This window comes from Phocoena phocoena, chromosome 3 (assembly GCF_963924675.1).
Source record: "Phocoena phocoena chromosome 3, mPhoPho1.1, whole genome shotgun sequence".
NCBI lineage: Eukaryota > Metazoa > Chordata > Mammalia > Artiodactyla > Phocoenidae > Phocoena > Phocoena phocoena.
Genome location: NC_089221.1, coordinates 130,762,430 through 131,050,787, shown reverse-complemented (window position 1 = coordinate 131,050,787; position 288,358 = coordinate 130,762,430). Strand labels below are relative to the sequence as shown.

The 288,358-nt window shown below is 46.2% G+C and overlaps 3 protein-coding genes across 5 annotated transcripts; 1 reads left to right on the top strand and 2 right to left on the bottom strand.

Annotated features, from left to right (window-relative positions):
* The first annotated feature begins 3,918 nt into the window (after positions 1-3,918).
* Positions 3,919-7,308, top strand: HAND1 (heart and neural crest derivatives expressed 1). Its single transcript, XM_065874593.1, has 2 exons — positions 3,919-4,690; positions 6,298-7,308. Exons 1-2 carry the CDS (start codon positions 4,139-4,141, stop codon positions 6,400-6,402), a joined length of 657 nt encoding a protein of 218 aa, XP_065730665.1. The 5' UTR covers positions 3,919-4,138; the 3' UTR covers positions 6,403-7,308.
* Positions 7,309-25,022: 17,714 nt separating this feature from the next.
* On the bottom strand, positions 25,023-34,217 carry SAP30L (SAP30 like). Of its 3 annotated transcripts, XM_065875023.1 has the most exons (4): positions 33,705-34,217; positions 29,257-29,379; positions 26,915-27,013; positions 25,023-25,378 (listed from the first exon to the last, which is right to left on the bottom strand). In XM_065875023.1, the coding sequence occupies exons 1-4, from the start codon at positions 33,900-33,902 to the stop codon at positions 25,250-25,252; spliced, it is 549 nt and encodes a 182-aa protein (XP_065731095.1). In that variant the 5' UTR covers positions 33,903-34,217; the 3' UTR covers positions 25,023-25,249. The 3 variants fall into 3 exon arrangements, with proteins under 3 accessions (XP_065731095.1, XP_065731096.1, XP_065731097.1); XM_065875024.1 differs by lacking the exon at positions 29,257-29,379 and having other exon boundaries at positions 25,250-25,378; positions 33,705-33,902; XM_065875025.1 differs by lacking the exon at positions 29,257-29,379 and having other exon boundaries at positions 25,250-25,378; positions 26,915-26,998; positions 33,705-33,902.
* Positions 34,218-49,882: 15,665 nt separating this feature from the next.
* Positions 49,883-273,043, bottom strand: GALNT10 (polypeptide N-acetylgalactosaminyltransferase 10). Its single transcript, XM_065874259.1, has 12 exons — positions 272,885-273,043; positions 160,691-160,793; positions 157,686-157,824; positions 135,256-135,422; positions 89,221-89,406; positions 84,840-85,023; positions 79,161-79,278; positions 63,779-63,886; positions 58,652-58,873; positions 55,337-55,453; positions 50,531-50,680; positions 49,883-50,041 (listed from the first exon to the last, which is right to left on the bottom strand). The coding sequence occupies exons 1-12, from the start codon at positions 273,041-273,043 to the stop codon at positions 49,883-49,885; spliced, it is 1,812 nt and encodes a 603-aa protein (XP_065730331.1).
* Between the last annotated feature and the right edge of the window lie 15,315 nt (positions 273,044-288,358).

The window sequence follows — 288,358 nt, the reverse complement described above, 5'->3', positions numbered from 1 at the left end:
GGAGCCGTGCAACAGCCCTGAGCTGGGAATTACAGAACTCCATACTATCAGTCCCCGTTTTTCTGAAAATGGGGGAAACTGAGGCTCAGAGAGGGAAAGGAACACAGTGAGATGCTAGGTAGAGCCAGAACTCAAGGCACATCTCTTGCTTCTCAGCTTAGAAACATTTCGGCCAAACTCCTGGGACTCAGACCTCCCACACCACATAGCCTGGGAAGGAGAGAGAGAACATCGTTAGTGGGTTCCCACTGTTGTTCCAAATGCTCCTGAGCCACGCTGGACTTAAAAGCACATTGGGGTCTTTCAGAAGGCCGGGTCTGGAGCCTAGGCACCTCGTGTTCTACACAGGCCATCCCCACTGGCTACGGGCAGCGGGTTTCCAGCCGCCCCTGGCGTCCATCCCACTGGAGGCTTCCCAGCCTGGGGCCCCAGTGGTCCTCGAGGGCCAGGCTCCCACAGCAGGCACTGTTTGGAGGACTACTTAGACTCTGTGACTCTGGGTGGAGAGCAGTGCTTTCTGGGGCTCAGGGGACTGCCAGCACCCTGCTCTTTAACCACCCACGGGGGACTGTCGGGGGATCTGGGGGCCCTCAAGGCTGCTCATGGGACTCGGGTTCATCATCCAGTACCGATAATGCGTTCCCTACCACACTAAGCAGGCTGGCTATTTGGAGGGTCTCTACGGGCCCTGAGTGATCTGTGTAACCCTGGAAAACTCTTGGGACACGAGGGTGGGTGCTGGAGCTGTGAGTATGTGAGTATGTGGGTCACTGCACGTACCTGTCTATCCCATCCCGTGCTCCTCGTTCATGGGGGTGGGGAATGTGATACTGGGCATACTATTGTTTCAACTTCATCTCCAGGGCTTGTGACTGTGACTACTGTAGGTAAGACAGAATGGATTTCAACTTGTCTGAGTGTTTGGAATTTGTGTGCCTGTGTGTAATGGGCGAACACGTGAAAACTTCTACTTCTGAGCACCTGTGCATATACTGTAGTAATTGTGGCTGTGTACTTGTGTGTGTTTGTGGGAACTGAGAACACATGAAATGTGGAATGGGGTTTTCAGAAGTCTGTGCTGTGAATACAACTGTGGGACACTGTAAGAAACTGACACAAACTGGTTGGACCTGTGCACAAGTGTGACAGTAAAGAGTATGTGTCAAGCCCTGCAGCTGTGATATTTGTGCAGAATTGATGTTTTTCTGCTGTGATGGTATCTGTATGCATGCCCGCATGGAGGGTTGGGAGTGGCTCAGAGCTGTAACACATCTGAAGCGAGGTGTGTTCCCTGTGGGTGACAGAGAGATAATGTGTAAAATCCTAGGAATGCACGAATATTGAAATGCCGTGTGTCGCATGGGTGTAAATAGGTTACCGGGAGAATACACATATGTTGTGGCGTCTGCACGAATGCATGGACTTTCATGTATGCCCGTGATTTTTTTGTGAGGCCGTGTACGTATATATGTGCATGTGTAATGGTGGGCCTGAGGGTCTGCCGGTGGAAATCCTGCCGGACTAGGACCACGGCTGGATGTGTGTCGAGGACTGAGGTCCTTTTCCACAGAGTAATTACTGTCTCTGCCCGCACACCGGCACTCCCGAGAGCCTCCAGGCCAGGGAGGCGCGGGACCCCGCGGAGCCGCGGCTCAATCGGGCGCCGGGTGCTCCCTCCCCGCGAGCCTCCGGCTCCGCGCTCGGCCCAGCCCCAGCGCTGCTGGCGCCAGGCGCCCGGGAGAGCAGCGGGTTTCCAGCCGCCTCAGGCAGGAAACAAGGACCTCCCTCCCCCCACGCACCTCTAGGGCCCACAGCCCAGCCGAGCTCCCGCATGGGGAAACGGCTCTGGACTAAGCATTTGTTGGCTTCTCCCTCGCAGTGTCGTCGCCCCTCCGCCCGCCGCCATCTATTTATTCCCTGTACGGGAGGGGAAAACCGCATACCCACTGGCTACCCGACCCCCAAGGAAAACTGTTCATCTTCTCTGGGCCTCACTGTTTCCATCTGTAAAATGAGTTGACCTTTCTCCCCCTGCCTTTGGGCTGCTAAGTGTGCACAGCGGGGGTCAGTAAATACTTGTTGAAGAAATGGGTAAAGGAATGAATTTGCCCTCTAAAAAGAGCAGTCATGGGGGCTTCCCTCGTGGCGCAGTGGTTAAGAAACCCCCGCCAATGCAGGGGACACGGGTTTGAGCCCTGGTCTAGGAAGATCCCACATGCCGCAGAGCAACTACGCCCGTGCGCCACAACTACTGAGCCTGCGCTCTAGAGCCCATGAGCCACAGCAGCTGAGCCTGCGTGCCACAACAAGAGAAGCCACCGCAATGAGGAGCCTGGGCACCGCAACAAAGAGTAGCCCCCGCTGGCCGCAAGTAGAGAAAGCCCTCGTGCAACAACGAAAACCCAACACAGCCAAAAATAAAAATAAATTAAAAAAAATAAAAAGAGCAGTCATGTATTTCTCTTCTCCTTTCACCCTCGCCTCCACATTGCTTTTGAGAGAAGGGCACACTCCCTCAGCTTCCCTATCTGTAAAATCTAGGTGAAGGCCTTTTTGCTCCATGATTCTAGATTCCTTTTCTTGGGCCCACGGGGAGGGGTGGCAGACGCTGTCCTGGACGTTGACAGGCCACGTAGGGAAGGGGCTTGGCTGGGAAAGGCTGGTGAGGATGGAGGGACCCAGGTATGAGGACATCAGCTGGGAAGATACCCATCGGGAGGTAAGACAGAGAACTCCAACCGCAAGCGCTGCCACCCTGGGATTCCCAGGTCCCAATGCCAGCCCAGAGAAAGGCCCCCGCGGACAGAATCCAACAAGCGTTAAGGCCCCTAGCCGGGAGTGGGAATAGCGGACGTCTGCGCGGCCAGGACCGCAGCGTCTCTACGCCAGTGGGTGTGAGATGCCAGGTTTCTCCGGCTGCGTGAGCCTCTCGGAGAGTGTGGAGGTCGTGGTCTCCTCGGTGTGTGTTTACCGCCAAACGCTGACTTCTCGCAGTGTGACCTTTGGCGCCGAGAATCGAACATTCTCAAGCTGTGATAACCTGCATGTGGTGGCCCAACGTAGCCGAGCTCCGGGCTCTCCGTTCAAGCCCCGCGGGAAGGAGGCTGCCCCTGCATCAGCCTGGCTGGCCTTTGGACTGGATCAGGCGCCCAGGAGGCGAGAAGGGTGGACCTCAAGCTCTGGAGCCCGGAATAAACCAGTAAATGCCTGTGGGCTTGGAGCCCTCATCCCCCTACTCGCCACCCCTCTCATTCCACCTCCTGTCCCCTGCTTCTTCCCCAGTGGGTGGCCGCCTGCGCCGTAGAGGACAAGACTTGGCCAGAGTTGGCGGGTGCTCTACCGGGTGCAGGACCTGCTGCAGTCCCGCAGAATGGGCCGGTGACTAAGGACTGGGGGTGCTTAGGGAACAACATTGGGGGCCTATCTTGCCTCCAACAGCGGTCTCTCCTTTTCTGGCTCTGAGACCAAGTAGAGCAGATGCCGCTCAGGACTGGGAACCTCTGGAATTTCTATTTTGGATTCTGGAAGGTCTAGGAACAAGAACCTTTCTCTTTTTTTGCACCTCAGTTTCGTTATCTGTAAAATCTAGGTGAAGGCCTTTTCTCTCCATGATTCTAGATTCCTTTTCTTGGGCCCACGGGGAGGGGGTGACAGACGCCGTCCTGGGCGTTGACAGGTCTGTGTCTCAAGTACTAGCCCCCATCTCCCCAACAAGTCGGGAACTGGGGGGGGGAGGGGCGGAGGCGGGGCCGCCTCCCTGTCCCCGCAGGCGGCCTGAGTCGAGTAGCGCTAGCTGAGCTTAAAACCAGGGACGGCCATCCCCCTTTCCTCCTCCCCGCCCCCCTGCCATTGGCTCCAGGGAGAGGTTGACATCAAAGCCCCAGGCTTATATAAGCCAGACCCTGAAGGGGAGGCCGCAGAAGGGTTAAACAGGTCTCTCGGCATCCTCGTCCTCGCCTGCAACAGAAGCCGGCCAGAAGACGGCCTGCGGGTGTGATCTTCAGCCTTGCCCCAGAATCTCTCAAAGCCAGTGCCCACCAGAGCGCCGCCCCAGAGCCCACGGGTGGCCCCGGCTGTCTCTGGGGCGCATGGGGCGGCGCTAATCGGTCTGGCGGCGCAGGCCAGGGGCCGCTCCAACATGAACCTCGTGGGCAGCTACGCACACCATCACCACCATCACCATCATCACCACCCTCACCCCGCGCACCCCATGCTCCACGAGCCCTTCCTCTTCGGCCCTGCCTCGCGCTGTCACCAGGAGCGGCCCTACTTCCAGAGCTGGCTGCTGAGCCCCGCTGACGCTGCCCCGGACTTCCCCGCAGGCGGGCCACCGCCCGCAGCCGCTGCAGCCGCCGCCTCCTACGGTCCAGACGCCAGGGCCGGCCAGAGCCCCGGGCGGCTGGAGGCGCTCGGCGGCCGCCTGGGCCGGCGGAAAGGCTCAGGACCCAAGAAGGAGCGGAGACGCACAGAGAGCATTAACAGCGCGTTCGCCGAGCTGCGCGAGTGCATCCCCAATGTCCCGGCTGACACCAAGCTCTCCAAGATCAAGACTCTGCGCCTGGCCACCAGCTACATCGCCTACCTGATGGACGTGCTGGCCAAGGACGCACAGGCCGGCGACCCCGAGGCCTTCAAGGCCGAACTCAAGAAGGCGGATGGCGGTCGTGAGAGCAAGCGGAAAAGAGAGCTGGTAAGTCCGGGTCCCGTACACTCTAGCCAAGGGCGCGGGCGCGGTGAGCATCGGTAGGCCGAGTATGCAGGGGAAGGAGTCTGCGTTGCCGTTCATGCAATTTTGAGAGACTGCGGGGAGTTCTGAGATGGTTTAAATGTGGGATTGTGTGCATGGAGGGAGGCAGATTCATATTTGAATTCATCTGTAATGTGGATAGTGTTTGTAAGGCTGTGAATGAAGACAGAATCTTACACTTTTCGGACAGGCTCATAGGATCCCTTCTAAGAATCCACTGGAAGCTTCAGACCCCGAGAAAATGCACACACCATATATTTCACTTCCAGTTTCAAGGGGTCCTGATTCATCCCTGGGATCTCCTGGAAGCCAGGTTAAGAATGCTGTAGGAGTTCGTTACTTTAATTTGCCTGAATGTGAATTGATGCATATGGGCTCTGCTGCTGTTTTCAAAGGGCCTTTGCTAGAGAGGCTGGTCTACTTTCATCATTGTACAGATAGGGAAACTGAGGCCCAGAACAGGACAGGATGTGAAGGCCACCTACCCGAGGAGTTGTTTACTTGGGTAAAACAAGTCAGTTTATTCCCTGGAGGAATAAACATCTGGAGGATATTTCACCGCTCCACTCCCCACGGCTGGTTCCTAGGGCCACCTTGATGGTTTTGTGTATAAACGCCGACAAGCAAGTCACTCACTTCTTTTGGCTTTGGAGATCGCAATCCCTACTCGGCTTTTTTCGATCCTCTCCAGTGAGGCGACACTTCTGGAGCTGAGTTTCGCTGGCGCTGGGCTCTGGGACCTCTGAAGCAGTGATTTCCAAGCTGAGGAACTGAACTAGTTTCTCTAGATGGGTGCGCTCAGGAACACCGCGCGTTGGAGACTAGAGAGCCTCCTGGGTTTTATCTGACCCGCAGGGGCTGTGGTAAACTAGGGAAGTCACCTGAGGAGACTGGGAAAGACCGTGGTCATCGAGTCTGTAAACCGCCGCCCTGGGCTGGAGGACATGCAGGCCCGGGCGACGCCCTCGTTGGAAGTAGTTATTGGGCGTCTCCCCACTCCCTGCACTTTGCCGCCTCCTTCAAGTAGCAGGGAAGGGGGATGCTAAGCCAGGTCGACTCCCCCGCTCATTCGTGTAGCCTTCTGAGTGCCCAGAGCCGGCTGCAGAGACCCAACCCTGTATCCAAGCCCAGGCGCTATAAACTAGGTCGGAAAGTGGGATGTGTGCGGGGAGCATGTCCGCGAGCGAGGAAGCTGTTGATTCGCACCCCTCCCATTCCAACCCCTGCAGTCTCCCTTCGGCGCCATAAAGCCAAACCTAAGAGCATTCGTTCCACCAGCTGCAGAAAATTCTCACTACCAAACCCCCAGAAGCTGCCCAGCCCATCCCGGCCCCCCCAACCCCGCCCCGGGAACTCGGCGCATAAAGGCAAATTTATGAGCCTGTTTGCCTATTTCACAAACAGAAATTCCTCACTTATTTAAAGGCTCCCAGTTACTGCTCCCAACACCTTTTACCCCACCCCCACTTTTACCCCACGCCTGGGCGAGCGGAGCAGAAACATTTAAACCTGTCTCTCTCGCCTCTTTTCTTGTGTGTGTCCTCTGGCAGCAGCAGCACGAAGGCTTTCCTCCTGCCCTGGGCCCAGGCGAGAAGAGGATTAAAGGGCGCACAGGTTGGCCGCAGCAAGTTTGGGCGCTGGAGTTAAACCAGTGAGCCGAGGCCTGCGCCGAGGACCCCGCCACGGCTGCTCGACCCCGGAGCCCCGGGAGCAGAGGAAGGCGGAGGCGAGTGCCGGGCTCTGGGTGCCAGGGGCTTATGGGGAGCATCCCGCCTGGCCTCCGCTGGGGCGCTGGCAGGTCGCTTGGCTGCATCTACACATTTGGATCGCACGTGCAATGTCATTTGAAATTGTTTTTAATACGTGAAGAGAAAGAGAAATATATATATAAAACCCCCACCCCTGCAACCGAGAGGGAGGCTCGTGGCTGCACGATTCGAAAAGGAAGGACTGCGGGACCCAAGCGCGCTAAGACGTACCCTTCCAACCCTTCTGGGGCGAGTTTAGAACCCCTAACGCCTTCCTCACTACACTGTCTGCCTGTCTTTCTCGCCCCCCTGTCGGCTTCGCGTCAAAACCCTCCTCAAGCTCTCCTCCCTAATTAAAATGCAATAAGAGGAATCAATAGTTTTCTGCCAGGGAAAGAGAACCAAACCAGGAAGATGGAGGGCTGCCTTTGTTGTTGTCCTCCCTCAAACAATGGTGTTTTTATTTTATTTTATTTTTGTCGCTGCACTTCCTACTTAGTTCCAAGGGAAATGGCTCTTTCTTTACCTTTCTTTCCTTCCTTCTTGCGTTTTGTTCTTTCTTCTTGCTTTTCTTCCTTTCTCTTTCTTTCTTTTTCTTCCTTTTCGTTCTTCCTTCCTTTGTAAATAAAAACTTTTCCCTTTGTTGAAAAGTTTTTATGTATTAAACTACCTACCATGCCTGCTGCGCTCAGGTGTTCGTTTATCCCCCGTCCTCACCCTTTTTCTACCTCAAATCTATATGACCACTCACCGCCCCCTCCCTTTGCAAAGCAGTATCTATGCTCTTGACTAATAAAACATTTTCTGAAATCAGCAGAAGCCTGTGTGGTATCTTGGCGAGTATCCCCACCCCGCTCCATCGTTTCTGCTAGTTAGAGCACCTCCTGTTCTACTTCTCTTTTGATAAATGCCAAGCCAAACTGCAAATCAAATCAAGGGAAGGGGGCAGATAAAGGAGTCCTGGAACAAAGAGTTGAGTTCTCCTTAGAAGATAATGGGGGGTGTGTGTGTGGGGACAGGATAGATTTAATGAACCCACAGAACAGAAGACTGGAAACGAATCAGATCCAGAGGGGATGAGCGAGGACTTTTGTGGGTCAGAATTTGGGCCTGTCTGTGGGTTAGTAGGCACATCGGTGTCTGCAGGCCGCGGTTTGGGGTTATTGGGAAGGGGGTCTTGTCACACAAACGAGGGACAACGCGAGGGCAGGGTAGCTCAGAACAGGGGAATGCCCTCGGGAATACTTTCGCGTATGTGAAATTCTGAAACTGCAGTTGCACGTGTCATGGTGCAGGAAATCACACGGGGCCCCGTGGCTGAGCGGGGGCCAACGAGGGGCTGCGGAGCACAGTCCCAGCACGCGGTAAGGACTCGGCAAGGCGCAGCAGCTATGATTTTATACATGAGTGAAAGAAGCGTGAGTGCTCACGGTCAAAGTGAGACGTTTAGGTTTCTCTCTAGCAACAAAGCACTCAAGTATCTGTGAGAGTATATGGATTTTGTGCAAAGGGATGGGGGGGCGGTATGTGCAGGCTAATTCGGGCACTTAAGAAATGTGCGGAGAGCAGTTTCCGAGCCTCCACGTGTGCACCCATGGCTAGTTGTAGGGGTGAATAAAAGCGGGTGCATTTGTCAAGGTGCGGGTGCGTGCTGGGCTGAACTGGGGCGGGCAAATGCAGGCGTTTCTGTGTCCCTGAATAACAGCGTACGGACAACCAGTGTGGTTGTGCGCAACCGTGTGCGAGGCTCTAGGCTAAGCGCTTTTATATCTCCTAACAGCTCGCACGATCGTCCGAGGGAGCTCATGGTCTGCGGTGCCTGCACGGCCCCCGGAGCGCGCTGCGAGCGAGGCGTTAGGACGCGCGCGGGTCTCTCGGCGCTTTCTCGCTCCACATCCGGAGCTGGAGGCCCGGGCTTGGGGCCGAGAAAGGAGACCCTGCGCAGCTCCGGGGCCAGGCGTGCCCCAGGCGCCTCGTCCCGGCATCGGGGTGAATATGGGGCCCCATTAGTTTGGGCTGTAAACACCGTGGCAGTGCTGAGCGGCCACGCGGGCCTTTCCGGACGCGAAGGAGTTAATAAAAGGTGTTTTATGGGCGCGAGGAAACGGCGGCGGAGGTATGACCTTCTCTCTACTCTGACCCCCTACTTTTTCCTTTATTCCCCCTCGCCACCCGCCGCCAGATCAAACAGGCCCGCGATTTAACTAGGGCAACACCTCACGGTAACGAGCAGTCCTGGCACACCCCTCCCCCGGCCTCAGTACCCGGCCCGAGGCCCCAAGGCCTCTCCAGGAGGAGCAGAAAAGAAAAATCGACTTTTCCTTTTTTCATTTTCTTTCCAAGAGCTGGGAAGCTCCTAAGAAATCCGGAGAAAGAGACCCAGGGAGCAAGCCGACTGAGGTGCCCCAGCCCGGAGGGGACCTTTCCTAGATTTGAACCCAGGACTCCAGTTTAGTTTACAGACCATTCTCTGGCTAAACACAGAGCACGCCGCCCGCGACTATTTTTAGCACCACGAAGTATCCCAGGCACGGGAAGAATGCGCACCCGGGTCTTGCTTTCTTGTAGCCCCGGCCAGTGAGAGGAGAGAGGGGTACCGAGGGGTACCGCCCGTGGCAGCCAGAGCCAAGTTTGGCATATAAACAGGCCTCCTCCGAAAACCCCATACGGCCGGGCGCAAACCCTCTTGGAGAAGACGGCGGAGGAACCTAACATTCGGTCCCAGCCATGTCTGCTCCCGATCTCAGACCTAGCACCCAGAAGCTGAGACAGGGGGCCAGTGCCCATTGAGGGGGTCACCAGGATCTCTTCCCAGTTTCCCCAAGACTTACTTCACCGCCTAGAACGCCCGTGCCACATTTCCAGCCCTCACTCCCCGACTGCAAAAGCCGAGCCCCCAGCACAGAACAGAGTTGCTCCCGGTTTCACAAACCAGTTTTCACCAAGGGCTCCAGATTCGGGGTCCAGATCTTCTCCCGGCACCGGGCTCTAACTCCTTTCATCCGTCATTAGCTCTCCCTCCATGGAATAGTTTTAGAGCCTGCCTTTTACTTTCTTATTCTCTCCCAGGTTTCAACGCGGTTTGTCCGAAACCCACCTCCACCTGGCTGTGGCAGATGGTATCATTATTCATTTGAATTAAGGACATAACATTTTTTTTTAATCTGGGAGGTGGGGTAATGGAATGATCACTAACTTCAAAGCAAATTCCCGGAATTTGTCGTAAGGAAATACTAACTGATGTTACGAAGCTTTAACTAAAGGACTAGTCTCCTAAAGAGTAAAAAGTATAAAGGGACCTCCAATGTGTTATAATTACAGAACTGTTTGAATAAATCCATCAGTGGGTTACTACTCAGCCCCTAGAAAAAATGTGGTAATTGATATGGAGAGTGTTCCTGATACAAGAGAGGGAAAACAAAACCCTCTCAGCTTACTAAAGCTGGCAGTGACCTGCTTTATGTAAAAATAAATACATAAATATCATTCGTGGAGAAAAAGTGGAAGAATATACATCAAAACATTTACACCTCTACCTCTGAGTTGTGGGAATAAGGATAATTTTGACTTTTCCTCCTACTTAGCCATATCTGTCTATCTATCTATACTACAATGAATAAGTATTACTTTTGCAATAAAAACTTAAGCTGAAATTTCCTTCTAATTTCTCCTGTGGCCAGTGTAGTTTCAGTACGCTGTTTATTCAACATGCATTAATTGAGTGCCCACCTTGTGCTCGGCACTGTGGGTATAAGTAATGAATAAGAAATAATCCTAATAATTACTATCAATTAATATACCATAGTTAAATATTTGTCTTGAAGGGTTTATTATTCCTTCCACACAGTAAATGTAGTCTTTTTCTCACATTTAAAACCTGTAATACATGAAATAATAACAACAGTTATATTTTATTAAGGAGATTTATTTAAGCCCTTAGCATGTATTATTTCATTCAAGCCTCACAAGGATTGTGCGAGGTTAATACTCAGGCAGCTGAGGCTCAGAGAGGTGAAGAACTTTGTTCAAGGTCATACATAGGAGGTAAAAGGCAGGCTGGGCTTGGATGAAAGGGCAGGTCTGGCTGCCTCCAGAGACTTGGCTTTTCCCCACATCTTGGAGCACCTCCGAGTTGTGTGTGTGTGTGTGTGTGTGTGTGTGTGTGTGTTTACAAATACAGCCTCTCTTAGTCTGATCTTTGGTCCCCAAAGTAAGTAGAGAAAGAAAGAAGGGGGTTTGTGAAGGGATCTGGGATGCTAACTCCAGCCTTCCCCTGGAACCCTCTTCCTCTGTCCTGGATCAGAGTGGATCCCATCTATAAAATGAGGAAGGGGTGGGCTTCTTGACCTCTAGGTTCTTTCCTAACTGTAAAACTGATCCTAGGAATATACTTTCTGCTGGTGAAAAACTCAGCACTTTATTCTTTGCACCAGCCTGTGATGTTTGTATAGTGCATTCACCTTTCCTTGGTACTTTCACTTCTTTGAGCACATTTTTCTCCTTATAAACCAGAAGGGAGAAGGGCAGGAATTATGCTCCGCATGGATGGAAGAAGACTCAGAGAGGGAAATGACCAGCTCAGGGTCACACAGCAGTCAAAGACTGAGTTGTCATTAGCTGGCAGTCAGCAGACTCCAGGCCCAGGGCTCTATTGGAAACGGCTCTGTATCCTTCTCTTCAGGCAACCAGCAGTGAAGCTTGTGGTCTTACTAAATCTTCAGAAAAGAAACGAAGCTAAGCAATCAGCCAGTCTCATTTTTAAATGAAAAGTGACTGCTAAGAAAAAATATGCAGGCTCTAAAGTATCTGAAACCAGCCTCCTGATTTAAATCTAATTTGTTTGAAAAAAAATTTTTTTTCAGCCAAGAGAGTTTTTACAGCTGAGCTCTCCCAAACCCATAAAAAACAAGATTTATATGGGACTTCCCTGGTGGCTCAGTGGTTGGGAATCCTCCTGGAAATGCAGGGGACATGGGTTCAATCCCTGGTCTGGGAAGATCCCACATGCTGCGGGGCAACTAAACCCGTGTGCCACAACTACTGAGCCTGTGCTCTAGAGCCCATGAGCCACAACTACTGAGCCTGTGTGCCACAATTACTGAGCCCACGTGCCTAGAGCCCGTGCTCCACAACAAGAGAAGCCACTGCAATGAGAAGTCCACGCACCGCAACAAAGAGTAGCCCGCACTCACTGCAACTAGAGAAAGCCCATGCACAGCAATGAAGACCCAATGCAGACATAAAAAAATAAATAAATTTATATTTTTTAAAAAAAGAAGGTTTATATGGGAAAATGTGGAAGACTCTTAACAATATTACACAGCGTCTAATGTAAGCAGACATAGACACTATATAAAAGCTCCTACAAATGTTATTAAAACAAACAGAAATGCACATTTATCCCCACAGAATGGACAGTGGAAGGCATCGGACTTTTGAGGAGTTCCAGAAGTCTATGTTCCCTGAATTGTTCAAAGCGTCCCATCACACTGGGACCTCAAAAATCCTTACCTACCATCCAAACATTTCCCTCATTTTGCAGAAGGGGAAACTGCAGCCCACAGAGGGGAGGGACTTGCCCAAGGTCACATGGGGAGTTGTACTCTTCTTTCCCTTTTGTCTACTTAACCTCTCTCCTTCCAGTGCAGGGCATAGAACCTGTCAGTGGCCAGGAGACCCTGCACAGGTTACTGAACAATTCTGAGCCTCAGTTTCCTCATTTACAAAATGGCTGAGATCATTGCCCCAACTTCCTGGGGCCTGTGAGGGTCGAATGAGATAAGGCAACATGGTGTCCACGGCAGAGCTATTTTTATTATTTTATTTAATCCTTGCAATAGCCTTGTGAGGCACTGAGGATTTATTTTGGTTTGCTTGTTTGTTTGCTTTGGAAAGATCAGCACAGAGGTTGCAGTGACCTGCCCATGGGCACAGAGCCAGTGAGTGGATCCCTGGTTCAAAGCTCTTTTATCCCACATCACTAAGACAAACCCAGGGGCAGGCAGGCTGAGGCAGCTGAGTTTCTGAAACTGTCCAAGGCAGCACTAAGTAGCATAGTGCTCAATATACGAATATAGTAGTATATTTCTCTTAATGCAAGCCACCAATGGGAGCCATGTGTGTACTTACAATTTTTCTAGTAGCACATTAAAATAAAGGGAAACAGGTGAATTTATTATTAAATTTAATATATCACATATTAAGTTTAATATATATTTAATATTAAACTTATTAATTTTTTATATATTTATTTTACTCAATATGCCTAAAATTTAGTCTCAACATGTAGTCAATATAAAAATTATTATTGAGGTATTTTACATTTTTTTTCATACTGAGTGAAATTGGGGTGTGTTTTATACATCTTAAAGCACATCTCAGTTTGGACCATATTTTAAACATGCAAAAGCCAGCACACATGGCTGGTGGCTACCAAATTTGGGCAGTGCAGGTCTAACAGATCATGTAGCAGGAATATTAAATATGGAGCTTTAGTTAGTCATATCAATAAGTAGCCACCATTTACTGAGCACTTCCTGTGTACCCGACAGCAGTGCTCAACCTATATGGACACATCTACTCATCCCAACAACCACAGAGGGTACGTGTGTAATTTATTCACGGTCACATGACTAATACGCGGCAGGCAGACCCAGACCTGGCTGCCTCCCAAACCTGCAGTTTTAGCCGCTGAGTTCCATGATTTCCAGGGACATCAGCAGGGCTGTAGGTGGGGCAGTGAGATATGGAGTGTCCTCTGGAGTGTCCCGCTCAGTGGTGGAACCTTGGGTTCCGGATCCAAGTCTCCCATGAGTCAGGTGACCTCAGACCAATTATCCTCTTGGGCCCCAGTTTTCTAACCTCTAAGATGGGCTAACAATACCTTTCCTCACCCCACTGAACTCTTGTCGGGCAAAAAGGGGGAAAGCTCTTTTGACAGTGTTTTGAAACAGAGAATATAGCATACGAGACGGGGTGAATGTCAACAAGGAGGTTGGGACTGGCCCGCAGGCCTGTACTCACAGACAGATGAGCTTGTTAGATGGGCTGTGTGGCACTGGGCAGGTTTCTTAACCTCTCTGAGCGTTTTTCTGTAAAAAGGAAAGCAGAATAGCTTGCAGAGACATTGTGAAGATCCAATCATGATTAAATAACAAGTGGTAAGCTCATAGGCTGGCCCAGAGTAGGAAGTGGTAAACGTGAGCTGTTATCACTGCTGCTGTCATAGCATTTGGGGTTGGACTCCAGGGCCTGGTTAGGAAGCAACGGAGAATGGCAGGGAAGCTGAGCCAGCTCTGGCTCAGCGCAGTATTCTGGCAGTCCCAGGTGGGGTGTGTGAGGTGTTTGGGGGAGTGTGAGAACAGTTAGTGTGGTGGAAAACACTAGGCCCACCAGTCAGGAGAAGGGGGTTCAGCCTGCTCTGTGACTTTGGGCACTTCCTGGCTCCCACTAGACCTTGTTGTCATCTGTAAAATGAGGGGTTGGGACCAGAGATCTAAGTCGCTTTCTGCTTTGACTGTCCAGATTTTTACAGTGGTATGAATCAAGGCATTCACCAAACACAGCAGCTTGTGAGGGGGACAGAAAATAGCCCTGAGCCTTCCTTCCCAGGTGGCCTGGGGTTGCCACTGACTAAGGGGAGGGCGCCACCTGGTGGCCACTCTCCCTCCTCTGAGTTCAATGTAGAGAATCAGCCAAGACTCTCTCCCCTATGCAGTGACCCTAGAGCCCCAGGGCACACTTTTTCTAACTTCCGTTGGCAGTTGATGAGAGCAGAGAGGGGACCCAGAAAGTTCACAGAGCCAGGAGTCCTGGGCATGAGGCTAACTCCCGAGGGACATTAGGGTTTTGCAATCCAAGATCCCCTAAATTGCCTTGGGGCAGGGGTCTGTGTTTCCCTACTATGTAAAGTCTAAAATGCATCATATATGTATGGGTTCTTTTTTTCCTTTCTTTTTCTTTGGATGGGAGCTACTGAACAAAACATAATCTTCTCTTGGTACCTCGGAATCCTTCTGTCACTATTGCTTTGGGCTAATGGAATGCAGAGGGCTGTTTCCCCCTAAATACCCTAGACTGCTGGGATCCTGAGTTTTTCTAACTGCTTTTACTACTCTTCCATCTCCCCCACACAGCCAATATTCTACTTCCTTCTGTGGTAGAGGTTGCATGATGCAATGGAGGGGTCAGACTGACATGGGTTCAAATTCTGGCTCATTATAAGGCCCTAGGTAAGCTATTTAACTTTTCTGAGCCTCAGTTACCCCATCTAAAAACTAGGGATGGTAACAGCTTCTCTTCAGGTTTGTGTGAGGATTACAACCGTGCACATAAGTATTCTAGCCCAGTGTCCAGCACCTAGTAGGTGTTTAACAAATAAAAGCTACCATTGCTGCAGGTATGTCATCCTGACCACTTTTCCATGTTCAGCTTTGGAAATATTCCTGGATAGAAACATGAATAGTATGCATTTGAAGATGACATTAGCAACCACAAAGAAAACATCCTTATCATTGAAAATGTCAGGGCCTCCTTGGACTGTTTAAACTGGCTCAGTCAAGTTCAACTTCCCCTAGCTGAGCTGTGGCCTCTCCCGTTGTGGAGCACAGGCTCCGGACCATGGCTCACGGGCCCAGCCACTCTGCGGCACGTGGGATCTTCCCGGACCGGGGCACGAACCCATGTCCCCTGCATCGGCAGGCGGACTCCCAACCACTGTGCCACCAGGGAAGCCCAGTCCTCATTCTTTGGGCGGCGCTGAGCTTCATCAGATGATGTCACTCCAGGCGGTTGCTTGTTGACATGGCTGGGTCTGACCCCTGCTCCTCGGACTGCACTGCTCCTTGGGGCTTGGCCACTCTTGCACACCCCATCTCCTGAGCAGGTTGCTCAGAGGGGTCTGGCTGGGCACAGGTGTCCTCCCTCTGCTCACTTAGCAGAGTCTAACCTTGCTGATGGCCATGAGCCCTCAGGAAGTCTCATTAGCTGCCCCAGCTTAATTAAGCTCATTACATTTGCTAAACCTCACTGGCTTCTCCAAGACGGCAGAGCTCATTATGCTTGGCTCCTTCATCAGAACTCAGGGGCTCCAAGGCTTCCTCAGGGACCCTAGGATTTCAGCAGTGGAAGGACTGCCTTCCACCCCTGTCTAGGTATGAACTCCTCTGAAATTCCCAGCTCCTGGAGGGCAGAGTCCATTTCCAGATTCCCCCAGGTACCTGGCTCATGGCAGACACTCAAACATCTTCTTGACCACATTCTGCTGTTTGGTTTGATTTTTAATGATAGCAGATTTGGTGACTCCAAAGTACAAACTCCTCACTCCGGCATGTGGGGCTTTCTGCTCTGGACTGGACTTCCCCTCACCCTTGTCTCCTGTCAAACCTTCCATTTCCCTCGAGGGCCCGCTTAGGAGCCTCTTCTTCCAGGAAGCTCCCTTGATTTTCAGAAAGCCCTTTCCTTCCTGACCATTTCCCCCTTACTCTGAATAATATGGATACAGATATAGTATGGCTATACATGGAATTGGTAGATAGATATTTTGATATACCTGCAGATACACCCATAGTCACAGATTCAGGAATGAGTGTGTATATACACATATACACATATAAATACACACACACACACACACATATATATATACACACATACAGTGTGTACAGTCGTCCCTCTGTATCCACAGGGGAATTGTTCCAGGATCCCTACAGATACCAAAATCCATGGATGCTCAGGCCCCTTATATAAAATGGCATGGTACAGTTGGCCCTTTGTATCCTCGATTTGGAACTTGTGGATATGGAGGGCCAAGGGTATACATACGACATATAAATATGCATATCCACACGCATATATATATTCATACAATATGCACATGTATATATGCATATCTGGTATTTCTAAACTGATAGGAACATCCTTCTATGTCATTAAATATTTTACAATTTTGACATAAGTATAATACTTTTAAAACCAGTCACCTATTATTTGACAGTTCTTCACTGGTCTAAACAATGCTCCCATGAGACGCTAGCTTATCCAATTAGTAGGCAGCAGGACACAGTGGACTCTGGGGTCAGATAGACCTGTGTCTGATTCATCCCCACCCACCACTCTCTGGTGACCTTGGAAAAGCCATTTCACCCTTCTAAACTTGTTTCCTTATCTATCAAATAGAGAGAATAATAGTACTTCTAGTAAAGTGCTTATTGTTGGACCTGTCACATAGTTAAGTGCTCAGTGAAAAAACTGCACCAGTCTGGGAGGCAGAAGAGGAGGCTTTGCTTTCCCCACTGACCAGTGACTTTGTACATTCCTATTTTGTAGTGTGTGACAAAAACCCACGGAGGTAACAGGTGATAGCCCTTTATAACAGTTAAGTGCTGCCTTAATTTAAGACTATTATCGTTGTTGTTTTTACTTCTCTTACTGTTTTCTACAGGTTTTAGAAATATGTAACAAACTATGCGAGTGGAGAGTAAATGCTTTGAGAGCACTTTAAAAAAACTGCTTTGCTATTTTACAGTCTTGGTGAAGATGATTCATGCTCATTATAAACAATTTAGACAACACCAAGAAAGCACAGAGAAGAAAGGAGCATTGCAAATCCCACCAACCAGGACAGACCATGGTCCGACCATGGCCTTCTTTTCCTTGCTACCCCTGTGGTGCCCAGGGCGAACCGGGGCAGGCTTCTGCTCTTTAATAAATGTCTGTTGACCTCAACCAGATTGACTCGTTAACAGAGGCATGCTCCAGTTCTGTCCCTCTCCGCCAACCTCTGACAGTTTCATTAACCCCATTAAATCATGCAGGTGCCTTTACACCTCCTGGGCTTGTTAAGCTCTGTTCAGCTCTGGTAAGTTAAAACCTGGCTGGAAAGTTGGATATACCTTGTTAACCTCCATTAAACATTATTAAACTTCCTAACTAGAGTCTTAGTGACTTCGAGGAATCCCTCATTGAAGTTTAGTGAATCCAGTTGATCAGGGCAAGGGGAACTGTTGCGGCCGCACTGCTTCAAACCGCGGTGCCCCTGAGTTCTTTGATGGTGGAGTTGACAAGTGTCCCTAGGGTCGGACGACCGTTGGACTCGCTCCCAGGAGTGCCTCCAGCTCCCACTGTTACTTGGGCAGTTCCTCAACCTCTCCGAGCGTGCATTTGCACCTCCATAAACCGGAGTTAATAACAGCTCCTGCTTGATATGACGATGGATCAGTGTATGTAAAACTAGTGACAGGCTGTCTGGCACGCACGCTGCACTTGATGGCTGTTACTGTATCAGGATGTGGAAGATCCTTACAAACTCAAAAACTGTTAAGTAAACGGAAGATTCAATTCCACACATTTCTTGTTTCCTCCTATATGCCAGGCACTGTGGTGGGAACTGTGGATTATTTTCATTCTGCTTTTTTTTTTCCACATGGAAGATCGTCTATTCCCATGATTCATCTTAAACGTGTCTTTGTGGCTGTGCATGTCACTGTGTTCGCTCAGGCTCTGACCTTTCTGAGCTGCTTGAGGTTGAACGTAGCTCCTTTCCCTTCCTGGGCCTAAGGCGGTTGGACTCAGTGCCATCTAAACCTACATGTGCAAATTCCCCAGGAGAATTTTCCCTGGGCCGCCCTTGTGGAGATTCTCATTAAGTAGGTCTTACTGGGGATTTCTAACCAGTATTCCTGATCAGGATGAAGCTGCTGGATTGGGAAACCTCTGGACCAGTTTAGTACTTCTCAACTGTAATGAGCTTAAGTCTTATTTGGGGAAATTTTAAAAATTCATATTCCTGGAATTCAGCCCCTGAGCTCTGCATACTGAGAATCTGGGATGGGGCCCAGGAATTGGCATTGTAACAGAGTTCACAGGGGATTCTGATGGGGGTGGGAGGTGGCAAGTGCCACCTTTCAAAGAGGCTGGACCTCAGCTGATCTGATATTCAATATTCTCAAGGTCTATTTTGACAAAAGGATGTCCAGTTCCTAGTGGAACTTCTGTCCCAATGGTACAGTAAGATATGGGTTCCTCCTTCCATCACAATCAATATCTGTGGATCCTCAAAGGAGGTCGACCCCAGCAGGGGCCGGCCAGTTTGGGGGAAGCTTGGCAACGAACCACCTCTCCTAGGTTCGGTGTGTGAGGGGTTCGAGGCAGCCCTCAGCAGTTACATATGAAAAAAAGGGAGGGCAGCAGACAGAAGAGTGAAAGGAACTACTTATGCTATACCTCAGATCAAGAGGCAACATGGTATGAAGACTAGACCTTCCTTTGCTTTCTAGAGGAAGATGACTCAGACACCCTTCGGCAACAAATCGTCACTGACTCTGTGGGCTCCCAGTGACAGTCAAGACGCCCCACTCTCCTCGCCCCCTAAAATGCCTCCTGAAAAGTCAACCTCCACATTATTTACATGGGAGCGGAATGGGAGAGGGTGAGGGTACTGAGGGGAAGAACCGTACTTTGTAAATTTCTGTTTATAATTTCAGAGCTAGCGTGCAGTACTACTAGTCAACTAATACGAACAGAAATATTTACTGCATTTTCCCCCTTTCATGCTGCTGAGGACAGAGATGTGGAAAAGGGACGCTAGTGACAGATCTGAAATGAAAGACCTGTGTGTCTGAGGCTTGGCTGGCCAAGGGGCTTCATCCCAGAGGCCTCCGGGGCCTCCACCAATCAGCTCAGTCAGATAGCCCAGCATGAGCAGGCAACTTGCTGGGGCCTCTGACTTAGCAGCCGGCTGGCGGGCGAGGCAGGGCAGAGATTCTGCAGGTCTAACAAGCGTTCAGATGATGGACCAACTTTAAATACCAAGGCTCTACTGTGGGTGAAGAAATGCCGGCTCATACATTGCTAAATGTAAGTTTTTGAGACAGTTAAACATTGAGATATTTATGTAAAGGTCTGTATTTCCAGTTCCTCTTGAGAACTCGTGAGAACTGGCCACACAGGGCTGGCATTCCCACGTGGCAACAACAGGCTGGAGCTCAGCGGTGGCTGCCCTTAGAAGGGACCTGGATTTTCCAGTTTACAGCTCCCCCGCCCCCCGGCCCCCAACAGGCATTTTAATTTGCAACCGTCCATCCAGTTTACTTAGAACTTTTATAGGTGGATAACTGAAGACCAGAGTGAAGCTCTGGGGCCAGGGTACCTGCTATGCTACGCAGCACTCAGGCTCGAATCGGGCCGTCCAACCACAGCCAACCTCTCTGCACAGGAGTGAGTGGGAGGGCAGGGTCACACTTCTGTGAGCTGAACTCACATGGTGCGCACTGGGAGTGGAAGGGCGAGTGGAGGACAGATCGCTGTCCCCAGTCACTGTCCTACACAGCCAGGGGCCGAATGTGCAAGTGAAAGCATCTGAGCTCCATGTTGGACATTCAAAGGGTACAACAGAGTGTGTCTCTTGTTTCTCATTCAGATCGTTTATTAAGAGCGAAAGTCGGGCCATCCCATCTGTGTGATACTGCAACATGAAAAGTCACATACATACTAAGGAGACCCCACAGAATTGAGAGCCTTTCAACAGTACAGAGCCATAGATTACAAAATTAAAATACAAATGATCCCCCCAGTTTGGCAGGAAACGTACAATATGAGGAAGCCTGGAATGGAAGGGCACTTGCTTTTCGATAAGGCAGTTACAAAATGGAAAAAAAACCCAAACCAACCCGCACCCCCAAAACACTGATGGGAATAACAGATAATAGACATGTGAAAACAGGGATCCTGTACAAGCCTCTGTCATTGGCAAAGATGTGTTCATTAAGTGAAAGCCACTGAAGGGTTTGCGTTTGAAGATGCAAGCTAGATGAAATGACTGATTGTAGACATTCCTACTCTAAGAAAAGGTCCCACCTTGCCCCCGGCTGGATTCCACCTCAAAAAATGGGATCAACTTTACCCTTCCTAACCATAAACTTGAAAACAGTCTGTAATAAAGTGAAAGGAATATAAAGGCATCCCTAAAGCACCATGCTTCCCAGGGCATGATCTTGAGCTCACCTGTCCTTCAGTTCAACTGCCTCTCTCGCTAACAGAGATGGGGGCTGCAAACGGCAGGGCCACAGAGCTATGTCTGTTCATGTCAGGGTCACCTGAGTGACCCACCTGAAAGGCAAGTGTATTTAGTGAGAATTTAGAGTCTAGGACACCACCACATTTCCCGCCAGGACTTTGGAACCTTGGTCTTAAATTATAGGCTCCTTCTGTTCTCCCCTCCCATTCATTTTGCAAAACTCAACTGACTGCCTTCCCAGTCCTGTCTCACAACCTTGAGCTCTACAGGTTGGTTCCCTGAGAGCCAGGCTGGCCTTGGGAACCTCTGCTCAGGGGCTAGGTCTCAAGGTTCTGAGGGCAGCTCACTGCAGACTGGGTGACAGCTATGCTGCAAGTTGGAAAGTGAACGAGCGCCAGAAGCGTCAGGAGGACAGAAGCCTAGTCCAGATGATGCCACAGCACTCGGGCAAGTCTTTTCAAATCTCAGTTTCCCCATCTCTAAAAATCAAGGACTGGGCAATGGCAACCTCAAAGGACTTTCCAATTTGAAAATATGGCGCTTCTCTGACACTGAGACATGTGGTTCTCCCAAGTTTCTAAGCTTTGTTTTCTCCATAAAAACAATGTGACGTACTTGCAGGAATCTTAAGGTACAAGCCCTCAGGGGCCCTATAACCTTTCAACTTCAGACACAGCAATGATCATATTTTAAAATCTTCTAGCTAAAACTTTTCCTAAGTGATATGAGCATCAGTTTTCGTGAGGCAAGCACAAAACTAAGGCCTCCTCTGTCTTAAGGTATTTTTTTTAGCAGCCTGATAGCACTCCCTCCTACCCTGACCTCCTCCATCAGCTTTAGCAAGATCAAGGGAGTATAATGATGTTATACTTCGTCCCAGCAGGATGACATTGGGGTTACCTCAACATCTCCAATAAGGAACTAATACTCGGGGGGAAGGACAGCCAGGACACCAAAGTGTTTATATGCTAGCTGCTCCTTCCCCAGAGACAAACACTATGCCCTGGGACAGTGCAGCTATTAGGTCCTTGGCCAACTAACTTGGCCCCCATTAGGCAGAGACTAAGATGGAAATTCCAGAGAACATAGAAAAGCCAGAGGTTTACAAAGATAGAACAGCCTTCCCCAGGAGGTAGTGAGTTCTCTGTCCTCAGAGGTGTTTGAGCCCAGACTGCTCAAACCTTGGCGGGACGGTTGTAGGCAGAATGCCAGCACCTATGGGGAGACTGCACTGGATGACTTAGAGGTCCTTTCCCAACGTCTGGATCTTGTCATGGTAATGACTGAGAGCCTTCGGATGATTTCTGTGCAGCAACAACTCTGGGATCCATGGTCGGGCCCCCGAGTAACTTCCCTGTCCTACTTTCTCCTTTCTACCAGGCAGGTGCCCTCCAGGATATTAACAAAAAAGTCCCCACAAAATAAACAGCTGAAATGCCAAGGTTAGATGCAACATTCCAGCTGCAAACAATTATTAATATCTGCTCTCTGGAAGACTAGCTGTGACTATTTAGCTATGACAGGAACGTCTAACAACTTGGCGGCTGTATCACATAAATGAAATTCCTCTTCCTTTTACACCAGCGGTCTTGAACCCTTTGGTTGCAATCTTTCAAGGGATTCAGCTATGATTTTTTTCACATGATGTTGCCAACCTAAGGGTTTGTTCGTTGAAATAAGAAGTTTGTCCGTTTGTTTTTTAAAAACCTTAAAATGAAGCAACATAAATGGCAAGATGTTGACAATTCCATGTGACACCCTTCGGGGCCTATGAAAGAATCACAGCAGGCTGGAAACTGAGGCAGGAGCTGTGCTGTTAAAGACAGTGCCAGTTCCGGATTGCACATTCCAGTTTTTCCCAGGAGCACCAAGAGGAGAGAAGGCAATGTTGCAACATTACAGGTGGAGAGACACACGAGTCCTTGACAGGTGGTATAAAAAACAGGCAGCCACGATGAGGGCTGCTTTCCCCAAGCCCCACTGCTCCCCAAAGCCAGATCCGGTTGCTTTGGGGAGTCGGCCACCTCTGACAGGCTGAAGTCTCCTGCCCCAGATCAAGCCATGGGAGACTGCAGAAGAGGCTAAGGCAAGTGGCTTAGTGGTCTGATGAAAGAATAGATTTCTGCACACAAGGAAAATATAAGTTCAGAGAGCTCTGTCTTCTCTCTCACCTGACATGCTTTCAACAGTTAAGACACCCATAACCTCCACTTTCCAAAGGACCTCTCCTTAGAGGAAAGACGGCTTGGGACTCGAGTATGCACAGCATCTGGCTGAGAGGGGAAAGTTTCCCCAGGCTTCACGTGGGAATGAAAGCACTCTTACAGACACACTTGAACAGACGGAGCCCAACACCACAGCTTCTTGTATAGAAGCGTACTGCTGTCTCTCAACTGGGAACACAGATCTGCTATTGAAGAAACAGTGACAAGACCTACACATCCACAATTCTGGTTCAAACATCAGAAAGACACACTTTTTTTCTCAATAAGATGTGGACATTTCCAGAGAGCAGGTTACCAACACCTTAACCCCACCTGTCCCCAAACTCCAGCCTGATGAGAAAACACCCACCTTGACAAAGGGGGTTTGGTGTTTGACACCTTCAAAGCCTTTCTAACTCAGCTTCTCAGGAAAAAAATCGACATAAGCCACATACTTTAGAGCCTTCCTGATGCTCACACATCAACAGCCTTCAGCCGTGAGTAGCGAGACACTCTCTAAATACCTATTGAATCTGCACAACTAAAAACACGCAGAGAGCACCCTCACGTGCCCAGGTATATGAAAATAAGATCCCTTCATAGTCTAGAGTATGCTCTATGTACATTCATTTATACATATTTTAAAAGGCTGCAATCTGCTAGACATGCATCGTGAACACTGGTGAAACGTTGGCTACAGCGAACACACATCGTTTTATTTAGTGAGAGTGGTGGCCCTGTCCCCGTCCACGGAATGCATGCTCCACGGAACTGAGACCTTTGGCCACTCCACCACCATGCTTGGGGGCCAGGGGGTGGGGCTGTTCTGACTTCTCTGCGTGGATGCTCAGATTAAGCCGTCAGTGAGTCACTAAAATGTTCTGCCAGGCCAGGCTGTCCACTGCTGCTTTTATTTTATTTTATTTTATTTTTTTTTGCCGTACGTGGGCCTCTCACTGTTGTGGCCTCTCCTGTTGCGGAGCACCCGCCCCAGACGCGCAGGCTAGCGGCCATGGCTCACGGGCCCAGCCGCTCCGCGGCATGTGGGATCTTCCCGGACCGGGGCACGAACCCGTGTCCCCTGCATCGGCAGGCGGACTCTCAACCACTGCGCCACCAGGGAAGCCCTGCTTTTATTTTTTAAGGCTTAAGAAAGAACTCAGAATGAAAACTGAGTAAGAAAGTGATACCTTTGACCACAATATATGTCAAGATGGTCAGAAATTAGAATTCAAGTCCTTTCTTCTCTTTCCTTCCCACTCCCTGTCCACACCCTCTGCCCCCCAACACACTGACTAAAAAATTTTGCAAAAGCATACTTTTGGATATAAAGCTTTCTTTTCAAAGGATACTTTGGCTCTGATATAATTAGATAGAGGAATCTGAGTTTTTGAACATAAAAAAAATCAGGTAATTGTTAATACTTAAAAAACTTTAGCAATCATCCCCCCTAAAAGAGAGGCAAATTGCTCACAAAAATGAACATCGGATGGCACTGACCTGTGTTGCTCAAACCCATGATTTGTTGCTGACCTCCAAGGAGGTCAAAGCTGGTCAGACTTTCTATCCCAGAGCTGGACTTTGGAGCAGGAACCACACGGTCCTTGGCAGCTTTCTTGTGGTTGTGAATTAAGGATTAGTGCTTCTGAGAACATGAGCCCCGCACCACTAAATATCTTCGTTTGTCAGAGCATTTCTGGCACAGGAGAATGGTTGAAGTCACAATACGTAACTTGACCATGAAGCATGAGGCATGAAGGGGTGAACTAAGAGCCGTGGCTCCCGGGACGGGCTCTGCCTCAGTGTTTCTGGAACCTCCACAGATACAGCTTGGCACATGAGATTGCCCTGAAGTTCTCGTCTGACCTGAAATATCCTGTTGGTGCATCAGGATTTCCTCACACTCCGGAAGTTAAGTGGTGAGCAACAGAAACGGCAGAGGCCTCAATACCTGGAGGTGGGAAGCACAAGGCTGGCACTGTTAGTGACAGCTGGATTAACCAGCAAATCCTGACTGAGTGCCTACTGTGTGCAAAGCACAAAGCTGGCGAGGGACCAGTGTCAAATGGATTTGCTGATAAGCGACAAAGCCTGCAACAAAGAGGGGCGCCTATGTCCCCAGCAGACGGGTCTGCTCACGTACCTCCCCGCCAAGCCGTACCTCGCTGCTGGTCCAGGGCTACACCTCACGTGTGGCAGCATGGAATTGCAAGATGACTACCAAAATATCTGTCATCCCACATTTCCAGTAGAACTGATTTAATGCTTTGCTGAATGTGGCAATACTTTGTTTTTCTTTCATTCTTTTTCCGATCTTGTTTTTTTTTTTTTTTTAGTCCAGTAGCTGCCTTAAAGTCTGTGTATAAACATGCTGAATCATGAGACTGTAATCCTCCTGACCGAAAAGATTTACAGTATTCATCATTCAAACTTCTTTATTTACAATAAAATTTAACAGTCTTTACGGGCTTAAATGTAGCAGATATCACCTGTGCATTAAGCATTATACTTCATTTCTTGAAGATGTGCTCCATCATCACTCAAGCTGCTTGCCACCCTCTGATTTCTGGTCCAGTCTACTCTTGTTACTCTTCACCATGTAGATGAAGTAAGCGAGCGTCTCCTTTTCATTCACGGGTATGTTCCTGAAGTGTCGGCTGACAGTCTACATGGGGAGGAAAACCAGAGTCCATTAAACCACGTGAACCATGAGGGCCACAAATTCTAAGCTGTGCGAAAGAGGGAACAGCAAGTTGCTCCCAGAGCTATGGAAGGGGTTATGATTACTGCAGAACTTCCTGCAGCGCTACAGGATGCAGAATGCCCTTTCTTCCCGGGTTTAGGTGATTTGGTTTCCAGGCTTCCAAAAGCAACACTTTATTCCACAACACTCCTAAGGTGCAGTTCTGTTTCAGTGGCAGCCAACTGCCCATCATGGCACAGTCTCAAGGCCATCCTCATGGAGCAAGGGACTGGGACTGCAAGGGTTGACCAGCTGCTACCATAAACTCTCAGGCCCAGGAACTGGGCAGAAAAGTGTCCTTTTAAAATTGTGTCAAATAAATACCCAATTGAACAGATGTAAGTGTCTCACCCAAAAAACCATCTAAATAGTACATAACTGCCTCCTGAAAGACACGAGATTTGAAGAAAAATTCATCATTTACTATGTATTCCTGATACTTTATTTCCAAGTCCTGAGAATGCAGGTCTCCTCTTGCCCCATCTCATCCCACCCCTCCCACCAGGGGTGGACACTGGCTAGGGTAATGTTATCTTGAAGTAGGAAAGGCTTGTGTGCTTCTGTGGTTTATCTGGACGCTGGTGAAGGAGAGGTTTAAGGAAAAATGATGGATCGGCAAGAAAGCTCTAAAGGGAAGACCAAAAACCAACAGGGATGTGACCCCATAAGGAAATCTCTGGATGGACCGAGGGCACTGGTTCAGATAAAAAGGGAGTCAGAGAACGAAAACTACAGAGTGGTTGTCTCTGAATAGTAGGATTGCATTTTTCATCATTTCCCAAGTTTTCTACAATAGACAGAAAAACACATTTAGAAAAGAAGGATGAGAGGGTACCCACACAAATGCCAACAGGACAGAAGTATCAAGGCAAGGCTGTCAGTATATTAAAATAATGGCCAGTGGACCACCCGCATCCCCATCCCATGCCCGGAACTGTGTTAGGGACTCAGGGCAGGAGAAAACGTTCTTAGGCTCCGTTCATTGTAATAAACACTTCTATTACCAACATCAGAGTAGAAGAAATCAAGGAAAACAACCAAAGAAAGAAAAATAGCTCCTACAGAACATGAGTAAAGGTTTGGGGATGATTAATCAGACACACCTCATGTGCAGAATGGAACATATCTAGAAAGAATCTTGCAAAACAAGATTCAAACAAATGAACAAACAAAAGAACACTCAGAACTTAGAATCAGGACTCTTGAGATTCCAAGCTACCAACTTGCTGTATGGTTTTAAGCAAGTCCTTTCCTTTCTCTGTGCCCTGGTTTCTTTTATGGAAATCAGGCCTTTCTAGGTCTAAAGCTGGGGGATTCTAAATTGTGCAAAAGAGGAAAGAGGAAGTTGCTTCCAGAGGTATGGAAGGGATTACGTATAGACACACATGGAGAATCAAGGTCACCATCAGAAGCACAACGCTGGCTCTCCCTCTTTAGAGCGCAATTTTGTCTACCTACTTCTGCTAACTGGGCCTTATTGAAGCCTGGTCTGGTCTGCAATTTGTAGTGCCGTTTATAACGTCGGAGAGTGTTCACCTGCAGCTGGAACAGATCAACCTAGAGAGAAGAGGAGAAACACATTATCCATCACCTGACCAGCCACGACTCACTGAGAGCCCACTGTGTGCCTAGCACTACGTTAGATAGGGGTGGGGATGGAGAGACTACAAAGAAGTCTTAGAAATGGTCCACCAAGGACTAATAACTGGCTGGAAGGACAGAAACAACAGTGGAAGCAGAGTTCTGGCGGGGGAGGGGTGGTCCCAGAAGGCTGATGGAGGTTGTGAAGCTTCCGCTAAGGAGAGGCAGGGTTTAGAGAGACAGTGAGGAAAAGAACTAGAGTAGGGAATGAGAGAGAAGGCCATGGGCTCGGAAAGCCATGAGAGGACATACGGGCTAGGGGTCAGAGGCTCTCATGATGGGTTTAAAAGGTGAGACTGGGTGGTAGCGTGTCTTGACAAGCAGAAGGAGAGAACCTAGCTGGGAGGGCGCTGTTCTAGGAAGATGGATCTGTGGTGGTTTGTGGGAAGACTGACTGGGGGTGGAGGGACAGCAGAGGGAGATGCTGCAGCAATGGTCCAGAAATGAGATGGTGAAGTTGAGCTCTGCAGGGGTGCTGATGCTAGAGGGCATAGCAGGCATGGAGAGCAAAGGTAAAAGCAGACAGACATCCTGGAGGAAGACAGGCCAGAGCTCGGCACAGAGTAGATAGAGGGGCATGACGGAGGACAGTGGGAAGTACTGGTATTCTCAAATAGTTCTCCCCTAGGCTCAGCCTTCGGGTATCAGGATCCTTAACAGCCTTCCAGAGAAAGCTCAAAGCTACTGTAGCAAATGTACAAATCAGCAGGTTAGGGTCAGGGTCTCTGCAGATGACTGGGTAACAGAGGGGAAGGGACCCTCCCTTTTTTTTCTAACAAAGGAAGAGAGGAAAGCTGCACAGTCATGAAATATTGAAGGCCCAGAAAGTTGGGCTGCCTTTACCTGCCTCTAAAAGAGATGTTCTTGCTTCAGGCAGGTGGAGAGCACTTAAAAACAAAATGAATGATCAATATGAGGGACCAAAGTCCTTCTTTCTTTTCAAACATTCCTCAAACCTTTTTTTTTTTTTTTTTTTTGTGAAAAGCATTTAGAAAGTAAATACAACCATTTTTTCATAAAATAATAATAAAAATGCTAAAAGCATTAGAAAGATACTGTAAACCAATGCTAGAAAAGGGGACACAGGAAGGGGCAGAGGGAAAAGGCCATATTTTCAAAGGTTTCCTCCACATCTGCAGACAAAGGCCTGCCTACTCTTTCTATTCCTACACAGTCATTTTCACTCTGAGTGCTAACAGGCGGTTGCCTTATGAAATATTCATGCATCAAATATCCAGTGTACATTATAAACGGTTCTTCTTTTGCTGAGTCTTAAGTGAAAACAATTTAGATAGAAAGAAAATTCGATATTCCTCCCTGTAGCCTTGCTTAATAGACACTGGCACCTTGAAGGAAAGGCAGGCTTCTGGTTTGAGAAGCCTAGGGCTCATCATCTAGTGCGACGGTTCTCAGCAGGGGATGATCCTGCCCCCCAGAGGACACCTGCAATGTCTAGAGACACTAGGTGTGCCTGGCACCTAGTGGGTAGAAGCCAGGGATGCTGCTGAACATGCTACGATGCACAGGCCAGCCCCACCACAAAGAATTATCTGCCCCAAATGTCAACAGTGCCAGGGTTGAGAAACCCTGGGCCAGTGTAGCTGACCTTGGAATAGATCTTTGGGAACAAGCCTGGGCCAGTGTAACTGACCTTGGAATAGATCTTTGGGAACAAGCCTGGACCAGGAATCAGAGAGTGATAGAAAATCAGAGCTGGTGTGACCTGACAACTTACACCTTCATTTTGCAGACCAGAAAACAGAGGGGAAATGACTTCCCCCAATCCATATACACTCAGTCTCTAACTTTAAGGGCAAAAACAAAGTTTTTAAAAACTTGACATTGTGGTTGTATTTAGGTATTTCTCAGGGTTTTTTTTGAAGAAAGTCAGCACAGCCTACTGGAAAGGGCACTGGACTGGGGCTCCCAAACTGTGTGTGTGACTCTGAGTGTCTGTAAAATTGTGGGGCAGTCAGACCAGTTGATTTCTAAGCTTTCAGCTCTCAGATTCCATATTACTATGATTCTATTAGTCACTTTTCAAATACACCACAGCAACAAAGAGGAGACTAGAATTGCTTCTTAGGCCAGGCCAGAGGTAAGGATCAGGTTAGAATCCATTCTCCCAGCTTTCTTAAGGTAAAGTTTTGGACCTTTACCTCAGGAATGTCAGTGTCATGCTCAGGAGAATCTCCACCATCGTCACTTGTCTTCCTCTTCCTTTTATTTCGTACACTCTGGATGAAATTTTTGTGGAAATCGCAAATATACAGGTGTCTTACCTATTGGGAAGCAAATTAAAGTCAGAGTTGCCAATTCCATGGAAACAGCAACAGGTATCTGTCAAATTACGGGGCTTTTCTCCCTTGCGAGGCATTGGAGACAGCAAGGAAGAACACGATGCAAGCCATCATTGCCACAAGTTTCCTACTGAACTGCAGAATGAAAACCCCTCAAAGAGAGCGCTAATATCACACCGGGCAGTGCGTTATAAACCAAGTCCCCCCTGAATGATAAAGACAACAAATGGTATGGATACAGCAAAGGGCAAGGCCCTGCGGCTGAGCTAGCTAGACTGGAGGTCCCTGACCAGAAGGGAGGATTTGCAGGTAGTCAGGAAGCATTCCAGATGGGAAAGCCCATGACTTAAGTTTCAAATGAGGCCGATGGAAGGCGTGAGTGAAGAGGCCCTGAGGAGACCATGTCACTTAGATGGAGGCGACTGCCTATGCAGGAGCATCAGGAGAAATTTGGGGGTCAGGGGCATGAGAACAGCTTAGACTTTCCTTCAAACAAGACAGGGTCGCCCAAGGTTTTTGAAGCAGGGAGAGACGTGACATTTTCAGACCTGTAGGAGTTAGGAACTTATACCTCGCTGGAATGCACTGCCCCGGGAGCAGGAAAGCAGGAAAGAAGGCACTGTGGTAATGGTAGATGGGACAGCCTATTTTTACATTAACAACAGTTACTATTGTATGATGACAACCCTCTGAAAAACCATTTCTGTGTATCTATTCATAATTCTTGCATCACCACACATCTAATCCACAAAGAGAAGTGGAAAGAGATGCAGAAATTCTCACAAGGTGGAACCACATAAAAGAAGCTGGGGGACTTCCCTGGTGGCGCAGTGGTTAAGAATCCGCCTGCCAATACAGGAGACACAGGTTTGATCCCCGGTCTGGGAAGATCCCACATGCCACGGAGCAACTAAGCCCGTGCACCACAACTACTGAGCCTGTGCTCTAGAGTCCGCGAGCCACAACTACTGAGCCTATGTGCCGCAACTACTGAGCCTGCGTGCTGCAACAACTGAAGCCCGCGCACCTAAAGCCTGTGCTCCGCAACAAGAGAAGCCACCATAATGAGAAGTCCATGCACGGCAACATAGTCCCTGCTCACCGCAACTAGAGAAAGCCCGCGCGCAGCAACGAAGACCCAACGCAGCCCAAAATATATAAATACATAAATAAGAAACTTTAAAAAAAAAGAAGCTGGATACAACTGCTGCTTTTCTAATGCAGGCTGGAGGCTTATTATAATAGTAAGTGAAGGCGGCAACAGCAGCTAAGATGTGAAGAACGTGTTCTTATTAAGAATATAACTAGCAGGGTTGAATGGAGGATGACTGTAAATGACTTGGGGTTGGTGACACTGAACCAGATGTTGCGCAAATGTTCTTGAGAGACTTCTGAATTTGAGCTTATTCCTCAAATGCTTAAAGATAAAAGTAAGCTGATAGGAAACCAGCATAATTAATTCAGGCCTTTTCACAGAGAAAATAATGAAAACTGTTTTTTATTCAGATGAATTAGCACTTTCATGTGGTTGGATTAGTGAGTCATGAGTAGTTTTAAGTTTACATTGTGAGGGTGTCTTGCAGACAGCAGGTCATCAATAAATGCTGCTGCATCAACACAGCCACCCCCTTGCATCTAAAAGCAGCTTAGGCCAGTAAAAGCCACATTTACATATGGCAACAAATTGGAATAGCTTTGCCAGATTCAACTCTGTCAAAGGACCTGCGGACACAGCACGTGTCACTGTCCCAAAGAATCTCACCTAGTTGATGTATATATAGACTACTGGATGTGCTTTTATGAGGAAAGAAAGCACACTCACAGCATACCCTACATACCTCACAGGAAGCTGGCCCTCATGTTAGCTAGTTTCACATGTAAGGTCTGAGAGACTAAGCTGTTCCTTAAATTCACAGAGTGACAGACTTGGAAAAAGAACAGGCAGAAGACGTGATTCCTAAAGCTGTGGCTGGGAGATTTCAAGTCAGGACACTAGAATAATGGAATCCTAGATGGAAGACAACTCAGCAATCACCAGTGTAACCCCGCTGGCTCCCATCTCATTTTCTATTGGGATAATCTGAAGCCACCTAGAGTGGAGAAATGACCTGGCCAAGGTCATCCAGACCTTCTAACCCCTGGCACATGTCCTTTCCTCCTGCAATGTTTTCCTTACTCTATTCTCCACTTCTACTTTTCTCCAGAAAAAAGCAGATATATGTCAATTGGAGGGATGTTTGAAAGCATGTTATATCTTAATAAATCACAGAACACTGCCAATGTTTACATGAAAGGAGTTAAACTGCATGAGTAGGATTTAAGGTGCTATTATTTAAAAAGGTTCTCTGCTAGACCCCTTTACAAGATAAATAGTCATTATTCCTCCTTAACTGTTTTCAAGTACATATTGGTTTTCAGAAATTTCAGAGCCCAGTGGCCTTTAGGGAACTGGGGGTGGAGAAAGGAGGGTGGTAGAAAAGGCTCTAGTGTTTTTTGTTTCCTGTTTCACTTTCTGCAACAGCTAAAAATTCTTGTAACACAGCAGTTACTTAAAACTGAATTCCTGCCCAAGCCTGTGAGAATGAAATAGAATCCCTTTCAGAAGAAATGACTCCACAACACCACCTTCAAACAAACTGTGAGTGATTCTGCCTTGAAATCCTACTCCTTCAGAAGCATTACCTTTTGGGAACTCTAGTACCAGGCTCAGGCTGCCTCTCTTCTAGACAGCGTGTGTCAAACGGTCAACATAGCCCAACACAGGTTTTCCAGCGGGGTCACCGGAAAAATGGAGCCTCAGTTGCAGCAGCAGAATTGTTCAGATGGTGGGTTTAAAAGAACTGGGAATTTCTTTTTTTTTAGTACTATAAAATATTATTATAAGCTGCTCAAGTAAAGGCTCCCAACAACCTAAACAGAAGGTGGGCAGTGTTTCCATGAGGATGAATTCATTACTGTCTTAGAATTAAGAATTCCATTTCCATACATGTCCTATCCAGGCCACGACAGTGTCTAGCCGACAGTGTTTGCTTAGATGAATTCCTTTCATTCATTTATTCATTCATTGATAGAGATGTGTACTAAGAAAGCCATCAACTCACCCTCAACCACTTAAAAGTAGCATATTTCCATTCAAGAGTTGCAAATATAACTGTTAACTTAAAAAAAATGGGGGTGAGAGTGAAGAGCGTAGAAGGAAGGGCAGGGAAGAATTTTTTTACTTATTAAACACTTAATCAAGGCTTATGCATGGGGCTTGGAAGCAAATCAGACAACGGATTCAAGAAATTAACCGGCCTCTTAGGTGCTGTGTGACTTTGGCACTGTCACTTCCTATCTCTGGGCCTCATTTTCAGTTGTAAAATCAGATATGGAGAAGTGGGTGCCCTTTCAGTTTAACAAGCAATCTCTGATTTCCCCTCAAAGTGGAGAAATTTTGGTCCTAAAAGAGAATGGATGTTAACCACCTAATCTCCTAGCTGGTCTACCTGAATATTAAATACCCCTCTAACTTCCAATTCCTAATCACCAGGCAGACACTTAAGGCTTGCAGCAACAGATGTCAAAACAGACAGTTCTTAACTGGTTGACAATACGCCCATCTTTAGAATAGCTAACTAGAAGTGGTGAAATCACACAGGAAAAGTTTTCTATTCAAATTTAAATTACCCACCTCCACCCTCCTGGGCATTTGTAAAGAAGTTAACCCTATAAAAATGGATTTCTTCCTTTCCGTCACTTCGACTGCCAGAGCCACCTCCCGAGACCAGATCTTGGTCTTATTTCTGCCACATCCTTGAAAATCCCAGGTCCCCACAGCTGCCTGCTGAGCAGCGAGCTCGGTGACCCTCTGCAGAAGCTGAGGCCGCCCCAGACAGGGACGTTAACTGCCACCTTTCTTTTTCTGAAGGAATAACACGGATCCGAGAAGGAGGAAGAAGTTGGAGAAGACCTGGGTCCCTTCATCACCTCCTCCCTAATACCTGCTCCTCCGTGGGCGAACCAAATGAACCCACCTCTTCCTGCTCCCATGTCTGCACCAATAAAACGAGCTAAAAACTGGTATCAAATCTTCCCAGACAGGAAGGGTCCTCGGAGTCCCCGCCGCTAACCTCCCGGATTTGGGTAGAGTCCTAGTTAGAGCCCACCAGCGCCGAGCGGCCTTTGCAAGCCCAGCTCCTCAGTTTGCAGATAAAGGGCGGCGAGGCCCAGGGCGGGGAGGGCTCCCGAGTCCCGCCCGCAGCCCGGGGCAGCGGCCCGAGAGCTGCCCGGTGCGGGGGCCCAGCCGGGGGCGGGGGCGGACTCACGCTCTTGTCGATGTCCAGCTTGAGTTTTTTCTGCGAGATGCTCTTCTGCACCCTCTTGCTGAAGGAGGCGTTGCCCGCGGGCCGGACGCAGCGCTCGCCGTCCTCGATGAGGCAGCAGCTCTGGCCGTAGCCCGGGGCGGCGGCGGGGGCGGCGGGGGGCCCTTCCCGGCTGTCCTCCTCTGTGCTAAAGCCGTTCATCTCCCCGCCCCGGGCCGGCCCCTCTGGGGGAGGGTCCCCCGTAGGCCACTCCGCGGCCGCGCTCCCCGCGGGGCAGGTTGCCGAGGCCCCCGCACTCGAGGGTCCCAGAGTCCGTCTGCAGCCGAGGCGCTGCCCTGCCCCGCGACCGGGAGGCCCGGCTCCGCTCCGCCGCGCTCCCGCTCCTTCGGTCTCCGGCCCCGCGTCTCCGCCAAGCCCCTTCCTCCCCGCTCGCGGCCCCGGGGTCGGCTCCTGCGGCTCGCAGGGCCCCGCCGGGAGTCACCCGGAGGCGCCTTCTGCCGGGGGCCCTTAACCGTTACCCTTCGGCGGGGACGTCCGAGAGGGCGTCCCAGGAAGCAGCCGCTCCCCGAGGACTCCAGGCCCGGGTTGGCAGGGGGTTCCGAGGGCCCCCGCCGGCTCCCGCCTTATTTCGGCTGCCGGGCAAACTCGCCGCCGGGCAGCTCCCCCGGGGTGGCGCGGCCTCCCCGCGCGGGGCCCGGCCTCGAACCCGCGGCGTCCGGGCCCCGGGGCGCGTCCGGCCCGCCCCACCCCTGCAGCCGCTCGGCTGCGCCCCGAGTCCCGCGGCAGCCCCTGGGCCGCCCGGCCGCCGCCCGCCCAACGCTCCGCACCACAACAGTTCGCTCCCCCGCCCTCCGTGGGACAGCGGAAGTCCCGCCTCCGCGCGTCCATTGGCCGCGTTCGCACTCTGGGCGGGGCCGCCGCCGCCGCTGGCGCGTCCCATTGGGCGCCATCGTCGCCAGTCCCCGGCGCCTGGCTACTTCCTGGACTCTGCTGGGATGGGTTCAAAGTAGAGAAAGTGGAAGAGGGAAGAGTTCCCCGGGTGAGGGAGGGGAACCGGGCCGCAGACTCTCCGGGCCCGGGAATGGATGGTTAGCAGGGTCCCGGCTGGACGGAGGGCCCGACTCCGGGTACGGAGGATCACTTTCGGGGGACAGAAGTGCAGACGTGGGCGGGGACGCAGAGGGAGAGATACGCGGAGGGGCATGTGAGGGGGGACCTAAAGGGGATAGAGAAACTGTCATGAGAGGTTCAGACAGGGTGAAACGGAAGGACCGCGGCCAGAGGACCCGCAGACCTGCGGGATTGAAATCGGATAGAAAGACAGTCGTGGCGGGAAAGACAGAGGGACGATCGGGACAGATAACGTGGAAAGACGTGCAGAAGAGGTGATGGGGGTCTGATGGCAGGTCTTGCAAGGTGGTCAGAAGCTTAGGGTGGCGGAGACCCCCCACTGTGGAGACTGGGACTGCCTTGGTCGGCGCGGAAAGAAAAGGAGAGAAGGAAGGGGACCCAAGGGGCTTGGGTGACCCTTCCGCTGGGAAGAATCGGAAGTCGGGATTAGGTCTGGAGGGTGGACTAGGTGAACCGCAGGGAAGAGGAGGCGCTGCGCAGGAGATGTAGAAAAGGCTGGGCCAATCTCGGCGTGGAGAAGGGCTTGTCGTACTTTGGGCCCTCCCTGGAGCTCTGTAAACTGTAGTTTCTAATGCTTTAAGCCTCCGGATTTATCCGCGAGGTGACCGCGCCCTGCGGAGGCCCAGAGCTTGGGGTTCGGCGCCCAGGACGTCAAACACACACTCAGTGCTGTAGGGAAATCCTCTAATTCGGCACGCCTAGTCAGGCCACCTCTCCACTGGGTAGCCTGGGGACAAATGAGGGCCAAAGGCCCGAAGGGACTAGCCCAGGGTCATGCAGTCTTTTAGGGCTGGGCAGCATTTTCTCAGGGGGAGGGGCGTGGAGGGGACTGGGAGCGTTAGCCAAGCACGTGTACCTATTTTGATACTACTAGGTGGCATTGAAGAGGCTTCTGGTTTGTTTCTTGTTGAAAACGGGAAGCTACCAGTTTTCATGTTTAGAAGCAGATGTCCTATGATCTTCAGTTTTCCTCAGTGGCCTTAAACGTATTTGTACCCACTAGCCTAGTAATTTCTCACATGTGGGGCAGCCATTTCAGGAAATCGGCCTACCGGAGAATATTTTATACGCAACAGTGTTCATTATGGGATTATTTATAATAGGGAAAATTTTAAAAGAACCAAAAGTTTCACATAGGAAGATCAACAACCTAACATCTAACATGGTTAGATGTTAACATGGTTGATCTAACATGGTTAGATCAACAACCTAACATCTTCAGAATGAGATATTTTGCAGTCATTTGCATTCATAACATCAATGTAAACGTTTTCTATATAAAATAATTCACCACTGACTCTTCAACAAAGAGTTGATGAGTTGGAGAAGTGCTTTATTTACGTTAAGTTTAAGATACAGGATATAACATTGCATATGGGATATGATGTGTGTACATCTATGTTTTTAAAAAAAGAAAAACAACTATTTGTGCCTAAGAAATACACCAAAGTACCAACAGTAATTATGATGGATATTTTCCTCCCTTTATTCTACCTTTGCATTTTCCCCAGTAAATATTTCTTGCCTTTACAGTAGGAAAACATAGAATAAAAAATTAATGGAAAAAAGGCAAGCTGAGTAAGATTCTTCCCTCAGAGTTCATATATTCAAAAATAAATTATTGAGCATATAATGTATACTCACTTCAGGCTTGGCCATACGAGGAAGATGAAATATCCTTGCTTTAAAAGAGGATATCTTCTAGCAGGGGAGCTCGGACATCAACACAGAAAACAGCTGGGTATCTGTACAAGGCAGTGTGTGATGTTGCTTTCAAACTTGATTAGTATGGATAAGAGCTCCTACATTTCCCACATATATTTTTTTCAAAATAGCATTTGCATCCAGCGCCAGGCTACTGCAGTACACACAGTTTCTTCAGCACCAGCTTCCCCTGGCACTACCCTTCTGGTGGGGGAGGGGCAGGGGGGGTCCTTTCTCCTGGGTCCTCTATCTCAGCCCCAGGAGTATTGTCTGCTCCTTACATCTGCTCTTCCTGTATTCTTTAGAGTTCTCTTTACCTCTTACTGGGCAATGCCTCATTACTACAGTCCCCTGTTACAATTAATAAATCTTTATATTAACCTTTCCCTGCTCAAATTACTGTGCGGTTTCTCTCCTAATTACCCCCAGCCTCTATGTATTTTCTTGGGGGCGGGGCACATGCTTTTAACCATCCTTTACATACAATTTCGTAGTCTTTCTTCAAGGAAAGCTTTCTCATAAGCTTTCCCCATGTTGTTATATAGGTTAGTTCCAAATAGTAATATTTGGAAAAAATTCTGATCCCCTTGCTGGGGGAGTAAATCTGTAACTCCAGAGGGGAGATATAAATAAATATTCAGATATTGAAGGAATGAATACAGGAGAGAAGTTTCTGTGATCTTGTTCTGCTTTGTGTAGGATTTAAGATTCTTGAAATGGCCCAGAGAATCTGACTTGTTACATTTGTAACTTTAGGTAATTAATCTACAACATATGGTTAAGTGCTTAGAAAGATCTGGCTTTTTAGATTTGTAAGTCTGCCCTTATTGGACATTTAAAGTGTTTGAGAAAATCAGGCATATTCATTTTGTAACTGTAGTCTGAAATGTCTAAGGAAATTTGATTAATTAAGGCTGTAAGTCTGTTAAATGTTTGAGGACTGAAGCTACTAAATTTAAGAATTAATTTAATAGTAGTCAGAACAAGTGAAAGTGATTGTCCTTATCTTCATACAAAAAATTACTAGACTTATAATGGAATAACAAGATTTGTAAGTTGAATTTAAAGCCTTTAGGAGAAGCTACGTTTTTAAATGGGCAACTTGAGTCAGTAACTATAACATTCTTTTCCATACCCAAACCTACCCCCAGATATTTAAAATTGCAGGTTGATAACCCCCAGCTTTATAATTCTATCTGAGACCTCTCCTCTGAACTCCAGATAACAACATTCAGCTCTTTGCTTGGAATGCTCCAGAGGCATCACAGACCACGATGTTCAAGTTAAACTTCTCTGACACCCAGATTCGTAAATTGCAACCTGCATCACCCGTGACTCTCCCTCCCTCTCACCCCACTCCAAGCCAACCCATCAAGGCACTTTCTTCTACTTCCAATAGATATTTAGAATCTGTCCTCTTTGCTTCATTTTCTGCAGCCAGCCGCCTAGCCCAGCCCACCATCATCTTTTGCCTGAAGTGTTTCACTGGCCTCTGAGCTGGTCACTAAGTCACTTGTTCTCTAGGGAGCATCTACACAAACCAGACCGTGCCACACCCTCCTTAAGGCCCCTCACCAGCTTCCCAGTGCATTCTGACACTGCCCCCTGCCATCTCTTTGCCCTGCTCCCCGTGCCTCAGCTCTAATTATTCTTCTGTAAGTTCCTCAAAAAGGCCAAGCTCCTTCCTACCTCAAGGTCTCTGCACTGGCAGTTCCCTCTGACTGAAATGCTGTTCCACCTGCTCCTTTATGGCTGGCTCCATCCCTCAAGTCTTAATTTAAATGTCATCTCCCCAGAGAGATTAAGAGCAGTTGGTTTCCCGCGCCCATCTGTTCTCTGTTCAGTGTCTTTTCTTATTCGCATTCATCACAATATGCAATTAATCTTTTTTATTATTATTCTTTTTGTTGTGTGACTGTCTCTCCCATTTTTTTTTTTTTTTTTTTTTTTTGCGGTACGCGGGCCTCTCACTGTTGTGGCCTCTCCCGTTGCGGAGCACAGGCTCCGGGTGCGCAGGCTCAGCGGCCATGGCTCACGGGCCCAGCCGCTCTGCGGCATGCGGGATCTTCCCGGACCGGGGCACGAACCCGTGTCCCCTGCATCGGCAGGCGGACTCTCAACCACTGCGCCACCAGGGAAGCCCCTGTCTCTCCCATTACAATATAAGCTCCATGAAGGCAGGGACCACGTCTGTATTATTTGCTGCTGTAGCTCGAGTGCATACAACACTATTTCTCCAATTCTGGCGGCTACCAGAGTAGGGACTCAGTCAACGTTTTTTCAATAAATTAAATATATTCAACGATACCAAGATATTAAGTGAAAAAAGAAAAGATACAGAGCAGTATGTAGAGTATAAGTTCCATTTGTATTTCAAGAAAATTTTATACACACATTCATGCACATATGTATATGAAGGATACACAAACTAGTAATTGTGGTTGCCTCTATGGTGGAGACTGCAGGTCAAGGAAGGAAAGGCAGAAAGAATTTGAAGCTAATAATGCATTTTCCTATTTGAATATTTTACCATGTGACTATATTTCTTTTATAATAACGGTAAGAAAAATACTGTCTTTTGGTATTGTTAGTGGGCGATACAGAATACCAAAAAAGTAGGAAGAATCTCAAAATAAAGGACAGTCATCTAACTGGAATAAATTTAGCCTTATTTTCCTCATTCCACTGAGAACCTGTGAAAGATTGCTCTGGCTCTGGCCCTTGTCTGCAGCCTGGCACTTGACAGGTATCGCGGCTCTTGGCATCATGTATAAGAGCAAGGGCTCCTTACTCTGAAGCACTTGGTTTGAATCCCACCTCTGCCAATTTATTTGCTGTGGAACCATTGACAACTTAAACTATAAGAGCCTGAGTTTTCTTCATCTATAAAATGAGATAATAGTACTTCTCTTATAGGGCTTCTGTGAAAATCAAATGTGATAAATGTAAAGCACTTAGCACAATGTCTTGCATATAGTAAGTGCTCAATAAGCGGTAGTTATTATTTCATATGTTACATGATGACACCTCTAAGCTTCCCATTGAGTTCAGGTTTCTGCACGTGAGGGAGAGACATCAAAGGACAAGAAGGCAAGGTGGCACTGCTTATCTGCCAACTGTTTAGTCTCCGCATGGGTGGTCTCCATATCCATCTGCCTAGCAATGATTGGGAAAGTACTTGATTATTTTATTGCATCTTAATCTCATAAAATTGTGTGAATGGCAAAGTGAAAGTACCAACAGTAGCGATGTGACACACGTGCATATAAAGCAAGTGAGAATGGGAGAAAATGTCTGCAAATCATATATCTGATAAGGGACTTGTATACAGAATATATAAAGAACTCTTACAAGTCAATAATAAAAAGACAAGCCAATTAAAAAGTGGACAAAGGGTTTGAATAGGTATTTCTCCAAAGAGCGTATACAAATGGTCAATAAGCACATGAAAAGATGCCCAACATCACTAATCATTAGGGAAATGTAAATGAAAACCACAATGAGATATTACTTTACACAAACTAGGATGGCTACAGTCAATAAGACAGACAACAGCAAGTGTTGGTGAAGATCTGAAGAAATTGAAACCTGCATCTATTGCTAGGAGGGATGCAAAATGGTGACACCACTTTGGAAAAACAGTTTAGCAGCTACTCAAAATGTTAAACATAGAATTACCAGATGACCTAGCAATTCCACTTTTAGGTATCTACCCAAGAGAAATGAAAGGGTACATCTACACAAAAACCTGTACATGAATGTTCATAGCATTATTCACAATAGCCCCAAACATGGAAACAACCCAACTGTGTATCAACTGATGAATGGATAAACAAAATTCTATCGAGAATACGGAATATTATTCATCTACAAAAAGAAATCAAGTACTGATACATGCTACAGTATGGATAAACCTTGAAAACATTATGCTAAGTGAAAGCCAAACACAAAAGGTCATATATTTCATGATTCTATTTATGTGAAATGTCCAGAAAAGGTAAATCCATAGAGACAGTAAGATTAGCAGTTGCCAACGGCTGAGGGTCTTGGGGTCAGGGGGCCGGGGTGGGGAGTGAGCGCTAATGGGTACAGGGCTTCTTTCTAGGGGGACAGAAGTGTTCTGGAATTAGGAAGTGGTGATGGCTGCACAACCTCGTGAACATACTAAGAACATTGTATTATACACTTTAAATGGGTGAATTACAGCTCAGTAAGGCTGTTTAAAAAAGGAAGTATGTGTATCATTAACTCTTTATAATTGATATAGAGATAGAAATAATTAGATTTCATGTGGAATCAAAAAATGGTACAAATGAACTTGTTTACAAAACAGAGTCACAGACGTATAAAACAAACTTGGACGGTTACTAGGAGGGAAGTGGGGGGAGGGATGAATTGGGAGATTGGGATTGACATATACACACTACTATATATAAAATAGATAACTGATGAGAACCTACTGTATAGTGCAGGGAGCTCTACTCAATACTCTGTAATGACCTCTGGGAAAAAGAATCTAAAAAAGAGTGGATATATGTGTAATTATATATGTATATATGTGATTTTTGTATATATGTATAATTGATTCACTTTGCTGTACAGCAGAAGCTAACAACATTGTAAATCAACTCGACTCCAATAAAAATTTTTAAGAGATAACATTATACTGACTTAAAACTGGAAAAAAAGAGAAATAACTAGATTTATTGAAAGGAATGAATCTTTAGCCTCCACTGGATGTTCTTAAGCCTGCTTTTTGATTTGTGAAGGAAAACAATCACATTGAAGTTATATTAGTCAAGACTGGATATATATCATCAAAGATTGTGTCCAAAAATGCAAGTGTAATTGCAAGAGTTATACCATATTTTATCACCTAGCAACAGATGTGCTCTGTTGGCAGAATGCATTTGTTGTTTGACTTTTGAGATTCGTCACATTTTCAGAAATGAATTTATGTATGGATATAGGGGCCTGTGTATACTCTGTCATGGGGAAGGCAAAAATTCCCTTAGCCCTCTCCACTTCTTTCTTTAACGCTAGGTTACCAAGCAAGTTTCTAAGGAATAATTCAGCTGAGACTAGGAAACTGCATGTAATTATTTGCCTCACTGGAAAATTCTAATGCCCACGAAAAAAATCAAGCTTTGACTTACCTATCAATCTTCTGTGAGTGTGGTCAGGAAAAAGCCCTGGGAAGCTGTTTTATTTTGGCCCTCACTAAATATGCAACTAACAGTGACATAAATCATGAGTATTAATAAATCTCACAAAACAAAAATTCCAGAGACAGGTATTTGGTTCAACAATAGCTCAACAATTTCCAAAGTCCAAATCAGTTCTGCTAAGAGCTGGGGATAAAATGCTGAGCAGTACAGAAAGAGCATTACCCTCATGAAGTCCAGTGGAGGAGAAAGACATCAAACACCTAAATGAAGGAATAAAATGACTAATAATTAAAATAATCCTCACTTGCTAATTTTGTGTTTGCAAATTTGCCTACTCACTAAAATGTACTTGTAACCTCAAAGCCGATACTTGCTGCACTTTTGAGGTCACTTCTGGACGTGTGCATGTGTAGAGTGGAGAAAAATTGGGGTCACCCACCACGCATGTTCCCAGCTGAGGTCAATTCAGCTCTCGCACTGTAGACAAAAGTCCTTCTTGCCCTCTTATTCTGTGTTGCACTGTTTACATTTTTGTGCTTTAGTTGATGGCTTTGGTTTAAAATGCCCTGTAAGCATAGTGCTGAGGTACTGCCTAGCATTCCTAAGCACAGAAGGCTGGGATGTGCCTGACGGAGAAAAGATACATGTTAGGTAAGTTTCATTGAGGCATGAGTTATAGTGTTGTTGGCTGTGAGTTCAACGTGAATGGATTAATGATCTATATGAAACGAAGTGTCTTTAAACAGAAATGCACGTAAAACAAGGTTATGTATTGATGGCTTGATGACAATGTGGTGACCAGAGGCTGGCAGGAACCTAATCCTGTGCTTTCCCTAGGAGCGATGGGTCTGTATTCGCTCATTTAGTGTCCGTGGTGACTTTAGAGAACAAAACTGCTGTGAATCACGACAACGGACTGCGTTATTAGGATAAGTGTGAGGAGGGGGGCTACAGAGGTGCTGAGAATGAGTGAATGATGTGTGTGGGCCTGTCCTTGATAGAGAAGCCTCTTGGGTGAGGTGACAGTTGGGCTGAGACCCAAAGGGTGAAAAGAAGCTGCAGAGCAGGTGGAGAACATTCCAAGCAGAGGGACCAGCGGGGTCTGGAGGTGGGAAAGCCTTGGCCTGTGTGGGCACCTAAGCCCTGTTAGGACGTGATGGAGAAGCAGGCAGGGGCCAGCTCCAAAGGACCTTTTGGGCCTGGCTAAAAAAGTTTGGGTTTTATTCTAAAGGCCTGGGGTAAAGCTGCAAGGTGTAAAATAGTGCAAACTGCAACCTGTAGGCAGTGCAGCAGGAATCAAGTTCTTCTCTTCTCACCTGTCTGTGTCCTTGTTTGTTCTCATCACTAGGCTCTAGAGGTTGCAGGTGGTCCCTTATTTACCTGTCTTTTTCCAGGGCCGAGGACAGAGCTGGGATCAACCACTCTGGGCACAGAGCATGGACCACCACGAGCCCACAGTACATGTTTCAGTATGGTTTGTTGATTGAATTCTGCAGCTGTAGCTGTGAAGCAACCGTAGTGAGGACTCTCCTAGAGCCTGGACAAATCTGGAATTTAGGCCTCTGCCTCCCAGGCTGACTGATAGGCCAGCGGTGGGGAAGCTGAGATCTCAGCTCCAGCAAAGACAGACCCACCATCCCCTTCTCCCCATCGCCAGGCAGGAGCTGGCAGGAGATCAGAAGCTGCTGCTTCAATTTCAAGTAGCTCATGAGCGAAGGCTGTAAAGTTGCTAAGAAACCTGCTTTTTCTGAGGGCTCACCGTGTGTTCTTTTGTTTCTATGGCGTTGTGTGTGTGAGAGTGGGTGTGAAGTGTGCCCAGGGCTGTCAGCCTGCCAACCTGAATCAAGTCAGACTTGAAGGCAAGAGCCGCAGGCTGCCCTGAGCACCATTCGGGACGCCAGGTATTGCCAAGCTGGGCAGCCCAGGCATTGAGGGTGAACAAAAGAGGAGCCAGCTGCCTGAGGCCGGAGATTGGCAGAGCTGTGAGCAGCTGCAGGAAGGAAGCTTTGGATGCTGAGTCCTGGACCCACTTCACCAGAAGGCCAGAAGCTCGCGGGAGGGAGACACCAATAATAGAACCAGGAGGGGACCTCATCCCGTAGCTGAACTTGGAAAATAAATCCTTAACACAATCTGGGCCATTGCAAAATACTGGATGCAAGATTTGTGGAACTAGAAGATTCCGGGTTGACCGTTATCTAATTTGCTCCCCTTCTTCTTATGGTTGCAAGGAGAATCTGAGGCCCAGGGAGGAGAAGGGACTTTCTCAAGGGCACACAGCATATAGCAAACATGGTAGAACTCACTATAGGATATGTGGGCTGAGAGTGGAGGAAAAAAAGGCCTGAAGTGTAATCTGAAACTAGATTATTCATCCATTTGTCCATTCATCAAATACTTATTGAGTCCTAAGTGCCAGGAGCCCCGAAGTCCCAACCCCACCGCGAGAAAAGAAAAATGCAAACCTTTGAGCACACTGGCAAATTCTCTGAATCTGTTTCCCAGTAAGTATGCCAACAACACAAAAGAGCTCCCACTGTGTGTCCAGCTAAGCGCTTTTTTACCTTGGATTCTCCTCTCGCTTGCAGACTTGGGAGGATGAGGAACTAAAATGGATGAGAAACGTGATCTTCTCCCGTCGCCCGCCTCAGCTGTCAGTGACTTTGAAGAGCACCTGAGGGCCAGTTGCGCTGGATTTGTTTCTCACTCTGCGGGCTCCAGGTGCCTAGTACATGCCTAGCACCTTGAGCAACTCATTTCTGGCTCTAGATGTCCGTCAAAGTCACAACTGACGCTCTCACTCTGCCCAAACCCTTTAATGGTTCCTGCTGCTTTTAAAATAAAGATCAGTGGGGCTTCCCTTGTGGCGCAGTGGTTGAGAGTCCACCTGCTGATGCAGGGGACACGGGTTCGTGCCCCGGTCCGGGAAGATCCCACATGCCGCGGAGCGGCTAGGCCCGTGAGCCATGGTCGCTGAGCCTGCGCGTCCGGAGCCTGTGCTCCGCAACGGGAGAGGCCACAACAGTGAGAGCCCCGCGTACCGCAAAAAAAAAAAAAAAAAGATCAGAGACTCGGTAACACGGCCCGCAAGGCCCCGCAGGGCCTGGCTCGGTTTGCCCCTCCTTCTCGTCTCGTCTCTCCCACTGTGCTCCACCTCACTGACCTTCATACCTGTCATGCTCCCCCCACAGGGTCTTTGCCCAGGCTGCCCCTACACCTGGAATGTTCTTCCCTCCCTTTATTTCCTAGTAAAATCTTTTTAAAGAAACCATTAAACTGTTTAGAATTCATGGGTGGTAAAAGATTTTTCAAACAACAACAACAACGAACAACACGAGTTACAAAAGACAGTATCTACCTTCGTGTTCCAGGGTTCAAACCTGCCGCAGTGGCCAGCGATCAGAGCCCCCTTTCTGTTAATCAGCCTTCTCCAAGCCGCGGTCCACAGCGCCCTCTAGTGGGCCCTGAACGACAGCACCAGGATAGCTTCTGTTCATGGCCGCCTGCAGCCCCACCCCAAGACTCAGCCACAGGAGCACAGGTGGCGCTGGAAGCATCATCAAAAAACTCACTTCACTGTGTAAAACTGGGACCTAGTTACCGGGCAGGATTTGCCCAAGATCTCACCGAGTCTGTTGCAGAGCTGGGCCAACCAGTGTTCTTTCCACTACATGGTGTTACATAATCGAATACTCAGAAGCATCACAACGCTTTGGTAAGCAGGGACTTGTGGCTCATGGGTGAACAGAAGACATGAGTTAAGCTTGTCTCATATTTTCACTGATATCCTCCACTCGTGGGTGTGGTCTTTGGGTGTAAGACCCTTTGTGGGCTACCTCGCCTAAGTCTGGGAACTCCTTCTGTGCCTCCAACACCGGAACTCCTTCCTCCCTCAGGGCCTTTGCACTGCCTGTTCCCTTTGCCCGGAATGCTCCTCCACCAAACTGCCTCTTGACTCGTACACCCTCCTCATATCATCCAGCTCTCACAGAGGCATTCCCTGACTATCCTACCTCACGTTGATCCCTACCCCAGTCTCTAAAATACCTTGTTTATATCCTTCATAGCCCTATTCACACCTGACATCATCGTGGTGAGTTGTTTGAGGTCTGCCTTCCTCTCTAGAACGATGGCTGTTGGGAATTTATTCTGGACCTAGCAGAGGCCCTGGGCACTGAGCGGGTGCTCGACGAATACACAGGGAACGATGGACTGGAGAATGGCGCAGGACAAGGAATTAGCCAGAGACCACATTTGAGAAAAGTCTGGAGGTTTACTCAACAACAGTCATAATCACAGTTGTACATGGTAAGTCAGGTCTTCACAAAGGCTCACTTTTCCAGGCAGGAGATGAGAGGTTGGCGGTCTCGAGCTTTCTCTATGGAATCCCAGGTCTGACTTCTCAAGTATTCCTTGCTTGTAATCCCGTTGGGATCCACCTTCAGGCCTGTAACAGAGCAGGACCCTGACCTTGTTGGCTGGCATGGCTGAATCAAAGCCATTTTGGGAGTGGATGTTAAGAGGACCTTGTCGCTTGGAATGTAGGTCCAACTCCCACCCCAAAGGTGACAGTGGGCCTTGGCTCAAGATCAAGTTTGAACAAACATATTACTTGGATTTTCACAAAAATGCATCAGTTGAAAGCAGAAAAGAATTCCAGGACAGAACTCACACCTTGCCCTTCTCCCACACTTAAAAATCTTCAGAAAACTTAATTAAAAATGCACTGCCTTCTAAGAATTACCAAGGATCACCCAATCTGTGCAAACAAGGGATCCCTGAAGCAAGGAGTCCAGATTTCTCAGTTACGACTGTAAAGTGCTTCGCCACTCTTTTGAAACTTCAGAGACGAAAAGTAGAGACGCACAGAAAGAAATATGGCGCCATCTTCAAGGACATCACCTATTTCTTAAGGAGAAAAAAAAATTCAGCAGGTGGCGAATATAATGTGGACTTTGGGAATCCAACAAGAACTACATCTTCGACAAGAACTGCTCTTTCTCCCCAGGTCCTAAGGTCGTATCTCCCATCAGATCCCTTTTGTGGATGTACTCCCTTCTGCCTCTGAGCTATTTCTTCCAAAAATAGGGAACTGATAGCTCCTGGACTCCAACTGGAAAGCACAAGTTGAAAGCTCCAACTGGAAGCACAAGGTGGAATGGCTTTTCCCACGTGTGCCTGCACACTTAGCCGTCTCCTCCAAGGCCTTGTACTGACAGTGAAGATGCTCTTTGCATTCCAAAATGTTTCTGGAGTCCCCCTTTGGAAAGGCTGCTGGTGGGCCACACAGGCATGATACTTTCTAGCCACACCCTGTTTTGCGACCCCATGCTCAGAAGAAAGGCTCTAAAGGAAAAAGGGCCCACGTTCTCACACATTACCTGGCTGACAGCACCTCCGCAGGCTCCTGGCTGTTTGACGGAGCATCAGCCGGGGTGGAGCAGGGACCTGGATCCTTGAGCCAGGTGGTTTTCCAAAATGAAGACAAAACAATGGGTGGCTAGTATGTGCGATCAGTTGGCCAGTTAACAAATGGACTTCTCTCCTTCCTTCCTTGATTACAGGCTATGTCAAGTCTCGGCACCTACAGATGTGGGCTCAGCAATTACAAATGCCAGAGTGCTCAGAGGACCTGCCCATCCCTTGTTGAGGGTGCAAAACCAGACTCAAAAGGAGAACCAAAGGATGGAAAAGAGGACGACTGAGGACGGCTTGCTGCGGCTCCTGCTTCCCACATGCGTCCTGTCACCCACTTGGAGTGGGACCATTTGGAAACCTAGCCACTGCTCCGCCCTCCACCTGGGCGTGGGATTGGGGGCTGCAGGTGTGGCTTCCAAACAGGGCCCTCTCCCAGGGGCTGCTGAGGCCCTTCTTGGCCACAGATTAAATGAGCCATGCAGTTACCCTTTAAATTTGGGGTGTTATTTGCATAAAATGGAATAACTTCTGGCCTCTGGCCCTTGGGAGGCATTGCTGTCTCAGATCCTGCTCTAGGCCCAACGCCTCCTGCTTGAAATTAGACATTAAGAAACACACACTCATCCAACAGGAACTGTACACACCACCAAAAATGTTTCCCCTCCCCCCAACCCCGCCCCTTTATGTCTAGCAAGGCACTAGGAAATGATTCAAGTTTAGGGATTGGCTGTACATTTGCATTTTTTCTTTTTAAAAGGCACAGTTTGTATTTTAATGATGCTGAATTACTCTCTGATGATGAATCCTAACTCAGTTCTCCCATATTGCGACACTCTTGTTATCCTAGATTCTGAAAGGGGTCTCATCTTCGACTCCTTCCTACAGAGGGCCACTTCTAAAGATATAGCACTCCCTTGGAAAAGACACCAAGGATCGACAAGCAGGCTTTGTAAGCACGGGGCTGCCTCTCCTGCGGGCAGGTGGCCAGAGCAGGGCTTGTGCTGAAGCAGAAGTGGAAGTGACACTTTGCCCGCTGCACGCTTAATCGGGGTGGTGGTGGCCGGGAATGTTTACTTCCCTCCCCAGATAATTGACAGCCTTGAGATCAGCCAGCATCTCAAAGGCAGATTTGTGGCTCTGCTCCCAGATTTATGTCTCAGTTATTTCATTAGTAAATAACACAGTCGAGAGGCTCGACTCTAATTGGAATACTGATTCAAGGACTTCCTGGGCTAGCTGGCAGAAGCCGTGGGCTGTAGACTGCGATTTCCATTTCTGAATCAGTGGGTGGCAGGCTGGTTACAGAAACACTTCCTATTAGTTTGGGAGCCCTCTGGGAGGCTGACACATAATTAACAAAGCAAAAGGTAAACACAAAGGACCGGCATGGAGCTAGGTACACATCTGTTCATGGGACACTGGGATCTGTTCTCCACTGCAGGTGTGACCATGGTGGCAGGTTGGCAGGGCTTTAGGTCTGGGCTGAGGACCGTGTCACACCAAGGCCTCTGGTATGAGCTGATGGACACAGGTCCCCTGCCCCCTCCCCCAGCACCACCAACTTTGGACTTCACAGATTGTCTCTAGGCTGGGGGCTGACTCGAATGTTTTATATTTGGCTGGCTAATCACAGCATCCTAGAAATCCATATTGGATGCTAGAATACCAGAATCCTATGTGGCATTTTAGTTTGTGATCACAGTACAGAGTTCTTTAAAAAGTCTAGAATTCCATATGAGAACCAGAACCACAATGAGTCAGAGGCTAGGCATCTGCCCACAGTCCACCCTGGAGGCCTCCGGACCTCACACCTCTGTTCCTCTCCTGAGGCAGGCAATTGGCCGAGAGAGAGAGTGAGAGAGAGAGAGGGGTGGGGGTGTGTGGGGGGGAGATGGAAGCACTGATGAGGGAAATTCAGCCAGAATTTCTAGTTTGGAGGTTTTCTACTGGGCCCGTGCCACAGGCCCAAGGCCATCTGAAACACAGTCCTGAAAAGCTGGTGGCTGGGCTGTCCTTGTGCCCGGAGAGCACTAAAATGGGCATTTCGAGTACCCTGAGAGCAAGGGGAGACATCCCGTCTGTCCACGGCTGCAAAGGAATATCTGCGAGTTGCGCTGCTGCCCCCAGGCCTGGCAGTTGGCCAGTGGTCAGCATTGTACACTCGGAGGGCCCGAGGCACAGCTTTCGACTGACTGCATCTCCTGGGGCTGTGACAGAGAACAGACGCTGGGCAGGCAGAAATTCAAAGGCTGAAACCAGTGGCCCCGAGAAAGACTTTTTCCCTTCTGCTGCAGATGGGTGGCACTGGTGCTAAAAGCTGCCCCCCCTACAGACAGAATTTGCCTCTCTCTCTGCAGGAATGTCATGTATGAGCCACCTGAAGGCTAGGCAGCCTCAGAGGACTCATTTTAGGGTGGTCTAGGGCTGCCCTGGCAGTCCTCCTGCATAATGCTCAAGGGAACGTGGTGACAAAGTTGAAAAGGCTCTCCTGGATTTCCATGATGCTGCCAGGGGTGCAGCAGGCTCTGCTCTTGGGCGGGGCCTCTTGTGGGGTCTGCTCTCTATCCCGGCTCCACCACTCTGGGCCTGCAGGGCCAGGCAGACACCTGGCCCAGCTTCAAGCGCCCCCTCTGCCCTGGCCCGGCTGGTCAGCAGCTTTTATGTGACGGAGTCCGCAGAAGCCCTGCCTCTCTTGGGAGAGGGAGGCTGCAGTGAATGCCGGAGAGGACCCTGCCAGGCCTGCCACGGGAACGTGAAGGCTCAGTTGCTATTGAATTTTTCCAAGACTGTTGAGTTGGTGTGTTCAAACAGCCACTGCTGAGTGGGAGAGGAGGGGTTGCAGGTGTTCATGAAGATCCTGTGGTCACGTTCACTGCAGTCCATGCAACTGCCGCTGACGGGGTGATACAGGGTCTGGTCCTGCAAAACAGGCAGGTTATCAGCCGGGCCACGCTGGGGAGGTGAACAAACAGCAGCAGCAGTAACAGCAAGGAGGCAGGGAGGCTCGCAGACCTGTCTGGCTCTCCTCTCGAGCACACAGTGGGCGCTGCCCGCCTCCCTTGCAGCTGGCCTTGTCACATGCCTAAGCTGTGCCCACTGGGATGCGGGCAGAAGTGATGCCTGCCACTTCCGGGTCGGGGCCCTAATCACTGCCTATCTCCAGTCAAATTTCATTGGCTTTCAAGGTGGTTTTTTTTAAGAAATGGGCTCAGCTGCCAACGTTTAAGATTCCAGAGACTTCAAATAAACAGTTGAATTTCTGCTTTCTCTTGATGACTGGAGAGTCGGGCATGGTAGGTCTGTGGAACAAACACGTGAGGGAGGGGCTCTGGGGAGCAGGAATGAGGCATTACATTTTTTTTTTTTAAATTGAGCAGGCTTCCCTGTTCCCCCCACACCCTGTCTTACTTGGCGGTACTTCCACAGCTGGTTGCCCTTCATGCTGTGGCAGTCGTAGAGGGTGACGGGGCTGGTGTGGGAGATGGCATCGAAGCAGAACTTCTTGGTGTGCTGGGGGTCTCCAGGCCGGATGTCCTCTCTCCAGGTGAAGGTGAACACCTGTACACACAGGCACATCGTGAGATGGACGGCAAAGCTAGGGGACTCTCTTTTTTTGTAATCATGGGGAATTTTAAACACAGGAGTCCAGAAAAAAGTTTATTGACCACACCTGTCCCAGCGACCCAGCTTCGAGGATTATCAACTCACGGCAAATCTTGTTACAGCTTTCCCTCACCATATCCCACCCACAACGTTATTCTGAAGCAAATCCTGGACATCCTACCACACCAGGTGTCATGACTTCAGTAAATGCCATGATAACAATGAAAAGTTATCACAGAATCTTCCATGTCATCAAATATCTTGAGTTCAAGTGTTCTCAGACTGCCTTATACCTCTCTTTTCACAGTCAGTCTGTTTGAATCAGGATCCAAACCAGGTTCACATATGGCATTTGGTCGATAAACTTTCTTTTCAGCAGCTTTTCTGAACAATATTTGGCATGTGATAAATTGCCCACATTTAAGTGTACAGTTTGATACTTTTTTTTTTTTTTGCGGTGCGCGGGCCTTTCACTGTTGCAGCCTCTCCTGTTGCGGAGCACAGGCTCTGGACGCGCAGGCTCAGCGGCCATGGCTCACAGGCCTAGCCGCTCCACAGCACGTGGGATCTTCCCGGACCGGGGCACGAACCCATGTCCCCTGCATCGGCAGGCGGACTCTCAACCACTGCGCCACCAGGGAAGCCCCGTGTGTGATACATTTTGACATAGTTGACACCGTGAAACCATCATCATCATCAAGGTAGTGGATGTATCCATCACCCCAAAAGCACCCTCACGTGCCTCTGTAATCTTTTCCTCCTGTCCCTCTCCACTCCTCATGCCCCTAGGCAATCACTCCTCTGCTTCCCATCACTAGAGATTAGGTCACAATTTCTAGAATTTTATATAAAAGGAATCAGACAGTATGTATTTTTTTGTCTGATTTATTTCACTCAACACAATTCTGTTGAGATTCATCCATGTTATAACAACATTTATTAGTAGTTCATTCCCTGTTATGGTCAAGTATTATTTCACTGCATGGTACTCAGTTTACCTGTTCTTGGACATTTGGGTTGTTTCCAGTTTTTGGTTATATCAAATAGAGTTGCTATGAACACATGTGTACCAGCCATTGTATGGACGTATACATAATTTCTTCCCTCGTGGATAAATCCCTTGAAAAGGGATGCCTGGATCCATGTGTAACTTTCTAAGAAATTGCCAAACTGGTTTCCAAAGTGGTTGTACCAGTCGCACTCCCACCAGCACTGTGTGCATGGTTCCAATTCATCTACATCCTTGCCAACCCTTGGTATGGTCAGTCTTTTTAATAGATTATCATTTTAATTTCCATTTCTCTAATAACTATGAACTTAAGCATGTTTGATGTGTTTATTTGCCACTGACATGCCTTCTTTGCTAAAAATGTCTGTACATACCTTTTGCCCATTTTTAAATTGCCTTGCTTATTTTCTTATTAAGTTTTGAGAAATTTTATACTCTAAATATAAGTTCTTTATCAGATATATGCTTTGTAAACATTTTCTCTCTGTAGCTTGCTGTTCTATTTTCTCAACAGTATCTTTTAACTTTTTTTTTTTTTTTTTTTTTTGCGGTACTCAGGCCTCTCACTGCTGTGGCCTCTCCCATTGTGGAGCACAGGCTCCAGACGCGCAGGCTCAACGGCCATGGCTCACAGGCCCAGCCGCTCTGCGGCATGTGGGATCTTCCCGGACCGGGGCACGAACCCGTGTCCTCTGCATCGGCAGGCAGACTCTCAACCACTGAGCCACCAGGGAAGCCCTCAACAGTATCTTTTAAAAAACAGAAGTTTTTCATTTTGAAGAAGTCCAATTTATCAATTTTTTTCTTTTATGAATTGTCTTTTGGTGTTGTATCTAAGAAATCATGGCTTGGGTTACCAAGGTCACAAACACTTTGCCTATGTTTTCTTCTAAAATATTTTGTTTTAGGTTTTATGTTTAGGTCAATGCTCCATTTTGAGTTAATTTTTGTATATAGTCTAAGGTATTTATTGAAAAAATTTTTTTGCATATGGATATGCACCACTTGTTGAAAAGATTATATTTTGTGCACTAAATTTCCTTTGAGCATCTGTAAAAGTTGGTTGTCCACATACGTGTGGGTCTATTTTTGGACTCTCTATTCTGTTCCATTTATCTTTCTTTTTTTTTTTTTGCGGTACGCGGGCCTCTCACTGTTGTGGCCTCTCCCGTTGCGAAGCACAGGCTCCGGATGCGCAGGCTCAGCGGCCATGGCTCACGGGCCCAGCCGCTCCGCAGCATGTGGGATGTTCCCAGACTGGGGCACGAACCCATGTCCCCTGCATCGGCAGGTGGACTCTCAACCACTGCGCCACCAGGGAAGCCCCATTTATCTTTCTTTATGTCAATATGACACCTTTAATTACTGACATTTTACGATACATCTTGAAATCAGTGTTAGTCTTTAACTTTGTACTTCTTTTGAAATTTTGTTTTGGCTATTCTATGTCCTGTCCATTTTCCATATGAATTTTAGAATCAGTTTTTCAATTTTTACAAAAAAGCCTACTACAATGTTAGGATTCCGTTGAATTTATATATTTCTTTGGATAGAATTGATATCAATTATTGAGTCTACCAACCTATGAACACGGTATGTATCTTCATTTATTTAGAACTTCTTTAGTTTCTATCAGCAATATTTTGTAGTTTTCGGTACACAGGCTTTTCACATCTTTTGTCAGTTTCACACCTATTTCATATTTCTTGTCATTGTAAATGCTTGTTTTTAATTTTAACTTCTGATTCTTCATTATTAGTATATAGAGAAACAACTTACTTTTGTATCATGCAACTTTGCTAAACTCAGCTATTAGTTCTGGTAGCTTCTCTGTAGATTTTATTGAATTTTCTACATAGATGATCACATACTCTGCAAATAAAGACAGTTTTTGTTCTTTACTTCCCACCTGGATGAAATTATTTTTTTCTTGCCACAGGTTAGAACCTCCAGAACACTGTCAAATAGAAATGATAAGATTGGAATCCCTGTTTTGTTCCTGATCTTAGTGGGAAAGCATTCAGATTTTTACCATGAAATATGATGTTAGCTGTAGAATTTTTACAGATGCCCTTTATCAAGTTGAGGAAGTTCCTTTCTAGTACTGGTTTGCTGAGAGTTTTTATTAGAAATGGATGTTAGATTTTGTCAAATGGTTTTTCTAGGTGTGCTGAGGTGATCATATGGTTTTCTTTTTCATTTTGTTAATGGTGAATCATATTGATTAATTTTCTAATGTTAAACCAACCATTCATTCCTGGGATAAATTACACTTAACCATGATGTATTACCCTTTTCATATATTGTTGGATATAATTTTCTAAACTTTTGTTTAGAACTTTTGCATTATGTTCATGAGGGATATTGCTCTGTGGTTTTCTTATAATGTTTTAGTCTGGTTTTGCTATTAAGGTAATGCTGGCCTCATAAAATGAGGTGGGACGTATTCCCTCCTTTTCCTGAAGAGTTTCTGTAGAATCAGTAACTTATCTTCTTTAAGCATTTGAGAGAATTCACCAGTAACTCTATCTGAGCCTGTAATTTTCTTTGTGGGAATATTTTCAACTACAATGTCAATTTCTTTGATAGAACCAGGGTGTTTTCCACTCGGGCTGGTGAGAACAGGCATTATTCCTGGCCCAGGTCAGTAAGAGGACTGTATCACACCCCCATCAACACTGGCTCAGGAAACCCAACATGTGAGAGCCCCAGGACTTCTCCAGAACTCTTGGGAAGGACATGCCTTTCCACTGAGGGGCTGGCAGCCTATGCTGCTGGTGGTCACATCTGCCACCACGTGGGAAGACAGCCAGGTTAAGAATGGAGCCAACGGAGAGGGAAGCAGAGCTGAGACCCTAGAGAGATCCTGATGACATCATTTAGACTTTTCAGTGACACCAGCCGGTAACTCCCTCTTTCTGTTGATGGCCACTTGGGCTGGGTGTCTGTCATTTGTAACCAATAGTCCAGACTGATGTGCAGGGTTCCTCTTTCCAAGGTGCTCAGGAGGCTCTTATAATGCGTACCCTGGGCTGACCTGTGATTCATCTTTTTGGCCGTGCTATGTGAGATCTTAGCTCCCCAACCAGGATTGAACCCACGCCCCCTGAATTGGAAGCATGAAGTCTTTTTTTAAAATTTTTGGCTGCGTTGGGTCTTCTTTGCTGCGTGTGGGCTTTCTTTAGTTGCGGCAAGCGGGGGCTACTCTTCGTTGCGGTGTGTGGGCTTCTCACTGTGGTGGCTTCTCTTGTTGCGGAGCATGGGCTCTAGGGTGCACGGGCTTCAGTAGCTGTGGCACATGGGCTCAGTAGTTGTGGTGCGCGGGCTGAGTAGTTGTGGCTCGCGGGCTCTAGAGCACAGGCTCAGTAGCTGTGGTGCACGGGCTTAGTCGCTCCGCAGCATGTGGGATCTTCCTGGAGCAGGGATCGAACCCTTGTCCCCTGCATTGGCAGGTGGATTCTTAACCACTGCGCCACCAGGGAAGTCCCGAGACTCATCGTCGACCCGTGGCCTCTCCCTCCCAGTCCTGACCATGTGAGTGAGCACTGCAGGCTGCGATGGCACAGAGAGCCCGACTACTGGTCCTGAGGAGCGGCCCTTACCTGCATGTTGTTCCAGGCGGCCTCCCCTCGGCCCCGGACGCAGCTCTCCAGCCTCAGTGGGGAGCCCAGGGCCCCATGCTTTGTGTCTGCACAAAGCCCTGTGCCCACATTGCGGATCTGGACAAGAAAGAAGCAAAGAGTGGACCAGTTAGCCACCTCGAGATACCTGCCTGGGCCCCTGCTGGGGTGGGGGGAGGGAAACAAGGCAGAGGCATCATATGGGCTGAGTGCTGAATTATCCTAATAAAGCTTGCCCTGGGCTGGTGGGCGGGCCCTGAGCCCCTCAATAAAGGAACACAGAGCCGCTTTGCTAAACCCTGCTTTGTCTTAGAGCACGCAGAGTCCTGGGGTGGTGGCCGGTGCCTGGAGGGGAGGGGCTGTTGAAAGGAGGATTCCCTGGCTCCTCTCCCAGAGAATTTGACCCAACAGGTCCAGGGATCAAATTTTTCCCTCATTCCAGGTGATCTAGACACTATGCCTTGAAAACCACTCTAGAAAAGTTGTAGGGTCTTTGCTGTCAGACCTTGGAGACTCTGCCTTTTAGGGCGGGTGAATGGGAAGATCCAAAGAGCAACAGTGGTCTCACTAAGATGGGTGGGGGCGTGCGGGGAAGAGCGCCGTGGGAGCGTGGAGGCCCCGGCAATCGCGTGGCCAGCCAGCACAGACAGCAGGCAAAAGCCACCGTGCCAGGTGCTGGCACCACATCGTGCAGCTCCTACTTCACAGACGTGGCTCCTCGTTCGACTGAGGGGTAGGGGGTGTCTGGGCTCAGAAAAGGTCAACTCCAATGGCCCGCTGCGGGGGTCTGACCACCCAGCTGCCGTGTTCTGCATCCACCACCGTGTCCGAGAGGAGGCCACGCTCCCCGGCGCTGCCCCCAGCCAGCGTTTGAGGGAGGTAGGCCCACCCCCGCGAGACGTGCACTCCTCTGGCAGGTGATTTGGCCAGAAGACTGCCTGTTAACACGGCCAGACTTCAGTAGAGCCTCACTGCAGGCTGGGACCCTTCTTCCCCAGCTTCACGGTCTGACAGCTCTCCCCGCCTCCCTGCTCAATTCTTTCCTCAAGTGTTGCCCCAGTAAGTCTCTTGCACGTCTAGTCCCATCTTGGTGTCTGCTTCTTGGAGGACCTGAACAAACACGGGGGAGAAAGCCAATAGAGTGGCAAAGAAATGAAGAGCTTCATGAGGGAAATCAAGATGACACCTTGTCTAGAAAACTCATGCTGGTGTTGGGCGGGGCTCGGCAGATGGCTTAGTTGGGAACGGTCCCTCTAAGTTGCTGTGTGAATCTGAACAAGTAACATCTGATGTTTCTGCCGGCCCAACGCGTGTCTCTCCACCTCTGGTAAAAATGCCCTGATTTTCCACAGGGCCATGGCTCCTGGCCCATCCCGTGGCCAGAGCATCCATCCTACCCTTGCTTCCCCCTTCTTCCAATGGCCACAGTGATTGGTGCAGGATCCAAGGATAAGATTTCAATCCTGGACCTTTGCTGGCTCCACTGGGAAAGAGGTCTTTACTTTCTGCTGGGTTGGGCCAAGCTTGGGATTTCTCAGCCTGAAGCTTCTGGGAGCCAGTCTTGCTACTCGCGGCATGAGGCCAACACAAAAGGAAGCACAGTTAAGCAGGAGAAAAAGAGACTGACATCATTTGAGCTCCCTGGATCCAGGTGTTCACAGCTGAAGCCACAGCTATCCAAGTTTCCTGTGAGAATCAATAAAGCCACCCTTTTCACTTTAAAATGGACTTCTGTCACTTAAAACAGGAGCGCTAATGCTTATGCTTCCCCTCCACAAGCCCCCATATATCCATCTCTAAGCGAGTGGGTGCTCTCAACCGGAGCCAGGAGCCACGCCCAGGATGTGGTGACAGACTGTCTGCCTCCTCCAGCAGGACCAGCTCCATGGGTGTGTGACAAGGGCAAGAGCACAGGGTCCCTCACTCAGAGTCTGTGTTTGTTGTTTGTTTTTTAATACATTTATTTATTTATTTATGGCTGTGCTGGGTCTTTGTTGCTGCTCGCGGGCTTTCTCTAGTTGTGTTGCGCAGGCTTCTCATTGCAGGGGCTTCTCTTTGTTGTGGAGCATGGGCTCCAGTAGTTGCGGCACGCGGGCTCAGGAGTTGTGGCTTGCGGGCTCTACAGCACAGGCTCAGTAGTTGTGGTGCATGGGCTTAGCTGCTCCGTGGCATGTGGGATCTTCCCGGACCAGGGCTCGAACCCGTGTCCCCTGCATTGGCAGGCGGACTCTCAACCACTGCACCACCAGGGAAGTCCTGTGTTTGGTTTAAAGCTCTGCTGTCACTGTCTTTAACTTTCTAGTAATTTTATCTTTGAAACCTGCAAGTGAAATCTGATGGGGGAATAGAGCATGCACGTGAGCAGAGGTGACACATGCTCTGTGAGCATCTGCCGTTCCTTTCTGCCAAGTTCACAGACAGCTACTGTGAGTCCCTGCAAGCACAGAATCCTGGGGTCCCACATGCAGGTGAGTTCAGCAGGACTCAAAGGGAGAACAGGGTGAGTGTGTCGTGGCTGTGACTCAGTGGGGGCGCTGGCATGTCCCAGAGGCCACGCCCTCCTTTCCAATCAGAACTGGCTTCAGCCGCACAAAGAGGAATGCTGGTCAAAGACACAGGAGGGACTGGGGAGCCCTATCATGTCCTTTCTGTGATGCTTCTCTGGATGAGCCAACTACTTCAGCAGAAGATAACAGCACAGAAGCAAAGGGAAGGAGGGGGGCAATCCACAGTTCCTTTCCCTTCAGTTCTTTCTCATTCATCAGTAAGCCCAAGGTAGAGACAGTTGATAGGACGTGTACATTATCAAGAAGTGAAATAAAAACAGCTGAGTTAGTTTTCTGCAGTGTTTCCACTGCTCTGGTAAAAAATACAAATGCATGGACAAGGTTTGAAATACAGACTGTGAAATTTCACCAACTGTGCACAAGTTAAATGCTCTCATTGCCTTTAAAACTGGCACTGCAGAATATAAAGATGAATGGTAAAATTCACACTAATCATTTAAAGTTTTAATTTTTCTCTACTTATAACATTCAAAAGCAAACAAACAAAAACACCACCACAAGGCTAAGAGACCACTGAAAGAAAGTAAAAAGTTTTGTATTTTATACCTCTACTGGCACTTTTTAGATGACGATAAGTTTTTGTTTTTTTAAAAAATTTTTTTACTGAAATATAGTTGATTTACAATGCTGTGTTACCGGCACTTTTTTCTCTGACCTCTGGACCTGGGGTCTGCACGTGCATTTTGCGCCGGGCCCCAATTATGTGGCTTGCCTGGCCCTTCAGACTCACCTCACCCCACGCTGCGGCCGGGGGCTCCACAGGTGGGTAGAATTTGGGCAGGTCCCAGGCGATCTTGGTCATAAACCACTTGAAACTCTTGCAGTTAAGGGAGCTGCGGAGCTTTTTCTGTGCAGTTACATCTCCAGCGGAGAGGTGGCGGTACTCGGGCCGGCGCTGGTAGATGTGCTCCGCGTACTCGTCCATCCACACCTCTGCCACTCGCTTCAGGTTCTGGACGGAATAGGCAGGGGCAAGGGTCAGGCTCTCCGAAGGGCCGAGGAGAAAAGTGGGTACAAAGAGTCCTGGAGGTGGAGGTCAACCTTTCTTATTTTATGCTGCATCAAGGACCACAGCCCCACCGTGTTTTTAAGTCTTCTATATTTCTATTTATTATTTATGCATGTTTTAAGGACTCTACAACTTACGGCTGAATAATACACTGCTGCTGGTTTTCTTGCCCATCTTGCATCCCCTCTTTTTCTACAGATTGCCTCCCACTGATTTTCCTTTGGGGACCCACCCCTGCCTCACTATTATCTCCTGTGGCTGAAGGAAAGGCATATGACCCAGCCTGGCCAATGGGAATATAGATAGCCCAGACATAGGGATTGGCCAGCAGTGGGCATGTGACCTGGGCCAAGCCAATCAGAATCGAGAGGCATCAGTCCTGGTTTTTTTTTTTTTTTTTTTTTTTAGTAACTATGGGGAAGAATTGCTGGGTAAGATCTGGTGGGTAAGATGCCGAGAGCTGCTGGGCCATTTGGAAAGCCTGTCCAAGGTTGAAGTCAACCCAGAATGAGGCAGAGCTGAGGGTTAGAACCGGGAACACATTGCTTCTTTTGGTTCCCGAATCCAGCCATGTCTGAAGCCAGAACTACCTCAGAGCTTTCCATTTACATGAGTCAGTAAATTCCCTTTCTGCTTAACCCATTTGAGTTGGGTTTTGTCACATTCAACTAAGAGTGCTGCCCAAGTTGCCTGGTAAGAACGAATTATAATTTGCAACCAGAAGGTAAAATTCCCTCAGCAGCTGGAATTTTTAACAATCCTTTGAGGTGTTAAGGTTGCTACTTTGATTACAAAACACAAAGATAATCAATACAAAATGACAACCATATTACTGGCAAGTAGAGGCAGCAGCAGGTGAGGAAACATCCTGTTTGTGAGTAGACTTGGAGGAGAGGAAAAGTGAATTCTTCTGTGTAACTGTGATGAAAATCCCTCACTCCACCTGCAGTGTAGATCCCATCTGCGGAGAACCTCTTACTTTTCTTGGAAGAGCAAAGCATCACGGTTCAGGGGAAATTCCCTGTTCCCAACATCTTCCTCCAACCCCAGGCTGTTGCCAGGATACCTCCCCTGCTTTAATTCTCTAGGCTTTATCATATCATTTTCTCCCTACTGCAATCCAGATTTCCTTCTGAAGGGTAAAAGCAAGTTAGCACTTTAGGCTGTTATCAATCACTCACACCTTAGTGTAAATGACTGCCCTAGAAGCAGAAGGTAAGGCTGCGGCTGGCAAATGTTTTCTGTACAGGGCGAGACAGTAAATATTTTAGGCTTTGCAGACCATGTGGTCTCAACTCTGATGTAGCTATAAAGCAGCCCTAGACACTACGTAAGTGAATGGGTGTGGCTGTCAGAAGTTATGGACACTGAAATTTGATTTTTTCATATGTCACAAAATATTATTTTGATTCTTTCCCCCTCAGCTATTTAAAAATGTAAAAACCATCCTTAGCTTACGGGTCACACAAAAATAGTTTGCCAACTCCTGAGTAAGGAGGAAGGAAGCTCACAGGAGGAAGGCCCTGGTATCGAAGCCCAAATCCACCAACTCCTCACTTTTGCTGGCTCTGAGTTTGGGACTGGGAAACTACAAAATTTCCTTGCCACTGTCTCATTTTTTCTGAGTGCTGAAGAGGTCAACAGTGGGTCAGAAATCAGTTCAGGAACATTGTTATCCCCCTCAGGCCCCTGCAGGGCAGAGGCTGGGTTTAATTTAAAACTGTGCCCAGAGGAAGCTGAAGGCCTAAGGGGGGCCTGCACATCTGAAGTCTCCTTCTCCTGCCTTGCCACCCAGGTCCTCTGGCTCACTGTCTGATTTGCTCAAGCCACAGGGACGATGAGAGACCACCGTGGTTTCTTCTCCAACCACAGGCGAGGATGGCCAATCTGACCAAGGAAAGGTGTTGAAATTCACCAGGATTCTTTCTAAAGGATGAAATCAAATAATATTCTAATTTTAAATGATACTTGAATTACTATTTTAATGAATATTGCATTTTCCAGACATGGCTTAGTAAGTCATTTCTCCCAGATCTTGAACTTTTGTACAGTTACTGGGCCAAAGTAAGGGACTTTACGTTTATTTCTATTACCTCTCCCCTTGCTAGAGTCATGAAAAGGACTCTGGGATTTTAGCAGGCGGTGTGCTCCTCTAATCCCTACTCCTAACACCTTCCTAGTTCTGGGTCCCAGTCCTGTCTGAGGCCCCCCTGCTTTTCTTGAGTTTGGATCACAGAGAATTATCCAGAATCTTGGAATAAGTCTCCAAACAAAAATCAACTTTTGTTTTGCCAAGTTTGAGTGGGTTTCTGTTACTGCCTTCCCAAAGGCCCCTTGCCCAGAGGCACAGACGAGAAGGATCTTAGCACATTTAGTAAATAAATTAAGACTGGCTCCTTCTTCTTGAGGCAGGCAAGCTGGTGGCCAGTTCATCCTTCCTGAATTGCTGCTCCACTGCTCCCTGGCTATTTGTCCTTCTGGAATCTGTACACCTTTAGTAAGACTTTGGTTTCCCTCTTTATCTGGCTCTCTTGGGGCTTTTAGGATACCTCTCCTCAAATCTATCAGTATGATGTTCTAGGAGACAACACTCTAGAAGGATCTGGTTGTTAAAACACTGAACACACATGTAAAATATGATCTGCAACTAAGACAGGGTGGTTAGATATTGTAATAAAAAGTTAGGAGAGTTTGATTCAGGCACCTTTGGTCCTACCAACCTACATGGGCACCGCTCAGACTGAGCTGGTTGAAAGTCAACAGGAGGCTGATTCAGTCTGAATCAGGTGAAAAATCAGGTGAAAGAAGGAGTTAACATGTGAAAACCCAGAATTCAGATAAGACATTGAAGTCACCTTTCCAGTCTTGCTAATATTGATGCTGACACTAATACTGCTGATGACAATAGCAGTCGCTATTTAAAGGACGACCACTCTGTGCCAGGCACTGGTCAGACCTAAGTGGGTTTGAATTATGGCTCTAGTTTCTTTGTGCCTCTACATTTCACTGTCCTCATCTCTAAAATGGGGATTAAAAACAAGTGAGAACTAAGTGAGGTAAGTATGTAAGATGCTTTGCACAATGCCTGGCTCAGGAAGTTTTTAATGTGTTACTACAGTTCATCTGTGGATCTATGAACAGGAGGTGGCGGTGCGTCTTTACCGGGCGAGTCTTATATCGATACGTGACAGCTCTGGATAGGGAAAGGATGCTTTTGGGAGTGGTCCTGCTCAGGGGTCAGAGGACTGTCCTAATGGTTCCACAGTCCCTAGTAGTTGGAAGAGTCGCAGTCTTGGGCTTACTGAGCGACTCTGCGGTTTTCCCGCGTGGCTCCTTCCTCTGGGGTTGCCAACGGTATTTCAGATGAAACGTGATTCCTGCCTCTCCTGCTGAACTAGACCTCGCACCCCACGTGAGAGGGCTGTCCCAAGCGCGGATGGCTGGTACGGCTGTCGTTGGAACCTTCGACCACTAGAGGGCATTGCTGGCTCTCTTTTTCCTCAACGCCGGTCCCCATAGCAACGCCGGTCCCCATAGCAGCCCCGGCCGCCTCCAGAGCCCAGCATCCCACCCTTGGATGGAGCTCGGGGAGACAGCTGCCTCTCTGAGCCTCTTGGTCTTTCTTGTAAGTCGCAGGACAAGGGCCCTTCCGAGACCCAGAGGCTACAATTCTGCACATCGTTGATTGTCAGGTGATGGGGGAAGGGGAGGCAGTGGCCTGGGCAGAAGGAGGCTGTGTGGACTGAAGCCAAACAGGCTCGCGGGGGTGGGGTGGGGGGGGTGGGCGCTGTCGGGAGGGGTCTTCACGGGTTGAGGTGGGGGGTCTCCAACAGGCAAATCTGTGTGGTGACCTTTCCAGATCCCACCAAACCTCCCTGCGGCTCTCTTTACCCTCTGGGGACCCTCCCACCTCTTCGTTGTTCTTTTGGGGTCACCTTGATTTTTTTCAAGACCCTTAAGATTTTAAAATTTTGTTATTAAGGTTTAGTGAAATATTAATAACACAAAACAAAAACTTCTGGCTTACATTTCCGTTTGTAGATAGTGCCACTTTAATTCGACCAATGACTGATATAAACCATCTTAAGGCACTAAAACAGTGTGACACAGAATTTTTGGCATGAAAGTGGAGAGGCGGTGAGAAGAGAAAGACGCTAACATTTATTAACCATCGCTGTGCCAGGAGCTTTTAAGTGCCATCTCAGTCTTTCCCAAACACACCACTCCACCTGTATTAAATTTTACCCAACATGTTTCTTTAAATCATCCCTAGTCTAACTTTGTACCTACTTTAGCTTTATCCTAAGTAATAATGTCAGTGAAATCATGAATTTGCTACACTAATCCACATTAATTTCAACACATGGAAATAAAAATGTTGACCACCTAAAATCACCTTATTGGTCACACTTTGGGAAACTGCATTATCTCCTTAATTCTCCCGGCCATGCCAAGAGTTGGAAAAAAATGAGCTTCCTTGAAGCAAAGGAGTGAACAGAGCCTTAGAGCAACCCTTCCAAGATCACAGAGCTAATAAGTGACTAAGGAGGGCTTTAAGTAAGTTCTTCTATGTTTATTTATGTTTCCCACACTGCGAGGCTTGTGGGATCTTAGTTCCCCAGCCAGGGCTTGAACCCATAGCCTCAGCATTGAAAGTGTGGAGTCCCAACCACTGGACCACCAGGGAATTCGCATAAGTAAGTTCTTTTAAACTGGATTTCACCTGGAGGGTGGGGGGAGGGGCACATCCTCACTCCTAGGGACCATTAGGCCTAGGGCATGGGGTGTCTCTGCTCCGCCGATGGTTGTAGGCCAACATCTCACCCCCTAGGAAAGCCACCACCTTACCCGGGCCAGGCTGACTCCGGCGGGGACCTTGTAGGGCACGTACTTCCTGTAGATATGGCCCACCCTGGAGCAGGGAATGTCCTCCATGCGGCCTCCACACATCCACACCTGCAGGGTGAGAAGTGAGAGAAGATGATATTTCTGCCTCCGATTCACGGCCTCCTCAAAGGCGAGCGTTCCTTCGTGCATTCATCGGAAGCATCAGCGTGGACTGTGTACCAAAGCCCCCATTCACAGAACTAGGGACGTAGGAAAACACAGCAGTAAAAACAGCTCACGGCATCGAGTGCTTACTCATGGCCAAACGCTACGATATGGGCTTCGCACGCACAGCTGCACGGAAGCCTCGTCAGAAAACCCATAAAGTAGGTAGTAACGGAGCTCCATTTTACAGATGGAGAAACCGAGGCTCAGAGAAGCTAAGAAACTTCTTTAAGGTCACAGGGTTGGTACATGGTGGAGCCAGAATTCAGAGCCAGCTTGGGCTGACTCTAGAGTCTGAGCTCTGGACAAGTGTGAGAATTGTGAGGGGGTATCGGGGGCTCTGTGGGAAAGACTGTGGTGATCACTTCGTGATGCTGTCCGCAGGTATGACAGGGGACAAGGTGGCACACAGGCTGTGCATTTGCCGACTCTGGCATTAAATGCTGTTGTTTCCTTCTAGATCTTGCTGGGTCACCCTGAGCAGTCCCCTGCCTCCCTGCCCTGACTCTCCTGCAGGGTGGCTCATGGGCAAGGCTGCCTGTGGTGTGGCAGCTGATGCTTCTTGTGTCTCCCTCCACAACCGGTATCACAGAGATCTCCTGAGTTGGAACCCTGGTCTGACAACAGTGTGGGAATTCTTAACAAGTACAATCAAACCACTGAGGGGCCCAGCCTAAACAGACCCCCTCTGGCAGTCCTGGGTTCAAATCCTGACTCAGCCACTATACAGCTTTGTGAGTTGGATCAAGGCACCTAACTTCTCTGAGTCTCAGTTTCCTCACTTGTAAAGGATTAAATGAGGCAGGCTCAGGGGATGCGGTATTGTAGATAAGGTGCTTATTAGCACAGGACCTGGCACCCAGTCACAGCGCTGTGAGATACTACAAATGATGGGTTCATACGTTTGACTGATATTTATGGAGTGCCTGCTACATGCCACACATGCGGCTGGGCACATACAGCAGTGAATAAGTTGGCCAAGGCCCCTGCTCTCATGGAGGCGGAGTGTGGTGGCCAGACTCCGAGAAGCCCCCAATGATCCCTGCCTCCTGCTGTTTGCACCCTCCCAAATGAAGCACATGAGGACTGACCTGTGTAACCAACAGGATACTACAGAAATGACGAAGGACACTGTGGCTCCCACCTTGCTCCCTGGGATCACTTGCTTTGGGGCAGCCAGCTGTCATGTTGTGAGGACACTCAAGCAGCCCCATGGAGAGGTACAGGTGGTGAGGAGCTGAAGCCTCCTGCTAATAGTGCTAACCTTCCCACCACGTGAATGAGCCATCTTAGAAGTGGCTCCTCCAGGGACTTCCCTGCTGGTCCAGTGGCTAAGACTCTGTGCTTCCAATGCAGGGGGCCCGCGTTCCATCCCTGGTCGGGGAACTAGATCCTGCATGCATGCTGCAACTAGGAGTTTGCATGCCGCAACTAAAGATCCCATGTGCTGCAACTAAGACCCAGTGAGACAAATAAATAAATAAATAAATAAATATATTTTAAAAAAGTCTCCTCCAGCCCCAGTCAAGCCTTCAGATGACCACAGCCCTGGCTGATACCCTGACTATAACCTCATGAAAGACCCAGGCAGAACTATTTTGCTAAGCCACGCACAAATCCCTGACCTGCACAAACTCTGAGATAATAACTGTCTATTACGGCTTTAAGAGTATGTTTTCCTGTGGCAGTAGATAACTAATACAGGGACTTTCAGATGGTGATGTGTGATCTATGGAAGCCAAAGCAAGGTAACCGGATGGACTCACTGGATGGATGGATGGGATGCTGTGCTACCCCCACCTGTCAGGGAAAGCCTCACCTAGAAAGGAGTATCTGAGGCGAGACTTAAATGATGAGAAGGTAAAATAAAATAAAGATCTGAAGGGTGAGAGAGCAGGTGGAGAGAAAAGCGAGTGCAAAGGCCCTGGGGTAGGGAGCCAGAGGCCTGGAGCAGAGGTTGCAAAGACAGGAGTGAGGGGAGGGGAGGTCATAGAGGTGAGTGGGACAATCATAAGGGTCTCTTGCAGCAGAACTAGGAGTCTTCACTGCAAGTCTTCAGTGAGGGAGACAACACAATCCACCTCTCTTTTCCAAAGATGACTCTGTGGAGTGCAGGATGGCCTGTAGGGTACAGGATTGGGAGAGGGAAGGTCTATGGGACTTTTGTAGATACAAAGCAGTCATGGCTTAGGGTCTGTGGGATTGTGGCGATGGTGGGACACGGCTGGATTTGGGACATTTATTATTAATTTCATTACTGTATTCCCTCATTTGTGGAGTGAAGAGCAGGAGTGGGAATATCTACAACCCCGCTGCCGTGCAAAAGAGCCTTTTCCACCTTGAACTGCTTGATAGGATTCTGGGGACTTGGCTCCGTATCTTGATTAATTCAGGGGCTCTAGAAGGGCTCCTTGCACACTTGAGGGGCCTCAGTCCCCCATCACTTCCCGCCAGCAACTGTCTCCTCCCCACCCCAGATGTACTCTGTCCTGGGCTTCCCACAGGGGATAGGCATGCGTGGGGCTGCAATTAGTGGAAATGCTGCCTGGAGAAATGCGATTATATTCTGATGTTGGGGGAGAAAAAAACCATCGAGCCAGTCAATAGAACAGAACATTGGTCTTGAGATAATGGGCTCCTGATGGTAGATTAATGTCAAGGCCAAGCCAAGAAGTTTATTTTCAAAGCAGGAGACATTGATCAGGTGCCAGCATCCTGTAACAATAACTCTCCCTTTATACAAAGTGACTGATGTGGAAGCAATGTTTTTGTCTGGTGGATATTGCCCAGGTCGCCGCTGGGCTGCCCTTGCCTTTTGGAAGGCAGAGTAACACTGAGCAGGTGGAGGACACCTTACCCTGCTCTATTTGTGAATGTCTCCTGGGCAGCTGACTAGGCCAGTGTCCAGCTTTCTCGACTCCATATTAAACTCACATTAGCTAATGAGGCTGTGTCTCTGGCTCTGCTTGGCAGGGAACCTTCCTTTATGCAGACGGATTATCAATTTCCAAATCCTTCCCTGTGCTGTGACCTCGGGTTTCTTTGGCCCTGACCACGCTGGCCATCAGCCGGAAGGTTCCTGAGGGACCAGGGTGACCTTGATCTACTCAGAGGTTTGAGGCATCCAAAATGCCCTCAGATTCCTGGGATGTCTGCAGCCCAGGAGGAGTGCTGGCTTTGGACGATGGGTTTACTCCACGGCTTCCCTGCCCTGAACATGACTCTCTTGACGGCTGAGTCAGAACTCGAACTGCCTTTAGAGAGACGCACACCTGTTCAGCAAAAGCTGCTACCAAGCCCTGAGTCCTCTGGGAGCACCTGAGCCGTCTGAGAGGGGCCCAGCTCAGGGTACACTCAACCCTTCAGAACTCCCTCTGGCCCCCCAGAACACATCACACACAGCGGGCACCACCCCTATGGTGTTTGCTGCTTATCTGGCAGGATCCCCAGACTGGAGGGGACTCTCCATCCTGGGACATGATAAAAGCTGGAGGCATGCAATTACAGCATGACTTGCCGTGGGCTGGGGAGCTGGGCAGATCTGGTCCTGGACTCCAGGTTCAGCTCATGGTCCATGTCACCTACCTGTGTACCTTCAGGCCCACCTCCCTCCCTTCACAGCTGAGGCAGCAGCCACCCAAGACCCACAGAAACCACAGCACTGTTTTCCTATCCCAACGCCACCAGTGCAGCCGTGTGACCTGGGGATGACGGTCACTGCTACCTTGCAAGGCTGCTGAGATGGACTGAGACAAGCTGTGAAGAGCGCTCAGCCTGACGCCTGGCCATAGCAAACCTGATTAATGTTAGTCATTTCTATTTGCGAAAGAACGAGAAATACCACCACCTTGAAATGATACAGTATTTGCCCTTCTGCCCAACACCATGGTATTTTTTTATCCTATGGCCTGATTTCCCAAATGGATAAAGTGAAGCTCAGAGACATGATGGAGTTTTTCAAACAGACTTCGTGGCAGAACCTGCAACTGACCAGGAGAATGACAGTGCCAGGTGGGTGGGGTACCGTCACAGGGCTTGGTTGCCTGAGGGTCTTCGCCTCTCCCCCAAGTAATACACTGGCAGAAGAGCCCAGCTGGTGGCAGAGAGAAGGGGAGCTGCAGAGCTGTCAGCAGCTGCAACCGTGTTTGGCCGGGACCCCGTCATATATGGATGGGGACAAAGACAGGCCACTGAGATGACATCTTGCAGCCCCTCTCTGCTGTCAGCTTTCTTCCCTCCCTCCCCTCCATGCCCTTCCTAGTCTCCATCCCCGCAGGGGGTGCAGCTGTCTGCTCCGGGAGCCTTGTTCCACCATAAGGAGTTTCCAAACACACCCTGCCATCTCGTTCCTTGGTGCTGTTTTCTTCTGTGGAACAGTCTTCTCCCTGGAAGCACCATGCCACTAGACAAGTACAAATCTAATTGTAAAAGCTTGCTCCCCATTCATTTCACTGCTGCTTTGATTTACTTTATTAGCAAACTTCTTTTGTGTGATGACAGGCTTCATTACAGTGTCTATAAAAGACAATTAGTCGCTCTTACCTCCTAAACTGAGGAGGAAAGAAACGAGTGGTGATGAGCTTCAGGAAGACACAGTGGGCCCCGGTGAGTGCGTGGCAAAGGGGCCATCCTGCTGAGGGGACCGCAAGTGAGCAGGGGTGGGGCGAAACCTCTCTCTCAAGGAAACTGCTGCCTGGAAACCAGTCAGTAATGGATGGGCACCCTACCTGCCCAGGGAGGGGAGAAGACACCGGTCAGCCATGGCTTTTGCTGCTGGCAGCTCGGCTGAGGACCCCGATGAAGTCCAAACCCTGTTCAGTTGCGCTTGGGAGCTGCACCATTAATATGCAATTAAAAGAATAATTGCCACCAATTATCCTGCATTATCTCTGAGCTTAGGAAGAACACAGCGTAGCCGTGATGAGCTTGGTTCTGGCTCTTAAGCAAGTTTCATGAATCTGAAAGCCTCAGTTTCCTCACCTGCAGTATGGGATGTATTATTATGCCTCCCTCCTAGGGTTGTGATGAGGCTGGAATGAGGTAATTCTGAAGCATAGACGACTCTGAGCAATCCTAATGGTGCTACCTGGGCACATGGTGGCTGGCGCTACTGGTGGTGGGCGCCACAAATATGCCACGCAGTTTCCCTTCAGAAAAGAAGGAATGGTGTTGGATCCATGTCTTCTGTAAGTTCATATGATTTTGAACATATTAGTTTGTTTTGAACAACAAGATACTGTTTCAGGAAGTCTCACCAGCATGAAAGGATCTCACTCATGTTAATATTAGATGCTTATACTGGTTACAGGGTACAGTTGGTAAAAGAGCAGGAAAAAACCCAATTTTATTTTTCTTTTAAAAATCCATTTAAATTTACTTCTAGATTAATATATGATTTTATATAATATAGTATTAAGCATATGTGTAGCTAAATTAATAAATTGAATATCTGACTGTTTCAACAGTATCCTGGGGCTTCCCTGGTGGCACAGTAGTTAAGAAGCCGCCTGCCAATGCAGGGGACACGGGTTCGAGCTCTGGTCCGGGAGGATCCTACATGCCACAGAGCAGCTAAGCCCATGTGCCACAGCTACTGACCTGCGCTCTGGAGCCCGCGAGCCACAACTACTGAGCCCACGTGCTGTAACTACTGAAGCCCACGCACCTAGAGGCCGTGCTCGGCAACAAGAGAAGCTACCGCAATGAGCAGCCTGTGCACCACCAACGAAGAGTAGCCCCTGATCACCGCAACTAGAGAAAGCTCGTGTGCAGCAACAAAGACGCAATGCAGCCAAAAATAAATAAATTAATTAATTAAATAAAGAAAAACAATACCCTGAGGTGTTTTTTTGTGTGTGTGTGCGGTACACGGGCCTCTCACTGTTGTGGCCTCTCCTGTTGCAGAGCACAGGCTCTGGACATGCAGGCTCAGCGGCCATGGCTCACGGGCCCAGCCGCTTCGTGGCATGTGGGATCTTCCCGGACCGGGGCACGAACCCGTGTCCCCTGCATCGACAGGCGGACTCTCAACCACTGCGCCACCAGGGAAGCCCTCCTGAGGTGTTTATAGTCAACTTGGCCAAAAAATGGGGGGTGGTTGCCTTACATTAGGGCTTTTTTTTTCCTTTAATAAATGAATTCACTTAAGTTGCAGGATCTGTTAGGTTTTGGTTCATATTTGAAATAGCACAATCTCCCAACCACCCAGTGAGGGAGGTACTGGCATGCCTCTTACACATGAGGAAAGCGAGGCCTAGCGAGGTCCAGTGCCTTCCCCAGGGCTCCTCAGCTCATAAGTGGCAGAGCCCAGAGTGGATTCCAGGGTGGGGGCCCGCAGAACTAGGCAGATCTGAGACTGCACCTTTGATCTTTCTAAAGCCTGGTCCTGACCCTATCATGGTCTTCCACAAAGACCCCTCTTGGCATTTGTATTATCTGCAGGACAAAGGGGTTACCCTGGGCTTGCAGTCAAGGTCTCTGCCCCCTGCTCTGGTCACCTCCGATCCCCTCCACACCCCCTGGACACCACATGTGCCTGCTGCTGAGAGCCAGCTGCAGTGCACTCACATTTCTGCTCTCTTGGGCACATGTGCTTTTCTTTCCATGAACAATGCAGCCCAGTAAAACATTCATTCGTTCATTCATTCATTCACACATAGCCTGGTCACTGGTCAGCCTTGCTCTAAAACCCTACTGGAAGAGATGGAGGCTTCCCTGGTGGCTCAGTGGTTAAGAATCTGCCTGCCAATGCAGGGGACACGGGTTCGAGCCCTGGTCTTCAAAGACCTCACATGTTGCGGAGCAACTAGGCCCGTGAGCCACAACTACTGAGCCTGCGCATCTGGAGCCTGTGTTCTGCAACGGGAGAGGCCGTGACAGTGAGAGGCCCGCACACCGCGATGAAGAGTGGCCCCCGCTCGCCGCAACTGCAGAAAGCCCTCACACAGAAACGAAGACCCCAAAAGATAAATTAATTAATTAAAAAAAAAAAGAAGAGATGGAACAGAAACTGGCAGCCAAGGGTGGACCAATGACATAGAGCCTTGAAAGTGGGGTGAAGGTGTTGGTACCTGTGGGCCAACCCTGCCAACCAACCTACCCATTACTCTATCTTTCCACACCCCAGCCTGAGCATCCACTCTGTACAAGACCTTACCTACTGATTACAGCCAAGATTTTCAGTCTCGAGTGAGCATCAGAGTCACCCGGAGAGCTTGCTAAAACACAGACTGCTGGGTCCCACCCCTAGGATGTCTGACTCAGCAGGTCTCCGTGGGATCTGAGAATTTACATTTCTAACAAGTTCCCAGGTGATGCTGGTGCTGCTGGGCTGGGGACCACACTTTGAGAACTAGTGCCTCCTGGATTAGTGACAGCCCCTCTCAGGACAGTGGTGCCTGCCAGTTCACACTGTGTCTCTAGACAGCCCTGTGAGTTTGGGGTTATTAGTGTCCTTTCAATGAGGAAGTAAAGGTTCAGCAGAAAGGGCAGGTGAACTGTCCCAGGTCTCACTCAGAGTTCATTCCAGAGCTGGGCCTGGAGCCAAGGTCTTTGGCCTCTGTCTTGCCGGCCTCAAAGCTCCTTCCACACCTGTCTTCCTGCAACTGCAGCCCATACACATCGACCACAATGCCAACGTTAACAGCTATCATAATTGATAATTTACAATATGCCAGGCACTGAGCTAATCTTTTAACACATTTTGATTAATAGTATGCTCACACCGACACTATGCAATAAGGATCATTCTATTGCCACTTTACAGATGAAGAAGTCCAGAGAGGTTAAGTCACTTTCCCAAGGTCACACAGCCACTAGCTGATGGAGCTTTCACCTGAACCCAGGTGGTTTGATTCCAAAGCCAATGTACTATCCCGCGTCGTTCTGCCTCCTTTTTTCTTTTTTTTTGCGGTACGCGGGCCTCTCACTGTTGTGGCCTCTCCCGTTGCGGAGCACAGGCTCCGGACATGCAGGCTCAGCCGCCATGGCTCACGGGCCTAGCCGCTCCGCGGCATGTGGCATCTTCCCGGACCAGGGCACGAACCCGTGTCCCCTGCATTGGCAGGCGGACTCTCAACCACTGCGCCACCAGGGAAGCCCCCTGCCTCCTTTTTTAACACGAAGGTTCTGATCCAAACAGCTACCATTCACTGACTGCCTTCTTTTTGTCTGTCTCCAGGCTAAACAAACGTTTTATACCATTTAACTTTTTATTTTTATTTTTGGCCTCGCCTTGTGGCATGTGGGATCCCTGACCAGGGATCGAACCTGTGCCCCTGCATTGAGAGACGGAGTCTTAACCACTGGACTGCCGGGGAAGTCCCTACCATTTAGTTTTTATAACAAACCTCTGAAGAAGTTGTTATCTCCATTTTTAGCAATAAAAGACCGAGGCATGAAGAGATGGGCACGTGGCTGGTTAGGGAGCGAGGTACCACAGGTGACCCTCGGGCTTCCGAGCCATCTTCCTGGAGGAATGGTGGGAGGGGCAGAGACACCCATGGAATTTCAAATGGCTACTCAAAGTCAGGAGTAGAATGCCTTCCCTGTTCTTGGCAGACAGCTCTTAGAAAGTCTGGGTACATGTGGCTGGGAGGAAAATTCTACATGCGGCAGAGCAAGTTCCCAGCATCCTCGGATAACCCAGCGAAGGAAGGAGCTAGCGCCGGGTTCCCGGCAGCGACACTGCAGCTGGTCTGAGTCAGAGGGGGCTGGGAGCGGGTGGTGGAAGGGATGGGGAGAGGCGATGGCAGGCTGGCACTTGCGTGGGGGCCCCGAAGGCCCTCCTGGGTGGCAACTTAACCCCCTCGGGGCTGGTCCTGACTTCTGGGGCCTCCCTGTAGCAGTGGCCTCTCTCTAGGCTGCCCCCTCCCACCAGGTGGAATGAAATGAGCACTGGGCTTAGAGTCAGGACTCTGGGATTTAGCCCTGGCTCTGCCACCTTCCAGCTGAGGGACCCTGGCCCTGTCCCCTAAGAACCTGGGGCACCAGGTCACAACATCACTCCTCACCCGCTTCTGGTGGGCATACTACTTCCTTTTCATACACCCTATTTCCCTCAACCCCCCTGATGACACGTGAGCTCCAAGGAAGGAAAATCTGAGAGTTTCCTTTTTTAAAATCTGCCCACAGCAGTCTGGGGCTGGGTTGGCCTTTGGTAACTGTATCAGTGTTGGACTAGGCAGACCCACCCACCACTGAGGCCTCCTGCCTCTGCTCAGATGTGGTGGGTTTCCCTCTCGGAACAAGGCTTTCCCTCGTTCCCTCGTGTGGCTTTCTGTCACTCCCTTGCTCAAGCGAGCCTGCCCCAAGGGACCTTCTGAACGTCTCCATCTTTCTCTCCAAGGGCAGCAGGCTGCTGCCCTTGTCTCCTGGAACAGACCCTGCAGAGGTGCGCTTGGGGTCTCCATCCTTCCCTGGGGGTCTCCTCACCGTGACTCCCTTCTCTGTAGACCTCACTTGGGGGAGAATCTCATCCCTGAACTTGCAAATGGCCCAAACGAAGCACTGGGATGTCTATGGGGCGGAGGAGGGGTGGGCCGGGAGGCTGAAGAAACAACAGTCTTCCCTTCTTCTCGGTTAAAAAAAAATATTAATTTTTCTCCTGATTACAGAAGTGATATGTACTGATGATGAACGCATTCAATGTTACAGAAACAATGAAGCAGAAAGGGACAGCCACACTGTAGCCCTCCCACCCCCGATGCCCCAAGGGATGGGAAGCTTCCGGGGCACCGTGGGTCAGAGTACATCAAGGCAAAGGATCAGTCTGAAGTCAGACAGCAGGGCTGAAATCCCTGTTCCAACCACGTGACATTGTGGAAGGATTTAACCCAAGACTCAGTTTCCTCATCTATAAAATGGGGGGGCACGGGGCCCCACGTTACTGCATGTGGGTGCTCAGTAAACTAGAAGGAGATTCTTCTCAGTTTTTTTTTGTTTGCATTTGTCATATTTTTAAGTTTAAACACGAGACTATATATACATACATAAAAACAAAATTTTCACATCTTTTTTTAAAACTTAATTTTGGAGGCATCTAACTTCTTTTACATAATGTTTCACTGTTGGGATGTGCTTTAACTTATTTATCCCCTAAGGATGTACATTTAGGTCATTTTCAGTCTTCCCCTTTCGTAAGTAATGCTTCAACAGATAGCTCCTACCTCAATCTTTGCTCTATCTCTCTTGGCTAAACTCCTGGGCGTGAAATTTTGGGTAAAAGAATGTGCTTGCTTTGAAATGTAACGGATTCTGCCAAACTGCTAACAAAAGATATATCCACTTACATTGCGTCAAGGCCCACATCTTTCTCACGCCAGCTCAGCCACGTTGTCCCATGGACACTTCTCCTCTCCTGGACCTCAAAGTTGAAGACATCGTAACTTCAGCCTCCTGGGGACACTGTGCAGGTCCCTTTTCTGCTGGTCCTGCCGCCACCACCTCTAATCCAACCACCCTCTCATCCACGTAAGGCCAAGGGCTTTCTACACAGCATCTTATTCGAGCCTCTCTTGGGTAGGAAGGAAAACTCTATCAGCACCATCTGGGATGTGAGGGCCAGAGAGATCAAGCAATTGGTCCAGGGTCTCCAGGTGGACAGAGAGCAGAGACGAGAAGCCAGTGCCCTCCCTTCTCACTGAGTACCTCTCCTGCCACATCGCCATCACCCAAAGATGCAGATGTAAGCCTGGGAAGGGCAGGATGAAGGAAGTTATATAAGATAGGAATTGATGCCACTAACAGTTATCTAAAACACCTATTCTGGGCCAGAAACTGGGGTATAGAGATGGACAAAACCCACTCCCTGCCTCGAGGAAGCTCAGAGTGCAGTGGGGGAGACAGGCCAACCCTTGGGTCCTGTCAACAGGAGGTACTGGGTGCCATGCTGGGAGTGACATTCGGGTGGTCCCTAAGCATCACAGGGAGCTCAGGTAAGGCTGAGAGGACGCCATATAGATGAGCTGAACCCAGAAGGATGACTGTGGGTTGGCCAGACTAAGGAAGGGCATTTCAGGAAAAATGAACAGTGCGTGCCTTCAAAGATAGCCAGGCATGTGAGCCTGGGGCTTGTAAGCTGTTCTGTATGGCTGGGTCAGGTGGGCATCGGTGGTTTGCCCCGCCCCACCTCCATTCCCCCTTCTGCACACAATGCCTGGGCTTTCCTTTAGGGAGCCAGCTCATCCCACTTTCCCAGCTCCAGGATGGGCATGTGACCATTCAGACTCGCTGCAGTTGACAGATCAGAACATTGCTCAGTGAGGGGCAAGGGACCAGAAGGCCAATGAGACTCGACTTGGGGACTTACTACAGGAATGATGGGAAATAGAAACTCTTTTCCCACTGGGCTGCTGGGTATTTCCACAAGTGAAAACTTGCCTAAGAGGAAAGCCAACCCAGATGAAAGCAGAGCTGAGGGACTAAGCGAAATGGAGCCTAGATGAGATGGGTTAGTCCCTGGATCCAGCCGGGTCTGGAGGATCTACCCTGGAATTTCAGTTGTGTGGGCCAATCAATTCTGATTTTTTTGCTTAAGTCAGACTGGGGTCAGATTGACTGGGATTTTGGTGACCTGTTACCAAGCGTCCAGACTAACGCAATGCGGAGGAGAGTGGAGAGAAAGCAAGGGGCGGTAAGCAGCTCATGGAGGTGGGTGTAGGCCAGGCTACAGGGTTAAAGATTTATCCGCCCACTAGAACTGGGAAGAGTCTAACTGCCAAGCAGGAGAACTCTCATATGTGACTGTGCCTTTTGGAAAAAGAAGCTCTATTGGCTGAGAGAGAGAGGGGAAAAAAAAGAGTCAATGACTCTCCTAGAAATTTCAGAGCCTTCGGAACATCTTTTCTGGGGTTTTCCCATCGGGATAGATGGCCTGGTCTGAAATTGGAGCCAAATTATTAATCCATCAGCCCTGATGGCACGTATCAATTTGTCTTTTTTTTTAACGTATCAATTTATCTTAATTTCTGAAAATACACTCATGCCTTTCAGACCAGTCTCTCTTCTCTGTCACCAAGAAGAAAAGGGATCTCAGTAGAGATTAATCAGAGGGAATTTGGCCCTTCGTAAATGCCCTGCTCTGGCTGAAACAGAACAACCGGCATTCCAGGGAGGTGTTGCCGGCAGACGAACGGGCTCTCCTGTGCCCTCAGCGCTGTGGGCAGGCCTTCCGCGGGGGCCCGGGAGACAGTGCACTGGCAGAGGGGCTGCTGCCGGCTCCAGGAACTCGCGCTCTCAAAGCCCGGAGAGAGAAAGCCCAGGGAGAAATGTCTCCCTTTCAGACCTGGGGGACTCCTCATTACACTGTCTCATCTCCTCTCCTGAGTGAAGGAGATAATTGGATCAAATGGCAACAGGAGCCAGCCTCCCTCCTCCTCCCGGATGAGAGACTTCCAATACGGCTTCATTACCGTGTCTTTTGTAAATAAACTGTGGTGGGAAAATGCCAATTGTTCTGCCATAATTGCCTGATGAGCATCATCAAATGGGTCTTTGAAACGCACAGACTGAAATTATTTTGGGTTTAGAAACTCCTTTGTGCTCATTTTTCTCCAATCACTCTTCTCCGTGGAGGGAGTTTCTGAAGGGGAACTTCTTGACCAAGGAGGCTGGTTCTGGCCAGTATTACGCCTGCTCTGAGTATTCAACCAACAATTATTTACTAAGTGCCTTCTCCCGGTCAGGCAACCCTTTTGGTTCTTGGGATACAACAGACAAAGATGGTTACCCTACTGAAGTTTACATTCTGGTGAGAACTAAGAACACTGATGTGCCCATTTCTGGGAACAAACTTAGTAGAAAACTTCATAAATTAAGTTTGTTTAATTGACAGATTGAGGAACTGTGAAGTTAAAACTCTTCTGATTCCTTGTATGTGATTCCACTGTAAGGATGTGACATTTGGAAAATTAGATTGCATGGGCTAGGGATACTAAATAAATGACATATGTGCCATCACTCACCAAACCTGCACCCAGGGCAGACATCACTAATCAATCACCACTCCTTTTCTGATAAGCTCAGACACAGCCTCGCAATACATATTAACACAGAACTGGGGCAGCTCCTACTGATGGATCAGAGTTGGCTGGGAGAGCAAACCTATTTCTGACTTAGACTGTTACTAGTTCACTTCATTGAGAGGCTGCAGGATATCCTAGTAAGTTAACCCCAGGAGGAGGCAAAAACTGAGAAGAAGAGTAAGAGATTACAGCCAACCTCTTAGGCTAGTTTTCCTCTCAAGTGCTCTCACGTCCCTGCAGAGGCCTATACAACATGGCGGGTGAGAGCATGGGCTTTGCAGTTGGGCAGACCTAGGTTCAGGTCCTGGTTCTGTTAGTGTCAACTGTGTGGGACCTGGGTCTGAGTTCCACCTGCCCCCCCTGTGAAATGTTTATAATAATGATACCACCCTCCTAGGGTTGCTTTGAGGATTAAATAAGCCAACACTTGTGAAGGGCTCCACACAGGGTACTGCCAGCTCTGATCATGGCTGCATTTGAGTTGCCGCACACCAGGGTGGATGCACAGTTGTTGACAGCTGGCATCCGCTCTGACTGATTGGTGCTTGTGTCATCATTGTTGTTAAATATTTTTAATATCACCCCTGGATTTTAATATTAGTTTTATTTAGGGGGCTGGCCCCCTTATGGGAGACAACTTCAGAAGTCTGAAGGTAAAATGGACATAGACTGCCTTTCAAATCAAAATAATGTTTCAGTAGAATAACAGGTTGTTTTCTTGCTAATCAAGAATTTATGTCCCCCAGTTCTGAACGGCTCACCCAGTGGCATACACAAGGACAATGACAATAATGAAAATAATTTTTAGGATATTTATTAAGTCATCCTAACAAGAATGGACTTATTTAATCCTCTCAACAACCCTGTGAGAATTAAAGTACCATTAAACCCATTTTATGGAAGCAGAAACTGAGGCTCAGTGAGGCTAAGGATTCTTTGTCCAAGATCACACAGCTGGTATGAAGTAGCAGAGCTACGACCTGACCTAGGCAATCTAACCCCAGCGCCGAAACCTTAATTGCCGTGTGTGACAATGGTTCTTTGCATAAGAAGTTGATGCCCGACTTGGCAGGCATCCGGGTTCCTTGGCAGGCGTATTCACAGGGCTCAGCCCAGTTATGCTGCTGGCCATCCCTCATGGGTTGGGGATATGCCTTACCAGGGGTTCTAGGGGTGTTAGAAGCAGGCCCTGGCCGACCACAGGGCCACAGGACAAGCTAACCTTCCCCTCAGAGGGACTAAGCCTCTGTTCTTCACTTGAGATCAATACAAAAATCCCACAAAAAGGGGAGGAATGGGGCCTCAGAAGTTTGCATAGTTAACTAGTAACCATCACCTCCTTTATCACCATTGTCAGAAGCTTCTACAGCACATGGGCTGGTCTAATAGGTTACAGTAAATATATTTTCACTGACTCTTTAATAATTTCTACCAGTTATTAATTGGTTGTGTCCCCAGGTTGGGTGCTAACCACTTTCTAGCTATTATCTCATTTAATCTTCACAAAAGCTCTGTAAAGTAGGTAGTATGATTATTCTCTTAGATGAGGGAAGAAAGCTCAGAGAGGTAATCTAACTTGCCCAAAGTCACACAGCAACTGAGTGATGGAGTTGGGATTGGAACCCAGGCTTCTCTGACCCCACAACTCAAGCTCTTAGCCCCTGGTCTCTGTACATCAAACTCCAGCAGAGACAGATACAAAGGGAAGACTCGAGAGGGGTGGCCAGGAACCACTAAAGACAAGTTGGTTTCTGTGAGGCCAGGGGACCATTCTCAGAGCAGAGCTTCCTGCCGGCCCATGTGTCTTGTTCGGCCGTTGTGCTCTCTCTTCCCCTCTGCTGGTCGGCTGGTCATCTCAATGGGAGACACACCATCTCTGGGGAAGTGAGGCCTGTCTTATTCCAACACTGTCATCTGAGAAGGGACAATGCAAGGCAAACACCAGCCAGAGCTGTGGCTGAGGCCAGCCTTTGGCAACCTGAGGATCTCCATGCTGCCGCCTCCACTCCGCACCCCCTACCAACACACACACAGAAAGCAGTGGCTGGCGGCTCCTGATTTGTTCACCAGGCTCAGACAGACGCTAAGCAGGCAGCCTGCCAGGACAGGTGCCACGGGCACCCTGCCAAGGACAAAGGGGCTTCTCGAGAGCTCACCTTGAACGAGATTTCATACTGCTCCCCTCCCCATATCTCCAAGCCTGGGTCGTACCCGCCCAGCTCCCAGAACCACTTCCGATCCACGGCGAACAGTCCACCGGCCATCACAGGAGACCTGCGGGAAGAAGAACCTGGTGTGAAGACATGGACGTCTTGGCTGTGTGCTCCTTGGGTATCCTGCTCTAGGGCACTGCTGTTCTCCCAGGGGTGATGCTCCCCGCTACTCTGTGAACACAGCCCACTTGTCCAGCAGGGAATCCAAAGCCCTTCTGAGTGAGGCCCCTGGCTTTCTTCCTTCTTGCCTATACTTCTTCATAAATGCTACATTTTAACCAATGGACCCAAAAATCCTTTACGTGGTTAACACCTAAGAATACTTGTGAAATGAAATCATAGTGCTTTTTCCCTGTGGGCCTTGTAGCTGTACCATATATATATGCATATCTATATCTAATCTCTAGTCTTCCCATTGATTAAATGATCTGAATCAGGTCTTTCCAAGCCTGTCTAGGCTGTAGAATGTCTTAGAGAGATGAAAACACATACAGCTTCCTGGGCCCAACCCCAGACCTACAAAACAGTCTCTGGGGGAATGGAGCTTAGGAGTCTGTGTTTTTGGGTAAGATTGTTTGATGATTCTCACTCTGTAATCCCAGCATAGATATTATTTTTCTGCTGAGAGTTTATGGAAGAAGCCACAGTCACTGTTCTTTCAGTTAAACTGGGATAAGATTAACTCTGCTCATTCATTCTCTCATTCGTTTCTTCATCGAGTACCAGCTGAGAAGCAGATGCTGGAAGAATTTGGAGGTAAATCAGGGTCAGACAGAATCTTCAGGGGATGCCAGCATGGCAGGGCAGCCACCTCAGGAGAGGAGGACCCAGAAGACAGGTGGGGTGTAACAAGGGCCTCTGGGAGGCGCAGCCAGCGCTACGGGAAAGGAGGAGCGTCTGCCTCCAGGTTTTCGGGGTGAGGAGGGAAGCTGGGGCAAGAGTCAAGGAAGGATGCTCAGAGGGTGGCATTCGAGGTGGCTAGGAACAAAGCGGGAACTTGGGGGAGGGGAAGGCACCCAGGAGAAAGCACGAGCTCGGGGGCAGAGATGATCAAGCGGTGGGTGTGTCTTGCCCAAGTTCCCCACAGCGCCTCCCGTGGGGCCAGCACCTGGGAGGGGCCACCAGTGTTTTTTGTGCGAAAAGCTGAGTGGCTGTGGCCTTGTCTGACTCCCCGGGAAAACTCCAAACCCTCCAAGGAAAACCATTCTAGCAGCAACCTCCACGGCCCCTCCTGGCTTGGGAAACTGCACGCTCAGGGGAAGTGGACTGACTTGGAAAGAGGTGAGTTAACCCATACGCCTCGCAAGGCTTCCTGCAGTAGATGGGCCCTGACAGCACAGGAGGGGACTCTTTTAGAAAGGACTCCCTCGATCACTGACCGAGGCCTTGAATCTGCCAGGCGCTGTACTGAGCTAAATTACTACCAAAATGAATTTACTCCTCACATTGACCTCATGAGCCCAGATCAGAAACGGGGAAATCCTCACTGCAACCTCAGCTCTCCCCAAACCTGTGGTGGGGTCTGGGGTGAAGATTTTAGCCCCGGAACCCTGTGCTGCTGAGTATGGGAGCCACTGGCCACATGCAGCTTACTGACACTTGCATTGTGGCTGGTCTGAACTGAGAGGTGCTGGCAGTGTGGATTTCCCAGACTTAATGTGAAGAAAAGAACAGAAAAGATCTCATTCATAATTTGATAGCGTTGGTCACATGTTAAAATGAGAATATTCTAGATATACTGGGTTAAATGAAATACATTACTAAAATGAATTTTATCTGCTTCCCTTTACCTTTTTTTAACGTGGCTATGAGGACATTCAGAAGTACATACGTGAGTCGCACGATACTTCTATAGGACAGTGCTGATTTAACCTCTTTGAGCTGGTTTCCCCATCTACACAGGGACATGGAGCTACACCTGCTAGCTCACACTGCTAGTACAGTTTTGAAAGTAACCAGTACTATAGGAAAGTAAGGTGTTAGTAGTATCAACTTTCTTCTGTCTTATGAAGGTTGTAGGGTTTCCGGTTTTTCTGGCTGGAGCCGTGATGCTTGGAGGGCCAGAGAGTGCTTCTGGCTCGGTGCTTCAAGGTAAATCAAACCTAAGACTCTGCACAAAAACATCAGCCTGGGTGGAAGCCAGCGGCAGGGGACGTGGTAGGATAGGTAGGATATTAGGTGTAAGGCATTCTGGATGCTTGAGGCTTCACCTCCAGAGGGAGGCCTCTCCTCTAGGCTGGTCTGTTTTCTGCTGTGTTCAACAGTAATAATAACAACAATTCTGAGCATCTAGTGTGTGCCACTCACCTCACCATCACCAGCTCTCACAAAGCCCTATTACTAGCCCTCTTTTCACATGGAGAAATTGGAAATTCAGAAATGCTATATGCTCTGCTCCAGGGCATGTAGTTAGTAAGTGGATGAGCTGCCACCAAAGCCTGTGTCTTTCAAATATCATGACACGGCTCTGTGCCTGCAGCGTGCCCACTTGCTGAGCACCATGGGGAGGTGTGCAGACAATGACCAGGATTTCTCAGTGGCCTGTTCCTGGGGTTTTGTCTGAGTGCAACACAGAAGAGAGACTTCTGGAAGGAACTGGAGGGTACAAAGGATGGAGAGTCCCTCGGGAAGCATCTGGGCCAGTGGCTCTCAAACTTGGCCATATGTCAGCATCATCTGGGAACTGACGCCTGAATTCCCCACCCTGAGACTCCAGTGTAACTGGACTCAGGGGCAGCCTGGGTGGTTCTTCTTCTTTTTAAAAAATTTTTATTGGGGTACAGTTGGTTTACAATATTGTGTTAGTTTCAGGTGTACAACAGAGTGAATCTGTTATACTTCTACTTATTCTTTGTTTTAAATAAACTCCCCAGGTGATGGCAACATGCAGCCACGGTTGACAGTCCCTGCTCTAGGGCTGGGCCAACCCCTTTAATATCCAGACGAGGAGACTGAGACTGCAGACAAAACTAGCTGGGCCTCTGCTTCTAACCAGCTGCATGACCTGCACCCACCCCTCCCTCATCCTGCAACGAGGAGACTGAATGGGCCAAGACCCACCATTACGTACCTTTCAAATCTAGGGCCTATGAGTTGGCTTATGGCAAAGATTCAAACCATAAAAGGGGGTTCTGGTTACCCTAAAGATTCCATTTTCTGGAGCAGCCTGCCTAACCTCAGCCTCTGCTACGTGTCACCTTGGGCAAGTGTCGTTTCTTCTCTGAACCACAGGATCCCCATCAGTCAAGTGGAGAGAGTTCCACCAACACTCAAGGGCATGTTGTGAGAATCAAGCACAGTCATGTCAGCTGGAACTGCTTTGCCATGTCAGGCCAAATGTTACTTACTCCTGTTATTAGCATTCTTCTCCCAAGAATTCAGGACAACTGGGGGCTGACTCTGGGCCATACTGGGGTAGGACCTGGCTGCACGATGTGGTGTTGGCTAGACCATATCTGTGGCCTAAGAAGGGCTCTAATAGTAGTGTTTGACCATGTTTAGGATACAGGAGGTCAGGACCAGAGCACAAACGTCTGGCCTGCTGAGGAAGCACGGGGGATCCACTCACACCCTCCACTCTCAGCTCATGCTACTCTCTTGCCCCGGTCACCTTCCATTTCCTCAAGCAAGCCCACCTCTTCCTACCTCTGAGCCTTCCCTGGGGCTCACAGCATCAGGGGCCCCCCAGAAACCCTGGGTGAACTGCGCCCATGAAGATGGCTGAGCCGCCAACAGCCCCACTTTCTCAGATGGGGAGGGTGAGGCAGAGCGGCTGGACTTCACTGGGGCTAAGCCGTGGTTAGGCAGGGGTGGTAGACAAAATAATGGCCTCCCAAAGAAGCCAGTGTCCTAATTCCCGGGACCTGTGACTCTGCTGCCTTACACAGCAAAGGGCCTTTGCAAGGGTAACTAAGTGAAGGATCTTGAGATGGGGAGATTATCCTGGGTTACCTGGATAGGTCCAATGTAATCACAAGGGTCCTTATAAGTGAAGAAAGAGGCAGGGGGGTCAGAGTCAGAGAAGGAGACATGATGATGGAAGCAAGAGACTGGGAGGGGGAAGGGGGAGGGAGGTGCAGGGGGAGACAAGGAGAGGGAGGAGGGGAAGACTGGAAGATGTTATGTTGCTGGCTTTGAAGATGGAGGGAGCCATGAGGCAAAGAATGTGAGCAGCCTCTAGAAGATGGATAAGGAAAATAAATGGATCCTTTCCTGGGGCACCGGGAGGAAATGCAGCACTGCCAACACTAAATCAGTCAGACCCTTTCAGACTTCTGACCTCCAGAACTTTAAGAGAATAAAGCTGTGTCGTTTTATTTTATCTATTTTATTGGCTGCGCCACGTGGCATCTTAGTTCCCCGCCCAGGGATTGAGCCCGCGCCCCCTGTAGTGGAAGCGCGCAGCTCCAACCCCTGGACCACCAGGGAAGTCCCTGTGTTGTTTTGTTTTGTTTTTTTGCAGTACGCGAGCCTCTCACTATTGTGGCCTCTCCCGTTGCGGAGCACAGGCTCCGGACGCGCAGGCTCAGCGGCCATGGCTCACGGGCCCAGCCGCCCCGTGGCATGTGGGATCTTCCCGGACCGGGGCACGAACCCGTGTCCCCTGCATCGGCAGGCAGACTCTCAACCACTGCGCCACCAGGGAAGCCCCCCTGTGTTGTTTTAATAAGCCAGTAAGCTTGTGGTAATTTATTACTGCAGCGACAATTAGGAAACTAATCAGGAAACCAATACAGCTGGAGAGGCTGGACTTTGGCTTTGTACCCAGAGGTCTTTCCACACCTCTGGCAGGAGAGCTGGAGTGGCTCACGTGACAGCTGCAGGGATGGCGAGCCCACTGTGGGAGGAAAGACCCTTCTGGAGATTGGGGTACCAGAGGGGCACTGGGCTCTGTTTCTGGCTTAGCCACTAGCCCACTGTGTCCCCAGGGAAGCCCCTCCCTGTCCTGGAGCCCAAGTCTCCTTATCTGCAAGGGGTTGGAGTCCGTTACCTGTAGGCTCCCGCTAGCTCTGCCATTCCAGGATGCTACGGGTCCGGTCCACACACCCGCACCCCACACTTCCACCATGGGACAAGCTATTTCCCTGATACTTCCAAGAGTATCATGGGATGGGAAAGTCGGCTCCAGAGGCAGACAGGCCTGCAAGGCACTGAGCCGTTGCCGCTTCACAGCTGTGTGACCTGGACAGGCTGCTTAACCTCTTGGAGCCTTGGCGTCCCCATTTGGAAAACACGGATCATAATTTTTACTACATATGCTGTTGGAGGTTAAATAAGATCACTGTGTAGTGTGCTCGGCACTGCGCCTGGCACTTAGAAAGCATGCAATAAATGGTGGTGACAATGACAACGACGATGATGATGATGATGATTACAACTGGGTGCTAGGCTTGCCACCCCGGGCTGGCAGTCCTCGGGGTGGGCAAGGAAGAGGTGATCAGCTTGGTGGTCTGTGAGCCAAGGCTCTGTGACGAGCTGGGAGGGACTGTGCTTCTGTTGGGGACATCTGCCCTGGCTCCCCTGCACTGGACTTTTGGGGGAGGTGGCAATCCTGAGTTGTGTGTGTTGAGGAGGGCTCCCTGGGGTCAGCCACTGGGACCGGCCTGGGTCACTTGTACTTACTCAAATGGGTCGCTGGGGTCAGCTTTCTGCAGTTCTGGAGGGATCGGGATCCGCTTATAGTACATCTCCCAGTCAAAGGCGCCCCGCATGGCATCCCCCGCCTGCGTCTCATACCGGAAGTCGTCGTGGTCAATCACATCGATCATTGGGCACACAATGGTCTTGCGGTTCCGAGCAATGCGGTCTGAAGAAGCCAAGAGATGCCCATTAAGGAGGCCGGATGGGAGAGCAGCTACATGCATGACCCTGCTCTGCAACTTATTCACATTTTTAACATGTTTCCTGGGTGATTTCTCTGAACACTCGAGTTTGAGAATCTGTAAGGAAGAAAGTGCACAAGCTTTAAGCAAGATGGACCAGGGCTCCCAGCCCATCCTGCTGTCCACGAGAGGGCCCTGGGCCAGCTACATGAATGACATCTCAGCCTCAGCATTCTCCTCTGTGAAATGGGGAGAAGAGGGTCTGGTTGCAGGAGTACTGGATACAGTAATGCTTGAAGGTGAGCACAGGTGTCTGTCATGCTCAGCATTGCTATGGAAAGAGATTAACTTCCTTCTGGGAGGGTCCCTGTTCTGGCCCTCCCCATTCCAAGTCCTAAACTTGACCTGTGGCTCAGCAGCCAGCACTCCAGCACTTGCCCCTCATGGCAGACTGCCTGTCCCTGAAGCTCCCCAACACCTCGTAGCTGCCATCAGAGAACAAATGGTCCTTGCAAGAGAGTCCAGCTCACATCTTCCAACAGTCAGAACTACTGAAGAGGGATCGGACTATCCCATGAGCTCCTCAGGACTGGAGGTGTGCAAGCAGGGCCTGGTGGACCTCTGCCCTGCAGGAATGCTGCAGGCAAGGTGACTCAAGATAGCAAACGGGGGTCTTAACCTAGATGGCTCTATGTCCCTTTCAAGCCAGGGAGAAGCTGATTGTATAAAATTCACTCTCTGCCCTTCAGTGCGCTTCCTGCCAAGAAGCCCTGACTACAGCCAGGAGGTGCCACTGATTGGGGCAGATGATCTGCCATGAGGGGCAAGTGGGCTGTGCTTGGGCCAGGAGTCAAGTCCAAGTCTTGGAATGGGGAGCCTGGTAGGGCCAGGGTAGGCTGGCAGCTGCCTAGGGCCCAGGCTTCATCAAGCTATAGCAGATTTTTCTTGCAGGAGAGAAAGCAAAGAAAAGTTTTGCCTTTTGCTAAACTGCAAGACACGATCCATAGGTGGGTCATGAAACTGTGTGTGTGTGTGTTTGTAGTGAAGCAAAAAAGAATGTCAGGGTGCATTCTAGGTGATGAGGGAAAGTAGTTTTGGAAAATATTTCAGTCATACTGCATCAGTGTGTACATTTGTGTACTGGATTGACATGTCTAATGTATTTCTGTGGCACATGGTCAAAAAACTGAGAAATGGTGCTTTTGTTGCTGTGTCCCCAAGTGTAGATCTGGGGCCACCAGTGCCAGAAACATCGAGGGTGTGTTTAAAAACCCCCCTAGGGCTTGGGGTGGAGCCTGGATCTGCCTTGTGGACATGTTCCCTAGGGATTAAGGAAGCAGAAGAATCTTCCCAGGGAAAGATCTAGAAAAGGGCCACCCTTCCTGATAATTCATGGCCACATGAGGGATTTCCCTGCCAGAGAGGGTGTGTGTTGAGGACACAGTGCTCTGCTGGATGCTGGCTGATTGGGGGAGGTGTAAGGTCAAGGCAGTGGCATCAGAGGTAGCATTCCACGGTGCTGTACTCACTTGAAGACACAATGTCCAGGTGCAAACCCTGGTTTTGTCATCTATGAACAGTATAACCTTGGAAAAGGTTATCTGATGTCTCTGAACCTCTGTTTCCTGGCCAACAAAGTGGAGGAAGACAGCACCTACTTCCTGGGATCTCTGTGAAGGCCAAGTGGGACGATGGGGCCAAGATGCTTAGCCTAGCCTCGAGCACGTGACGAGCCCTCTGCTGACATTCTTTGTGCCCAGGATCGCTGAAAGTAGCTCAGAAGCAGGAGCTGGAAGGGTGAGTATCCCCCTCATTCTCTCTGCCCTTCAGTCTTCTCATTTGCAATATGTGGATAATAAGGCCTGCCCTGTCCGCTTTACCAGTCACATTCAAATGTGGGCTGTGATCAAAAAAAGATAAGGGACTAGCAGAGGCATGATGATGACGACGACGATGATGATAATGATGATGACAGTGATGATGGTGGTGATAGAGATGAAGAAAATGATGAACAACAGTGGCTTTCCTTTCAGGGGAGCTGAATCCCTTTCAGGCTCAGAAATGCCTACTCTCCAAAGAAGGCAGAGTGAACTGTGCATGTTCATGGTTTCAGAGACAAAAGCTGTGATGGGCTCGGTCAGCTGTTCATATTAGCAGGGATAGACTTTTACATCTACACCAGTGGTTCACATTTCTATTGGAAAAAGGGAAAAAGAAGAGGAAGAATGTTTCTTCCATGTATGGTTGCAGATTATGAAAATTACCCTCATATATTTCCATAGAAACAGAGTTAAGGCTGTTAACACAAGGCTTAAGACTTGTTAACCGCAAGCTCAGCTTCGTGTTCTACCACTTCAGTCTCTTTATGAGTCACTGAATGACCCCCCCCTCCCAAAACGCGATGTTCCTTCAGGACTATAAATTAGATGATTTATTATTTTTTAAAATTAAAAACAAATATTTTATTTATTTGGCTGCATTGGGTCTTAGTTGCGGCACGCAGGATCCTTCCTCGCGGCGTGCAGGATCTTTTGTCATGGCGCATGGGCTTCTCTAGTTGCAGCACATGGGTTCAGTAGTTGTGGCATGTGGGCTCTCTAGTTGTGACATGTGGGCTTAGTTGCCCCATGGCAGGAGGGATCCTAGTTCCTGAACCAGGGATCAAACCCTCGTACCCTGCATTAGGAAGGCAGATTCTTAACTACTGGACCACCAGGGAAGTCCCAATTAGGTGACTTACAGTGAAGCCTTTTCTCTTTTTTGTTCTCTTTCAGTCATGAGAGGCAGATGTAGATCTCTTGGTTTAATTAGGTAAACAGTTTACCAGAAGATCTGGGTCATATCCTTTTCCTAACCCAGTGGGATCCTGGACCCTTGGGGTCAGAAGCATATCATCTGATAGTAATTAGAGTTTCATGCTGATCTGTGTTAGGAAACAAACTTGCTGGGTTACCCCATTAAACCGTGTGGGTTTTGCTTTCTGTCCTCACTTCTGAATGGAGGCCTAACCAGTGCTCCCCGAAGTATAGTTCCTGAACCAGCAGCACTGGCACCACCTGGAGGCTGTTAGGAATGCAGTTTCTAAGGCCCCGCCCCAGACCTCCTGAACCAACCACTGTGGAGCAGGGCTCAGCACTCTGTGTGTTAACAAGTCTTCAAGGTGATTCTGATACACACTCAAGTTTGCCCTAAACTCGAGTCCTCTTTGCTCTCTATGCTTTCTGTTACAGAGAGCATACCCATCCATTTTTGAGGCGTTCACTTTTCTCTCTGGATTGACAGATCTTCCCCAATCTGCCTCCATCTCTGTCCCTCACCTGACTCCCAGCCCCAGTAGGACATTTCCTCTTCAGCGTCCACCTGTCAGCAGCAGCTCAATGCCTTCCTCAAAGCTCAGAGCCTAGGGATTCAGACCTGGTTCTTCAACCCGCCCTGAGGCACCTCAGTGCCCAGCAGCCAGGCCTCGTGTCTCCCTTCTGTCCACAAGCCTATGTGGACGACTCCTAGGTCACGCTGCCCTCTGTCTGGAGCCCTTACCTGAGAGCTGTCAGAAACTCTCCAAAGAGGAAATGAATTTAGGGAGGCAGTGTGGAATCCTGAAAGAAGATATACTTTGGAACCAGAGAGATGGTGACTTTGACACTTCTTGCCCAAGGGATCAAGTGAGTCACTCAAAATCTCTGAACTTCAGTCTCTTCTATTATAAAAAGGGGAGACTTTCGACCTGGCATGGTATTGTGAGGGCTGAAGATAAAGCTTACAGCGTTCCCTGCTCACAGCAGCAGTGCAGTGAATGATAACTGTTCTAAGTTGGTATGATGGTGTTCCCTACAATTTGGCTCTTAGCAGTAGGCAGCCTTGGCTTGCTTTCCAATAACACCTGAAGTAACCTGGGAGAAGCAATCATGTCACTAGACACTAATGTGGTTTATGACTTTGGGCAAGTCACTTCCCCTCCCTGAGTCTCAGCTTCCTCCTCTGTAAAATGAAGGGACAGAACTTTTAAGGTTGCTCTGAGCACTCCTGAGGGCCTGATACCCTCGTGGCACCTGGCATTGTGCTGGGTGCATCTCAAGCTGGCAAGGGAAGCCTTGTAGCATAGATGACTCCCTGCAGAAAGCAGGACTGGAGGCCAGTGGCTCACTCCAGGCCGCCTACCTCACCTTGCAAGCCTCCCTTACCAAGCAAGGGGGGGAGCCAGTTGACATTGGCTTCACAATGTGAGTCCAAGAATGTGATGACATCCCCAGTTGCTGCTGAGGCCCCCAGCATCCGGGTCCTTATCAGCCCTTCCCGTTTCTTGGTTCGGAGAATCCTCACGCTGGGGAAAAGGGCCATGTAGTCTTCAAGTGGCTTCTTCAGGTGCTCTGTGAGGGAGAGACAAGAGGACAGATGGATAGATGGGTGAGTAATCATCCCTGTGACCCCTTCCTTACATGTGCACCGCACTTTACAGTTTAGATAGAGCTTTCCAGTGCACTGTCTCATTGGACCTTTCAGATAGGGTCAAGAAGGGCAGGAATAACCGCCTGTGTGTTGCAAAGGGGGAAACTGAAGTTTAAAGAGGTCCAGTGTTAGTGCCAGACCTGGAACACAGAGAGACCTTCTGTACGAGGGCATTACCAGCTGTGGTTTATGTCTGGCTGGGACCCATTCCCTCATTTTCTAGCAACAGTACTCTGATTTTCTTTGGGAAACTGCCCCTCCCCTTCTCAGTCCTTCAGACTTGTGGGCTTGACTGCATCTCCAAGGGGGAGGAGCATGTGGCTTGGGCCTGACCAATCAGGGCATTCCATTTCCTTGGCCACAGTGATTGGTTCAGGGATGGACATGTGGCCTGAATTGGTCCAAACAATGAATCCTGAGAATTCTTTTTCAGAACTATTGAAAAATGAGGCCCTTTTTTCTTACTAGAGCTGCTAGGTTGGTTGGCCCTAAGTCTGGAGTTGCTTGTGACATCTTTAGCAAAATAAGGTGATGAGAGGTGGTGGGAAGATCTGCTGAGACTGAAGTCAACACGTAAAAAGAGAGTGAAAAGATGGAGACAGACATTATCCTGATAACATTTTGATTCTCCAGATCCCCCTGTGCCTGAAACAGAGGGACTCGCAGACGTTCTTATTACACATAACAACCAATTCCTCTTTTTGCTTATTCTAATGTAGGCTGGCTTCTGGCCCATGCCTGGAAAAGCTGTTATAAATAAATCTCAAAGACAGTCTCTTTCTACTAAAAGTGCCAGCCTTAACGTTAGTGTCTCTTGATTTTAATCAGGGTTACAGCCCTTTATGAAAACTCTAGTATGGCTACAGAAAAACCCTATAGTTTATATCCTACTTAATGGTGAAATATTGAATGTTTTTCTCCTAAGAGCAGGAGAAAGGCTGTCCACTTTCTCTCCACTTTAGTACTGTTCTAGAATTCCTAGCCAGTGCAACTGGCAAGACAAGGAAATAAAAGGCATAAAGATTGGAAAGAAAAAGGTAGCGGTATTTTTTTTTTTTTTTTTGCGGTACGCGGGCCTCTCACTGTTGTGGCCTTCCCCGCTGCGGAGCACAGGCTCCGGACGCGCAGGCTCAGCGGCCATGGCTCACGGGCCCAGCCGCTCCGCGGCAATGTGGGATCTTCCCGGACCGGGGCACAAACCCTTGTCCCCTGCATCGGCAGGCGGACTCTCAACCACTGGGCCACCAGGGAAGCCCCTGTAGCTGCATTTTTAATTGTAGATGACATGATTGTTTACACAGAAAATCTTAAGAAATCTACAAAGAAACTAGAACAGGAGAACTTTGCAAGATTTCAGGATACAGATCAGCATTTAAAAATCAACTGTATTTCTATAGACTAGCAAATAAGAAAGCTATTTGAAAATGCAATTAAAATGGTAAAAATACCATTTACAATTTAACAAAGTGAGTACAAAATGTATACTGAAAACTACAAAACACTGTTGAAAGAAATGAACAACCAAAATAAACGGTAAGATAGTCCATGTTCATGGATCAGATGACTTAATGTTGTTAAGATGGCAATACCTCCTACATTGATATACAGATTCAGTGTGATCAAAAAATCACAGATGGCTTCTTTGCAGAAATTGACAATTGACAAGCTGATCCTCAACTTTATGGAAATGCAAAGGATCAAGGAATCCAGGACAGCTAAAAAATGCTTTTCTGTTTTTGCTTCTCTCTGAAATATTTGGGTTCTTTTTTTTACTTAATTAATTTATTTATGGCTGCATTGGGTCTTTGTTGCTGCGTGCGGGCTTTCTCTAGTTGCAGCAAGTGGGGGCCGTTCTTCATGTGGTGTGCGGGCTTCTCGCTGCGGTGGCTTCTCTTGTTGCAGAGCACAGGCTCTAGGCGCACAGGCTCCAGTAGTTGTGGCACATGGGCTTAGTTGCTCCACGGCATGTGGGATCTTCCCGGACTGGGGATCGAACCCGTGTCCCTGCATTGGCAGGCAGATTCTTAACCACTGCGCCACCAGGGAAGTCCCTAAAAACTCTTTTGATTACTTATACATGAACGTTCATAGGAACAGTATTCACAATAGCCAAATGGTGAAAAGAACCCAAATTTCCATCACCTCATAAATAGATAAACAAAGATGGAATATATCCATACAATGGGATATTACTCAGCCAAAAAAGAAATGAAGTACTGATACATGCCACAATGTGGATGAACCTAGAAATCATCATATTAAGTAAAGGAGGCCAGACACAAAAGGTCACATATTATATCGTTCCATGTGTATCAAATTCCAGAGCAGGTAAATCCAGAGACAGAAAGGAGATCAGTGATTACCATGAACTGGGGTGGAGGGGAATAGGGAGTGAGTACTTAATAAGTACGAGGTTTCCTTTTGGGGTGGTAAAGATATTTTGAAACTAGACAGAGGTGATGGTTGCACAACGTTATGAATGTACTAAATGCCAATGAATCGTATACTTTAACAACACATCGTATATTTTAACATGGTTAACTTTGTCAAGAAGGGAGATATGGGCAACCAGCCGAGACTTGCCATCTGAGGTAATCAGAGGAAATGAAAGAGAGCTGAAAAGAGGAAGCATTCTCTCCCCATGAGTCAATGTTACTTAATGCAAAGTCTCTGGGCCACCTGAGATCATCTTAGGTACCGCTTAACCACTTTTGTGCTGGTGCACTTGGGGAAGCACTGCTCCAGACACTTGATTTAAAGTCTCCAGAAACTTAAAGAGTGGAGATGAGGTGTGTTTTGTGTTGTGTTGGCTGGCACCTTGCAAGTCGGAGCAATTAAAAGATATACAGAGGAAAGATTAACTCCATGTACAACCTGAGGCTGGAAGGCTGAAAAATACTCCAGGTTGCCTCTTGCTTGCTTGCAAAGATTAATATGGCTTCTCCGGCTCTTTCCCACTTCTCTTTGGAACAGTGGCTCTGTAGAGAGCAGAAATCAATTTGCCCTAATTGGAGGATTAAATCTTTCCAAAATAGACTTTCTTGGGCAGTGAGACAAGATAGCAAGAGGCATGATTACGCTCCAGATAGGCTGCTGTTCGGGCAGGAACACTATCTTTAAAGAAAAGAAAAAAAAATCCAGAGTCATTGTCTTGTGACCAGCGCTTCTTCTTGGCTGGGTTCAACTGCTAGGTCATTAACACGAGGATGAGATAATCTCCTATACCACACCACTACTCCCAACAGAGGGAGATATATGTCCCTGTCCGGCTCTAATCACTGAGGGCCCTGCTCGGGCAGAGCCCCATGGCTAAATCACCCCAAACGCAGATGGCCGCAGTCATTACAGATGGACCAATTAAGGCCTTTTGACAGCCTGTGGCAAAGTCGGCGCAATTATTTAGGGGCAATTATGCTCCTCCTGTCCTTATTAGAAAGAACATTTACACAAAATCAAGACTGTTGCCTTATTTTACCACGCTGTCTTCTTGGATGAGGACAGTCCGTAAAGTCATAGAATTTTAGAGCTGGAAGGGGCTTTAGATGAAGATGATGACGGTTCTGATCATGACAATTACAGGGAACAATTCCTAAGGCCCTGCTCACACACGGAGCTCTCTACTGTATACACATAATCTCTGTTGCCTACACCACCACTACAAATGGGGTACTGTGGCCCCCTTTTATACAAAAAGACACCATGAGGCTCAGAGCAGGTGGTGTCACCTGCCCAAGGAGCACAGTTCATAAATGATGGAGCCAAGGTCTAAAACCCATCCCTGCCTGACTGTAAGAGAGCACCAAACCCCATCTCTGCCTCACTTCCGTCAGACCCTCCATTCTACCCAGAGAGGGACGGCTAGGACCAGAAGTTAAATGTCTTGCCCAGAATCATACAGTGAGTCTGTGGCTCGGCGTTTTCCACGCCGGGACTTCCCCCCACCTTCATAAGCCCTAGGGCAGGGATGGCAAACAGACTTCATGGAAGTGCCTGTGCTCACAGGTGTGTAATGGATAGCTAAAGCAATGTTAAGAAAGACTCTGAGGCTATACCCTGGCTCAGCGTGCAAATGCCAGGGCTGAGAGATGTCTGCCCTGAAGCAGCAGGAAGGCAGCGGTCCTAATGCCGCAGACGCATCTTTCCCATCGCAGGGGTTGCTCTGATGGCACAGCAATACAGAATTGCTCTCGCCCTTATTATCCCTAATCTCAAGAGGAGCCAGAGCCATCCAATGGGGGCGGTGAGGCTGATCCTAAGGGGAGCCCCCATCAGGGTAAGGCTCTACGCAGGTGTTCAAAGAGCACTTACCAGAGCGCTCACAGGTGGATTCTGGGTACCCTGCCCACACCCCTTCAGCATTTTGTTCTCTGCCTGCCTGCCTCCCACCCGCCAGCACCTGCCGCTGCCTGGGGCTCGGCATCCACGTGGTAGACCTCGACTGAGGGCCGTCGTGTGTGTGCACAACCGCCCCGGCTCCCTCGCCCCTCAGGCGGGATAACCCCGAGCACGTGCTCTGTGCTGGCTCCCAGTGGGGTCACCGTGGCTGCCTGCCGTGGTGCCCGACATAGGCACCCTTCCTGGTTGTCTCCCCTTCCTCTTCTCACTTCCCCGCTCTCTTGCTTCTGTTTCCTGAAATCTCCTCTCAGACTAACTCCTTGCACTCAAATCCTGTCTCAGGATCTGCTTCAGGAAACCCAAATCAAGACAGTGTCCAAGTGGCAGTCATGGGTTAGAGGATCTGCAAGGCTGAGGGTGTGATCCCTTGAAGGTGATGACTTTGGATCAGCAACACGATGATGTTTGGAACCGTTATTTCTGTAAATAATGGTCACCATGTGTTTAGTACGCTCCCTCCCAGGCATGAATCCAAGCACCCGACATGCATTTATGCATTGCATCTTCACAAACACTCCATGAGGCAGGTTGGTATCCCTTTTTTACTAATGAGGAAACTGGGGCACTGAGAGGATTAATAACTTTGCCCAGGTCTACACAGTTAGTGGCAGGTCTTGGATTTAAACTCAGGCAATCTGGCTCCAGAGTCTGTAGGCTTCTTTGTTAAACTTCTTTAAAAAAAATTAAGAATCATTTCACACATATTTTTTAAAAAGTAGAATAGAATAACGAAGCCCCAAGGATCCATCACTCAACTTTGGGAACTGTCACTGCTGGCCTCTCCCGTTTCATCCCCGCCCCTGCCCACTGGATGATATTGGCACTGATGGACTTTGTGCCTGTAACCATCGTGCCATTAGAGGGCAGAAGCCTGGGGGGTTAACATGGAAGGATATTACAGCTTCCTCTGGACTAGCTGTCCCTCTCCTAGGAACACGCCCAGTGAGTTATCCCAATGTTGGGCACCCAGTATCTTCTCAGGAAATTCTTGCTGATTATCTCATTGGACTCCCTGCAATCACCAATTCTGGGCAGGTATCATCAGTTCTGGTGTTACTGGAGAGGAAACTGAGGCTCAGGAAAGGGAAGGCCTTGCCTTAAGTCTCTCAGCTACTGAGGTATGAGTGAGGACCAGAACCCAAGGCCTGTGCTTCCTTGGTCCTCCTTGTATATCCCACCTGAAAATGCACATACTTCCCCAGGAACTGCAGCCTCCCTGGTTCCTGTGTTTAATGGAGCCTTTCCTTCCTGTCTGCTCTGAAGGGCACTTAGGACTCAGAGGATGGTTCTCCCTGGTGGGCTGTGCACCAGGAGTTGCACTCAGAGGAGTTGCTGAGAGTTGAACTGTGTCCTCCCCAAAAGGTATGCTGAAGTCCTAGTACCTAGGAATGTGGTCTTGGAAATAGCATCTTTACAGCTGTAATCAAGTTGAGATGAGGTCATACTGATTTAGGGTGGGCCCTAATCCAATAGCTGGTATTCTTTATAAGAAGAAGAAATTTGGACGCACAAGGAGAAGCCACTGACCACAGAGGCAGAGACTGGAGTGATGCTTCTACACGCCAAGAAACACCAAGCATTGCTAGGGAGAGGCGAGGAGGGATCCTTTCCTAGAACCTGCAGAGAGAGCATGGCCCTGCCGACACCCTGATCTCAGACTTCTAGGCTCCAGGACTGTGAGGGATTAAACTTCTGTTGTTTTAATCCATTGGTCTGTGGTGCCTCGTTGCAGCAGCCTGAGGACGCTGAGACAGAAGAGAGGTTCTCATACACTGGCATTGAAACAGTGACACAGCAAGAACACGGCCCCGGTTCTGGCCACTGCTGTCTCTTGTCTGGACCACTGTGGTCTGTGGCCAACCAAAAGAGCCACGACTGCTGTCCCCGCATCCAAGCCGGCCCTTCTATCTGGACTGCTGAGGTCTAAGCCTCTTCACATATCCCCCCAGTTAACTCCTGCTCAGCCTTCAGATCTTGGTTCACACCTCCGACTCCTCACTAAAGCCTTTCCTGACCTCCCAGACCACAGCAGGTCCCTAAGGCAGATGGCCACAGAAGCCCTGGACCTTGCCCTTCGTGCCGCTCAGCTTGGATCGCGGTTCCTTACCCATGGACTGACTCAGTTTGCTTCCCTCCACTCTAGGCTGTAGGAGGGAGAGCTCTGTAACTGCTCTGCTTGCCAGTGTAGCCTTCGTGCCTAGTGAGGGGCCAGAGGCGTCTGCAATCCCCGCTGAATCCACACGCCTTCCTCCTCCATCGTTTCATTTGATTTGATTTGATGTGATTTCCCTGTGAAGGAAGCAGGTCACGGCTCATCATCCTCACTGCAAGATGAGGGAAGTCAAGTTCAGAAGACGTTTCTGGTCCAAGGTTACACAGCCAGCCAGGTAAGTGGTGAAGACAGGACTCAAATCCGGTTCAGTCTGTTCAAGAATCTCTGCTCTACTGCTGTGTGTAATCAAATTAATTCCCAAGTAGAGTCCAGAGTCTGAGCCTTGCACAGACTCCTGCTGAGGGGCACCAAAAATAAAGGAGCTCTGTGTGTCTCTAGAGCTGGCAGGACACCAAGCATATGGGAGAGGGCCCTGTGGATGGGACCCCAAGGGAAGAGGAGGAGGGGGAAGGAGAGGGGAAGGAGAGAGAGGGGGAAGAAGGGGAGGGGGGAAGTAAGGAACAAGTCACAAACCAGACAAATCCCTGTTGGTTCTCTGGCCTCAGGGGTGTTGTCAATGGTGCAGAGGTCGCAGCGGGAAAGGCTGCCTTCCGCACGCCTGGGCTGGCTTCTGGGACTTCTAGGTGTTCTGGGTCTTGTCACGTCTCAGCTCCGCTAGGCTTCTGGCTATTAAAGTGTCATAGCTCATCTGTTTCCAGGATTGATTTATTCACTTGTAAGTCTTAGTCACTGTATTCTAAGGCACTGCCAATCCATTTGGAGGTGGGCAGGGTTCACAACATCAGGCAAAACCCTTTGTCCTATTTTGATACTCAGGTGCTTCTAGCCAAAGGACAGTTGTTAACATAACAACTTATCTTTATCATCCCTCTTATCTTTATCGTCACCGTCAGTGTCATGGTTTCTGCTGGGTGCTTACCGTGTGCCTAGGCCCAGTGTTAAGCACTGTTACCTACACACATTGTCTCGTTTCATTCTTACAACTCTCAAAGGCAGGCAGTGTGAACTATCTTAGACAAGGGGAAACTGAGGCCTAGAAAAGTTCTATGCCAATCTATGTTCAGACGGCTAGGAGGTAACAGCCAGGAATCAGACCAGGTGTTTCTGATGCCAAAGCGGGCATTATTAACCATGAAACTACACCACCCCTCGAAGTCCCTGGTCTCTCCATTCTGCCAGGTGGGTACCAGTTTCCAATCCCACAACCTCAACTCTATCTCCTACCCTTTGGGGTGTCCAGGGCTTTCACTTGCTTGGAAAACTTGCAGACAGGTTAAATATAAATAGCAGGAAAATTGAAAAGAGAGGTCAGGAAGGAAAGCTATGTTGCACCAGGATGGGTTTTTGGCAGGGGAAACGTACAGGCATTTAGGCATCATTTATTGTTTGGGAAAGGAAAGCAGACGAGCCCTTCAGGAGAGACATCCTTTTTCTGGCCCAGAGTCCCAGGAGGAAAGGGGCCTCTGAATTCAGCTTGAAGGCCGTTTACATTCTCCTTTGACACGGGTCCTCAGATAACACATTCTAAGGCATTAACAGACACTTTTGATGTGTGTTTTTGAAAAAACAACCATTTCTTTCTTTTTTCCCTTCCCTCTTCCCCTCCTCCCCCGCTTCTTGATAATAGATTTATTGAGATATAATTCACATACCATACAATTTACCCATTTAAAAAGCATACAATTCACTATCAAGGACCCATTTCTTGCACTGCTGAAAGTAGCGAACCAACCATCCCTTAGTGAAGGTCTTTCTGCCAGGGAGAATTCAGTTCGGTTTAATCAAGAAAGCATTTACTGCACTCCTGCTGTGTGTCAGGAACTCTGCCGGGCACATTCCTTTCTGTTGATCTAACAGGGTGGTTTTCAAAGTGTGATCCCCAGACCAGTTGCAACAGCATCATCTGGGAACTTATGAGAAATGCCAATTCTTAGGCCTCACTCCAGACCGACAGAATCAGAGGAGTGGGGCTGTCGATCTGGAATTTAATGAGCTCTCCAAGTGATTCTGAAGCGTGTAAACATTTGAGGGACACCGGTCCAACGTAATGCAGACGGTGACCTCAGAGAAATAAACCTAGGCAATTGTGATCATACAGCTGCCCCCTGCACCTGAGGGTTCTGCATCTGGGGATGCAACCAACCACGGATTGAAAATCTTCAGAAAAAAAATCCAGAATGCTCCAAAAAGCAAAACTTGAATTTGCTGTGTCGTGGCAACTATTTACAATAGCATTACATCGTATTAGGTATTATAAGTAATCCAGAGACGACTTAAAGCGTTCGGATGAGCGTAGGTTATATGCAAGTACTACGCCATTTTATATAAGGGACTTGAGCATCCAGGGATTTTGGTATCTGTAAGGGCAGGGGGTGGTGGTGATGGTGCTCGAACCAATCTTCCCATGGATACTAAGGGATGACTGTTTTAGGATCTCTAAGTGATTCGAAACAGAATCCCATGTTTCCTGCTAGAATAACAGAAACACTAAAGCTCTCCAAGGAATCCAGAACAATTTCCTGACCCTACAGCAAAACTGCGAAGGGGATGGGTGTCCTCTCATCCTCCTCCTCAGACTCACAGTGGTCCCCACCTGGCCTGGACTCCCCTTCACCTCCCACCAGGACCCTCACCTTCAAGTGAGAAAAGATCTGACAAACGAATGCACCTCCTGAGAGGCTCACAGCAAGGCTTCTCAAACCACAGCCCTAAGAATCCCTAGGGGAACTGGTTTTCACACACTTACCTGGGCAGCCTCGGAGATTCTGATTCCCTATGTCAGAGAACAGTGCCTTCAAATCTTTTGACTATGACCCATAAACAGAAGTACATTTTACATCATGAGCTGGTACACATATACATAACTGAAATACAAGGTGTGATGCACCCGGATATGTTTTTTCTATTCTATCCTCTTGTATTTAACTTTTGTTAAAAAGCTGGTCATGACCCCAGAAACTGATTTCATGACATTGCAATGAGTCTACTACACTGTGAAAAACCCTGACCTAGGGCCCAGTCTGGAACCTACACCACTTGACCCTGAGGCCCTTGGCCATGGCCCCTGACCCGAGGCTAGTGCTCTTTGCACAACACCCCATTGTTGTTAATTGTTATTGTTATCGGGCTTCTGAGAATGTACAAAAATGTAGCCAGGGTCCAGTTCTATAAGCAAGATTGTAATTGCCCTGCTTACCTTGATAGGTCATTACTAGAATTCCTGTGTGTTGATTTGAGACCTCTGGAACACCACATGGGTAGAGAAGAAAGTCATCACTCCCAAATGGCCACTTTCCTTCTACCAGAAACTTCAGAGAGCATATTTTAGGTGTCTTTCCTTTCACCCTAAGAGCTGCCAGGAAGTTGTGTGTATGGGGGCTTTTGCATCTATGGGCCTATTGTCTCAAGCAGCTGGAAAAGATCAAGGATACAGCAGATTTAAGTGAGCTGGGCCTAAACCCTTTACCAAAAGCCAACATAGCGCCAACATCTGGCTGACTCACCTTCTGATTCAGGGGTTTCAGCCTTATCCTACTCAATGTCCCTTTATGTGACAGTTGTTCTGTACGGTCCCCTTTAATATCTTAAAATAAAATTCATAAATAATACAAGGTGCTTAACACCCAATTGGGGAAAATTCTATATAATGCCCCAACTGTGATATAAATAAGAAATAATAAAGTAACATGTTTTTCAATACGTAAATGCTTGGAATTGCTACAAGAAGATAAAGAAGTAGCCAAATACTTGTACTTACAGGTGTCATATACTGAACACATATTGGTTCACCTTACAGACCAGCACAGGTAAGTGGGTTGGCAACTCAGGTACCATGAGCAGCACTGCTGTTGATGTAATTTCCTAAACACTGGATAACTCCTGGTGGCGTGCCAACCCCCGCAAGCAAATCTTCCCTTGACATACATGTGTTCCTAGAAAAGTCAGCACCGTGGCCTACCTGGGGAGGGGAGAGAATTCACTTTGGGGAGGCGTGTGTGTAAGCTGTTCCGAATGGTAGTGGGTAAGAGGGGAGGAGAAGTCGGGTGAAATGCATGTGGGCACGTTCCAGTAACAAAATGGATTTCTGGGGGGAACCTTTGGAAGGCGGAAAGGGGAACCCGTAGGCTGGGCGTTGTGTGGCGGGAAAAGTCAGAGCAAAACGCATACGTGATGTAAACCCCTCCTCTGCCGCTTCCATCAAGTGTTCAGTAAAGTCTAAAGCCCTCCAGTTTTGTGCACATGGACTCTTCCGGGTGCTCTCCATCCAGAGTGGAAACAGAGTGAGTCCCTGAGCAGAAGCCAGAAGCCAAGGAGGCAGCAGACTAGTACAAACTGTACTAGGCACCAGGAGCTGTCCCAGGTACTTGGCTGGCTCATCCCACACACATCTTTCACTGCCACCCTATGAGGGGTAACCCTATTTTACAGATGTAGAAACTGAGACTCAAGAAGGGTCTGTCACCGCCCATGATCACACAACTAGTGGTGGTTTCTCTGAATTCAAGCCCTAATGTGTCTCTTTTCACCATCCCTTACGATCAGTGGCCTCTTGGTCTGATGGCTTAGATTAACTTGTTAGGTTTACAGGCAAACCTCGTTTTATTGCATTTCACTTCACTGAGCTTCGCAGATACTGCGTTTTTTACAAAATTGAAGGTTTGTGGCAACTCTACGTCAAGCAAGTCTGTCGGCGCCGTTTTTCCAACAGCTCACTTCGTGTCTCTCTGTCACATTTTGGTAATTCTTGCAGTATTTCAAACTTCTTCATTTTTCATATTTTTTACTGTGATCTATGAACAGTGATGTTACTACTATGACTCACTGAAGGCTCAGATGACGGTTAGCATTTTTTAGCAATAACGTACTTTTGAAATTAAGGTATGTACATTGTTTTCTTTAGACACACTGCTATTGTACACCTATTAGATTGCAGTGTAGTGTAAACATAACTTTTACATGCACTGGGAAACCAAAAAAATTCATGTGTCTCACTTTTTTTTTTTAATTAATTAATTAATTTGTTTATGGCTGTGTTGGGTCTTCGTTTCTGTGCGAGGGCTTTCTCTAGTTGTGGCAAGTGGGGGCCACTCTTCATCGCGGTGCGCGGGCATCTCACTATCGCAGCCTCTCTTGTTGCGGAGCACAGGCTCCAGACGCGCAGGCTCAGTAATTGTGGCTCACAGGCCCGGTTGCTCCGCGGCACGTGAGATCCTCCCAGACCAGGGCTCGAATCCGCGTCCCCTGCATTGGCAGGCAGATTCTCAACCACTGCGCCACCAGGGAAGCCCCCATGTGTCTCACTTCTGAACCTGTAGTACCTCTGAGATCTGCCTGTATTTCCCTGGCACTTTTCTGAGAATGAATGGGAATTTGACCTCCAACCTAGAGACAAACTGTATACCTTCCCCAAACAGTTGCTTTGAAACCACAAGCCCCTCTGTTCCTTGGTATCACATTACCCCACTCCTCAGGGCACAGGTATTTGGCCTGAACATGCTTTTGGTGATTTCAAGAATGAATTACACTCCTTCCTCAAGCAATCACATCCACCAGCCAGCTCCCAGAAATAGAAAGCACTTCATCACACAAATTAACTCCTCTCCCCTCTTTCACAGAAGATGAGTAATCTATTAAAAAAGAGATGCTATTATCTAAACAGACAGCCTTATCTCCACTTTTAATTTCAACTAAATGCACTGGTCCCTTTTCAGTGGGTGGGTAGGGCCATAAATCTGTTTAATAATCAGATGACAAATAAAAACATACCAGAAACTACCACCATCAAGCTAATTACAGCGTCCCCTGTTTTCTGAAAGCCACTCCCTACCAATCAGCTACAAATGAGAAGACAAGGCTGGGTCCCTTGGACTTGGCCACCCCCACTTTTTCGCCCAGTTGGAGCCCATCCAGGGGAGCAGCTTCATGGGCAATTCCAGTTGCGTGTTCTTGGTAGCTGCTCTTAAATTATGTCAGGTTGTCAGGTGCTGGAGAGCAACATGTGTTTAATTTAGGTTGCCGGCTTCCATGCCTATCGTTCAAGGTGTTATTAAAAAAGAAAAAAAAATTCTCCACTTTAGCAACAGTGTCAGCCTGTCAGTTTCATATTTGTTAAAGGGCAAAAGTATTCCCCTGGGGGAGATTTTCCTGCTCAGTGTGCCGGAAGAGAAAGCTTTCCTTACCACCCTCTCTAACTACTGCTCCCTATTCCCCCAAATCCCAACCCAACCTCTGGAAACCTCTGCTTTTTGGAGTCCTGAGACCTCATCCGGGCCTCTTCCCTCTCTGCTTCCTAACTGGTTAGCACCGGAGGAGGAACCGTGGTATCTTCAGCTATTCACAGAAACTTCCACATCAGGAACTAACCTGGGCACAGAGGTCATCTTGGCCTCTAATCCCTTACCTCTCCTCCCATCCACACTGTTGCTACAACACAGGTCTACTGATGTCATCTGGTGACATTTCAGGCCTCCCAGCAATATCCAGAGCTCACCTTTCCAGATCTATCTCCCATCTCAACCCTGCACCAAATCCTCTCTCTGCAGATACCACTTGACTAATGTTCTTGCCTTTGTTCCTTTACTCTTGCAAATCTCACAGCTCAGAGCATCCTTCTCTGCTTCTCTGTCCCATGGAATCCTATGCTTCCCTCCAGGATCAGCTCAAAGTGCTCCTGAATCAGCAATCGTGCGAACGATGCTCTCCTGATGCCACTGAGTGTAGCACGTGCTCTGCTTTCCATGCACGTTCGGGTTCAGGACTTGTGTCTCTCTGCCTAGCAGCAAGCTTCTTGAGGGCAGGACTGAGTGTGATTTATTTTCCCACCCCTCACAGCACCTGCCATGTGGCAGGTGCTAACAGATGTCTGGTGAGTGGTCCTGGCTTGATATATTTTCCTTGTCATTTGCTGCTTTTATTTTTTAAAATCCATCACCAAGACGTGGCTCAACATGTCACCCAAGGGAAGACATCAAGCATGTTCAGGGGGCACTGCCATCTAGGTATTCACTTGTGAGTCTCTAAGCACAGGAGGTAGCATCAGGAAGCAAACGTCAACTTCACAGATGATGTTTATCAGTGAACTAACCACTCATGAAATTCCTACTCAAATATCACTCCCCACTTAATGAAAGGGTATATCTTTGCCCATCATATCCAAGTCTGTTTGTGAGATGGCTGTGTTTCAGATGTGACCATCCTTCAGTATAACACAAACTGATTACAAGGTGCTATAGAGGGAGCAGCAAATGCAAAGGCCCTGAGGCAGGTGGGAGCAGAACCTAAAGCAGTCATTAACAATGGTTAATGTTTAAGGCCGTTTCCTGTAGGTGGACACTTGCACAGAATCTTAGGGCATGCCTCAACAATTCAGACAGACCGCAGGGAAAGAAACACCATAACTGATACAGGCAGACTTCATTTTTGGATGTAAAGTGTTCTGAATGTTTTGTCTTTTTCTTTCTAAAATGGAGAAATCTTTACTAATTTTTTGTGATCCTAAATATGATGCATTTGTTGTAAAAAAAAAAGTTTTTTTAACCATCATGGAGGAAGGTAACATCTGAGTGAAAAGCCACTCTGGTCTCATCCACTAGATGGCCATTCTTAATAGTTTGGTGTACTGCTCACCCAATTTTCCAGTGTTTTTGTGCTTATTTATCTATTTCTTCTGAAACCTGCTTCCCCCCCCCCCCCATTTAACAATATGTCATAGTCATCTCTCTATATCAGACATGTAGATCTATCATGACCTTTTTCCTACTATCTCTCTTGATCTACCAATTAACCCGGGTGAGGGGAACAACGCCATTTTGCCTGACATGGAGACTAAGGTTGGGAGAGATGGAGTACTTTGCCCAACAACAACTGGTAGACTAGAAGACCAGGCTCTCTGCCTCTGTAGCTCATGTCCTGTCTCTGACACTATGCTGTCTGCCTTCAGAAGAAAGGACTCGATCCAGAAGAAAAAGTTTGCAGAGAGCGAGTTCAGCTCAAAGTAAGGAAAGAGATTTCTAATAATAAGAGCTGTCCAGTAAAGGAATGAGATAGCTCATAAGACAGTGAGCTGTCCATAACTGGAAGAATTCAGAGGCTGAATTTATAATGCAAACCGTAGAAAAGACTCAAACGTTGGAGAAAGATGGCATGGCCTTGAAGGCCCCCTCCAGCCCTGGGACTGTGTGATTCTATGGTTCCAAGATGACATACCTGTTAATACAACCTGCCTGTCCATACAAAAGCCTCTAAGACTGCTGAAGATCCAGCTCTGAGGACCTAATCCTTTAACCCAGTGGCTCCTTCTAAATTGCATTTAGTAATCAGCACGGAGAGAATGTGGTTTTCTTTCCATAAGCTCTAGCCTATCTTATCTGCCCCTGTAATTGTCTCCCTGCCCCAGTGGAGTAACTTGTACTTTCAATGTTGTTGTTTAAATTGAACTAGATATTTTTAATCAATTCATTGACTTGTATGTCCCTATTACAGAAGATAATCTTGATTTTACCCTCAGATCAGTAAAGGTCTCATTAAGAATTTATTTCTCACCAACAACAATCCTTTTAAGAAGTACAAATTAAAGTAAAACATGTTCTCAAAGAAGAATCCGAACCTCAGGGAAAAAAAAATCAACCAATTTATTTCTGGTAAATTTCAAACATATACAAAAATATCCACAAAAATCTAATGAACTCTCTCTTTGTATCCATTACCCAGTTTCAACAATGACGAGCTCATAGTCAATCTTATTTCATTTAAACCCAAACTCTCAAAATCAACCACTGGCAAAGTTGCTTGAACCTAATATTAGACACAATATGATTTCATTCATTAAATTTTTCATATGAATTCTCTAAACATCACTGTTGTATTTTTTTTAGTGTGTCAAGGGCTAGAAAACACATGGAATGCTGCCTTCAAGGGAACTCTACAGGGTGGGTATGTATGAGGCAACATGGGCTGGGGGTTTTGTCTATTCTGAATCCAGAGCAGCACTGGACAGATTTTTCCAGTCCTCTGGTTGTGTATGAGCTGCTCGATGCACGTATGTGATTTGTTAACCTGTGCTCAAATACACACACACACACACACACCTCTAACGCTTACTGCTGGGCAGAACAGAAGGAGCTGCCCATATCTGGGATATCATAAGCTTAAGACCAAAGAGAAAGCACTGGCCTAGGACTGCTGTGGTGAGAGGCTCTCAGCCCTGGTGAGGCATCTTGTTCCCATGCAGAAACCCAGACAGCCGTCTGGGTTGCAAAGCCATGGACATCTGGCATCCCCCAGGAGCCAGGTGGTATGGTCTGCGGCATGACAGCAACAGCCCCTGGCTCCTCAGTGCCTTTTCTATCTGGGTCTGTCACAGGCCTGCCTCTCCCCCACCGGTGGCCCCGTTCCTGTGGGTTACCATTGCCTTCCTCTAGGCATGGGAGCGCATTTTAAAAAGTGTACAATACGTGCTCATTTTGCAAATCAGATATGTGAAAATAAATGAAATATCACCAATTATCCCACTGTCTTGGTGGTCTCTTTTAATATTTTACATCTGTTGGGGCTTCCGTGTCCTCTTAGTAGAAAATCCCTGTGGTCCGGAACACCATTCCTCCATATTCCTTATTGCACAGTTCAGCACAAAATAACATTTAACTGAGCCTCCATTATCTGCCAGGGAAGGCGTGAGCAGATCAGAAGCCAAGACAACCAAGCTCAGGCCCCAGGTCTATCAAGGAAGATATTTTTGCTACAAGAATAACATCAACAGCTGACACACAGTGAGAGTGATTCTGTACAAGATAGGGTGCCAAGCATCCTACAAGTATTATCTCATTTAACACCCACAGCAATCCTACAAGGTGGGACTGTCATCTCCATTTTACAGATGAGAAAACTGAGGCTTGGAGAGTTGAGGATTTTATATACTGCTAGTAAGTGGCAGAGCAGGGACTTGAATCCAGGTCCGTGTGACTCCAGAGCATGTGCTCCTAACCACCGTGCCTTCCTTTAATAGTGGAAACACGTGCAAAGATTAGCAGCAGCACCGAGGACTGGATTAATGTTGGGGAGGGGACCAAGGGGAGTGGAGGTCTCCCAAGCAGAGTCTCAAAGGAATCATCAGGGTGGTGAGGTGGGGAAAGACATTCTAGGTAGAAAGAAACCATGCAAAGGAAACAGAGCCTTAGACAGTCAAGTATATCCAGATAACTATACAGAGTCCACTGTCTTCTCCAGTGAAAAATCTTGTTAATAAACAGTGAAGAAGTAATGCATGATTTCTTTCAATTGAAAGGTATATTTCTTAAGTATGTATGAGTATCAAATAGAGGCTTTGCTAAGAAACAAAAATTTAGCTTATAAAGGCTTAAGACATAAACCCTCCTCCCACCCCGCCCCTCCCCCGAACCCTGGAAAGGGAACATGCTAAAATCTCTTGAACCTTGCAGGAAATAAATTGCTGGGTCAACCACTTTCTTTCCTTTAAGACAGTATTATTTTTTAATTAAATGAGAAATAATACACATATTCTCCTTGCTAAAAAAACCCCCAAAACTACAGATACAAGAGGGTAAAGTTTCTTTAGTTTCTTTTGCTATGACCTTTGATCCTACTTCACTTCCCTGCCTCACAGGTAATGGCTGTTAGCGGTTTGAAGTATGTCCTTCCATGCCTTTTTCTAATATGTTTACTCAAACATATGCATACACATTGAAAACATAAAGTATTGCTTTTGTTTGTGTGTGCATTTATAAATAAATGGTTCTGCAGCTTGCTTTTTTTTACACTTTATAGTACATGTTAGAGTTCTGTTTATGTCATTTGGATCCCGTGCCTTGTTTTTAATAGCTGCCTCATATTCCATATTAGTGATACATCACAGTTTATGCTCCTTCCTCTACTGATGGGCACTTAGGTTGTTTCTAATTTGGTGCTATTACAAACAGTGCTACAGTGAGCATCCTCGTATGTGCCTCGTGGTACAGACGTGGTGACTATTTCTCTAGGACAGACACCGAAAAGTGGAATTCCTGCATTATAGGATGTGCACATTAAAACTTTTGGGGTACTTCCAAATTTCCCTCCAAAGTGGAATTCCCAATTTTTGTCCCCCCAGCAGTTCCTGTTTAGAATGGTGAGACTCTTGGGAAGGAGGGTGGGGTGGAGGGAGGAGAGAGGAGAGAGGGTATATTTTAAATGGCGTATTGGATATAATAAAATAATTTAGAAAAATAGCTTCTGTTTTCATAATACAGATTAGATAAAGTGGGGCTGGACAACATCTTTTTTGGAGGTGATACATAAAAGACATGATCTCAAAGAGTGGGCCAGGCCCTGCTCCTCCAAGAGTCTCTGGTGAGAGAGGTGAGGAAGGAGACGACTTGCATATTTTTTTAAAGGGAAGTAAATATTCAAAAAAAGAAAGAAAAAGAAAAGAAAAACAACCCAGAACCTTGTTAGGACTTGGTTGTGTGTGGGGGGTCGGTCACTGAATAACCGCTGGGAAGAACAGAACAGGGGAGGGGACTAAGCTCTCCCTCCGCGGGCTGCTCCTGGCCTCCGGGGAGACCTGCGTCTTAGGAGGTAAATCTGGTCACCAACCAAACCACGGGGCTGGGCCTGAATTCCCCAGAGGCGGGGCTGCCCCACCGACCTCATAAATCTTTCCTAGGGTCAGACACTGCCGCTCAGCTGGTCTGACTGAAGAAGGTTGTCTAACCTGGCCGGCCCGGAACTTCAGGGGTGAAAGCTGCCTCTGGGGACAGCGGTAGTTAGGGAGGCGTGTTTCCGTGGCTTTTGATGCGTTAATGGTATATGAAGGAGGAGACAAGCCTTCAGAACAGAGCCTGGCTCTGCTCCGAAGTGTGCACCAATTAAGATGATTACTGGTTTCCTTACAACACAAATACTAATGGCCTGTCACGCTCTGGCATATTCTTCTTGGTAACCTTCAACTCCGAATGATTAATAAGGCTTTGGTGGCAAGGCTGATACACACAGGCAGAAAACAAAGCCGGGGGAACTCAACTCTGATGACTGCACATCCAATGAGGCAGAGGCTTGTGGAAACAAGTTCTGAAGGACCGGGACTGTTGGGGAGGGCATGGCCACCATCAAAGGGGACAGTGTCCTGGGAATGCTCTGAGGAATTTGAATTAGGACTAGCTGTGGGACCCCACAAAGGTCGCTTTCCTCACTTTTTTGTTACATGGGGATAGTAACCCTTTTCCTGCTGGCCAGGCAGGATTGTTTACATAAGAGGGTGCTTAAAGATGCAGAGAATGGGAACATCATCATTACTGGCAGTCGTGAAAATGAAAGGGGACACACAGATGGGAGTGGAAGTACATACAGCACAGTGGTTAAGAGCCAGGCTCCAAACCAGGCAGACTTAGGTCGAATGTCTTGCTTTTCTACAGACCAGCGCTGCCAAGTCACTTAAATTTCTCTAAGCCTCCGTTTCCTCATCTGAGAAGTGGGGATAATATATAACCTCCTCTCTTACGGTGTTAGGATGAAACGAGATCACATATACGAGTGCTCAGCAAGCCCTGGGTCTGGGACAGACTGAGTAGTAACACTGTTAGCCATAGTTACTATTACTGTGGTTACACCAAAAGCCAGGAAAAAGAGCTTCTACTTTGGAGACACCGAGGAAACCCCATTTCCCCAATTTACATCTTCTAAAGACACCCCCTCCACACACACAACACTTCAAATTCCATTTTTTCTATGCACCTGACTGTCCTAAACCCAACTCCTTCCCAGGGTTCTGTGAGTTTCATCTCAGGAGAAAAATGGTAAAGGCTGTTTTCCATTTAGCCTTTTCAGAAAGATGAACTGCTAGGTAGAGGTACCAACACCTCACTGATGCTTTTGGTCTAATATTCAGTATTTACTGAGAATATAATCAGAGGAAGCTCCCCCAAACACTGTTTTATTCCCCTGTTCACCTTATGTAAAGCATTGTACAAAAGGGTCTCAAAACCTTCTCTTCCAACCCAGTCACTGCCCCTAAATCCTAAATTCTGGAGCACCCTGGGCCCCACGTAAGTCCCCACCTCAGCTCACAGTGGGAGCAGACCCTACGGAATGCTTAAAGGGCCCCAGGATGGAGACAAGAGGGGGCCCACGTGCTTCCAGGGCCAGGAAGCTGAGGGATGTGTGTGACATGGACCAGATGGAAACCCACAAACCCAGCTGGGGTCACATGGGAATGTGGGCCCAGAGATGATATCAGGAGAACCAGAGTACCAGATTTTTAGTGGAATTCTCTTAACTTCTAAATATTCTCAATTCAATCAGGTTTAAACAATTATTTTGAAGGTCAAACAAGCAGGTCTATGGGGCTGTATCCAGCACCTTGAAAGGAACATAAACTCTTCAAAGCTAAAAGTTTATGACTTAGAGCAAAGGAGCAGTAATTTACCAAATGGGGTTCTCTAAAGACCAAAGGAGTTTAACGGATCAGAAAAGAGAGACAATAAAAACCACAGGTAATTCCACCACCCGGGCCACTATTACCACTTGGATCTATACACTTCCAAGCACTGGGGGAGAAAACATACGGTTACATATGTTTTGCTTGGTTTTTATATTGCATAGGAACAGGCCCAGATGTACACACCGATTTGCAGCCTTTGTTCTCCTGTGCTTACCCTTATATTGCAATCACCTTTGCATCCTGTCCTCCTTGGACCACTCTCTTACACCAAGCCCTCTTCCCGGTCAAAATGTGCTCACTCGGCAGTTTTTCTGGCATGAACTGAGCCAAGGTTTCTCAAATTTAAGTGATGAACAATACCTCTTAAAAGAAAAATATTACGGAGACCTCTTCCATAAACATACCCAAGGATTTATCTGAGAAATACTAACCAAGGAAACCAAGGTTTCTGACTTCCAAGTGTGAATTTTCCCAGCAAAGTGACTCTACAGTTGCTAAAATAATAGTTTAAAAGATTAAAAATCAAAAGGAAAAAGGAAATTAAATAAAACCTGCCTAACTCTTGGATCCACTGAACCCCAGCTTCAGACACACTGGTCTCAGGCACAACAAGGGGTGCCTTGGAACACGAGGCCCTTGTGAGTTCAGCCTCTGAAGCTCCTTTTGATCTGGGACCACCCCTGCCGGCCCTTCCTCCCTATAGACCCCATGGCTGGGAAACCACAGAGGTCAATGGTTTTCACTTGTGGGCCCTAGAGTTGAACCCAGGTTCTCCTCCCACCTTCATGGGGGAGAAGCCATACTTTAAATTATTTTAATTAATATAATTAAAACATTTAAAAATTTTCAATTAAAAACTTTCTAATTAAAAACATGTTCACATCAGGCTCTTGGGTAAAATTTCCTTTGAAAAAAGTTTTCCGTGGTAACTAGACTTGCGGTGGAGATTACTCTGTATTGCATATAGACGCGGAACTAGAACGCTGTACACCTGAAACTTATTTAATTTAAAAAAGTTTCATTATTGAAGAAAGAAAAGAATTTGGAAAATCATAGATACAGGCCATTCTCCTCACTTTACAGGGGGTGAAACTATGACCCAGAGAGGGGCAGGGCTCGCTGGGTGACTAGTGAGTCAGCGACAGTTGGGCCTGAGGAATTGTTTCCCCATGGGCTGGGCTCCCTCCCTCGGCCCCGTGCCCTGGATTCCCCTCCCACACCCTTTCTCCCCCTCATCTGTGAACCCTCACACCATTCCTGCCTGCCTGATCTCCCTGCTCTCCCTAAAAGAAGCATCAGGTACTTCAAGTTTCAAGGGTTCCCCATGTATTTCCTCTCACGTGCAGACGGGAAGGCACAAAGCTCAAGGGACAATCGGGGCAATCTGGGGGCGTCTCCACACCGAACACTGGCATCATCCCAGAGATGTGCGCAGCTGCGGGGTCTCCAGCACGTGTGAGAGAAGGGGTTGGCACACTCAGCAAGTCTTATAAATGCAGACGTAATCTTCTTAGCTGGAGACACCTTTATGCTTCCGCTAAAAGATGAAATGAATTCAGAGTCCATTCCTGTTCTAAACATCAGAACAGAGGCTTTCGGGAGACGAGGTCTCCCTCAGTCCTGCAGCTGAACGCCTGAAGGCGGCCCTGGGTCTGTGACGGGAGGAAGGGGAAGGGGCTGAGAGGCAGGGTAGACCTTAGTGTGGACCCAGTTCTGGGCCTGAGTGAGTCTGGCCTTGAACTTGCTGTGTGACCTCAGACCACACATTTATCCTTTCTGGGCCTCAATTTCCTCATCTCTAAAATGTGGCTACTCCCATGTAGCCGACATTGCTGGATTACAATGAGAGCGGAAATGGGGGATGGTGTCTGGAGTCAACGTGACCTGTTTGTCGCTTACCCTCTGCATTTCAGTGACCTCATCTGCAAAACGGGAGCAAACCAACTTATTCATGCTGGGAGAGGAGTGAATGGATCAGAGATTCTCACTTAAAAAGAAAATTCAGGATACCCCCAAATCAACTCTTGGACATTCAACAGCAGCTGCAGCCTCAAACACATCATTTTAAAGCAGGTGCTCATACAGCCAACAAGGTTTCTGGCAGACCCACCCCCATTGTGCCCTTGTCCTTCAGGGGCTCACTCTCCAGCTGGAGGGGCAGGTGCCAGGCCTGGAACAGGAGGGACCAGACACTGAGGGTCCATCCTGCAGGCTCGGCATGCAAGCTTCAGGACCCCGGGGAGGGGAATCCAGCCTGGGCTAGAGCATCAGAGAAGCCTTCTTGGAGGCAGCAGGACCTGATCACCCTGGGCTTGGAAGGTGAGGAGGAATTGGAGGAGGCAGAAAGGAAGTGATGAGGAGGAGAGAGGGGGGTCCTGGGGGGTGTAAGGTTGGACAGGTTGGTTGGGCTCTGGGCCTCGCTCTCCTGGCCATGTTGGATCTTGCCCTGTGAGGGCAGACGTGTGACCCTGACCTGCAGCCCCCAGCCCGCCTCTGTCCCAGCCCAGCCATACAGAGTGCCAGACAGAGAGCATGTGCTCAGTACATCTCAAAGGAGTGCCCTACATCTATCACGCACACGTCCTAATTCAGCACGATCCACTGACAGCACCACAACAACTCGACAATCTGGTTGGGGAGACGAGAATGAGACAAGTCAAAACAACGCCCAAGTTATCAGATGGACTTGAAGTTGAAATGATAACACTCATGACTGACGACGTTCATGAAGTGACAGGACCACATGGATACACCCAGGGTCAGGCACGATACCCACGGCCGGAGCTCTCAAGGGCTGTGATGCCACCATTTGTTCTCCCACTCAGGAAAGCATGGGGGTGGCAGATGTGTGAGTGCCATTATTATAGGGATATACTGGATGCAAAGCTGTGTGCTTTCTCAGAGGTCCCTAGCTGTCTCCCCTCCCCTCCCCTTCTCTCTTTCACATTCTCTCCCAATCCCCCGCCCCATCCACATCAGGTCACATGGCGACTTAGTTGAAACTCATAAATCAAAGCAGGGAGTGGAATCTGGCTTTCTGAACAGCTGCCAAGGGGCTGGAAGTTAGTTTGAATTTGGCCCCAAGGGAAACAGGAGATGAGAGATAGCCAAGTAGAAAAATATCCCCACCTTCCCTTTCATCCGTAGACTACACCAAGATGTTGCTCCTTGTTTGCAACCCATGGGAGAGGTCCCCCTAGGGAGAGCACACCCGCTGATGCTAGAGGTCACTGTGCAGTGGAAGCCTCTGCTGTAATGGCCTCTCCTTTCTTGCCCCATTTCCTCCCTTTATCCTTACTCTCACTGCCTTGGGCTTGCAACACCTTATCCATAGCTTAGGTTCTGTTTTCTAGAGGACAGTGGCTAAGTAAGGCAAAGAATAACCATATATTTGCTTTACTTTGTAAAATAAAAGTACGTCACTCACAAACATCGGTGCTTTAAGAGCTGTCAATAACAAAATGACTTGTGTGCAACACACCTTATCATACATCCCAACCCATGGTGTCCCAATACAAGAGAAGAGAATGAGAGGAGACAGAGAGCGCTGGTGGGTTTTGATTCAAATACTCAAGGGCGCTCTCGTTATCTGTTAATTCCACAGACATTTCACCATGTCGCTAGGTGCCTGGCATTGCACAGGGTACCAGGGATGCAGAGGTACCTAAGACATGGTCCACGTCCTCAGGGAGTAAGGGAGACATATAAACACTGGGGTAGGTGCTGTGTGACAGCTGAGTGATTCAGGAGCGGGGCAGACAGGAGGTAAGGACCCTCCCTGTCTTGTCTGAGGATGGGAGATGGGGGAGAGATCAGCTCACAGTGCTTGGTCCTGAAGGGTACAGTTTGCTAGGAGAACAAGGTGAGCGGGAAGAAGGTACTCTTACACTCTGAACTCCCACTACCTGCTGCCCATTCTCTGCGGGCAGCGCAGACTTCATCTGCCTCTAGACCCCAGCTCCTCAGGGCAGGGACCGTGTCATGTGGTTTATCAGGATATCCCTAAAGTCCCACTGGAGACCTGGCTTGCAGCAGGGACCCAGCGGAGACCGTGGAGCCATGGAGAGGCACAGATGTCCTGGCTCAGTGATCTCCAGCTCTCCCTTCCAGCCAGCGCACCCGAGGGACACTGCTCACTGCAGCCTAGGGCCACCGCGATCCCCCGCAGCCAGGTTCCCTCCAGGGAGCAGGTGGAGGGGGGGAAGTGAGAAGAGGCCTTTCGGCAACTTGGTTCCACTTCTCTGGGTGGGGTGGAAAGTGCTTCTCCCATGAGAACCTTGGCCCGGGATTTGGTTAATGATTAAATCATATGTGGTAGGATTATATAATATCTAAAAAAGGTCATTGCCACCCCTTTTTACTCTCAACTGCTGCTTCGCTCTCTTCACCATCACCACCTCCCCTTCCCCAAACAAAGCAAAACTAAAACCACCATGGCCCACACCACCCCTGGAGACGGAGGCCATAACCAACATTGGAAAACAAGAACTCTTGGCAAAGCCAGGGTCCTGGCACAGAAATGATACCTTTGGGAGAATATGTGCTGAGTGAGTCCTCACAGCCCTCACCGCTCCCCAGAGCTAAACCCAAGCCTGGGCTTGGGGACTGACTGGGCAGTTACCAGACAGGAGGGGGCGGGTCAGAGCCGGTGAGGGTCCCTGGATCCAAGCATCGCTCTTCATATGATGCCGAGCTTATGACAAAAGAAAATTCCGTTCTTTTAAAAAAGTCTACTTTTTTGCCTGCCTGCACTGGGGGCCCTGTGAAATTTCTTCCCCGCTATAACTATGTCCTAATATAAAACCTTGGTGTGATCAAAGGCTTCTTCAACCCAAAATTGTGAACACAATTGCTTAAGCTGCTATGGAAGTTTGGCCCCTTGACATATCCAGAAAATAATGAGAGTGCAGCTGTGGTGGCTGACGTGACGTGTTCAGGCACTTGGCAGGGCTCAGAGCTCCCCATCACCGTACTTGGTGGCCAATCCATCATTCACACACCTGCTGGTGTCTCTGCCATTCAACTCGGGCTTTACCCAATGGACACCAGCCATGGACAAGGCTTCATAGCATTACGTGCCACTAAACAGGTGTCTGCACAAACAGACGTGCAATTGGCATAACTGAAAAAAAATGACATGTGTCAGTGACAGGTCCAAGGCTAATTCCATTCTGCTGCCTGAATGACAGACAAGGCCTCTGCGGGCAGGCAGCATCATGGCGGAAAGCAGTGGTAAGGACCAGGGGCCCGCCCAGCCCAGAGAAGCTCCCAGCTCTACACTTACCAGCTGTGTGATCTTGGGCAAGTCACTCCCCCTCCTCTCCCAGCCTCAGGGTTTGCACTTGAGAAATGGGGATCACACTATCCCCACCTCATAGGCCTGCTGTGAAAAATTATGGAGAAGTGAGTGCAAACCACTTAACACTGAGCGTGGCACACAGAAAGCACTCAATCGAAGGCCAGTCTCCTTAGGTGAACACCCCTATAGAGGGAACTTTGTGTCCACCTGGGGAGGGGCTGTCAGCACCCAGAGTTGTTCCTACCAGAGCTGCTGCGTTGAGTTCAGGGTGCTTAAGAGTGGTCTGAGCCCAGGGCTGGCAGAGCAAGCCTTCCCACTGTGAGCCCTGCCAGGTGCGCGTGCTGGGTACAGAGTCAGGCCAGGAACGGCTGGTCTCAGAAATTCAGGCATCTGCTGAGCAAGTTAGATGGCAGGTGTTTTACAAATGTTCTCCAAATGAATCAATGGGCTTTGGAGCCATAAAACTGCCTGTGTATCCTTGTGCACGGCACTTAGCCTCTCTGAGTCTCCATTACATCCCTAAAAATGTGCTAATAATATCTTCCTTCCAGGGTTGTTGGGAAGCTAGTGCAGTCCTGTAAGTAAAATGCCTAACATAAAGTAAGTGTTCAGTAAATGGGAGCTACTAAATTGCACTGTGAACTTGCAGTGGGAACCAGAAAATAAACGAGTCATAGCTGAAGGGAAAACTATTCTATTTAGACGTGTAACCTTGGACAAGTCACTTCACTTTATTAAGGTTCGGCTGTCTCATCTGTAAAATGGAAGCAGTCAGACGTCTTAACCCACAGGCTTGCTGTGAGGATCAGGCAAGCTACCCCAAGTGGAAACTTTGTAAACTCTAAAGTGGTAAACAGATGCTGGCGGCTGAGCAGCGCCAAGAAGGACCTTGGGCTAAAGAGAAATTGAAATGCCCGGCCCAAAGGATGCCAAGGGCAAGGTGTATACACAGTAAACCATGGGTACAATGGCCTTTCTTATTTGTTTCCTAAGTGGGCTATTTTTCCTGACTATAAAAGTACTGCACTGTAGACAATCTGGAAAACATGAAAGTGCAGAGGAAAACACAGAAATCTCCTGTGATGCCGTTGTCTAGAAATAACCACAGGAATTGGGTCATGTTTCAGTGTCGTGTAGCCACAGGTGAACCACGAGCGAGTGTACACAAGGCAGCGTACTGGAGTGGTCCAAGGGCAGACCTGAAGGTCAGCTTCAGGTTCAAATGCCAGTCCCACCTCCCACCAGATGTGTGACCCCAGAGAAGACTCCTTACTTCTCTAAGCCTGTTTCCTTGTACCTAAAATGGGGATAACATTAATGTAACTTTCTTTGTAGAACAGTTAAATAAGATAATAGGATTAAACAAGATCATGCATGTTAAATGCTTAGCACAGTGCTCATCACATTCTAAGAACTCGATAACTGCAGCTATTATTACAATTATTACTATACATACATATACACTCACAAAATTTTTATTTACAAAATGGATCTTTTTGGTAACAACCATGTCATCAAATTTTCTTCTGCAACAGTAGTTCTCCAAGTGTGGACTCACGGCCATCGGGATCAGTCTTCCTTGGGAACTTGCTAGAAGTACAAATTCTCAGCCAGACGTTGACCTACTGAACGGAAACCCCAAACAGGGGGCCCAGCCAACGAGGTTTCAACAAGCCCTCCTGGTGATTCTGATGATCACTCCAATTTGAGAACCATTGATTTCAGTGGCTTCACAGCATTTTCTACCATGATTTATTTAATCAGCTGCCTCTTTTCAGACATTTAGGCTATTTGCCAGTGGGGCGCTGAAGTGGGCTGTACAGGCTCATGAGACGCAAGCGTAAATATTCTCAACTCTATGTTATTTTGGTAGCTTGAAATCAGCTACAGGAGGAGTTTTCACACCACAGAAATCAGCAAATGCTACAAAAATTAGGGCTCCCCACCTCCACCCCAGCTGGTTATCTTTTCCCAGCACACTACTGGCTAGTCCCATACGGTTTTGCTATATGAATAACACTACAGTGGACATACAGGTCCATACATCTACTTGCACATCTTTGATTGTTTCCTCAGAAAAACTCCTAGAGATGGAACCGCTAGATCAAAGGATTTTTTTAAAAAATAAATTTATTTACTTATTCTTGGCTGCGTTGGGTCTTCGTTGCTGCATGCGGGCTTTCTCTAGTTGCGGCGAGCGGGGGCTACTCTTCATTGCAGTGCGCGGGCTTCTCATTGCGGTGGCTTCTCTTGTTGCCGAGCACAGGCTCTAGGCGCACAGACTTCAGTAGTTGTGGCACACGAGCTCAGTAGTTGTGGTTCGTGGCTCTAGAGCGCAGGCTCAGTAGCTGTGGTGCATGGGCTTAGTTGCTCCGCAGCATGTGGGATCCTCCCGGACCAGGGCATGAGCCCGTGTCCCCTGCATTGGCAGGTGGATTCTTAACCACTGTGCCACCAGGGAAGCCCAAAGGATGTTTTTAAGGAGTTTTGATTCACACTGTCAGCTTACACTCCCACCAGCTTCCCCTGCATGGGTTACAGTGGACTTTTGAGCTGTGGACTGTGGACCCAGGATCCTACACCAGCCCTGGCCATGCTGAAGAACGGGGCAAATCCTGACATTTTGTACGAAGCTCCACCTTCCACCCTCCCCTCCTCCACCTCCTGCTCTGTGGGGGTGAATGTTAACTGTTCTTTCACACACGGCCGTCTAGAGGGGCACTATCCGATAGAATTTTCTGTGATGTTGTGTCTGTGCTGTCCTACGTGGCAGCCACTAGTCATGTGAGGCTGTTGAACACCTGAAATGTGTCTTGTGCGGCTGAAAAACTGAATTTTTACTTTTATTGAATTTTAATTAATTTAAATTTAAATAGTAGTCTAGTGGCTACTGCATTAGCACAGCTCTAGGGATTCAGGAGGGACTGTGACTTATGGTTCTTTTATAATTGACGATCATGGTGACCTGAGATCCTGCATAATTTGCACCAGCTCTGGTTTCAAACATTCTGTTCCCACTGACCCAGAAACACTGACATGCTGGTTCTTAAATGTCTGGAAATTCTGATATTTCAGAATTTAAATTACAATCTCCCGGATTGTATTTCCTGTGTGGACCCCTTTGTCAGATTATGTCCCAGTAGGGAATGGACCCCTTTGTCAGATTATGTCCCAGTAGGGAATGGGAAATATTGAGCTCCCAGCTCAGCAGAGAAGCACAGTTGTTCACTCAAAGGGCAGTCTCCCCATAATCACTACTATCAATCTATTGCTGACAGACCATCTTGGCCCTGTGCTTTTGCTTATGCTGTTCCTTTAGACCAGAAACCCCCTTCATTAGGCAATGATACCTCCTCTAGGAAGCCCTCCCTGATTATTCCCATTTAGAATTAAATGTGAATTTAAGTGGCCTCTTAAATGTGAATTTAAGAGGCCACTAAACATGGCGCCCATGATCATGGCTTAGGCGAGAGCTTTGAGTCACCCACATAGGACCTATTTACCCCCCATTTTAGATAAAATTCTAATAACTTTAATAACTGGATTTCTGATTCCAAAGCTGATTTGAAATAGCAAATTAGAAGGGGGAAAGACTCCTAGGGACAGACAAACTGGAAGTGACAAGAAGTAAAAATCACCTAAGAGTCACGCAACAAGGAAGAAGATTTAGAAAAACATATAAATACCAAACCTGGGTTTCTGAAAGCAGAGCCATTGGGTCATTTTGTGCAAGGGCAAATACTTTTCCAGACCTCAGCTGTTCTTAAGGGAAATGCTGTATCTAATAACTGATACTCATTAAGACAACTATAAAGCATCAAATTCTAACTTTAAAGTCTAAGGAAGAAGTGAGGAAAGTCATCCTAAAGTTCTAGGATTTAAAGCTTGACAGGATGTGAGAAGTCATCCATACTTTATAGATGCAGACACTGAAGCCCAAAGAGAAATGCAATTTGCTCAAGGTCACAAAGCTATTTACTGGCAGGGCTGGAACCAAAGCTGGTCTATTTGTTCCATATCAATACCTGGAAAAGTCACTTGATGAACTTTTTACTCCATAATGCCACTGAATTGATGAGACATTTATGGAGGAAAAAATGATGTATCTTCCCCACCCATGCCCACACGAAGATATTTTCTCTTGTCACTGATGATTAACACTGGGAAAGGCTACCTCTCTATATGGAAACAGGTGTCAAAATCAAGAATAAGACAAGAGTTGGCATTTATATCTTCGTGACGAACATGGTATGAATAGCACGACTTGGGGGTGATATAATATTTGAAAGAGCATTCCCTAATTGGGGTGGTTAATATCCAAATTGGTATTACACACGGGTAATGTGATCGAAGTCTGTAACGAAAATGAAATCCCTCAACACACGGCTGTCCATCAAGATGCAAATGACAGAAGAGAAATAAACCACTGATGATACACAAATGATTTCAATGCTCCGTGCATCACCAGACATCTATTTGGGGGCTTGGGCCGTGGAGAAAGAATAATACGGTCGATCTAAGGCAGTTATAAACCACCACTGATAGATAAACACACATCTTCTCGCTCTATGCAGGAGCAGGAGGTATTCAGAACAAGGTGGTTCATACAGACAGACAGCTCTTTAAATGATACCTTGCAATTACATTACAGCCTTGCAGTAGATAATAAACCTTCAATGTGTTGAATAATTTAAAATTTTCCAGTGGCATGAAGGTTGAAGGGAAAGAAAATCACACTTTGCTTTAGAGGAGGAAAATTCCTCAGCAAATCAAATGTGGGAATTCAGGCAGAAAAATGTCTAGTTTTTCATTCATTTTCCTGATAGGTGGATATTCCATCCCAGGTCAACCTGCCCCCTGATTTTCAAAGTCAAGGAGTCAAGAGTGAATGAATCTATAAGAAATAAAATAGGAAAATATAAAGCACAAAATCCTTCCATGCTATTCCTACTGTCATAGATGAAATAATACATAATAGCATAGTATTCTGGATCCAAATAAACTTGAGTTTGGACCCTGACTCTGCCATTTGCTTGCCGTGTGAACTGAATCTTTCTAACTCTCAGTCTTATCATCTGTAATATCAGGACAATAATGCCAACCTCCTAGGACTCAGTGAGATCATGAATTAGCATTTCCTGGCTCATATTAAGTGTTAATAAAGACTGGCATGTACTATTGTTCTCATACATTATTATTACTAATAATGAAGTTTAAGTTTTGGGGTCCATAAGCTGCAGACACAAAGGGGGATGAAGGAAAAAGAAGGAACAGATGAACACAACAGAGTTTCATAATCAAGGAATATTATGGCATCCAGGTTAATGCTTATGGTATGGTCAAGCCATGGTTACCCTGAGCCAGCCACTGTTCTAAGCCCTCCACGAGCAATATCTCAATTAATCCGCACAACCGTTTAAGGAAGTAGCCCAGTTTTACTCATTGATGCACAGAGAGGTTGAGTACTAGTTCAATGTCACCCTACTGTCTGACTCTAAACCTAGGGTGCTTAGAACCCAAGGATTCAAAGCCCAAACAACTTAAAGTTTTGCATCTAGTTTTTTCAAAAATAATTTGCACATGCATAATTTTACGCTGTATCTACAGGGGAGTTGGTGGCCATAAAATTTGGTTCCTGGTACTGCCAAGGTGGGCTTGGGTAATTAAGTCAGCTATAGACCCTGGCGAGCATCCAAAGAAATTGTCAAAAGGGAAAATGCCTTTGTTAGATGACTAAAACTGTTGTCCAGTCTTGTTGAAAGAGTGCAGTGTATATGCTGTGTTAGCAATTAGCTAAAATGTTAAAATGGGGTGGATATTTGACTGCACTAGTTGGGCCTGAAATGTATTCAAGGATGAGCTTTGGCTCACATATTAAGTCAGTGAAGGAAAACAAAAGGACAAACCAGGTGTCTATACCTGCTGCTGCAGCCTTGCCCTTTGAGCACAATGGATGGTCTTGCTGACCGGGAACAGTCTGGACCGAGGGCTGTGATTGTGTGCCTGACCTCTGGAGGCGCCGGACAGCTGTGGGGACTGCACCCCGCCAGCCACAGGCGCACCCTGATTGGCCATGAACCAGTCACCTGACTGAAGTACCCAGTGGGCCTCCCTTCCTCCGCTCTAAAATGTAGAGGCTGGGTGAAGATGCCAGAAAGCAGGGCAGAGACTCCCTGAACTCTGAAGTCGTGCTGCCTGGGAACACTAACCTCTCTTCCATCAGTGGAAAGCCTTGATTTCTTCCAGATTTAAAAATAGACTGTGTGTGTGGGTAACTTGCAAAGCCTGAACTCGAGGTTTTACATGTGGAGAGCTTGCTGAGAGATAGGATCCGCGGGAGTGTGGAAGAAATATTTAAAAATAAAGGTTGAAATGTGAATAGAACCGGAGTGCCTGTTCTTGAACTCACTCTACCACGTTTTTTTAGGAATTTATTTTGCAGCGGGAGGCACTTGTGGGTAGGGATACAAACAGGGTCTTCAGAAACCTGGAGGGAGTCATGGGAAGATCAGGGCAGAGGGAGACTCCGGTGATGGGTGTGGTGAGGAGAAGTATAATTCAATATGAGGAAACGCTTTCCTAAGAGCTGTCCAGTTAATCATGACATAGCAGGACAGACGTGGAACAGGTGCACAGAGGTAGCTCTCAGAATTACTGACCCGGCCTTACGGGTCACTCCAGCACACATAAGCAGGTGAGTACCCTGAGCTGAAAGAACCCAAACCCGGCTGTCTCGACTTGAGTCTTTCTATTTCTAAGGCCATGAAAGTGGTTAGAAGTGAGCTCATATGGAGAAAGCGCTTTTGGGGGCAAAAATGTTCACTGGTAAGTTTTAAATGTCCCAGGAAAGATCAAAATCCATGTGCTGGAAAGCAGGGCTTTTAAGCCAGGTACCCCCAAATTGGAGATGTTGGTCTACCCCAGAATAGATAGGACAGCAGTGGAGAAGGCAGGGTGCTTCTGACTGAGGACCAGGAAGGGACCCAAGCACATTCTCACATCAAAAAACATTTTATTGGACATTTCAGGAGGAATTTATTCCACGTCTGGTGAATTTAGAGTTATGGGCTTGCTTGGGGCCTCAAACAGGTGATTATGGTAATTTAGAGAGAAAGTGCCAAGCGTTCCAGCTTGAAAACAATAGCGCCTCCTTGTATTGATAGAGGGCTGAATACCCTCCAAAGTGCCTTCCCATCTATTATCTCATTTGGTCCTTACAACAGGCCAGAGATGTAGGTTGTGGCTCTCCTGCGAGGCTGTGAATGAGAGTTTTCCCCTCTCTGGGCTTCAGTTTCCTTATAGTGCTCCCAGGACTGCCTGGATCAGAATCCCCAGAGAGCTGGTTATAATGCAGATTCCCAGCCTCCACCCAGACAACAGAACCTGGACTCATGCTGGGGTGGAGCCTGGGAATCTGCATGTTAAACATACTTTCCAGGTGATCTTTATGTGCACCAGAATTTGAGGACCCCTGCTCTAATATTTCATAACTCCTCAGCGGTGAGATCCTGTCATATGAAACACACACACTCAGCAACTAACAAAATCCTGAAAAAGTATAAAATTCTGATGAGTGGGGAGAAAACAGTCTAGTGTTGGCTGAGTGCATGTGATCATCCAGATAATAACAGCCTCCCAAGGATGTAATTAGTGCCCTCGAAACTGGAGTATGACTGTTTAATAATTTAAGTGAGGTCATCAGGATTAATGAAGAGCGGTTGAAATTAAATGTGGGACCATAAATCCGCACAGGCCTGTTACAGTGAGACAATTATTTATGACAAGGCATCCTGAAAAACAGGGGTCTGACTGAGGCTGAAGGCATCTTAACTTAGCTCCTCCGATAAGAGCCATGCAGTTTTGCACTTAAGGTAATCCAGGGTCTACATCCAGAGATATCACCATCCAACTGTATCACAAAGCATTTATTTGTGATAGACGGTCTTCTATTCCTATAATCCAGTGTTTTCCAAGTCTGAGCAGCATTTCAACTCTATCAAAGTAATCTGAGATGCCTGTTGAGAATGAAGATTCTTGGGGCCCACCCCAGAACCACCGAATCGGAATCTCTGTGAGTGGGCCCTGGTAAGCTGCAATTTAACAAGCTCCTCAGTTGGTGCTGACAGGGATGAGAGTTAAGAAGCCCTACGTGAACTGAGCTGGAACCGGAGACCGTGTGGGACACACTCCCGGCGTGGACTGCCTGCCTTTGAGGTCACTTTCTCCTTGGCCACCTGACTGGAGGGTTCTCCTCAGGGTTCTTGCCTTCTGTGGAAATCAGCATCCTCCTCTATGTCTTTATGGCACTTTTCAGCTCTTTAGGCTCTTTCACATTTCTAGTTTCATCTAATCCCTGTAACGAGACTCTTGAGGTAGATGGGGTAGCTGAGCGCTCACCGCCCTGTGGACAGTCATGATAACCCCCATCACCACAACAGTGTCACCGGTGAGCACCGTTACTGAACGCCGACCGTTACTGAATGCAAACCGTGGGCTGGGCCCTGTGCTATATCTCTAGTGCATTAGCTCACTTAATCTTCACCTGACCCGTGAAAGGGAGGATGGTAGTTATGGCTTGTGGGTTGGGAGTGACGGAAACCCACCCGCAATAAATTTACCCAAGAGGACGGCTCATGGGAGGGGAAAGGACAGGGGCGGAACTGGCCTGGAGTTAGGTCAGGCTCAGCTGGCATCACAGGCTGGCGCCTTGGATGAATCACCGTGGCCATGGGGTTGGGACAGCACTGGCCAGGTGGGCTGGAGCCTCCTTCATGGCTGGGTGGTATTACTGACCGGCTGTCCCTTCAAGATCACAAGGAATGAGTGGTAGGTGAGGAGCAGTCCACCAAACTGACTATGCCACCCTGTCTTCCTTCAGCTGGAAAGGGTGGGAGACGGGGGCGATAGGGTTCTGCGTCTACGACAAAGAATGCTGAGAGTCAACTCTGCTCGGGAGGAAGGTCTATTTACAGGTCATCTTCATTCACTCATGAGTTAAAAGTACTGATTGCTTCTTCTGACATAAGGAAGCAGAAACATGTTTTCTGGGAAAGGTCAGGGCTGGTCTTTCCTCCTGCCTGGTTAAAACAGATCTGCTGGCTGCTGTGGAGGTTTCTGGGAAGGTAATTGTTAGTTTGAGCTTTCCGTTAACGGAGACTGGAGTGCAGTTATTATTTAGAATATTCCAGACCATATATTCTGACAGCACACAGAAAAGAAAAATTAAAAGTTTCTGAGAAGACTGGGCAGAAAACAGCCTTATAATTCCACCTGTTTTCACCCTCACTACATATTATTAGCAATGCCCAATAAATCCCATTCATTAATTGGCACAGTAGACGGTGGGAGTTATTGGTTATTTTGAGATTCCCGGTTGCTCATAAACAATGTGGGCATCTCCGAAGAGGTCTGCATTCATGAAGCTAACAAATAAATATATATATTTTTATCATTCTGGGAGGAATGAGTAGTTTGGTCTTTCAGGAGAAGGACCTGAGTGTATACGAGGATCCCAAAGGTTGAAAAAGGCAGTCTGCATCTGTTAATACATTACGGGACCCAAAGTCCCTAAATAGTACAAGAGGAAAGAGTGTTACTATGGTCTTCACATGCCTGTTTCTTTGTTCTGTACAATGATGCAAGAATTACATTTTCATGAGATTTTTCTATTTCAGATAGGAAAGCAGGAGAATAAAAAGAGAGAAAAGAGAAATGAAAACTTCAATGCCCACGAACACTATATTGATTAACAGGGCTGCAATCTTCTCCTTTTAACTTTTTCAATGAATAAGAGATGTATAAATGTCTGGATCTGGCCTTCCTGATCTTCAGAACTGTCAAGCATTGACTGTTTTTGGCTATGAAAACTGGTAACATTTTAAGCCTCCGGTGTTTACAGATCTGAAGGTGCCTCTGGATTCAAATCAAACCAAAATTGGCTCTGGAGCTGTGGCTGCCTGATAAAGACGTGACTGAACCTTTCCGGGACTGGAAGTTTTGCAAGGAAATTGGGAAGAATTCCTGAAGTATTGATACCTTTTGCCAATGAGTCATTTCACAGCTGCCCATGGGTCTGGTGTTGGTTAGTAGGTTAGAGCTGATGCCTACTTTTTGGCCAATGTGCTTCGTTAACCTGCTAGAACCAATATTACTTAGAGGAGCTGGCTAATATTTATGTAACCAAGCAGGACCCTATGGGGCCTTCCCTGGCACACCCCCATGTCCTCCACCTGCCTCTTCTTTGTAGAAAAGCTTTAGTCTCCCAGGCCCCCCACCTGAGTCTCAAAAGGCTGGCTCAGGAGTTAATGATTAGGAAATGCGAAGATGCAGAAACTAACAATACTTGTTGGTCTGGGAAACTGGTAACAATTGAGACTATAAATCAGCCTCGGAGTCACTAAACTCCCAGGTCCCTGAAAGATACAGATGAAGGCCTGACACACATTCCTAAGTTGTTTTTACAGGAAGCAGACCTCCACCAGAAAACTGCTGACCGCAAGCACAGAGACCTCAGACTGGGTGAAAGCAGAACAGGGGTGACGCTTGAAGCTTCATCTTGATGCCACAACCCATCCAAGAATTGTGTATGAGCTGGTCATGCACCCTGCAGTCCCCTCCTTCACACTGCCTTCAAAATCTTTATCTCCTAACCAGCAAGTTGGAGATGGTCTTAGGACATTAGTCCACCACCTTCCCAGGTTGCTGGCCCCTGAATAAAGAGACTTTTCATTTCCTGCCAACACTTGTCTCCTGAGTATTGGCCTTTTGAGCGGCAAGCAGCTGAACTTGAGCTGGGTACCAGCCCTGTCCAGTTACACTGATTGTGAATGAAAACAGCAGAACATACTTCCTTAGACGTACGGATGTATATCAGATGTCATGACTGAGCATTTCATATCTTTACCTAGCAGTTTTGTTGTTGTTTTTACCTAAAAGTTGTTTTATTTAGGGGGTGGGGTATGGAGAGGAGGTGAATTCCTTGTACTTGGGTTTGAATTTTCTACTAAATGTGAATTTTCCCATTAGGCAAATGTTGGCTAAGAGGCTCCCAATAAAACTAAGTAAAATATGTTTAAATTGTTTACAACGGTGTCTGGCACATGGTAAGTGCTATCTAGGTGTTACACAGCATTATTATTATTGCTATTACTGCTTCTTCCCCTCTATGAGGCAGACAAAACCAGTTCCTTCAGCTCCCCACTTACTGAACTAAAAGAAGGATGGGAACAGGACTTGGATGGTTTGCACTCGATCAAGTGAGATACTAAGGGACCTCCTTCTTTTATTTCAGCCTCAAATCTCATTTCCCTCTAGGCCCTGAGTAAATAGCAATTCACGTCAGACCTAAGCTGGCAGAAAGGCCCAGGAGCTTTCTGAAGAAAGACTATGACAGAAGGGGGGCAGCTCTGTGGCCCTCTCCCTGGGGACCTTATTCCAAGGACCTCCAGTCACCTGCTTCATTGGGTTTTGCTTCCCCCCATTTAGTTTTTAAGGGAACACTAAAACAGTGGAAAAGGTTAGACTTTAATCCTCACAAGAAAATCAGGAGAGTATCAGCCATTTAGCAGAGTCTTGCTGCACCAAGTTTTTAAAATATAGAAGGCTTGCCTACTGTATAGAAGCATCACCTTTCTGAAAATATAATGCAGCTACTTTCCACTACAGAAACGATTCTTTCCCAAACATCAGAGCTTTTGATGCTTCAGATGCGATCTGAGCGATTTATTTGAATTTTTTTTTTTTTTGCTATCCCAGTAAATCATTTATATAGTGCTTGATTCACAAAATCCTGGGTTGTTTTTTTTTTAAGATGCACAAAATATACCATAAGCATATCGACTCTTGCATGCTGTGTTCTTGCCAGATAGCCACCAAAAGGTTTATAGATTTCCCCCATTATAAACTAATTGATATTCTGTAACAGCTTTAATCTTCTTAGCAGTTCTCTCCTTTGGAGTCTGAGGGGAGAAGCATTCAGGATGTTATATGAAAGGAGAAGAGAATCAAGAAACCTGTGGATTTTCTTAGTGCTAAGACACCCTAGAGACTGGGCTGATACATAGGAAGTGTGATTCTTAAGGTTACGGAACCCATCGTGCGGAAGATGGATCCCTCCCGTCAAATGGGATGATTAACCAGGAGGAGACTCCTCTAAGGGCAGGTAAGCAGTTTAGGACACCCCCCATCGATCTCTCAGAGCCTCAGTTTTGTCATCTGTAAGATGGAACTGTTACCCCTGCCTTCACAGTTCCAAAGAAGGAACAATATTTCATTTCTGGGGTGGCCAGGAGAGGGGACACAGGGCAGGCCAAAGTACGAACGCTCTTGCTGCCCACACAGCCTGCTAATTTATGCTTTCCCTGCTGTGGTGAACTCACCGGTACAGGCTCTGCCCTGCCAGGGAGGCCCACAGCTCCTCGCTGCTCAGCCTGTTCCTGCAGCAATCAGTTCAGGAGCAAAGTGGTAGGGACAGATCCGTGTTGTGCTCTCTGGATCAGCCTCTCCAACAACACACCTAATATTCTGGAGTCATGTGAATCCTGTCTCTATCTCACAATTGACTCAGAGGAGGAGAGATGTGATAGTCATTTTATAATGACAAGGGGGAAATGACTGTAGAAAACTTAGTGGAAGAAACCTGGATACAAAGTTAAATATAACTGGATGTCCACTACACAAAGCGTAATGTAAAGGGTCTAAATGTAGATTCACATTATGGATTATTGTCTAGCTAGTAAATAACAGATGAGTTAGCACTATACCTACTGACCTGAGGGATGTCTGTGATACATTAACAGGGAAAAAAAAGAAGAGCAATATATACAGTATGATCCCATTAAAAGGGGAGCAAAAACATGTAAAGATTAGGGGCAAAAGTTCTAGAATCAGAATGCATGGTTTTGAATCAAAGTTCTGCCTCGTTGTCCTAAGTAGACTGGCCATTTACTTAACCCCTCTGTATCTCAGTTTTCTCGTCTGTAAAATGGGGATAGAATATTACCTTTATTAAGTAGAAAAAAGAGGTTTGAGATCATTGAGTCCAGTGGTTTTCATACTGGGAATGACAGAAGCCACAACAGTGCTGAGGTGATGAATGGGTAAATGCACTGAGCACGAATGCGCAGTAAGTATTAGCTCTTGTAACTACACGTTAGTGTTATGATGCAGAGTGGTCTAGAAGGATACACACCAGACTGTTGACATGAGTTACTTCAGTTGGCCTGCAACTAGAGGGGGATTGGGAGGGTATGAAAGAGAAAATGGAAATGAACAGACACTGGGAACAAAAGAACATGTTCAGAGGGCAGATTAGATGCTCAATAGCAAATGTCACAGGGAAGTGCAAATCCAAACAACAATGAGAAACCACTACACACCTATTTCAATGGCAAAAATCCAAAACGCTGACAACACCAAATGCTGACAGGATGTGGCGCAACAGGAACTCTCATTCATTGCTGGTGGGAATGCACAATGGCATAGTCACTTTGGAAGACAGTTTGGCAGTTTCTTGCACAAGTAAACATACTCTTATCATATGATCCAGCAACTGCCACCTTCCTTGGTATTTACCTAAGTGAGCTGAAGACTTACGTCCACACAAAAACCTGTACGTTGATGTTTAGAGCAGCTTTATTCATAATTGCCCAAACTTGGAAGCTACCAGGATGCCCTTCAGTAGGTGAATGGATAAATAAATGGTGGTGCATTCAGACAATGGAATAGTATTCAGCACTAAAAAGAAATGAGCTACAAGTTATAAAAAGACATGGTGGAACATTAAATGCGTATTACTAAGTGAAAGAAGCTGATCTGAAAAGACTGCATGCTGTCTGATTCCAATTTTATTAGACATTCTAGAAAAGGCAAAACTACTGAGACAGTAAAAAGGTTAGTGGGTGCCAGGAGTTAGGAGGGAGGGAGAGATGAATAGGCAGAGCACAGAGGATTCTTAGGGCAGTAAACTACTCCATATGATGCTATAATGGTAGACACATGTCATTATACATTTGTCCAAACCCATAGAATATATAACACCAAGAGTGCACCTTAATATAAACTATGGATTTTGGGCGATAATGATGGGTTGCTGTAGGTTCATCCATTGTAACAAATGTACCCCTCTGATGCAGGTGCAGGACACTGATGAGGGAGTAGGTGTGGGGGGATATGTGCAGGGGGTGGAGGGGTGGATGGGAACTCTCTGTGCTTTCAGCTTAATTTTGCTGTGAACCTGAAACTGCTCTAAAAAATAAGGCCTATTAAAAAAAAAAACACACATTGGGAAAGGGGAGAACCCTAAATGTTAACAGTAATTGCCTCCAGGTGATGAGGTGATGGATGGCTCTTTCTGCGCTTTCCACATTTCTGTCTTGACTCCTAGCCTGTGCTCATGACGTTCCCTCTGCCTGGAACATTCTTCTCCCTTCCCTACCCCAAGGAGAAGTATCTGCTTATCCTTAGGATCGAGTTCAGCTGCAATTTTTTCTGGGAAGTCTCCCCTGATCTTCTCCGTGCTCGACAGCACCTGGACCTCCACCAAGGGGCACATACTCCATGGTCTTATGATTGCCCCTTACCTTGTATGTCTGCCCTGCTGGATGTGAGCCTTAGAAGAGAAGTCTATTTTATTCCCGTTGTAGCCCCAGCAGCTGCTGCAGCGACGGGCACAGAGTCATTTCATGAATATGAATGAAATCAGGACAAATGTAGAGAAAAACAAAATCAGCAGCACAAAACTCAAGGTGACGAGAACCCAAACAATACAGTGAAAGTGGGGAATGGCCATCCCAACAGTTGTGGTGGTCCTGGAAGCAAACTAAGGCTTCGAGAGAGATGACAAGAAACGTGGAATAGATGCTGATGGGCTCGTGTCAAGAGTGGTATGTTGCAATGCAAATCAGGTCAGGGCAAACGGATCTCCTTGACGTGTCTCCAGGACTGGCATGGTGTGACAGCGCAGGTCAGAGTTAATAAGCCCATCATAGAAGGAAGACCTGGGACCTTGGTCTCAAAGGTAAGAGCCTCTACCATGTGTACTAATGGGCCCTGCAATATCCATACTCCCTCCAGCACCAATCACTGCCAACAATCTGTTGATAGCTCCACAAACGCTTGCTTGCTTAAGAACCTCCTTTCAGGGAACCCTTCCATGTGTATGTTTTTGTTTGTTTGCTGATGGGGAGCTGCGTTGGGGGAAATGATGTCAGTGAGATCATATCATAGCCTTTCGTTTCTGCACCTCATCATCCCAGGTGGCCCACAGTTCATCCAAAGACAATAATCCCATCCAGGTCTACATATCCTATTATTTTTGGAAAACCAATATTGTTTGGAAATGGGGAGGGGAAGGAGAATAGAAAGAAACGAATGAACAAAGACCCCTCTTGATTCTCCTAATAAAGATCTCCTATCTGGGCAGTGTAATCTGGAGGCAGGTCTGCCACCCTACACGCTCACCTTTCTCCCACTAGTGCAAAAACACCTCTATGTCCTCCTCATCCTCAAGCCAAGCCCCCACATTTGAAGAGCTTTTGGAGGCCCCTGGAAAACTCCGCAGTGCTCTGTTTGCAAGCAGGGCCAGGATTATTCCGGGGCCAACGTTTGCCTTCACTCTAGTCCCCAGTGCTGCCTGCACAAAGCTCTGGATCTTATTTTAAGAATTCATCTGCTCCAATTTTGTCTCCTACCCGAGGTCTCGACCCTCAGCCAAATTAAAATTAGTTGCCCTGAGGATCCTAGAAGAGGCTCATTTCAGAGGAAAATGCCTTCTTCCAGGCAGCGCCAATCAAGCCTGTAGTTAGCATCTATGAATTTCAACTCTGAGAACTGCCTCTGCTCACGTGGCCCAGAGGAATCCGTCTTTCACGGTGGCCCATATTTGCCGTACTTGAGACAGGCCTCTCTAGAATTCTGAAGTTGTTTCTCTCAAATCTCATTTTTAAAACAATCACTGCTAAGTTTTTCTTCCAAAGCTGCCTTGAGAATTTCTTCTTGAAACAAGAAGAATGATTGCTTTTCTGAAGAACTCAGGTTGCAAAATCTGACAGCTAATGTGCAGGCAGGACTGAGGGGCAAGAGGTAAGAGTTCTCCTCTGCATTCCATGCCCGATTCACTGAGAAAAAAGGGCAACAGTCAGGGGCCTCAGTTCTCATTCCTGTCTGTGAAATGGGACAGTATTCATTCTCTTCTCTATCTTATTAGGGTTTGGGGATGGTACTGCATTGGGTTAATGTTTTTGCTCTCTGGAGAAACAGATGTTAGTTGGTGAATGTCATTCTTATATAATTTACCTTTTCTTTCTCAAGACTGTTACAGTCTTTTTTTATTGGGGGAGGGGGAATCACGTTATTTTCATCACTGAGTACAACACTGAGGAAATTGGGATATTGGAGCATAAACCATTATGGTCCAGGATTGGTTGTGTTTGATAATGAGCTCTCTTTAGCAAGAAGTTTGCTCTTTAGTACAATGGAAAATGATGTATTGAGAAGCACCCTGGGGGGTAGAAAACAGTAATGTGCTTCTGCAGATGTTTCACATTAACAGCTAAGACGAGGGGACAGGCTGTACTGGGAGCGCAGAGAGGGGATTCTTGTCTTTTCTCTGCAACCAGCTGGCCATGCGCTCTTAGTTAAGCTTGTCCACTGCTCCAGGACTCAGGTTTCCCATCTGTACAATGAGTAGGCTGTTACATCTGCAATTTTCACACATTTTTAAGCAGTGGAGTTCCTCTTAGTGAACAATTTTCCAGAAACCAAATATAGACCATGCCAGGAGAGGTATGTGAACCCCACCTGCACCTGTGAGGTTCTTCACAGCCCTCACAGTGCTCCCTGACGCATTCCTGGGCCCCCTACTGCTCAGAGGCACATGTTCAAAGCCAGTAGCCTTGGATGACCTTGAAACTCTTTTCTAACCCAGCAAGGAGAGCTGCTGTTTCTAATCTGGATGATGCCGGGTTCACTCTCCCTCTGGAGGACTAATGCCTTGTGATGCTCAGAGATGGATCCTGCCAAGTGTTATGGGTCTGCCCCATGTTTCAGAAAACAGGTGACAGGGACCTGAACCTGAAACCCAAAGACGTGGGCCAGCGCCGGTCACCAAAGGAACCTCTGTGTCTTCCACAGCCACATCTATCTCGCTGACTGAAGACGACCCTGTTGCGAGTGATGGTTTTCCCCGTGTGTGGATACAGCTGTAGCTGCCATATATTTTCCCTTCTTCTCTGCCCCCCTCATTCATTCATTCACTAATTCACAAACGGTCTAATGAGGAAGCCTGATAATGAACAGGTCAGCAAACAGCCCTGTGACCCTACGTGGAGAAGGGAGCACAGCGGCAGGGGCGGGGGACCGAAGTGAAGATGAAGAGGAGCCCGGCGCTTCCAGGATGTCCTGGCCGAGGGAAGAACACGAGAAGACCCCAAGGCAGGATGGAGCCTGGCGTGCTCCAGAACAGAAGGCCCTGCGGCGGCTGGTACACGAAGAAGGAGAGCAAAGTGCAGAGGGCAATCCGCACGGCTGTGGCTCTCAAGAACCTGAGGGAAGGCTCGGGCGCTCACCCCGAGCAGCAGGGGCTGTGTCTGCGCAGCACAGTTAACGGACGGACGTCAGTTAATGACTTGAGCAATGTGCTCATTTATATTCATTTTCACCACCTGGCTGAGAGCCCGTGGCCTGGGGGTAGTGGGCCCAAACTGGGGGAAGGATGAGGTTGGGAGAGGAGGAGGGGTAAAGGACGAAAGGCAGGAAAGGCAACGGTAGAGCACGGGTCTGGGGCTCTGAGTCCACGGGTCTGGGTGTTCTGCTGACTGGCTGTGTGAGTCTGGGCCAGTCACCTGACCCCAACTCCTTGTCGGAGACGCAGAGACCCCAGGGCCTCCCTCAGAGGCTGTCGTCATGAATAAATGAGATAATGTATGGGCCTGGCACACAAAAATGGTCCCCGGAATGGTGAATGGATGGGGAGACGGTTTAGGCGGAAGGTGGGACAATAGCACATTTTTTTAGTGCTTTACAATTTGCAAAGCCCTTTCACCCACGGAAAGGGGGAGACCATACCTCCATGTCTGTACATTTATCCCTGACACCCCCTCCAACAAACTAGCTGTAAATAATGTTAATAGTAATAATGATAATACCAAGCTTAAATGTTTATTTCTAATGTTCACTTTGTGCGTTGTACTGTCCTAACTATTTGACATGTATTAACCCACTTAATAGTCATATTAAGAGGTAGATTCCCTTTTACAGATGAGGGAACTGAAGCACAGAGAGATTAAGTGACTGCGTCAAGGTCACAGAGCTAATAAGTGACAGGGCCAGGATCAAAGAGGTAATTATTGCTAAAGAATGGTGATACAGACACAAGGAGACACACCCACAGGTGACTTCACAGACCTCACTTCAGGGACACAAATAAATCTCATATAATGGATGCTATTGTAACCATGGCGGAAGTACTAAGGGAACAGAGGAAACGAGCTCTGATCATTTAGTTGTCAAACATGTATTAAGCACCTACTATATGCCTAAGGAGTTGAGGATATGTAGTGAACAAGACTGATGGGGTAGTCCCAGCTCTCAGAATGTGGAATCTGGTAGAGGAAACATACAACAGGCCAATGTTTACACACACAATGCTCACATGTTACACTTATTTATATTTTAATTCTGATGTGATAAGAGCAAAGAAGGAAAAGTAAAGGGTCCCATGACAATGAGTGTATGTCAAGAGTTAGGGGAGAGGGCTTCCCTGGTGGCGCAGTGGTTAAGAATCCGCCTGCCAATGCAGGGGACACGGGTTCGAGCCCTGTTCCAGGAAGGTCCCACATGCCGCGGAGCAACTAAGCCCGTGCGCCACAACTACTGAGCCTACGCTCTACAGCCTGTGAGCCAGTTACTGAAGCCTGGGCACCCAGAGCCCATGCTCCATAACAAGAGAAGCCACTGCAATGAGAAGCCCGCACACTGCAATGAAGAGTAGCCCCCACTCACTGCAACTAGAGAAAGCCTGCGTGCAGCAACGAAGACCCAATGTAGCCAAAAATAAATAAATAAAATAATTAAAAAAAAAAAGAGTTACGGGGAGAATTAGAGACAGTAGGAACTGAGTTCAAAATGTGTGTGTATGTAGGGCTTCCCTGGTGGCGCAGTGGTTGAGAGTCCGCCTGCCGATGCAGGGGACACGGGTTCGTGCCCTGGTCTGGGAAGATCCCACATGCCGCGGAGCGGCTGGGCCCGTGAGCCATGGCCGCTGAGCCTGTGCGTCCAGAGCCTGTGCTCCGCAATGGGAGAGGCCACAGCAGTGAGAGGCCCGCGTACCGCAAAAAAAAAAAAAAAAAAAATGTGTGTGTATGTATATGTGTGTACACACACACCCCGCCGCGTAAGTGGGGTGTAGTACTAAAACGGGGCAGTAAGCAGCTCAGCTTTGATTATTCTGGAGTGTACTTAGATTCCCTCTCTTCACTACTTATTAGTGCCTCTACAAGAAAGTGAGAGAGGAAAGGGCTTCTCTTGATTTTCCTGCAAGTGGTGAAAGCTCTGATACAAAGAATAAGCTCGAGACCATTGGCTGGAGGGCAAATTGTTCTTGGATTTCATTTGTGGCTCCACCTCTGTCTCTTAAACCCATGGGTAAGGCCCATAGTGAAGAGGCTCTGCAGTGTGGTCTAGTGGTTAAGATCATGTGTGTGGGGTCAGACAGATGTGACTTGGTCACCACATCACCATCTAAGAGCTGTGTGACCAAGGGCAAGTCACTTAACCTCTCTGAGCCTCAGTTTCTGCATCTGTAAAGTGGTGTGGCAGACACTGTAGGTGGGCTGTCCTGATACCTTCTCTAATCCACTTCTTTTCCTATTTCTACTAAAGAGGCCAAAAATCAGAACACTCACGTTCCCAGCCACCCTTGCAGATATGGGCGCCCAAATGTCAGAGTTCTGGCCAAAAGTCTCTGGGGAGACTTTCCTGAATAAGAAGGCAGTCTTCCAAGGAAGAGGCTTTGTTCTCTTTGCCCTTCCTCCTTCTTCCTGCCTGGAAGGTAGAATTCCCAGAGGTACAGCAGCCATTTTGTAACCATGAGGATGAGGAAGTGGGAAAAGAGAAGAAGTCTGGTTCTCCAATGATAGACTCGAGCAGCTGTACCAATCCTGGATCTCATTATCAAATGAATGAATAAATGAATAAACCCCTTACTTGTTTGAGCTATTATTTAAAGTTCTCTATTATTTGCAGTTTAATGCACTTCTACGTTGATACAAATGGGATAAAAACAGAACCTATTTCATGGGTCGTTGTGAGGACTAAGTAAGATAACTTGTGTTCAGTGCCAGGCTCATGGCCTCAAGTATCAGTACATGGTGGCCCACATGCAGGCGCTGCTGAAGATGAGAAAACCTACCACCCCTTTAGCAAGTCACTGAACAGAGTATAGAGGGTGGGAAGCTGGGTGAAATGGGCCCTACCTCGGTCACTGAAGTCGTCCACCAGGACAATCTCGGCGATCAGCTCCGGGGGCGAGCGGTTCAGCACGCTGTGAACGGTGCGGAGAAGGGAGGACCAGCCCTCGTTGTGGAAGGGGATGATGATGCTGGTGTTGGGGAGCGTCTCCAGGTAGCGTTTGCTGTTGCAGCTAGAGGGAGACACGGGGGGACAGGGAGAAGACAGGTTCAGCTCTCATGTTGCCAGGAGAACTCATGCACGTGGTTCAGTTAACTGCAATTCCTACTTCCTCTCCAGGCTTCAGGCAATGAGTGAAAGCTGGGGACATCACGGTCATTTCACAACTTTCTTCTACTTGGCATCCCAAAGTCCTGCCTCTAATCCCTGCACACAGAGTGCACAGGGATACACACACACACACATGACCCCCCCACCCAGCTTTGTACACGAGCAGTTACAGAACAACAATCCCCAACGGTGACGGAGCAGCACCGGGGTTTGGTGCTTTACATGCACTAACTTGTTTATGCCTCAATTGTGATATGAACATGGTTGTCCATCCTCATGATTCCATGTAGAAGACAGCCCTTCAGTAACACTCTTGTCTCTCTCCCCACCCCTTGCACATTCCTCTCTATGGAGGAGAAACCATGTGTCCTTAAACCTGGAAGAATAAACTGGGCTTCACTGGCTTGGCCCCTCTTCTCTCCCTCCCTGGGCTCTGTGGGCAGAGGGCACATTTTCTCCTTTGCTTTCCACCAGCCCCATGGTAAGCTTGGGGGCAGAAGGCCCTGTTCCTGTGGGCCTTTAATATCATGGTAATACCCCAGAGAATTAACATAGTTACTTAGTATCAGCAAATATTTAGCTGGTGTTCAAACTTCCCTGATGTTTTTGTGTCTGGTTTGTTTAAATCTGCATCAAGACAAGGCCCACATTACTGCTTTTAGCTGATGCATCTCCTAGGTCTCTTTTCCCCTTACCATTTGTTTAAGAAACTGGGTCATTTGTTCTATAGTATTTCCCACAGTCTGCATTTTGCTTCCTGCATTGATGTGGTGTCTCTCGACATGTTCCTCTGTCTGCCCCACTTTGCCTCCTGTAAACTGGTAGTTAGATCTAGAGGCTTGACCTAATTCGATGAGATATTCTGGCAGCCTCTTTATAGGTGCTGGTGTGAGCATTCCTTGGGAAACACATAATGTCCAGTTGTCTTTCCTTTTGTGGTGTTGGTGGCCAAAGATGATTTGCATCTAAATCCTTTATTTCATCAGGGGTTTGCAAAATGGTGATTTCTAATTCTATCATTCTTTCTTTACTAGCTGGAATACTTCCATGGAGAAAAACTTTACCATGTCAACTATTTGGCTACACTGAAATATAGGAAAGATAGGCTAAGTTCTTGATTCTTAATTTACCGATTTTCAGAAGGACCTGGTTCCCTAGCATCCTCCAAAGATGGTCAATTATTTGTTTTCATTATGAACTCATAATTTTTAACATAATTAATATGTTTCAATTCAACGCTAGTATTATTCTTCTTGGTTCCCAAATAAGCCTATTTTTAGCCCAAGGCAGTCTTCTCAAGTTGGCTCCTAGTCCTTTGCACATGGTCACAGAGTACTGACAGCTTCTTTGTTTTCTGACAAAAGGTATCAAAAGATTCTCCAGGCTCAACTTGTATGTTTCCTGCTCTAACCTGGAATCAACCCTTCTGCCAAGGAACCCTGGCTCTTTAATATTATCAACATAACCATTTGGATGCTGCAATATGGGCACTAAGTGCATTCATTACTATTATGTTGGTTATGGCTTCTATGCCTTTACGGTGGTCAGCACTACAAATATATTTTAATTAGATGAGTTTATGCTAAAATTTCAAATATATATACAATTTCATAAACATAAAATTACAGAGTTTTACTAAACCTTAATTTTATATTGTATCTCTTTTTTATTGAGATACAATTCACATACCATAAAATTCAACATAAAATTCACCCTTTTAAAGTGTATAACTCAGTCATTTTTAATATATCCACAAAGTTGTACAACCATCACCACTATCTAATTCCAGAACATTTTCATCACCCCCCAAAAGAAACTTCATATCTATTAGCAGTCATTACCCATTATCCACTGCCCCCAGTCCCTGGAAATCACTAATTTGTTTTCTGTTCCCATGGATTTTCCTATCCTAGACATTTTATACAAATGGAATCATATAACATGTAGCCTTTGTGTCTGGGTTCTTTCACTTAAGCATAATATTTTCAAGGTTCATTCATGTTGTAGCATGCATCAGTACCTCATCCTTTTTCGTGGCTGAATAATATTCCACTGTACAAATACAACACATTTTATTTATTCATTCATCAACTGATGGACATTTGGGTTGTTTCTACCTTTTGGCTATTATGAATAATGCTGCTGTGAAAATTCATGTACAAGTTTTGGGGTAGACATATGTTTTCAATTCTCTTTGGTATATATCAAGGAGTAGGATTGCAGGCCATAAAGTAACTCCATGTTTAACTTTTTTTTTTTTTTTTACGGTACACAGTCCTCTCACTGTTGTGGTCTCCCATTGTGGAGCAAAGGTTCCAGATGCGCAGGCTCAGAGGCCATGGCTCATGGGCCTAGCCGCTCCGTGGCATGTGGGATTTTCCCGGACCGGGGCACGAACCCGTGTCCCCTGCATCGGCAGGTGGACTCTCAACCACTGCGCCACCAGGGAAGCCCCCATGTTTAACTTTTTAAGGAACTGCCAACTGTTTCCAAAGTGACAGCACCATTTTACATTCCTACCAACTATGTATGAGGGTTCCAATATCTTCACATGCTCACCAACTCTTGTTATTGTCCATCTTTTTGATTATAGCCATTCTAGTGGGTATGAAGTGGTATCTCATTACAGTTTGGTTTGCATATTCCTAATGAAAAATGGTGTTGAGCTTATTTTCATGTGCTTATAGGCTATTTGTATAACTTCTTTGGAGAAATGACTAGTAAATATGTATTTCATTTTCATATTGTTCCTTGCTGGTGTACAGAGATATAATAGATTTTTTATATTGAGCCTGTGTCTTGCAACCTTGCTGAACTTATTAGCTCTAATGACATTTTTTTGGTGTGGATTCCTTAGGATTTTCTATACACAAGACAGTGTCATCTGCAAATAGAGATAGTTTTACTTCTTTCTTTTGAATCTAGATGCCGTTTATTTCTTCTTCTTGTCTAACTGTCTAGAAACTCCAGTACAATGTTGAATAGAAGTGGCAAGAGCAGACATCCTTGTTTTGCTCCTGACCTTAGAAGGGAAAGCTTTCAATCTTTCACCATTAAATATAATGTTAATGTGCATTTTTCATCAATGCTCTTTATCAGGTTGAGGGAACTCCCTTCTATTCTCAGTTTGTTGAATGTTTTTATCATGAAGAAGTGTTGGATCTTGTCAAATGCTTTTTCTGCATCTACTGATATAATCATATGGCTTTTGTTCTTTATCCTATTAATATAATGTATTACATTGATTGATTTTCATATATTGAACCAACCTTGCATTCCTGGGATAAATCCTTTTTGGTCATGGTGTATAATCCTCCTTATATGTTGCCGAATTTGGTTTGCTAGCATTTTGCTGGGGATTTTTGCAGCTATATTCATAAGGGATATTGGTCTGTAGTTTTCTCTTCTTGTTAGGTTTTTGTCTGGTTTTACATATTCTAACTCTTTTGCTAAAAATCTAGGTTCTTAACATTAACAGTTGCTTGCTTTTTTCCTATAACAGTTTCAGAAAAGCAATATTAATATTATTTCTAACAATATGATTACAGAAAATTTAAGATTCCTATTGTTCTTCATTTCTTTTCATCTTTGGGGTATATTTCAACAGAGATATTAGGGATTTTCCCAGGGCCCAGAAAAGGGGAGCTGAGGACCAGGCAGGCCAAGAGGGAATAACAAAACTGCCCACCTTGGGACTTCCCTGGTGACGCAGTGGTTAAGAATCCGCCTGCCAATGCAAGGGACACAGGTTCGAGCCCTGGTCTGAGAAGATTCCACATGTGCAGAGCAACTAAGCCCATGCGCCACAACTACCGAGCCCACGTGCCACAACTACTGGAGCCCACGCACCTAGAGCCTTTGCTCCGCAACAAGAGAAGCCACCACAATGAGAAGCCTGCACAATGCAACTAAGAGTAGCCCCTGCTCGCGGCAACTAGAGAAAGACCGTGTGCAGCAATGAACACCCAATACAGCCAAAAATAATATATAAAATTAAATATTTAAAAATATATAATATATGTGATAAAATCATTAGAGGAATGTTAATTGCAGAATCTCGATGGTGGGAATCTCGATGAGTGTTCTGTGTGCAATTCATTCAAGTTTTCTTTGACAATTTTCAGAAAGAAATGGTGGGAGGAAAAAAACAGGTCAGGGTCCACGGACTCCTTAGCTTTAAATTCTACCTCTGCTAGCAGCACCAAGGGAAGCTGGGGGGTAGGATAGGGCAGGAATGAACCCATGGTGTCTGGCTGTGAGCCCAGTTACAGCTGCACGGACAGAGTGCCCCTAATTCTGGCAGTCCAGTATTGATGGACAGACAGGTCAGTCTCTCTCTTTCCCCTTCTTTCATGTCCCCTCTTGCTCCTGCATCTGGCTGGGCTGCTTTTATCCAGGCCCCACCTCCGGGCCCTCCTCCGCCCCTTCCCCCACCTCTCTAACCCCTTTGATCATTTCAGCCAGTCTTCTGGGGGAGCCTTTTCCAACTTTATTATGTCGACCTTTACAAATGAACGAAAGCACCTCTTCTCAAAAATCCCTTTCCCTTAATTTGGCTGCATCCTCTGTGGCCAAGAAAGACAGGTAATATCTCGTTTTCTACAAGAGTTCCTGCCTTCCATCCAATTTTGCAGGAGGCTTACTCGTTGCGGCAGGGTTGGAGGGGGGGTTAGCTGTAATAAATTGCCTGGAGTCCATGGGGTGAAATACAACAGCGTTATTACGGCGCAGAGAGCCCTGGCTCTCTTGAACCCCAGAGCTGGGGCCCACAGCCTGCCGCTAGATACACAAACACCATCATGTACTAAGGGAAGCAGACGATGCGACAACAGACTAAATTCACTTTTAGATTAACCCAATCCTGGATTTAAAAATTATTCAGAACTTAAATAAAAGGCTCAGCCTTGATCATGTGCTTCTGGGGAGGCGAGGAGGGTCTACTCTTTTTCTCCCTCCTCTAACCATCCACTCATTTATTTACAAAATAAACACAAAATGGCACTTCAACTTTTGCCACAGGCACTAGTCATTAGTTTGGTCCCAGCTTAGGCTACTGGTTCAAATAAAAAATTGTGTGCCGTGCTCAAATGAATCTCTCCAGTATCCAGCAGGAAACTTGGCTCCACAGACTCGCCCCCAGGCACCTCCCTGTTGGGAGATCATGTGAAAAGCCCCATTTCTCCTCCTCTTACTAGGCCTCAGATCGCAGCAGAGGAGGCCTGCGGGTGGCAGGGAGGAAGAGAGAAGGCCACCACCCACCCCAGTGACACCCCCATCTTAGCTGTCACCTTTAAGACCTGTCTGCATGCTGTGTCTTAAGATCTCAACACTGGACAGCAGAGTATGCTCAGTCCTTGTATGTGTGATAAACACAAAGCATCCCTTTGCCCGATGCCTTCAGAGTGTGGTCTCCGGGACAGGGCAACGGGGGCACTGCTCCCAATGCGAAGAGGCTGGGTTTGGCTACGACCAGACAATAATAACCTCCTCCTTCCCCAGTTCATCGTGCCTGACGGTTTAAAGCACACTCTCCCTTTTTTCTAAGTTGCACCAACCCCTGGGAGGGAGACAAACCTGGGAGTGCTAACCCCATTCTCCACATGAGGAAATGGAGCCCCTAGTGGAAAGTGACTTGGATCCAAGCCTCAAATCTAGAGAGTATTTACTTAAAATAATGCTTATAATATTTTTCTTGATGACAAAAGTGGTTAATTGCTCACTATGAAAGGCTGGAAAACACAGAAAGGCTAAAAGACAACTGCTAATGGCTTCAACATCTTGACACCGGAGGCTGGCCTCCGTGAAACATTTAGGGTATGTCTTCCTCCAAGCTCTTCTATGAACAAATATTTGTTTCTACAACACGGCACATGGCACACTGACTTGATGGCCTCCCAGTCTCCATGGGTCCCCAGATACAGAGTGGGGTCCAGAGACACTTAGAAGGGGCCTTGCGGGGGCAGGAACGGGCAGAGCGATGCCCTCACAGAAGGTCAAAGCAGGGACACATGACATTTCCATCACATGACATCAACCTTGGTGCCCCCCTGGCTCAGTATTTCTGGCCCCAGGAGACACCAAAAAGGAAGAGGCAACTGTGGTATTTCAAACCTTACGACTATGAGCTGAGTGCAAAACATCCCACCGCTTGCCCAAGCACTTCCCTTGTTATCTGGTTCACAGTCTGATGAGGTCCCAACCTCAACAGGACAAAGTTGAGTTAGATGTTCACGGCGTGAGGACCAAGAGGCACGGTCAGGGGTGCTTCCTGACACACTTTGAAGTGGTGAAAAGAGTAGAAACAGAGTGAATATTCATCAATGGGGAAAGATTAAATAAATGATGAAAAATTCGAACTACAGAGTACTGATAGCAGTTAAAAAATAAGCTGGAAGATGACAATGATTATAACAGAATATATCTGTTAAGGATTTCTACTATGTTGGGCATAATAAGCACCTTCTAAGCACTTTCTATGCATTAAGTCATTTAATTGTCACAATGCTCTTATGAGGTAGGGACTATCTTACTCCCATTACAATGAGCCGCAAACAAGGCAGAGAGGTCAAATAACTTGCCTTAGGTCAAACAGCTGGTAAGAGCTGGAGCCTGGATGAAACCCACCTGTCCTGTATACATAAATATTTTTATAGAGGTAATGTGCTATTAATTATACAAGCAAAAAGAAGAATGAATAGATAAAAAAAACAAAAACTGAGGGAACTAGGTAGGAGTCTGAAATCCTGGCTTCTGGTTTCTGCTCTGCCATGCAACATTCCAAGTCCCATCTTCTTGCCAGACCCCAGGTTCCCCTTATGTCGATAAGGGAGCTGGACAAAGGGCAAGTCTGGCGTGCCTGCTCTGTATTCCTTCTCCTTCTTTTGGTAAGAGCATCCTGATTCTCCTTGGGGAATCTCCCAGCCCTCAATTTCACAGGGTTTGGTGGAGGTCCTTGCCTTGCATTGAGGGTGGGCAAGATAGCCTGGCTCAGCCAGAGCATCGCAGATCCACAGCCCCTGTGGTTGGTTCAGGGATGGGCACCTGTAAATCAGAGTAAATCTTGGCTGAGACAGCTGGGAGAGAGGGAAGCTCTTTTTTGCTGAAAATGAACGTGGGAGGATAGAAGTCTGATCTGCCTGGGGCCACCATACAGACTGTTTCCTATCTTAAAATGAAGTTAGCAGAACAGAAAACAGAGCCAAGAGTTGGAGAGAGAGGTTCCTGCTGGCATCACTTAGGGACCTGGATCCAGCTCTGGCAGAAGCCATCACCTACTCCTGGCCTTTTCAGTTATGTGAGTCAATACATTGTCTTTTCTTCAGTCAGTTTGAGTTAGGTTTCTGTCACTTGTAACTATTAAGGATTTTGCTGATATAACTGGATCATCTCTAAGCCCCATCAGTCACATGAATCTGTTTTGGAACTAAGGATGGCTTTTGAAGGACTGAGGCAGAAACTTCCCAGGTGCTCCCTCTGACCTGAAGGGGGCAGCCTCTCTCATGCTGCAGGAAGAGAACTTTGATCATTCACTGACTAGGAGAAAGTGGCCTGGGCTGAGGGCTGAGGTGGGGGGTGGGAGGCAGTAGGAGGACTCACTGGGGATTGAGCAGCCCCCAGTTGAATATTCCCTAAAGGATTCTGAGCCCTTGGGCATAAAGATGAATCGAATATACTGGCCCTTAACATGTACCCTCAGGGTTTAATGCTGGAGCACTAGAATAAGAAGGAAAAGAAGTCAATATCAAAGAGAAGCATTTCAAAAATTTTCTCTCCAAGTCAACCTTGAAAAAGAACAATCCAGTCATTTTGAAGGGAACATAAAAAAAAAAATTTAATTCCCTAACACGGGACACCATCCACAGACCAAATTGAAATGCAAGTCCAGGGACTTCCCTTGTGGTCTAGTGGATAAGACTCCCTGCTCCAATGCAGGGGGCCCGGGTTCGATCCCTGGTCGGGGGAGCTAGATCCCGCATGCATACTGCAACTAAGAGTTTGCATGCTGCAACTAAGGGTCTGCATGCCACAACTAAATAGCCCGCATGCTGCAACTAAGAGTCTGCATGCCTCAACTAAGGAGCCTGCATGCTGCAACTAAGGAGCCCACATGCCGCAACTAAGACCCAGCGCAGCCAAAATAAATAAATAAATAGATATATTTTTTTAAAAGAAGTGCAAGTCCATGAACACACCCAATATTGTATGTGCCTAAGGGAGCAAGAGTGCTCTGGGCCTGGGTTCAAATCCCAACTGTGCTACTCTGCAGCTGTGAGACCTGGGGCAGCTTTCCATCCTTTGCTGAGACTCAGTTTCCTCATCTGTGAAGTGGGGATGGTAACACCAGGAGGATGACAGGAGAACTAGGTGAGAATGGACAATTAAAACAGCCACAAGGAGGGAGAAGTAGCTAGCTCCAGCCTTGCAGACAGGTAAATGTGGAGGAGAACTCATAGCAAAGAGAATGTTCCTGATTTCAATCCTCTTGGAATCAGGGATGGCCATCCCAGGAAAGGGCAAGGGGCTTCAGTAAGGGTACTTTCCAAGGTGGAAACTGTGGTAAGGGAAGGGACATGAGCTGAAGAGACCCTCAGATCCGGATTCAAATCTCACCTTTGTCACTTAGAAGTGTGTCACTTGGGGAAGGTCACAGCCTCCCTAAGCCTCAGGTTCCATGTGGGTAAAACGGGGATATAACTCTTTCCTATTAAGGCTGTCCCAAGGAATAAATGACATACCATATGTGAATGTACCTGGTATAGCACCTGGCTCAGACATGTCAGTTTCCACCTCCCCGAGGCCACGGTGTAGGTCATTTTCCAGCAAATGGTTTAAGTTCAACATTCTGAAATTCTCCCCTCTGTATTTTACATAAAGGACAGTTCCTTATAATACAACATTCTCAGGAAGACAATGTCTTATGGGCTCTGGAGCCCCCAAGAAGCTTAGTGGAAATTATAAATAGCTCCAGACTCTGGAACAAAAGGAAGAAACTGGATCTTAGTGGGCAGAGTGTGAAAAACTCCTGCCCTTCACCCTCATCATCCCTCCAGATGCAGGTTTGGGCCCTCTCCTGACATACCCGACAGCAAGCCTTTTCTCTACAGCTGAGGCTCGGCTCCCCAGCCCTTCTTTCCCGCTCTGTGGGGGATGAGCCAGGCGTGGGTTTCTCTTTAACACAGTCTGGCTGGAACCAGAGGAGCCGGAAAATTAGTGTGACAACATGTGCTGAGGCTGACATCTTTTTGAAGGTCCTTTTCCATTTAGGGGAGCCTTTGCTGCACCCACCTGCTCTTCCCTCCTCTCAACAGGCAGTTAAGAGAATAACAAAGTGTATTAGTATTAATTATGCACCTCTGCACCACCAGTTCATCCCGTTTTGGGCCCCCTAACCGGTACCAGAGACTTCCAGTACGAGCAGTATTTAAAGGATCTTGGTTTGTGCAGTCTTTGCCTCTCCCTTTGAACTCACATGTTGGAAAGCCCTTTGCTCAGATCATATCTAGTGTTGAGAATGGTGTAAAAACCACAACAACAACAGCAAAAATTTTTAAAGCACACAGCAAAATCCAACAGTTTCTTCACATGGCTGTCCCACATGATAAAACTGGTCCTTCTGCAGACGTAACATGCAAAGTGTTCCCTGTGCTCAAACTTTAAACACAGGCTGACAGCAGGAAGGAGGAACTCTGGTTAATCAATATGGTAGGTGAGGTCAAGAGGCCCGGAATTATCAGCATGAAATAACCACCATAAGGACCACACCTCCCGTTAGATGCCAGATGCCAGGCCAACAAGGTTAGGAGGAAATGGGTTTTAATATCAAGATTCTTCATGATTCATGACAAGAGGAGAAAAGAAGAAACTAAAATGTAAAGAAACATGTTCAAGGATGTTTTTGCCAGTGTTTCCAGAATGGAAACAACCTGTATGCCTGTCAACAGAGCAATGGTTGAATTTATGAGATTCCTGTGTAACATTATACAGCTATTAGAAATGTCTTAGAAAAGTGAGCATAATATAAGCAAAAAAAACCTACCTGTAGAATAAAATACATATAGTATGACCACATTTTTGTGGGGGAAAAAAACCCCAAACCAAAAAACCCCAAACCTCTTGCTATGTCTCCATATGTTGCATAAACAAAGGAAAAGTCTACAGAATGCTAAACTGATACCATTCATTACCTGGGCAGATTCAGGGTTGCAGGTGGCTGGCTGGGTGGAGGCACTATTGATTTTGTCCCCCAAAAAGATGTGGAGAAGGAGGCTTACAATCGGGAGGGAGTTATGTTCTAGTCTATGTCTCATTGCTCCTAAGCTGAGCTGCTTCGCTTTTCTTATCATCATTCTGCCTGTGATACCATCTTAATGAAGGGAGAGAATTGATAATTGTCTTTATCTTCCAGTCATTATTCTCTTTTTCCTTAAATCCTTTCAAGGGCAATACCACTTAGAAATCAAACTCATCTCTGTAACCAATTTTACTGAGGGCGATTTATCTGCTCCTGGACAAGCATATGTTACCTTCAGCAGCGGGAGTGAAAGGCAACTCAAGCAGTGTCTGGGTTGTGTCCATTTATCTAGCCAACCCTGCTCGCTACGCCTGGCCCAAGAACCTTCATGCACAAAGGATTCGAATGTAAAAATGTCTGCTTCCTTCCCTGTGAGGAATGGGCCTCGGTCTTGTGTGATGCAGCAGAAGGAGCACAGGCTGGGGTCCAGGTGTGAGTCTCCTTTGCCTTCTACAGGCTGTGTGAACTGGAGCAAAGAACTCAGCTTCCCTGAGGTTTAGTGTATGCATCTGTAAAATGGAGCTAGTAATCCCTGTTAGACACAAACGATTTCAGAGAGGCCAGAATCACAAAAGAGTTGTGACAGAGTTTTTGTAAATGAGAAAATGATGTTGAGACATAAAGGAAAGAAAAACGTCATCACACCAAACCTCAAAGTGGGAACAAGTGAGCTGAGGCTGTGTAGTGCTCAGCACGATGCCTGGCACACAAGCACTAGATAAATGGCAGGTGTTGTTATTATTCATGGAGAACACAGCACCCATTTCAAGAAGACTTAGAAAACGTATCTGTTTGCAGAAATGATAAAAGAACACAAACCACACAACAGCTCATGTGGATGTCGAGTGCTTTTCACCCAGCATAAATCATATGGGATACATGCCCGTTTGATTTTCAGTTGACAGGCAGCCATTTTTATGTATAAGCCATTTATCTCCGTAATTTCACCAAAAGGCTGAATTCACTGAAATCTGTTTTAAAAATTACAAGAAAAGGAGTCAATTTGAGAAAGTTTATTGGCTGCCATTTCATTTTAAGGCTTATGAGCACCTTTAAATCCCAATATTAGGTCTGATGGATCAATAACTGCTGTCTTAGAAGAAACACTATTGCTCAGAAGAGAGAAATTTAATTTCAGAGGAGAGCCGACTGAAGTTTCCCGTAGAACCAGTGATGCTACAAAGAAACCTGGACTTTCTCCTTTCCCAGCTCACAAATCATTCAGACTACAGCCTCCTTCTGCCCCCTGCCCCTCCCTACACAACTGCCTTGCTAACAGCCTGCCAAACTAGGGAGTCTGGATCTCTCTCATCCTGAGGATCTCTGGGGCGCTAATCTTACACTCAAGCACTCCATTACAGAAGTGTCAAGTGAGCTTACTCCACCATACAAATCAAGATAAAAAGGGTAAGAACTGCTAATACATACTAAATGTATCTTCCAAGCCTGTCACTGTTGTACAGAGGGTCTGACATACCTCCTGGCACTGTGGGGGTGGGGGGTGGGAGATGGGTGGGCACAGACTCCAGTCATTCACTCCCATTGTAGATGGCAGAAGGTGTGCACCACCCTCACTTTGACCTGAATGTGGCACACATACTATCATCCTGCACACCACACCACAGACCACAGCTGATCCTGGGTCATTTTTAGATTTACTGTCTGTTATGCCTCAGACATTTTTTGCTATTCAAGGAAAGTGAGTTAATTAAAACCACAATATAATGTATAATATAATCAATAAAGGATCCCACCACCATTTCCATTTTTCACAACACAAATGGCATCATTTATTCAACCGCCTACTTGACATCATCGTTTGGATGTTTTTAGAACATCTTAACCTTGACTGAAATACAAATCTTGATTTCCCCCAAGCCTGCGCTTCCCAAAGTCTTCATTTCTGTAATGGCAACCCCATCTCCCCAGTCGCTCTTGCCAAAAACCTTGGCGTTATCCTTGATTCCTTTCTTTTTCTCATATCTATACTGTCTGTAAGTAAATTCTGTAGTCTCCATCTTCAAAGTATATCTAGAATGCGGCCACTGGTAATCTCTACTCCCACCGTGGTCTGAGTCTGTAATATACCCCTAACTATTCTCCCTGTCTCTACCCTTGGCCACCTCAGTCTATTCTAACATAGCAACCAAAGGGATCCTTCGAAAGTGAAAATCGGATCATGGCGCTCTCTGCTCAAAACCCTCCAGGGATTCCCATCTTACTCACTTTGGTAAAAGCCAAAGCCCCACCATGACCCTGACACTCCTCCAGCCTTGCTTCTCATCTCTCCTCCTGGCTCACTGGGTACCACAGCCAAGCATGATGGTCTCAGGGCCTTTGTACTTGTTTCCTCTGCCTGCAGGGCTCTTCCCCCAGTTAACTGCCTTGTTAGGCCCCTCACTTCTTCATTTCTCTGTTCACATGTCATCTTATCAGCGAAGCATTCCCTGACCACTGAAATAAAATACACCTTATTCCCATCACTTTTTTTTTTTTTTTGGCCGTGCCCCACGGCATGTGGGATCTTAGTTCCCCAACCAGGGATCGAACCTGCGCCCCCTTACAGTGGAAGTATGGAGTCTTAATCACTGGACCGCCAGGGAAGCCTCTCCCGTCACTTTTTCTACTTCTTACTTTGCTTCTTTCTTTCCCTACATCACTGGAAAATAAATATATTGATTTGTTTGTTTATGACCTCCCCAGCCCAGTAGAATGTAAGCTCTAGGAGGGAAGGAAATTTTGCCCATTTTGTTCATTGCTGTTTTCCCAGGGACTAGCCTACACTAGTAGGCTAGGAAGTAATAAACACACATGGTAGGCACCCAATAAGTATTTGCTTAATTAATGAGTGAATGACTTGCAGAGAAACTTTCAACTGACTAATAGGCTTGAGATCTCTTCAAGGCAGGGACTGACATTTGATCATTTTAGTATAAATGAGTAGGAGGAGGCTGCATTTTGGTGGGCAACAGATCGGGGATGGAGGAATGAGAAAGGAGCCCTTAACACACATACACGGTTGCCTTAAATTCCTGATTTAATTAGCTCTGAATACATTCATGAGGTGTCCATGCAGCAGGAGCCCAAGAACACAGACAGCAGCTCTGCCAACAGCTTCCTTTGGTCCCCTGGGGTCCCATGAATGCACAACTGGTGATGCCTTCTGGGCCAGAAAAACTCAATTCTTTTACATCCCAGGCCTTTCCTGCTTGAGGTTTCATCACCATTCCAGAAGATTTCCTGTCTGTTTCTGCAGATATTTATAAACATCAGGCTTTCCTGGCTCTCAACCCCCAGCAACACCAAGGCCACACTATCATGGGAGGAAGGTGGTGGTCCCTCAATAGGTTCTCAGCCTCTAGCTCTTCTGGGTCCAGGGAGCAATTCCCCTTCAGTGCTCTCCCTCTTCCTGATTCCCTACCCTTTTATCCGGATGTTGTGGATACTGCAATGCTTAGCAAACCATGATAACAAATCCATTTCCAACTGGATTCTATTATTTCTAATAGGTTTTTGGTGGAGTCTTTAGGGTTTTCTGTATATAAAATCATGTCATTTACAAATAGTGACCATTTTACTTCTTCCTTTCCATTTTGGATGCCTTTAATTTCTTTTTCTTGCCTAATTGCTCTATCTAGGATTTCAATACTATGTTGAATAAGAGTGGCGAGAAGGGGTATCCTTGTCTAGTTCCCGATTTTAGAGATAGCTTTTAACTTTTCATTACTGAGTATGATATTAGTTGTGTGTTTGTCACATATGACCTTTATTATGTTGAGATACGTCCCTTCTACACCCACTTTATTGAGAGCTTTTATCATAAATGGGTGTTGAATGTTACCAAATGCTTTTTCTGTATCTACTGAGATGAACATATGGTTTTTATCCTTCATTTTATTAATGTGGTGTGTATCACGTTGACTGATTTGTGGATGTTGAACCATCCTCAAATCCCTGGAATAAATTCCACTTGATCACGGTTGTATGATCTTTTTGACATATTGCTGAATTTGGTTTGCTAATATTTTGTTGAGGATTTTTGCATCTCTGTTCATCAGAGATATTGGCCTGTAATCTTCTTTTTTGTGTTGTCTTTGTCTGGTTTTGGTATCGGGGTAATGCTGGCTTCTTCACAATGAGTTGGAATATACTCCATCCTCTTTAACTTTTTGGAAGAGTTGTGTAGAATTTGTATTATTTCCTAAATTTTTGTAGAATTCACCAAGGAATCTATTTGGGCCCAGAGTTTTCTTTGTGGGAAGGTTCTTAATATAATTTCAATTTCTTTACTAGATATAGGGCTATTTAAATGAATCATTTCTTCTTGAGTAAGTTTTGGGAGTTTGTATCTTTTAAGGAATTTGTCATTTCATCTAAGTTGTTGAATTATAGGAATAAAGTTGTTCAGAATATTATTTTATTATTCTCAACAGTAATAGAATCTGTGGTTATATCACCTCTCTCATTCTTGATATTGATAATTTGTGTCTTCTCTCTTTTTTTTCTTTATCAGGCTGCTAAGACATCAATTTAATTGACCACCTCAAAGAACCAGCTTTTGGGTTCATTGATTTTTCTCAATTCGTTTTCTATTCTCTATTTCACTGATCTCTGCTTTGATCTTTTTAAAAATTTCCTTTCTTCTGTTTATTTTGGATTAACTTACTCTTTCTAGTTTTTAAAGTAGACGCTGACGTCATTAATTTGAGACCATTCTTCTTTTCCAATATAGGCATTTAATGCTACAAAATTTCCCCTTACATGCTGCTTTAGTGACATCCCACAAATTCTGACATAGTCTATTTCCATTATCATTCATACTTTCTAATTTTCCTTTTGATTTCTTCTTTGACCCATCTGTTATTCCTGAGTTACATAGTTCCCAAACATCTGGAAATTTTAAGACACTATTCTATTATTGGTTTCTAAATTTAATTCCACTGTGGTCAGAGAACATAATTTGTATCACCTGAATCCTTTTAAATTTATGGAGACTTGTTTTCTGGCCCAGAATATAGTTTATCTTGGTAAATGTTATGTACGCACTTGAAAAGATTGTATATTCTGCTGTTACTGAGTGGAGTGTTCCACAAATGTCAACTGGGTCACACTGGTCGACAGTGCTGTTCAACTCTACTATATCCTTGCTGATTTTCTGTCTACTTGTTGTATCAATTATTGAGAGAGAGAGGTGTTGAAATTTCATAATTGTGGCTATGTCTATTTCTCCTTGCAGTTCTATGAGTTTTTGCTTCATGTATTTTAAAACTCTCTTATTAGTTGCTTAAACATTTAAGATTGCTATGTCCTCTTGATGAATGATCCCTTTATCATGAAATGACCTTCTTTATCCCTGGTAATTGTCTTTGTCCTGAAATCTATTTGACTGATATTAATATATAGTCACTCCAGTTTTCTTTTGACTAATGTTAGCACAGAAGATCTTTTCTATCCTTTCATTTCTAATTTATTTGTATCTTTATCTTTAAAGTGTGTTTCTTGCAGGCAGTATGTAGTTGGATCTTGCTTTCTTAACTAATCGGACAAGCTGCTTTTCCACTAAAGTAATTACTGTGATTATTTAATGTGATTATTGATATGGTTAGGTTAAAGTCCATCATCTTGGTACTCGCTTTCAACTTCTCCTTTCTGATCTTTGTTCTTTTTTCCCTCCTTTTCTGCCTTCTTTTGGATTAACCGAATATTTTTCATGATTCCATTTTATCTCCTTTGTTGACTTATTAGCTACAACTCTTTGTTTTGTCATTTGAGTGCTCCTTTTAGGGTTTATAGTATATACTTTTATTTATTTTTATTTTTATTATTTTTACTTTTTTTTGCAGTACGTGCGCCTCTCACTGTTGTGGCCTCTCCCGTTGCGGAGCACAGGCTCCGGAAGCGCAGGCTCAGCGGCCATGGCTCACGGGCCCAGCCGCTCCGCAGCATGTGGGATCCTCCCGGACCGGGGCACAAACCCGCATCCCCTGCATCGGCAGGCGGACTCTCAACCACTGCGCCACCAGGGAAGCCCATACTTTTATATACTTTTAACTTTTAAAGTCTAATTTCAAATGACATTATACCATTTCCTAAGTAGGAGAACCTTACTATGTTACATTTCTCCCCTCTAACCTTTATGGTGGGACGTATTTTACTTTTATCTATGCTTTAAATGCAAGGATATGTTATCATTTTGGGTTACACAGTCAGATATCTTTTTGAAAGTTTTAAACAGTAAGAAAAAATTATATGTATTTACCCACATAGTTACTATTTCCAGTGATCTTCATTCTTTGAGAAGGAAGATCCCTTGTTGCTTTTGTAGCCTGTTGGGGATGTAAAGGCACTCAACAGAATCCAGGCCTTATAAATTCTTATAAATTCTTTTGAGGAAATTGAGCTTATAAATTCTTTTGAGGAAATTGAGCACATACCATAAAGTAACCATGTTAATTTAACAAAAAGGAAAAATCAAGAAGGAACATGGAACCAAGAATCTGGTAGACTCGGGCCTTTTCTTGTGACAAAGATGCCATTCAGGTTCATTCATTACTGGAAGCTATATTCATGGACTGGAGAAAGCAGGTCAGGATTGTAGGCTGCTTTCACCCCCACCATGGATAATCTTTGCATGGAAGAAGCTGATCATCCAACGGAGGGGTGTGCCCAGGAACTTTTAGACCAAGGCAACTTCCAGCAGTTGGGACTCTGCTGCTACCAGCTCTGTGCCCTGGAGGGGGCCTCCATGTGTGGCTGCCACGCAGCCCAGCAGGGCCCCTGGGGAGAAGAAAAGTGGGCCAGCCCACCAGCCATCCTTGTTCCTGTTCCCTTGGCAGGAGGGGCCGAGGGCAGACCTGCTCAGAGCCAGCTGGCCACCTCCCACATGCAAACCCAGCAAGTGGGGCCGGACCACCTAGTCTCCACTCTCCGTGGCTGCATGCTCCCTGGTGCAGCTTCTGGAGGAAGCAAATGCAGCTGGCACAAACAAACAGCCCCTTGGTCCTGTCCTTGACAGGCTGCTGCCAAAATTCAGTTTGAAGGAGTAGAAGGCAAATATAAACCTCAGCTCCTGCCAGAGAAGCTGTTTAAGCTAAAAGCAACAGGAGGGACTGAGTGGCTTGACTGCTCTAACTTCTTCACACATTTCTGCTGTCAAACTGCAGGAAAGATTCTCCCACCCCACTTTCCCTGGAAAAAAAGAAAAGCTCTTCAAGACATCTGTCAACTCATTTAGGAAAAGTCAGCTTCCCAATGGGATAATCCATGTGAGACAGTTTCTTGCAATTGAGTAAGCAATTTGAGTTTTTATCTTATCAAAATAAGTGCTGGGGGCTTCCCTGGTGGCGCAGTGGTTGAGAATCTGTCTGCCAATGCAGGGGACACGGGTTCAAGCCCTGGTCTGGGAAGATCCCACATGCCACGGAGCAACTAAGCCTGTGAGCCACAACTACTGAGCCTGCGCGTCTGGAGCCTGTGTTCCGCAACGGGAGAGGCCGAGATAGAGAGAGGCCCGCGCACCGCGATGAAGAGTGGCCCCCGCTTGCCACAACTAGAGAAAGCCCTCGCACAGAAACGAAGACCCAACACAGCCATAAATAAATAAATAAATAAAATTTTTTAAAAAGATAATAAGTGCTGCTATTTGCCAATGTGGACTAATACAGATTAAATAGAGTTGATTCTTAACTTTCAGGTATTATAATAGGATATTCTGGATAAGATTCCATTTTTCCTTGGTTTGGATCTTTCATATTTTTATTTCCTCTTTTTCACACCATTGTCCTTCTGCTTTCTTCTTTCCCTTCTTGATGTTTCCTTTCCTGTTCTTCACACTGGTCTATCTTATACCAATCATGCCTTAACCCTCCTTTCCCTCCTTTCCTGTTGATATTTTTTCTTCCTCCTGCTGCCCTTCCTCTTGCCTGCTCATCACTGCTCTCCTTCTCCTCTTCAGCTCAGCTTCAACGCTGATTTGCCCTGTGACCCTACAGGATGGAGTGTGCTTAGCTGCATGCTTTTCTTTTCAATCAATCCCAGAACACTTTGCTTTTACAGAGACCTGCCCAACCAGGAAATTTCTCTGAATTCAGTGTCTTTGGCTTTTCTCAATAGCTCTTCTTAACTTCTGCCTAGAATTCCATTTGTTGAAAGGTGCCAGTTGTATAGGTGCCAAATATTTGAGGTCTTGTTATGTAATCAGAAACGGATATTTTAAATCAGGGAATTTTAGCAGTGCTCTAGTGCTTAAATGAGTCTTAATGAATACATATTCAAGACTTAAAGCAAAAAAACAAAACTTTCATATGAAAAAATTAACAACAAACTATGGCAAATGTGAAATGGATGTTTATAGATGTTCATATTAAATTGCTTCTTATCAGAGCAATATAAACAATTTTCTTAGCTCTGCAAAATTCCACTGTAGCCCCTTCCGTCAAATTGTAAAGTAAAGCAGCTTAATGATTTTATAAAATCCATCTTTACCGTTAAAAAAAAAAAGTCAGCTTCCACAACGGGATTCTAAAAAAGGGTGGGTGTCAGGAGCGTTGGATTTAGCGACATCTTTTGCCATAACTTGGATACTGGTTGGGTGGGTGGGCTGGTAATACAGGAGAGCCTTAGGCTCAATTCACATCCACCCAGAACTGGGCCTCCTTCCCTTAAACCCAAACCCTGAACCTCTCTGCCAGGTTGGTGAAGCCTATCATCACTTCTCAGAACAGTGTGTACAATGAATAAAATAAAATAGATGAGCTTGTAAAGGAAACCAGTTAGACTGAAATACTGTTATCAACATAATAAAAGAATCTGAAATAGAGTCATAAATGTGCTTCTTCATTAACACATTAAATGACGAGATCTAGTGGAAGTTCTAAAAACTACCTTCATTCCAAAGCAGTGATGAGTATCTGTGACATTTCAAGATATCTGTAAAGTGATGGGAAAGTAAATGATTTCTTTTGGTGAAGATATCATAGGTGCTTCGTTGTCTACAGTCATAACTGAAGGGAACACCAGATTTCAGTGAGAGGTTCATGAAAAGGAAAATGCAATGTTGTTCTCATCCAAGTTTACAGACCCTCCTGAATTCTATTCACAGACCTATCTGTGGGTCCAAGGACGCCTTGATTATGAAGACCTTTCTTCTTCTGGGCTGTCGGGAGAGAGCACTGCACTGGGAGACAAAAGGGTTTGTTCCCCGCCCCTGGCTCTCCCTCTAACAGCTGGGAGACTCGCCCCTTTAGTTGTTAAGGCAAAGCACCGTCTTGCTTAGTCCTCTCCCGCAGAGGCTGGTGTCGGGTGGGGGTGTCCCCTGGGGTTCCAAAGCACCCTGTGCCTATTCCCTCACTAGTTCTCACCTGTGGGGTAATGACCTGCTCCTGCCATCCACCCCCTGCTCTTGCCCAAAGCAGCAATAATGGCTCATTTATCATTGTGTTCCTGGTATTCAGCACAGGGCTTGGTACACAGAAGACCATGAATATACATTTACTGGATGAACAGATGAATGAATGGATGAAAGCATCTCTCTCTCACTGTAAAAATATTCCTTATTTCACACGAGCAGTTCTCAACCCTGGCTATATGCGAGAATCACGTTCTGAGATTTCAGAAGATCCTCAGACCCAGGCTATCCCTCCAGAGATTCAGACTCCAGTGGCTGGGGTAGGGCCCCGGCTTTTGTATTTTTTTAAAACCACCCCAGGCATAGCCAGAGTTGAGAACCTACAGAACCACAGAGCAGTAGCTGAGGTAAGAGAATAATGCTCCCAGATGAAACTTCTTTCCCAGACTTAGAAAGATGAAATTAGTGCAGAATTCTGAACTCTGCGAGGGGCTAAACATATAAATTGAGTTTCTGACCCTCAGAGTCGGGTCACGGTTCTGAATCCAACAACATCAGTAATATCTGAGCTACCTTCTCAGACTTAGGTGAAAAAAATCCCGGGCTTGACAGTGAAGACCATGAAACGAAGAGCGAATGCCCGAGCAAGCCCTGCAAGGCCCTCGCTCCCTCCCCTCGCTGCAAGAAATCCTTCTGAACTGGGCCCCGTCCTGGGCAAGCAGCACACCTTCCGGCTGGGGATTCCTAGCTGTGTGCTTTCCTCATCTACAAAGTAGAGATGATAATAAAAACACCAACCTCAAAGTACTATTGCAGGAACTGAAAGACGTAAGCGGGCAGAAAGCATTTTGTAAGTAGCTACACATGCTATCAAGATTCTTTATTATTATATTCTACCAACTGAGTCCTTATAGGTGGAAAGACCTTATGACTTAGGGATTCTAGGTCAGACTCCCTGCATGTAAATTCTAGCACCACCTCTTACCAGCTGTATCATCTCACGGTAACTATTTAGCTTTTTTTTTTGGCCTCAATTCCTTATCTGTAAAATGGTGATAATAAAGGTACCTGTCTCATAGGGTTTTTGGAAGGTTTGGCTGAATTAATGTACTTAAAGTACCCTTGGTTCTGGGGCTAGTAGATGCAAACTATTACATTTAGAATGGATAAACAACAAGGTCCTACTGTAGAGCACAGGGAACTCTATTCAATATCCTGTGATAAACCTAATGGAAAAGAGTATTAAAAAAGAATGTATATATAAAACTTCAGCTTTGCATCGGAATCCCCTGGAGGGCTTGTTAAAACATGGACGGCCGGGTCCCTGTGCAGAGCTTTTGATTCAGTAGACCTGGGCTGAGATCCAGCAGTTTGTATGTTTAACAAGCTCTTAGGTGATGCTGCTGTTGCTGGCCTGGGAACCACACTCTGAGAACAACTGGCTTAGAATAATGATTGGCATACAGTAAGTACCTAATAAGTGTTAGCTGTTATTATCTTTTCCCGGCTTCTAATTTCTTAGTCCCTGAGCGAAACAGTTTATGCTCCACTTCTACTCAGTACTGCCTTCGTGAAGAAACAATTTTGAAATCTTCTGCTTGCAGTGGTTCCCGAAGTGTGACCTTACAAACATCATGTGGGAGCTTACTTGTAATGAAGTTCTTGGGCCCCGACCCTATCTACTGAATCAGGGATTATTGGCGTGAGGATCAAGGTCCTGTGTTCGAACTAACAGCCCTCCAGGTGATTCTAATGCACAGCAACTTTAAGAGATACCCCTCTGCTAGAAAATCACAATGACCACTACAGTACTCCTATTAAAAAGGGGAGGCAGGATGGCTTAAGATCCAGAGTATAGTTTTTGGTTGAACTGCAGCTCAAGAACTGGCTCAGCTTCTTAGTGTGGCTCTACATGAGTTATAATACCCCTCTAAGCCTCAGTTTCCTCATCTGTAAAAATGGGCATCATCACAGGACCTACATCACAAGGACCTGAGACAATGCAAATGAAGTGCCTGACACACGCTACCTGTTCAAAGAATGTTAGCTGCCACTGTTATCTTTATAATCATTATGATATGTCCTCTCTCAAAGTGAGCTGAGATAGCTTATAACCAACATATAGATGTACAGGTGCACAGGATAGCTAAAATAAAGATTAAAAAAATAAAAATGTCACACACAGAAGGTGGAGAAAGGGAGGGTTGAAATGGCTGCTGCAACTGTCTTGCAAATTGAGGTCTGGACTTCCCTGTGGGCTAGAGTCAGAAAAGGAAATACAGAGGTCATGGTTTCCGCTGGTTGAAAAGAGGAAGGAGACCAGCTCTTTTGGAGAGACAATATTGTCCCTCGGCCACATCAGTTCTAAATTCTAGGAGAATCTGATCACACGAACCTGTGCACAAAGGCCCTGGGTAACAGGAGGAAATCTCCAGCAGTGCTTCATGTACCTTTTTCTTTAATTAATTCTCAACAAGAGCCCAGGGCAAAATCCTTAGATCCCAGAAGATGAGAGATGTTACACTCACTTTGGGTGCCGAATGTCAGGGAGAGAGCGATTCAAGGAGATTTTATCACTGACGTAAATGTTAAATCCATTTTCTCGGTATGCCTGATCCACTCTCTCAGCATCGGTCATGGGGAAGGGCCTCCCTTGTTCTCCGTTTCCTAGGAGCAAAGAGCAAAGTCAGTGTTGCCAATTAAATGGAGTGGGGAAGGGAAGATGAAAAATATGGTTAAATCACCAAGATAGAACTTTACACTTGATATTTTGCAGGGCTAAAGAGGTGAGGGGATTGAGACTCAGCCATGGGCGTATCACGCACTTCAGACCTGTTCTCATGTAATGTCCCCAGCAAAGCTGTCAGGGTAGGCATACGAGCCCTCATTCTATAGACAGATAAACCAGGACGCAGAAAGGCTATAAAACCAGGTCTCTGGGCTCCAAAGCCCATGCTTCCCCCACTCTGCCAGGAGCCCCAAACATCCCTGACCCTGAAGTCTGATCACCTGGACGGGAGGCCAGGTCACTTGCCGATAAGCTGATCAACCTTGGGCCAGTACTACCTCTCTGAACTGTAGCTTTTTCCTGTCTGGTACCCACACCACGCTGAGAAAGTCAAATGAGAGGTTGCATACATGAAAGCTTTCTGTAAACTATAAACCCTATTAACCATGTGAGGAAATACTATGATTACTCTCCAGGCAAGGCAAGCTTTATATATAAATCAAAATTGCCACAAATGATAAAAGATGTTTTGATTTTTTTTAAGCCAGCAAACAAATTAAGATTTGCCTAGCCTAGGCCTGGATTGCCTGAAAAGTGTTGTTTTGAGCAATGGATTTGGGTGGATCCAGTACCAGTTTTCCTCTCTCTTTACAATCCATCTGGGGAAAGAGTCCCTGATGCTCTAGGAAATTACCCTCTGGGTTCCCAGGGTGCAGATGGTACGTGGGGATGTCCCCCAACCCCTGCAATAATAGCCCAAGCATCTGCCATTGGCAAGGGTCTAGAAGAAAGGGTAACAAAAGTCAGCTGATTCAACATCACCTCATCTTCTGGAGCCCACGGACTGAGCAACACCCCGTTTACTTTGCAAAGTAAATGTTGAAACATCAGCTTGATGAGAAGGTGCAAGCAAAGAGGGGAGCCCAGGGGTGGTGTCTACTCCAATCCAGCCCAATGAGAGAGAGAACTCCGCCACCCGTAACTTGCATTGCTCTGTGATAAGACACTGCCGGCCAGTGCCCAGCACAGATCCTGCAAGGGACACAAATGCAACAGGCAGAAAAAGAAGAGCAGAAGCATCTGTTCCGGCGGGGAGGGAAGCTTCGGGAAGGCAGTGCAGGGGAGTGACTCAGAGTTCAGGCCCTGGAGCTGGGCAGAGTGGAGTTTGAAGCCCGGCCTGCTGCTCCCAGCTGTGTCATCTCAGGAGCGCCTTCAGCCTTTCTATGTCTTGAGTTTTGCCTTTTGTATTCCCTGGGATGAGAAGGTTCAATGTGATGATTAAGGAGGGAATGCAGGGGGCTTCCCTGGTGGCGCAGTGGTTGAGCGTCCGCCTGCCGATGCAGGGGACACGGGTTCGTGCCCCGGTCCGGGAAGATCCCACATGCCGCGGAGCGGCTGGGCCCGTGAGCCATGGCCGCTGAGCCTGCGCGTCTGGAGCCTGTGCTCCGCAACGGGAGAGGCCACAACAGTGAGAGGCCCGTGTACCGGAAAAAAAAAAAAAAAGGAAATAAGGAGGGAATGCAGGGCAAGATGCCTGGCACACAGTGAGTGCTCAACACATGCTGGTTACTATTACTCTCAATAATGTCGCCACTGTTTACTCTTTTCTGGCTAGTTGGCCCAATGTTCCAATAATTCCGGTATAACTGCCTGGAAAATTAGCTCTTTTCAAATGTTTCCCTTCTTAAGGAAACATTTTAAATCATGTTTAAAATTTTAAAAAAAATTTAAAACATTTTAAATCCCCTTCATTTTAAATCACTGGCATATAGAAAAATGCATGTCCTGTCTTCGCTTTCCCTGACCATCAGTGGTTACATCAGCTCTATTCAGAGCCTTACTGTCATCTGGTTTTGTCATAGTATAACTTAAAAAAAAAAAAATCAATAGTGGTGGGTACCTCTGAGATAAAAATGAATAAAATACAATCCCTTATATTTCTACGGTGCTTTCCAGTATTGTAAATTGTACTTTACCTATCACCTTCACGACAACACCCTGAGGTTATCAAAGTAGGAAGCATGAGCCCCACTGACAGAGGGGGAAACCGAGGCTCCAGGAGATGGAATTTATCTGATGGTCACATGGCTGGTAGGTGGTATCTGAGCTGCTCTCCTGGCTCCTAGCCCAGGCTCTCTCTCGAGATGACTCGCCACAGAAATTATGTGGCGAGTCACCCCACCCCTTCCCAACTCTGCAGTGTAACAGGAACAGTTCCAAAGGCTAATTAGGCAAAGAAAACTTCAGCTGAAGCCCACTAGATTCATTCAACCTTGTGGCTATGGTGCTGCGTAGGGATCAACTCAGCCCTCTAGACCTGAGTTCAACTCCCAAGTCTGCCTCTTTCTCACTGTGTGACTATAGGCAAATTACCCCACCTCTCTGAACTCCAGGTCTCTTCTCATCAAATGCGCTACAAAGGTTGGTGAGGAGTTTCACCAACAGAAGTGTGGACCTTGGGCCTTGTTCATCATACATGTTCAATAAGTGTTGCCTCTTATGATTACTACTCCTCACTTTAGTGGTAAAATATCTTCAAGGAGGGAGACATTTTCTATCACCATAGAGGTAGAAGGGCAAAGTCCCGAAGGCAGTGGATCTGGTGGTGTGAGTGGAGAAAGGGGTCAGCTAACAGGTGAAGCGGGGGATCCCAGGAACCAGGGGAAGGATGACGGCAAACGGACAGGGAGTCAACAGGAGGTCCAGATAACGCCGTTAAACACACACATTCGCGCACACACACACACACATGCGCGTGTGCAAACACTCTCCAGGGGACCGTCCAAGGATGCTCTGCTCTCGTACCTACACGCTGAGCATCCCTCTTGATGGCTTCTTTGTCGTGCCAGTCCTTCAGCTTCTGCCCATCTCCCAAGAAAAAGGTCTTCTTTTGCTGATTGTGTGAGCCCTTAAAAAAAGACAAAAACTGTGAAATAGAAGAAAAGGGGAAATAAGTTTAATAACAGAGACCCAGAAATTACACTGCCTAAGGGAGCTTTCAGTATTGATTGAATGCCTGTCATCATTGGTTCATTTATTAATTTCCTCAGTATAGCTTTGTTAGTCCTGCTCCGTGCCAGCCAGGTGTGCAAAGTTCAGAAAGATGACACACTGTGTCCTCCGTCCTGGAACTTACAAACCCACGGCAGAGAAAACAGATGGACAGATATTCCTTCCATGGAAGAGAGAAAGAGGTAGGTAGGTGTGATGCTGTCCAACAGAATATAACGTGAGCCACCTAGGTGAGCTGCATATGTAACTTTACATTTTCTAGTATTCACATTAAAAAATTTTTTTTTTTTTTTGTGGTACATGGGCCTCCCACTGTGTGGCCTCTCCCATTGCGGAGCACAGGCTCCGGACGCGCAGGCCCAGCGGCCATGGCTCACGGGCCCAGCCGCTCCGCGGCATGTGGGATCCTCCCGGACCGGGGCACGAACCCGCGTCCCCCGCATCGGCAGGGGAACTCTCAACCACTGCGCCACCAGGGAAGCCCTAAAAATTTTTTTAAAAACAGGTGAAGTGAGGGACTTCCCTGGTGGTCCAGTGGTTAAGACTCCGTGCTCCCAATGCAGGGCGCCCGGGTTTGATTCCTGGTCAGGGAACTAGATCCCGCATGAGAAACTAAAGATCCCACGTGCCGCAAACAAGACCCGGCACAACCAAATTAAAAAAAAAAAAGGTGAAGTGAGTTTTGATAATATATTTCATTTAGCTCCATATACTCCATCTAAAGTATTATCATTTCAACACACAGTGGAAAAAAGTGTTGAGGTATTCTACATTCTTTTTTTTTTTTGTACTAAGTCTTCAAAATCCAGTGTGTGTATTTCACACTTGTGTTCATCTCAGTTCAGCCTCATTCCAAGTGCTCAAGAGCCATAGGTGGCTAGTGGCTCCATACTAGACAGGGCAGAAGCAGTGAATTTTGGGTGAGAGGTCTGGAGAAAGTGCTAGAGGACTTCGCTTCTGCCTGGGAGAACTGGGGAAGGTTTTATGGACATGGGTGCCTTTGGATTGGGCGAAATGAGAGGCAGGCAGAGCACATGGCCTGGGCATAGACTTCCAGGTACAGGTGGAGCACGGCAGAGCTGGGCTGGGCCCAAGGAGCACAGAGCACAGGAAGAGAAGTCGGGTCTTGGTCATCTCTGCAGTCCCAAAGAAGGCCCAGTCCCAAAGAGGGGGAACAGTTGTCAAATGTGTGTGGAAGGTCTGAACAAGCACTTAGATGGCTGAAAGAGAACAGGAATATATAGTAGCCAGGGGCTGGCAGAGGAAGGCATTTATTTTGTGTTCCGGAAGGTGAGCCCATGCTGGTGGGCCAATTAGGAAGCAGTTCCCCTAATTAAAGGAGGCCGCATTCCAGTGTCTGGGGTCATCAGAAGGTGTCAGATGCTTTCCCACGCCAAGAGTCGAGTCTAAGGACTTGGCCCCAGGGCTCAGTAAGAGTCTTCCCAAGGTAACACTGCTCCACACGGCTGTTTAAATACCTGTGTTCACCTACATGAGAACAGCTTTCCACCTCACCTTGCCCATTAAAAACCCCAGACACCTGTTCTTGTCACTGTGGCATGCAGAATCCACTAGTCCTATTTCCTATATAATTAACTAGGCCCTGAATGCGTGGTGTGCTGGAACATTAGCACTAACAAGAAGCCACTGGAATAAAATCATCCCCACGCCTGTTTATTAAGGCTCCGGCTGATTCTCGCGTTGGCAGATTTTCCACAACGGCTCTAATGATGATGACAATCCTTGGCATTCCCTCTCCTACAGACCCCTCTGAGTTGCAAGAAGAAAACTCTGAAAGTGGGCCTGCCACATGTTGTGGTCAGAGAGGGAAAGAAAACTGCAAAAACAAAGGCCACGTGCCTGCAAACAGTTCTCGGGGGCTTAGAAATCACAGGAGCTGAGCTGGAAGTTCCTTCAGCAGGTTTCAACTGTGGTGAGCTACATTTCTACAGGAGACCCTTCAGTGCTGCCTTGGGAAGGTGGAGGCTGAGAGTAAGAGCTTGACTCCCCTCCTTCAATCAGACCCGCAATGCACCTGTCTGTTTTTTATACCGGGGTTCCATGTGGGATTTCATTTTTAAAAGGACCTCTGCTAAAAACAAACTGACAATCAAGTCTCCAAACAAGTGAACACATATACTTGGAAACTGAACTGAGGACACTGCCCTATTTCACAGACAGGGAAACTGAATCTTGGAATGGGTCAGGGACCTACCCGAAGTAAGTATTCTACCTCTAGATGTCAGGATTGGTCGGTCAAGAGCTGGTTAGCAATCTTTCCTCCAGCCCTCCCTCCCAATTCCTTCTCCCTCTTCTGCTACCCAAAGACTGGGAACTTCCACTGACGACATTAGGTCACTAGTGGACCTAAAGAGGTTCTGCAAAGCGCGGCTGCCTTAATGGAAGGAACCAATCTAAAGTGGTTCTCAAAACGTGAACCAGGAGCATCCACACCGGTTGGGAACTTGTTAGAAATGCAGATTCCCGAGCCCTGCCCAGGAAGTAGCAGCAGCAACTCTGGGGGTGGGGCCTGGCAATCTGGGTTTTAATAAGTCCTCCAAGAGATTGTGATGCACACTCCCGTTTGAGAACTACTGGTCTAGAACGAAGGAGGCCATAATCCTGCCTCCTCTGTGCCGGTCAGGCTACACCTGGGCTATTGTATCCAAGCTGGGCAGATATTCATCATCAATGGTCACAAAAACTTTAGATGTGATCACTGGCAAACACAATCTGGTGGCTTCTGAGGATCTTTTTTTTTTTTTTAACTGCCAGCATGAAAAAAATGGAGGGATTTCTTATTGTTTTATCAAGATTCATTGGCTTCTCCTGAAAACTCAAAAGACAGGTCAGTGCTCTGACCGAGCTGGGCCAGCACATGGCTCTCCACTTTGCCACAGTCCCCCGCCATTCCTTAGTGCATTTCACCTGGCTCTCATCTCTCACTTGTCTTACTTTCCTGGCCCCAGGGAGTTTGCAACAGGCTGCCACATACAGGTATGTATGAGGAAGATGAGAAACTGTGTTGTAGGAGGACTGGGAGATGGGAAGCCGTGCGGGACACAGGAGCATCTGTCTTGTTCTCTGAGGCCCTGAGGCTAGCGTGAGTACCAAGGGCAGAAATTACTGAATGACTGAGGGATTAGTTTAAGATAGAGAAGAAATTCTAAAAGTTGGACTGGTATTAGGGTGAAACAGGGGCACTTGGAAGAAGACAGAGGAGGCCAGGAACAGGATGCTCGCCTGTTCATCAGGATGTGAAGGAGGGGACCTGAGTGCGGGGTTAGGGCTAGCACTTCTCGAACTTTCCTGTGCAGTACAATCACGTGGGGATCTTGTTAAACATGGATTCTGACATAGGAGGTCTGGGGCTGGGCCTAAGACTCTGCATTTCTGAAAATCTCCCAGGGAATGGCTGATGCTGCTGATCCGCGAAAAACACTTTGAGTGGCAAGGGTGAGGCGACCTTTACAAGGACATTTCAAGAGTCTAAGAGTCCAGAAAGGACACTGTTTCCTCCATATGTTTGTGAAAGTCTTCTCACACTGCCGGGAACAGGGCACGGGGTTGAATCCCACAGTTGTGACCGCATAGAGGTAAACTCCCTTGAATGAACAGTGAATTACTGAACCAACAGGGTAGAGAATTAAGATTCCAAAATTCTGGGAGTTTCACACTTAACAGCTTCTACCACCTCATTGCCTTTGCCTTAATGATGCATGCCCTCTGGAATGATCTGCAGAGGTGGCCTGTTTTAGGTGGTCTCAGTAGTTCTTATTTCCTCCCTAAACTAAGAGGACTTCGGAGGCTTGCTGCCATAGGGACTTCTGCATGTCTAAACATGTCACTAGGGGGGTCCTCAAATAACCAAGCTACGCAGCTGCTCAGAAACAATTAGTCCACCTGTCTCCCATCTTACAGGTGGGGAAACTGATGTCCAAAGAGGCCAAGCTACCCAACCAAGGCCACATAAGCAGGCCAGAGAATAAGAGCTATGTTCTTTGACTCCCACGCTGGGTTCTAGTGGAGAGAGCCCTTGTAGTGTGGCCTTGGACAAGCTACAAGAGTCACAGGCACCTCGATTTTCCTACCTGGAAAATAGAGACAGCACTACCTGCCCAAAAGGTACTTTCAGATCAACCAAGAAAAATCACAAACTGTGTCATCGGGAGCACTTTCAGAGTTTACACATCAATGTGGGTACCAACTCCTTTAGGATTTTAAGAATCACCTTGATACAGGACTCAAATTTTACTATACAAGTTAAAAAGATTTCCAATAATAGGTCTGAGCTTTTGGTCAGAAAAGGAGTTGGTTTTGATACTAAAACCACTGAGCATTCAGAGCCCAAAGGGCCCTTAGAATTCTATCCAGAAACCTTTATGAAAATTTTGATCAGGAGTCTCTGACATCCACCCATGGAAACCCCACAGATACATCATTCCAGCTATTGCCAAATATTTATCGAGCTCTACTCTGTGCCAGGCACTGGGGATACAGGCATGACAACACAGATCCCTCGTAGATGCTAATGGCTTTATAGCCAGATCAGTCTCTCTCAAAGGATGGTTCTTGGGAGACCTGAGCTCTCATTATAGATACAAATGCCTGGACCCCACCCTGAACCTATGAAATCAACATATCTGGGCGTAGGAGGCCAGGAAGATGTCTTTAAACACATTCCCCATGTGATTCACAATAAAGGTGGAAAACCACTTGTCAAAACCCAGCTGTCTCGCTTGCAGATACGAAATCTGCAGCTAACAGAGTAGAAGAGACTTGCCCAAAATCCCATAGTTTGTCAGCCCCAAAGACCAAACCAGATCTGGCTGTTCTCTCCCTGGGTTAGACTGTGAGCTCCTTCAAGGCAGGGGCACATCTGTTTTGAGCTGTCACTGTGTGTGCCTAGGTCAATACCTTAGGCCCTCAGTAAATATCAGGTGAATGACTGAATGAATGATTGCTCATTAATGGGACAGGAAGTCTAGTTGGATGATTCAGAGCATTCTGATTCCAGAGACGGAAAAACTTAGGTTTTACTTCCTGGGCAGGTGGACCCCAGTTTCCTTGACTGATAAATAGGGAAAACTATCAGAATAACCTGCAGGTTAACCTGCACCTGAGGGGATGAACCGAACTCACCTATACAACGCATCAAGCTCAGTGTCTGGCACAAAGTTAGGCCCCTTCGGTAAAGGAGTGCAACTATTAATATGTTATTTTTGGAGAAGGATTATGATCTGGTGTATGTGATGGTCATGTTTGGGGGAAAAGGAGAGAGATGGGAATCTAATAATAAAACTGGGAGCCCTGCAGAAGGACCTATTGAACACCTGAGCCAATTCAACTGGCTATTGCTGGTAACAGGATTTAGAGAGTTTCCTCATTAACAGCAGGTTATGTGCCCACGTGGAAATTCGCTGTTCTTGAGGAAAGAAGAAAGTCCTTAGTTAATAGTGGCATCGTACAACAGAAACAAATGCCACAGACCTTTCGCAACAAGAAAAACATGAACAATGCTTCTCAAAAGACAGCGATTCTTATGCAATGGCAATCACTTCATGTTCTGCAAAAAAGCATGTCTGGGTTTCAATCCAGAGGTAATTTTAAGTTTCTTTAATTCTGCAGACTCACAGATTTGTCTATAAAAGCCGTGATTATTTTCCTTCAGCAACCATCTTCTGCTACTTTCCTTCCCATCTGTTCCCAGATGTCCTTTTGCTACAGGAAGCAGAGAGGCTGGAAAGGAGCACAGGGCAAGGGAGGTGAGGGAGAGTGTAGGGAGAAGGCTGGCAGAATGATGGTGGAAATCACATTAAACAGTAAATTGGAAATGGATTCTGACTGGCTGCTCTAAATAACCGCTTCTGGTATCTGCATGCTTTTACTTAACATTCCACTGAAAGAATCAATTAGTGTTCACACACACACACACACACACACACACACACACACACAAATGGAATTTTAATCTTTTGTTTAATCACTATTTAGCGTGCCTGGCATCCTTTGGAGGGAAGGAAGAAAGGTGGTGAAGTGAGCCAACTGTATACTGCCCAAGGAGAAAGGTCTGTTAAAGCACATACTCTAATCCCAGCGCTGCCGACTCGGCAGCTACCGCTCAGAGAGGACACTTATGTCTCTGGCTGAGCTGTCTAGTGTCTTCAAAACAATGGAAAAAGGGCTGTATGTTCAAAAACGGCAATGCGGAAAGGAAAACTGAGCAGGGCATCTGCTTCATCCAGGGTCCGAGGACTAAAACGGATTAGATTCAGTAATTTTAGGATAGCTTCCCTGCCCCCAAACCTCCTGTCAAATAACCCTACAAAGGCACTGGAATGATTTTGCTTTGAGGCTTAAATGACTCCATGCAATTCCAAACATTTGTTTATCTGCTAAGTAGATTATTCTAATAACCTTCATACACACACACTCACACACACAGACAACACAGCAAAGCATTCTCTTCAAGGTTGTCTTCAAGGTTATCCTTCAAAGAGGGTCAGGGAGGACTTAATTTAGCCAAAAGCATAAAGTTACTTTAATTTAAGCAAGGGAGTTTGGACAACTGATAAATGTACTTTCTTCATGAGTTTTGAGGACATAAGCTGAATTGTTTTATTTCTTCATTCACCTCATAAAAGAGGATGATTCCACTGAGGAACTAAGGACCTACTATGTCCAAAGAGCTGTGGAGGAAATAAAGAAAAATAAGATAATTCTTAGCCTCAACGAACAGCATGGATATAAGAAAGGAAAAAACACACAACACTGTGTGTACCTTGAAAGTTGTACAGATGAATTCTAAAGGTATTTACAAGAGCCAAAGGTTAAATTCTACTTAAGACCATCAGGGAAAAGTTCCTGCAGAAGCAAGGTCTTTGACAGCTGCCTGAAAGGATGGGTAGGATTTTGACTGGTAGCCACGGGGGGATGGAGCCCAGCTGGAGGGGAAGCATGTGCAAAGAGATGGAGGTTAGAAAGTAAGGGACCTGTTTCCTTAGTGGCAAGGAGACTGATTTGGCTGGAGTGAGTGGGATGCAACAGAGAGTCAGGAACAAGGAGGCCAGGAAGTCTGGACCAGAATCTGAGGGCCTTACATTTGAGCTGTTTGGCAGGTGGGAGCCACAAAAGGTCTTTGAGCAAGGAACAGGCTGGAGTAGAGGTCCAAGAACAAAATGTTACTACCTATCCACCTGTAATTAATCTCAGAGTCCCCCTCTTCCTGGGATAGATGCAGAGAGAAACACGATTTTGTTTTCATTCAGAAGCAACGTACCCTCATTGTAGGCTGAGGCTCACTCTCCACCATTCCAGAAGTCAGACTGAAATGAGCTGACCTAAGCCCAGCCCTCACCTGGCAGGCCGCTGTTCTGAGAAAACCTACCTTCCAATACAACCAGGACCAAGCAGTATGAGAAAACAATTGCCCCTAAAGGGCACTGTTTATGAATGGACAGAGACATTATAACCCAGCAACCACAAGACTGACGAAGTCGGCCGGGCCCACGTCAGGCAAGTCCTGCTGTTCCAACCCAGTAATCAGGCGTGTCAATTTTCTTCGCTCCAATAACTCTGTGGTCTCAACACCAGGATGTTGGCATCTGAAATCTGGGCGGGGCCCCATTCCCTAAGAGGGTAAGGTCATTCACAAATAGGAACCCTTGTTTAAAAAGGCTGACGCTGTGCTTCCAAGGGCAGAAGCAACCCACTAGTCCAATTCACCCTTTTGTTTTGTACAGATGGCTCTAGAAAAGGTCATTTGCTACATACGGTGTGAAAGCTCATTAAAAGACTTTTTTAAACAGAGAGAGAAAAAGAGCCAAGATGTTTGTAATACCTACTATCTAAAGGGCAAATGGAGCCTTCAGTAACTTTTCTCTTTCATTCTAAAAGAATGATTGCAACTTGTACCATTTTCTTCAGAGGAAGTTTCCAAAGGGTTTATCACTGGAATAACAAACAAAACAACAACAACACTGATCATTTGACAATGTTCATTTGGGTGTCTCACCCATCCATTGGTCCATCCACGTACACGTTTAATGAATACAAGCACATGCCAGGCCCTGTGCTAGGTATAAAGAATACACTGGTGAGCAAGACAGATAAGGGCCCTGCTCTCATAGAGCTTATAGTAGTGTGTGTGGCAGAAGGGAATATAGACTTTAATCCAGAACCACAAATAAATTTAAATAGTTACAGTGGCCTGTGCAGAAAAGAAGGATAACATGGTGCAAAGAGAGTCCCTTTCTTTCAGGTCAGATCAGATCAGATCAGCAGGGTCTTATCCAGACAGAAAAGTCAGGAAAGCCTTCCCTGAGGAAACGGATGGAGTATGCTTAGAATAAACTCAGCAGAGAGAGGAGAACAGAGCATTTCAGACAGAGGGTGAAGTGAGGATGTGCAAAGGCCCATATTTGGCTGGGCAAATATGAAACCGGAGGGACTAAAAGAAGAGCAGGGTGTGTGTTGCACAGAGAAGGAGGGGAAGCCTGGTGGGGATGAGAGGTGGGCAGGGATGAGAATTTTGTCTTTCCCCAGAAGCATTTGGAAACGAAGTATTTTATAGAAGGAAGTGGCAAGATCAGATTGCATTTGGAAAGCTCTCTTATAGCTACTGGCGAAAGGATTAGGAGGCCAAGAGGAAGGGTGGAACACAGGGAGGAGGCTATCATCACAGTGGTATAGGCAGAGATGGCGCCAGTTTAGGCAGGAAGGTAGAAGCTGGGATGGACATAAACATTTTTTATTTTAAATAGAGTCACGAGGGTCCTGCAAGTCTGCAGTCAAGAAATGCAGCCTCAGGACTTGGACACTTGGGTGATAAGTTCATCTTGAAGGTCCATAGGCCCAAGATGCCATGGATGCAGGTGGGGCTGACCTAGGGCCTGAGCCCAGATCTCACCCAGCCTGGTGTTCGCTTCATTACACGTTATTTTCAAGTTTTAATCCTGTTCATAGACAGCAAGTCAGGAAATCAGACCTAATAGAACTGTATCATATATATAGTTAAAGCTTCAGGAATTCAGTGACACATGGTCCAAAAGAAAGAAAAAGAAATCCTAACTAGGGAGGCTGGTGATCCTCCTGTCCCCACACTCAGTGAGCCTGTATCCTGGATTATGTCCCCAGGGGCCTAGTTCCCTCTGGCCTCTGGTACTGTGAGCGCTTTGGTGCCGAGTAAGCCTACTCTTGGAAGATAAGTATTTTCATTACCTCAGAAGGCATCGTGATGACTTCAACCAGAGAAACAGTCATCATTTTTAATGCTGGAGGAAAAACTGCCTCAGTTGGGCTTTTGAGAGGTGGTTTGTCTTTATATTCCATGGGTGATTGTCAAGGGTGATTCTGATTTTACGTTATTTTCACCTTAAGTGGTAAGTTTATTATAACCTAACCCTTTCGAAAGATGAGACTTTACTATATCATTATTGTCATCACATCCACTTTGTAGATGACAAAACTGAGGCCTGGAGAGAAAATCGATATGAAAGTGTTCTGCAAACTGCCAACCACCCCATGCGTGTAATCATCACAGCTAGGAGCTCCTACCACACGTCGGCCCGCTGCTCCCCACATCTCCGTGCCTGGGAAGATTTGGGGAGCACAGTCGGCTCTCAGGAAAGCACGACTTGCAGAAGTGAACCATCCTTCTGTGCCTTGTTCATGAGGAGTCTTGAACAACTGCAGGCAGCCTGATAAAAAGTGCTCTTCTCAGACGCTCGGCGAACAGAGCATTAACAGAGGGTCATTACATTGCTCTGCAGAGCGGATGCGGACGGGTCAGGAGAAGGGCAGGCAGAATTGGTAAGCTGAGCAGAAGGCAAGTTCAAACCTTTCCAGGGACCAAAAAACAGCTGCAAACACATCCCCTTAGCTGGGGAATTAGGGCCGAGCCCCTAAGTAACAGAATAGTTGCTCTATTAATAGTAATAATTACAGTTATAATCCCCTACATTCTGAAGACAGCAAAACAAAGTCTATAAAAGCACTTGCTTTGGAGTCAGAAACACCTAGGCTTGTGTCACGGTTCTACACTCGCTAGCTGTGCGACCTTAGGCGAATTACACTGTTCTTCCAAGCCGTGGTTCCTCGATTGTAAAAGGCAGGATATTAACAGTATCTAACATAAAGGTTATTGTGAGAAGTAAAGCTCTTAGCAGTGTTTGGTATTTCGGAAGCACTTAAAATCATAGCTACCATGATTAGTTATTATTTCGATAGCACTTTGCAATTTACAAAGCATTTTTTACATATATCATCCCATTTCTTCCTCACAATCACACTAGAATAAAGGCAGGCATCACCAACCTATTGTAATACTTTACCTTATGGGTCCCAGACTCCAAGAATCCTTCTCAACACTGTGCTCCAAGTGGCCCTTACCAGTTAACCAGTGTTGGCCAGAGGACAGGACCCATCTACCACGCCTGCCTTAAGCTGGAAGAGTGAATTCCCAAGTACACCTGGTAGGTTGACTGCTTCAGGCTCTCTTGCTGCTCACAAAGGTTCCCCAAGCAGGAGGAAGTGGAGAAGCAGAAAGTGACAGATGGCTGGCCTCTCCTCTGGTACTGGCCTCCCCTCATCCACAACTGTTAGGGCCTTCTGTTCCAGGTCTCAGAGTCACAGAATCTAGACGCTGAGTGGGAGGTTAGATGCTACCTCCTCTGATGGTCCACTGGACCCAGTAACCCTTTCTTTGTTACGGCACATGGATGGTCCCTGAGCCTGGCTTGGGTGCTTAGAGAATGGGAAGCTCTCTTCCTCCATACAGGTGACTCCAGTTATTAGAAAATTCCTTCTGGGCTCCCAAAATTCTTTGGGCTCCTTCCTGGCCCCCAAGGAAAGTCTCTGACTGGACTATGATCCTGGCCTCCTCGACCTGCCATCATGGAACCTCTGAAATCCTTTCCTCTTCTCCATTTCTCCTGGGGTGTAAGCCACAAAGGACTCTCTCAAAGTCCCTGAGCAGTTCCCCCACCTCCCACCTCCCCTACCCCCATCCTACTCTCACTCTGGCATCCTTGTTCTTAAATAAGATCTCTTACTCGTACAGTGCCCCAGGCAGGATTCATAAGCTGTAACCACAATGGCACAAAGGATGGTTTCCTCAGAATACACCACTCTGCTATGAAAGTAGCCTCTCCTGCAGAAATGAATCCAAACCCTCAGGCAAACCTTCCCTGACCTCCCTGACTAGATCACAGTCCCTGAGTGTGCCCCTGTAGCATCCTTATGGCTCCTTTGTGATTTCACATTCATTCAGGTGCTTATTTCATTACTGCCTATCTCTCCTTAAACGGTGAGGTCCATGAGGGTAGGAGATAGCAATTTTTGTTGACCAAATGAATGAGGAGACATCTTTTATCTTTTCTAGATGAAAGAAGGTCATCCATGATTAGGCATGTCTAATATAGTCACAAGGATATAATACCATAAGGGGTTCTGAGGATTAACTTTATCCTCTGACTAAATGGCTTCAGGTCAACTTAACGGGCTATGAAAACTAAAGAGAGCTGGCTCACCTGATCCTAAAACGATCTGTGAAAGATGCAACCAACTTTGAACTCTGTCACCTTTTTCCTCCTTTCATTTTGTGAAATACAATTCATATTTTATAGCAAGATGAGAAAAATTTAAACATAAAAAGGCTTCTCTGCCCTTTGGCCTCCCCTCACTGTGTATTGTGTATCTTCATTGTGCCTCGACCAAACCTCCCCCATCTGCAGGAATACCTGCTCAACCATAAAGAGCAACATTCTCCTACCATCAACAAGACAACTCCTTAAAAGATAACATTCCTTCCTGATTTTGTACAGGGGTCACACAACCCACCAGGATGACACTTAGATCTAGATTATGTAAACTGTCAATAACACATCATTTGATACACAGCCCTCTGTCTCAGAAACGTTATATAACGGTGCCTTGATTTCTAACTGGCAGAACAGGTCTCAGAGCTTTCTGAGATGCTCTTCCCGGTTATAATCCTCAAATTTGGCTCGAAAAAAATTTTCCAATTCTTTCTTAGATTGACTGATTAATTTTTCGTCAACAATTTTCAAGTTGTTTCCTTTCTGGATTCCTACCCTTTAGGCTGTGGCAGACATTGGTGTTTATCCCCCAGCAGCTGTTCTCTTTTTCTTCCACAGTACCAGAAATTTCAGCTGGTAATATGACTTCTCAGAATAAAGATGATATTTCCCAGACATCCTTGCAGCTAGGTGTGACCCAACTGGGTTCTATCCAAAGAGATGTGGGTGCAGGTGTTGTGTGGCAGTCCACGGAACCTACCTGAAGACATCACTGGTGTGCACCCTTTCCTTCTTTACTCCTTCTATCTTGCTGTCTAGAATGCAAATGCCACCATATTGGATCACGAGATGGAGGTCCATGGCCTAGGGATGGTGAAGCTCCTTGTGGGAAGAAGCCTAGGTTCCTGAGGATTTTATGAAGCAGAACTGTCATACCAGCCCTGGGATGCAAACCTCCAGACTTTTAAGTGAGAGAAAAATAAACTTCTTTTGTGTTTAAGCCATTCAAATCTAATCTTAGCTGATACAAGCTTCTTTTCTTGAGGCCTGAAATCCTGAGAAGCAACTTGGGTGTGGTGGAGAGGACCCTGAAGGAGGATCCAGAAGATCCAGGTTTCAAACTCCTGTCTCTGCATTTATGAACAGTGAGCATCAGACAGGTCCCCTGTCTTTCTAGGTCCCATTTTTTGACTGCAGAATGGAGGTCAAACAATGTCTGTCCATGACATGATTATCTACATTAAAAAATCCTAAGGAATCTACAAAAGCACTAGTAGAACTAGTGAGTTCAGCAATGTCACAGGATACAAAGTTGTCACATGAAAATCAATTGTATTTCTAAATATCAGCAACGAAATGTTGGAAATGGAAATAAAAATATCATTTACAATGGCATCAAAAATTCTAAATACTGAAGGGATAAATTTAACGAAACTATGCAAGAGCTAGTCACTGAAAACTACAAAACACTGCTGAGAGAAATCAAGGATCTAAATAAACAGAGACATATATCATGTTTATGGATCAGAAGACCTGATATTGTTAAGATGTCAATCTTCTCAAAATTGATCTAGAGACTCAATGCGATCTTTGTAAAACTAACATGCAAGGGATCTAGAAGAATATGCCAAAACAATTTAGAAAAAGAGGAACGAAGTTGGAGAACTTAATACGTCCTAATTGCAAGGCCTGCTCAAGGGCTACAGTGACCAAGAGAGTGTGCTACTAGAGCAAGGGAAGACATGTGATCAATGGGAATGGGGTGGAGAGTCCAGGTATATAATCAGCTGATTATGAGCAAAGGTGCTAAGGAAATGCAATGGGGAAAGGATGCTCTTATCAACAAATGGTGTCAAAAAATTAGGTATCACGTGCCAAAAAATAAACCTCAACCCTTATACCTCACGGCATACACAAAAATTAACTCAAAATGGGTAACAGACCTAAACGTAAGAGCCAAACTATAATATTTGTAGAAGAAAATATGTGAGCAAATTTTAGTGGCCTAAGTTTAGGCAAAGGTTTCTCAAATAGGACACAAAAAGTGTAAAATATGGGTAGGTTGGAATCCATTGCCATTAAAAGCCTTTGTTCTTCAAAGCCATGGGCTGGGAGAATATATTTGCAAAACAGGCATTTGATAAAGGACTTATATTCAGAATGCATAAAAGACTCTTACAGCTCAACATCATTAGTTATTAGGGAAATGCAAGTCAAAACCACAAGGATCTATCACTTTACACCTACCAGGAGAGCCATAATTAAAAAAATGGAAAATAACAAGTGTTGGTAAAGAAACTGGAACCCTCATGCATTGCTAGTGGAAATGTAAAATGGTGCAGCCTCTGTGGAAGAGTTTTGTGGTTTCTCAAAAGTTTAAACGTAGAAGTATCATATGACCTAGCAATTCCACTCCTAGGTATGTATCTGAAAGAACTGAAAGCAGGGACTCAAACAGATATTTGTTATGCCAACATTCACAACAGCATTGTTCATAACAATCAAAAGGTAGAAATAACTCGTGTCCCTCAACAGATAAAAGGATTAAACAAAATGTGGCACATACATACAATGGAATAGTTATTATTCAGCCAGAAAAAGAATAACATTTTGAAATATGCTATAACAAGGAGGGACATCAAAAATATTATGCTGAGTGAAATAAGCCAGACATAGAAGGACACATATGATTCCATTTATATGAGGTGCCAACTAAAAATTGGCACTTGCCATCTGCCTCTACAAAGATGAAGTCCCTAGCCACTGCAGCCACTGACCTTCAACACACCCTGAAAGCGGTTCAGGGTGGAGATCAGGAGTGAGGCACTTGGTTCTCTGGGAAAAAATGGCAGAATAGGTCTTCAGGTAGATATTTTCAGGAGAAGACTTTACGAGCCTAATTCTTGCATCTCCTTGTATCTAGAATAGCACTAAAATAATTAATGGAGACATCTGCTTCTCGTGACCAGCGCTACCTTCTGCAAACGTGTGTGCTTGATTGCATGTACCCCCCTTCACCCAAATCACATATATACTGACTACCCCCACCCCCACCCCGCCAACCTCTTTGGAGCAGTTTCTCGGAGCAACCTGAAATGCTATCTCCCAGGCTATAGGCCTTATTTTACCCCAGATAAAACTTAACTCACAACTCTCACGCTGTGGTTTTTTTTTTTTTAGTCAACAGAGAGACCTAGAATAGGCAAACTCACAGAGACAGAAAGCAGAAGAGAGGTAATGGTGGGGGGTGGGAAGGGGGAGTTATTGTGTAAATGGAGTCATTGTTGGGGATGATAAAAAAGTTTTGGGCGTAGTTGTAATGGTTACACAGCTCTGTGAATCTACTTAATGCCCCTGAATTGTACCCTTCTGAACTGTTAAAATGATAAATATTATGTTATGTATTAACACAATAAAAAAAATTATACCTCCCTCCTCCCTGCACCCCTGCCCTGCCTCACCCACAAAAAGTAATCCTTCCAATTTTCAAACCTTACATATTCTAATGCTCTCTTGGAGATACATCAGATGTATATTAACATATTAAAGGCTCTGTGAAGTCTCACAAAAAGGAAAACTGCCTCACTGTTTAATCCAGTATTTCCCAAATTTATCTGATGAGAAGTTCCCACCACCACCCCCTTCAGCTAGAGAATGATTAATATCCTCGGGAACCCATGGACCTTAGTTTGCAATGCTATGCTACTAATGACAGGGTTTATGAGGGAGAACACAACAGGGTTCCTCCCCTGTGCAATCAGTTTTCTGGGTTTTTCTTTAAAGCACATAGACATGGAACAACTACAAAAGATTTCAAGTTGACATACTGATTTGGAGGGAAGGAAATAAAGTTTATGATAATATCAGATTCTTCTAAAAGAAAGCTTCAGTCAAGTGTGGAAGCATCTGCCATCCATCTGTTTACTCATCTAACCATTCATTCATCTATTCATCTAATGATCATTTCTTGTGCAACTACTATTTGTTGGCCTTGGGTTAGGTGCTTCAGGAAGTAACATAAAAGAAATGTTTTTTGTCTACATCAAAGGCCAAATTTGACACCATTTCATTCTAAAAATTGCTACTGGAACCTGGGAAAAGAATTATTCTCCCAAAATAATTGTTCTGGGAACAGTTCTGCAGAGAGCACTGGGGCTGGGCATTGAAGGATGAGTATAATGTGGGCTGGTGAAAGTACCACAGAAGCAAAGGTGATCAGGTTGCCCAGAATGTTTCCTCTTTTGCCTTCTACTCACACAGAAGACTGCAGACTGTTTTAGACGCCTGGCTTCTTATAACTCTGGTTAATGGACCACTGTACATTTTCCAGGTGGTTTCTCACACATAAATTTCTCCAAAAACCTTTGCTTAGCTTGAGAAACAATGGAGTTGAAGTCGGGAGGGGGTTCTTGTTCTTTTCGTCTAGAGAATTTAGTAAGATTTCTCAGGATGCCTGTGGTAGACAGATTGAAAGAGTGGCCCCAATCCTCCAGCCCTCCCTGTGTCCATACCCTTTGCAGTGGGATCCTCTGGCTCCTCCCACCGAGAGATGGAGTCTGTTTCCCCAGCTTCTGAATCTGGGCAGGCTTGGTGACTTGCTGTGGACAAAGGAGGAGGCAGAAGTGACAGCGTGCCAGTTTTGAGCCCAAGCCTCTAAGACCTGCATTCTTCCACCCTCGTGTTTGTTCGTCTGTCTCCTCAAAGGGAACAAGCCCAGGCTAGTATATGCTAGAAGGAGGGGAGGGGCAGGTGGAAGAGGAACCATGTGAAGAACAACCGAGGTTATACCAGACTAGCTGACAGCCAGCCAACCCCCAAAGATATGAGAGCCCAGCAAGGCCAGCAGAGCCACCCAGCCCACCACGGCTGGTCCGAGATGCATGAGACAGCCCAGCCAGGACCACAGAAACTGTCCAACTGACCTGTAGACCTGTACGCAATAACACGTGATTGCTGTCTGAAGCCCCTGAGCTTCGGGGTCGTTTGTCATGTAGTATTGTTTGTGGTCATAGAGCAATAAAATGACTTTAGAGAGGATTCAGAAGATTCAGTTCAGTTCTGTGTTTGCATCCAAGGCACCAAACAGAAATATAACCTGCAATCCTGCCACCCTGCCTTATTTTTAAAAGATCCCAATTATACCTGTCTTACAACGCTCAGTTCAAATACCACATCCTCAAGAAACCCTAATTCTACCCCCTTCCACTTACACAATAATCTTCCCTCCCACTGACCTCTCACTGTGCCCACTCTACCCTTCTCCCTTTGGAAGTTAGCCCTTAAGGTCTCAAATTACAGCCATTTGCATACACGTCATTCCTCTCTACTGGGTCCTAAACCAGTGCTTTCAAACTATCTGTGATGAAGAACCGCTTCGTTTTAATTTCTAATTCATCGCGAACCAAACCATCTGTGGCAGGCAGGATTCTAAGAATGCCTTCCAATCACCCTCATCCTCTTACACTCCCCTCCCCTTTGAGTGTGGGTAGAACCTGGGAACGTGATGAGATATTACTCTACTGATTATGTTATGTGGCAAAAGGAGATTATTCAGCTCGACATAATCTAGCCACACAAAAAAGAAGAGTTTTCTCCATCTGGCAGTACAAGAAGTCAAAGTGACTCAAAGAGTGAGAAGAATTTGATGTGACATTGCTGGCTGTGAAGATCCAGGGGCCATGTGTGTGGTTTCTAGGAGCAGAGAGCAATCCCTGGCTGACAGCCAGCAAGGAAATGGGGACCCCAACCTACAACCACAAGGAAGTGAATCTGCCAACAAGCCGAATGAGCCTGGCAGTGGATTCTTCCCCAGAGCCTCCAGACAAGAGCCCAGACTGGAGACACCCTGATTTCAGCCTTGTTAGACCCTGAGTAGAGAACCCGGTTGAGTAAACTTGGAGTCATGACCTATAAAACTTTGAGCCAAAGAATGTGCATTGCTTTAATACAGTAAGCTTTAATAAAACAAGTTTGTGTTCATTGTTACACAGCAACAGAAAACAAATACATCCCCATATAAAGTGGCTGATTATATTTTCCAAAAGTGGCTGCAACAAAACCTTATGTCCCACATGTTCTTCTAGAACCTTTCCACAAGCGCATTACGAGATGGGATCTAGATCCCCTCCCTCTGAAGTCCGGTAGAACTTTGTGAATCCTTCAAGCAATGTGACTTCTGAGACAGATCATAACAAGGTCATGCACTTCCACCCAGCTCCCTTAGGACACTGGCCAGTGGAACCCAGCCATGCTGCTCAGAAGAAGCATCCTCGTGGAAAGGTGACCAAGGCAGCAGCCTGCCAGCTCTATGAGTGAGCCATGTTGGAGGTGGACCCATGGGCCCCGGTGCAGCCACCCTGCAGGCACTGTGTGGAGAAGAGGTGACCTGAGCTGTCCACCCCTGCTCAAACTGTAGATCTGTGAGCAAATAAATAACAGTTGTTGTTTTAATCTACTAAGGGTTGGGGCGGTTTGTAAAGCAGCAATAGTAGCTTGAATGAGTACGCAGCTGGCGCCTGTAACTCACCACGAGTTTGACAACACGTGAACTGATCCATATCTATTCAACAAAGCATGTCCACTGAGCACGCACTTGGCTGTCGTGGCAAAGTCCAACTGCCATAAAAGTTTCTAAATGCTTGTCTTCAATTTCTGTGTTTATTCCACTGTGTCCTGGTGCCATTCTGCAGTCTACACTTGGGGAGGCCTGGCTGTAAAAGATCTCTGGGCCACACCCATTCTTATTCTTTTCTACATCCTCCCAAATGCCTGGTAAAATTCCTGGAAATAGCAGGAATTCGGTAAAGGTTTGTGGACTGAATAGAACATTCAAAGAAAGCCAAGGCTGGAAGCTCAACTCACTCATTTTATAGATGCTAATGTGGTGATCCAGAGAGATGAAGGGATATACTCAGGGTCATGGGATGAAAAAGTGGCAGAGACACAGAATTCCTGAAACCTTCTAGTGTAGGCTTTGCCAACTCAACTGCCTGCAGGTGAAGAGGGGTGGCCAGGTGTAAGATAATACAGAGGATGGAGGCTGGTGAAAAGTTGCCAAGTGATGGTCAGTGAAAACAGATGCTCAGTTTGTAAATGAGTCTGGAAAATTCAAATTTCTGGAGACTATTTCTTGATTTTTAACATACTATCTGGATAAACAAATATGTTTGCACGCTAGATTTGGTCCAGCGGGCCACCAACTTGCAATTCCTGAGCACCTCTAATTTATAAGTAAGGAAACTGAGGTCCTAAGAGGTTAAAGATTTAACTAAGAATATACGGGAAGAGATAGCAAGGCCATTTTCTGACTTGTCTAGGAACTTGGTGATGATGATGATTAGAATTACCAACATTTATTGAACACCTACCATGTGCACGGCACTATGGCAGGCATTTAGACCTATGATCTCATTTAATCCTTTTGACAGTCCTAGAAAGTAGGCACAAGTATTCCCCCTTTCTACAGATTCAACAAGAGACTCAGAGAAGCTAAGTAGTTCGCCAAAATCATAGTGTAAACAAGCAGTGGGTCTACATTCTTAACCACACTTTTACAAGGTGAATGAGTCTTCTCCCACCTCATACCATTTCACCGTCCCCTTAGCATCTGGCCTATCAAAGCCCCAGGTTCAGATTTACCTAGAAGAGAGCTGCAAAATCCACCTGTTAACATTTCTCTATCATTTCAACCCATCTAAGGGTGACCTGTTTGCTGTCCCCCAGAGTCTGAGCGACACTCAGCCGGTGCACAGCTCAGCCTTCCCAGGTGCTGACTCCCCAGAGGGGTAGGGGGCATCTGCAGCTACGCAGTGAAGCAGCTGCTTGTACCTCAGGGCTAGGACGCCCCAGCTTCTTTGCTAAACAGAAGGGAAGCATAGGATTGGGGAGGTGGGAGGGGCCTGAGAGAAATCATTTAGATCTGTTATTCCCAAACTGCATTCAATGGATCCCTTAGAGATGCAGCAAACAGGAGCTGGGGGCGGGGGACCCTGGGCAAGAAGGGATCAGATTTCTTCTTCATCCTACTTTCATTAGGCTTCCAAGTAAGATTATATGACAAGTGTTCTACTGCTAAAATACAAGTTTGAAAACCAGTGATCTAAGCCAACCCTTCATTGCATTTTTAAAAGACAAACCCTATAATTTGATTTGCAATTATAAAAATAATAAGGGCACATGGTGAAAGATTCAAAAACTCAGAAGGGTATACAATGAAAAATAAAAATCTCTTCCCACTTCCAACCCCTAGACCCACTCCCTAGAGAATAGCACTATTAATCATTTACTGAGTATTCCTTCCAGAATTTTTTTTTGAATTTTATATATTTTTTTTATACAGCAGGTTCTTATTAGTTATCCATTTTTTACACATCAGTGTATACATGTCAATTCCAATCACCCAATTCATCCCACCACCATACCCACCCCCCCCGCCGCTTTCCCCCCTTGGTGTCCATACGTTTGTTCTCTACATCTGTGTCTCTATTTCTGCCCTGCAAACCGGTTCATCTGTACCGTTTTTCTAGGTTCCATATATATGCGTTAATATACGATATTTGTTTTTCTCTTTCTGACTTACTTCACTCTGTATGACAGTCTATAGATTCATCCACGTCTCTAAACATGAGCCAATTTCATTCCTTTTTATGGCTGAGTAATATTCCATTGTATATATGGACCACATCTTCTTTATCTGTTCATCTGTTTTTTTTTTTTTTTTTTTTTTTTTTTTTTTTTTTCGGTCCGTGGGCCTCTCACTGTTGTGGCCTCTGCCGTTGTGGAGCACAGGCTCCGGACGCGCAGGCTCAGCGGCCATGGCTCACAGGCCCAGCCGCTCCACGGCATGTGGGATCTTCCCGGATCGGGATATGAACCTGTGTCCCCTGCATTGGCAGGCGGACTCTCAACCACTGCGCCACCAGGGAAGCCCTGTTCATCTGTTGATGGGCATTTAGGTTGCTTCCATGGCCTGGCTATAGTAAATAGCACAGCAATGAACATTGTGGTGCATGTGTCTTCTTTTGTGTGTGTGTGTGTGTGTGTGTGTGTGTGTGTGTGTGTGTGTGTGTGTGTGTGTCTTCTTCAATTATGGTTTTCTCTGGGTATATGCCCAGTAGTGGGATTGCTGGGTCATAGGGTGATTCTATTTTTAGTTTTTTAAGGAACCTCCATACTGTTCTCCATAGTGGCTGTATCAATTTACATTCCCACCAACAGTGCAAGAGGGTTCCCTTTTCTCCACACCCTCTCCAGAATTTGTTGTTTGTAGATATTCTGATGATGCCCATTCTAACTGGTGTGAGGTGATACCACATTGTAGTTTTGATTTGCATTTCTCTAATAATTAGTGATGTTGAGCAGCTTTTCATGTGCTTCTTGGCCACCTGCATGTCCCCTTTGGAGAAATGTCTATTGAGGTCTTCTGCCCATTTGTTGATTGGGTTGTTTGTTTAATATTGAGCTGCATGAGCTGTTTATATATTTTGGAGATTGATCCTTTGCCCATTGATTCGTTTCCAAATATTTTTTCCCATTCTGAGGGTTGTCTTTTCAGCTTGCCTGTAGTTTCCCTTGATTTGCAGAAGCTTTGAAGTTTTATTAGGTCTCATGTGTTTATTTTTGTTTTCATTTCCATTACTCTAGGAGGTGGATCAGAAAAGATCTTGCTGTGATTTATGTCAAAGAGTGTTCTGCCTATGTTTTCCTCTAAGAGTTTTATAGTGTCCCGTTCTTACATTTAGGTCTCTAATCCATTTTAAGTTTATTTTTGTGTATGGTGTTAGGGAATGTTCCAATTTCATTCTTTTACATGTAGCTGTCCAGTTTTCCCATCACCACTTATTGAAGAGACTGTCTTTTCTCCATTGTATATCCTTGCCTCCTTTGTCATAGATTAGTTGACCATAGGTGTGTGGGTTTATCTCTGGGTTTTCTATCCTGTTCTACTGATCTATATTTCTGTTTTTCTGCCAGTACCATACTGTCTTGATTACTGTAGCTTTGTAGTATAATCTGAAGTCAGAGAGTCTGATTCCTCCAGCTCCGTTTATTTCCCTCTAGACTGCTTTGGCTATTCAGGGTCTTTTGTGTCTCCATACAAATTTTAAGATTTTCTGTTCTAGTTATGTAAAAAATGCCATTGATAATTTGATAGAGATTGCATTGAATCTGTAGATTGCTTTGGGTAGTACAGTCATTTTCACAACACTGATTCTTCCAATCCAGGAACATGGTATATCTCTCCATCTGTTGGTATCATCTTTAATTTCTTTCAACAGTGTCTTATAGTTTTCTGCATATAGGTCTTTTGTCTCCCTAGATAGGTTTATTCCTAGGTATTTTATTCTTTTTGTTGCAATGGCAAATGGGAGTGTTTCCTTAATTTCTCTTTCAGATTCTTCATCATTAGTGTATAGAAATGCAAGAGATTTCTGTGCATTAGTTTTGTATCCTGCTACTTTACCAAATTAATTGATTAGCTCTGGTAGTTTTCTGGTGGCATCTTTAGGATTCTCTATGTATAGTATCATGTCATCTGCAAACAGTGACAGTTTTACTTCTTCTTTCCAATCTGTATTCCTTTTATTTCTTTTTCTTCTCTGATTGCCATGGCTAGGACTTCCAAAACTATGTTGAATAACAGCGGCGAGAGTGGACATCCTTGTCTTGCTCCTGATCTTAGAGGAAATGCTTTCAGTTTTTCACCATTGAGAATGATGTTTGCTGTGGGTTTGTCATATATGGCCTTTATTACATTGAGGTAGGTTCCCTCTATGCCCATTTTCTGGAGAGTTTTTTTTTTCATAAATGGCTGTTGAATTTTGTCAAAACCTTTTTTCTGCATCTGTTGAGATGATCATATGGTTTTTATTCTTTAACTTGTTAATATGGTGTATCACACTGATTGATTTGCATATATTGAAGAATCCTTGCATCCCTGGGATAAATCCCACTTGATCATGCTGTATGATCCTTTTAATGTGTTGTTGGATTCAGTTTGCTAGTATTTTGTTGAGGATTTTTGCATCTATATTCACCAGTGATATTGGTCTTTAATTTTCTTGTTTTGTAGTATCTTTGTCTGGTTTTGGCATCAGAGTGAGGGTGCCCTCATAGAGTGAGTTTGGGAGTGTTCCTTCCTCTGCAATTTTTTGGAAGAGTTTGATAAGGATGGGTGTTAGCTCTTCTCTATATGTTTGACAGAATTCACCTGTGAAGCCATCTGGTCCTGGATTTTTGTTTGTTGGAAGATTTTTTAATCACAGTTTCAATTTCATTAGTTGAGATTTGTCTGTTCATATTTTCTATTTCTTCTTGGTTCAGTCTTGGAAGGTTACACCTTTCTAAGAATTTGTCCATTTCTTCCAGGTTGTCCATTTTATTGGCACAGAGTTGCTTGTAGTAGTCTCTTAGGATGCTTTGTATTCCTGCGGTGTTTGTTGTAACTTCTCCTTTTTCATTTCTAATTTTACTGATATGAGTCCTCTCCCTCTTTTTCTTGATGAGTCTGGCTAATGGTTTATCAATTTTGTTTATCTTCTCAAAGAACCAGCTTTTAGTTTTATTGATCTTTGCTATTGTTTTCTTTGTTTCTATTTTATTTATTTCTGCTCCAATCTTTATGGTTTCTTTCCTTCTGCTAACTTTGGGTTTTGTTTTTGTTTTTGTTTTTTTGTGGTACGCAGGGCTCTCACTGTTGTGGCCTCTCCCACTGCTCCAGACGTGTAGGCCCAGCGGCCATGGCTTACGGGACTAGCCGCTCCGCGGCACGTGGGATCTTCCCAGACCAGAGCACGAACCCATGTCCCCTGCATTGGCAGGCGGACTCCCAACCACTGCGCCACCAGGGAAGCCCTAACTTTGGGTTTTGTTTATTCTTCTTTCTCTAGTTCCTTTAGGTGTAAGGTTAGATTGTGTATTTGAGATTTTTCTTGTTTCTTCAGGTAGGCCTGTATAGCTATAAACTTCCCTCTTAGAACTGCTTTTGCTGCATCCCATAGGTTTTGGATCGTCATGTTTTCATTGTTATTTGTCTCTAGGTATTTTTTGATTTCCTCTTTGATTTCTTCAGTGATCTCTTGGTTATTTCATAACGTGTTGTTCAGCCTCCTTGTGTTTGTGTTTTTAATGTTTTTTTCCCTGTAACTGATTTCAAATCTCATAGCATTGTGGTCAGAAAAGATGCTTGGTATGACTTCAATTTTCTTAAATTTACTGAGGCTTGATTTGTGACCCAAGATGTGATCTATCCTGGAGAATGTTCTGTGCGCACTTGAGAAGAAAGTGTAATCTGCTGTTTTGGGATGGAATGTCCTATAAATATCAATTAAATCTATCTGGTCTATTGTGTCATTTATAGCTTGTGTATCTTTGTCAATTTTCTGTTTGGATGATCTGTCCACTGGTGCAAGTGAGGTGTTATGGTCCCCCACTATTATTTTGTTACTGTCGATTTCCTCTTTTATAGCTGTTAGCAGTTGCCTTATGTATTGAGGTGCTCCTATGTTGGGTGCATATATATTTATAATTGTTATATCTTCTTCTTGGATTGATCCCTTGATCATTATGTAGTGTCCTTCCTTGTCTCTTGTAACATTCTTTATTTTAAAGTCTCTTTTATCTGATATGAGTATTGCTACTCCAGCTTTCTTTTGGTTTCCATTTGCATGGAATATCTTTTTCCATCCCCTCACTTTAGGTCTGAATATGTCTCTAGGCCTGAAGTGGATCTCTTGTAGACATCATATATATGGGTCTTGTTTGTATCCATTCAGCAAGCCTGTGTAATTATCAATATGTACGTTCCTATGACCATTTTCTTAATTGTTTTGGGTTTGTTTTTGTAGGTCCTTTTCTTCTCTTGTGTTTCCCACTTAGAGAAGTTCCTTTAGCATTTGTTGTAAAGCTGGTTTGGTGGTGCTGAATTCTCTTAGCTTTTGCTTGTCTGTAAAGCTTTTGATTTCTCCATCGAATCTGAATGAGAACCTTGATGGGTAGAGTAATCTTGGTTGTAGGGTCTTCCCTTTCATCACTTTAAGTATAACATGCCACTCCTTTCTGGCTTATAGAGTTTCTGCTGAGAAATCAGCTGTTAACCTTATGGGAGTTCCCTTGTATATTATTTGTCATTTTTCCCTTGCTGCTTTCAATAATTCTTCTTTGTCTTTAATTTTTGCCAATTTGATTACTATGTGTCTCGGCATGTTTCTCCTTGGGTTTACCCTGTATGGGACTCTCTGTGGTTCCTGGACTTGGGTGGCTATTTCCTTTCCCATGTTAGGGAAGTTTTCGACTATAATCTCTTCAAATATTTTTTCAGTTCCTTTCTCTCTCTCTTCTCCTTCTGGGACCCCTATAATGCGAATGTTGTTGCGTTTAATGTTGTCCCAGAGGTCTCTTAGGCTGTCTTCATTTCTTTTCATTCTTTTTTCTTTACTCTGTTCCGCAGCAGTGAATTCCACCATTCTGTCTTCCGGGTCACTTATCCGTTCTTCTGCCTCAGTTATTCTGCTATTGATTCCTTCTAGTGTAGTTTTCATTTCTGTTATCGTGTTGTTCATCTCTGTTTGTTCTTTAGTTCTTCTAGATCTTTGTTAAACATTTCTTGCATCTTCTCGATCTTTGCCTCCATTCTTTTTCCGAGGTCCTGGATCATCTTCACTATCATTATTCTGACTTCTTTTTCTGGAAGGTTCCCTATCTCCACTTTGTTTAGTTGTTTTTCTGGGGTTTTATCTTGTTCCTTCATCTGGTACATAGCCCTCTGCCTTTTCATCTTTTCTATCTTTCTGTGAATGTGGTTTTTGTTCCATAGGCTGCAGGATTGTAGTACTTCTTGCTTCTGCTGTCTGCCCTCTCCTTTCCAGAATTTTTAATAAGGAAACTGAGGTTGGTTTGTCTGAGAGTATTCATCCAGGGCTATCCTGGACATTAAGCTCCTGGCATTTCTCTGTTCCTTTGTAACTTTCAAAAGTATTAAATGTTTCCCCAAATTGCAAACTCTCTCCCTAAACCACCTGCAGCTTCAGAAACCATACATTATGCATCTTCTGCCCTCATTCACTGAACAGGAAAATTTCATGTCTTTTTCATGTGACTATTTCCCCACGGTCTTTGTTTCACATGATGGAGAAATAACCAGAATCACGTTTTCAACTAGCCAGTGTTCAAGCCTAAAAAAGTGCATGTTCAGCAAGCCATTGGGGCTGCTGGACTGGAACTCAGGCTTGAATCGAAGTCCTAAAAGGGGCAACATCTCCATATCCTCGGCCTCAAGAGTTCTGTCAAGAGCCTCACTGCCTATCTGGGTACACTGCCGACCTCTCCACTGGTCTCCTGGCCCTCAGGCAGCTGCCCACATTTCCCAACCTTCCTGTCTGCTTCCTGTGCCTCAGTGTTTCCCCTGGCAATGCCCATCTGTGGCCCCCTTTCCCATCTGCCTCCCATCCTGGACTCATCTCCAAGCTGAGCCCATTTCCTTCCTGATAGTAAAGAGTGTATTGGAAGACAGAGCACTCAGTCTCTTTCTCTCCTAGAGAAGACCCAGAGGGCCAATGTTTATTGGGCTTCCTATGTGCCAGGCTATACTAGGCAATTTACAAGTCTTATTTTCACAACAAGTCTGGAAGGTGACACTATTATCATCATCCCATTTTACAGATGAGGAAACTAATTAGGAAGTGGCAGCTGAGGTAGGGACACGGAGCTGGCTAACCCAAAGCTCAGGAGGGACTTCTTCAAGTTCCTAAAGCTGGGAGTTGCCTTTGACCCTGAGGCCTCTGACATCACGTCTGCCCAATACACTGCCCACATCATGTTCCTGAAGGGGATAAAACACCCACGGCAACTCTGGCAGACTACCAGCAATTCCCCTCTCCCTGTTATCCAACAGCCCAGCTCCTTCTCAAGGCTCCTGAAGTGGACTCTGAGCATGAGAGAAGTCCATGGACCTGTGAAGAAACTGATTCCACATGACTTGCCAGTGGAGGTGCAGACCCTTGCTGTTGCCTAGTTACCCATCTGGAGCTTAAGCCACTGCCGATCACGCCCCTATTTACCTTCATTAATCAGATTGGTATGGCTCCCTCTGGAGTGGGGCTCAGCCCTCCCTGTGCCCCTGGGATAAACAAGGAGGTTGGGAGACCCTTCTTGATGAAATGACTGAAGTACTGTGGGGCAGGCAGCCCTGGAGGCCAGTGTGGATGGGAAGACGGCCACAGAGGGGCCACTGGGAACCAGGGTGGGAAAAGAGAGGCTGGTTGTGGACAGCATTCACTTGCCAAGAAATTTCAGCTATCACTCAGAAGGCAGAAACACGCTGCCAGGCAGGGCATAATTATAAGATGTATATTTGGGCTATTCAAAAGGAAGGCGTGACATATATGTGGAACCTAGAAAAACAGTACAGATGAACCGGTTTGGAGGGCAGAAACAGAGACACAGATGTAGAGAAGAAACGTTTGGACACCAAGGGGGGAAAGTGGCGGGGGTGGTGGTGGTGGGATGAATTGGGAGATTAGGATTGACATGTATACACTGATGTGTATAAAATAGATAACTAATAAGAACCTGCTGTATAAAAAAAATGAAATAAAATTCAAAAAAAGAAAAAAAAGGCATGAGACCTGAGAAAATAGCTGTCTCAGATGGGAAGGTCCCCATTTCATTTCTCATGCTTTTAAAAATTACACGAGAAGGAGGCAGAGTGGGCGGGGCAGTCTCTCTGTCTTCACCCCACAGAGGGCTGGTTTTCTAAGAACACGCTCTGTCGGCTGACCTGAATGTGCCGTGGACCCTACCTGCATCTCTGGCTTTCAACTCTTCCTTCCCTCTCTTGGTGTGGGTTTTAGTTTCCTAAAGGAGTCACAGATGACTGGACATGTGGCACTTATGGGGCCAGTGTCTGAAATATATCAGGGCTCAAAGAATGCAAAGTTTATAGATGGATTAACTTGAGCTTCCTTGCCAGACAGACATAGACACAAGACAGACAGACAGACACACCCATACACGCCCTTGGACTTGGAAAGCCTGAATGTAGCAAAATTATCCAAAGAAACCCATGACTCCATCGTTAACCCCACATGAAGTACTATCTACATTACATATAGCCCCACCCTCATTTACAGGATTTAAACATTTGTCCAGGCTACTGTTTCTCCAATCAAGTCCACTTTCTCTCTCCTCTCTCTCTCTCTCTCTCTCTCTCTCTCTCTCTCTTCTTTTTTAAGACACAGAGTGAGCAACAACAAGCTCCTCCCAGCAGCTTAATCCCAACTGGTCACTTCTTGATGCAGGAGCTGTGATCTCACATGGGACCCTTAATGACGAGGCCTCAGTTTCTTCACCTGTAAAGCGGGGAGGGTAACAGCTGCCCACGCTACTCCATCAGCATATGGAGGCTCAAAGGAGACCATGGACACGAAAGCATTTTGTGACTATGAAGGGCCACATGCGTGGAAGCAGTCCTCACCATCTTCTGAGCTGGGTCACCCATGAAACCAGTGCAGACATCGCTCTGCCCATCCACTTCTTATCTGTAAAAAGCCTGCTGAGTCATCCTCCAGTCTGGCCCTGCCCTTGTTCTTCAGCAGAATGATGCTGAGTTCGGGTAACTCTATAACTGGTTATCCAGTCCCACAATTAGACTGGAGCTAGATAAAAGTCTGGCATGAGGAATACATACTGTCCTGTTCCAACTTCAGGATTCACCACAGGAAATAGATGAGTGGATAAAGGCCAAAAGACGTGAAACACAAGTTTTATTAGGCAGCAGAGCTTCTGGGGGCTCCAGTTTTGAACCAGATAAATGACAAGAGCCCTCCCAGAAAAAGTGTCAAATATGTTCTGAGAGTTGGGATCACTTGATCCCCACCAGGAGTCTCAGCCAAGCCACCTGGATTTGGGGATCAATCTGGCCCTTGGAAGGAGAAAGAGTAGGATTGCTGGGCTCCAGGTGTGGGGACTCAGCATCCTCATGTTGGTCAGGTACTTGGACTTCCTATACTAGTTTCAGAGCCCAGACTTCTTCCTTCAGACAAGGGCTCACCTTCATCTGGGTTGTCTCCCTTGGGTCTTCTGACCCAGAGCCCAGTTCCCCCTGCCCTCTGCCAATCCAGCCCTGAGCTCCCTCCCAGACTCTCTAAGGCAGATGTCGTGTTTGCTTTCACCTTGCCAGCCTCCCTCCCTGGTACCGGTGTCCTCCCACCTGCCTGTATCCACCACTGTCCCAGGGCTGGAGGCGGCCTAGCGCTGACTGTGGAAGCCTACCCGGTTCAGCCTGTAGAGTCTGCTGGTCCTGGCCACATCCAGCTTGGCCTTGCTCCAGTTCTCACAGTGTCACATTTCTGTCCTGGATGCTGGCTGCTTTTAGTGCCCTTCCAATCCCACCTAGAGGAGGAAGCACATCCTAATGGACCAAGTGGCTCTGGCATATTACAGATCCTGCTCTCAGACCGCCAAACAGATCGATAGGCTTGTTGGCTTTTTAAAATTATGTATTCACAGACTCCTGTAAGAGAGCTAACATTGTTGGGACGTAGGATAAAAGTTCCCGGAAAGGAACAATAATAGCTAACATTTATTGAGTTTAATAGTTTTTAAGCCCCTGCTTAAAAACCTTCAGTGGCTTCCCACACCTCTTAAAATGAAACCAAACTCCTTAACAGCTGTATGAGGTTCTACATGGCCTGGCCTCTGCCCACCTCTCCAGTCCCTCCTCCACATGCTTCCCTGGGTCTCAGAGATCCAGTCACTTTCCTAAGTTCCTCGAAGGTACCTCCCCATTTTTCCTACCATGAGACCTTTGCACGTGCTATTTCCTCAAGGACACCTGTCACACCCTGTTCCTGCTCCACCAAACAAACTTCACATTTCTGCTCAGATGCCATTTTGTCTAGGAAGTCTTCCCTGACTTCTCAGCCTAGGTTTCTGGCAAACACCGCACGGTCCTATCCTTCAGAGCAATAAGTTAGTAAGGAAACCTTCATTTAGGGTGATTATTTAATTCATGCATATCTGTGCCTGGGCTATAAGCTCCATGAGGGCAGGAGCTCACTGTACACCTGGCTTGCTAACACCTAGCACAGCAGCAGACATACAGAGGTGCTCAATAAATGTTAGGGGGATAAACAGAATGAGTGGATGGATGATGGGTGCATACTATGTGCTAGTCTCTGGAATAATTCCCTCTCAATGCATTACCTCATTTTATCCTCAAAACAACCCTAGGAGGTGGGTGCAAGTATGATCTGCAAGTTGCAGACAGTAGCCAGGATTTTACAAGGGTTTAGTAACTTGCCCAAAGCCAAAGATGTAGCAAGTGGTAAACCCAGGTGTGTAGGTCCCCAAGGCTTGTACTCTTTGCTTTGTGCAAGTTGATCCCCATCCAGGCAGTAGAGGACATCTCCAACAGTTATTTGCTCCCTTTGCTTTAGAGTACAAACTCTGCCAGTGGGGTGGACACAGAGGAAGAGAGAGATTTCTTCTCTCCACATGCCTGGATCTGAGCCACAAAAAGATGAGAGCACCTCAGATTCTTTATATTTTCCCAAATGAATTTTAGCCAAGTTCCCTGAGAACCTCTCAATAATTCCATCTCCCCCCGACTTCCCTCTCTCTTCTGGACGCTCTTGAGACCAAGGCTGGAGTATAACTTGTGAGTGAGAAATAAATCTCTGTGCGGTTACGACACTGATGTTTCAGGGTTGATCTGTTATATCACCTAACATTACCAGTAAGAATGCATGTCCAAAATCACACATCAACATGCTTCCTTGAGTAGATTTTCCTGAATGGAATTGCTACTGGAATATGCAAGCTATTGGCCTGAACTTGTCTGCTCTATTATCTCTTCCCCAGAGATGCTGTCATCTGGTACTCCCTAATTCCAATGTGATGTTTAGTCTAAAGTGAAGCCAACCCTCTCATAAGCAGTAAAGTGCTTGGACCTTGCTTGGTCAGCCTTTTCAGCCCCTCTGGGAGTGTAGGCTTGTATGCAGGCTCGTAGGAGTCTGAAGCTCCAGGAGTGGGGTGGCCCTGTAACACTATAGTGTTTGGTGGACTGCAGTGTGAATGGACTGTACTGTTCCCAACATCTGAAATGACCTCATGGGCAAACTCCTCAGGAGGAACCTGTTCCCTCACAAGGTGCTTGGTTAACTTCGCTTTGGTGATGAGGTCTGCTAATTGCATTATTGCATGTACCATTTGACCTTGCTAATAACTGCTCAAGCTGCAAACTTACTACAAAAGTCACCATGTTATAAGCAATTATTTGGCTCTGTGCAAAAATGTTAATTTCATGCTTTGTAAACACATCTCTTGTAAAAGACCAACCTGCCTATAAAAATTGCTTTTGACATCCCCAAGATAACCTTTAGAGGAACAAAAAGGGGGAAAAAAAGAGGGCTATTCTCTTAGTTCATGTCTACAACCTTCCTTCTCATGAGCCTTTTTTTTTTTTAATGACAAAAGAGAAGTGTTGACAGGAAGGTTCACCAAAGAGGTAGAGAAATACTCAAATCAATGAAGACTAACTTCTGAGGATGCTAAAATCCTTGCAGGTTCATTGTGCACTTTCAATTAGGTGGAAGGAGTTTGGGAAGCCTGGGAAAGTCACATGCTACAGGCTGACTGACCTTAGCATCTTAGAGTTAGAGGGCCCTGAGCAATGGTCTGAACAGCTCATTCTGCTGGCGAGGAGAAGGAGGCCCAGAGACGTGATGTCCTGCCAGGCTCCCACCGAGGTCAATGCGGGGGTCAAAAATCCAAGCCCAGGCCCCTGACTCCCTGGTAGTGTGCACTCCAGCAAGATGTGGCTCTAGGGCAGAGAGAAAATCTAAAGAGTTTTTTTTATAGTTAAGGATAGTGGCTCCAATATTTCTCTTCCCCAGTGATTTCTTACAGTGCTGTGTGTTCCCTGACATACCCCCAAGAAGCCAGCTGAAGGAGCAGACGGCACAGTTCAATTCAAGAAGCATTTCCTCAACAGCTACTAGCTGTGCTTCCCAAACAGCGACTTGACTTTGTCTTAAATATTCATCTTGCGTCTCAAACCTTACTTTCCACTCTATAATATGGATGTCTTATTTTAACTTTATTTTAATATAAGATTATTGTGTTTCTGTCCTCTCTTCTCCAAAGAGTGTGAGTAAACCTGATGCTTCTGGAAGGCATGCCTTGTTTCTCCAACGTAAACTCACTATATGGAAGCCCATACACAGGCAAAGATCCAATTAACTATAATGTTAGTGGGTGTCGATATCTACAGTGGACCGAAAGGCCAGGCAAAGGGCTGTGGGTATACAAGCAAAGGGGACATTGATTACAACTTGGAGCAAGGTTCTTCAGACGGATGAATACGTTGTTGTTGTCGTTGCTGTTGTTTAAAATGATAGTCCTTAAATTTATGTTCCCTGCTTGTAGATTTTTTGTGTGTGTTTTTTGTTTTTTGACGGTAGATTATTTGAAAAAGAGAAAAGTACACACACACACAAATTTAAACCCCCTATAGGAAACTCAGTAAAGGGTATACCAGATCTCTTTGAAATATTTTTACAGCTGCCTGTGAAATCTACAATTATCTCAAAATTTTAAAAAATTAATTAAAAAATCCTTCATAATCCCACCAGCCAATAAGAACCACCATTAATAATTTTGTGGTTACCCTTTTTATCTTGTTTCAATGCATGTGTCTGAAATCTGAAGACCTAATTGGAGGTCTGGAACCTGCTTTCTTCACCTATCATTGTGTCAAGAGAAATTTCCTGTTATTAAAAGTTCTTTGAAAGTGTTTTCAAAGGGTGCATTATATTCTAATACATGGATGAATCATATCCCCTGCTGGACGTTTAATTGCTTCCAATTTTCTACTATTAAAATTTTCTCATGTTATATGTATTTTACTACAACAAAAAACTATTTTCAGTTTCAGTAAACATCCTCTACATCTCACATTTCTGATTACCTCCTCAGGCTGGACTCCCAAAAGGAAAATTCCCAGATCATTTTTTTAAGGTTCTTGTTGCACAATAACAAAGTTCTTCCCTGTTGGGAGTGGAGGGAGGTGGGCAACATTTTTTTTTTTTTTCCAGAAATAAGGTTGAAAAATTTCTCAAGAGGTAAACTCCAGGGGACTTCAAAGTGCCTTATTGGTGATTCTCAAATGCAGGGCCATCTGGGAGCTGAGCACGAGGGTCCAGGAAACCCACAAACCCACCTGCGTGCAAAGTGGGGTGGGTGCCTCAAACAGCTGTCATGCTTTCCTCACATCTCAATGCAAAATGGTCTTTGAAGAGAGATGCACTAAACCAGGACATATGAGACTGTCTTTCGTAAAAGGAGGTTGTTCACTCTTCTCCTAGGAGGGTAATAACTTGGGAAATATACATAAACCATTGCTGCTAGGATATAAACAGCATGAAATTATCCCAACTTGGAGCCATTAAAGATGCACATTGTGAATTTAGAATCAAAACACTCTATAAATTCATAGCAAATCTGCACATTGAAAAATCAGCTTGCACACTGTAAAAGCAGTTGTTGGTTTAAAGCCTCTTTTTTGCAAGCGCTCTTGACTATATTTGCTGGATGGGCACGAGGTGTGAGGGTGGTGGGTTTTGCTTGGGGAAGGCCTTGGAGGCATCAGGAAAACGAGGCAGCTCCAAGGTCCCTGCCAGGTCTGACGTTCTTGATGACTGGTTTTACCATTTGTTCTGGAAGGGATGAGTCTAAAGACTGCCTGAGACCCTGCTGATTGTTTTCATACTTGGGGGACTGGGACAAGAAACAAAAGACTTGACAAGATTTCGTATATCGTTCCCTAAATTTAAGTATTGCCAATGAGGGAAGAACATGTCAGGTTTAGAAAACTCACTGAGAACTCCTTCTCTCGAGAAATAATGCTTGCTGGTGATTTAGCATCTCCCACGGACAGAGAGAAGAAACTCTGCTTCACTTCGGAATGAGGTCAGGAAGGGAGGTCTGAGCAGAGGCCCCCTTGGCCGTCTCTCCAGCCCACGGGAGGGCAGAAGAAAGCCTCTTCTTTTCACAGTCAACACGTAGGCCCGTAGCATTTGGCTAAGTGTCCCTACAAACAGCCAAGTGGGGGTCTGTACTGCTCAGAAATGGAATTCATTTCCCCCGAGGAAGGCAGAGACAAGTGTTTGTTTAGCCTCATCCTAGACAGAGACTAAAGGGTCAAGGGGGACAGCCCAAAGGCCTTCTGACTTACCTCTGTCCCTTAGAATCCTAACATTTCCACCTCCCTTCCTCCCTTCCTTTTAAAAATATTGTCAACCTATTCATTTGAACAATGTCAACAGAAAAGTTGTAAGAATTAGTAAAAAGAACACCAGTACACCCTTCACTTATGTTTACCAATTATTAATATTTTAACGCATTTGCTCACCAACCATTTATGCATTTTTTGCTGAATCATGTGAAAGTAAACTGCAGATGTCATGACACTTGACCACTAAGTACTTCAGCGTGCAATCTCTCAAGCAAAAGAACATTCTCACATAACCACAGTTCCACCGCCACACTGATATAAACTATGGCCTCACATACACTCTACATTCAAATTTCCCCATTGTCTCCCAATTTCTTTTTATTTATTTTTTACAGACACATAATTCATATAACAGAAAATTCACACTTTTAAAGTGTACAGTTCAGTGGGTTTTAATATTCTCACAAAGTTGTGCCATCTTTACCACTATCTAATTCTAGATCATTTTCATCACCCCAAAAAGAAACTCTGTACCGTTAATTGGTTCCTCTCTATCTCTCCCTCCCTATCGGCCCTTAGACCACTAATCTATGTCCCATCTCTATGGACTTGCCTATTCTGGACATTTCATATACATGGAATCATAGAATAAGTGGTCTTTTGTGTCTGACTTCTTTCAGTTAGCATAAAGGTGTAGCATGGCTCAGTAGTTCATTCCTTTTTACAGCAGAATAATATTCCATAGTAAGGATGCACCAAATTTTGTACATCCATTCATAATTTGACAGGCATGTGCGTTGTTTCCACCTTTTGTCTACTATGAATAATGCTGCTATGAATATTCATGTACAGGTTTTTGTGTGAACATATGTTTCATTTCTTTTAGTATATATCTGGGAGAGGAATTGCCGGGTCATATGGTAACTCTATGTTTAACTTCTGGAGGAACTGCAGACTACTTTCCAAAGCAGCTGTACCATTTTAGTCTCACCAGCATTGAATAAAAGTTCTAATTTCTCGGGCTTCCCTGCTGGCGCAGTGGTTGAGAGTCCTTCTGCCGATGCAGGGGACACGGGTTCGTGCCCCGGTCTGGGAGGATCCCACATGCCGCGGAGCGGCTGGGCCATGGCCGCTGGGCCTGCGCGTCCGGAGCCTGTCCTCCGCAACGGGAGAGGCCACAACGGTGAGAGGCCCGCGTAACGCATAAAAAAAAAAAAAAAAAAAAAAAAAAAGTTCTAATTTCTCTACATCCTCACCAACACTTGCCATTGTCTGTCTCCAAACCGCTTGTATAGGTATCTTTTTCTCAAACCAAGATAGAATCACGGTTTTGCATCGTATTTACTTCCCATGTCTTTTTCATTTTCTTGAATCTGGGCCAATTCCCCAACCTCCTTTTGCCTTTCCCAGTGTTAACATTAAAATAAAGGAATAAAAACAGAGCCTAGTCCAGAGAAGGCCTTCATCCCTGATTCTGGTGGATCCCACTGCACCTGTCTCTTACCCATTGCACTGACAGCCTGGGGTGCTGAGCATGCAGCCTTCGGGGAGGTAACCACCCCAGCCTGCTAAGACTTCTGGCTGGGAGCCCAGCTCAGTGCCAAGCAGAATGATCTGGTGCCTCTTAACTGGGAAATGTTTCTGTTCGGCATCAACAGGGAGCTCAGGGAAAGGGCAGCAAGTCAGGCTGAGGTGGAGGACGGCGCATCTTCAGGGCCCTGGGGGATCTGGGACACCTACACAGCTGGGCTGCCTCGAGTTTTGAAGTTAACTGGGGCCGCTGAACTACAACAGGGCTGGCTCTGGAGAGGGACACCCACAAGCCCCACCACAGTAATGAGTTCTGACATGCTGCACATCACAGACTAGCCAATTAAATACTCCACGGCTTCTCCAGCAGGAGTGAAGACTTGGAGCACTGAGCTGAGGGGAAGGAATCAGGGAACCTGGGACCAGGTCTTGGCTTAGCTTCGGAATCCCTGCACGATGCTGGCAGGTAAATCAACCTCTCTGGGGCCCTCCCTAATCTATAAGGTGGGAGGAGAAGAACACATGTGAGGTGTCTTTCATCTCTAGGAGCTAAATGCAATCCAGCTACAACCTGTGCTGTCACACTACTACCAGTAACTCACGTGAACTATCTCTTCACATTTCTGTAGCATGTCATGGCTTTTCCAGGTATGTTATCTTACTTGTCCCCGTAGACGGTAGAAGGGGGTCAAGTTATCCCCATTTTGCAGATGCAGGCTCACAGATCTGGGGTGACCTCATTCATTCTTGAATAATAATAATAATAATAAAACCTGGCACCACGTGCCAGGTGCCATGTCGGGCTCTGAGGGCACCACATCGAGCCAGGTAGGGGGTAATCTCCCATCCTGAGCTTTCAGTTGTGCAGGAGAGACAAACAATTAAATAAGCAATAACAAAATGTGAACACTGCTAAGCTGAGGGAACCGCAGAGTCCACGCAGGGCCCCTGACCTGGGCTTGTGATTTACCTCAGGTGTTGTTCACAGAGGGCATGACTCTGAGTCCAGGGCTTTCTGGTCTACCAAGGTGGAGGGAGCCACATGCCTCAGGTTGGAAGAATAAAACTCTTGCCAGGGCCCTACTTGGCCTGTGGGAGAAGGGCAACAGAACACTTTTTCCCTAGGCACTGAACACAGAGCTGAGGAATGGGCGAACTCCGGTGCCCAAGGGCCTCAACTCCTGAAGAGCCCAGAGGTCAGGGATTTTAGGTTCTGAGTAAACTCCCTGAGGTCCCTGACTGCACCAGCAGCATGTGACGCTGCCAGACAGCGCCGAGAGCCAGGTCCTTCTCCTTCTGGGCCTTCGTTTCCCAGGTCCCCAACTTGTGACATGCTCAGGTTGAACTAATGCTTGCTCTTTAGGGCAAATCTATAAGGACCCTTCAAAACTTCATCTCTTCCTTTTTTCCATCAAAAACCAAAGACAAGGCATGAGTTGGTGTGTTTCAATGGTGCCTCATAAAATAAAATTCACAGTGTCGGGGATCCTTACTGACCTCTGAAGTCAAATTCGTTAAGGCTGATTGGCTGGATGCGGCTGCTTAATAATGGGTCACCCCCTCCACCCCACCTCACGTTCCAGTGCAGTTAATAGGGCCATCCCGTAACTCATCCTATGAGACAGAGAGGGGAGAGAGCAACCGGTGTCTATTTTCTGCAGAAGCTGGTTCATAAAGCAGTATTTATACATTCCCTTTAACCTGATACTGCATAAGATCTATTACCACTTAATTAAACTGTAACCTTTTTTTTACATTGACTTCTGGTGGTGATCAGCGTCTAAATTTACAGATCCACAAGGCCGCACTGACTTGGTGAAGAAGCTAAATATTCACTCAAAAGAGCAATGAACCGTGCAGAACCATCAACAGCAGTCAATAAAGGCTTCATGTTAAACAGAATTTAAAGAGATGGTATTTGCTACTTTCCTCCCTTGAGAAACATATGCCTTTAAAACTTATTTTCCACCCTTGAATTCCCAGTGACTAGAGTGGTTTTGACAATTTTCAGATTTGTTGAAAAGGAACGATTAGAAAACTTCGTTAGAGGCATTTGCATTCGTCTAAATGGGGGTGCGTCCTGGATCCTGCCACTGTCACGCAGGGAAAAGAGACAAGAGACTAATTAAGTAACAAAGGCTCAGCCAGAAACCTCCGTTTCGGAGGCATAATCTCCTTTGCCAGGCGAGGGGCAGCTGACAGGCTACACGCTCACTCCAGCCTCCTCGGCTTAATCCTCCCTCCTCAGCAAGAAGCGTTCCGACAGTGTCTGGAATAATAATGTAATTATGGACAGCTAAAACACCTCATCCATGAAGGACGAGAATTTGGAGTCTTTCAAATATGGGAAAAAGAATCAAAAGACCAAACAGTGGCTCTTTTTTGGGCAGGAGTGGTTAGAACTGTCTCTCTCTCTCTTTTTTTTTTTTTTCCCAACTAAAGTACATATGCTTCTCAGAGGGAAAGTACTGCTTATGACCAAGGTCTGATGGCTAGTTAGGTCACAGTGGCCTCTGCACTCACTCAAAACACAAACCCCAAATCCCCAGGTATCTTTCCCTCACCAAAAAGCCTATTTTTTGTGTGTTTGTTTCCTCCTTTCACAGTTCTTTCTTGGGTCTAGATTATAAAGTCCTCTCTGTTCTGAAAGAAAAGATGCACAATTAATGGGTAGGGACTGTGTTTTATGATTTTTCTATTCCCTAGATTTAGAACAGTGACTGGTACACAGAGGTGCTACATATATGTTTGCTGATACTTCATGTTAAGTTCAATATAACTTGGCTAATTTCAATTTGAAACAATACCATCTTGCAGAATATTTTGAGTGCAGGGGCTTATACAATGTGTACATATTGTAAAAACCAAAAGCCAAAACCAGAGCCATGATTTTCAAAGAGCAGCCACAGATGCTTAGGGGTTCAACAGAGTGGGCTCAGGGGTAGTGTTTGAGAGGCAGAGGGGAAGAGGCTCCTGGGCTGCTGCCCCCATCCCATGTCCATTTCATTAAAAACAGGTCACTTCTACCTGTTTTCTATGCTAGACTTTCACATAAAACATCCCTTGAAGAAAAATATCCCAAACTGGACATTCACATAGTCTCAAAGTATTTCCCTACAAGAGACTCATTAATTGCAAAGGGGAAAATAGTAATTTACCCTAGAGGAACCTGGCCTACATGATCTTAACATCACTGGTAATAAGACATCCTGTACCTCTGATACGATGCCCCAAGAAAAGCACATGTCACTTCTGTGGTACTTTTGCTCAAATGCATCAAACTAATCATGAGAAAACATCAGACAAACCCAAACTGGGGAACATTCTACAAAATAATTGGCTATTCTTTTCAAAAGTGTCAAGGTCACGAAAAACAAAAAGACTGAGGAAACGCCACAGATTGGAGGAGACTAAGGAGATGTGACAGCTAAATGTAATGTGGGATCTGGAAACAGAAAAAAGGACATTAGTGGGCAAGGTTCAAATAAGGTCTATAGATTGGTTTATACTGTTTCATGGTCTAGATGAATGTACTATGGTTGTGAAAGATGTTAACATTCGGGGAAGCTGGGTGAAGGGTACAAAGGATTATTTTTGCAACTTTTTTGGGGTAAATCTAAAATTATTTCAAAATAAAAAGTAAAACAAAAAAGGTTTCTGAACTAAATAAAGTCTAAAAAACTACCATCCAAGAGAAATAACAATTGCACTTTTGGATTGTCATCAAATATGACAGAGGCAGGCCTCACTGGGGAACAACAATTATTCAGCTTCATGATAAAAACTATGAGTTTTGAATAGTCATGAACAGCCAGGGCACTGGTGGTCAGAGTCCCAAAGCCTTCACCAATCTCTTCCCAGTATGGGTCCACACTGAACAAGTCCCATAGCACTTGGATTTATTTTATAGAAAAATAACAGAACTCTGGTCTTGCCAAGTCTATGAATTTAGGTATATGTGTGAATTTCAATGTTATTCATTTTTAAAAGCTTGACTGTCTGGTCTCTCCTGGCAATGCTCAATTATTCCTGAGACCAAGCAGTGATGAAGAACAGCTCAAGACAATACACACTGAAGAAGCAAAAAGCAGCTTAGAGGTACTGGTGAAGAGGCAAAGAGCCTAAGTAGCCTCTGAATGCATTAGAGGTCTACTTCTCCCTAAAGGCACATGGACATGAATGGGAGAAATGGATAGGTAAGGAGGGAAGATGAACTCCAGCTAGCAACTGAATCAACTCAGGTTTCTTCTGAAAAACTCCTAAGAATTTAGCCTTCTATTCCATAATGTACTCACAGTTATTTTCATATAAGTATTGTCATCCCCCCGATCTCCACCACGACTAAATCATGTCCAGCAAAGAAGGGTCATGTTTATTCTGTGGATTCTCATACGTACTGACATATACCCTAACTTCTGGAAGCGTGGAGCAAAATGGCTTAGAAAACGTTTATTTATGTTCATGTATCAGCATCTTCTGTTGGTACAAAGAAGTGTTTTACGAAATACACCTTTTACAGATTTAAATCTTGAAAGCACAAAACATATCTGTAAAATCCACTCATCCACAAAACCTCACTCCCTAATGATGCCAGAGAAATGAAGCACTGCTCTGCTAGGAAGCTGTGTTAAGACCCTAGGAAATCTGTATTGTACACATATTAGTTACTCACGGGAAAATAAAGCTTGCCCTTTCTTTTTCTATTATGAAAGGTATGGGTTTGGCAAATGTCCCAATGGTCCTTTTATTTTTTTAAGAGTATATGTGAATTGCTTATAACATATTACCTGTTTTTGAAGGGCTATTAAAATTCTGTATTTGGCCCTTTTTTCTTGGAAAGCCCGATTCTTATCCATAGTGTTTTTTGGTCCTAAGCACACTTAATGAACATTAAAATATCTGCTGTTTTAAATACAAAAGCAGGCAACTGCCCTCCCAATCTTCATTCCTTTGCTTTTGTAGAAGCTACACGCTGACCTTGGGGAACCAGCCCTCCCCCACTGTCAGTGCATGAGGTTTAAGGAGCTGGCCTCCCCCTCAGTTCCACGAGTGACGACTTGACTCATATACCAGAGTATGGTTTCCTCCTGACTACGAACAAAGGTTTAGAGATAAGTCATAAACCAGAGTGGACACAGGAGGTTGGCTCAGGGACTATGAGTACAAGGATCAGGAAAGGGCCTTTCTCCTGCTGCTGGAGCTGTCAAAGGCCTCCTGCCGCCATGAGGGGCGTGAGCCAGTCTGAGGAGAAGCAACCAGCATCAAGCATAGATTACTGAAGACACTGAAGCCCCAGGATTCAGCCACGCCTGAAGGCAGTGCATCCCTAGTCTTTTCAGTTACATAATCCAATAAGTTCCCTTTTTCGCTTAAGCCAGTTTGAGAAGAGTTTCTGTCACTTGCAAATCAGAGTCCTAATACAAACATGCTTTAAAAAATAGAAAATATTAGGAAGGCAGAGATGAAGTGAGGTTTGCTAACCTCTAAAATTCAACTTAAAGATTTAGCATCAGGCAGCATCACTCAGATAAAAGTACAATCATAAGGGCAAGAAAGCATAAAGAAGTCAACAGAACATTGGTTTTGAAGTCAGCAGACAGGATTCAAAACTGACTCTGTAAGTGGCCAGATGAGAGGCTTTGGGCATTTGCTGAACCTCTCTGGGCCTCAGTTTCTACACATATAAAATGGGAGTGACAACTTCACAGGGTTAGTGTAAAAACCACAAAGAGGTGAAATAGCAAAGCATTGCCCAGTCAAATACGATCATTTCTTTCCTCTGCTAGGGTGCAAGATAAGATGGGCGGGGATGGTGTGAGCAGCTGGGTTGGGGGAGACAGCTGTTGAAGCCCACATAGAAGTGTTAACATCAAAAACATCAGTGGCTGACTATTAAACAAGGGTAGAAACCAAGCCACCTCATCCAAACAGTGTAACAGTGTTTGAAGACAAATACGAGAACCAGATCATCACAAACCCTCCCTCTCTCATGGGACTGTTTACTCCTAACATTTAAGAACACAATTACGTTCAGCTAATGGAACTTCTAAGGGCTTACCTGGTACTTAGCTGGCTCTTGTGACCCACAAGGAAAACCTCACTCACTTGGTGATATGAAATAATAAGTAGATGAAAGAGATGAGTTAAAAAATGAAAATAGATTAAATGAGACACAGTCAAAGAAAAGAGGCCTCAAACTAGAGGTCTAAGGTCACCTCCAATCTATAATACAAGGGACCACACACAGTGCTTTTTAAAGACAAAACCATATGTTGACAACCACCAGAAATCCAGAAAGTTCTCTGAAAGATCCAAATGTCCAGCTTCTCTTACATAACCGGAAGACCTGGCAACCCAGCATAGCCGCTCTTGACAGCAGCTAAGCAACCAGCAGAGGCCCCACTAGAGGGGGTGTGTTCCACACTCTCCCCAACCTGCTCCACTCCCTTACACAGCCAGGCATCATTCATGCAAGGAGCCTTCAGAACCCCTTCAGGAATCTGCATTTGTTACCCGTGAAAAACAAGTAGCTCAGAGACCTCAGGGAGCCATCATAAGGCTCTTTCTCTGTCAACCGACCCACTCCAGAGGCAAAGGTTACTAAGAAATGAAGGCTTTGGTGGCGGTGGATGCACAACTCTGTGGCTATACTAAAGCCACTAAAACATACACTTTAAAATGGCAACCTTTATGGTATGGTATGCTATGGTAAATTTATTAAATTATACCCTAGTACAGCTGTTATTTTAAAAAAGAAGAAGAAACAAAGGCTTCCTGTAGGGCAAGGTCTTGACTAGACTGTAACACTGACAAGGCCTAGCCTTGGTAACCTCCCAGGTTCCCTTTTAGTGGCTCTTTCCTGCCTGTGGAAAAGGAACCTGGTTTTCAGCCAGTAACAAGAGTAGGAAAGTATGAGAAGGTAGAAGGCACATTGGATCTGTAGTCTGGAAGCCCTGCTCTGTCATTTCCTGGCTGTGTGGGGCAATTTGCCTCTCGGGGCATCAGTGTCACTACTATCAAATAAGGATGATTGATAATCCTTGATCTGTTTAGATCAAGGGTAGTTTAGACCAACAGTAGAGAAAAGAGATGAGAAAGCATTTTTGTAGATTGTAAAGGGTCACGCCAGGTGTAACAAATACAGGCCAGGACACTGGCATCTCTGTCCTATGCCCGTGGTAGACTAATTAATCAATCATGAACATCTCATGGTAGCAAGCACTGCAGCTGCTTATCTAAGAGCCTTTTTCCCCTTATGCCATGCTGGCAGAGCCCTAATTTTGTTATAGTTACCATATTTCCTTCACATAATTGAGGAATCTATCTTGGTGAGTCTGGGCCAATCTTGGTGGTCCCATTTTCCTTACTAAGGATTGGTTCAAGGATAGAACCAATTGAGGGAGTCTGTTGGAGTTAGAGGCAGGGGTTGGGGAAGGATTTCCTCACTGATTAAAAGGTGACAGGCAGAAAACACTCTCTTCTCTGCTCCTGGCAGGAGCTCCTGTAGGAATCTTGTGTCTCTGAGGGAAAAAAAAGCAGACATACTGAGGCTGAAAGAAAAGAAAGATGGAAAGAAACAGGTCTCTGATGACATCTTTGAGCTGTTAAACTAACTAGCTCTGAAGCAGCCTGAACGCTGGACTCCTTGTTATTGCAATGTATTAAATCCTCTTACTGTTTCAGTTATTTTGAGTTGATCTGTTACTTGCAGCCGAAAGCACCCTAACTTATAAACCTGGAGAGCTGTGATGTGGTCTTAGACTCCTTCTTAAACATAAGGCTTCAGAAAGTCATTATCAACCAATGAGAATCACCATCTGACATAAAAATTTATTTGTCTTCCTAGGGTTATGGACATTGTTCAAAGAGGCATTGATGCCAGTAAATAATTCCTGACTGGATGTTATCCCGTTTAGTTAATAAAAGTTGTCTGAAGACAGAAAAAAACACTCCACAGAAATTTTACTAACAAAAGGGCTGCATAAAACAAATACCTCCAGGTAAATATTTCTTCTGCCAAAAGGAACAATTCTCTGCATAACCTCAACATTTATGAGCATCTATTATGTCTCTCAGAGGCACTGGAGGAATTAACGTGATGAAGAAAGATGGTAGTAGAGGTGGCACGGTTCTTCCACTATCTCTGAATCCCCACATAATTGCACAAAGCAAATAGATAACAAAACCCATGGAACAACAATTACAACCAGATTAGCTCACAAGGCATCCCCATGAACCCTAAAATACAAATAGGTGAGTGAGAACAAGACACCAATAAGCACTAGTCTTACATGTTATTGGTGTCTGTACAGGGGGATAAAAAGAAGCAATGGGAGCAGTGGCTGCTAGTCCTAGAGTGGATACCATACAGCCAATGGGCATTCACTGGGAAAGCACAATACACCAGTGTGAGAACAGCAGCTAAAACTTGGAGGGTTCTTGCCCAGTCTAGTAACAGATGAGTACAGGAGGGCCACAGTAAGCAGGTCTGATAGGGCTGGAGCAGCCCAGCCCCTATGAACTCTTGAAGCTGATCTGCCAGGGCAGATCAACATCTGCACTGAGGAGAAACTGCTGAGTGAAGTCCACATTGAACAGGACAGGAACGATGGAGATAGAGGAAAGAGGAGTTTCAGATACAAGTGGGAGAAGGAAACAGAGCCAGGAAATCTAAGAAAGCAAGCCACCATATTTTTGCTTATCTATTTATTTATTTTTATTTTACTTAGGCCTTACGATAAACCTATGAGATGTGGGTGGTATTAACTATCCCTATTTTATTTGCTTGTTTATTTATTTATGGCCACACCATGCACCATGTGGGATCTTAGTTCCCTGACCAGGGATCAAATCCATGCCCCTGCAGTGGAAGTGCAGAGTCTTAACCACTGGACTGCCAGGGAAGTCAAGCCACCATATTTTTTAAACATTACACACCAAAAAAAGAGACAGAAAGAGAGAGAGACAGGGAGAGAGAGGGAGGGAGAACAGGAAGCTCTATGAAGTTAGAAAAGCTTTCCTAAACCCCACCTTTTTATGGAAGTTCAAGAAAATAAATTTCACCAACAAATGAACAATGGCAAAGTACTGATGTCAAATCTTATGCTAAATTATTATCTGAAAAAGAACAGGAAGCAGGATAGTATTCCTATAAGCAAAGAAAGCATGCTTGAAAGACATGCTCATAAAATAGATCAAAACTGTAACCTAGTATTTCAAAACAAGCTTGAAAGACATTAACAAAATGCTCCAAGATATGAAAGAATAACGTAAATTAGAATTAGACTCAGAAATGAGGTAACAAACCAGAAAAGAATTAGCAATAAAAGAAGAAATCATTTCAGAAATGAACACACTAGAAGAAACAAAGAACAAACAAAAAACCCCATAACAGTTAATGCCTTCAATAGGTAAAAAGAATAAAAATTTTAAGTCAAGAAGAAATTTTTTAAAAAGAATAAGGAGAAAGTGAAAACTAATGAAGATAAGCAAAAAAGATCTAGCATATATATAAGAGGAGTCTCTGAAGAAGAAAACCACAAGATAACAGAAAAAATACTAAAACTGTAATTCAAGAAAAATTTCCTAAAATGTAAGAAAAAAGATTTGAAAGTACATATTGAAAAAGCAAATTGCATAACTAAGAATTTCAATCCAGGACAACCAATACTAAGGCATAATCCAGTAAATTTACTGAGAGAACAGAAGGAAGAAAGGGGTGGGGAGGGAGTATACTTTTGGGTACCTAAAAAAAAGGGTCAAGGTACTCATAAGGCAAAGGAAATTAGATTATCACCAGACTTTCTGACAGTAACACTTTGTGTCAGAAGAAAATGGAATTAACATATTCAAGGCACTCAAGGAAAGAAAATGTGAACCAAGAATTTTATACCTAGCAAAACTAGGTATAAAAACTAGCAAAACATTTGTGGCACAAATGTTATCAACATTTAAGAACTCAAGAAATGTTGTTCTTGTTCCCATGAGCCCTTTCTAAGGAATCTAATAGAAAACATGCTTCAGACAACCTATCTGACTAGAGAGGTATCAACATACGGGCTGATGGTGAACATTAAATACATAGCTACCTGAAGAACTAAGATAAAGTGAGAGTGAAGAGGGAAAGGGTAGTATAATACAGATAAAGGACAACTATTTTAAAAATGGGGTGAGGGGCTTCCCTGGTGGCGCAGTGGTTGAGAGTCCGCCTGCCGATGCAGGGGACATGGGTTCGTGCTCCGGTCCGGGAAGATCACACATGCCACGGAGCAGCTAGGCCCATGAGCCATGGCCACTGAGCCTGCACGTCCGGAGCCTGTGCTCCGCAACGGGAGAGGCCGCAACGGGAGAGGCACGTACCGGAAAAAAAAGAAAGGAGATAACAGATGTAATAGAGAAAAAGAAGAAAAAAAAAAAACCTCTAGAATCTTGAATTTAAATTAAACATATATTTCCAATGTCATTGGGTATTTTATCATTAAATGTAAATAAAATATAAATATAAACTTATTTATAATCTTCCACCCCTGTCCAATGAAAAGGTCAGGAGCAAGTCCAGTGGCAAAGAGCATCTCTAGTCTCCATATAATGGTCTTAAAATATCATTCCCCACTAAAAGAAATCAAAGGGCTTCTTTGAGAAATGACTGATTCTAGGTCCAAGCGAGGAAATGTACCAGATGAATCTGAAACATCATTATACAGCGGAGAGAGAGGAAGCTATCAAAGATTAGTGCGGCGTGCCACAGGACTCGGGATCCAACTTGAAGAGATTTCCAACGAAGAAATGAAGAAGAAATGATAGAATCAGAATACCAAGAGACTTTATGTGCTTCCTGACAAAGAAGCATAATATCACCTGTATTCTTGCCAGAGGGATCAACATCAGTCTGACTGAGGCTCTGGATCCAGCTGCTGATTTGCAGAAAATAAAGAAAACTGATAAACATGATAACTTGAGCCACGAATGTGCAATCAGCAAAATCTAGACTGTTGGAAACTTGACCAGCTGGGGTTCTTAATAGATAAATTATAAGTAAAAGAAAGGACTGGAGTGGAAACCTGTAGATTAAAAGAGACTATAAAAACATCACGTTTAAAAATGGGTAATACTAAACTGCTAGAGATGCACAGTGGTGTGATGAATCTATTTTTTAAATGAAGGGAAGTGACTGATGTAAAAGTAAGGTTACTATTAGGGAGCGAAAGGGAATGATGATTGAACTGGGCACAAGAAGGGTTTCTGGAGGGACTGGCAATGTTCTATTTTCTGGCAGGTGGTCACTGCAAGGAGAGTCACCATAATAATTCATTAAGTTTGAAGTTGTTTTGTGTGGTTTTCCGTATCTTGTATTTTACTTTGCATTAAAAAGACTTTTTAAAAGATAGGGATGGGAAGGAGAAGAGAAAGTCTCCATTTCTTTTCTTCTTTTTTTTGGCCATGCTGCACGGCTTGTGGGATCTCAGTTTCCCAAACAGGGACTGAACCAGGATCACGGCAGTAGAAACACTGAATCCTAACCACTAGACCACCAAGGAACTCCCAAGGCTCCATTTCTATACCTTTCCCTTGACATGAGTTGAGAGACAAGGAGTATTCCAGACACAGGACACAGATTAAGCAAAGGCAAGGAGGTAGAAATGTGGCAAATTCTGGCAACAGGAAATGGTCCTGTTTGGCTGCCCGATGGCTCTACACAGAGAACAGTATGAAATAAAACCGAGAATTATAAGTTGAGGGCATACTGTGGAAGACTCATCATGCCGGGACAAGATTTCTGTACTTAATTAGTCTTAGGCAGAGGAGAAAGGATAAATGTTTCTGAACAAGGATTGACTCCTAGATTGAGCAAGCCTGGTGGTCATTTCTCACTCCAACCCCTTCCTCCTTCCTAACAAAGCTCTGATTTTTTGGTCCAGTTATCCATCCTGCAGGTTTTTGTTTCTACAGGTGATAGCTGGAGCTACAGCAGCCATCTTGAGACAATGAGGAACTTTAACCTCAGGAGAACATGCCGAGTATGGCAAAGCAGAAAGATGGCAGGAATACAAATCTCAGATAATGTTACTGAGCCACTGAATTAATTAATCTCACAGTTGTCCTTCTGCTAGCGTTCTTGTTATGTGAGATAATGAATCTCCATATCATTATGTGCAGCTGAAAGCAGCCCAAATTATAAGTGTTAAGGGGAAATCATAAAAAAGCCCACTCCAAGAAATACCTTTAAACAGTCCCCATGCTCTTAGTGGTCCAGAGGACTCATGACCCATTGGTTGCCCTGAACAATCAATTTCCCATTTCTGCAGAAACACACAGAAGGTTCCAGCAGCCAGCTTAAGTTTACCACTTAATCACACAAGTCTAGCTGGTGTCAAGCTCTTAAAGGAGCTGATCCCAGGGAATGGGGAGAAAAATGAAAAGGAAATAAAGTTGAACGGTTGCCTGCAGAGAACACCAGCTGTGCGTTATTGATTTCCATGTAATCCCCATTTGTCTCCCTGGAATTTCTTCATCATATCTCTGGCGCAGGGTCACAGACAGGCATGATGCTGCTCATGCCTGGAGTTTGATCAGGAAAAAAAACATTCCCTTATATGCCCTTGAAGGCCAAGGGGGCCAAGATGAGTGCTCTGGTGGAGAGCAAGAGAGAGAAGATTTTCCTTGCCTTGCCCCAGTGGCAAAGCTCAGGCCACAGGCCACTGAAACCAAGGTGGAAGTTTAGCCTATTGGCTACCTACCCTATTAGGAGTCTGATCTCTCAAGGTGGTGAGCCCCTAGGATCTACGAGTTTATGCCCATCCTGGGTGTTTTTAATCCATTAGCTGTTCAGGGCAGGTGTCTTAGCCCTGACAATAGCTGGTATATGGGGTTCCTCCACTGACACATCCATCCCCAAAACCACACAGTGAAACAAGTTATTCGAAGGATCTGGACTTGGGGTGACCGATGATGGGGAAAGGTTAAACAAGAGTAGAAGAAGATGGAAGGGCAGGGTGAATTGTACCCTGTTGTCATTTCAAAGTGCCACCCCTTTCACTGGTTTGACGCTCTGTGCTGTGGACTGAATGTTCTATGGTATTAATATGACAGTGTCCATTTGCCTGGTGTGTCCCTGTCCACGGGGATGGAGCCATAAGCTCAAGGGACAGAGGGAGCACCTAGGACAGGTGTGCTTAAAGTGCAGTCCCCACTCCAGCAGCAGCAGCATCCCCTAGAAAGTGATGAGAAATGCAAATTCCCAGGCCCTACCAGCCCCGCCCGACTGAATCACAACTCTAGGAGTGGGTCCCAGAAATATGTGTTTGAACAAGCCCTCCAGGTGACTTTCATGCACAGGAAGACCAGACCAACAACATTATTATGCAGGGAGGTAAAGGGCGGGCCCAGGGACTTGAAATGACTTAGCGTCCTGTGGCTGAAAAGCAGCAGAGGCTAAACTAGTCTGACTCCCAGTCTAGAGCCTTTCCCACAGCATCAGAAAAGAAAGTAAAGCTGTGCCGCCGCAAAGCCGCCGCAAGCTATTTCAAAGTCATGCTCAGCCACTCCCAGTGCTTCTGCATACCTCCCGACAGCTTCTCTGGAGCTCTAATTTGGGACAATAAGACCAGGGCACCCTACCCGCTTCTGCCTCCTCTATGTGGCCGGCAGCAGAGGACAGTGCCCCCGTTCACCCAGTGATGGAAGCCAGAGACCCCAACAACTGTGGTCCAGAATAACTAAAGCAGGAGCTGGAAGCAGACTGCCTGGGTGCAAACCTCAGCTATGCGACTTGTTCTCTGTCACTGTGGGCAAGTTCTCACATTTCTGAGCCAGTTTCCCAGCTGTTAACGTGAGGACAGCGTATTTACAGGGACAACGCCTGTGGTGAGGCTGAGATGAGATAACCTGTGTTGGGTGCTAAGCACTGCGCCTGGCACACAGCTAAGTAATCCATGCATGTCAGCTGTCACTGCTCTCCTCAGCATCACCTTGCCCCTCCTCCCCGTGTCCCCCTAACAACCAAGTCATGCTGACTGCACCTCTTTGACTGTTCCCACATCTGGCCTCTTCTCTGTCTTTGCATGTCCATCCCCACTGCCACACTATGTTCTGGTCCTCATCTCGTGCCCCTGTCTCCTGGCCTCCAGTCCCCCTTCTAGTCTGTTCTCTGGGCTTACAGTCCAGTGAGCTTTCTAGATTGCAAAGATGAGCTGCTCATTCTTCCTCGTGAGCTTCCCAAGTCCCCACATCTTCGGGGTCGAGTTCCAGCTCCTGGGCAGAACCCACAAGGCCCCTGGGGATCAGCATCCCATCTTTATCTTACACCTGGGTTCCCCCCAAGTTGACCGCATGCTCCACACCTAACTACTTTTTGGACACAAAAACTGTGGACTTTTCACACCACTGTGCTCTGTTCCCTCAGCCAGGAATGCTCAACCATCTGCCGGCAAATCCACACTCATCTTTCCAGACGTAGCCCAGAGCTGGCACCTCCTTAAAGTCTTGTTCTCAGGCGGAAGGGACTGTCCCTGTTTTGTGCCCTCTCTGGCTGCTGTACCTGCTTCTCTCACAGTACCTGTTCCATTTTACTGGACATGTTTCCACATCTGCCACCCTTGCTGTCTGCTGGACTGTCACTCTTTCCTGAGCACTCTCCCTGGCATAGAAAAGGCATTCTAAACTTATTTATTAAATGGGTAAGTGCTAGACTCCCCCAGTCTCACCAGTCCCAGCGCTGCTCTCTGGGATCACAGAATAAACCTGCTCTTGTAGTCCCCAAGAAAGCCTCTGAGGGGTTGAAATCCATCTCTTGACGAAGCAGGTTGGAATAATTCACGATACAAATGTGGCTGTGATCATGCAATATGTAAAGCAGGCCATATGCATGATATCTAACTATTGTCATCTATCCATCACCAGGCAGCCATTCAGTGCCCAGGATGGTCAAAGCCCCCGTCTAGGAGAAAATGAGCCTTCTCACCCCTAGCTGGTGTGGAATGTGGCAATGGAAACTAAGAGCTTGCTATCACGGTCCTGCACTGGGCTGGAGATGTGGCTTCTGGTTCCCGGCACTGCCACTAGCTTGCTGGGCAAACGCCTTCCGTCCTTGGGTCGCTGATCCTTGTCTGTAAAACGAGGGCTATGGACTAGAAGCTCCCTAAGTACCCTTTAGAGCTCAGAACTCAAGCATTTCAGAAACTTAAATGCCACTAATTCGAAGAGAGCAGGGATGACTCTCGCTTTCCACCCTCACTCCCTCCTGAGCACTTGACAGTTCATGGAGGGGACAGATGGGAGATACTGTATTCGTTGAACAAATGACTTGACTCCTCCTGTTTTTACCCAGGTACCCTTTAACTTAGGCCCTGTGCCATGAGGACCCGAGTGTTCCTGGAGTCGGCCGTGCTTTCCCATATAAACAACTTTTTCTCGCTTTGGGATTTAACCAAAGGAGGCAATATTCCTTATGGTTAATAGTGCACAACCCAGAATCAGACAACCTGGGCTCGACTCCTGGTTCTGTCATATAGGAGCTGCGTGACCTTGAGCAAATTGCTTAACTGCTCTGTGTCTCGGTTTTCTCATCTGTAAAACAGGGCCAATAACAGTTCTACCTTATGGGGTCATCGTGAGGATTAAAATAGTTAATACAATTAATTCCTTAAATAGGGTCTGCCTCAGAGTGAGCACTAGGCAAAAATGATTATGTTTTCTCAAACTTCCTTTGGGAAAAGAGTACTGCTGTCTAAAGGCATTTCAAGAGTGGCACTAATTCAAGAGGGTTCCAACCTCGTGACCTAATTACCTCCCAAAGGCCCCACCTCCAAATACCATCACATTGGTTCTCTTTCTATGTGAGGATACAACGAGATGTCGGCAGTTTGCAATGTGGATCCTCACCAGAACCAGACGATGCTGGAACCCTGATCTCAGACTTCCAACCTCCAGAACTGTGAGAAAAAATTTCTGTTGCTTATAAGCCACCCAGTCTTTGGTACTTTGCTATAGCAGCCTGAACTAAGACACATAACAACAACAATAACAAAATGTGAATGGATAGATACTAAAATATAAGTGTGGTTATCTCTGAGTGATCATAATCACTGGGGATTATCTTTTTGTGTTTGAGCTTATCTGTATTTTGCAGCATTCTACAACATCCTCCCTCTCCCCTCAAATGTCTCTCTCCACAATCCAAGAACTCTGCGCTGGCTAAGCCTGCAGCTCTGTTCCCCAGCTCTGGCCCAGCATTCCAAGGAATTGCCAAACTCCAAGCTCAGACTCCTCAGGAATGGGCTGGGGTGGGGTTTCTCCACAGGAGCCTCATCTAACTGGCAAACACACATTCTTTTCATGGGCATGTCCAGAAAGAGCCACAGTCAAAAGTGAGAATGACACGTGTCTGAAATAGACCATCCCTCAGGCAGAACTCTGTGGGGCTCAGATTCTTGGCAAGGAGCCCTCCTCAAAGTAACATCTCCAGCCGTATACTGAACATTTAAGCTCTGCTCTGCCCAGGAAAGCTGTGCTAAATGTATTCTGATCATTATCTTATTTGATCTTCACAACCTTGCAAGGCCGGTATTCTTCCCCCAAATCATGGGTGAGGACACCTGAGGCAGGACACCTGAGGCTCTGCCGTATCTGGCTCCGGTCAGTAGCTAGGAGGTAGCCAAAGGGACTCAACCCCAAGTCTAACTCTGCTGCATACAGTGAAACAGCATCTTCTCAATGGTTTAGTAGACCTCGGTGTACCTGGCCTTGAATTTCCCTTTCCTCATCCATGGAGCTGGACTCTTGTCAACACTTGAGATTCCTAAATAAAATGCTGACAGCTACCACTTTCACAACTTCTCAGACTCTGTTTCCCAGCCACAAAATAGGATTGTTTTCAATTAATCCATGAGCATTTATTCTGTGTGTTAGGGAGGCTCACATTCAACCCAGAAATGGTCCATGTCCTTAAAATAACTATCAGAAATGGTCCATGTCCTTAAGCATCCTAACATCTCATTGTAGATACAAGACCAACAGACTGATAGGTCCCCAAAATTGTGTCCAGCTGACCCTTACTGAGTAGTCGACCCAGTGATTAGGGTCTCACTAACACTTTGGCAGGAAGGGCTACCATTCATTGGACCTACCACATACCAAGTGCTCTATGTACTTCCTCTCTTCTAAAACTTATCTTAACCCTGGGAGGTGTTCCTCACCATGTTATAGGTGAGGAAACTGGGGCCAAGTTGAGAGACTTGCCCAAGGTCACCCAGAACCAGGACTTGCCCTGTAGCATCTATCATACTCAGTTGCACTTGAGGGTTTTTTTGGGGTCTGTCATCCAGTCAACCTGTAGGCCCAAAACAATAGGGACACATCTTGTTTAGAATCGTGTCCCTCATTGACCTAGTCCTGTACCTCATACACCTAAGTGTAAGCTTGCATATGGATGTGCATACACACACACACAAAGGCAATACTAAAAGGGAAGGAGTCAAGGTAACTCAGTAAGGAGCTCTGGATTCAGCTAGATCTGGGTTTGAACAAAAGCTTTTCCACATCCTAAGTGTCTGTCCTTTAAATAATTCAGTCTTCTCTGAGCTTCCATTTCCTCGCCTATTATATGGGGATTCCAACAAACTCACCTCCTGGGGAGGGTATGAGGAATGAACAAGAGTCAGGGGTATCTATCTCTGAGCAAAAGGTCTGGCATGTAGTAATTGCTTATTAAAGTAGACATCTATTTCTCCAAGGCCGGAAACAGAAGTGCCCAATTAAATGAGACACCTGGAACTCCAGGTGTTCTGTTGGTCCAGTAGAATATGAGCTCGTTGAGGGCAGGGAAGAAACGTTTACATCTACAACCACAGCAGGAGCCAATAAATGGTGTTCCACAGGTGGCTGGTGATGACAGAGACATTTCCTGCTCAGGATGGTGACTCTGAGCTGGGCAAGGAGAGGGGTCCTGAGCCAGACTCACCTCTATAGTGGGGATGAAGCCAGCCCCTACCCTGCAGAGTTCTAATGAGACAGAAATGAAACAGCCTTGGAAAGCCTTCCCCACCTGACACTATGAGAAGAGGAGGACATGGTGACATGGGGGAAAGTGGGCAGAGAGGCTGGGAAGGCCTTGAAAGGGAGGCCAAAGACAGGCACGAAGAGGGAGGGCTTTGGATCCATACAGTCTAGGGTTCAAGTCCCAGCTCTGACATTTATCAGTCTTGAACCTTCACCTCACTGGGCCTCAGCTGCCTCATCTCTACAAGGAGGCAAACCAACAGAGCCACGCCCAGGAGGCTGTTGTGAATCGAATATAAGGTGTCCTGAGCTCCTGGTACATAGTAAGGTGTGCTGAGCTCCTGGTACACAGTAAGAGCTCAATAAATGGTAAGGTACATTATGGAGGATACACTTTTTTTTTCTGAAGGTAAAAGTCTCCTCAGACAATAACAGAGCCAAACAGGAATTCAGCTTAGTGCAACTGAAACAAAAACAGGAGAGCCGAAACCGTTTCCTGAGGATGACTATTTATGAGGCCAATTCCAGCTTCTGAGAGCTAATGAACCCCCCACGGCAGCCTCTGCGCAGCTCTGAGTCCAGAGCACAGGGATGCACCTTCCCCCGAGTTCCTGGAAGCACAGCAGCCACTTGCGGTACCCCATCAGCATTAAATAATCACGGCAATGATCCTAATAATGATCGGGGTAGAGGGTGGGAGGCTGGGGAGAAAGAGAAGGTGCAGGTGGGGAGGAATAACACTTAAGCTATTTTGCTTCCTCAAGACAAACTTCTGCCTGAAATAGATTAATTATATCTGCATATTAATGTGGGTTACTAATTAATGACTAAAAAATGCTTTCAACAGGGAAAGTGCGACGGGGATGCTTAAAAAAATAACATCCAGGAGTCACAGCGTTAGTATGGAAAGGAAATAAGCTGGCCTTTTTTTTCTTTTCTAACATTTAAAATTTTACAGTTGAAGGAAATGTAGAGCAATTAGGAAAACTCACTTAAAGCACAGAAACATAAAATAGGAAAGCCTGGTGTGAGGGGACGTCGTTTGTGTTCCTGCAGAACCTTCTCGCTTACCACAAGGGCTTGTGACTGCAAGCCTACTTTCTGTTTTGCCTCCTAGACCCTGAATTTCCTGAGGGCAGAGGCCCCATCTTCCGTCCCTTCCTATTTCTGGTCCCCAGTGCTGTGCCAGGCACGTAGGGGGTAGTCAATAGTATCACGAAACACATGAATGACCCCAAAGAGGAGGGGAAGGGTTGCGCACAGTGACTCCCTCCTGAGAGTACAGTATGGAAAGGAGAAAAAAGGAGTAACTTTACTGTGGAGAAATCTGACAAACCATACCTCAGCCAGGTGGTCATGGTCAACATCAGCAGTGATAAATCACATGGATAGTATGTACCCTTGATATACGTGATGAAAATAGCACTTTAGGTCTCTGTGGTCTTCCTTTCAAAAACCTGTAACTCTCGTCTAAACATCAGAAAGACATCAGACAAATTCCAGTAGATTTTACGAAAATCCCCAATCAGGACTCCTAGAAACCGTGAAGGTCATCAGAAACAAGGAAAGTCTGAGAAACTATCACAGCCAAGAGGAGCCTAAGTAGACATGGATATTTAATGTAACGTCGTATCCTAGAGGGATTTTACAGAGGGAGAAACGGGTCTAGGAGGAGAGACCCATCCAAGGTCTTGGAGACCCTCCAGGTGGAGACTCTCAGAAGCATGCTGATGTATTAAAGAATGATGGACCTGGTATTCCTTTTCATACACAGTGAATATCTTGTTTTTTTTTTTTTTAATTTGCAACTTAGATGAGACTTCCTCCCTCCTCTGACAGCCCTCAACTTCTATTGCCCAAAAGTCCTGTAAAATTTGGTAGGCAAGCACCCCGTGGGAATCAGGAAACTCAATGGGCTGGAAGAACGGTCCTCAGAGCTCCTTCAGATCACATCTTCCCATTGAGCACAAGAAAAACTGAGGCCTGAAGTAGGAAACAGTGTCTCGCCTATTGCTACTGCGGTACGTTGCTGCCACACTTAACTCATGCTTTCTCACTTGCAATATTCCAAACGCTCTGCACTACCTGGATGTGAAGAACCAGTTTAGGGCCATGGAGGAATTCCGGCCAAATCCTAGCTCTATCTCTGCCAACCTCAAGGCAGTTAAGGGCAACCATGTGGAAAATGGTTTGGTACTTAGCAACACATCTTTTGCCCCAGCCCCAGGTCCCTGCCAAGCAGAAAGCCCAGGCCTGGCAGGCTGAGGCCTGAGACACAAAGACAGCATCCAATTGGGGTGTATGGAAAGGGCACATCTCGGCCTGGCTGGCAGGCCACACTCCCCTGTGTGGCCCCATCCGTCAGCCACCCTCAGGGATCTAATTTTTCAGCTCGGCATACGGTACATTTTCTAAATGTGACCCTGTTGCTGTTATGAGAATCAAAGTGCTCTGACCACAAGATCATAAATACCAAAAGTGATGGCTAATGGCAGTGGCAGTTTGCAAAATGCCAAATGGCAGTGAGAAGCGGACGCCATAAATTACGGTCCAGCTCCTCCATTCTCACGTAGGTGTTTTGTGGGTTTTTAATGATAAGATCTGCTTTCAAGTGGACTTACAGGGGCTCCCCATGAATTCAGAGAGAGCTTTTAAAAATACTTCTAACAGATGCTAAAACGAAAACTAGAAGAACCTACCACTTCAAACATAAAAACAAGTTTATTAAAAATGCTTTATGGGGCTTCCCTGGTGGCACAGTGGTTGAGAGTCCGCCTGCCGATGCAGGGGACATGGGTTCGTGCACCGGTCTGGGAAGATCCCACATGCCGCAGAGCGGCTGGGCCCGTGAGCCATGGCTGCTGAGCCTGCGCGTCCATAGCCTGTGCTCCGCAACGGGAGAGGCCACAGCAGTGAGAGGCCCACGTACCGCCAAAAAAAAAAAAAAAAAGCTTTATGTATAATGGCCAAAATATGGAAAGTGGCTCATTTGAAGATGGAGACATTTAGTGTGAAAGTGGTAATGATTACAATAATAGTAATGACAACAGCTAAGATGTATTGGGTAATGCAATGGGCTAAGCATCCTACGTGGATTATTTTATTGAATTCTCACAAGAGCTTCATGTGGTTGGTCTATGGCTGTCCTTATTTTACACACGTGATAATTCAGGTTCCAAGAGATTAAGCTATTTGTCCCAGGTCATGCAGCAAGCTGGTGAGTGACAGACTGGAGCTGTGAACACGCGGGGTCTAGCTTTAGAGCTCGGGATCCAGAGGGCCCTGCCAGTCCCATTCAGGCCACAGCAGACCTAAGACGGAGCACACTGAGGGCTCCCAAACCTCAACACACATCACTGTGCACTCAGAGAGGCCTGGGACTACATAAATGTCAAACTGTGGGACCCTGTCATCAGCACAACAAACAAAAGGGCAAACATTTAGAAAACACAACGGATCCCTATTTTCATGCAACTGTGAACTTCTAGGCCTGACTTTGTAGCCTCCGTGCCTTGATCAATAAAATGAGGGTAATACGACCTTCTGGCAGTTAGGAAAATTTGGTGAGATCACATATGTGAAAAGCTTCTTGAAAACCCCAAGGCACTGTACAAACGGTGTTGTTAATGAAAACACAGAAATAAAATGGATCAAGTCAAGCGTTAACATGCCTCCTCTCCTGTCCCCTTTACGGAGGCAGAGACTGGCGCTCAGAGAGATGAGATAACTTGCTCAGGGTCTCGGAATTGAGAGGCAGAGGCTCGGCCACAAGAGAGCATCTGGAGGGCTATTTGTTCTTCCCATTCTCACTGCCACCCTCAGTCCCCAACACACACACACACACACACACACACACACACACACACACACACACACGTGCCCCAGGGCTCCAGAAAACACAGTCTAAGACCTCCTGAGGAAGTCACCCCCACAGGTCCCCCCAGAGCTGGAGCTCAAATCAGTGTTCCTGTCTCCAGGAGGTAGTTCCTCAAAGAGCACAGCCTGAGGACAGGTGTCACTGCGGTGTCAGAAACAGCCCATCTGTTCTGCCCTAAGCAGTGTGTACAGCTGCCGCTGTGGCCCGTGACCCGGGGGTGGAACCTGCAGACCCATCATTAAGACCAAGAGGTCCCCCCATTTCACGCTTATGTGGTTTATGCGCAGCTGGCCAGGGACATTTCTGATGAGCATGGGGAGAGAAGCAGGCCTGTGCTGGGCTGTGAGGGGACTGTGGCCCAGTGCCACCGCCAGCTGTCTAAGGACATGTCTCCAGGCTCTGTGTCCTTCCACAAATTTCATTCCTTTGGGAACTGTCCCACTTTTTCACAAAATTCTTTGCATTAAACCATTTCCCTCAGGGCCTGTTTCCTCTAGTTTCTGACTTTCATAAAGCTGTAGAAAGGAAAGTTACAGAGTCGTAGAATCTCAGCTCAGAGGATCTTAGATGCTAAAGCTTGTCTACCTCAACCTCCCACCTCCACCCCTTCCTCCCATCTGGCAGTTAGGTCCCCTCTAAAGCATTCCTGCCAAAGGATAATCCAGCCTCTGCTTGAATACCTCCAAGGATGGGGAACACACTACCTTATGAGGCAGCTTGTTCCATATTCTGAATAATGTAGCGAGAGGTTGACAGCACGGACCCTGCCCAGGTCTAATGACAAGGCGAAATGAAAACACAGGGACGCTTGTTCAAAAATTAAGAATTTCAAGGTGGCAAGAGCAGAGCAATGAACCAAGTGCAGGGCCCTTCTAAGCACAGGGCCCTGGACAACTGCACTGGTCGCAGCCCACGTGGCCTGATTCTAATGGCCGATTCCAAGGGTTCAGATCCCACTTACTAACCAGGACTAGCCTCACGTGTAAAATGAAGGTAATGCTATCTATTTCATAAACTTGTTTCTGAGGATGATATGAGTCACGATGTGAAGTGCTTAGAACAAAACCTGGCACAAAGTAAACGCCATCATTTTTGTGCCCAAGACGCAACTACGGAAAGAAAAAGAAGTCCATGTGGCATTCTCCAAGCTAGCACTTTTGATATCTGCACACGGCGCTTACAGCCTTGTAAGCCCTCCCTTTACCTGGAGCAGAGTTTCTGGCTCTTGCCACCACTGCCAGCCACTAAGGGCACAGGTAGGAACAATCACAGCCACCATCATGGACAGATGCAGTTTTGTGGAACCTGATGTTTGTGTTTTGTGGGGTGAGGATAGGGGTGAGGAGAGGCTCTTTAAGAGAAAGAATAGGAAATGAAGACAGGCACATGACATATTTTTTATATGTTGCTAGATGTAGTCCCAACTCAATTTTCTCACTGCAGGATCCTAAAAATGCCTGTGGTCACCCCCATACCACAGGCCAGGAGGGGGGGGTCAGATTTGAGAGAGGCAGCGGTCTTAATTGGGTGTGGTTAAACCATCTCGCTTTTGCAAATTTTAAGAGAACATATGACCATGGAATATGTTGCTAGGCCCCTCCCAGGGCCGTGAAGGGGAGGGGCCGTGAAGCTTCACGGTAAACCTGATGCTGGTACCATGGCTCATGATGTCTGCATAAGATATTCAGTAGAAAAGTAAACTCCCTAAGGAGCGAGGCACAGTCCCAGGTCCTGTTGATTCCAACCCTTAAATGTCTGTCTCCTGAAGGTGTCTACTCCTCTCCATCGTCCCCTGCCTGGGCTTCACGGCTCCCAGATGGCTCCTCCACTAGCACCCTGGTCCCCTCCTGGCCAGTCTCCACATAGCAGCTGCAGCGATCCATGCAGAATTAAAGCCTGACCATGTAAATCCTACAAGGGCTTCCCACTGACATTGGGATACAATCTTAACTCCTCACCACGGAGCACATCTTCCTTCCAAGACCCCCACCCACCCCTTCTGGTCCCAAACCTCACTGTTCAACCCTGCAAGGTCAAGCCCCAGTCAGACAAGCAGGATGCTCTGTCTGGAATCCTCTCCTCATCCCATTCTCCAACCTGGCTAACCTCATCCTTTGATATTCGCTTAAATGGTACTTCTCCCAAGAAGCTTTCCCAGGGCCCCCCAAAGCATAAACAAATCCGAGTTGGGCACCTGTGTGCTCACACTGCACCCTCCACGTGACCCACAAAAGCGCTTCTGTCACCTTCTTGCCATTACAGTACTTAACAACCTGGCTCTCAACGAGGCTGAACGTGGCACGAGGGAGGGCCCTGCCTACCCGGTATCCTCGGTGCTAGCACAGTATCAGAAGCATGGTTAGGTGTGCAACACCATGTGCTGTTGAATGAGTAAGCATCTCAGAATGCCAAAAACAGAGGGCCACAGTGCCACGAGTACTGGGGTGGCGCTCTGAAGAGCCACAGCCCCATCTCAGCGCTGCCACATAACCCACTGGACAACCCAGGGCAACAGCCAGGCCTCCACGCCTTGGGGCCACACACTGTGTTCAGAGACCAGAGCCTTGGCTCCGCCAGGGCCGCCAGCAGAGAGCCGGCCTCTCCTTGCAGAGATGGGACAGTGAGGCCGTGTCCTTTCTGCTGAGTCTCCTCGGCACAGAAATCTTACAGGAGCAGGCTGGCTTCAGAGCCCTTCATTTATTATTCATTTACTTCCTTGTAACACTGCTGCTGCAGCACGCAAAGGACACAGCCCTGGAATGGACTTCCCACCTACCTGCACGCTAGCACTGATTCACCCCAGCCAAGGTACACGGCTTCTGAGTTGTCTATTTTCGACAGCCCAACGAGCCTGGGATTTGCAAAGAGCCAACCGGGAGACAAGACATCCTCTCTCCCATTAATAATGCTCTTTAAACACTCCACACATTTTCATATTTATCATTTCCTCTAAAATATCCTATATACATAACATTCCTCTGAGGGATGCAGCTCAGGGTTTACTATCTTCATTTTATAGATGAGGAAACTGAGGCTCAGGAAGGCTGAGTAACTTGTCCAAGGTCAGACAGCTCCTAAGTGGCAGAGCCCATGAGAACCCGAGGGGCAACTGACTCCACAGCCCACACTCTACCGCACAGTATTCTCCCTTCTGCATTCTAAAGATATTTTTAGGAATGATTTTTAATATCCAGAACATATCTACAAATTAATTTTTGTTCCCCAAGACAAATAAGCTTGAAAAATAGGAAAAAAAATGTGACAGGAAGTTGAAGCTGCTTCACACTGTATAAAATTAACCATGTGTCCAGTACAAGTCCCGCCCTCTAGCCATGGTGCACTCCTTTCTAGTGTTCAAGCAAGCCAGCTCTCTGTGGCCTCAGGGCCCCGTCCTTGCTGTTTATTCCACCTAAAACTCTTCTCCTGGCTTCTTTCCAGACTTCAGGTCACAGCTTGACCATCACTTCTTCAAAGAAACTTCCTTGAACCCTCTCCCTGACTCTCCTACACCAATCTGTTTATTTCCTCACAGCACCCATCACCATTGTGTTATTAATGTTTTTCGCTTGTTTATCGTCTGTTTCTTCCACTAGAATGCAAGCTTCCTGAAGGCAGGGAGTGGTTTTTGCACCAGTGCACTCCCATCCCATAGAACTATGCCTCCTGCACTGAATAAATCAATAAATTTTATTGGCATTTGACCACTGTTACAGCCCACAGTAGCTCATTTATAATAACCAAATTACATACAATAGCCAAATAATCTTCAAACAATCAAATATAGGAAGAAGGACAGATAACAGCCTTCTATTTTTATTAAGGATAAAAATAAGAGGCCCAGAGAAATGAAGCAGCTTGTCTGAAGCCATACAGCAATGAAAGATGGAGCTAGACCTTGAACCCACCAGTGATCTGGCTTTCTAATACTGTCACATTTTATAAAAATCTGCTTAAAATATTTTTCCTTCAGTTTCTTCCCACTGCCTTAAAGATTCTCACAGGTCACTGTGCTGTTTGCTGAGCCGTCTGGCTCTCCTTCCCATGAGGGCAGAGAGCCACCCATGCCTGCAGCATTTCTTTGAGCTGACATACTGCAAGGGAATGTGAATTAACCGGCTCTCTGGAGTGAAGTTAATCCACAACCCAAAGTATGCAGAATCCTGTGCAGAAAAGCTGATGGACACGAAAACCTGGGTTTCTAGGATTCCAGAATGCAAAGGCAAGCATGCAAGTATCAAAGGACTTATCTGTAACCGAGAGAGCTAAAACGTGTACACGGAAGAGATATGCTATCAATAAGGCTGCTACCAAAACCATGACCTAGAAAACACAGGCATGACTTTGAGACGACAGACCAAGGTACTGCCCCATCATGGCCTCGTTCCTCCCAAGAAAGCGGACTTCACTCTCATTCTAATATGCCCATGGTGAAAAATAAAACCCAAAATTAAATTAATCAAAACCCAAACTTTAGGGCTTCCCTGGTGGCACAGTGGTTGAGAGTCTGCCTGCCGATGCAGGGGACACGGGTTCATGCCCCGGTCCAGGAAGATCCCACATGCCGCAGGGCGGCTGGGCCCATGAGCCATGGCTGCTGAGCCTGCGCGTCTGGAGCCTGTGCTCCACAGCAGGAGAGGCCACAACAGTGAGAGGGCTGCGTACCGCTAAAAAAAAAAACCCAAACTTTACAGCTAATAGGAAAAGGAAAGTCATCTCTCGCCCTCTATACAATGGAAAAGCTGAGGCTGTTCAATTTCAAAGTTATCTAACCTAGTGATTCCTTGACTTCTGATTTCAATGGACTTGAAAAGATTCCCCCCCAACACCAAAATGTTGGGAAGAGACCTAGTGTTGTCAGCTTTGTGTTCTGTTCAATAAATACATTCAAACAAACCAAGGAGACAAACAACCTATCATCTGCTACCGTTTCAGAAAATAAAGGACATATTATACCAAGTTGGAATGATATCCACTTGGGATAAGTAACACAATAAGCTCTTTGATAAAACTCACTGTTCTCTCCCCATTTTTTCTTTAATTTTACCTTGGACTGGTGAAAATTTCAACAACTGGAACAAGTCTGTGGACCAGTGACTGGGAATTACAGATCCAACCCATCCCCCTCATCTACAAATAAGGCGACGGCAACCCCAAGGTTCACAAAGCTGATTAGCAATAGGCCCTCAGGAAGAACAGTATGAGAGTATATAATAAGGGCTGACTCTAGATGTGGTGGAGTACAGGTATTTTAATCAAACTAAAACAAAACCTCAACTCTGTTGGCTTAGGTGATTTAGTAAAAGGGAAAGATGTAAAGCCCAGGGCTTCATTAGATGGTCTTAATAACACAGTGTACAGACTACCATATGGGAAAAATAAACCCCTCCCTCCCTTGGTTTTCTGGTGTTTACCAAAGGAAAGGAAAACAAAACTGACATAAATGCAATTAATCCCACAGAAGAAACAGTTTCTAACAACCACAACATAAAATGTTTGAGGCTAGGGCTTCCCTGGTGGCGCAGTGGTTGAGAGTCCGCCTGCCGATGCAGGGGACACGGGTTCGTGCCCCGGTCCGGGAAGATCCCACATGCCGCGGAGCAGCTGGGCCCGTGAGCCACGGCCGCTGAGCCTGCGCGTCCGGAGCCTGTGCTCCACAACGGGAGAGGCCACAGCGGTGAGAGGCCCGCGTACCGGAAAAAAAAAAAAAAAAATGTTTGAGGCCCAACTTTCATTTCCAGAAGTATGGTAGACTGGATACTCTGATAAACCACTACCTAAAAACAACCAAAAAAGCAGAATAAAAATGTAAGAAAGGAAACAAAATCATATATTTTTAAATGTATTGGTAAGTTTGCAAGAAAGTAAGAAATAATCAGAAACCAAAAACCAAACGAAAATAGGAAGCCAGAAGCAAGGAGAAGTGAAACTGGCTTTTGTCTGAGGGCATTTACTAAAACAGGTTAACACCAGTGTTGATTTGCACATGTTCTTACAACACAGGACACAGAGGACAAAGCCAGAGTCCACACCAGGTGGGGAGTTGTATAGGGATCCACTCTATACCAGCAATCACATAGAGCTAGGGCTCCCTACATCACCCAGAGGACTGGCTCAAATTTCAGCAATGAGTAAATGGGGTGGGAAAGAATCTCTCTTGAGAATTTGTTGCCACAAGCCAATCCTCGTACAAGTTTGTGGTCCATAATCAGAGTATCTGGGAGGTATGAAAACTTCAAACTGAGAATTTAGTGTAAAATGATCCCACCATGTATGTGGCACAACCAAATGCCAATCCTTCCTGGAGGAACACACCTTCAGAGAATTCCCACAGAAAATGTTCCACGAAATATGAGTCCATGGTAAAACAAACGAACATACAAAATGTATAAAGAAATGAGGTACCAGAAAAGCAGTGAAAAGAAAACACACAGCAAAATCAGACCTGCCAAAAAACCCTTCAGTGATCAGAAAAAGAATGTGTTTAACATGCTTTAATAAATAAAAAGGATTTAAAATATGAAAAAATAATAAGAGACTATGAAAAAGAACAAGTAGATTTGAAAAATATCTAAATACAACTTTTAGAACTATACTACTAGGAAAAAAAAAGAAAAACCCTCAGTAGGTAGGTAAAACCGTAGCCTAACTAGCTCAAATAGCTGATTAACTAGAAGAGAACTCCAAGATAATTATTCAGAATGCAGTACTGAGGGAAAAAAAAAAAAAAAGGAAGGGAACCCTCATCCACTGTTGGTAGGAATGTAAACTGATACAGCCACTATGGAAAACAGTATGGAGGTTCCTCAAAAAACTAAAAATAGAACTATCATATGACCCAACAATCCCACTACTGGGCATATACCCAGAGAAAACCATAATTCAAAAAAACACATGCACCCCAATACTCATAGCAGCACTATTTACAATAGCCAGGACATGGAAGCAACCTAAATGTCCATCAATGGAGTAATGAATAAAGAAGATACATATATTCAATGGAGTATTACTCAGCCATAAAAATGAATGAAATTGGGTCATTTGTAGACGTGGATGGACCTAGAGAGTGTCATACAGAGTGAAGTATGTCAGAAAGAAAAACGCAAATATCGTATAATAACGCATATATGTGGAATCTAGAAAAATGGTACAGATGATCTTATTTGCAAAGCAGAAATAGAGACACAGACGTAGAGAACAAATGTATGGATACCAAGGGGGAAAGGGGTGGGGCGGGAGGAACTGGGAAACTGGGACTGACACATATACATTATTGATGCTATGTATAAAATAGACAATCGATGGGAACATACTGTATAGCACCAGGAATTCTACCTAATGCAGTGTGGTAACCTAAATGGGAGGGAAGTCCAAAAGGGAGGGGATATCTGCATGTGTATACCTGATTCATTTTATTGTGCAATGGAGGCTAACACAACATTGTAAAGCAACCATATTCCAATAAAAATTAATAAAAAAACAAAAAGGAATACTTGAGGGAAGCTAAGAGACATGGAAGATATGGTGGAAAGTTCTTAAAAATGTCTAAAGTTACAGTAGGAAAGGAAAGCGAAAATGGGACAATGGAAATATTGAAGAGATGATGGCTGAGAAATTTCCTACTGATAAAAGACAATAATCCAAGATTCTGAAAGACTAATCCCAAGCAGGATTTAAAAAAATACACTAATACCAAAGCCAGACAAAAACATTGAAAGAAAACTACACAAAAATTCCCTCTTCAAAACAGTTATTAAAATTCTAAATATAATTTTAGCAAATCAAATCAAACAATATATTAAAAGAATAATAAATCATGACCAGTGGAGTTTATCCCAGGAAAGCAAGGTTGGTTTAGCATTCAAAATCTGTCAATATAATCCACATATTAACAGATTAAAAAAGAAATACCAAATAATCATTTCAATAAATACAGAAAAAGCTGTTGACAAAATTCAACATTTACTCCTGATTAAAACAAAAAAATCTTTCAAGAAACTAGAAAGGAACTTTCTCAATCTGATAAAGGCCATTTACAAAAAAGCTACAGTTAGCATCACATATAATGTCACCATTAAGACTAAATACTTTCACCCAAAGATCAGAAACAAGACAAGGATATCCACTCTCACAGCTTTTATTCAACACTGTACTGGAGCTTCTAGCCAGTGCAATAAGGCAAGAAAAAGATACAAAGTCACCTAGATTGAAAAGATTTGCAAAAGACATGATTGCCTATGTAGAAAAACTGATGTAATGTACACAAAAGGCTATTAGAACTAATAAGTGAGTTTAGCAAGTTTGCAAGAGACAATATATTAAAAAACAAATTGGGGACTTCCCTGGTGGTACAGTGGTTAAGAATCCACCTGTCAGTGCAGGGAACATGGGTTCAATCCCTGGTCCAGGAAGATCCCACATGCTGCGGAGCAACTAAGCCCGTGAGCCACAACTACTGAGCCTGCATTCTAGAGCCTGTGAGCCACAACTACTGAGCCCGTGTGCCACAGCTACTGAAGCCTGCATGTCTAGAGCCCATGCTATGCAACAAAAGAAGGCACTGCAATGAGAAGCCTGAGCACCGCAATGAAGAGCAGCCCCCACTCTCTGCAACTAGAGAAACGCTGCATGAGGCAACGAAAACCCAATGCAGCCAAAAATAATAAAAATAAAAATAACTTAAAAACCCAAAAAACAAACAAAAAGATTGTATTTTAAAATATTAGCAATGAACAAGAAACTGAAATTTTTGCAATAACGTTCATGACAAAATCCAAAATTATCAAATCCACTGGATAAATCTGAAAAAGATGTAAAGACCATAAACAACAAAATATTGCTAAGGTAAATAAAAAACTCTATCAAAAAAGCTATGCAATATACAAAAGAATAACTATTGATGAGATGTCCATTTTTCTAAAACTGACCAATGGATTCAATGTAATCCTAATAAACATCCCAGCAGGCTCTTTTACAGTAATTGGTAAACTGATTCTAAGACTCATCTGGAAATGCAAAGCACCTGGAATAGCCAAAACAACTTTGGAAAAGGATGAAGTTGGATAACTAACACCCGATTTCAAGACATACTATAAAGTGACAGTAATCCAGACAGTGTGGTACTGGCATAAAGAAAAACAAATAAATCAATGAAACACAATAGAGGGTACAGATATAGACCCACAGATATATGAACAACCGATTTCTGACAGAGGTGCAAAGGCAATTAAGTGGAGAAATGACAGTATACTCAACTAATAATACTAGAACAACTGGATACCAATATATAAGAGGAGGGGCAGGGAGGGGGGATGGGGATGAGAAGGAAGAGGATGAGGAGGACTTTGATCCATACTTCATGCTACATATGATAATTAACTCAAAATGGATCACAGCTCTAAATTTAAGACCTAAAATTATAAAGCTTCTAGAAGAAAACATAAGAAAAAAACTTTGTGACTTTGGGTTAGGCAAATATTTCTAGATATGACACCAAAAACATGATATATAAAGGAACAAACTGATAAATCAAACTATATCAAAATTTAAAATTTCTGCCACTGTTAACAGAATAAAAACACAAGCCACAGACTAGAGTAAATACTGCAAACCATGTATCTGATAAAGGACTTGTATCCAGAATATAAAGAACTCTCAAAATTCAATAACGGGAAACCAAACAACCCAATTTTTAAAGAATGGGCAAAAGATTTAAACAAACCCATTACAAAGAAGATACACACAGGGCAGAGAAGCACATGAAAAGATGCTCAGCATCACTGGTCATCAGAGAAATACAAATTAAAACCACAATGAGATACTACTACACACCTATTAGAATGGCTAAAATTGAAAAGACTGATAACACTAAGTGTTGATAGTGATGTGGAGTTGGTAAAATTCTCAAACACTGCTGCTGGGAACTTAAAATGGTACCACCACAACTTTTAAAAAGTTAAATAGAGCAGATCCTCAGTATCTGTTGGGAATTGGTTTCAGGATTTCGTGAGGATACCAAAATCCATGGATGCTCAAGTTCCTTATGTAAAATGATATAGTAGCCTCCCATTTACTTTTTTTTTTAATGTTTTCTTAAACACCTTTACTGGATTACAATTGCTTTAGATTATTGTGTTAGTTGCTGCTGTATAAAAAAGTGAATCAGCTATATGTATACACATATCCCCATATCGCCTCCCTCTTGCATCTCCCTCACACCCTCCCTATCCCACCCCTCTAGGTGGTCACAAAGCACTGAGCTGGTCTCCCTGTGCTATGTGGCTGCTTCCCACTAGCTATCTATTTTACATTTGGTACTGTATATATGTCTATGTCACTCTCTCACTTCATCTCAGCTTACCCTTCCCCCTCCCCATGTACTCAAGTCCATACCCCACGTCTGTGTCTTTATTCCTGTCCTGACCCTAGGTTCATCAGAACCACTTTTTTTTTCTTAGATTCCATATATATGTTAGCATAGGGTATTTGTTTTTCTCCTTCTGACTTACTTCACTCTGTATGACAGACTATAGGTCCATCCACCTCACTACATATAATTTCGTTTCTTTATATGGCTAAGTAATATTGCATTGTATATATGTGCCACATCTTCTTTATCCATTCATCTGTCAATGGACACTTAGGTTGCTTCCATGTCCTGACTATTGTAAACAGAGCTGCAATGAACATTGTGGTATGTGACTTTTTAAATTATGGTTGTCTCAGGGTATATGCCTAGTAGTGGGATTGCTGGGTCACATGGTAGTTCTATTTTTAGTTTTTGGGGAAACCTCCATACTGTCCTCCAAAGGGGCTGTATCAACTTACATTCCCATCAACAGTGCAAAAGGGTTCCCTTTTCTCCACACACTCGCCAGAATTTATTGTTTGTAGATTTTTTGATGATGGCCGTTCTGACTGGTGTGAGGTGATACCTCACTGTAGTTTTGCTTTGCATTTTTCTAATGATTAGTGATGTTAAGCATCCTTTCATGTGTTTGTTGGCAATCTGTATATCTTCTCTGCAGACATGTCTATTTAGGTCTTCTGCCCATTTTTGGATTGGGTTGTTTGTTTTTTTTGTTACTGAGCTGCATGAGCTGCTTGCATATTTTGCAAATTAATCCTTTGTCAGCTGCTTCGTTTGCAAATATTTTTTCCCATTCTGAGGATTGTCTTTTCGTCTTGTTTATGGTTTCCTTTGCTGTGCAAAAGCTTTTAAGTTTCATTAGGTCCCATTTGTTTATTTTAGTTTTTATTTCCATTTCTCTAAGAGGTGGGTCAAAAAGGATCTTGCTGTGATTTATGTCATAGAGTGTTCTGCCTATGTTTTCCTATAAGAGCTTTATAGTGTCTGGCCTTACATTTAGGTCTTTAATCCATTTTGAGCTTATTTTGGGTATAGTGTTAGGGAATGTTCTAATTTCACTCTTTTACACATAGCTGTCCAGTTTTAGTGTTAGGGAGGGTTCTAATTTCATTCTTTTACACGTAGCTGTCCAGTTTTGCTGTTAGGGAGTGTTCTAATTCCATTTTTTTACATGTAGCTGTCCAGTTTTCCCAGCACCACTTATTGAAGAGGGTGTCTTTTCTCCATTGTATATTCTTGCCTCCTTTATCAAAGATAAGGTGACCATATGTGCATGGGCTTATCTCTGGGCTTTCTATCCAGTTCCATTAATCTATATTTCTGTTTTGGGGCCAGTACCATACTGTCTTGATTACTGGAGCTTTGTAGTATAGTCTGAAGTCCAGGTAGGTGCCTGATTCCTCCAGCTCCATTTTTCTTTCTCAGGATTGCTTTGGCTATTCGGGGTCTTTTGTGTTTCCATTCAAATTGTGAAATTTTTTGTTCTAGTTCTGTGGAAAATGCCAGTGGTAGTTTGATAGGGATTGCACTGAATCTGTAGATTGCTTTGGGTAGTACAGTCATCTTCACAATGTTGATTCTTCCAATCCAAGAACACTGTATATCTCTCCAACTGTTGGTATCATCTTTAATTTCTTTCATCAGTGTCTTATAGTTTTCTGCAAACAGGCCTTTTGTCTCCTTAGGTAGGTTTATTCCTAGGTATTTTATTCTTTTTGTTGCCATGGTAAATGGGAGTGTTTCCTTAATTTCTCTTTCAGATTTTTCATCATTAGTGTATAGGAATGCGTGCAAGAGATTTCTGTGCATTAATTTTGTATCCCGCTTCTTTACCAAATTCATTGATTAGCTCTAGTAGTTTTCTGGTAGCATCTTTAGGATTCTCTATGTATAGTATCAAGTCATCTGCAAACAGTGACAGTTTTACTTCTTCATTTCCAATTTGTATTCCTTTTACTTCTTTTTCTTCTCTGACTGCTGTGGCTAAAGCTTCCAACACTATGTTGAATAATAGTGGTGAGAGTGGGCAACCTTGTCTTGTTCCTAATCTTAGTGGAAATGGTTCCAGTTTTTCACCATTGAGAACGATGTTGGCTGTAGTTTTGTCATACATGGCCTTTATTATGTTGAGGTAAGTTCTATGTCTACCTTCTGGAGAGTTTTTATCATAAATGGGTGTTGAATTTTGTCAAAACCTTTTTCTGCATCTATTGAGATGATCATATGGTTTTTATCCTTCGATTTGTTAATATGGTGTATCACACTGATTGATTTGCGTATATTGAAGAATCCTTGCATTCCTGGGGTAAATCCCACTTGATCATGGTGTATGACCCTTTTAATGTGCTGCTGGATTCTGTTTGCTAGTATTTTGTTAAGGATTTTTGCATCTTTATTCATCAGTGATATTGTCCTGTAGTTTTCTTTTTTTGTAACATCTTTGTCTGGTTTTGGTATCAGGGTGATGGTGGCCTCAGAGAATGAGTTTGGGAGTGTTTCTCCCTCTGCTATATTTTGGAGGAGTTTGAGAAGGACGGGTGTTAGCTCTTCTCTAAATGTTTGATAGAATTCGCCTGTGAAGCCATCTAGTCCTGGGCTTTTGTTTGTTGGAAGATGTTTCATCAGAGTCTCAATTTCAGTGCTTGTGATTAGTCTCCTTATATTTTCTATTTCTTCCTGGTCCAATCTTGGAAGGTTGTGCTTTTCTAGGAATTTGTCCATTTCTTCCAGGCTGTCCATTTTATTGCCATATACTTGCTTGTAGTAATCTCTCAGGCTCCTTTGTATTACTGCAGTGTCAGTTGTTATTTCTTTTTCATTTCTAATTCTGTTGATTTGAGTCTTCTCCCTTTTTTTCTTGATGAGTCTGGCTAATGCTTTATCAATTTTGTTTATCTTCTCAAAGAACCAGCTTTTAGTTTTATTGATCTTTGCTATTGTTTCCTTCATTTATTTTTCATTTATTTCTGATCTGATCTTTATGATTTCTTTCCTTCTGCTAACATTGGGGGGTTTTTGTTCTTCTTTCTCTAACTGCTTTAGGTGTAAGGTCAGGTTGTTATTTGAGATGTTTCTTGTTTCTTGAGGTAGGATTGTATTGCTATAAACTTCCCTCTTAGAACTGCTTTTGCTTCATCCCATAGCTTTTGGGTTGTCGTGTTTTCACTGTCATTTGTTTCTAGGTATTTTTTGATTCCCTCTTTGATTTCTTCAGTAATCTCTTGGTTATTAAGTACTGTATCATTTAGCCTCCATGTGTCTGTGTTTTTTACAGATTTTTCCGGTTATTGATATCTAGTATCATAGCATTGTGGTCGGAAAAGATACTTGATACAATTTCAATTTTATTAAGTTTACCAAGGCTTGATTTGTGACCCAAGATATGATCTATCCTGGAGAATGTTACATGAACACTTGAGAAGAATGTGTATTCTGTTGTTTTTGGATGGAATGTCCTATAAATATTAATTAAATCTATCTGGTCTGTTGTGTCATTGAAAGCTTCTGTTTCCTTATTTATTTTCATTTTGGATGATCTGTCCATTGGTGAAAGTGGGGTGTTAAAGTCCCCTACTATGAATGTGTTACTATCGATTTCCCCTTTTATGGCTGTTAGCATTTGCCTTATGTATTGAGGTGCTCCTATGTTGGGTGTGTAAGTATTTACAATTGTTATATCTTCTTCTTGGATCGATCCCTTGATCATTATGTAGTGTCCTTCTTTGTCTCTTGTAATAGTCTTTATTTTAAAGTCTATTTTGTCTGATATGAGAATTGCTACTCCAGCTCTCTTTTGATTTCCATTTGCATGGAATATCTTTTTCCATCCCCTCACTTTCAGTCTGTATGTGTCCCTAGGTCTGAAGTGGGTCTCTTGTGGACAGCATATATACAGGTCTTGTTTTTGTATCCATTCAGCCAGTCTATGTCTTTTGGTTGGAGCATTTAATCCATTTACATTTAAGGTAGTTATCGGTATGTATTTTCCTATTACCATTTTCTTAATTGTTTTGGGTTTGTTACTGTAGGTCTTTTCCTTCTCCTGTGTTTCCTGCCTAGAAAAGTTCCTTTAGCATTTGTTGTAAAGCTGGTTGGGGGGGGGGGTGGAATTCTCTTAGCTTTTGCTTGTCTGTAAAGGTTTTAATTTCTCCAGTTGAATCTAAATGAGATCCTTGCTGGGTGGAATAATCTTGGTTGTAGGTTTTTCCCTTTCATCACTTTAAATATGTCCTGCCACTCCCTTCTGGCTTGCAGAGTTTCTGCCAAAAGATCAGCTGTTAACCCTTTGGGGATTCCTTTGTATGTTATTTGCTGCTTTTAATATTTTTTCTTTTTTTTTTTTGCAGTACGTGGGCCTCTCACTGTTGTGGCCTCTTCCGTTGCGGAGCACAGGTTCCGGACACGCAGGCTCAGTGGCCATGGCTCACAGGCCTAGCCGCTCCACGGCATGTGGCATCTTCCCGAACTGGGGCATGAACCTGTGTCCCCTGCATTGGCAGGCGGACTCTCAACCACTGCGCCACCGGGGAAGCCCTGTATTTTACTTTTGATAGTTCGATTACTATGTGCCTTGGAGTGTTTCTCGTTGGATTTATCCTGTGTGGGACTCTCTGCGCTTCTTGGACTTGATTGACTATTTCCTTTCCCATATTAGGGAAGTTTTCAACTATAATCTCTTCAAATATTTTCTCAGTCCCTTTCTTTTTCTCTTCTTCTTCTGGGACCCCTATAATTCGAATGCTGGTGCATTTAATGTTGTCCCAGAGGTCTCTGAGACTTCCCTCAATTCTTTTCATTCTTTTTTCTTTATTCTGCTCTGCAGTAGTTATTTCCACTATTTATCTTCCAGGTCAATTATCCATTCTTCTGCCTCAGTTATTCTGCTATTGATTTCTTCTGGAGAATTTTTAATTTCATTTATTGTGTTGTTCATAATTATTTGCTCTTTAGTTCTTCTAGGTCCTCGTTAAACATTTCTTGTATTTTCTCCATTTTATTTCCAAGATTTTGGAACATCTTTACTATCATTACTCTGAATTCTTTTTCAGGTAGACTGCCTATTTCCTCTTCATTTGTTTGGTCTGGTGGATTTTTACCTTGCTCCTTCATTGGCTGTGTGTTTCTCTGTCTTCTCAGTTTGCTTAACTTACTGTGTTTGGGGTCTCCTTTTCGCAGGCTGCAGGTTCATCATTCCCGTTGTTTTTGGTGTCTTCTCCCAGTGGGTAAGGTTGGTTCAGTGGGTTGTGTGGGCTTCCTGGTGGAGGGGACTGGTGTCTGTGTTCTGGTGGATGAGGCTGGATGTTGTTTTTCTGGTGGGCAGGACTGGTGTGTTTTGGGGTGTCTGTGACCTTATTATGATTTTAGGCAGCCTCTCTGCTAATGGGTGGGGTTGTGTTCCTGTCTTGTTAGTTGTCTGACATAGGGTGTCCAGCACTGGAGCTTGCTGGCCTTTGAGTGGAGCTGGATTTTAACACTGAGACGGAGATCCCTGGGAGATCTCTCGCCAATTAACATTACATGGGGCGAGGAGGTCTCTGGTAGTCCAATGTCGTGAACTCGGTTCTCCCACCTCAGAGGCTCAGGCCTGACACCCGGCCAGAGCACCAAGACCCTGTCAGATGCATGGCTCAGAAGAAAAGGGAGAAAAAAAAGAAAGAAAGAAAACAAAAAATAAAATAAAGTTATTAAAATAAAAAAAATTTTTAATATTTTTTAAAAGAGTAATAAAAAAAAAAGAAGAGAGCAACCAAACCAATAAACATATCCACCAATGATAACAAGCACTAAAAGCTAAACTAAGATAAATATAAAAATCAGTAACTAGTCTATTGCATACAGCAAACCCCAAATCTACAGTTGCTCCCAAAGTCCACCACCTCAATTTTGGGATGATTCGTTGTCTATTCAGTTATTCCACAGATGCAGGGTACATGAAGTTGATTGTGGAGATTTAATCCTCTGCTCCTGAGGCTGCTGGGAGAAATTTCCCTTTCTCTTCCTTGTTCGCACAGCTCCCGGGGTTCACCTTTGGATCTGGCCCCACCTCTGTGTGTAGGTCACCTGAGGGCGTCTGTTCTTCGCTCAGGACGGGGTTAAAGTAGCAGCTGATTCGGGGGCTCTGGTTCACTCAGGCCGGGGGTGAGGGAGGGGTACGGAATGCGGGGCGACCCTGTGGCAGCAGAGGCTGGTGTGACGTTGCAACAGCCTGAGGCGCACCATGTGTTCTCCCGAGAAAGTTGTCCCTGGATCACGAGACCCTGGCAGTGGCGGGCTGCCCAGGCTCCTGGAAGGGGAGGTGTGGATAGTGACCTGTGCTTGCACACAGGCTTCTTGGTGGCTGCAGCAGCAGCCTTAGCATCTCATGCCTGTTTCTGGTGTCCGTGCTGATAGCCATGGCTCGTGCCCGTCTCTGGAGCTCGTTTAGGCGGTGCTCTGAATCCCCTCTCCTCGCGCACCCTGAAACAATGGTCTCTTGCCTCTTAGGCAGGTCCAGACTTTTTCCTGGACTCCCTCCCGGCTAGCTGTGGTGCACTAGCCCCTTCAGGCTGTGTTCAGGCAGCCAACCCCAGTCCTCTCCCTGGGATCCAAACTTCGAAGCCAGAGCCTCAGCTCCCAGCCCCCGCCCACCCCAGTGGGCGAGCAGACAAGCCTCTCGGGCTGGTGAGTGCTGGTTGGCACTGATCCTATGTGCAAGAATCTCTCCGCTTTGCCCTCCGCACCCTGTGCTCTCCTCCGTGGCTCCGAAGCTTCCACCTTCTCCCCCGCCCCCACCCCCCACCCCCGCCGTCTCCTCCAGTGAAGGGGCTTCCTAGTGTATGGAAACCTTTCCTCCTTCACAGCTCGATCCCAGAGGTGCAGGTCCCATCCCTATTCTTTTTTCTCGTTTTTTCTTTTTTCTTTTGCCCTACCCAGGTATGTGGGGGGTTTCTTGCCTTCTGGGAAGTCTGAGGTCTTCTGCCGGCATTCAGTAGGTGTTCTGCAGGAGTTGTTCCACATGTAGATGTATTTTTGATGTATTCGTGGGAAGCAAGGTGATCTCCATGTCTTACTCCTCTGCCATCTTGAAGGTCCTGAGCCCTCCCATATACTTTAAATCATCTCTAGATTACTTATAATACCTAATACAACATAAATGCTATGTAAATATTTGCTGGCCCATGTCAAATTCAAATTTTGCTTTTTGGAACTTGCTGGAATTAAAAAAAAAATTGTTTTCAATCCAGTTGGTTGAATCCACAGATGTGGAACCCGTGGATATGGGGGGCCAACAGTATACACCTAACATATAATCCAGCCATTCCACTCCTACAGATTTACCTAAGAGAAATAAAAGCATATGCCTATAGAAAGACTTGAACATCAATGTTCACAAAAACTTTATACTAGCCCCAAAGTGGAAATAACCCAAATAGCCACCAAGTAAATGGATAAATAAACAGTGGCATGTCCATACAAAGGAATATCACCAACCAATAAGAAGGAACAAACTATTGTATATGCTACAACAAGGATGAATCTCAAAATAACTATGCTGAGTGAAAGAAGTCAGCTTAAAAAAAAAAAGTATACACTGTGTGACTCCATTTGTGTAAAATTCTATAAAATACAAATTAGCCTATAGTGATAGAAAGTAGATCAGTGGTTGCCTGGGGAACATAGGAGAATGGAAAGGACAGGATGGAAGGGTTACAAGCATAAAGGGACATAGGAAACTTTGGGGGATGATGGATATGTTCATCATCTTGATGTGGTGATGGTTTCATGAGTATATACACAGGTCAAAACTTACCAAATTACACACTTTAAACATGTGCAATTCACTCTATGCCAATTATACCTCAATAAAGCTGTTTCTAAAAATCTAAGTCATAGTGAAACTGCAGAACATCAAAAAGAGACAAAATCTTAAAAGTAGCCAGAGGAAAGACAGACTTAATGTAAAGGAATAATCATTATATTGAAACAGGAGGGAAGGGGGCAGGGCACAACCTTTAACAGAATGATATAGCCATAGTACACGATGAAAACTAGTGAGAAACAATTGGATCCAAGATAGCCGTGAATCTTCTGCCATCTTGGACCCAGTTGGTTCTCACTAGTTTTCACCGTGTACTATGGCTATATCATTCTTTTAAAGGTTGTGCCCTGCCCCCTTCCCTCCTGCTTCAATATGACCCCTGACTTCTCAACAGCTGTAACAGAATCCAGAAGTCAGTAGAATAATGTATTGAATATATAATGGTAGACAACTGTCAAACTAGAATTGTATACCCAGCAAGGACAGGCGCAAAATAAAGAAGTTCTCAAGCAAAACCTAGAGTTTGCTATCAAGAGACCCTCACTCAAAGAAATTAAAAGAATATGCTTCAGGTAGAAGCAAAGTGATTCCATTTGGAAGGTTTGTGTGAAACCGTAAGAGTACAGTCTTATGGAGTTAAAAATAATAACTAAGATACATGACAATAGCTTATAAGTCAGAAGAGGGGGTGATCAAAGCTGAGGGGTTCACTAAGATCCTTGTATCGGCTGGAAGAAGAGTAAATATATTGATTAATTTTAGACTCAAAATACAGGTTAAAATTTCTTGGTTTACTACTCGAAGTGTAGAAACAGAATACTGAACTCTCTTAGTTGAAGACAAGAAAAAAGTAAAATGAGAAAAAAATCCAAAAGAAGGCAAGAAAGGGCAGGGGGAAAAGAAAACATGAAAAGGTGAGACAATAAGAAAGCCCAGAAGAAGATGGCAGTAATAATTCTCCACTAAAATGTGAACTTCTTGTGGACAGAGGCTGTGCTATGTTATCCACTGTATCTTCAGCACCTATCATAGTGTCTGGCTCATATTAGACACTTTGATAAATATCAAATGACTGAGAGTTTGCCGAATGAGTAAATGTTTGGATGAACGGATGGTTGTGGTACATATTTGGTCTTTGTCTCAGGTTCCTGGCACAAAGCTCCTAAAACCTTTGGAATTTCCAGTCATAGGAGTGTCCTCTGTCATTCATAAGAAGACCTTCTGAGGATACCTGAGCTTATGGTAATGAGGTTGCTTAGGGTGGGAACCCCCCCAGGTAGCCCTGGGATGGGAGTGGTCACTAGAAAGACCACCCACAGACCTCTGGGAAGGGGAAAGGGGCTGCTGCAGATTAATGTCTATAAAAACTCTTGAATAAGGAGATCTGATGAGCTTCTGGGGGTTGGTAAACATGAGAGGAGGGTGGCACACCCTGGTTCCTCTCAGGATCCTTCTGGACCTCACCCTTCATCTAGGTGTTCATCTGTACCCTTTATAATATCCTTTATAATCAACTGGTAAACATAAGTAAATGTTTCTCTGAGTTCTGTGAGCTGCTCTACCAAATTAATTGAACCCGAAGAAGGGGTCGTGGGAACCTCTGATTTATAGCTAGATAGTCAGAGGCACAGGTGACAACCTGGACTTGTGACTGTCATCTGAAGTGGGGTAGTCTTGTGGGACTGAGCCCTTAACCTGTGGCATCTGACACTAACTCTAGGTAGAAAAGTGTCAGAATTGAGTTAAATTTGTAGGACATTCAGTGCCACTAAGAATTGGAGAATTGCTTGGTGGTGTTGGACAAAACCCATCAGAATGGTAAATGAATGAATATGGTTAACTGAATGAATACAGAAATGTATGAATAATATAAAGCTTCATTTGGGCCAGAAGTTTCAGCCTTCTCCAGGCACCCAGGCACCACTTCATTTATCAGAATTAGCCAACAAATTACTGACAGGACAAATGGAGTTTCTCTCTTTTCACTGGCCACTGTCTGGGAGCAATGAAGTATGCAAGATACAGATGGACAAAGAAGGAGGAGGCGGCAAGGGACTGGGACAAATTAATCCCAGATTACAGAAAAGTTGATAGAATAAAAATCACGGGGCTTCCCTGGTGGTGCAGTGGTTAAGAATATGCCTGCCAATGCAGGGGACATGGGTTCGAGCCCTGGTCCGGGAAGATCCCACATGCTACAGAGTAACTAAGCCCATGCGCCACACCTATTAAGCCTGCACTCTAGAGCCTGTGAGCCACAACTACTGAGCCTGCATGCCACAACTACTGAAGCAAGTGCGCCTAGAGCCTGTGCTCCGTGACAAGAGAAGCCACCGCAATGAGAAGCCCAAGCACCGCAACGAAGAGTAGCCCCCGCTCTCCGCAACTAGAGAAAGCCCGCGTGCAGCAACGAAGACCCAATGCAGCCAAGAATAAATAATTAATTAATTAATTTTAAAAAAATTCATGTATGGATGGGAGATAGCTTCCAGTTTTGAATTATGTAATTATCCCTTCCTGTCCATTTCTATAGCTAATGCCCTAGTTGGGGCCCTCAATACCTACAGTAGGGACCACAAGGTCCTCAACTGCTTTCTGTACCTCTTCTACATCCTTGTCCATCTAGACTTCATCCCATCAAGATACACAGCCACCATGAAATCACTACCCACCACCCTCCTGCTCAAATGATTCAATGGATCACAACTGCCTTCCAGAATCAAATTCATACATCTTAGCCTGATTTTCAAGGCCTTTTAAGAACTGATTTTCATCACCCTTTCTCTCACCATTCTCCTTGAAGAATACTAGGCTTTAGTCAATAGATCCCGTGACCATTCTCACCTCTGAGTCCTGGCTTACACTGTTCCCTTCAAGCATTCCCCTCCTGCCACCTTTGTTACTGAGGCTGGGTACATTCTTCAAGGCCCAAATCAAATGTTAACTCCTCCATGGTGCTTCCTGGTACAGAGCCAAAAATAAATTTTTTCACTTCTTACTCTATAACACCCTGTTTACAACACTCTTAGGATTCTTAACACACCCTATCTTATGCTCTATTTGGGAGGCAACTTAGCCTAAAGGTTACGTACATGGACTTTGGAGTCAGACAGACTTGGCATTGAATCCAGGTCTGCCATATCCTATCTGTATGAACTAAGGAAGTTACTTAACTTTTCTAAGCCTCAGTTTCTTCATCTGCAAAGTGGGGAAAATCTGTATCAGAGGACTATTCTGAAGATTGAATGAGATCATGCCAGTAAAGCCATAGCTTATAACAATAATTATTATCACAACACATGTGTCATACCATCTCTGCCATGGATGTGAGTCTCCTGAGAAGAGTATCCATGTTTGATGATGTTTCTACCTTTCTTTCTATCTCCTCTAGTACCTAGTACGGTGTTTTTCTTCAAATTATGCAAAATAATTTCCAAATCAAGAATTAATGTGATATTAAATGTGCTTTCATTCATGTTGGTACCACATTAAGATTCTACAGAATTCTTAAGGTTTGTCACATTTGTTAAATATTCAATGTCTTTCTTATCCCTGGAAACCCCATATGCTCCAGATTTTACTAGATGATACTGACACCTTTTTAGGAAAACAAAAAGGCACAGTCATGGGCTGGAAGAATATATTCACAAAACATATATCAGACAAGAGACTTGTATTACAGAATATATATATAAAAAAAAAAACTCTTAAAACTCAATAGGACAACCCAATTAAAAATCGACAGAAGATTTTAATAGACATTTCACAAAAGATACAAAATGGCCAATAAACACATGAAGAGATGCTCTTCATGAGAGCATGTAAATTACATGTGAGAAACGTAAATTTCATTTCTTCACACCCATAAGGACAGCTAAAATTGAAGACTGACCATTCCAATTCCAAGTGCCATCAAGGATGCCGAGCAACAAGAACTCTATCATACGGTGATGGTGGGAATGCAAAATGGGACAAGTACTTTGGAAAACAATTTGGTAGTTTTTTAACAAATTAAACACACACCTACCATACCACCCAGCCATTCTATTGTTTTGTAGGTATTTTCTCAAGAAAACAAAAATATATATCCACACAGACTAGCACACAAATGTTCAAAAGAGTTAGATTTCTAACAGCCAAAAGCTAGAAACACCTCAAATGTCTCTCAACAGGTGAATGGGATGAATCTCGGTATCATCATGCTTAGTAAAAAAAAAAAAAAAAAAAACAGGCAAAAAGGAACACAAACTGTGTCGTCCTTCTACATAAATTTCTAGAAAATGCAAGCTCATCTAGAGAAACGGAAAGCAGGTCGGTGATTGTGTGGAGACAAGAGGGAGAGATAGGTTACAAAGAGGCACCAAGAACCTTCTGGGGGACGATCGGAATGCTTATTATGGCTGTGATGATCTTTTCACAGGTTTATACATATGTTAAAACTGATCAAGTCACACACTTTTACAGTGTGCAGTTTACTGTACTTCAAATATACCTCAACAAAGCTGTATGAGAAAAAGTACTGATCCTTTAAAAAACTTAACGACAACAAAGTAAAGCAAGTGAGCCATTCACGGGCGAAGGGAGCAAAGCCTCAAGTTGGTCTGAAAGCTGCTCCTGAAAGTGCCGTCTCAGCATAAAATAGAGGCAGGAAGTGAGGCAGACAGGCCTCGAATTGCAGTGGGGAGCGCCATAAATGTGGTTTGCATATGACTGGCTCTTTGAGGCTGGCTTCGTGGCAAAGCTAATTTATTCAGTGCCCAAGTCCCTGGCAGTCCAGTACTTCGAGCCTGAGACAGATGTCAGGTTGCATTCCTGTGGGCTTTCTTCTTTTCCTGCGTGTGTTTCAGAAAAGACTTCTGAGTGCCCTGACGCCTTCACCCAAAAGCAGAGTTATAATGGAGATTTCAGGCGTGGATGGAGGCCTAAAGACACAGATCCTGAGAGGTCGAGTTTTCACGCGGCTCCACGCACAAACGTGCAGACTGAGCACAGCACAACCCCAGGGGGCGCCATTCATAGTCGCTGTGAAGCAGGTGGTGCCTCTGGAGGGTGCAGGACCAGGAATGAAAGTGGCCCTGGGAGGCTGGATTCCCTGCTCCAGCCCTACCCCCAGGAAGTATTTGCCTTCCTAGTGCTCTCTTCATCGAACAGTATTTCAAGAGAAAAGCTTAAAAGTGAAATGTCAGTAGAATAGGCAAGTCAGGAAACTACACTCACGACCATGCCCATTCACCCTGCTTCGCCCAGTTCTAGCCCTCAACTGTTATTACCCTGCACTGGGTCTCTCTGGAAGCCCCTGAACCTCCAGGTGTCCTGTTTCCCCATCTGCTGGAAGCAGAGATAATCCTTACCCCACCTCACCCCCGACTCAGTTCACACCCATCCACCCCCCAAAGACTGAAGCGTACATAACCCTGAGAATCCTGGAACTGAGGGGTCAAACTGGCAGACCACAGCCGAGACCCAGCAGGCACAGATGGCTTTATTTGGCTCGTGCAATATTTAAAACGCAAAGTCCACCTAAAAAATATCCAGAAGTCTGTCTTTTCTTGAAAAACCCGAAGAACAGGCGCCACATTCCCAAGCCATCAGCTGGAGCTGAGGAATGAACAACCGTCTCACTTGCCCACAGCCTCCATCAGAGAACCCTTCCCTCACTGAGCTCCCTGGGTGGCCTGGGTGCCTTTGGGTCTGCTCTCCAGTCAGCAAGAAGGGGACTTGCACTTCATCTAGTCCGGACCAGCCCTCACCCAAGATATCCTGTGACAGGCCCGTAAGACGGCCCCAGCCTGGAACATTTCACTTGATGAGAAAACTCATTACCTTTGAGGACACTCACTGGCAGGATTCCACTGCTGGAAAGTTCTTCCCTGTCCTCCAGTGGAAGGCCTTTCCCACCCTCAGGTCCAGGTTCTCCCTTGCCTTTCATGCCCTCTCCCTGCCATCCCAGCACTTCAGGCATTTGCAGCCTCTGGTTCTTCTATGAAAACCTGAACATCCAGTTTCTTTAGTCCTTCCTCACTCCCTGGCGTCCCCAGGGCTTTCCTCTGAACACGCTCCACTTTATCTGTTCCATGTGGAGCTGGTGAAGCCTTCCTCCCCATTTTGTCCTAATGAGCTGATGGAATGAATTACAAACACATGTTGCTACAATGGCTTCTCTCTAGCGAGCTTTAAAGAGAGGCAGCCTCACTGGGTACTATAAGCAACAGTAAATATGTCCTCTCAGTTTACTCGCAGCATCTCCATATGGATAAAAATAGACCTCGTGGCACCAGGCAGGATAATTCATACTCTCTACAAATCATCTCTGAAACAGAAAAATGAAACATCAGGGATTTCCTACGTTTTAAAAAATTACATACATCTCGGACTGAAAGTAACTGTTTCGAATTTTAAAAATAAGTAGCCCATATTCTGAGGTAGGTACTTTTTATGGAAAGGAAATAAAAACATGCCAAGGTTTCCTACTTCAGATCTAAGGTTAGAACAGGGACAAAAGACAAAATTCTCTCTCCTGTGCTTCCCATGGCTTTCTTGAAGATCAACATTTTGGGAGTGAAAAAAGTGTTGGACCCTTACTTTATCTCACAAAAATGTGTGTGTGAAAGAGAGAGAGAGAAAGAAAGAGAGGGAGGGATGCGGTGGAACTGAGATCTTGCAGAAGTCACTTACTATCTATCTCAGGACCTCACTTTCCTGTCTTGTAAAATGCAAGGCTTGGACCAGATCGCTGAGAGGACCTCAAATCTGCATCAGAACCACCTGCATGTGTGCTTTTTGTTAAACACGCAGATTCCTGGCACACCCACAGGAACCTGCATCCGTGCTGGGGTGGGGTCAGGAAGCTGGCATCTGAGAAGTGCCCAGGTGATGGTGTACCCCCAGGTTTCTCATCCAGTGGTCACATTCTAAGTCCACTCTTCACTCTGTTATTTGGTACGCACTCTGTGGCAGGAGGCATGCTAGGGGCCCCGGGTTATGACAGTCCACAAGTCATACAGGCACAGCTCTCAAGGAACTCACGCACTGGTAGGGGGTAGGCAAGGTGAGAGGAAACTGCCAAGGAAAGGAACTGTCCTGGGATACGGATGGCGCCATGACTTCCCCAAGCACTGGGTGCCAGGGGAACCCACCCAGACTGAGGGAAGGCAGGGTGGTCAGGGAAGGCTTGCTGGGGGAGGAGACGTCTCAACGGAGACCCGAAGCATGTGGGGGACCAGGCCAGGGGAATTCCCACTGGGCAGCATGTCCGAGGCCTGTGGACCAGGTGGAGAATGTGTGTCTGGGGACAGTGGGTGGACTACGCTGGACCCAAGGGGGTTGGAGGGGGAGCAGGAGATGGTGACTGGAGAAGCTGACAGGGCCAGGTCATACGGAGCCTGGGCCACCACACCAAGAACTCGAGATTTTGTCCTAAAGGCTGTGGGAAGCCGTGGGAGGGCTCTGAGCAGGGCAGGAACATGACCAGACTTGTACATCATCAGAAAGGTCACCCTGGCTGCTGTGTGTAGAATACACTGCAGGAAGAAAGAAGAAGAGGCTGGAATAAATAAGGCTTCTGTTCATGGTTATAAAGGCTCAGTGCCAGAGGTGGCCAGAGAAGTGAATGTCAGAACAGTTGGGGGCCAGGACTCTTCCGAAAAACCCCAGGCTTTGTTTTCTTATCCCAGGTCCCACTAGTATGATCACTCTTCCTTTTGGAGAAATTTAGGGCTGGGAGAGCAGGACCCTCTCTACACATCCACCTGCCTAATTCTGTCTGGGCTGCTTGCTTCTCTCAGGCTTAGAAAGAGAGATGGAACCTACCAGCTGGTCTCATCAAAGAAGCAAAAGCAAGAAGGTTCCAGAAATGGCTCAGAAGAGAAACATCCCTGATTCGAATAAATACAATCCCAATAATAATTTACTTGTGCCCAGCACTCTACAGTTTATAATACTTTTGATCACCCTACCTTTTTGGAGGCTCCAGGCACTCCGGGAAAAAACAGGTACTCCCATTTTACAGAGGAGTAAACTGAGGCCTGGAGGGCTTTGAGCGACTAGTGCAAGGTCACAGAGGGAGCTGGAAACAGAGCAGAGGCTAGAAATTCATCCCACGGCTCTTTACTTCTATTGATCCTTGAGCCCACGGGGACTGTAATTAATTAAAATGTCTCTCTTCAGCACTGGAGACAGCAAACTGGAGAATTCAATGAAAACTATTTGCCCAGGGTGGAAGTGTTTTATCTTGAAGTTCTGGGAGGGCTTTTGAAATGAGAGAGGGACCTACAAGGTGGGGAGGGAGAAGATGCCGAGAGCACGGTAAGAAATGGCATTGCTGGCTGCAAAACGCCTGCTCCAAGAAGACTAAATGTGCAGCCCTGGCCCTTCTCTGCTCTCGGGACTGGGACAGTCCTGCTCCTGATCAAACGGGAGGGGCCAGGGAAAAGGGAGTTGGCAGGAGGAGTAAAGGGGACAAATCCCATGGAATGCTTCCCTTTCTTCTACCCTCACCCTAACATTTCTATCCAGGGCAAGACAGGTAAATTAACACTGTACAGTTTATTTGTAGAAAGGAAAACAGGCTCCAAACGTCAACTATCGCTAAAACATTAATAGCAATTTTTGAGCCCTTACAAAGTGCCAGGCACAGCCCTGTTTATATAGTCTCACAATGAATCTTTAGCGTGAGTCTGTGACGTTGGTAACTATTATCTCCACTTCACAGGCGGGAAAATTGAGGCTCAAAAAGTTCAAGCATCTTCCTTGCGGTTCCACACAACTATAAAAAAATGACAGAGCCAAGATTCAAATCCAGGCTTTTGTGACGCTGAACCTGTGTTCCGCTTGAGGAGGGGGTGATATCTGAGGGAGAGGTCCCCTAACCAGGTTTGTTTTGATGACGGGGCAGGGGAATGTGCTGACTCTGTATGTGGGGGAACTTTCACTGATTTCATTTCATTTAGAAGGCAAGCTGGAACTCTCTCCATCTCCTTTCTCTTCTACCTGTTTTCTTGGGATAAGAAAGAGAGGGAACAGATATGCCAGCAGACAGGACTGGGGTGCCGAAGGGTTAAAGAGCACAGATACCAGCTCCACAGAGAAAAGGCAGCAGAACCTCCAATCCCCTCAGCCCTCAGTGCCCCCTACCACCACTGCCCCCCTGCCCCTGACACACACCCTGTGAGCAGGAAGGGTGGGGTGATAACCTCATTTTCCACAGGGGTCACAGAACATACAAGTCTTGGGCTCCATCAGCATCTCTGGGATGGAGAACGGGACTTGAGGCTGGGCCACTGTAGTTCACAAAGGTTGGGAAGGAGAGGAGTGGGGGCAGGGAGGTCTGCCAGACAGACCAAAAGAGTGGAAAAGTGACCCAGTGAAAGGAGGAAGAGGTAGGAAATTGGGGTTGCTCAGCCTCCAGGAGGCCTAGGGGTGATCTATTTATCATCCTAGGTGTTCCATGGCTGCTGGAGTAACTTTTATGGGCAAACGGCCCAACAGGCCTCTGAGTACATGGGAAAGAAACTAGATAAGAGATAAAAGGTTTTGCCCTTATAATTAAAGCATGACCACCTGGTGCTGGGCAGAGGAAAGAATTTCTCATGCATGAGGGCAGGAGAGGGGAATTTTTCTCTTTCAGATGTCAACAAAATTTAGAAAGGGAAAATCTGCCAGGGTCCACTCAGAAGTAAAAAGCAGCTGCCTGGACATGAACATGAAAATATGAATGTAGCTGCCAATAGGCAGGCCTTCTAATACAAATATCATGTTGTTATCCAACCTACCTGGGACATAATTTAATAAGCAAGTGATGATGGACATCCCAAACTACACTGAGGGATGCCAGTTCTATGTTCTTTGAAAGGATGGTAGATTTTCAATGAGTAACGTCTTTCATTACTAAGCCTAGGAAGTTACATTTTATTATCATAAATTTAAAATTTTCAAATTAATAACATTTCCTTACTGTGAAGTTAACCAATGAGGACAAACGAGGTTGTTTTGATCAATATAAATAATCTGACCTCAGGAGTTAGAGACAACAGCTTGCAGCTTACACCTGCCTCAAAGTACCGTTTCTCTCTTTTGCTTTAGTTGCCCAATGTTGAGAAAACTTTTCTGATGTAATGGACAGTAGATCCATTTTTTTTTTATGCAACCTGCCCTATAACATCAGGATTCTCTTCAATCAAACAGATGTGGAAAAATAAGCTGGTAATCTTCGACATATAAAAATGTAGTATAAAACACAGATGAGAGACTTCCCTGGTGGCACAGTGGTTAAGAATCCGCCTGCCAATGCAGGGGACACGGGTTCGAGCCCTGGTCCGGGAAGATCCCACATGCCGCAGAGCAACTAAGCCCATGCGCCACAACTACTGAGCCCACGTGCCACAACTACTGAAGCCCGCGTGCCTAGAGCCCGCGCTCCACAACGAGAAGCCACCGCAATGAGAAGCCCGCGCACCACAACAAAGAGCAGCCCCCGCTCGCCACAACTAGAGAAAGCCCATGCACAGCAACCAAGACCCAATGCAGCCAAAAAAAAAACCACACATGAGTGGTTTTAAATTTTTTCCTTATTATTACAGCTTTAAAAAGAATTAACACAATTTGAAACAATGTTTACAGAATCCGAAGTGCCCAATTGGACTTGCACAGTTTGTGAAGTACTGGCTGGGATGATGTCTGAGATCCTCCCAGCTCTGGCCCTTGCCTCCTCACCATTACATCTTAAACTGAAAAGTATGAGAACCCGTGGCAGAAGGAGGCCTGAAGCAAAGGGGCTTTACACCAAGTGCTCCCCGCTTTCCCATTTCAGAGGGGAAAGTGAAGAGGGGAAGGAGAGAAGACTGGACTTCTCAGATAAATCTGTATCTACCTAGAGCCAGAAAAACCACCAGCTGAAAAAGATAAAAGGGATTCAGAGCACAGAGCAGAGAGGGGCCCTACCCGGTCCTCCCTCTGCTGCAAGGCCACAACCTTAGTCCTGATAACTCAGTAGCTTCTGGTAAAAAGAATTCCAGATCCCCACCCCCCACCCCGAACAAGCAATTCAAATACTCCGGAGAGTGGTAACTATACCTCCAGCAGCCATGTGTATAGACAGCAGATCTGCATAATGCACGCCACGGCACGCTCATTCATTTTTAACCGTGACATTATTCTTTTGCTGTCTATTTTAGTGAAAAGAAAAATCACTGGTATATCCTGTATCTAGAACAACGAAAGGGCTGGGATGATGAAGAGAAAGAAGAAAAGGGAGAGGTGGTGACCTCCACATCCCTGGAGCTATTCAAGCTAAGACTAGACGACTACCTTTGAAGGCTGCTGCAGAGAGGACTCCTCCCTGGGGTGAGACGTCGTACTAAATGATTCCTAAGGTTCCCTTCCAACTCAAACTCTGTTTCCAAAAATAAAAGCAACCCTTAAAAAAAATTTTTTTTAATCACGAGTTATACGTCTACACAACACTAACTCTACCAACTACAGTATAATGGCATTTACCACGCATTTTTCCCACATGTATTTTCCCAGGTAATCATGGCCACGGTCCTGGGTCACAGCGAATGCTGTCATTATCCCCATTTTAGAGGTGGGACGGGGCTCTGAGTTTAAGTAATTGCTCTGGGGTCAGACAGCGGGAGAGCAGAACCCTGACAGCCCCTCGCTGACATTTCTCCTCCTCCCCCTCCTCCTCTTTCCTCAGCCTCTCCCCTTTTCATCTCATGGTTGGTACAGTTTAACAGGGAGAAAAAGGAGGAGAGACACTGAGAAGGAGCCTCCAGTACAGGTAACTGCCTGACGCCCCTCCCATCACTTCGTGCCACCAGATGATTCAGAGGAGACTCACTCAGAGCCTCGGCAGGTAATGAATATATTGAGATGTGCAATAATCTTTCTAAAAATTGGTGCATGCACATCCGAATTTTAAAAAGAGAAAATTAGTCCCTTTTTTTAAGGTTACAAAAAAGGAAGCGTTTTAGTCTAAAGTGAGAAAATGAAAGGAGGAAGACTTTTTTATCAAAGTAGGTTCTGCCCTTCTCTCAGGGGCGGGGGGCGGGGAGGGGCGGTGTGAGTGTGCACTGCTTCTGAGTCACAGTGAATGGAGCATTTGGATAAATTCCATAACGAACAGGCACAGAAGACAAATGCCAATTCGTTAAAGAAGAAAAAAGATTAATTCTAAAAGATAAGTCCCCTAGGTTGGGTATCGGGTTTGAACTTTCAAAAAGAGAACCACCTGGTTCTTGATTTTGTTTGGAGGCTGTTTTGATCCTCAGAATTAAGACTGAAACTGATTTTTCTCTAGAATGTTTCAGCAAAGAGGGTGTGCGTGGCTGGGGGGCGGGGGTGGGGAGTAACTCCCATCAAACAGCCTTTCTGGATTCCAAGAGCTTAAAGCAACCGCAAGTCCTCAAACGGCTGGGAGAGAATGAAGAGTCCCAAAGCCTAGCACCTGAGTTTTATGGGTTACAAAACACCCTCTCCATCTTCTTGCTGATGGAGAACCCTGGAGAGGAGGGGTTGCCAAGCCCTTCCAGTAAAAGAGGCCCTTGGAGCCCAGAAAGTTTAATAATTGGCTCAAGGACACACAGCATAGACTTATATGCTGACCTATATCCAATACAGTGCTCACTGCTTCCCAACAGGGAAAGCACTTCCAAAGAAAGTCGCCAACTCAAGTTCAGCTTCCTAAAACCCAGCTTGGCCACTACCTGGCCCTCCTCCTACACAGAGGAGGGAACAGGCATGTATCCCTCTCGAAGCATTCACTCTCTCACGGAAATAAAGCAGAAACTGGAAATGGCAGAATCAGACACTTAAGCCCTGGTGGCATGTTCAGCCTGGACAAGTTGTTTTTCCATTCAAATTCGTGATGTCTGCACATGAAGAGTGGGTGGCTGTAGTCACCACTTGCGTCTCTCATCTCAACCCTTTATAACAAACTAATGGGAAGAACTTGAGGACAGCATAGCTGTGTGTTTGACTCCGAGCTGATAATGACAGCAGTGGTAGCTAATGCTTACCCCATGCCAGGCCCTGCATGAAGAACATTAAATAGTTGTATATGCATTTTACAGATCAGGTAACTGAGACACAGAAAGGTTAAAGTCGCTTGCTTGAGGCTCTGAAAGTTTAAAGTAGGGGAGCTGGAATTTAAACCTACAGGGCCAGGCTTCCCTGGTGGCGCAGTGGTTAAGAATCTGCCTGCCAATGCAGGGGACACGGGTTCGAGCCCTGGTCCTGGAAGATACTACATGCCGCAGATCAACTAAGCTCGTGTGCCACAACTACTGAGCCTGTGCTCTAGAGCCTGCAAGCTACAACAACTGAGCCCACGTGCCACAACTACTGAAGCCCATGCGCCTAGAGCCCGTGCTCCGCAACAAGAGAAGCCACCGCAATGAGAAGCCTGCACACTGCAACGAAGAGTAGCCCCAGCTCGCCACAACTAGAGAAAGCCTGCATGCAGCAACGCAGACCCAACGCAGCCAAAAATAAGTAAATAAAATAAATTAAAAATAAACCTACAGGACCTGTGGTCTTAACCCCCTGCCGCTTACCAGCTGTGTGATCTTGCATAAGTTACTTAATTTCTCTAAACCGTATCCTTGTCATCTGTAAAATGGGGGTTATAACAGTGACACCATAAGGCAGTTCAAAGCAATAAATGAAGTAACATAAATGAAGCGCCTGGCATCAGGACTGCTTCATTTCACAATTCTATGGAATGCTGTTCACAAATGGAGATGTGCTATAAGGCTGTCCTGCTTGGCACAGTGCCTGTCACGGGGAAAGCACCAAATGTTACCATCAGTATTCATTATCACGTACAATGGTGCCAACAATCATGGTCAAAAACCTAGGGAGTTACTACCCGTGAAGGCCCAGCCCAGGTGTCACCTGCTCCAAAGAGCTCTCCTTTGCTATCCATTTTGATTTGGTTTGCCGTGGAGTTTGGTTCTTATGACCAGTTTCAGAGCACGTCTTACTTCCCTAAACAGATGTAAACTTCTAGAGGACAGACGTTGATCCATGCCTTGGTTCCCTTCAACCACCTACAGTGCCAAGCACACAGTAGGGCCTTCAGGAACTGTATGATGGTTTCCTTCAAAACGTGGGGTCTAATTCTTCTTCTCTCTTTGCATGTAGGCCGAACTTAGTGACTCGTTTCTAACTAAGAGAATAAAGTGTCAGTGACAACGTGCGACTTCAGAGACTAGGTCATAGAAGTTTGTGGCTTCCTGCTTGCTCTCTCTCTCAGATCACCTGCTCTGGGGGAAGCTCGCTGCTATGCAATAAGGACACCCAAGCTTCCCTATGGAGAGGTCCAGGAGTTGAGGAACTGAGGCCTCCCACCAACAGCCAGGTGAGTGAGCCACCTTAGCAGCAGACTCCTCAGGCCCAGTCAAAATTTCAGGGGACTGCAGCCATCACCTTGATTGCAATCTCATGAGAGACTGACCATGAGCCAGAGCCACCCAGCTAAGCCCAAATTCCTGACCCACAGAAGCCGTTTGGTAATCAATATTGTGTTAAGCCACCACACTTTGGGATAATTTGTTATATAGTAATATAAAACTAAAACAGGAACCACATGGTGAGTTTAACAGCAAGCAGACAACAGGAAAGTCACAGTTTTAGGGTAGAAGGAGTAATCCTCATACTTGGATGAGAGCTTCACTGTTATTAAACTCAAAGAGAAATCAGAGAGACCCAGGTAGGCAGGTTTTTGCTCAGTAATCACCACAAGGAAGTAGAGGGGGTAGGTGTGGATGACTCAAGGTAAGGCTGGCTGACCAGCTGAGCACTTCACTCCCTCAGGCTGACCAGATCAGGGCTCCAGCTCCATCCCCGCCTGGTCCTTCCCCAGCCCCAGAGCACATTCCAGCTACAAAGCCCTCCTCAAAGTTCCCCCAAAGGGATCAAGCCCCTCTTCTTGCCCTCTTGCCTTCCCACCTGGGGGACGGTGGCAGGGTGGGGGGGTGGGGTGGGGGGGTACATGTCCTCCTCCTAGCACCCCTTTCCCCTTTTATACTTTTATTTCTATTCACCAAATTTAAAAAAAATATCTTCATTGGAGTATAATTGCTTTACAATGGTGTTAGTTTCTGCTGTATAACAAAGTGAATCAGCTATACATATACATATATCCCCATATCCCCTCCCTCTTGCATCTCCCTCCCACCCTCCCTTTGCCACCCCTCTAGGTGGTCACAAAGCACTGAGTTGATCTCCCTATGCTATGCAGCTGCTTCCCACTAGCTATCTATTTTACATTTGGTAGTGTATATATGTCCATGCCATTCTCTCACTTTGTCCCAACTTCCCCTTCCCCTTCCCGTGTCCTCAGGTCCATTCTCTACGCCTGCATCTTTATTCCTGTCCTGCCCCTAGGTTCTTCAGAACCTTTTTTTTTTTTTTTTAGATTCCATATATATATGTTAGCATACGATATTTGTATTTCTCTTTCTGACTTACTTCACTCTGTATGACAGACTCTAGGTCCATCAACCTCACTACAAATAATTTTGTTTCTTTTAATGGCTGAGTAATATTCCATTGTATATATGTGCCACATTTTCTTTATCCATTCATCTGTCGATGGACACTTAGGTTGCTTCCGTGTCCTGGCTATTGTAAATAGAGCTACAATGAACATTGTGATACATGACTCTTTTTGAATTATGGTTTTCTCAGGGTATATGCCCAGGAGTGGGATTGCTGGGTCGTATGGTAGTTCTATTTTTAGTTTTTTAAAGAACCTGCATACTGTTTTCTATAGTGGCTGTACTGATGTAAATTCCCACCAACAGTGCAAGAGGGTTCTCTTTTCTCCACACCTTCTCCAGCATTTTTTTTTAACATCTTTATTGTAGTATAATTGCTTTACAATGGTGTGTTAGTTTCTGCTTCACAACAAAATGAATCAGTTATATATATACATATGTTCCCATATCTCTTCCCGTTTGCATCTCCCTCCCTCCCACCCTCCCTATCCCACCCCTCCAGGCGGTCACAAAGCACCGAAGCATTTTTTTGTTTGTAGATCTTCTGATGATGCCCATTCTGAATGGTTTGAGGTGATACCTCACGGTAGTTTTGATTTGCATTTCTCTAATGATTAGTGATGTTCAGCATCCTTTCATGTGTTTGTTGGCAATCTGTATATCTTCTCTGGAGACATGTCTATTTAGGTCTTCTGCCCACTTCTGGATTAGGCTGTTTGTTTTTTTTTTGATATTGAGCTGCATGAGCTGCTTATAAATTTTGGAGATTAATCCTTTGTCAGTTGCTTCATTTGCAAATATTTTCTCCCATTCTGAGGGTTGTCTTTTCATCTTGTTTATGGTTTCCTTTGCTGTGCAAAAACTTAAGTTTTATTAGGTCCCATCTGTTTATTTTTGTTTTTATTTCCCTTACTCTAGAAAGTGGGTCAAAAAGGATCTTGCTGTGATTTATGTCATAGAGTGTTCTGCCTATGTTTTCCTCTAAGAGTTTTACAGTGTCTGGCCTTACATTTAGGTCTTTAATCCATTTTGAGTTTATTTTTATGTATGGTGTTAGGGAGTGTTCTAATTTCATTCTTTTACATGTAACTGTCCGGTTTTCTCACCACCACTTATTGAAGAGGCTATCTTTTCTCCACTGTATATTTTTGCCTCCTTTATCAAAAATAAGGTGACCATATGTGTGTGGGTTTATCTCTGGGCTTTCTATCCTGTTCTATTGATCTATATTTCTGTTTTGGTGCCAGTACCAAACTGTCTTGATTACTGTAGCTTTGTAGTATAGTCTGAATTCTGGGAGCCTGATTCCTCCAGCTCCGTTTTTCTTTCTCAAGATTGCTTTGGCTATTCAGGGTCGTTTGTGTTTCCACACAAGTTGTGAAATGTTTTGTTCTAGTTCTGTGAAAAATGCCATTGGTAGTTTGACAGGGATTGCACTGAATCTGTATATTGCTTTGGGTAGTATAGTCATTTTCACAATGTTGATTCTTCCAATCCAAGAACATGGTATATCTCTCCATCTGTTTATATCATCTTTAATTTCTTTCATCAGTGTCTTATAGTTTTCTGCATACAGGTCTTTTGTCTCCTTAGGTAGGTTTATTCCTAGGTATTTTATTCTTTTTGTTGCAAAGGTAAACGGGAGTGTTTCTCTAATTTCTCATTCAGATTTTTCATCTTTAGTGTATAGGACTGTAAGAGATTTCTGTGCATTTTTTATCCTGCTACTTTACCAAATTCATTGATTAGCTCTAGTAGTTTTCTGGTGGCATGTTTAGGATTCTCTATGTATAGTATCATGTCATCTGCAAACAGTGACAGTTTTACTTCTTCTTTTCCTATTTGGATTCCTTTATTTCTTTTTCTTCTCTGATTGCTGTGGCTAAAACTTCCAAAACTATGTTGAATAATAGTGGTGAGAGTGGGCAACCTTGTCTCGTTCCTGATCTTAGTGGAAATGGTTTCAGTTTTTCACCACTGAGGACAATGTTGGCTATGGGTTTGTCAAATATGGCCTTTATTACGTTGAGGTAAGTTCCCTCTCTGCCTACTTTCTGGAGGGTTTTTATCATAAATGGGTGTTGAATTCTGTCAAAAGCTTTTTCTGCATCTATTGAGATAATCATATGGTTTTTCTCCTTCAATTTGTTAATATGGTGTACCACATTGACTGATTTGCGTATATTGAAGAATCCTTGTATTCCTGGGATAAACCCCACTTGATCATGATGTATGATCCTTTTAATGTGCTGTTGAATTCTGTTTGTTAGTATTTTGTTGAGGATTTTTGCATCTATGTTCATCAGTGATATTGGCCTATAGTTTTCTTTTTTTGTGGCATCTTTGTCTGGTTTTGGTATCAGGGTGATGGTGGCCTCGTAGGATGAGTCTGGAAGTGTTCCTCCCTCTGTTATATTTTAGAAGAGTTTGAGGAGGATAGGTGTTAGCTCTTCTCTAAATGTTTGACAGACTTCGCCTGTGAAGCCATCTGGTCCTGGACTTTTGTTTGTTGGAAGATTTTTATTCACTGTTTCAATTTCAGTGCTTGTGATTCGTCTGTTTATATTTTCTATTTATTCTTGGTTCAGTCTTGGAAGGTTGTGCTTTTCTAAGAATTTGTCCGTTTCTTCCAGGTTGTCCATTTTATTGGCATATAGTTGCTTGTAGTAATCTCTCATGATTCTTTGTACTTCTTCAGTGTCAGTTGTTACTTTTCCTTTTCCATTTCTAATTCTGTTGATTTGAGTCTTCTCCCTTTTTTTCTTTTTCTTTTTTTTTTTTTTTTTTGCGGTATGTGGGCCTCTCACTGTTGTGGCCTCTCCCATTGCGGAGCACAGGCTCCAGACACACAGGCTCAGCGGCCATGGCTCACGGGTCCAGCCGCTCCGCGGTATGTGGGATCTTCCCGGATCGGGGCATGAACCCGTGTCCTCTGCATCGGCAGGCAGACTCTCAACCACTGCACCACCAGGGAAGCTCCTCCCTTTTTTTCTTGATGAGTCTGACTAGTGGTTTATCAATTTTGTTTATCTTCTCAAAGAACCAGCTTTTAGTTTTATTGATCTTTGCTATCATTTTCTTCATTTCTTTTTCATCTATTTCTGATCTGATCTTTATGATTTCTTTCCTTCAGCTAACTTTGAAGTTTTTTTGTTCTTCTCTAATTGCTTTAGGTGTAAGGTTAGGTTATTTATTTGAGAAGTTTCTTGTTTCTTGAGGTAGGATTGTATTGCTATAAAGTTCCATCTTAGAACTGCTTTTTTTTTTTTTGCGGTACGTGGGCCTCTCACTGTTGTGGCCTCTCCCATTGTGGAACACAGGCTCCAGACACGCTGGCTCAGCGGCCATGGCCCACGGGCCCAGCTGCTCCGCGTCATGTGGGATCTTCCCAGACCGGGACACGAACCCGTGTCCCCTGCATCGGCAGGCGGATTCTCAACCACTGCACCACCAGGGAAGACCCCAGAACTGCTTTTGATGCATCCCGTAGGTTTTGGGTTGTCGTGTTTTCATTGTCATTTGCTTCTAGGTATTTTTTGACTTCCTCTTTGATTTCTTCAGTGATCTCTTGGTTATTTAGTAGTGTATTGTTTAGCCTCCATGTGTTTGTATTTTTTAGAGATTTTTTCCTGTAATTGATATCTAGTCTCAGCGTTGTGGTCGGAAAAGATACTTGATGTGATTTCAATTTTCTTAAATTTACCAAGGCTTGATTTGTGACCCAAGGTATGGTCTATCCTGGAGTATGTTCCATGAGCACTTGAGAAGAAAGTGTAATCTGCTGTTTTTGCATGGAATGTCCTATAAATATCAATTAATTCCATCTTGTTTAATGTAACATTTAAAGGTTGTGTTTCCTTATTTATTTTCATTTTGGATGATCTGTCCATTGTATTCACCAAATTTTAAAAAATGTTTTATTGTGAAATAATTTCACACTTACAGAGAAGACGCAAGAAAAGCACAATGAATCTTTCAACCATGTTTGCTGTCACCATTTTCCACCTTCCTGTTATCTTTCTTTCCCCCTCTCTGCCATCTATCTGTATCTATAATTTTTTTTGGAAACATTTGAGAGAAAGTTGAAGACATAATAATCCTCGAGTCCTAAATTCTTTGGCGTGTATTTCCTGTGACTAAGGACATAAAAATCATGAAATTTAACACTGAAACAACACTCTTATCTAATCTACAGTCAATATCCAAATTTTGCCAATTGATCTGATGTAATGTCCTTCATGCTAATTTTTTTTCTGGTTCAGGATCCAATCCAAGATTGTTCATTCATTTTCTCACTGATCAAATATGTCATATGCCAGGCACTGGGTAAAGCACAGGGGATAAAATAATGAGAGGGAAAACAGATACAGCCACTGTCCTCATGGCGCTTATAGAATAGTTTAGTAGGGAGACATACTAATCAAATAATCACACTAACAGTAAGTCTGTGTAATCACAAACTAAGACATGTGCTTTAAAGTAAAAAAGCCTTGGGCTTCCCTGTTGGCGCAGTGGTTGAGAGTCCGCCTGCCAACGCAGGGAACGCGGGTTCATGCCCGGGTCCGGGAAGATCCCACATGCCGCGGAGCGGCTAGGCCCTGGCCGCTAAGCCTGCGCGTCCGGAGCCTGTGCTCCGCAACAGGAGAGGCCACAACAGTGAGAGGCCCGCGTACCGAAAAAAAAAAAAAAAGTCTCGACTGGCGTGAGGGTTGGTGGGTGTGCATGTGGTGCTGGGGGGTGTTGGATCAGAAAGCTCCCCTGAGGTTGGGACACCTGAGCTGAGATCTAAAGGGTGGGGCAGCATTAACCAAGCCCTTTTCACGCATGCAGGCATGGGGTGTGTGTGTGGTAGGGTAACTGGCAGAGCGCCCATGCGATGAGAAAGACTCTGTGCAGGAGAATGCACGGCTTGTTGCAGGTCAGTAGAATGGAGGGCGGAGGGGGAAGGTAATGTGGGGAGGGACCTGGAGTGGAGTTTAGTCTGTATCTCAGAACAACAGGAAGCTACTGATGGGTCCCCAGGAGAGCCAGTGGCACGATTCATATTTCCAGAAGACCACTCTGGCTGCTGCTTGGAGAAAGGTAGTGAAAATAATATGGGTCAACAATCCCTTAGCCTTGATTTCAGAATCCAAAAGCTTTTTTTGGAACTCGTTTAATGACAAAACCTGACCTGAACAGACATAAGGCTACTTATAGTCTTTATTTATTCACTTAGTGTGAATATTCTCACAGTTTTGCCACAGGGAAAAGAATGTGTTTTGATTATAGGGGGCAACCATAGACCCTGCTGGGGCTATTACACAATGCAGTGTGTGCACTGTATTAACTTTCCTAATTCAGAAAGATTCTTATGCCACCCGACAACTTATTGCCTCTCAACTTCAAATTCACCTTCTTTGACAGCTGTGTGAAGATGGATCTGGGCCCTTTAAACATTTTTCCCTTGCCAGATAACATGATATTAACAGTGATCAGCAGATGCTAGAGAGACACTGCAGAAGGAAGTGTTTTCTGTTTCTCTGTTTTTCATCCCGGTTTTGGTGTATTTGCCAGGCAGGCAGCATGGATGACTTCTCTGGTCCAGGCTCCTGTAGCAAGCACACCTTCTCCATCGTCCAGCTTCAGTGACCAGCAGCATCCAGCTGCTGGCAGCTTCCCCCTAACACCTACTCCCTTGGGCAGTTTGGTAGCTAAATGTTTTCCATGAGACACCTCACCAAGAACGGCTTACCCCACCACAAACAGCTTTCTCCAGCACATTTCACTGCAGTGGCACCAGAGCTACTTCCCTGCCATTCAGTAAGCACAGCTGTTCCCTCCCCAACAAAGTCAAGATCTCCGCCCTCTTCCTTAAGAGCTGTATCTCAGCCCAGGAGGGATATCTTCCTTAGGAATTCTATCTTAACACGAGGGAGTCGGGGTTGTGCTTCTTGCTGTTCTATCTCTGCCCGAGGGCTAGTGGCTGTTCCTGTATCTGCTATTCCCACATTCTTTAGAACATATTTAGAGCTCTCTTCACTTCGTAATAGCCGATCCTTCATTACTCCAATCTCCTGTCACAGTTAATAGTTCTTTATACTCAAAGTTCCATGTCCAGATTACTGGGTGGTTTCTCTCTCCTGATAGAACCCTGACGAACATAACTGAATCCTAAAATACGCCTCATACAGAGGGGTTAGGCTAAGGGATTCTGGATCTGACATAATAACAGCATCTATGTACCACTTTTTATATGCCAGGCACTATTGCAAGTGCTTTGTGTACGTGAACTAATTTAATCCTGATTTAAATTAAAATTTTAACATAGGAGACAGATTCAATAACTTTCCCAAAGTCTCACAGCTAGTAAAGAACAGAACTGGGATTCAAACCCAGACAAACCTGTGGCCTTATAAGCCTGCGGTTGAGGTGGGGAGGGAGCGAGGAGAGAGGGGGCAGCACAGAGATCAGCTCAAAGGCTACTGTGCATCCCCTATCATGCCTTCAGGGCCCCGTGCCCACTCCACCAACTGCTCACAACCCTGCCCTGGAACTGTGTGCCTAGAGGTCCAGCAGGTCCTTAAGGGCACAAGAACAGAGACCACGTCCCTTCCTCCTGGAATGTCAAGTGCTTAGCAGAGAGCCCTCCTGGGCACATTCAGGATTCAGTCAAAATCTGCTGGATCAATGACATGTTGAATGAAATAGAACTATAGGCCCCAAAGCCAGCTGAACCACAGGTTGAGCCTTCTGGGTCTCATCCCGTGCTTGGAGTGCTCAGGCCCCGCAAGTGCTGTCCTGGGAGCTCCTCTGTCCCACCTGGCCTCACGTGCAGACATCTGACAGCAGTTGACAAAACGACTTCTTAGGTCTTTTTCAACTCTAGACCTCCAGACTCGTCAGAGAGCAAGTCTGATCACATGATTTCTCTGCCCGACACCCTTTACGTCTCTGGGAACCGCCATGTGGAGTCCAGCCCATGGACCTGGCCTCACCAACACCCCAGCCTCTCCCAGGCCCACTCCTGGCTCTACTCCTTAGGGGCCAGCAACATGAACCTGGGAGACCCTGCACACACCACATGGTTTTCCCCACTCTGGGTTTTTGACTGTGCTTCCCCTCTGCTGGGAATCCCTATGCTCCCCACCCCTCCCCAGCCCTGCCCCTGCCTTCAAAGACTTAGGTCAGGAGTTCCTCCTTCTGGAAGCCTTCCCTGCTCCCACCGCCCCCCCTCCATCCATCTGGGCTAACTGGCTCTCCTGTGTGCTCACATATAACCCCGTACCTGCGGCCACCAGAGGGAGATCCCACTGGATCCCGAGTGACTCGGCTGGCGCGTGGAGCCAAGTGTGGTGGTGAAAGCTCAGACCCTGCAGGCCAACCACAGCTCCATCAGTGACCAGCTGTGTGACTTGGGGTGCAATATTTCATCTCCTTGGTGCCGAGTGCCCTCATCTATAAAATGGGGATATTTATAGCGTGTTTGCCATTGGATTGCTATGAAGATTAAGAACAATAATGTATGTAAGGTGCTTAAGACCGTGTCTGGCCAAAGCAGCCTGCAGAGGAGTTACCATGATGAGTGTCTGAAGCTCAGGGGCTGACAGTCACGCAGCTTGGTGGCCTCACTACCTGGCACGGCATTTGGTCCACAGCAGGGTGCAGTGTGCGGACGAATGGATTCATTCTCCCTCCACTCCCATAGCCTCCAACCTGCTGCCCCGGCCTCCGGTGCCTCCTGCGTTGCCACTTCCACCTTTCTGAGGCACACCTCGGATCAGGCCATCATCTGTGCAAACTCTATCCCCGGCTTCGCTGTGTCCTGAGGACCAGCCTCCCAATCAGAGCCCCCATGACACAGCCCTCACTCCCTGCAGTGACTCTCTAAAGGGCATCCAAAGGTGCAATGACTCTGCCACCTGAGAGACCCCAATCCCAGTATGGGTGCTTTGCTAAATTCCTAACCTTCCTCAGGGCCACCTTATAAGTCACTGCCTTTCAGAAGTCCTTCCTGACCTCTTCCTCCTGGCATCGCCTGGCTGACCCCTCCCTCAGTACTTAGGCTGCTCTGCCTGTGCGCCACATCACTGTGAACTTGACTGTGTACCCTGTAGACCAGGAGCTCTCTGAAGGCAGGGGCTGTTTTCTGTGCCTATCACATAGTAATGACCCCCGCCCCAAATCAACTGAGGTGGGACCCAGAACAAAAACAAATTGTTGAAACCACTGTAGTGGGAACTCAAAAACAAAGAGACAACGCAGTTAAGTAAAAGGCAGAATGTAACATGTGTTTACTCATTGGTATTCAAGGCTAATAGCTAAGTGTTAAAAAAAAAATTTGAAAGAGGTTGATCTCTTAACAAGGAGAATGGCTTTAGCTAAAGAATACATATGTGCAGGGTAATAAGCTAATCCTCCACAGGAAGTGAGGATTTTTCCCATGAATTAAAAAGGAATTGAAGTCGCTGGAAGAGATTAAGACAATTATCCCTGCCTTTGCCAACAGTGTTTTGTCCATCTCCACACAAACACAACATACAAACATACTCATGCACACACATAAAACAATCTGATGAGAAAATGGTCCATGCATTCATTTCCTAGGGCTGCCAGAAAAAATTACCACAAACTACGTGGCTTAAAAAAAGAAATGTACTTTCTCACAGTTCTGGAGGCTACAAGTTCAGAAGTGAGGTGTTGGCAAGGCCAGGCTCCCTCAAAGCCTCTGGGGAAGGATGCGCCTTTGCCTCTTCCAGCTGCTGGTCGCCCCAGGCCTCCTGGTTTACACAGCACAGCTTCCATCTCTGCCTCAGACTTCACATGGCCGTCTTCCTTCACTGTGTCCCTCCTCTTATAAAGACACCAGTCAGTCACACATGATTAAGTCACACAAGACCATGCTACTCTAGCATGTCCTCATCTTAACCAAATACATCGGCAATGACCAAGTATGGTCACATTCTGAGGGCCTGGCGTTAGAACTTCAACGTATCTTTTCGGGGGGGGCACGATTCAACCCACAGCAGTCCATTCATCCATGGGAGATGTGGTCCTTGGAGAAAGACCCGCCCAAGGTCACACAGCAAGTGAAGGCATTTCCTCCACCAGGAAAACACCAGAACATGGGGTCAGCAAACCAGGGCCTGCCAACCAGTCTGCCGTGTGATTCTGCAGATAAAGTTTTACTGGCACAGGGCATGCCCATTCATTTATGTATTGTCTCTGCTGCTTTCACACTACAATGACAGGGCTGGGGAGCTGCAGCAGAGATCATATGGCCTGCAAAGCCTAAAATATTCTCTGGGCTACAAGAATACATAAAATACACTGGCCACGTTTGGGGGTGGAATTTCTAGAGACAGGAGGAAGCCTAGGCCCAAATGGCAGCTCTCTGGGACCCATTCTCTCCAGCTGGAAGCCCTCTCACCTGTCCTGCTAGGAAAGTTCCTTCAATATAACTTCCCTCTGCCTAGAGAAATGGCAAAACATAGCACTACAACATTCGTGCCACTGAAGCTGTACATACTAAATTCTATAAGCATTTCCGAGAGACAGAGATTAGTTCTAACAGGAAGGTCAAAGAAGACTTTCTGGGAAGGGAAAGACTTGAGAGGAGCCTGCAAAGTTGAGTAGTGGACTCTCAAGAAATCCTTTAGGCCACACTGAGCCACAGCATATTACCTAGGACTCTGCTCTGCTAAAGGAAATGAGTTCCCCATCACTGGAGGTGTTCAAGCCAACAATGACTGACTATTTGGCAGGGATGCAGTTGGGGGAGACAGGGCAAGATGAAAGAGTCCCTCAGAATTGTGGATTCCACAGTGGTAGGCGGATGGCTTCTTCAGTCTCATATCTCATCATATTTGCTCAGAGAGACACACATAGCAGAGGGGAGACACCTAGGAAGGGAGTGGGGGTGGAGGGAGAGAGAGACATACACAGAGAAAAGAGAGGGCTGAGAATCAGAAGGGGTGAAAGAGGCGAACTCACACCCAAAGCCAAAGAGAGCCCACACAAACCACGGAGGGAGGAAATCCACACCAGGGCTTTTTGCCACCTTAACTGCTACAGAGGAAAAACAGAGAGCAAAACCCTGACAATTAGTTAAAACTAATGAAATGTCCCTTTACTACCTCTGGCTTGGCACCTGGCAGCCTTCTTAATGTGCCCCATTGTTCCCTGGCAGGGCTCTTGGCTGCCTCTCCCGCTGCCAGGGGAGGGGAAGAGCAGCGGCCCAGCCAGGATCCAGGCTGGGGAGGGAGGCTCGGAGAGGCACACCCCAGACACACAGGGATGACCCCGTGGGGAGACCCTACCGCCCTCCCCAGTGGGAAAGTGAACACACCAGATGGCAAGATCTGGCAACTGCCCAAAGTGAGGCACGCAGGAAGAGTTTCAGGTCTCAAAGCTGACGAGACCCATTAACTTGTACTCTGCTCACATGCCAGGAAGGTATTATCCCCACTTTACAGATGAGGAAACGGAGGTCAAATGACTTGCCACCGGCATCAATAAAACGTGGTAGTTAAGAGGCAGTTAAGCAAAGTTTGAGAGTCAGAAATCTGAGTCTGAGTCTCACCACTCACTTGTTTGCTCTGCAGGCCCGAGAGGTTACTTAACGCTTCCCGAGCCCCCGTTTTCCCATCTGCAAAATGACCACAGTAAGAGCACTTATAACAGTGGAGAAATGAGATGGGTCCCAGGCACAGAAGGCAGCAAGAGTGCAATGATTAACGCAGGTTATTGGTACCTCTGTGGTGCCAGGGCAGAAAGAGTGATGGAAGTCTCAGCCCAGAACTGGCCACCACGCCAACTGTGCCCTGTCCTCCCACACCCCACTGCCATATCAGCAGCCACCTGGGACCTCTAAGGGAAGGTTCCAGTAGGGAGGGGGATGGAGCTGCAGCCACTCCTGCCCTGGCAAAGGGCCCTGTCCTCAGAGACCTGGGTGGCTACATTCAGCTGAACTGCCTTCACACAGGCTCTTTTCCAGAAATGCCCTCCGGATGCCTTTGAGGGCCCCCCAGCCCCCCACAAAAGGCATGTGCCGTTTCTGCTGGGAAAGCCATCTTCCCTCTCATTTCACAGACTCCTAACGCTCCCCCTGTAACAGGAGTGTACATACTGGGGGTCCCTGACATGCCAAGGAGCACAGGCAGAAAACAAAGTGGACTCTGTGCTTACGTCGTTGCTAATGAACCTACACGCCCCTGACACAGTTGGAACAAACTATATTAGACAGGGTGGACCTCAGATTCAGAACCCCTAGAGACACAGAGAGGCAAGGCAAATGGTTCTTAGTCTCACATAGAGCAGGAATCATCCAGATATAAACTTAAGTGAGTCTGTTCAAGAGCCTAAGGCTTATATTTTACACTTCCAAGTAAGCACCTTTTCCCCCCCGAAAGTGCATTAGGGCTTACAGTCAGAAGGACCAGCCTCAGCTTACTGGCTCTGTAACTTGTCCTGTCACTTATGCTCTTTGAACCTCGGTTGGCTCATCTGTCAAGTGACAAACTGGACACAGGTTATAAAGCAGGGCTCCCAAACTCAAATGTCCCCAGAGGCCAGCACAGTTACAGGAAAGGGTGAGGAACCCAGGTTTGAGGTCACAAAGTGTGGCAGGGGCCACGGCCGACTCAAGAGCCGGAGCCTGTCTAGATGGGGCAGCTGCTACACAGATCCAGCCACTTTCTGTGATGCTGTATCCCGGGCCCAGCTGCTAGACCTTTCCATTTTCCCCCAAAAGCCAGAAAAGATAATTTTTAAAAATGTGAGATATTCCAATGTTTAGGTATGGACAACAACTTACTAACATTTAAAAATAAGGACATCCAACCATTTATGGGCCAGCATTGGATGAACCACACAAACCATGTCTCTGGGCTACATGTGACCCACAGGCCACCAGTTTGCAACCTCCAATAAAATACCATATAAGGTTGTTGTTTTTTTTTTAAGTAATACAAACGTCAAATAAAGTAATAAAAGAAGTTATCTGAAGGAGACAGCCATTAAGGTTTATTACCAATAAAATAACCAGGAATTCAAACTATGGCCCCTGGTGCCCCAAAAACAGTCACTAATTTTTCAGTAAAGTTAGGTGCTGAATTTAGAAACTGGTTATTTCACAGATGCATGCACACAGGTATGCATTTGAACTGTCAGCAGCTGACTGATCAATACTCAGGAGGAGGCATGCAAAAATAACAGTTTTCAGTTGAGCACATACAATGTGCTCTAGCAGCAGGAAGTAATTTTCACACACTCCCCCGCCAAGATGTTTCCAACCTGTCTCCCTTTAGGAAACCACCTTCCTCCAAAGCCCCGCCAGCCCCCTCTGCTCAGCAGCCCTGGCCTCTCCCTCTTCCAGGAGGCTGACATTTGTAACAGGGCAAGACCAGCCCAAACATACAGCCCCAGTTAACTGGGAAGCTGCCCAGGAGTGAGGTTCCCAGGCGGCCCGTGGGACCTGCTGCAATACTGCATTGAGGCATTCGGCTCATAGAAGAGCATTCCAGAGCCAACACAATGGATCCAAGAACCAGGCTCGTGGGGCTCTCAGTGATAACCTCCCACGTCCGTCCGGGGAAGAGGGTGGACTCACCCAAGGTCAGAGGATGGCAAGGCAGCAGGAGGAAGCCTCGGGCTGTGAGCTCAGCTCTGCTCGAGGGAGACACCTGAGCTGGAACCCTATTTCCATCACTTCCCAGCTGTGTGGCCCCGGATACATCATGGAACCTCTCTGCTCATTTTCTTACCTTTAATGTAATTTAATCATCACCACGACACGACGAAGGAATGCTGATTGTGCTCATTTTAGGAGAAGGCAGAGCTGGGCCTGGGAATCAGGGATCCAGTTCCCAATCACACACTCTCTCCAACTCAAGGGAGAGGCCCCTAGGGTCTCCATAATGTGACCCTTCCTGGGAAGGCCCTGAGTTCAATACCTGCCCCCTCTGTGGGCATCTCACCTTTGCCCCCACAGCAAGGAAGGCAGAGGACCCATCTGAGAAAGGCAACAGATCACAGGCACCAGCGGAAAGCAAAGCTTTAGGGCCCCAGAGAGTCCCTGTGGCCCACTGCGGAGGGATCTGTAAAAGGCACGGCCCATCCCAGATGCCAATCCCAGACTCCGAGCTGTTTGCATTTGACACGGTGCCACTATTAACAGGCACCAGAGTCCCCCGGGGAGAGCTGGCTGGCAACTTGGGGAAGCTGCAGCTAAACATACTCCCCAGGAATAGATGTTCCAAGTGCTCCTGGGGGGAAAGGAGTAAGCACCTGGGGAGGAAGGCGAGGTTTGCCTCCTGGGGGTGCTGACAAGCTGGGGACATGGGCGGAGAGGAGAGATTTCCCTGCTGGATTCTCAATAGGATCTGTTGAATACATGGCTCCTTGGCCCACCCCAGACTGGCCCAAGCAGTCTCCTTGGGCACGGGTCCTGGAGCCTCCACCGTTACCAGGCTCCTCATGGACGCCGAAGCGCCCCGCAGTTCCAGAAGAACCATCCCCTGAGGCCAGGCTTCCTGCACTCGGCCAGCAGTCACCGAGCACCCACACATCATTCACTCACTCACCTGCTCCTTCAGTCCCTCAGCAAATACTTTGGGCAATCAAGAGAGGGTGACTGGGATAGAGGTTCCTTCAGGAGCAGACAGGCTGGACAGATCAAAAACGATGACTACACTGCATGTTTTCATAAGGGGCTCTGGACCCCTGAGGAGAGACCGCTACCCCAGGCTGCCCCAGCAGGGGTGAGTCAGGTTTAGCGGCAAGATGGCAGGGAAGAAGGGTGTCAGAGGCAAGGGAGCAGCATGTGTGGAGGTCCAGAGGCTCACAGAACACACAGACAGGGGCAGGGAGGGAGAAGCAGAAAGAAAGACAGGACCATGCCTTCCTGGAAAGGCCTCTGGTCTAAATGGGCAGAGAAAGCCAGGGGCTCAGGGGAACTAAAGCAGGGTGAGAGACCCCTGGGGGCTAGAGTGACCAAAGAATACTTCCTGGAAGCGGCAAAGAATATTGCCTAGAAGGATGCAGAGGATTTGTGTTCTCTCCTCGGGGAGGAAGTAGGTGGGCACCCCCAATGATTGATTCAGATTCCAAAGAGTCAGGGAGTGGGATATAAAGAGCAGCCTGTGCCATGAGGCCAACCACCTATCCTCCACCTTCCAGACAGAGACAATATAAGCATCCCTCCCTACCTCCGCCACAGGGAGGCCAAGAAGAATGGATCCCTACTCTAAGCCAGGCACTGCCACACTCACTGAGCGCTTTCTGTACCAGGCCTGGTACTCAGGGTCTCACCCACAGTGACTCATCCAACCCTCAGAATGCCCACCCCCATAGAGTTAACATTATGCCTTTACAGGCCAAGAATTCTAGGCACAGAGGTCAAGTGACTTGCCCAAGGCCAGAGACCTGAACCAGGCAGTGTAGCTCCAAAGCCAAAGCCCTACACGTTGCTCCACAGTGTCTCAATTTGGTGAGATTGGGGAGTCCTTATGCCAATGGGGCTTCGGCAGGGGTGGGGTGAAGGTTCCTCTTCAAGGTCACCAAATGACCTTGTGGGCTCACCGAGGAAGTTCAGTCTTAGAGCAATGGCCACTCCCCTCTGTGCAGACGTCTGGGCCCCCATGGCAGCCTCGCAGGAGGGGTGGAGGGGCGGTGTGGAAAGCAGGGTCTTTCTCCTGCCTCAGCGCTGGGTCAGAGACTCACAGGCTCAAACACCAGCTCCACAACCACACGCCGTGCATCCTTGGGCCATCCTTGGGCAAATACCTGTACCTCTGTGAGCTTCCACTCCCTCACTGGCTCCCACCTGTCTGTAATTGTGAGTATTTAACAAGACATACAGGTAAAGGGCTTATGAGTCCAATGCCTAGCAGAATAAGTGCTAAATAAATGGTAGCTGCTATTAATTATTATTGACATTACCATCTTATCATCTACATCATCATCTTTCTTGTTAGTGTCATTTCATACTGTGGCTTTTATCATCTAGGAAATCTGAAGACCATTCAGCATCTGAAGCTCAGAATTCTCCCAAAACCAAAGAGAAGGAAGAAATGGGCCTGCTTTTCCCCTTCCCTCTCCTATCTATACTCAGCAGAGGGCAGCAAACAGGAACCATCCAAAGATAAGAGAGAGGAGAGAGACACATGGAGAGAAAGCTACACACTCATAAATACACACCCACCCACCACAGCAAGTGGAATTGTTTAGCTTCCTCTAGCTTCCAAAGTATGAACACTCCGCCTCCTCCAGCTAAGAAGGGCCAGGCAGAAAAAAAGTCGAAGCTGAAGAGACAGAAGTTCTTTTTCAGCTTGAGACAAATTTTCAATGAACTGCCTTTGAATGGGGGGTATGGGAGTGGGGGAGAGGGACAGCTCTCAGAACACCTGTGAGGGGAAAGGAAGGTGGCAGCAGAACTCATAAGATCAAATAAAAGCAGCTTTTAACTGCTCCTTATCTTAACCCTCCACTTACCCTGTGCTGGAAGCATTTGCGCCCGGGCTTTCCCCAGGAGGTCACTGAGGCCCACAGAGTGAATCATCTCAGCCAGCGGGTGGCAGAGCTGGGATGAGAATACGGACCTCCAGACTGCAGGTTCAGTAACTAAAACTGAGTCCAAGATGGCAGAGAGGTTTTATCTCAAGGCCCGGGTCTGATGCCCCACAGTGACTGCCCGGGACACTGTGTCAGCAGGATTCTGGAGTGGACATTTGTTGGCTTCATCCCTAGATTTCATTTCCCCTCCTCCCCATGACAGCATCCAGATTTTTCTCCTGGAAACTGCTCTTCCTATGATTTGGGTGGCCTGACCTCACCCCTAGCTGCAGGGTGGGTTAGGTCAATTAGCACAGCTCATCCTGCTGACAAGTGTGAATGGTTAGATCCACATTGGGCCAATAACACCTAAGGAGCCTTGCTACAGTTTAGAGGAAACAAGTTTCCACTCTCTTATAAAGAAGCTACCAGAAGAAGCAGACTCTCTCCTGTAGGATCTGGGTGTGGATACGAGGTGAGAAAGAGCTACAACCATTTCTTGCTACCCTGGGGGCTCAGTCTACGATGTGAACCTCTAGATCATACCACACCTGAAGTCTACTGCAGTTACAGGAGTTAATATATTCCCTTACTCAGTTCAGCCTACGTGGCTTAATTCCTTCCGTTAACTGCAACTGAGAGAATCTGAGGTGGCTCTTAGACTCAGATTGGCTCTGTCTGCCACGGGGAGCAGTAATGGTGCCACATGCTATGCATCCTTTTAATTCCTCTATTGCCCTGCTGGATCCCATTGCCACCTTAAAATTTAATACATTTCACTTGCTTTAAAACTGTAAAAATTCGGAAAGAAAATTTACAAAAATAGATCTGCAAAAAAGCCCGGTAAGTTCCAGCAGATAATCGGTCTCAATACGTACTGGCCTCCAAAACTGAGAGTGATAATCTTGGCTCATGAGGGATATAATCATAGAGAAGGATCAAATATTAGGATGTGAAGGGAAAAAGCATGCATGGTGAAACAGAGCAAGAACCTGGAGAAGAACTGGGCTCTGGTCTGCCTCCCTCCCGCTGAGAACTGATTTCCCCTCTCCTGGGCCTCAGTTTCCGTATCTACTACATGAGGGGCTTGGACTAGATAACTTTTGTAGCACCGTTCCTGCTCTGACATGCATAGCTCCTGTAGCAAACACGCTCTGACTGTCTTCCAAGTGCCAAGGCATAAGCTATGTGCTAGAAGAGGATGCGGTTTCTACTCTAAGACATTTCTGGGAGGAGAGGCCACGATGCACTCCTTAGCCACAGGAACTCAGGCACGTATAGGCTACCTCCTTTCTTGGGCATGAGGACAATGGCTCTCTGAGAAGCAGGAATCAAATTATTTAAGACTTCCTGGGGGCATCGGGGGCATCAGCTCTTCCCTTGCTGGCTCTGACACATACATGACATACAGTCAGATATATGCACAATACAGAGCCCACTGCAAACACCTTGTGAGCATTTAGCTGCCACGGGACACATTTCTGGCTGCCAAGTTTGCCTCAGAGTGTCTTTTACTGATGAGATCCTGATGCCATCTCTGTGTAAGAGCTGACTGCGGACTAGGTACAATTAGCAAGCAAGATGGTTATCCTTTAAATGGGCCTTTGCTTTTACATTCCTGATTCCATTCTTTGTTATCACGTCACTGGAACCAACGGATTAAAGGCTGAACACAGCCTGAGAGGAGGCATTAGAGTATAAACATATCCCTAAGTAGTGGTCTCATCACAAGGTAGATATGGCGGCCTGTTTAAACACACTTCTGCTATCCAGGCCTTTCCAACATGAGCTTCCAAACCCACAGAACCCCAGGATGCTGGAGTTGGGAAAGTCCTAACAAAGTATCTCTCCCTTACACTGAAATAAGATTCAACATGCCATTAACTCCACTTGAGTAGCAGTGTTGAGAAACAGTCGGAGGCCAAGTTTGGGCTTCGAGGGAAAGTGACTGATTAGCAGCGTCTGCCCTGGCCAGGGGAGGGGAAGCACTCTTCTGACACACATTTACCTTGCTCCTTCTGAATCTAAGCTCTCACTTCACAGGTGGAGAATCTAAGGCCCAGAGGGGTTAAACCACTTTCCTGAGGTCACACAGTGCGTTCAGGGCAAGAGAGTAATAAACTAAAACCCAGGCCTCTGTTCCCAGACCTTTATCAGTTGGGCTCCCTAGGAAACTGCAAGCCTAGGATGAAAAAAGAATGCAGGAAGTCAGATTTGCTCAGGTAAATCAACAACCCTTCCCCAGTGGCATCAGATTTCAGTTGGGCAAAGCAGACAGAGAAGTGATTAGCGATCTAAAGTATCCTAACCCCTCTGTAGAAAATTAAACAAATCATTCCATGGCTACATTTCTGTGGTACTCAACTTTCTGATGGGTCAGGCTCTGCCACCAGGAATAATAAAAAAATGGGGCGGGGGGAGGGAAGTATTGATTTCTGGATGTTCTAAGAATAAAGTTCAGCTCTGAAACAATGAGAAAAACTCTTGATATTTGAAAATTAAAGTCGTTGGTATTCCATTATCCCACCAATTTCTATTGCATGCTTGCGATTATCCAATGAAGTCATTTTCACAAGAGATTATGGCTCAGAAATGGGGAGGCGCTGCATCACATTTCCTCAACACGGGTTTTTAATAGCCAGTTCCCAAGCCTGGAATACGAAACAGATCAGAGAATTAAACCAAGCTGTTAAGCAGACTGGGACTAGAAATGAGAGGCAACCCCCAAATTAACAAGAAGGTGGCTTCAAGACTGGCTTTTCTTGCTTGGTTTTGCTACTTTCCAAGAAACCAGCTGTCCGACCAGATGAATGCTCAAATCCTTGAAGCTTTATGTGTCCTTTACGAATCAGCCGCCCTACCCAGCTCCAGTAGTACACTAAGCATAAACTAGCATAAGTTACATAGACTTACGTTCTGGCACATGATAAACCCTCTGAATTTAAAATCCTGTATTCTTTAATCCAGTGGAGAAATCAAGGAGTTAAAGGACTAAAACAGTGAGTATGTTACCAGCAAGGAAACTTCTCTCAAATCCACAAGGAATATAGTTTTCATTTGGATAAAATCCTGTTGTCCGACTTCCCTCCAGAGCCTCTGCAGTTATTTCTACTCGAAAGATCAATGAGGTGCTCTGGGATATTCTCAACAATTACAGGAGTGACAAGCTGAGCTCAGAACTGGTCAGCCCTGTCGAAAGAAGCTCTGTGTGCTTGAGATGCCAGATTCCCCAGATAGCAGCCTGATGTGGTACGTGCACGTTCCAGCGCTCTGGGATGAGGGATGGAACACCAGCACTCTGAGAAGTCAGCCTCCTCCCTTGAGGCCAGCTGACATTCAAAAGGACTCGAGGCGAAGCCTAGTGCTATGCATCTGCAGGAGAGTGAAACAAAAAGGGGCTGTGTGGAAATTTGGCAGGGTGTTCCTGAAAGGCAGCAGATGAATGCTGAATCCTATGGCACCTAGAAGAGCTGATCGTTGGGGAAATAGCTCCATTCTACTGCTCCCAGGAGGCTAAGATATTTTCTTTAAAGCAAGGATCATCAGTTGGCACCCCCTACCACCACCACCAAACCCTTTTACCACTTCTTTCTCCTCTTCCCCTTCATGATATTCCAGAGAAAAAGAAATGAACAAGAACTAGACCTTCCCAGATGAGCCTCTCTGTCCATTTCAGTTAAGGGCTCCGAGCAGCGCCCAGCTGTTGCTCCCCTCTCTCTCTGCCCAAAAGGCTGCCTTACTCCATCAATCCCCTCTTGTGCAAGTGACTAATTTACTTTGAAAGCTCAGGCTAAACTGGCAGTTAACCTTGACCTTCTCTCTACACATCTGGGTCTATAGAAAATGAAAATCAGGATTTCTCTGGCATCCACAGCAAATGAAATACGAGGGCTTTTTCCAGGCAGAGGCAGAATGTCAGGAGCTATTTCAGAACTGGCTACAGCTATTCCAAAGGAGAGTCTGCACTTGGGCAGGACAATGCCCCCTTGATCTGGGGCTGTGTCCAGTAAGGAGTCCTCACAGCTAGGGATACTACAAGGGGCTCCTGCCTCAGGAAAGGAAAAAGAAGTGGCCATTGTCCTCCACATTGGTTCACTGATGGTATCACAGAAAGCTGGAGCTGGACCAGTAAACACATTTTACAGATGGAGAAAGGGAGGCTCAGAGAGGGAGATGGGAGGTGATCAAGGACACACACAGCAAGTTAATAGTAAAGCTGAGGACAGAACCCTGAACTCCTGACCCTGATGCTAGTACAGGGTGGGAACAGATTTCAAGAAGGAAAACCCCATATAGATACAGAATTTAAGAGAGAGGTGTCAAAGTCAGCTGTCAGGGTTTGAACCAGGGGTTTAGGAAAGGAGTTGGGGCCTTACTTTCCAAACAGTAGATCTACCTAAAGAATTAACCAGGTCGTCCAGGATGGTTTACAACAATTACCAGAATGACAGGCTGCCTTCAAACTGGTCAGCCCTGTCGCAAAGAGCCCTCTGTACTCAAGACAGCAGCCTGATCCTGGGAAGAGAAAGGAAAACCATCCAAAGTCAGCCTCTTCCCTTATCCGGCCGACCATCAGTCAAGTTCAACCCTGATGCACAACTTACCCACTTTCCACGGGACCGAGCAAATCCCACAAGAGAACCTGAAATGTCCCACTGTGTGAAACAGTTCATGCATATATAGCCTCACTGGCACCTAGGAGCTAGGACAGTAGGAGTGATGTGACAGAGCTTTTGCTAGCAGTCTACATGTACTCCTCTCTCTCTCTCTCTCTCTCAAACACACACACACACACAAACGTACATAGGTGAGTTCAGAGAAGGCAAAAATAATCAAGATTTCAGTCTTGGCTGCAAGGAACACAACACCTAATCAGCCTGGACAAGTTCAGAAGGGGCCATGGGTACTCTGAGAAGCACTGGGCACTGGGCACAAATAGCCTCTGGGGAATTTGAGGGTTCTCCCACCACAGCCCCCACTTCTGGATTCCCAGAAAGTCAAAGGCAGCAGGCCCCTCAAAGACCAGAGCTCCACCACCATCTCCCAGGGCCTGAAGCTCCAAGGAGAGCGTGATCCTTGCATCCGCCGAGGAATCCACAGGATCTGGGAAAGAAAGACGGCTGGAAAAGAAGGAGGGTGGAGAGGAAGAAGGCCCAGGTGTCTCTCTGAGCAGATGGGTAAACAAGAAAAGGAGCTGACCTGAGTAGGAAACATCGCGATCAGCAGGTGGGGGAAAAAGCGGAAAAGACCTGGACACCAAATAGAAGGACCAACATCTCCAGAAAAAGTCATCCTGAGATACAGGGCTGTAGGATCCTCCAAAAGAGAGGGATGCTGGAAGATGTGAGGGGACACCACACAGGGACAGAAAAGAGGATGGTAACCTGTGGTAAGAAACAGACCATCACACTGGGCATCAGTTGGTTCGGTTTCTGAATAGCGTAGGACAAGTCCTATCCTTCCCTGAGCCTCAATTTTCCCACCTAAAACAATGGGAAGAACCGAGGAGTCTCTGGACCTGACTCTGACGAGGCAGACAGGGGCCGATGAAGGAAGGAACCGAAGGCCAGATGTGAATTCAGGAAGAGCGTGTTTCCAACTGCATGGCAACTGGGGGACTCACCTGTCCGGCCGCCAGGGCCACCGCTGCTCCGGATCCCCCGGGTGTGCCGTCGGGCTGCCGCTCGCGGTACAGCGCCCAGAGCCCCACGTTGGGCAGAAGGACCAGGGCCGCCAGCACCAGCGCCACCGCCTGCAGAAGCCGCTTCTCCTTCCGCCTCATCGGGGCCGGTCAGCCCCGCCGCGCCCCGCCGGCCCCGCCGCGCCGCCCCCAGCTCCGCGCGTCCGCCCGTCCGCCCGGCGGCGGCAGTACCTCAGCGAAGAGAAGCGACCGTGGCGCCGGCCCCGCTCCAACTCCGCGGCACTTCCGCCGTTTGCAGGCCGGGGAGCCGGACTCCGCCACCGCGCCGCCACCGCGGGGGGGTGGGCGCCTCCAACACCGCCGCCCCCTAGTCCTGCCGAGCCGCGCGTCCCACCCCGCCTCCTCGGGGTCGGCTGCCGAGAGCCATACGCCGCGAGCCGCGGCCTTCTCGCTGCTCTTTCTGCTCCGCCTGGACGCGGCGAGGGCCCAGTGCAGACCGCTCCCCCCTCTCGGGCCGCGATGGTGCGGCCCGCTCCTCCGCTGCTCCCCCGCCCGCGGGAGCTTTGCGAAAGTCGGGGAGTTGGCAAGTTGGGCGCTAACTGGTGTGGGCTGGGACGCGCTCCCAGGGACCCCCAAAGTCCCGCCCGGCCACTTCGGCTCCGGACTCCAGCCGAGAGTTTTCGGGCCCCCCAGGGATATGCAAATCGTGCTGGAGCCCGGCCGGACACTCCGCACCAGGGAGTAGGGCTGTGACTTCCCACTCACAGAGCCGGTCCAGAGGACCTGCGGACCTCCTTTGCCCCCCACCCCGGGCCTCGGCGTTCCCAGGCGGGAAAAGGAGCCGCGGCTGCGCTGCACGCGCGAGGTTCTGTGGGGGCGGGCCCTGGTTTTCTTCCCTCCGAGTTCCTGGCAGTAGGTGTGAATGCCCTCTGTAAACTGGGGGGTGCTGTACCCCCCCACCCCGCCACCTGTCTGTTGTCCCTGCCAACCGGCGGGGAGGTACCCGGAACTTCTCTGCAGGACTTTTTCTCACGCGAATACAGCCTCCCTGGAGTTGGAATGCCCTCCAGTCCTACGTGTGCCTCTGGGCACTCAGCTCACGGAGCCCTTTCTCGAAATCTTTTGTCGGTTCCTATCTCCTCTTCAGCTACTCGGCAAACTGTGCCAGGCACCGGGATGAAATGAAAACAGACTCGAGCCCTGACATCTGGGAGCAGAAACATTAAACACATAATCGCATTAGACAAGCGAATGTGTCTATAACCGTGGTGAGGGTTCTGAGGAAGTCGGGCCGTCTGGGCTCTGCGGACGGACCGCTAAGGGGCCCGCCTCCGATGGCGATGCCTGTGGCTCCTACAATGGCCTTCACTTAATTGCTTCCTCTCTGATGCTGAGGGACGACGCGCCCTCTTGGTTGCCTGCCTTTTTGCCATCCCCACATGCGTTCTCATGATTCTCTTGGGTCTCCAGCCCAGCTGCTGACCCCCATGCCTGGCTAGCTGCTAGCCCCCCAGCCTTGGACCAGCATCCTGACGAGTCCTGCTTCCCAGTTCTTCCAGCTCCAGGGTGGGCAATGGAGATTCAGTTTTCTGCAATCATAGCTCCGATCTTGACATCTGCTACGAAACCTTCAAAACTCCCATCTTTGGACTTCCCTGGTGACGCAGTGGTTAAGAATCCGCCTGCCAATGCAGGGGACACAGGTTCGACCCCTGGTCCAGAAAGATCCCACATGCCACAGAGCAACTAACCCCATGAGGCACAACTGCTGAGCCTGAGCCCTAGAGCCCGTGAGCCACAACTACTGAGACCGTGTGCCACAACTACTGAAGCCCCCCGCACCTAGAGCCCATGCTCCGCATCAAAAGAAGCCACCGCGATGAGGAGCCCGGGCACCACAGTGAAGAGTAGCCCCCACTCCCCGCAACTAGAGAAAGCCTGCGTGCAAGGAAGACCCAACACAGACATTAATTAATTAATTTTTTAAAAACCCAACTCCCATCACCTAGGCTAGAGCAGATCAAACGTTCTCTCCTGCTTTCTGCCCTGCCACTTGCTGGCTGTTTTCCTTCACGTGCTGTGGACCACACAGCTCCTTCCACCCAGAAAGCCTGCTCTTCTCCATCTCTGTCGGTGGAAACGTCCATCCTTCTATGTCTAGTTGAACTGCCACCTCCTCCATGAAGTCCTCCAAAACTCCTCCTCAGGGGGCTGCTGTCTTTGGATTTGTCACAGTAGTGCTTACCTTTGATTGAAATACTTACTCTGTGCCAGGCACCATGTTAAACCCTTGGCAAGCGTTACCTCTTTTAATGCTCACAGTTACTCTGTGAGGTAAGTGCTTTTCTTAACCTTGTTTGCAAGTGAGATTCAGATTAAAGAAAGCTGCAGCCAGAATGCTCCTGGTTTAACAAAGATCAGGTAAGATCATCCCTCTGCTCAAATCCCTCCAATGGCTTCGCATCTTCCACTGGATTCCTAGAAGGAACTACAAGGTCCTACAAGGCTATTTATGAACAGACCTCACCCTTTACTCTCTTCATTGTGCCCCAGCCGACTGGCCTTCTTCCTGTTCCTCAGAGCACACCACACACATTCCTGCCTCTTGGCCTTTGCACTTGCTATTACCGCTGCCTAGAATACCCACTCTTCCATCCCTAGATCCTAGCCCTATGCCTTTTTAAATTCTTTTATTGCGGTAAAAATACCATTTTAACCATTCATTGGCATTAAGTACATTCACATTGTTGTGCAGGCATCACCTCTCTCCATTTCTAGAACTTTTTCATCTTCCCAACCTGAAACTCTGTACCCGTTTAACACTAACTCCCCAATTCCCACACCCCCCTCCATTCCCCTCAACCCCTGGTAACCACCCACCATTCTGTTTTCTGTCTTTACGAATTTGACTATTGTAGGTACTCCATATAAGTGGAATCATACAATATTTGACCTTTTGTGTCTGGCTTATTTCACTTAGCATAATGTTTTCAAGATTCATCCATGTTGTAGCATGTGTCAGAATTTCACTCTTCTTTAAGATTGAATAATATTCCATTGTATATATATATACGTATTTTGCTTATCCATTCATCCATGGATGCACATTTGGATTATTTTCAGCTTTTTGGCTATGGTGAATAATACTGCACTGAATAGCCTGTGGTTTTTATCGTGCGGTTGCTGTAGTGTTTCTGTAATTGAATTTCCATCTGGTCTCTTTGACAAAAGTGGAAGTTTATAGAGGGAAACACAATGTGGCAACACTTTTATGCACCTCCACAGCACCACACACAGTGCTAGAAACGCTAGCTAGAGTGATCCGTTTACAAACACGAGGCTTGCTCTGCTCCTGGGAACTGGCCTATGACTTCCCTTGAAGTTAGAATAGTCGATGTATCTTTACCACAACCCATGAGGCCCTCAGTGATCTGGCCTGACTTCTAGATTGTGCCCTCTCTCCTTCCCTTCTAGTTACACTGATTTTACTGCTATATTCCTCAAATGCACCAGGTTGGTAATGGTCTCAGGGCCTTTGCAGATTTGCTGTGCCATTGCATCTCTTCCTCTAAACCTTTGCGTGCTTCTCTCCCTGCCATCTCTCAGGAACCACATCAAATGTTCTTTAGAGAGAGCTTCCCTCACCAGCTGATCTATCGATAAAATACCAGAGATCGCCTCCATCATCTCCTTTTGCTTGATTTTTCTTCAGAACAGGTATCATTTTTGGTTTCCCTCTCTGGAATGTGAGCTCCAAGCAAGGAGGAACTTTGTAATTTTTTGTCTTCTGCATTATGCCCTGCCTCTGCTAGCACACACTTCTCTTTTTGTGAATCAGAAAACCAGTGCTCCTTCTAGGTTGAGGAATTTGAAAAAAGGGTGCCCATCTCCCCCGGGCCAAAGCAGAGCTAGCGGCGCCAGCACACATGTATTTCAGCTCCTACTTCTGCTCTACCGTATGAAGCTAAGCTGTGGCTCCTTCTAGGCCTGGAACACAGTAGGTGCTAAATAATTACCAGTTGAGCGAAGTATAGCAGCTGAGGTCGTGTATGGGAAAATCTTCCGTGTCTCTCTCCTCCCCACCCCTTCCAGCTCCCAGGAGGATCCTGCACAAAATTGGATTTGAGCTGTTTCTTATGTCTTACCTGAGTGACTTGTTGATCAAAGCTGCACACCAGCCGGTTCAGTCCTCAACAGAAACTCTAGCCCGTGAACCCAGCTTTAATCTCAGGGGTGCACTGGGCATGTGGTGGTGGGGCCCAGGGGTGGGTGTGAGGGATCCTCTCAGTGCTGTATCTCATGCACCAAGACAATACCATTGGAGACATGTGAGCAGCACGTGAGCTCAGGCTGTTTTCCTGGGAAAACTGATCTAGTCATCAACTGAAATTGAACAAGAAATGTTGCTTTCATACCTAGACAAAAGCGTAATTCGAAAGGATACATGCATCCCTATGTTCATAACAGCACTATTCACAATAGCCACGACATGGAAACAACCTCAATGTCCATAGACAGAGGAATGGATAAAGAAGATGTGGCACATATACACAATGGAATATTACTCAGCCATAAAAATAGAATGAAATAATGCCATTTGCAGCAACATGGATGGACCTAGAGAGTATCATACTAAGTGAAGTAAGAAAGACACAAATATCATATATCACTTATAGGTAAAATCTAAAATATGACACAAATGAACACATCTACAAGACAGAAACAGACTCACAGACAAAGACAACAGACTTGTCTTGTGTCTTGTGGTTGCTGGGGGTAGGGGGTGGGGGAGAGATGGATTGGGAGTTTGGGATTAGCAGATGTAAGCTAGTATATATAGGATGGATAGACAACTAGGTCCTATTGTATAGCACAGGGAACTATACTCAATATCCTGTGATAAACCACAATGGAAAAGAATATGAAAAAGTATATATGTGTATAACTGAGTCACTTTGCTGTACAGCAGAAATTAACACAACATTGTAAATCAACTGCATTTCAATAAAAGTTTTAAAAAATAAAATAAAAAAATTTTAATAATAAAATAAAATAAAAAGAAATGTTGCTTTCAGAATGAGCCGTCCTAGGCCTATTGTGGGCATTGAATGAGATAATTCGCATAAAGGGCTTACCGCAGATGCTGGCCTAATGTAACTGGTAACTGTGGGTGGAGTCCAGCACCCATAAGAGCACCGAGGAGGGATGAACAGGATTTCAGCTGCATGGCAAAAACCTCCACCTCTGGCCCGAGCCTCTCCGATCTCATCTGTCACGCTCCTTGTCACTCCCTCCGAGCCAGCCACACCCACCTTCTTCCTGGTCATTGAATGCGTTATGCTCATTCCAGACCCAAGGCCTCTCTGCCAGGAACGCTGTTTCCCCAGATCTTCCTCCACTGTTGCTCTCTCTCAGCTTTCAGATCTCAGCTTAAACATCCTCTCCTCACAGAGACCCTCCCTGACCACCCACCCAAAGTGCTCTCTTCTGTACTTTCCATTTTACTGTGTTCTCTTCATAATGCATATCCCTCTCGGTCATAGTTTTATGTATTTGCTTGTTGACTTGTTTATTATTGAGCTCCTCCAAATAGAAGGTCAGCTGCATGGGGCTGAGATCTCAACTGATCATTCTTGCTCTGTCCCCACATCCTGGAACATACGTGCCTGGCACATAGGAAGTTTTGAATGCATACTTTTGATGAATGGTAAGTATCTCCTCTCTTCCCCCATCTTCCCATCTTTACTTCCTTTTCTTTCTTTTCTTTTCCTTTATTTTTATGATCTGCTTACTGTCTTGCTCATTCTTCAGTTTGCCACTTGTCATGAGTAACAGGCAGACCTTTCAGTCTCCCCAGGACATCCTTCAGCAAGAAGGGTCAATTGGAAGAGAGGCAACAAGACAGGTGCAGGCCATCAGCCTTCCTGATGGGGATAGGAAAACCTTTCCTACTAGATGTCCTTACCTTGGCTTTCTCAGTGTGGTTGGCCCCGTTTGTCAGGGGCTCTACCCTCTGGCTGGTCTGGCCTAGGCCTGAGCTGAGGGGGTGTGAAAGCGGAATGGATCAGCAAGTCAGGAGGTGTTGGCCTGATAACACTCTAACCTGATAACACTCTAACACTCTAACACCTCTAACACTGTTTAACCTTGGCCAAGTCCCTTAGCTACTCTGAGCCTCAGTTTCCTCATACATTAAACGAGGATAATCGTGACTCTGTAATGAAATAATTTCCAAGCTGGTGAAAGAGAGGTCAACCTGACTCTAAGGAAAAGCCAAGAAACTATGAGTGTTGGACTTCTGTGTGTGTGCAAGCCTGAAGCTTTGCTTCTGCTCTTCTTGGAGATTGTCAAGCTTGTCATACACGCTTAGAGAGTTCCCTGAACAGACTAAGCTCCCCTTAGCAGTGCCTTTCCTAAACAGTCACAGTGTTTCCAGTTACAGGGTGACTGTTTGATATGTGTCCTCCCCTGGACTGTGTCTTCCGCTGCACTGTGAGCACCACTGGCAGAGATCATCTTGTTTTTGTCCATTTGTTTGTTTTCCTCCCCAGCATATCCTCAATGCCTAATACAGTACCTGGCCCAATATAGGTTCTCAACAAACATTTGGGAAACGAATCACTCACCTCTTTAAAACCTGCACTCAGGAAACTCATTCACACTGGTGTCAGTGACCCACATTGCTCTACCAGGCTGATCATTGAACAAGGTTCAAACTTCTAAATATAGAGCAAGAGAACCCAAGTCCTGGAGCTGAAATTTCCCCACATGGCTCTGATAAGCCTGGATCAGTCCAGATTTTGCCCTTCCCTTCCTGTGCAGCTTCAGACCTGTCACTCCAATTCTCTAAGCATCACTTTTATCATTAATGGATCCAGGGATGTATGTGGTAACAGGAATTGGAGCTGTCTAGATAAATATAGAATATGGTTGCGTTAAATAAAGCCTTTGAACCAGATGCTTGTTGAGGTTTTTTTTAATTCTAAAATTCTGGGATTCAATCTTGCAAGGTAGGTTGCGAAAAGGGGAGCCAGACATGGTGGTTCAGTCCAGTGTGTGCATTTAGCAGCATTTCAGCTCCTGGTTTAAAGAAAAAGAAAGGGTTTGCAGGATGCCTATTTGAAATGACCTCTAGACAGAAAATTGCCTGTCTCTCGCTTGGAGTCTACTTTGTCAGTTCCACAGTGAGATGCCAATTAAACCTATCCTGCCAACTATAAAGGAATGCTACTGAATCAAGACAGTCGAGGCAGAAGGTGCCTCAGGTAGAATACAACGATTTGAAAGAGCAAACAAAGAAGGCCATATGTCTCAAAGAGCCAATATACTACGTCGTTGGATGGGTACATCTCAGAGTATGAGTCAGAAGGGTCAGATGCACATATCAGACGTAGAGGGAGCCACCCTCCTCCTGGCACTGCCGCTAAAATAAATATCAGGGCTTCCTGTTTAATTACTTTTCATTTTTGCATAAAAGAAGAAAGTTGTACAAAATACAAACAGAGAGGTGGTAGGGTGCAGTGGAAAGGGACTTCCTAGAAGTCTGAGGCTTATGGAGAAGTGTCATTGTCTGGGGGCACTTCTGTAATATAAAGGGTTGGGTACTCTATAATCCAGTGGTCTTAACTTTGGCTGCACATGGAATCACCTGGGGACCTTTTAAAACTCTGGATGCCCACCCGGCACCCCAGACCAGTTAAGTCAGAACCTCTGGAGGTAGGACTCAGCCATTCCTAGGTGATTCCAAGCTTGAGCGAACTATTGCTCCGTGGGTTTCAGCTCGAAAACCCTTTACACGGTTTCCTTTGGTCTAAGGGGCATGTCATTGGATGCTCCACTAGGTGGCACCTTCCAGCAAACTTCATCGGTCCGGAGAGGTCTCGTCCTAGTCTAACTGCAAGGAATGAATTCGGAAAGCAAGACTTGGTGGTCTTTACTGGCGACATCTACACTCTTGATGAGTGGCTGAACTTGTTTGTTAACAACTTGCCTGGTGAGCGCTGGAGCCACAGAATGTTAAATTTCATCCCTGCTAGGAAGCTGAGGCGTGGAGAGGGCGCAGCTTCATCCCTTACTACCGGGCTCACTCATTCACCAGTGCACCCTGGTCTCTTCCCCCTAATCAGTCGAACAGGAACACCACCGCCCTCCACTCCCCACCCGCACCTCCCACCCTCGCTCAGAAGTCCTCCATGAGTCCCGTTATTGGCAGTAGTGAACATCTGTTGTTCTTTTTTAAATTTATTTTTGGCTGCATTGGGTCTTCCTTGCTGCGTGCAGTCTTTCTCTAGTTGCAGCAAGCAGAGGCTACTTTTTGTTGCAATGCGCGGGCTTCTCATTGCGGTGGCTTCTCTTGGTGTGGAGCATGGGCTTTATACGCGAGTTGTGGCACGGGGCTCCGTAGTTGTGGTTTGCAGGCTCTGTAGTTGTGGGGCAGGAGCTTAGTTGCTCCACGGCATGTGGGATCTTCCCGTACCAGGGCTCGAACCCGTGTCCCCTGCATTGGCAGGGGGATTCTTAACCACTGCGCCACCAGGGAAGTCCCAACATTTGTTCTTTTAATCTGGTCAGTTAACAACACCCTGATTATTCTTTGGGGATTTACCTTCCTGCGTCTCAGCTGGGAGGTTGGATCAGAGCTGACTCCACCCTCAGCTTCTGGCTGAGCCAATCACAGTACGCTCTCTGCTCCTGCTACAGTGATTGGTCCAGGGATGGATACGTGACCTACCCAAGGCAAAATATAATAGAACAATCGCATTTGAACTCTGTGGCTTTTATCAGGATGTAGTGGTCCCTTCCAGACCCACCATGAGGAGTGGACTGGATGTCTTACCCTTGTTCCTCGCTGCCCCAGGGATGCTATATAGCATACATCAGTGGGCTTCCCTGCCTTCTGTCTTCCTGTTGGGGTTAGCCCTTGCGGAGCCAGGGCAGGATACCAAAAAGAGGGAGCAGAGTCAGGTCAGGGTGTTTCTTTTCCCAGCTTCCTTACTAGGATGATGTCACAGGCTGGCTGCGTCCACCACTAAAGACCACAGCTGCTGTCAGGCAGGCCTCCCTCTCTGGATTCTGAGAACTGCCCTCCCCTCCCTCTTCAGGCCAGGGCTGGACAGCACACCACTGATTCTAGCCCCAGGGTACTGCACTGTTCTTTGTTGTTACCCTATACCCTTCCCATTGTCCTCTTAGTAAACGCAGCTCACATTTCCCAGCGTGGGGGAACTATGCATTTTCTGCTGAGACCCTGACTGAATCAAGTGGAGAAGCTTCCAGAGAACCTGAGAACAGCACCAACACAGAGGAAAGTGGAGCTGAGAGATCACCCAGTTACCCAAGCCAACACGTGATGTCATCCCTGCCTCCACTCTAGCTCACCTCCCACATTCAAACAATTACCTAATAATGCTGATTTTATTGCCTAATACATTTTACATGTAGCCCTTCCCCTCTAGGCCTACTGTATGAGACATATTTCAGGTGTCTGCAAGAAGAATCCCTGATCAAAACTGTCTACCTCGGGCTTCCCTGGTGGCGCAGTGGTTGAGAGTCCGCCTGCCGATGCAGGGGACGCGGGTTCGTGCCCCGGTCTGGGAAGATCCCACATGCTGCGGAGCGGCTGGGCCCGTAAGCCATGGCCGCTGAGCCTGCGCGTCCAGAGCCTGTGCTCCGCAAGGGGAGAGGCTGCAACGGTGAGAGGCCCGCATACTGCAGAACAAAACAAAAAAACTGTCTACCTCAAATGGCCAAATTCTCTACCTTGTGGACCCTCATCTATGGGCTGGCCCTTGGCCTATGAGTTACCTGACCCGGATCAAAAGGATGAGCAGAGCCACTCAGATTCTGTCTCAGAAATTGGAATCGAGTGGCACAGAGGGAAGAAGGCAGTTGGTCGTGGTCCCTGAATGAGGAAGTTCAGGGGGCATCAGGGTGGAGATTACATTTTGGGCACACACAAGGAGAAGTTACGGGGAAGCAGAAACCATCAATAACACAGGAAATGCATTAGTTAAGAAAAAGACAGTGGAGCAGAGGTGCAAGGAATAGAGATGCTAAGAGAGTTAATTATGAAAAATAACTGCCCCGGCTCCTGTTTTCCTAGTTCAAGTCCTTGTTTCTGGGATGCCTGCCCGGATCCGGATCCCTGCCCTAGGGCTTCTGTGGGGTTTCCTGTTGTATAACTTTTCCTTGAAGTTATGAGCGAGCTTCTGTCCCTTATGATCAAAGGAGGCTTGGCCTTGATACCCTAGTCTCAGAGTCCAAGTTAAAGCCTTTACCATCTGCCACTTGAATTATCACAGTAGTCTCCTAACTCCTCCACTGCTTCAGTCCTGAATCTCTTAAGGTCCATCCTCCCCACACTAGTGACTATTCTGGTACACAGACTTGCCGTGTTGCTTCCTGCTGGCGATCTCCCCATCGCCTTCACAGTACAGTTCACGTTGCTGGCCTTGAACTCTGTGCAAAACTGCTAGTAGTTCCTTACCTTAACCCTGTGGTCTCTCACCCCCATGCCCTTGCTCATGCTGTTCCTTCTTCTAGGCTGCCCTTCACATCCTTCTCTCCGGATGCATTCTCAGCTGGCTTGACTGTCATCTGCTCTTCCCTCACCTCCTTACTGACTCCTTCCTCCTGCCACCCAGTGGAGCTAAGAGCCCATACTACTAGGTTAATTTTCCCCACACTACTTGTGTAATTTCTATTTTAGCATTTACATATTGATAAAGATGATGGGGATGCTGTTAGCTAACTTTGATGGAGCTCTTCTTACATACCAAACTCTAAGTTAGCATTTGACAAACATCCTCTCTTTTAATCCTCACCAAAACCCTCTGAGGTAGGTTTGATTATTATTCCTATTTTCCAGAAGAGAACACTGAAGCAGAGAGGTGAAGTGACCTGCCTAAGTAGGAAGGGGTAGACTCAAGTCTACTGTTCATTTCTTTGCTTTTTAACAGGAACTTTATTGAGATGTAATTCACATGCCATTCATTTCACTCACCCATTTCAAGTGTCCAGTTCAATGGATTTTAGTACAGTCACAGAGCTGTGCGTAGCCACCACCACAATCAGTTTTAGAATGTTTTCATCACCCCAAGAAGAAACTCAGACCCATTAATTAGTCATTTTTTGCTGCTACTCTTAGCAGCTGGCATGGTGCCCAGCACGTGGTGTCTGTTCAACCAGCACTCTTTGAAGAATGGATGGCTGTTCTACGTAAGAGGATGGTGGAAAGTGCAGAGAGAGCCTGTTTGTGCAATAACAACACTTGGGAATAGGTATTATTGTATCCATAATAGAGAGGAGAAAGCCAAGGCTTGGGATTTTATCAGTCTGCCTAAAGTCATACCACTTGTAATCACCACCATCTTAACATTAAGTAATCTACCACCACCTGTAATTGAACCATGTCTGGGTACCATGTTAAGTTCTTTATGTCCATCACCCATTTCTGTCATTTAGTCATTCATTCAATTGTTATTTATTGAGAACCCACTACACGCCACACACTATGACAAGTGCTAGAGTTTCAGTGGTGGGCAAACAGATTAATCGTGGTCTCCTGGGGCTCACGGTCCAGCAGTAGAAAAGGCATTGTAAAAAAGGAACATACAAATAACAATTGTATTTGGTGGGAGGAAGGAGAAAGGTTCTCAATGGCTGTTGGGGGCAGAACTGATATCTTAATAGTGTTGGAATCCAGTCCAACAGTCTTAGGCCATTCTAATGGGATATTTGTCTTGCCAGTGTCTCTCTGGGCAGTGCCTGTCCCTGTAGGAGGTCTGCAGTAAACAGGTCCCTGCCACTTACCCTGGGAGGCCTAAATGCATGGGCATATACACACACACACACACACACACAGAGCTCATACCCCCAGCTGCAGGGAGAGCTAGGAGAGAACCAATGCAGTCAGCTTTGCAAAGGCTCTCTGTCCTCAGCTGGGGGATGTGAGTTTCAAGAGCACTTTCTATACACTGTGCTGTACTTTGCTTTTATCATGTAAGTGATCCTGGAGATCTTGCCATAAAAATACAGAGAGATTGTCCCATTCTTTTTTTCCAGTTGCAAAGTACTCCACAGTGTGTGAATAAACCAAGGTTCAACAGTTCCCCAAATCTCAAAAGGAGATTTGAAGTTGTTTTCAATTTGGGGCTATTAATGTCATAATGAATAACCTTGTGCCTACCTTGTTCTGTAGCGTGGAGGTGAATCTTCAGAGGAAATCCCTAGAAGTAGGATTTGCTGGGTCAAAGGGTAAATGCATCTGTAGTTTTGAAGGATATTGCTAAATTCCCCACCATAGGGGTCCAATCTTTTTGCACTCCCATCAGCAGTGTATGACAGCACCTGAATCTTCACAGCCTAGGTGTACATAATATTTTTTTTAAAGTACTCATTCTATATAAAAACCTACACTCCCAAATTCTCTTAAAAACTGCAAGATCTGGCAGCACTGGACCTGGCTTCCTACATGGTCATAATAAACCGGGGCTGAGTGGTCACTGAGGCCAAGTTGACACTACAGTCCTTGTGGGTCTTAGAAGTTTCAACTCCTGATTTGGTCCAGCCCCATCATGATGAAGATGAGTTCCACACGTTCCTAGAGAAAACTGGGGACTAGAACCCAGCTCTCCAACCTCCCAGTCTATTACACCATGTGGCCCCCAAAGTAAGTAAAAGAGGGGTGAGTAGCAAGGGAGGGTAAGCATATAAAAGCACTGACAATTCAGCATTAAAATGGAATTTTTTTTTAGCATTTACTTAGCTTAGTAAATATATCACGCCACTCTGTAGTTGATTAAACTGTGACTAATCCACGCAGAGCAGAGTGACAAATTGGTTTCTGTTTCTTCTGAGCAATGAAAATGAGGGCTGATGTCACAGCAGAAGGATTCAGGTTATATACTATTCATTCCCTCATTCATCAAACGCAAACTGTGTGCCATCCCTTGATCCAGGCACTGAGGGTTCAAAGATGAACAAACATTTAAATACAGGGATCTGAACAGACAACTATGTAAAAAGTTGATATAAATTGTTAAGTGTTTTATTGGAGCAATGTACAGGCTGCCATGAGAGCCCAGAGGAGGGAACCTCTCATTTTTCTCAGGGGCCCATGGGAGAGGTCACCGGGAGGTGATGTTTGGGTGGATCTTGAAGGCTGTGTAGGAGTTTGCTAAGAAAAAGAAGGAACATCAGAAAGAATTTCTTGAAGATAAACAATGTTCAAGGACAAGATTCTTCCTCAGAAAGTAGCAGAAAACCAGTTCAAAAAAGATGTGGGTACAGCAGAAACTAATACAACATTGCAAAGCAATTATACTCCAATAAAGATATTTTTTAAAAAGATGTGGGTGATAAACAAATAAAGAGAAAAAGAAGGAAAGAGCATATATCTGGAAAAGACAAAATCTCCAGTTTGAAGAGATACATGCATCCCAATGTTCATAGCAGCACTGTTTACAATAGCCAAGACATGGAAGCAACCTAAATGTCCATCAACAGATGAATGGATAAAGAAGATGTGGTATATATATGTATTTATTGGAATATTATTCATCTGTAAAAAAGAACGAAATAATGTCATTTGCAGCAACATGGATGGGCCTAGAGATTATCATACTAAGTGAAGTAAATTAGAGAAAGACAAATATCATATCTCTTATATGTGGAATCTAAAAATACAATATAAGTGAATGTATTTACAGAACGGAAATAGACTTAGAAAACAAACTTATGGTTTCAAAAGGGGAAAGGAGAGGGGAGGGAGGGATAAATTAAAAGTTTAGGATTAACATATACACACTACTATATATAAAATAGATAAACGGTAAGGACCTACTGCATAGCACAGGGAATTATACGCAGTATCTTGTAATAACCTATAATGGAAAAGAATCTGAAGAATATATATATATGTAAAACTGAATCACTTTGCTACACACCTGAAACTGACACAACATTGTAATCAACTATACTTCAATAAAAATAAAATTTTTTTAAAAAGAAAAAGGAAAGAAATTTATACCTTATTTAGCTGAAAAGTCAAGGGTAGTTTGCCTTCAGGCACAGCAAGATCCAGGTATTTAAAGGATGTCATCAAGTCCCAGAAACACTCTCAAGTCTGCTTCATCTTTATATGCTCTTTGCCCTCAGGCGGCTTACTCTCTTCAGGTGACAGGGTGCCTGCTGGTAGCTCCAGGTTTACATTATCTTGACAGCTAGGAATGCCAGGGGAAGCTGACTTCTTTTTTCAAATAGCTTCACTAAAAATCCCAGGACTGAGTCTCACTGGCTCACCCCTGCCCCAAAGGAAAACCATAGGAAGGATAGACAGATGCAGGCTGGGCAAGACCCCCAGGTCTCGAAGCAGTGGAGGATGAGGAGGGCAACTGTCTCATGAGGGGTGGAGGAGCCTCCAGATAGTTGAGTTGGATATACTTCACTGTCTCAGAGACCAGAAAACAAGCACTCAAGCTTTCTAGACTACAAAGATTGAGGAAGGAGGAGCAGGAATTGGAATGCAAGTCTCTTAGGACAAACGACTTCTTCATTTTATTGAGGAGGGAATTAAGGCTCAGAAAAGGGAAGTGACTTGTCCACAGTCACACAACGAGATGGTGGCGGAGTACAGGAGGAGTCCTGGCGCCCTGAGTCCCAGGACCTTTATGCGGTGAGCAGTCACACATCTGAGTATGCATCAAGGTCTTGGAGAGGGATGTACACATTTCCAGGAACCCCTGGGATCACTCACCTTGTGGCAGACGCCACAGCCTACTAGCACAGGTGGTACTGTCTATCCCAGATATATGCCTAATATTTGACCCTGGGCCTCATAATATCATTGCAACAGGCTCCTGGGCCCCAGGGCACCAAATGGCTCAAGGATATTGTTATAGGCTGAATTGAAGCCCTGACCACCCAGTACTTCAGAATCTATATTTGGGGACAGGGCCTTTCAAGAGGTAATTAAGTTAAAATGAGGCCCTTAGGGTAGGTCCAAATCCAGTGTGACTGGTGTCCTTCTAAGAAGAGAAAAAGTGGATATAAAGAGAGACACCGGGGATGGGTGCACAGAGGAATAGCCATGTGAGGACACAGCAAGAAGGTGGTCATCTGCAAGCCAAGGAGAGAGGCCTCAGCAGAAACCAAACCTACCAACACCTTGATCTTGGACTTCCAGCCTCCAGAAGAAGATAACTTTCTGTGTTTAAACTACCGACTCTGTGGTACTTTGTTATGTCAGCCCCAACAAACGAATACAGACACCAAGTGCTACAGAGAGCAGTTAAGAGTAGGGACAATCGAGACAAACAGAAACTAAGGGAACAAGAAGGGGTGGGGATGAGGGCAACTGAGGGTGAAAATGGGACAGGGAAGGGGGAGGAGTTTGAATGTTGTGGGAACAGAGATACTCAAGCCAGAAAATTCAGTCAACATCCAGTTTTCTATAGT

What these genes read in the sequence shown, in the direction of transcription:
- HAND1 (XM_065874593.1), top strand. Translation starts at nt 4,139, where the DNA reads ATGAACCTCGTGGGCAGCTACGCACACCATCACCACCATCACCATCAT. An exon ending in GCAAGCGGAAAAGAGAGCTG is followed by an intron (nt 4,691 to 6,297) that starts GTAAGTCCGGGT and finishes GTCCTCTGGCAG; the next exon opens with CAGCAGCACGAAGGCTTTCC.
- SAP30L (XM_065875023.1), bottom strand. Translation starts at nt 33,902, where the DNA reads ATGAACGGCTTTAGCACAGAGGAGGACAGCCGGGAAGGGCCCCCCGCC. An exon ending in AGCTGGACATCGACAAGAGC is followed by an intron (nt 29,380 to 33,704) that starts GTGAGTCCGCCC and finishes GCTTCCCAATAG; the next exon opens with GTAAGACACCTGTATATTTG. An exon ending in ATGACACTGACATTCCTGAG is followed by an intron (nt 27,014 to 29,256) that starts GTAAAGGTCCAA and finishes TCTTCTCTCTAG; the next exon opens with GTTGATCTGTTCCAGCTGCA.
- GALNT10 (XM_065874259.1), bottom strand. Translation starts at nt 273,043, where the DNA reads ATGAGGCGGAAGGAGAAGCGGCTTCTGCAGGCGGTGGCGCTGGTGCTG. An exon ending in GAGGGATGCTCAGCGTGTAG is followed by an intron (nt 157,825 to 160,690) that starts GTACGAGAGCAG and finishes CTTTGCTCCTAG; the next exon opens with GAAACGGAGAACAAGGGAGG. An exon ending in CCGGAGTCAGCCTGGCCCGG is followed by an intron (nt 58,874 to 63,778) that starts GTAAGGTGGTGG and finishes TATTCCGTCCAG; the next exon opens with AACCTGAAGCGAGTGGCAGA.